A 212145-nucleotide genomic window follows, 5' to 3' on the forward strand; every position below is an offset into this window, starting at 1 on the left:
AAATGAACCTTAATTTTCAAAGCGAGAGGCCACGTATTACATCACTTCTGCCAAACATATCTTCTCTGTTTAAAACAATTTTGCACAACTATCTGAAAAAAGATTATGTGGATTCAATACCGCTGAACAAGATAGACACTCAAAATTCACATTTTCAACGAATAGAAACAATATATCTTGGTGCAATGTGCGAAGTTCAGATTGCAAAGAATAAATTCCCTGAAAAAGACATGAAGCTATTTCTCTCAAGCATTCAGTCTTTCTATATTGTTTTAAGTGCAGAAATTAAAAAGAAATTTCCTTTTGATGATTTGATCTTGCAGGAAATAACAAAGTTGGAGCCAAAAATTGCTTTGTCTGGAAATGTTAGGTCAGTTGTAAACCTGGTAACACATTTTCCTAATATTGTGTCTGAACATGAGTATGAAGAGCTGAACACAGAATGGCAACTGCTGCCTGAAATTCGTGATAAGTTAACCAGTTGTGCAGTTGAAAACCTAGAAACTTTCTGGTATGAAGTAAATAAAATTAAAGATGACAATGGCGACGTGATGTTTCCAATACTTGGAAAGCTTTCAACAAGTTTGTTGAGTCTTCCCCACTCTAGTGCTTGTGTGGAAAGAGTCTTCTCACAACTTAATTTAATTAAGACAAAGATTCGCAATAGACTTCAGGTTGACACTTGTAATGCTTTTCTGCTATCAAAAGAGTTATTAAAAACCCAAAACCGAAAATGTTACGATTGGATCCCAGAACTTAAAGAAACTCACCCAATAGCTATCCACGATACCGAAACAGAAGAGATTGAAGATGTAGACGACATAATACATCTGTTCAACTTGTAAGATAAGATTTGCAATTTTTTATGCTTGTAGAATTGATTTTGCTAATTTTATTAAAGAAAGTGTTGTCTTACTATTCTTTTATTTAATTTAATGAAGTGCCTATGTGGCAGATTGAAAGTATACATATATATATTTTTTCATGAATACTTTGTTTACGTGCCTATATATAACCTATATATATATATATTATATTATATATATATATATATATATTCGCTTAAAGTATTTATGAATATGAATTTGAAATAAGCACAAAAACTTAGTATGATGGTATATTAATATCAAAAGCAACCAACCATAGAAAATAGTGTGGTTTTGTTACAGGAAACTTGTTACATTTTGAATTACTATAAAATGACAAAAAGCTTAATTCTGAGAATAGGGGGCGAGTTTTATGAAAAAGTGTAAATTTTAATAACGAATAAAATCGTCATTAAGTCGATAGTATCCCCTCTATCTCCTGTGACCCTCTCGACCTGTCATTACCAAAGTTTAGTAGCATAAATGTCCTTCAAATACAAGTCAGAATGCCAAATTTCGTTTCTTAATCGTATATAGGCATAGCATGGAAGGGTTGTAGGGATGCCAGCTATAATATCTCTATCTCCAACACAGGTAGTATTAGTACGGAACCCGACAAAAATATAATGATATAAGCCTCAGGTCTCGTGACGACTATTCCGATACATAGATATTATTTTACAAAGGGCGATTACAAACGTATATAGACCTTAATTCTAAACTTATAATTAATTACAACTAATGAAGAATGATAGAAGAATTTATGACAATAAAAATAACTGATAGGAGAAGAAAAAAAAAAAGGAATGGGTACCCAACTATTTTGGTGCTAATGCAATGAGGTGCACATAACGGTACATATAACGGTGTAGATGACGAATCTCTTCTTAATCACGAGAAAAAAAAAACAGTCAACACTTTCACTACACATAAAGTTCTCTTTGTCTTCACCCACGTGGTCTCGAAGACGTATTCGGGAGCTTTCTCGTTCTCGTCTTTCCTCCTTCAGCTCTGACTCAAAAGTGACTCTTTGTCTTGGTTCTACCCCTGAGGACTGCGTACAGTCCTATTGTCCATAATGGGGTCACCTATTGTTAAGCCGTTAAGCACCGGTCAGGGAAGGGTTCAGGAAGTAAAATACTATAAAATGACAAAAAGCTTAATTTTGAGAATAGGGGGCGAGTTTTATGAAAAAGTGTAAATTTTAATAACGAATAAAATCGTCATTAAGTCGATAGTATCCCCTCTATCTCCTTACCCTCTCGACCTTTCATTACCAAAGTTTAGTAGCATAAATGTCCTTCAAATACAAGTCAGAATGCCAAATTTCGTTTCTTAATCTTTACCCCATCCTGCAGTGGCATGCCGTCATTGGAAGCGATGGAAGCGCCGATTCCACCTACCAATGACCTTCCCTTGTATTTTATAAAATATAAATTTTCATATTTTAACGTACTTTGCATTAATTAAAATTAATATTTTATTATAACTGCATTATGTATCTTTTACAAATTTCTATACTACATGTGAAAAAAACTATAAGATTGCTATTGTATATTCGAATAATTCAGTGGCGGAAGGAATGTCGAAATCGTGTCAGTTTCCAATCAGCCAGATTACATAGGCATTGGCACATGCGGTTTACAGAGCACCAACCTCACCCGGTTTAGCTGGTGGATGCTTCACACATAAAGCTTCTAATTTTATATCCCGGACTGGTTGTGGGCTGTTAGCCGCCTGCCTGCTAGATGTTCGGCCGCCCTCGCCCGATTATGTGAATCATGAGTAGACTAGATCAACGGCGGGCAACCCCCGGCCGCGGGCCAGCTACGGCTCGCGAAAAGTTTCTATCCGGCCCGCGAGATCTTTAATAGATTATTAAATTGGAAAAATAACTAATTAATAGTTATTTTTCCAATTCTTTGTAATTTTCAAAAACGATAAGAGAAATAAATGTAGTAATTAACTTTTTTTTTATTTATTTCATATTTGCAGACTAAAAAAATTACAAGTCACAAGAAGACGTCAATTAACTACTATGGCCCGCGGAATAAACGTAAAATTTATTCTGGCCCATGTTATAAAAAAGGTTGCCCACAGTAGACTAGATTTATGACTTAACCCAAACGATAGGAATTTACTGGCATGTTTTTATGATAGTTCTGTATAGTTGACAGGAGTTTTAAAAAATCCATTAAAATATTTGATATATTTATTTTGCGTTTATTCTCGCTCTCCCATCTTATATTACTTATGGATTTCAATGTTAAACCGGTGATATTACGATTTAGTATGTCCCATCTGTAAGGGGATGCAGAAAAAACGTGTACGATTCTAGTACAGTGTTAAAAAATTAACTGTTACTTTGGCAGCATCATTTTCAACCAAATTTAATGAATGAGACGTACAGTACAATGGTACAAAAAAAGCTCTAGAATTTATTTTCCTTAAATTTACGATTTATGTATCGGTTGTCATAAAAATTCCTCTCCACTTCTTTCCCAAGACTACAGATATTCAAGTACAAAGTAACCGGTTTCGACTTATTTCTACTTAAGTAATAGTTAAATAATTAAGCGATTAGGGAATTAGAAACATATATAAAACCCCGATGAAAGAGCCGAAATTTTACTTAAACAGAAGCTTAACCGAACCAATCTCTTGCCGAGTGCAGTGGGGTCTGTTCTCTTCATAATATTAGATGTAATAAAGACAGAAATTTTTCCAGTTCAATGAGAGTGACCGAAAAGTTGTAAATTTTGGAAATTTCCGTGAACACTTGATCCTAAAACGAATTAGTTAGAAAACGAACGACGGACAATCTGTTAAGTTTAACATATTTAGATTTTTACAGCTATGGTGAGAAACGTTTAAAATCTACAACAACCCCGTCGCGTCCTTTGATATATACTAGTGACGCGACAAAGAGGCATTTGACTTGACCGGTATCGGCACCCTCTCGGGATTTGGCACGGGATACACCTACCTGGACCGTCTTCCGATTCCATTCCGCGCCATTCTTTTATTCAGCAGTGCGCTGAGCAGTTGCTACCGGAAGTGACGTTTTTGCTGCTGACGGTCGAAAACACTTTTGCTGGAGAGAAAGCTATCTCAAAATGGCCGATGTAAACGATGATTCTCTTACTGCTATATTTACGCGCGTTTGTTCAGTATTATTTCGAAGAAAAGCCATTAAGTTCGATGTTTTTTATAAGAAAACGTAAAAATGAGGATTTATTTGTGTCATTGGCGTTGACTGATTCTATTAACACTTTATGTATTTTGAAATGATTTAATGATGATAAGTCTACTTCAGAAGGCAAAATTTTATTCTCTCTCAAATATTGCAGTAAATTGCTAGAATCTGTAAATAAAAATTAGAAACAGTATTTCATAAACCAACTTTTAACGGTAGGTTTGACTTCATAAACAAAGACAATAATAATAGATTCTTATATTTCGTTTTGTTATTATACATTTCACATTTATTAAAAAGATACTTGAAGCAAAGGAGTTAAAAATCTGCTCATTTAATGTAGCAAAAAAAACTGTTTATCGTTTGGTAATCGAAAAAGATACTTTTTCACGGAGGCGTCCATCTTGTAAGCAGTATTTTTAGCGTGGTCGAGAGGTGCTGCCAGTGCGCTGAAAGCGCAGCTTAAGCGCGCTGGCAGTAGGCTTAATAATTGAACACATGCGCTAAAAGCGCTGTAAGCGCGCTGAATAAAAGAATGCGCGGATTTCATTAGCCACTCGTAGGGAGCTTACAGTATTTCACTAAGTGGATTGTTTTAAGATTTAAAAAGTAAAGAATATTTTGTTATTTTTATGTACGTTTCTTCACAAAGTTATATTTAATTATAAGTTTCATTAAAAGTATATTCATACAATTGAAGAATTTTTTGTACTAGGTATGTATATTCATCATACATTTTGTTTTACCAAGTGAGTTTTCTTTTATAATTTTAATTTTAGCCCTTATATCGTGGCTAGTGATTAAATAATTTATTTTAAAAAAGTTTTGGCTCGAGACCATATAATGAAAAAGAAGACATTATTAAAAAGAAAGACCAATGCCTAAATTAAATATAAATACGTCGACAAAAAAATTTCGACATTTTGACGATAAAATTTATGACGAATGACGATTCTTTCGTAAAATTGAAGCAATTTGGAAATCAAAATAGAATAGAATTTAACATTGGTAGACAATACAAAATAAATATTGAAAATTATAACAAGATAATTACGATTAATAGATATATCTAAATTAATAGATGTTATATGTTTTTTCTCAAAGCAAGAATTGGCATTTAGAGGGCGTAGGGAATTTATTGAATCTAATAACGGAGGTAATTATATTGAACTTTCTTATTTATTAAGTACGTCGGATAATCTATTAAAAATACATTTAAAGAAGTATACGGTTTTTACTGGCTTATCGAACAAACAAATACGAACGGGCCCTGACGCGCAATTACTTGATTGCCCCTGTAAGTCGGCTTCTTACAGAAACACAGCTTCCCTATCATCAAATGTCATGGCACGCCACTGGTACACAGTTAGGGTATGTCACGAGAACGCACACTAAGAAGGGATTTTTCGAAATTCCTCTCCACGAGGAGGAGGGACAGGATTAAAGCTTCTATATACATTATCGAGACATGTCCAAACGGTTAGGAGTTGAAAGTTGAAATTTGGTAAACAGGGTACCAAATTTAAGCAATTGTGTTACACCAAAGTGTTAAGTAACAATGGAGAACAAGAGAATGCGACGTGCAAGATTTACGGGCGCTGGAGGAAAAAAAAAAAAAAAGAAAGAAAGAAAAAGAGTAATATGTTAGAACATATTCGATTTTCAAATTTAAACAGATTAGTTCGGTTTTTCTCGACTTTTCTTCTTTAGAACATTCGATGAAAATCGAACGATATAATCAGAACACGCCGTGAAAATCGAACAATATTAGAACATTCGATTTTCAAATTCGAGCTTTCTTTAGAAATACTTAGTTTGTTGATGAAATTACTCTTTTTCTTTTGTGACTATAACGTAATAATCTTAATCTTCGCTATCGTTACTTTTGCCCGAGCAACGCCGGGCCTACCTGCTAGTCTATATATATACAGTGGTGCCTCATATAACGTACTTAATTCGTTCCAGGTGCACGTCCGTTAAGTGAAACGTCCGTTATACGAAACGCATTTTCCCATAGAAATACATGTTAAAACATCTAATTCGTTCCGCAGCATAAAATAACCGTACTGTATCATAAAAAAATGAACATGGGGTGCGTTATTTTATTCCTCCGCGTAACTCTGCGCGAGCGACATCCGTTTAAAAATTCCTGCGGAACTCGTTCCTAAATTCTGGTGGGGAGTGGGCGCCGTCGAACGGCAAAAACGGCCGCTTGTAGCAGTAGTTTACGGTAAAAAGCAACATGGCGTCTTCCGTGGCTCAGATAGTTTCGTTTCCGGGTCCATTATGTAGTTTTATGCATGAAAATTTAAAAATTGTGAAAGCGCAAGTTAGTGCACTCGGTGATGTAAGTGTCTTTACGAATTTTTTTCGAATGGTAGCCGGCATTCTAATTTTTTTCGTGGCTATTTTGAATGCTCTTTCAACAAATAATCCATTTTATGGTTAAATTTTACAATTGGGACTCTTCTTTTGCCTTTAAAAGCTCATATTTTAGAATTATAGATTCCTCCATCACGATACTATCGATAGTGCGAGTGCTGCCATCTTTCTTTCACCGTCGTTCCTAAATGCCTACAAACAGCAGCGCACTCCTGTAGTAGCGGAGACGCAGAGCTCCGCTACTACGTCTCCGGTTACGTTTGTTTAGTATGTTAGGAAAACACTAACGCACCCATGGAGCAGTCGCCAATTATGCCGGAAAGTCCGTTGTTCGCAGCCAGTCCGTTGCTCGAGTTACGTAACGGCCAAACAGAAAGTCCGTTGTTCGCAGCGTCCGTTATTCGAGGCGTACGTTATACGAGGCACCACTGTAATCGGAGCCAGGGCCGGATTTACATAGGGATATTTTGGGCCGGTGCCCAGGGCCCCCACAAAATAAGGGCCCCCACAAAATAGGGGCCCCCACAAAACTATGTTTAAACATAATTTTTTTCCTATTACTGCGACAGCCTAGTGTAGCCTGATCATGAGGGTCACAGGCAAAGAAAACCAAACCCGGGGAAAAAACCTATGAAACACCGGAAAATTTCGGGAAAAATTTTACATAGGTATTTTTCAATTAAATTAAAATAATTAGTTTTACACAATAAAATATATGTATGTTTACAATAACCTTATTTTTAAATGAAATTTACAACTTTCTAGTTGAAATCTAGTTGAAAGTACAGTATTTTGTGCAAATTTTCTAAATCATCAAATTTGCCTACTCTTTAAGGGGGGCCCCGCCGAATTTGTGCCCAGGGCCCCTGGATTGGTAAATCCGGCCCTGCGCAGAGCCCAAATGGTTAGGAGTTGAAAGTTGAAATTTGGTACGCAGTTAGGGTACGTTATGAGAATGCACACTAAGAAGGGATTTTTGGAAATTCTTCCCCCGCGGGGAGAGAGAGAGGATTAAAACTTACCCTGAAGAACTCTGCTTCTACTGTACTATTTTAGATGCGGTTTTGCATTTTTGCGGGAAATCGAACGTAGTTTTTGACTCATCTAAAAATTCTCTAATTAGCCTCGGAAGAAGGGGGGATTTAATTCTTGCACCCGGTGAAACTGGGTGCAAGAACGGGGTGAACGCGTGTCTAGAATTTCTTCTTAGAGTACCAATGCATTTTGGCAAGTGTTTGGTGTAGTTAAACTTTCTCAATCTGTCTTCGATATCTGTATAATGGGAATATGCTCGTTTTAAAAGAGTGCTTAATGAGGAGTGTTTCTTATGATCCTATGGGATATAAATCGATGTGTGTTAATATACTTAGCGTTTTTCCCTTCTTCTACGTAAGTTTAGAGTATTTTTCTTTTGTTTTCTTTTTTCTTATCTCCTTTTCGGCTTGAGCCTCTAACTCTATGAAAATTTTAGTTGGCAACTTGTCTCTATATATTGTTTTGTGACGTATTTTCTTTCAATATGGCCGAAAGTTCGCTCCACGTGTGTAACCTGTCGTATTGTTGATTTGGAAAAGTTTGTAATTATTTGCAAAATAAAACGTAAATATCTTTCCGAAATATTCTTATTTTAACGTTTATATTATTATAAATTGAGTAAATATAAAGTTTAATTAATGAAATATGACAATATTCACGAATTTCTGTCGCATACATTTTGAATTGGTTTATTCCTATTAGTAAATAGTACTAAAGTTGCTGTAAAATATGTATTCTATTTTCAAATTTTTTCTATGTTTACATAAATAGTTTAGCATCACTGTTTTTAAGATATAAATGTCAATAGTTTTATTTGTGATTTTTATCAAAATATTTTGTTTAACATAAAATAATAAAAATAAATAATAAATAATAGTTGATAAAATTGTACCATCACGACAATCTAATTTATGTAGTAAATGATAGTTACTACGTAAGTATTTTATGTTTATACACTTACACATTTTTTTTTTTTTTAGATTACAATGGAAGGTGATAACAAAGAAAAGACAGTACAACGCAAAAGGAAAAATGATGAACAAATGGATGTTGATGATTCTCAAAAAAGTTTTCCACCGTTAAAAGTTGAAAAGATGGTTTGTATACATTACAAAATCATAAGATAGAATTAGGTATTTGGGTACAAATTATATTCACCAAAATTCAGAATTTCTTTTTAAATATAAATAATTTCAATATAATAAATATGAAATTATTCAAGATCACTGTCAATCAATAGTTTATTTTTTTATTTACAATTGCCTATCAATTTACAATTTTTTGATTTAACAAAGTTATGAAAATTTAATTGCTTTTATTCTATAGAATTCAAAACTCACTAGAAACCACTTTTATAATTGTGAAATTGAATTGACTGCTGAATGAGCCATTTAGTGCAGTAGTAAATTCTGTGGATAACAAACGAACAAATGCTAAACTTTAAAGATACAGACTTTAAAGACATAATCTTATTTGATTATTTCTCACAATGAAGTGTAATATAAAGAAAGCCTTGTCATTTATATTACACCTTGTGAGAAATAATCAAATAAGACATAATGCTAATCACTTATGTAGTGTGGTGTTCTATGAGATATCAAGGATCAAGCTTTTACACCTCATAGGGCCTAAAATGCTTTATTTTTTGAAATTTGGATATTTCTAGTAGCATACTTGATATCTTTGTTTATACAATTTGTTTTTGCAAAAATATCTTTGAAATTTGAATAGAAGCAGATTTTCTGTAGAATTGTATGTAGAATAGAATAGACTTTCTGTAGAAGTCTGCTTCTACTCAAATATTTTGTCAGTGAAATCAATGTAATTTTAAATATATATAATATAAGTTTGTCTTATATAATATTGTTTATACATATTAATACATATTATTTACATGTATTTTTTTTTTATAGGATATGCAAGAGATGAGAAAAATTCCCATCCCTTCAAATCGATATACTCCGTTAAAGGAAAATTGGTTGAAAATATTTAATCCAGTGGTTGAACAGCTTCATCTACAAATTAGATTTAATCTTAAGACAAGAAATGTTGAAATCAGAGTAAGTAATTGTTACTGCAGAGTTTGTAAACAAGTCAAAATATTAATTTCTGCATTTTGAGTAAAATATCTATGTTTTTATATTTGTTATGTTATAGCGTAAAATAATGTTTATTAATTAATTCAAGAAATACTACAATGCATAATATAGATATAATTTTTTCAGACTTGTAAAGAAACAAAAGACAAAAGTGCAATTCAGAAAGCAGCTGATTTTGTTCAAGCATTTGCATTAGGTTTTGATATAGAGGTAAGAACAAAGATGTAAATCTTTTTATTTATAAGTTTATTTACTTACTTTATGAATTAAATATATTGTGGTATTTTGTATTAAGTTATAAAAGTTTATTATTACGTCAATACTTTCAATTGGATTTCAGTCAATCATATAAAATTATCAGAAGTAACAGTTTCAGCTATTCTCTAAACTGGATGAATAAACACAAACACAAACATCACAATAAACTTTCATTTGTCACAAACACAGATCTTTAATATAATCTAAATTCAGACAAACATTTTTGATCTAATGTTAGATCTGCTTTAGGTTTGTATGGCTCAACTTTCTATTTTGGAATGTACAAAAGAACAACGATGAATTTCAATTCTAAGAAATTTGAAAATTCAAAGAAAGTATGTGGCATTTACATTTAAAATAACATGCTAAATTATACAACAAATATATGTGTGTATAAATTACTGAGAACTTCCTAGTATATTAAAATTCTACCACACAAAACAAATAAAAATTAAATTTTTATTTATACATCAATATGTGTTATTGGGATTATCAAAAAATGATTGCTCCACATAAGATTTGTGTATCTTTTTTTGAAATTGATGCATTTCCCCTCCAGTTTGGCCTTGAAAATTTCCAGTGTTTCTAGCGTTCTAATTTGATCAATGTGAAAGGTATGTCTGATAAGACTGGCTTGCTTCTTACCATTTATTTCAGAGGTGTGTATTGTTAGAGTAATGGCTTTTTTTTTTTTTTTTTTTTTTTCTATCTTGTATTTATGTTCCATGAACCTTTTGTTAAGGATCTTTTGGTTCAACCAATGTAAGTTAAATCTCTCTAAAATCTTTCATTATGCACTGAGTTATTATATACTCCCTGTTGACGTTAAGTGCATCTTTGTTATTTGCAGTAACTTGAATTGAGGAATTACACCTCTGTGTTAGCATAATCCCCTGTTTACTGCCGTCTCCTTGCATAATGCATGCATTTTTTAGATCATAATCTATCACTGCAAGATTGGGGGTTACCTGTGCATATAATGTCTTTACTATTATATTTTTTTCCTTTAGGATTGATGTGGTATATTTGTTCATTTGGTTTGTACTGCTGCAAGTTAATCTTTGGATCAATTCCTTAGGGTAACTGTGTACTGCCAAGGTGTTTTCAATACATTTACATTCTTCCAGTGTGTTAATGTTTGTGCAATGAGTGAATGCCCTTTTAGTGAGGGTTCTGAATGCTGCTATTGCATGAACATCATTAACCCAATTGGGACTTTTGTGTGTATAAAACTTTCCATTGAATTTAACCCTTTTGCGACCGGGGTCTTGATTCATCATAAGCCAAATTGTTAAGCAAAAAGGCCAGGGTACCGATTTATCGTTACCCTGTTAAAAATCGATTTTTATAAAATTTATTGACAACAGATGTCAGCACTTGATGGCAGAGTATTGTTTATTGTCTGTTTCACATATTTTTGTCCAGGTGGTGTTTTGTTGACTTAAAAAGTTTTAATTATCACTTTTTTTTTCTTAATTTTTCATTTTCTGATAATTTTTTTATTTAATTTTTAGCATATGTATGCAATAATATTACTATAATAAGTTCATTCATGCTATAATAAGTTTATTCGGCTATAATACGTCAACTAGTTATAAATATTCAAGTTATGACCTTCAGTTCTGATATTTTATATATTTTTATTCTTATTTTAATTGAAAATATCAGCAAAAGTTACATGTATTGCTACTGGTAATCATATGTTTATTACAAAAATATATAATCTCGTTCAATATGAAGTGAATAAAGTATATTAGTTCATTATATTAGTTGATAGCAGAATAAAGTTTTGATTTCAAACGAATGTTTGATATAATGTGCAATAATTTCACAATGAATAAACGTACATGCATAAATGTTATATCAAATTGTACAGAACAATATTCTGCATTGTTCTGGCTCAGTGCTAATAAGAATGAAGTAACCGGACAATGTTAATTTTGACAAGAAGTAACAAATTTTCAAGTTTGAATGTCAGTTATGATATATTATTATTTTTTTCTCATAAATTTCTCTAATAAAATTTATTAAAAAATATCGTATTTAAAACTAAAGATATTAATAAATGTACATGATTTTTTTCATATGAATATAATGATAATTTGATTTTTGGTGAAATTTTAAATTTATATTGCCTGACTGACCTTGACTGACCTATATTGCCCTCGTTCGGTTTACAAAATAAACATAAACGGGGTGGGGCAAATGGCGGCAAAAGGGTTAAAGTACAATTCAAAAGTCACAATCTGTAAAATATCTGATATGTTAAATTTCACTTTAAACTCCAGATCTCAGATTAGGATATCTCTCATGTAGAGGAAAGCAGGCTCTTGACTTTGATGTAATGACTTAAAGCATAGGTGCCCTACCTTTTTTGGCCTACTGCCTCCTTTTTCAGAAAAAACACATTGACTCCCATTCTTGAAATTAATAATGTAATCCATAGTTTTCCAACTTTTTGGGTCATAGCCCACTTTTTCAAACAGTGATTTGATGGCACCCCCTCATAGGTGAAGTATAATATATTATATATTGAAAAATGAGGACAGATTTTTAAAATTACTTTATTAAAAGATATTAAGAATATTGGTGTATTGCTCAAAGTTTGATTAACAAATATATATTATTAAAAAAATTAATATAATATTAGTGAGAGGGCTGAGCTTGGTGTAATGACACTAATTTTTCAATATTTGGCGCCATATTTGTCATCAGCAATCAAATCACCGCATTCCACGATTGACAATCTGTTTCTTTTCTTTGTTAGTAAATTGCTGACTTTGCTAAATTCTCTTTTGGCTAAATATGGTGATGGAAATGCAATGAAAACCTTTGATGCAGCTCATAAAACTGGATATAATACTGGAATTTACCTTTGAAGACAAAATTCTTGATATCCATTTTTTAATTTTAATTTTAACTTTTCATTTGACAATTCTATCAACTCCTCCTGCAGTGATAATTCTGCTGTTTGTAGGTTTGAGAAAGGTTCCAGTACCCAATCTGGAATGATCATGTTAAGGACAGCCTGAAATCTATCTATAAAATCTTTAAGTGCTTCCAAATGCTTGCAAAGTACCAGAATTTGTCGTTGTTTGTTTCCACAGAGGAAAGATTTGGAAACTGATAGAATTGTCTTTGACCCAAATTTTGTTTGTACAAGGCAAGTTTTGACACAAATGCAGAAATAGTTGCCTTTTGCTTTTATCAAATTCATATCATCTCCTTGCAGCTGTAGATCTGTTTCATTAAATTTATTATATAAATCAGTTAAATAAGCTATATCATTCTTAAATTTCAATAAATTCTTAACAAATCATCTTTTGTTCTCAAAAAATATTATAATTGAGTCAAAGAGGTCATAAAATCTTTTTAGACAGATACCCTTTGATAGCCAACAAACTTCTGAGTGCAATAGTAAATGATTGAAATCTTCGTTGTTTTCATCACAAAGTTTTTGAAACAATCTATCATTGAGAGCATTGCTTCTGATCTTGTTAACTGCTGTAATTACATACTATAGTGAGCAATGAAGGCCATCACTAAGGTTTTTGCAAGCAAATGCTGTCTGTGAATTACATAATGCATGGCGACTACGTTTGGTACTGCCTTTTTTCAAATATGAAATCAACCTGCGGTATTGTCCAACCATTGCCAGAGCACCATTGGTAGCAACAGACACAATATTATCCAGAGGAATAATTTTCTTTAAAATAGTGTTCCAATACATCAAATATAGATTTTCCTTTAATATCCTTTTCTAATTTTTTGTGAATAATAGTTCTTGACAAATTTTTTCATATTTTATGAAGCGAACATACACAAGAAGTAAAGACTCATTGTTAAGTAAAGTAGATTAATCGTGCTGTAAAGAAAACTCTGTAGTCTTCAAAAAGTCAGTTAGCGAACTCTCCACATCCTCAGATGTTTCATAGATTCTTCTCTGTACCATATTATTGCTTAATGGGATTTTCTTAAGCTGTGGTCACATCATGCGACTTCCAGCTGCGCAGGCAACTGCAACTGGGACGACTATTCCTGTTAATTAGTAAACTCCCTTTGAAAACTGGCGCGTCTGCAACTGCAACTAGAAACAAAAAGTTTGTTCTACTCGCACCAATTGCAAATGCATATCCAATCAGCAAACGCCTTTGTGCCACGTCATATGGTGACAACGTTGAAAATAGTTCATCCTCATGGCAGATAGTTAGAGAATTTATACTATATCGGATTGGAGATTGATTGAGCTTATTCAAGCTCATGAATACCTATGGAATTTTAATTCTTCATTTTATCGAACATTTTATCTTTTTGTGTATTCTCACCAGCTCTATCAAAATAATTGCCTTTTTTCTTTTATTCATTCCAGAAAAGGAACTGCTTGACCTTTTAATAAGAAAAGTGGCTAAAATTCCATAAATACTCTGAAGTAGAACATAAACTGTTTGTAAACTCACAAAAGTAGTCAAAAACAAGCTACTGTAATTTTATTGGTTTATTATTGGGTTACGTGTTTCTGAGTTGCAACACCAGTGACCACGAGAAGACATGCACGACTTGCACTTGTTGCAGTTGTGGTTGCCTGCGTGACTATAAATCGCATGGTGTGACCGCAGCTTTAATAATATCAGACGGTGGCTTGTGCAGTACAGTACACAGAACCTCACTCACACCTGGCAGTATCAATTCTTTTCCAATAGTGTGTGATTTTCTTGATTTAGCAATAAGCAAGAAAATGTAAAAGGCACGTAACCCATTATTGTCTTGTTTTGATGCTGCTTAAAACATACCAGCTAAAGTTGCTCAAAGAACAACATTTGAGACATCTAACTTTAGCTGGTATGTTTTAAGCAGCATCAAAACAAGACAATAATGGGTTATGTGCCTCTTACATTTCATTACTCTTGCTTTTCATTTGAAAGTAAGATAAATTTTTATCTTTTCTGTCAGGATGTATTTTGGCCAAATGTTCTTCTAATTGTGAAGGTTTCATGGCCTCATTTGAGAAAACTCTATCAAATCAGGCACATTGGTAATGTTTTGTTTAAGGGTGCCTGAATAAAACCATATTTCAAATATTCGACATTGTATTGTCTACATTTTTTCTTTAAATTCAACATGCATGTCTATCCATAAAAATAAAAACAAAAAAATATCTGCTATGGCTACCACAAGACCAACCATCACATATTAAATAAATTTATTATTATAATTTAATCATATAAATTTTAAATAAATTTTAAATTTAAATTTTAAAAGATAGTTTTAAATTACATTACTAACATTGGTCAATAAAAAAAGAATAATAAACAAATAATAATAGTAAATATGTACAGTACGTACTTACCTCTGTAGTAAATAGTTATTACAACAAAAATATATTTTTAATAAGTGGTCCACATAAGTTATCCTTTGTGAATGTGATATTGAATGTGATATAGATATTGCACAGAAATTCTTAGGTTTACACTTGCACTTTTTTATCCACATGTTGTTTCAAAGTAATCTTGTGCGGATAAAAAACTTCACATAAGGTTAATGAACCTGTCAAAACATGCATAGATTTAATATTCTGCATATGTGTTAATCTTGTCATGACCTGTGCAAACTTGTAAATATAAGCTTTGTTGATCAAGCCGGAACATACACACACACACACACACACACACTAGTGCTTTGTGTGGTGCACTGTGCATGCTGCAACTTGTTCATATACTAGTCAAAAAGGTATCTATTTATAATACACACTGATCTTGCTTAAAAGACATTTAGAGCTATTTGTTGAAACATGCGTTTGATGATTTTTAGTATTAATCAAACTTTTCAGCACATTCTTGCAAGTATTGCCCAGGGGGGCAGTGATTGATCCTCAATGCCCCTAAATTTGCCTTGGACCAAAAAAGTCCCCTTAGATCTCTTCAACACCTACCGGTAGGCAGTACCAACCTTGTTGGGAACCACTGATTTTAAGTCTATCATGGTGAGATACTCTGTTTTTCCCATTACCAATTCCATTAACTCTTTCTTTGGAACATAACTATTTTTAACTTTCCATGAATAAGCATCATACCTAGATTAGAACAAATATTACATTAAGGAAATACATGGTGTTTAAAAGAAGTTCATGAAGATGAGACTGACCAGCTGAAAAGTACTTGGGCATTAGAGAAAAAAAAATGGTTTCTCAGGTTGGTCTCCAAAATAGTTGATTAATTTAACTTTTAAAGTTCATAAGATGTATTGTTATTCAGTTTTTGATATATCTATGTGAATATTTGTCCATCTGTTAATGTGATATTGAGGTCTAGGAAGTGGACTTGCCTGTTACTTTCTTGAATTTAATGGTTAAATCGTATTGGTTGTTCGATGCACATGTGCGATAGACAACTAACATATATTGGTTCCATGAAACGTGTGTTAAAAGTGAGGTTAAAAGAGCACGAATCAGACATACAGCACGGTAGATACACTACGGCCCTAGCGACGTACGTGTTGGAAGAGGAGATAATGGCGGACCTGCATGCGGCAAAAATCATTATACCCAGCTATAACCCACAGCAATTGAAATGGCTAGAAGCCATGGAGATATTTAAGGTGGGATTACGCACCACGTATTGGTTGTTGTTAAATGTATCTGTCCTTTTGGATATTCGGCTTAGCTTTCCATATTATGACAATATCATTAATGTTTGTAAAGGATAATATTATGCAAAAACTTTTGTAGGGTTTTAGATTCCAATGCTCTAATTACCAGCTTGCAGATTTCTCTTGAAAGTGGGCTGCCCATTGAAATTCCTCATTGCTGGCAATGTGTTTCATCAATGAACTCGAAGAAAGAAGTATAGCATAATAAGTGCGTAAGTCCTAATATCTGTTGGTGATATGATTGTGCAGGTGGTACTGTATTGAGAAAGAAATCTCTGAGGGTACAAAAACATAGTTCTAGTCTCACTCACATTGAAACAAAATGAAAGATTGTTGTGTACTCATTATCTTTTAATGCAATACCCTCTAACTCATTTATCAGTTCTTTAATACTGGTTATAGTGTATTTATAACCTTTTAGGTGTTCTGCAAGTAGTTGGTGTATACATTTCTCAAAGGCAGCTGTTGGTGATCTAGCCTTATCCACTATAGGATTTAATTGTTGGCCTTTGCAAATGCAAATAACCTGTGGGTGTCCAGAGAGTGGATTATATGGTATGCTTTACCCTAATAACCCTAATAACCTGGTTAGTATGTTGACACTGTCATCCTTATGTATTGTTCCATTAACCTATCTTGTGTTATTCCCGACATATTGGGGTTGTGATCTTTGACCTGCAGGGTTAAACCCGATATGTCTCGTTACAGTATTGGTATGCTTTTGATACTAGATACTAGATGTCATTATGCGTCATAATTTTTATATTAAAACAAACTTTCAAAATATAATTTTTTTTGTTTTTATATTTTTCAATATATTTATTTTGTTTGTACAAAATAAAAAAATAATTTTTAACAATACAGTAGCCATGATTATTATTTTAAAAAAAATTTTGTTAGGGTTAACATTGATAAAAATTCAACATTGCTGCAACATGCAATGGAGAAAACTTTCAACATGGGATAAGTTAAGGATGTGTAAGATGATCTTCTCAATAATACCACTGCCTGACTTTTATCAGCCTTGATTAAGATTATGTTGTTTTCCTTTTACTTTTGGTGATCTTTTTCCATATTGCTGTATTTCTAGTCTCTCTTTTTTTATTCTCAATGTGTAACCACATCTACCCATCTAAAGAAATCTTGATGAGTTTTGTTGATGTTTGATATTAACTTTTCAACTTTTGGAATAATGATGTCCAGATGTAGATCTCGGGCTGAACATTGATCCACATTGGAAAGCATATACAAGGCATTTTGCAGGTTTTATATTGTCGTAACAGACTATTGGAAAGTGTATCTTACATTTAGGTTCTCTCCTTCAACTGTGTATAATCCAATGCAGTTTCTTTCTGTATTTTCTTTGTAGGGCAAGGGTTACTTGCTCTTGAAGTTTAATAATTCTCATGTTAACTTATTTCAGTAGATTTTGATCTTTTTCATACAAGCTGTCTTCTAAAATTATAAAGCTGTTGAGTTTACTATACATGCTTGTTTTAGAGCTTCAAGTTGCCTTCCTTAGGCAAGCAAACTGTAGTTTAGGCAGGAGTGAGCTGCATCCACCTGGTAATTTACACTTTGGGTACACTTTATTTTCCTTACATTCCAATAAGAACATCACTTTTTCTTTAGCCTTTGTTAGGGCTAGGACCTTCTTATAAAGCTTGGTTGGTATGGGTCAAGCTTTATAGAAAAAAGATTCTAGGCTTACTTTCACTTATAAATGCAGTCTTAGTGTCTTCAGGCTTCTAACTAATGGAAAAGATAATATCAATGAGCAATTATATATTGTGACATTGTCACAATGCTGGGCTACAATTTTTAATTTATTCAATTTAAAATATATGCTCTCCACCTCAAATTAGTGGCTTGGCCCTGTACATGATATTTTTCCTTTAACAAATAGAATCGTACTGGTTATCTATCTAACACCTTTCAGGGGCAAATGTTTGAATTGAAATAACATGACTTCTGGTTTGCATTGGAAGTTTGTATATAGTTAATTGGGGCCTCCTGTCCCTCGTGTTTCCATATCTGGTCTTATCTTTCATCTAACTAACTCCATTCTTGAGATTAAAAAAAGACAGATGGATGACAGTGGGAATTTATAAGTCTACAATGTTTTCAAATTGCAGCCCAACAACAGTGTAGCTCCAGGAGTATATGCAATCCCAGTGCAGGATGATAGATTTAATCCAAAACTGACTATGTAGATGAAACAAATAAATTATTAATGCAAAGAATAAAAAACATAAATACAACATTAGTAAAAATAGACTCATTACAGCACTGGTTCAGCTCTGGAATTATCATTTTATCAATTAGGGTAGATACTGTAAGCACCATATTATTATTCACAATAAAACTAACAATGTTGAATAATGCCCAAAATAATAATGAACATTATTTAAAATTAATATAAAAATTTTTCTTGTATATAATTTATGATCATTTTTCTTTTAAGATTAACTTGGAGTGTTTAATTCCAATAATATTTGACACATTTTTAATGCATAAATCTAATTTACAAATGTTTTATTTTTTTAGGATGCATTAGCATTGGTACGATTAGATGAATTATTTGTAGAATCATTTCAAGTTCAAGATGGTATGAAAATGTCTTTTTTTTTCCTTGCATTCCATTTACAATTATTTTAAAATTTAAATGTCAAGTCCTCAATTTAAAATAATTAATATTTTCAATTCATTTAATTAATTGTTTCTAATTGAATTGTTTTTTAGCAAGGTGAATTAGGTAAATGAAATGAATTGTTTTAGTAATTATTCAAATAATTTAATATAGTAGTTTTAAATGGTGTGGGCAATTAAAGAATAAAATTGAAGATAAATGAATTGTTTCTCATCATTCTGATCTGATGGATTGCATACAAATGTGGAAGTACAGTACAGTATTATGGAACAAAACCTAAGCCCTAGAACCACCAAGATTAGATAACAGTCATCAAATTGCCAAGTTTATTTGGATTTTTGGACAAATGTCAACTGTAATGTTACTAACTGCAGAAATTTGGACTAAATTCTATTATCTGGAAATTGTTATTTTCAAGAAAACTTAAACACTTTTAGCTTTTAATGTATGAAAAAACATATTTTCATAGTTTTATATAATTTTAAGAGAAATTCATAAAAATTAACTGTTATGTTACTACATATCTGTAGTAGCTGTTTTCTTTGCATTAAATTTCTAAACACATTTACATTCTTATAATCAGTGTTTTTAGAAAAGAGCATTTATTGCTTAAAAACACTCAAATGTTAGTTTTGTAGGAAATTTTAATCTTCCATTTATGCAATTTTTGATATTTTCAGGTAAAAATTAAAGCCAAATTATACTGGTCGTTATATTAAATTTATCAATAGATGTCACCTAACACCTATCTCTAGGCCAAATTATTTAACATTTAATTATTAATAGTAACATTAATACAGCCTGATATAATATAGCAGTTGTTTGCGTCAGGTTCTTAACTGTTCTTAGATGGTTATTTAATTAAAATTAATTCAATTGAAATACAACATTTTGGAAGGTGTGGATAAAGCACTTTTTGTCAGTCTTGATTGATTTGGTTATATTTCATGTAGGGCAGTCACAGTTGAGTCTCTATTTATAGCACTTCTTTGTAAAGTATTAGCTTCTGTTTCTGTTTGGGTTGGCAGTGACCAAACATTTTGCTTTTAATATATATAAAATAATAATGTATTGCATTTATAGGCATGAAATACAGCTAAAAAGGTAAGGGGAAAAAAAAAGTTTTGTTTTTGAGTTGGGAACAGATTAATCCATTTTACATTGTTTCCTATGGGAAAATTTGTTTTGGTTCTTAGAACAAATCGGTTTTCAAACAACTTTTAGGAACAAATTAAGTTTGAAACTGAAGGTTTGATTGTGTGCTTTTAAGACTACATATCAAAGTGCAAATAACATTTGTTAGCAAAGGGTACATGTGCATATTTTTAATATTAATTAAATATAGAAAAATAATTTTAACATTATAAATAAGTGGACAGTTTATAATGCAAAGCAATTTAGTTGACACAGCATAGTTTTGCAAATGCTATTAGAAAAATCTTCATGTAATGTAAATTAGTAATAGGCATGGCCTCCTTTTGCTGCAGTAACTGCCTTAAATCACTCTGAAACACTTTTAACTAGTTTTTGCAGTGTTGCAAAAGGTATTTTTCTCCATTGCAACTTTAATGTTTGGAAATCATTTTTGTTTTTCGATGATACTCAAATTAGGAGAATTTCCAAGCCATTCAAGTACCATGATATTTTTTGCTAAAAAGTATAGCAACCTTGGATGTGTGTTTCAGATCATTGTCTCTCTGAAAAATATGCCTTTGAAGACCCATTTTTTGATGTAAATTGAATTAAATTGGCATCTAGTATATCTCCATAAGCAACAGCATTCATTGTAGAAGTGATGAATCTTAAATTTCCAATGACACTGTAAGAGAAACAGTCTCATACTATTACAGAGCCTCCACCATGTTTCACTGTGGGCTACAAATAACATTTTCAAGATTGATCCTTTTGGTCGCTACACAGGTTTTTTTTTTTTTTTTTTTTTTTTTGTTCAAATAGTTAAGATTCATTGAACCAAATAATTTCTAAAATTCCAGTGGTTTGTTGACATATTTCTAAGCAAATTGCAACCTCTTTTTTTTATTTGAGTAGGAGTTAAGCATGACTTTTTTTCTTGTTATTATGCCTTTAAGGTATTCATGTACTCAATTTCTGATTATTTAGCCATGAAAAGAGTCCTTCAATTTAAACACATCAGATTTAATTTCTCTTGCATTTTCTTAGGGTCTTTAGTTGCTGCTCTTACAATCAACCTTTCTTAATGAGTAGATGTTATCTGCTTTCTTACTCTCACTCTTGATTTCCAACATATCCACTTTTTATATATTTCTTTACAATTTTTCAAACTCATTCAGTAGATAAATTATGCTGTTTAGAAACTGCATAGAATGATTGCAATTGTTCATAACTTTTCAGAACTGGTATATACTGCAATATACTAACTTTAGTTAATTGCAACTGGTAATTCATTCTATGGTGCCATTGTTTACACAACCTCTAATGATATTTTACAAACCATACAATAATTTGCATATGCCAATTTATGCACAGTATTTTAATTTTTGTTTAGTTGTTTAGGGTGTAAACAAAATTTTTTTGTTTGCAATGTTTTTCAATTTTAAACAAGACTGGTCAAGCCTATCTGATAGCACACTCGACAAAAGCAAATCAAATATTAATTATTATTATAATATAATTATAATTATATTAAATTTATTATAAAATTGAATATAATATAATATAACTAGCTGACCCGGCCACGCGTTGTTGTGGCTCAAAATGTATCTATTATAAATGTATCACACTTCCCCCGTGGGGAGAATTTCAAAAAATCCCTTCTTAGTGTACATTCTCTTGACGTACCCTATTAAAACGCAATCAAAAACGCATCTAAAATAGTATAATAAAAGCCGAGTTCTTCACAGTAAGTCTTAATCCCGTCACTTTTCCCGCTGGGGAATATCGAAAAATCTCTTTTTAGTGTATATTCTGTTGACGTAACCTATTAAAACGCAATTAAAAACGCAAAAAACCGCATGTAAAATAGTATAATAGAAGCCGAGTTCTTCACGGTAAGCCTTAATCCCGTCCATCTCCCCCCACTGGGGGGATTTCGACATGTATATTATATAAAAACACGTGCGTATTCGAATGCAACGTTGTGTCAAAATTTCAAAGGAATCGGTAGGAACAAACGAACGTTATATTTTATTATATATAGATAGATAGAAAATGATCTGCTTCAGTCCATTCTCACAGAAAAGCAGAATGCCTCACAGAAAAGCAAACTTAGGTCGTCGGAAGTTAGCGCCATCTGTTGGACATAAAAGCCTTAATCCATATATAAATATATTTTTGAAAGGGGGAAATGGTGTAGGGGTATGAAAAATAGATAGTAGCCGATTCTCAGACCTACTGAATATGCATATAAAATTTGGTAAAAATCGGTAAAGCTGTTTCGGAGGAGTACGGTAACTAACATTGTGACACGAGAATTTTATATATAAGATATACTAACTTTAGTTAACTAACTGGGTAGTTTTTACTATAGCTAAATACCAGTAAAAACCAGCGACCATAAATGAAAATGTTCAGTTTCTTTTTGTGCATGCACATGGGCACGTGCAATGAATGGATTGAACAGAACATAACATTTAGGTAACGAAAGTGAAGTCATTGTGCATGCGCATGGAAATCTGACAGACAGACAAAAGTCCTAATTGTGCATGTGCTGACAGATGGACAAAAGTCCTAACATAAGCACTTCGCCACTACCGTGAAGCGTGCTAAAAATTTAAAAAGTTTATATAAAGTGGCAAATAAACATATAAATATGTACATGTACTGGTAGCATAAAATGTAAATTACATGATAAAAATTTGTTAGCATTGTAGTCTTAACAGCATATTTTTTAATTCATCACACAATCAATAAACACCTATTGTCAATTTTTTAGGTCCAGTGGAAGTGTCCAAATGATGATACTTCAGTGTATACACGAGATCTAGACATTAAAAATATTGCTGTGTAGACTTATCTATAGATGGATTTAAATAGATTAATTTCTTTCATTATATTCCAAGTTAAGAAAATTGTAATCTGAAATTTCATAAAATTTTTATATATCTTTTAAAAATATGGAGATTTATAATTTTTATGCAGATAATTAAATTTTTTATTGAAATAATCCAAGTCTGTTTAAAATTTTTAACATTTTTTATTATTATTATACAGTAAAGCGATTGAGTGGTGATCATTTATCCAGAGCAATTGGCAGAATTGCCGGAAAAGGTGGAAAAACTAAGTATACAATTGAAAATGTCACAAAAACACGAATAGTTCTTGCTGACAGGTAATTATTTGTTATATTATTATTTAAAGATAAGTTCAGTTTATATAATTAAACAATTGTTTTTAAAAAATATTTTAGTCACATACACATTTTGGGATCCTATCAAAATATTCGTGTTGCAAGGACTGCACTCTGTAACTTAATATTAGGTAAGTTTGACAATTTTAATGTTATTTTGTGTCTGTATTAACAACATCTCTAAACCCAATTTATAGTTAATTCAAACTATAAATGATACCCTTATAATAACTGATAATTTTGCTTAAGTTAATGATTAGAAACTAATTCATTTGTCCAGAGATAGGCAGTTACGCCATATTTTGTGTTAATTTTAATAATTATAGTAAATTAATTTTTTAAATTTGAATTTCTGGAAGAAAAGAATTGGCCTAGAGTGGAACTCAAACCTGCAACTCCTGCACCAGGTAGTGTAACTAGAAAGGTATGTGACAGTATGCAAGAGTTGCAGGTTTGAGTTCCACTCTAGGCCAGTTCTTTTCTTCCAGAAATTCAAATTTAAAAAATTAATTTACTATAATTATTAAAATTAACATGAGATGGTGGCATAATTGCCTTCTTCTAGACAGATGAATTGGTTTCTAATCATTAACTTAGCCATATGACAGCCCAAAAATTTGGCAGACCATTTGGTTTGAATTATTTTGTGTCTTTTACAATATTACTGTAATTGTAGAAATTCAATTGCAGTAATATTTCATGTATTATAATTTAACTTTGTTAAAAATACAACACTAAAGAATTTTTTGATTAAAAAAAAACCTCTTTTTTAAAACATATTACATTAAAATAATTTAAATGTAATTAACTATTCTCTGAGAACTAATTATTGCTGATAAATATCACTGAATTTATTACCATTTTATTTAACAGGTAGTCCACCATCTAAAGTTTATGGAACCATGAGGCAGTTAGCAAGTAGTATGAGTGAAAAATTTTAAATGAATAATAAAGTTATTTAAATATATATCTGTTTTTGTTTCTTTTTTTGTTTATTATTTTAAGTAAAATAAACACATACATTGTATTTACATTAAAACATAAAACATCACAAAACTACAAAATTGTCTTCATTTTTCTTTTTCATTATTATAAATACCAGTGACAACCCAAAACAATTTTCACTTACAGATATGATCTTTTATTTGTGGCTGTGCCTCTGCAAAATGGAAAAATGTCCTCTGGCAATTATGCCAATATCGTAATTCACAATACATTTGAAGTAAACATAAATAGTATATATACATAGTAAATAAAAAAATAAACTTGCTTCCTATATTACCAAATTAATATTTCATTCATTATAACTCCTAAGATTAAAGCTGCAATTCACAAGCATGAAAAGAGCACTGAGACCAGCAAAATTTTTAGGTTTATATTGACCAAAGGCATGGCTAAAAAGAGTTTAGAAAAATTTAACTTTTCAGTGGTGTAGTGTTTGTTTTACAGCAACCAATGAATAGATGACAAAATTTTTCATTCAGTCACATGCAGTTTTGTCAGTTCTAACTTGCAGTGGGAAATTTAAAATAGCAAAAGTTAGAAAGTGTGACACTAATTTACAGTCATTTGTAGAAAAAGTAAGGAAATATTTTATTTAGCTATACAAATTTCAGGTATAATTTTTGTTATAGGAATATGTCTGACTCAAATGTTGGAAATTATATTCAATTTTCTTATGACTTGGTAGTAAGAGGAACAGGATAATACAACCAAATCCTTAAGACTTGTTGGCATGTATAAAAACAGCATTATCATCTTTAAGCCACTTTTTACTGGCAACCTGAGTCCCAAAAAGATGTACTTTAAATTATTTCAGATGGTAAGAGCAGTCCTCCATCTAAAATACTCCTTTTGGATTTCATTGATGCCTTCAATCGAGTGTTCAACTTCAAGAATGATGATTTTGGGTTTCACTCTAAGATGCAGTGCATACATAAAGCTATATCGGACAGACTCCAGGAAGAAGTGTGCCGGAGTGAGATCATTTCAACAAATCAAGGAGTTAAGAAAGGGTCTTTGGTGAATTAGTCTTGGTGTCAGAGGATTCAATAGAGCTTGTCATTGTATCTGTTCTTGTAACGGGAAGATATGTGATGGATCAAACTATCATGCATTGACTTCAATTAACAATTCCAGAGAGTTGAGTCCTCCAAGGAAATAAATTAGTGTAGAAGAAAGTATCTATGGTGTCTAACCAATCTAATGGCCTTTTTCAGACACAGGAACCATAACTTTGGGAAGAGAGAAGCACAATCATCAGGGAGGCATATTCTCCAAAAAGAAATTGGTTAGTCCTTCATTCATTGAGGAAGGTTAGTATTTTAATTTATGTGTTTTGAGATATACTAATTTTGATTACATTAAATGATTGCAATAAATAAATCTTCTGTATAAGTTTTATATTAGATTTACATAAATTAAAAAATTACTTTTATAAAAATAAAGACAGTAAGTAGTTATAAATTTACTTTATATATTCTAGGGGCACAACTACGGCAGACATGTACCATGGATGCCAGGTAAGAGGACATCAGGAGGAGAGGATGTGTAATTATTTGAAAAATAAATTATAAGGGATAATTTATCAGCACAAGGTAAGAGGATATTAGAGGAAAGTGTGGGGGAAATGGACTAGTGATGGCACAAAGAAACTTATCTGTTGTCAATGTCCTAAATTGCCAGAACAAGAATGGGTGCAATGATCTTAGTTTGCCCTGGGTGACAGAGAGCTTAGTTGCACTCCTGTTATATTCTATCATTTTTTTAATAAAAACTATTTTGACATGTCTTTCAAATATCCAACCCCTCTCCGAAAACATAAAAATAAGTAAAAAGTATGAGGGCAGTTTTTTCAACTTCTGAACCAGGAAAGAGGTGGAAGTCTTCACACATTAAAGTGTGAAGACTCATCTTTCAGACTTCCACCTAGCTTGGAACTTTTTAAACACCCAGCGCACAGCCTCGATTTAGTGCCGAGCAACTTTCACCTCTTTTCTGAACTAAATACATGGCTAGGAAGGCAGAGGTTCGAGACTAATGACGATTTTCAAAACAACGTTAAGGCCCATCTCAAGTCACTGGTGACAACATTCTATAAAGAGGGGATTTCAAAGCTCATCCACAGACAAATGCCTCAATCTTTACAGTAATTATGTTGAAAAGTAACCATGTTTGTACCTAACTTTTGGTAATAAATTCATTTGTTATTTACATTTGTCTTTGTTTTATGGACCATCTGAGGTTGAAAAAAAAACAGCCTACATATAATTTTATTTTCATGGAATGTTCCATGGAATAACAGAAAAATGTAATTAGCGAGATCATCTTTTTATCAAGATTTTTTTAAAAAACAATAAATATTTCATACTTAATTCAAATTCATATTAAATTACAAAAGTTAAAACAACACATATGCTTGCCTTTAATATGCAAAATATATACCGTATTTTACGGACTATAAGATGCACCTGAATTTTGGAGGCAATTTTTCGAAGAAAAAAGTGCGTCTTATAGTCCATAAAATACAGTATGTTTACACACAATTATTATGAACATGTTTCTCACCTTCAACGTCTATGAAAAAATAATAATTAGATGAGATTACTTTGTCCTTTTTATGAAATTTTGTTAAAATAATATACAGACTAAATTCTTTAACTCTTTAAATATTTCAACACTTATTAATTTTACATAATAATATAGGGTGGGAAAAAGTCACTTAACACCCCTGTTACAGAATATAGAATGTACAGTACATTGAGCACATCATGTAATGTGCATAACTAATCATTTGACGTAAGTCGATAGAATCTTTTAGCAGTCCATTCCTTGTGAAGTTCTGACCCTAAATGATGTGTCTCATGACTCCCTTCCCATTTATAGTTTTGGAATTTCATTCAAGATGGCAGTTGTGCAAGTAACACACATCAATCTGTTTTCTCCTGACATGAGCAAGTTAACTTTGAGTACATTCTATATTCTGTTGCAGGTGTGTTAAGTGACTTTCTTTCCCACCCTATATATAGTTTTTATTATATATGAATTATAATTCATTAAGTTATGAACTATTATAAAAACTAACAACACAAAGTTAGCCAAAAATTTTGATTTTTAATTGTATTTTGTAATTAAGTTATTACAAAGTCACAACAGTAGAAATTTTTTAAAATAGGAATACCACATAAAAGCACTTTTCATTTAATTTTGATGTAATAAATAAACAATATTTAAATACATTATCTGCTTAGTCCATTTATACAGTTATCTAGAGGTTTATGTTTCTAAAGTAACAAGTCAAACAAACCAGATTATTTTCAAGCTGATATAATTTGTTTTGGTTGCTTTATATATGAAATGATAACTCTTTAATTCATCAATAAAATTACACACTTCTTATTCCACAATTACATTTATCTAAACAAAGATAAGTTATTCTTTTTCATTTTTTCTTCTAATTTTAATATTAACATCTATGTAAAATTATTTCATTTAATACTAAAACTACAGACAAGTTTTCATCAGTTTGAATGAATTTTAGTTTCTATTCAATTAGTTTAAATGATATTTCTAAACATTCAGAGAATAAACTCCATTTTTGTTCTCTGTTACAGTTAGATATGTAGATACAAAAGTTCAAGATTGGCTGTTAACAGGAATGTCTCTACTGACCTTTTCTGTGTAAAGGAAATGTAGAAAAGCTTTCATTTCATATAAATATGAAGAGCTTGACTAAAACAAGTATTTATTTTAGTAAATGCTTGCTTTAGTCATTCTCTAGTTATTGAGATTTTGTGTATTTAGTACAAAGTTATGCATTTTGATATTAGATATTGTTAACCCTGATTTCAAAATGTCAGTATAAATCTTAGTAATGTGTAATTTTTTTAATATAAAATTTAATGTAAAATATAAATCAAAACTAAGGCAAGTTAAAAACAAATTTTGAGATACTGATATATTTTTTATAAATAACAAGAAATATAATTTGACAAATTTTAAAAACATGAATTTATAATATACATGATTTTTTAAAAAGTTTTTGGAATTATTGATTTTTTTTAAATCAAAATAAATTATTGTCTCAAATTTGCAGTCACTAACTGCTTATTTTCTTGTAAATATTTGCATTTAGATAACAAGACATTATACATTTGCTTTTAAGAAATATAATATAACTACAACCACTAACAACTTATTCTCCTTTACATATTTACATTTAGATGAACATTTCAACAATCTTTCATTTCCTAAAGTGTACATAAAAAGCAACATGTTTCACATCTTATAATACAAATTAACCTAATAAAATTAAAAATCAATTTTAGTATTTATAAAGTGCAAGAAACTGAATATAAAAAATTACGTGTTTGATTAAAACAGATAAATGAAGTTATAGGTGATAATCAGCTTGATTACAATTAGTAAATTCACTGTTAGCTCATTCATATCACCTAGATTAGTGTTCTTCAAACTTTTAACATCTTTGCAATAGATGAATAACTCTCACGCCTGAATATTATTTTTGAAGTACTCTAAGCAATAAAGTTTAGAGAAATAAAAGACCTTAACATCAACACAATATCCCTTGACTTATCAGCCCCAATAGCCACGATATTGTTTGTTTTAAACAATTCTGGAAAGCATTACATGCACTTAAGAAATAGTTATCAGCCAGGATAGTTTGTCTGTAAGTATAAATATAAAGAAAATGTGAAAAAGTTTACAGTGCTGTTTTGATTTTCTAAGTAATAAAGCATCTTACAGTTAGATAAATTAGTTTAGAAATTTTCATTTTTCAATTATCTTAGTTAAATATACAAGAATAAATATTTTTTATATCTTTATAAAATCCTTAAACATTGCTTACAGAATCTCACAAACTCCATGGAACAAAGTTAGAATATCACCAATTTAGGTTATATGATGGACCACATTATTGATAACATTAAAGATTACCCTAATCAGTTGCCTAATTAAAAATATGGCATTGCTGATTTATCAAATTTTAATTACTTTTCATGACATCAGTAATTCAAGAGCTATATAACTATATTTTTAATTTTTATTAATTTTGATCTTTAAAATTTTAATGAAGAGCATAGAGAATATTATATTACACATGATGCCTAATTTTAAGATGTATTGTTTTAAATATATGAGATAAAATGAATAGAAAAACAGAACATCAAGTAGCAATTCACTGCCCTAGACATTTTAACATAGTTAATAGAAAAATGCCCAATTGCTTAGTGATATCATCTCAATAAAGTAATTATATTCTTTGCTTAGAAGTGCTCAAGAATATTTTACATTATTAAATAGGAATATTAGCTTGATACAAGTTTATAATTATAAAAAAATTTGGGTAAACAATGTTATCAAATTTATTTGCTCTCAAAGCACGTATAAATGTATTGTGGTAGCTACTGGCCATTATCTTAGGTTGGAATTACCATCATTTCTACCATTTGATTTCTTTTTCATTAAATGAAGTAAAACTGCAATATATAGTTATTAACATTATAAAAGGAAAATCTAAATTGTTTATATATTTTTAACATAAAAACTTCAAAAAATTTCAATTGATTTTGAAAGAACTTAGCTCTTTTAACCAATTTTTTACTATTATAAATATAAATAATATAATAACTTAAGTAAAATTACTTAAGTTATTATATTTACCTTTTAAAAAACACAAGATTACTACTTTCCTATATTGTAATAATAATACAATTAATAAATTTAAAATTAAATTTTTTGCGAGATTATAATTAGAATTCATTAGTGACATTCTGTAACTTTACAAATCATTGAGTCCCGTTAGATGTACAGTACAGCACAGCACATTCTAATTATTCTCTCCTTATAAAATACAAGTGTATCACCGTTAGTTGACGTTGAAGCCAATCAAGATTAGTTATAATTGCATTGACGTTGATATAGGTAATATTTTAAATAACTATTTGAATTTTAATAGCATATATAATTCGTTTTGAAAAGTGTGAATTCCATTTGTAAAGTAGCACGTTTTCAATTTCAAATTTTAATATACTGTTATTGTAAGGTTGTTATTTAATTAATAACAAATTTGTATTCGATGAAATTGTACTATTTTTAATTATCAGATTCGGTCATATAATTACTATAAAAATTATTATTTTTAAAAATTTTTTTTCTAGTTTTGCTGCTCAAAAACTATACAAAATTAGTAATTATATTAAATTTTTCTACAGGTTAACATAAATAAATCCGTTTCGAATATACCATGTGTTTGTGTGTAAGTAATTATATTAAAATATTCAAATTTTGATATTTATTTTGGTCGGAGTATAGCATTTGTTAATATTTCTTGAAAAATTTAATATTTTCAAATTAAAAATCTCATCTACTTTATCACTTGAAAATTAATTATAAGAGTCAAGATTGCTATAATTAAGCATTTCTTGGTAATCATAGACTTTACTTTTAGTAATATATTCAAATATAGCTGGATATTCCATTCTCTCGTCATTATTTCACTATTTTATAGTTATAATTGATGAAAATAAATTAGCAGAACAAGTTTGTAGAAGAAATAATGCAAAAATCCGAAAATTTTGCACTGGACTTAATTCTGTGATATTCTGTGAATATTTTGGACTACTTTATGAATTAAACGATGATATTATCTATCAGGAAATACTTATAACAGTGGAACAAAAGACGCAAACCTCTGAACCTTACAAATGAAAATTCCAGCATAGTTTAATGTAAATAAAAAAACAAACACTTTCGACCTACATAGAAGATCATCATCAGGTTAATATGGTCCAAAATGGAATGCAAGAGGAAAGGAACGTTTTAAAATTATTCGAAAACTGTTAAATACATAAAAATTGCACAAGTGTATATAATGTGATACAAAATAAGGTATATTACAGAATTTGTTATTTTGTATCACATTTTTATGACCTACTTTATTCCAGTCTTGCAGTGCTTGAACTATAACAGTGGAATATTAGTAAAATTACAGAAACCAATTTAGCCAATTATTTTCTAAATCAGAATAATAAAAAGATAGATTCAGGTTTTCTTAATTTTACTTTAAATTTTTATCAGTTTTAAAAGATATTTCCCCACCATACATGTAGCACGCTTTTTTCTTTACGTTAGAAAAATTTAAACTTATGTAAAAACGATTGAAGATACTCTCTTTGTAAGGGTTTTTTAAATAAATATTTTAAATTGTAATTACTAACAAAGTGGTTGTTATGAACGAATTCTATTAGTAATTTCAAAATCAATTATATTCTCAATTCTATAGTTTTGCAGTTCCGTAGTTCTTGCAGTATCTTAATGGCGGCGCTACGCTACGGAGAAAATACATTAACCTTCTCTGAAAACTTGTGGATAGTTTGAAGTTCCTTCTTGCTCGTTATATGTACCCAGGAAACTTAAAACTATCCCACAGTTGCTTTATGGTTATACTATTCAAATTTTGGATCGTCATAATTATGATCATATTGGTGAAGCACTAATAGTAAAAGTTCCTAAAAATTTCAAACGATGGCTAAAAATGCCATTCTCCAACATTACCGACTTCGTCAACAGCAATGGACTCTGGCTGCAATTCGAAAAAAATATGTTGACATAAATTTCCACTGTCGACCGTCTGTCTTTCCTTAATCTCGAGAACAGAATTAGATAGATGAAATCCATGACCAGAAACCGGAAACCTTAGGGACATGGAGGCCCCGATTGATCACATATGAACTTCTGGTTTGCACGTTATTTCAATTGAAAAGTTTTTCCCTGAAAGCAGTTTAACGATAGAGTCGTGCCAATCATCTGTCAAGGAAAAGTATAATGTACAGGGGCAAGACACTACTAATTTGAGGTGGAGAGCATATATTTTTAAATGAAGTAAATAAAAATATGATTAAAAATTGCGGCATTGTGAGAACCTCACAATAAACAATCGCTTGTATTTATTATTACGATTTTTATATTTAGAAAGTTTTGAAAATGGTAAAAAATTTTAAAAATACTTCCACTAAATAACTGTATTTACTAAATATATATTGTAAATTTTAATATTCTTTAATTATGTAATTTGCTCATGGATCCCTATGGTCGGTCGAAACCAATCCCGTTGGAAGCATTGATTTAAATTAAAACACAAACTACGGTTTTTCTTCTTATTTCCAATCCCTTGCTTTCTGAAAGCTCAGAGGGGTTTGTGGGCTGTTCAAATTCTTGTTTTCTTTTGTATCATTTAATAACATTTTTATATCAGAAACTAAAATCAAATCATAATTAAAAGAAAAACTAAAGAATTTAATATGTGGTAATAACTGATCATTTTTTAATTTGTATTTAAGATAATACTTTATTTTATTTTTCATAATAAACAATATTTGAATTTTTAAAAACAGTTTTATTTACGTCTAATAGTATTTAAATTTTATATTTCTTTATTGTATTTTAAAAATCCCTACATTATGATCTTCTCAGCAATCTTGGTGTGATTTTAATAAAGAATTTTTAGATTTTCTTATACCGATTTAAAACATTCAATCGGCGAAAATATCAACCGATCAATAACAGAGAAGATAAGCTTTCGCCAAGTACGCAGATAAAACAATAGCGAGAAACAGTTCAGAGGAAGTGCCATTTTCTGGTTATTCTCAAACAGTAATATGATAACATTTTTTCATATATTTTTCGAGCAGAGAGAATATTTTCTTTGTGTGTCTTTAACGTTAAAAAATATCATCAATAATAAATTAATACGCTACAACAACACTGCAATAGCTTTCACCAACATGGAAATAAATCTTATAGACTAAACGTCAAGAAGTAAAAATTTATAAGTTTTGTGAATAATTTTTTCTAAAATCAATAGCAGCATTAATTTACTGTAAATATTCGTCCAAGTGTTGATTCACGTTCCATAATTGAGTTTATGCATTGCCATTTCTTACCTTTACTCGAATAAATATATTTAGATATACTTGTAAAACTATTTAAATAATATATAATAATATTTGATATAATTCTTATATAGTATAAACACATTATTTTTTCAACTTATAGTGATAAACACATACCATAAATTTATCGGCCTCTATCTAAATTTGAATCAATTCTGGTAATATGGTTTAAGTTTATTTCATCTGTTTAAAGGCTACAAATAAATTTTAATAACTCTTCCAGGAATAAATAAATAGTAAAGCTAAATGTTTCTAGAAATCATTTTTCCGGATAGATAACGAGTTTTAATATATATTATTTCATAAAATGCCCTATTTTATTGGTTTCTACCGTATTGAAATAGAATTTCTCCTTTGATCGAACACTTTGTTAATAGTGAAAAGTTATTCTTTTTTTATTATTTTAATTAGTTTCCGTGTTATTTTGGTTGCAATTCTGTTTGTGAGAAGTGTTTACATTAAAATTAACACTTTTATATATTGTAACAGTTCAAGACGAAAAGTTCATATATTTAGTTACCGGGGCCGGCTCTAGATTTTTGCTGCTCCTATATTTTTCAAAATTTGCTACGAAAAATACAATGTATTTATTTATTTTAAGTTAGTTTTAAAATTTTTAATTGTAAATTATTATTATTTTTTTAATATAGAATTAGCCTATTTCGCGAAATGCCAGAGATCTTTGCTGGTGCATAGAGTCTTCACTGAGATACTAAGGAAAAATAATTACAGTGATTTTTGTTTTATTCTTTAATGCTTTTGTAAATGAAATTATATTAAGCATAATATGACCCATTTTTATTCCAAGAGTGAAGTGTTGCCCATTGAATATTATAATTTTGTAAGTACTGTATTTTTACAATATTCAATGGGCAGAACGTCTTAGTTTAGATAAACGCAATAAAATTATTTATATTAATAGAAGAATTTTATCATCACTGGACTGTAAAATGAATCCTGTTGAGAAATAAATTCGAAACATTTCCTAACAACTTAAATTTTGTCCCAAAATCTGCTACATTATTTAATGCCGCCATATTAATGATACAGTTACTTGTTCTTATTTACAAGGGGGCAATGCTCCTAACAGATCTCGGAAGCATAAAATTGAGCAATTTACAATGTTAACGGCATTGCCTTATACTACACAGCGACAGTTTATAATCCGGAAAAATAAAAACAAAAATGTTTACCGACGACGATAAAATATTGTTTAAATCAAAAACTTAATTATTTTTAATCGTCCGGAAACGAATCTCTTAAGATTAGAATAGTTTCGATCAGTAAATAAGTCGATGGTCGCGATTGGTCGACGTACTCCTTGCTGGAGTTGTCACGATGTACAACGTCACCGTTTGCGTCATCCGTCCTGGTTGGCGTCTCCGGAGGCTATGGAAGAATCGTGGGTTTTTTTCGCCTGTAGTCGGAGGAAAAATAATATGTGAAGAACGTATTCTGTTCGATACACATTTTCAGCATGTGGTAAGAAGTACGTAGAGAAGACTGTATGATGATTTCTTAACTTTATAGAGTAGAGACTCGTAAATGGAATGGGAGTCGATTACAAGATCGCTGATGTCAAGGTTAGTCAAGACAGTTTTCATCAAACATGTGGATTTTTGATTTTTGTCAAATGTTACGATTTAATATACACCACTATAAACGTTAAAATAACCACATATTCAAAGTTAGTACAGTCAGGAACATTGAGTAACTCGTAGATTACTCATTTCCATAGTCATTTTTAAAGGAATTCATTTTCATGACTAAATATAGCTGTGTGAGTAGAAATGTTAATCGTGGATTTCCACCAATAATAATACAGTGTGTTGCAAATCCACGTGGAAAGTACATCTATGTTATATATTATAATGAAATGGAGCTACATCTGTATCTTAAAATTTCATATGATGGTGAAATTTTCAATGGATGTTTTAGTTTATAGTAGTAGTTCACAATAATAATTATCTGTTAAGTTTCACAAACTATACGAAAAACTTGCTCCAGACTCAAAAAACTTTGTCATCTAGTAGCCAAACTAACTGTTGTTTTATCATCAATATATATAAGTAATTATTTAGTTTGATTTTAACAATTTCCATTGAGCAGATAAATCATTGTATTATCTAAATCATATCAGTGTTCTGTATATATATACAGTACGTTGATATGATTCGGAGGCTTAAGCTAGTCGAAGACGGCTTTCGGCGTATCAGTTTTGTGTTTAATTTCAATCTCTCTTAATTTCGATTTAACACATTGACATGAAACAAATAGTTGTGACATGAACATTCTTTAAAATTAATTTTTGGACATTAATTTATTATTTTGTTTACGATGAATAATCTTGTTTGCAGTGTGACTATAATTAATAATTTTTTATTAGTAGTGTAATATTAGTGTCGATATTTTGGTTTAATACGATTATGATTTTGACGGGAATCGAATAGATTTTCTCGGCAAAGTTACGTAATATATTTTTCCGATACTTTTTTAATTTTCTAAGTTGGCACTTTAAGAATGTCAAAGATTTAATTGACTGACATTTAACAGTTGTATGGAGATTGACAAAATTTTCAATGTGCTTTTTCATTTGGTAATTAAGGAAAGAAATTAGATTTGTCTACTTAGAATTGTGTGTCTACTTTAAAATTAATCATTTCAAGAAATGTCATTTGTTGAAGAGAGTAACTTTATATAAAAAAATAATTTAACTAAAAAGCTAAAAAAATTTTTTGCTTGGTTTTATGTTTTTGTTACAAACTTTATTTATTTTTTAATAAATAAATAAAGTTTGTATCATAAAAATATCAAAATGCTTTTTTTTATTATGGCTTGATAGCTTTCATTTGAAACTATATCATGTATGTGTAAATGGTATAATTTCAAATATATATGTAAACACATGATTTGAGAAACTTAATCATTTCTCAAATATCCAAATGGAGAACTAATTTTCCATAAAATAACATATACCATATTTACTTGCATATAAGACGAGGTTTTTATTTATTTTTCACTGCTTCAAACACTTAGGTCATCCTATATGTGCAAGCGAAAGATTCTTTGCATTTTTGCAAATAATTTTTGTGAACTGTGTATTTGCATTTTTTACCGGATGCTCACCCTCTTGTGTTTAAAAACATAAGTATTTTATCTGGGTTGTTTGAATCGTTCTTGTATATTGTCAGGAGTAAAGATGAATAGCAATAGGAAAAGCAAAGCTTTTGATTTGAATTCCAGATTGAAATTCTGGTTAATGTTACCCATGGTAGCGAATATGGCAGCTCGTCTCTGAAACAGTGGGGACACACGTACTAAACTAACGTAACCTATTCTAATAAATTACCATAATTATTGCCAACCAAATTATTAGAATAGGTTAGGTTAAGTTAGTACATGTGTCCCCACTGTTTCAGAGATGAGCCGCCATGTTCGCTACCATAGGTAACATTAACCGAAATTCCAGAATCACACAGGAGCCTGATATAAGATGTAATCCATTCCCACGTGAAAACAGATGATTATTCGGAAATCAAAATTTGGAGAAACTTGTAAGTGTAATCAACAGAGAGTGGATTCAATGTTAAGAATTGGCAAAAAAGGTTCCCGATTTGTTATTATGTTGTCAATTTTACAAGATTTTTCCTTAAAGTTTAAATTGCCAGTAATTTTTGCAAGACAATGTGTACATTTATGTGCATTTGATATTTTACTTGTGATTAAACAAAATAAAATTAGAACTGTATTAATAAATCTAATTTTGGATGATGAGGTGTGGCTTTTGATCTTTAAAGCCACACCTCATCCTATATGCGAAGTCGTCTTATATGCGAGTAAATACGGTATATATTTCCTTTTTGAATGCTGGATTTGCTGTAACAAGTGCATATATTCCATAAATAATTAATAACATGTTTAAAAAATGATGATTTTTGTATTAACAATTATAACAGAAAAATAAACTCTATTTCATGCCTTAATTTGTCCAGCATACTGTTAAAATTTTCATAAAAACGTTTTTGATCACTTTTAGCGATCTTCATCAGTTACAGATTACAAAGAACGAACAAAATTCGAATTTAAAAAAGATCGAATGTTTTGGTGAAAAACGCAACTCCGTTCATAATGACGTCACCACTAACGTGAAAAATTAAATAATTCCAGTCCCGGTGTATAAATTACTCAACGTTAAAAACAAAATATGAAAGAATGAAGAGAAGCGGCTAGTACGTGGATGCAAAATTACGTCATATCCGTTTTATGGAAAGACTTCCAGGCGGTTAATCTATTTCACGCCTAAAAGTGATCGAAAACGTTTTTATGAAAATTTTAACAGTATGCTGGACAAATTAAGGCGTGAAATAGAGTTTATTCGGATATAGTTCCAGTAAGCATTTCTTATTATAACAGAAAAAATTATCAAAAACCAAATGTCAATGTTTTTATAACAAATTATATTTCATGACAGAAAGCTGCTTTCAATATATGCCATATATTGTTAGATTTTTTATTTATACTTTTTGTTATTTGATTGAATTAGTAAACAATTACTGATAGATATAGGTGATGCTGTCATTCCATCTATCCAATTTAATAATTAAATACAATCTAATTATTAATTTGGAATAGCTAGAAAAAATATTCAAAATAGGATTCAAACAATACAATTCATTCATATTAGTCACATTTTACTAATTATGATATCTGGATCAATGTTCTAATCTTTGCTTCCTACCATCTTTCACTATCCTTTGGATTTGCATTGTTTCAATAAACTGAAAACTGAATTAACTTTCTACAGTGTTGCTCAGTCCGGCTAATTATTCTACTTCAATAATCAACTTTATAAGGTTAAAAAGACTAACATGCTTCTTGTCTGGTTAAAATGTTAACTATAAGCTTAACATGTTAATCTATGCATCATCATTCTTTTGTGATAATTATACTCTGAGACCAATTCAACTTTTATGATATTTTTTTTTAGTTTCCTTGAAAAACATTAAACAGGGTTTGACTGTATATTCCATTTTCTTTTTGAGATTTTGACATTCCACCGGATTCTGTTCAATTTCTGAAACTTCATTTTCTGGTTTCTTCCTGTTCTATTACTCAATTATTGTTTCCTATCTTGACTTAATTTCATTTTTATATTGGTCACATACTAAAGTTCTACATTTTCCATTTTTATACTATTCTATACTTCCCTCATATAAATAGTTTTTTCCCCATATTTATATAGATAATTCAAGAACTCACTGAAGTGCATTTGAAAGAGATTATGCAAAAGTTAATGAAAGATAATTAATTAACAGCATAGGCAAAGCTCCCCTGTATAGTCTGTGGGTGATTGACTATTGCAGATTTCACATTTTCACTACAATACCTTTTAGCTTCTTAAAATAACTAAAGAATGTTTTTTGATGTAACATTAAAAACATAGTTAATAAATACAAAATTTTATTTACACATCAATTTTGTTTTCTGATAAAGTAAAATGACACTTATTATTGATGCAATTGAAATGACTAAAATTCCATCTAGAACAAGTAGTACAAGTAAAAATAATGGTGATAACTAGGTATAGTTATAAACATTGTGCATAAGTATATATTGTAATCAGTTACTGTGGGCACATTCCAGAATAAATACAGCAATGGTATTTAGGTTGTAATGAACTTAACAATTAAGTAAAATATTAAACATTGGTTTATTTTTATTAACAAAGATTCATGGAAATGCAGATAATAAATCACTTTCAAAGAAACCAAAAATCATACTGAGAAATTATTGTAATCTTTGTATAGAATTATTTTACTTATTATTAATTCTCTTTAAACTATTGTCAATATTTTTAATGGTGTAATAAGTCTAGCTATAAAATGCCGCTATTAAGCACAATAGAAATGCATAAAATATCACTCTTGGCCATTTTTTTCTTTATAACAAAATAGCACAAACATGATGTCCATTTAATATAATCTTGTTTGTATTGTTAAAATTTTTTTTTCTTAAGTTTTAGCCATGTTGTAATTTTGCAACATGTGGCCTGAATGTTTTTTTCTGATTATGTTATGCCATTTTGTCTGCTAATCATAAGGTTTTGAATTCAAAAGGAACTTCTACTATAATCAAGGTTGCATAAATGAATCAATACAAATCAAAGAGAAATAAAATTATTACTAAAATAATATACTTACTGTTATTTTTACTGTTTATGGCCACTAAGAGCAAATCAAAAATTGTTTCTTGAATATTTGTTTTTGTATGTATTTTCAAGATATTGTACTTATTTATGTTCAATGTGCAAGAAAAACAGAAAAGACAAATTTCACTTATATTTCATATTTTATAGAGAAAAAAATTAAATTTCTATTAGTATTTTATCATTAAAAAAAAGTTACTGGGCCAAGTGAAATTTTCAATCCCACAGTCTATGCTCTATTTCCATTGCATTTATATAGCCAGTATGTTGCTCCAAAGTTACATGGCACAGATTTCAATGTATAGTGTGTTGCAGAAATGCAACACATGTCACTTAATGTGTTTAATCCTTTAGTTGGCTCCATAGTGTTACCAGACTGCTGGTATATTCAACAATGCTATTCTGGAAAATGATTTCTTCAATAGTTCATTTGGGATATGTATTATATTATATTGGGATAGTATTTTTCTAGACTTTGATGTTTAAGTGGCACCTTGCACATACGAGATTAACTTTGTTACTGTACCATGTAAACTGCTGTTTAGTCTCCAGAAACCAGTCTTCCCCATATGAACATTGCAGCTTTAAACAGTTCATGTGCATGTGCAGTGGCTATATCAAATAATTTATTTCTCCATTAATATCCCAGAGGTTGGTATTGCCTATCTTAAGTTCACGTTGTTTCCACCTTGCTAATGAAATAATAAAAATTATCAGCAGCAAAGATTTTAGATAGAAAATTGCATTACAACATTGATTCCATACATTTTGGATAAATTCATGTACCATAAAATTTGATTTTATTGTTTACCTTTGGAGGTTCTGAAAAAACTGATTTGGTGCCCAGTGTTCAGAAAAAAAGAAAACCAGTTGCTTTCAGTATTAGCACTAAATACATTTTTACACTGTTTTCCATCAGTGCAACAATATAGCTGCACCATGTGTTACCAATTTCATTATGGAGTACAAATTTTCTTTACTTTTAGATGAAGAATTATCTCAAACAATTGAAAATGATACAAATGTTATATAAATAATATTGTGTAATATTTTTTTTCAGAATAGTAGCAAGACTATGTGAGATTTACTTTTCCAACATTTTGAAAGAACTGGTTCTGATACCCAAGTTTATTTACTGAAACTTAGACAAGTTTCAGTAAATAAGCATGGCATGTAGCGACTCAATGAAATGACATGTTACTGTACAGTACATGTACATCTGTATTCATCACATTATTCAGTGATACTAATGATTTGAGGTTGAGGATTTATTGTAGCAAACAGTTAGGTTGATGATGAAGCATTACAACTCCCGTGATTCATTAATCTTGGGATTTGCTGCTCTTCTGGCAAAGTTAAACTGGATGTTGTACTTGCCCCCAAACTTTTTCTATTACTATTAAATGGGACTCACCCTGACACTAAACATTTTTTAAAGCACAATAGGGCCTTTCAAATGACAAGTTTTGGTGCCACTGAAATACTTGAAAGAAATTTCATGCCAACATTCAAAATTGAAGGACAGATATATCATTTAATAGCATACCATTAATCCCGACAAACTACCCATTCAAATGTAATTGCCTACAATTTCCAGTCGGTCTATGCTTTGCAATGGCCAATAACAAGTCTCAAGGCCAAAGCCCAAGAGTTGTGGTATTTGACTTGGGATGCAGTTGCTTTTCACATGGCAAACTCTGTTGCGTGCTTATGTGTTAGTAGCTGCAAATCTGTTCATTTTTACTCCTGATGATAAAACACGAAATGTTGTATATCAAGAAGTTATTCAATAAGTTTATGTAGAAAATATTCCACACCTTTAACAGGAATATAATGAATCTGTAACACAATTCTCTGCAGATATACTCTAGTTAAATAAATATAATTTCACCAAATAAATATCTCCCTTCAACAATGGGTAACACAGCTAATATATTATAATTTGACTTAATATTTATTAGCAACTATGAACAAGAAGTTAGTATTAATAAATATATTTCAACTATTCAAACACCAAATCCAAACAATTTTAAAAAAAGATTTTTTTTAACTTTGGAATCAAAATTAACTTAATCTAGTCTCCACCAGGACCAACTAAATCTAATTTAATTAAAAACTATATACATCATCTCTTATAAATTAAGTGCCTAACCATCACCAATAAAAAAAAGCCTGCCAGAAAATTCTCTGTCCAAACAGTAGATTGTCTGTGGTACTGGTCAAATTCACTTTTGTGAACTACAACTTCCTGTTGAATTGATGTGTGTCTTTTATCTGGCTTATGATGACATTACAAAGTGTAATTCTGTACTATCCTATTTACATATTTCTGAGAGTTACAGGATCAGTCACTACTTAAGTGAATGGTCATTCTTAATTTAATTTTGAATTTAGTTTTTCGGGTTTTGGGAGCTTCAAACCTTAAAACAATAAAACATCCCCAAAAAAGAAAATAGTAGTAACTAAAAATAATGCTCGGAACATAAAATAACAATCGGACTTCAACTCCTTACATAATTAGCCTAAATGAAACAGAGAGAAACACTGATATCACACAGACATGATGTATTACAAATAATAATTCTAGACAAAAGTCTCAGTGTTTAGCATAAATTGAATAAATGAGTCAGTAATCCTTTCCTAGCCTGAGAGAGCTGCTGCAAGACTTCATACATCTTAAAAAAAATGGCACAGATTTAGTGTGCAATGAAGAATAATTTTACATATTTTTGTTTTCCCCAGACTGCCAATAGTGTAAACCTGAAACAATGTGTGGCAAGTCTGCATATGGCAGGATCTTATTGTACTAACAAACAAAATGGAATAAAATGAAACACATACCTAGGGATGTCTTTTTTCTTGTAAATGAAATTACGTAAAATACAATGTAGAAAATTTTATGCTTTTTCATATCATATCATCTGTGAAAATGTGTAAAGGCATATCTTAAAATTTGGCCAAATTGAGTTAGTTAAGCCTTTAAATATAAGCCTGGGTCTTTTGTGTTGTGATGTAGCTGCATATCTCTACGTAACAGTGTTTGCATTCTATGGAATGATGATGATAATGTGTCTCAAATATCTGATGAAAATATTATAACTTGTGGATGTTTCTCTAGAGATGCCATAAACAGTACATTTTTAAATGGTTTTAAAAGGTGTATCTGGCGATTTATGTAGAATTCTTTCAGCATACCCTGATTCGGTGAAATGAGATTGGACCAGAGGAAAATGTTTCAAGGTCAAACACTAAGCTGCCAAGTTTTTCCAGTCACATGACCACTGCATTTAATATACACTGGCAGAAAATAAAATCCCAACACCAAGAAAGAGTTGTGCTAGATAAACGAAACTTCGTAGCATGTTTTCATATCTGAAAGATGACGTCTATTCAAATTTCGTGCTAGACGAAGAAGTGATTTTCAAGTTCATAGTGGTGCAAGTAGTGCTACTATGAACATGCAAGTCACATTTGCTGTAAATATGCAATGTAAACTTGTTGAGCATTATTTATCATCCAGATTGAACGTTGTGAGTTAAGGTTTGAGTCAAAAATGCCTTTAAGGAGACGAAGAAGGCAGTATGAGCAGCTTACGGAGTTTGAACAAGGCCATGTAATAGGGCTACAAGAAGGTGGATTTTCTTTCTGCGCTATTGCAGAAAGACTTGGCAGGGATGTATCCATTGTGCATGATTGTTAGCAGCTATGGTCCGGGGAAGGTGCTGTCTCAAGAAGATCTGGATCCGGCGCACACAGGCCACTACTGAGAAGGAAGACTGCCATATTTGCCGCATGGTTGTGGTGCATCATACTGCATCTGCAGCAGAAATTAGAGCTTCTGTTGGTGCCAGAGTGACCCAGCAAAATGTAACAAATCAATTACTTGAGGGACAGCTCCGAGCCAGACACCCTGTGGTGTTCATTCCACTAACTCCAAATCACTGCCATCTGCAACTTCAGTGGTGTCAAGCAAGAGCCCATTGGAGGGCGGAGTGGAGATCTATTGTGTTTTCAGATGAGAGCTGTTTCTGTCATGGTGCCAGTAATGGCCATATGTTGGTTAGAAGGAAACCAGGTGAGCACTTGGAACCAAGCTGTCTGCAGTATAGACACACTGGACCTGCACCAGAAGTTATGGTCTTGGGAGTGATTTCCTATGAAAGCAGGAGCACTCTCATTATTATCCCAAGCACCTTGACAGCAAATTTGTATGTCAGACTGGTGATTGAACTGATTGTACTGCCATTCATGAGCAATATTCAAGGGGTGTTTTCCAATAGGATAATGCTTATCCTCATACCACTGCTGTCACTCAGCATGCTCTACAGAGTGTTGACATGTTGCCTTGGCCTGCGAGATCACCAGATCTTTCTCTCATTGAGCACATATGGGACATTATCGGAACACAAATTCAGCGTCACCCACAACCAGCATTAACTGTTGTTGATTTGACTGACCAAGTGCAACAGACATGGAACTCCATCCCACAAAATGACATAAGGCACCTGTACGACCAATGCATGCATGTTTTCATGCTTGCATTCAAAATTGTGGTGACTACAGAGGTTATTAATGTACCATCATTTCACATTTAAAATGGATCTTCTCACACATACTTCAGCCTGTGACCTTAAAAATTCATTCAAATAAATATGTTACCTAGACAAATGCTTTGCCTGAATTTCATTTCTTTAAACTAATTTTTTCTTGGTGTTGGGATTTTATTTTCTGCCACTGTATTTTGTCTTATTGAAAAATTAATATCCATATTAGCAGAATTTACAAGTATCATGAATCTTTATAACAACTGTATTGCCATGTCTCAATGCCACACCAGACAGGAGATACCACAGCTGGCAGCATTATCTTCTCCAGATGATTTACATGAACAATATCCATTTTCCAATATTGAACTGTTACCAAGAAGATCCTACATATGTCCAGATGTGCAAAGTTTGTCAAACTAAAAATCTCTTTTTTACAGCATGTTTTTGTGCTTGATTTTTTTTGCTGGAAACATTTTATGGAGGATTTGCCTATATATGGCACTCATCAGATCAGTAATGATTATAGTGATAATCTGACAACAAACTTGCGTGAAAATTGACAGAGTAAGAAGAAACTCGTAAACAAAAAGAAAAACCCAGAGGAATTTGAAGTAGAAGGTGCTCTAAGGGAATATGATTAAGAGAAAATTACAAGGGTAAACAAAAAAAAACTTGCTTGGGCCTTATGGTGCAGTGATGCAAAATACATTTCAGTAAATATGAAGAAAATTGCAAATGATCAAGTATTAGGTCTAATGTGCAATACTGAATGGTGTAAAAAAAGGCAGAAGGTGCAGTGTGCTAAGTTTAGTGAGGAATGTAGGCAGGCAATATTCAAAGTATTCTACCAATTAGGTGACTTGCAACTTTAAAGGGAATTTATTGCATGGCACATTAAGCAGATGCTGAAGAAAGCATATACAACAGGTAAAACAGAATCATGTCATTAAAATACAAACTTTTTTTTCCATTGGAAGGAAATGCAGTCAAATTGTGTCGTAAATTATTCATGAACATATTAAGTATCAGTGAGAAAGCAATCTGAACAGTACTTGAAAAACTTTAAATTACCAGTACGATCCAAAGAGATTTTTGTGGTGGTAGATGTCCTGCAGCTGTATTGAGGGATCATGCTAAACAAAAGTTGATTGAAGATCATATTAATTGCTTCCAAAGGGTGGAGTCACATTACTGCCAAAAAGATATTCCCGAGCACCAGTGGCATGCCATGACATTTGATGATAGGGAAGCTGTGTTTCTGTAAGAAGCTGACATCCAGGGGCAATCAGTTAATTGCGCGTCAGTGATGGCCTAGGGTCCATTCATACGTGCATGGTGGCGGAAGAGACGTACCTGCCAAAACCGACAAAAAAGAAACCTAAAATAAACATATACAATGTACAAAATAGTTTTCTTTAGGACAATCAGCCGTTCGGACATCCTGGGCATCAATGTCGTTCTTTTATGGTTGATCGAAGGTGACCCCAGGACAGTGGCATCGACAAGTCTGTAGGGCACGGGGAGACTTCCTCTGTTGGCATTGGGGACACGGTCTAAGTCCGAAGTGGCACAGGTTACAGGTTGGCACAATAGACAAGAAATTGTACTTTTTTTTATTTTTTTATTTTTATTATTATTATTTTTTTTTTTTTTTTTTGCCGCGTTGACACGCGGCATTTTGGTTATTTGGAACGTTAACCAAGTGCCAGGTGTCCTTGATTGTCAGAGATTATATCAATCTCCGTTCTTTCTTTCATCTATTTTGATTGGTCGTTCTCCCTCAATTGCACTTCCCGAGTGGTTGGTCCCTCATTACTGAGCGTAACGAGACTCTTACCTGGAGCAGGAGAAAAGTCAAAATTGAAGACGAATTCGATCGTCCACCAATCATAGGATGACTTCCTTCCGCGATTTATGGTTTCTGCCTCGCAGTTTGTTATAAACAACAGGTGTCCGACTACAAACGACTTTTACCTATGTTTTATAAATTTTTCTCTAAATTAATAGTTTTTTCATGTCTTTCGTGACGGGTCAGACCTGTCCGGTAGATGACATTTGCATAAAAGTTTTAAACAAATACTGGAAATGTCAAAATTAAACAATTTATGTATTTTAGTTCTAAAATACAAATAATACATACATAATACAAATTGATATGGTACAAACAATGATAGAAAAACTTGTTTGTTTAATTTTTTATAAACTAATTCTATTTGGCGATTTTTTTCCGTAAAGTCATTAATTACTTTATCATAAAAGTCACTGGTCGTTGACTCCATCAACGTATCTAAAAACTCTTTTTCTATCAGAAGCAATGCTAGCGACAACAATTTTTCTTCCGATCAAGTGTTCCTGGCCAATGTATGAATTTGCTTCGTGGTCGAAAAACTGCGCTCAGCAGACCCACTGGTAGATGTACCATAAATATTAATGATATTAAATCATATAATTCTTTTAGTACGTCTTTGTTCGGATCGACATTAATTATAATATGTTTTATGTTTAAGAGTTACCGTATTTTACGAGACTATAAGACACACTTTTTTCTTCGAAAAATTGTTTAAAAATTAAGGTGCGTTTTATAGTCCATAGCATCTTATAGTCCGTAAAATACGGTACTTGTCAATATAGTCCAGACACAAATATAAATATTGCGATTTGCTACGTAATTTAGATAAATCAAAAAATTTCCCATAAAATTTACTTAATTTATAGAATTAAAACACGCTTGGAAAAATTGTTTTTCATAATATTAAAATTATTAACATCTAAAAGTGATAAAAATTCTAAAGATTTTATGTCAATCTGTCAATATAACTCCAGTATAATTAAAAGAAAATTATAATTAAATATAACTTTGCAAAAAAACGTACATAAAAATAACATTGGATACTCTTTACTTTTTAAATCTTAAACAATTCACTTAGTCAGATAGCTCCCTACCCAGTAGCTAAGGGATAGAATCGTTGGAAGCGTTACACGTGTGTAGCTTCCGCCAGCTAAACTGGGTGAGGTTGGTGCTCTGTAAAGTGCATGCACCAATGGCCTCTGGCTGCTTTAGGGTACGACTATGCAGACGCAAGTGAGCGAGAATATGTGGCGAGAAGAGGCAAGATGCGATAAATATCAAAACCGGTCAGATATGTGCAAGAACCAGAAATTCGCTCTCGCCAGCATTATTTTTTGCTTCTCGCTTGTGCATGGTTTTCCTTTGCAAAAACTATATCTCTCGCAACCTCTCGCTCGCTCTAAATTCACGTCTGCATAGTTGCACCCTTACACCATTCAGTTATTCTCGCCATGGAAGCTGTCTCGTAAGTGCTTCCATTCCACCACTGATATTCGAGTATTCAATAGAAATCTTATCGTTTTTTTCACATGTAGTATAGAAATTTGTAATAAGATACATAATGCAGTTATAATAAATTATTAATTTTAATTAATTCAAAGTACAGTACGTTAAAATATGAAAATTTATATTTTAGAAACTACAAGGAAAGGTCATTGGAAGGTGGAAGCGGCACTTCCACTGCTTCCAATGATGGCACACCACTGCCGAGCACTATCTTCACAGCGACTTGACTTTGAATAAAATGTATACTGTGTTTTTTAGAAGAGATATATCCCAACATTGGAAAAAACTGTTTCACATCATACCACACAGTTTTTAAATCCACGAATCTTTCATTTCACAGGCCCAAAAAGAACCAGTGTGGTTTATGCAAAGCATATCTCCAGGGATCTAAAGAAGCAAAATTATAAATGCAAGATGTTTATGGCAAGCATATTGCTTCCAAAAATGCTGTGTGAGATCAAAAACACTTGCAAGCTTGCCACTGAAAATGATCCCCTATCCCATCTTGCATTTTTTCTGTTTTGATCTACAGGTCATCTATTTGCCTGTATCAAACAACAGTGATATGTTACAAAAGAAGGTTTGCTGTTTATAATTTAACTTTTTATGAGAGCCTTTCAGGACTGTTATTGCTTTACTTGGAATTAGTGCTAAAGTGATCAAGGTTTTGCTTCTGAAGTATCAACAGCACTGTATAGAATGTTGCTGAAATACAATGAAAGGAAGGTTCATATTGCCAATTTATTTGCTGATGGTTGTGGGGGATAAAATTGGAATTCCATCATGGCAAAAGCATATATTGTTTTGCAGTTGAAACACTTAGATGAAGCGAGTGTTCATTTCTTTACCACTAATCACAGACAATATAAAGGACACTTCACTCACAGTGCAATTCCATACTCAAAAAAGCTGGTGAATTGTTTGTGCCTTCTCAGCTTTGCCTTTCTTGCAAGACGAAAGACTGGTTCATGTCGTATATAGTGCACTCTTTAGGTTATGATTTTTTAGACTAAAAAATTTAGCGAGAACCTCAGAGTGCATTCTATCTGAATCAATTATGAGGGAAAAGCTTTTAAATGGACAGACATTGTTGAATTCAATGTAAGGAGGAATGAATTAGGTATATTTTTTTAAACAAGCCACTTGATCACAACTACCAATCATTGACTTTAAAACAGCAAAATGCACTACTATTGACAAAACAACTTAACTTAAATAAGAGATCTTGTCCATTGTCATTGGAAAAGTATGACCTAATCACTCTTTGCTCTGAACCAACACCAGTGATAAATTTGCTTGAACATGTTCAGTTTCATAAATCTTTGCCTCATTTGGTAGAGTAAAAGATGTAAAAGATAAAAGAGGGGAAAGTGTTGTCATATACACTTTAGTTTCTTCTCTTGTCAAAGTTTTGTTCATTTTTATTTTTATTCAAGAAATATTATATTATTGCACTTTAAGTGATACACCAGTAAATGGGTAGCCAATTCACATAATTTCGAATTCACAGAAACTTGTGAATGACGAGACGGTACTTAAAACTAATAAATAAACAATTTTTAATATCAAAAGGAAACAAATGACAATTAATATGTCTATTTGTTTTGCATATTTAGATCTTGACAAATTTATTGTTTCACCTTCAGTGGTAGTTTCAAGGACAATGGTAGAAATAAAATACCATATTTCGTTGCAAATACAAATTCAATGGCAATTGGTAATTTAAAATTTATTGACGTGCGTGTTTTTAAAATTTGGAGGACCAAAAATGTGCGATATATCCGAATCCGCGATATAACTAGTAGCTACTGAATTACAGTATATACAGAAATTTCTAAAATGTATTTAGCCATAACAGAATAAAAAGGAAAAAAAAACTTTTACTGCTATTTTGCTGAGTTTTCCATCCATGTTTTCACTTTGTTTTGTCACTATTGCACTCACTTTTTACTCACTGTTTCTGTATTTAAATTCACTTTTCTCACTTTTTTGGAGGGAAAATGGCACTCCTAGGCCTGTTTTCATTACATAAAAGTATAGTCAGTTTTCCACTCATATTATGAATCTGAATTCTGATGTTTAAGACATCACTCCATGTTTCACATTACAAAATAAAATTGGGTCTAAAATTGTTTTAAATGTAAATAAAATATTTACTTGCAGTTGTAGTCTCCTGTTTTCTGACTGAAGTTGTTTTTTATTTAATTTATCTAAAGTATTATCATCACTTTCTTCAATTGTTTCTTCTGTCACAGAAGACTACTAAAACTATATAAAAAGAAATACATTATAAGTCAAAACATGTTAAAAATAATTATTTTTTCATACTATATAACATTCCTCACAAAAACAGACAGCATTGAACATACAAGATTTTCAATAATAGCCAATTTATAAAAAACTGGACAAAGGGTTATTGATCAAAAAAGAACAATTATATACAACAATCTTATCCCACAAACAACACTTGAGCTTATCAAGCAACAGGTTGCTGATTAAATACATCAACAGACAAACATTTAACATTAATGAAGTTTGCTTAATCTCTTAATTTGCCAGGATAATCCAGCAACAAACACTGATAATAGCACATATACAACAACTACCACTAATGATACTATAGACACTTCCATGCATCTTTTTTTCTTTGATTGTATTGTAAATTCTAAGGTTGAGCATAGTACATTCAATACAATGTGTGTTAATTGTGGAATATACATTTGCTACTGCAAGTCAAAAGATATTCAATATAACATATTAATCTGAGGTTTTTCATTTCTTGTGTCATCAGACATATCTTTTGGGGTTACTTTAGCTCTGCAGTGATTTAATTCCTGCTTTGTTTTTGCCATATTACTAGCTTTTATTTGTACATCAAGGTGGTCACAAGTTGAGCCAAGTGTCCATGAACAGATAGATTGAGTTTGGTCAGGAAAATTTCATTGTACCATTGTTGAGTAACTGGGGCTTTGCTCCCAGATTACTGTTGACAATATTTCTTGAGGAAGACTCTATACATTCTGCTAACATTGAGATCAGGTGATAAGTATATTTTATCTGTACTTTTGGCTCGAGCATAATGACTTTCTTCACTTGGAAAACTCCTAATGTGCTCAATTATTTTTTCTGTCCACAGCTGCTTTTCAATATATTTGCACTGGCCTCCTCTTTGATTGGTAGCATCCTTTTTTCCCTCCAAAATCTTTTCTCCAATCAACTGAATCTTTTTCACAGTAATCCCAAATGTATTACACAAAGTGTTAAGGAAAACTGTTACTTTACTTCTGCCAGGAAGAAGCAAATAACTGAAAGAGGATGGTCATACTTCCCATATCATCTCCTTTTTATCATCTGGGGATGAACAAGTCTTTGAAGATAACTGTTGCTTATTGTAGTCAGCCAGTTCATAAAATTATTTGAAGAGTTCCTGACAGTAATCCAACCTTATGTTTCTGCAAGCAAAGGAACACTTGCATGTAACCTGTAACATAAACAAAAAGTTTGACAAACTTGTTAGAAACACATCCACAAGTTGTACACCCACACAAAAACACAATGAATCACACTGTCTATCCATAACTTGTAAATCTCAAGTCTACGCCTATATTTTTGAAATATTAAGTCTTTTACTTACCCATTGATGGATCTCTTCTCAGATTAACTTTGTTATATGGGGGAAATGTATTCTAAGCCACTTTTTTTTCCTTTCTAATGTTCTTCTTCCACTTTTCTGCAGAAAAGTGGAAGAAGAACATTAGAAAGAAGATTTCCTTTTTCTTTTAGATATTTCACACTTCAAGGAATTCATTTCAATTTTAGAATAAAATCATAAAAAACTCATTGTGTTACAAATTATTTGGAATAACAAAATGATGTAAATACAAGCCATAACATTTAACACACTAAAAGTCACGTAGCTTGCACTTTGGCACTTAAAATGTTATGGCTTGCTCATAAATTCAACTTCAAAATATAGCCACTTAGAGCACCACTATCCCCAAAATATTTTTTTGTAGAAGAAAACATTGTGTTTAAAATTCATTTCTTTAATAAAATGTATTTTGAGAAAAATGGCATTGCACACTTCACACACACATATATATATAAATGTGTGTGTGTGTAGCATTATGTCTATGTATATATAAAATATTAATAACAAAAAACAACAACAAGCATATGAAACAGTACAAATAAACAAAACAACAGTAAATAAATAATCAAATTTGTTTATATATCTTAGTGACTTTCAAAAAGTCCAGTAGCTTATCAAGATTTGGCCTCTGGCCAAAAACCTCTGTCAGACTTGCATTTCCAAAATGCTGTCTACAGCTCTCAAAAACAGAGTAATTGCACAGTATGTGTTTTATGCTTAGAGTACAGTTGCAATACTGGCATACTGGCTGGTCATCACCCTTATCACCCTTCAAAAGATATTGATGAGTCAGCCAAGTATGTCCAATCCTCAGACCGGTAAGGATTACTTCAGACCTCCTTTCATAAACCTCAATGTGCAATTTTCTATCAAAGGTTTGATCTTGTGTAGTTTATTGTGGACTTATGCATTCCACACATTCCTCTCTGATAGTCGCTTTTTAATTAGCTGACTAGCTGAAAGTCACCTCCTTCAATAGGTATTGAATGCTGTAAAGGGCTTGCTGACTTTGCAGCTGCATCAGCTTGTTCATTCCCTCTTATATTTACATGGCCTGGGACCCAAGAAAATTTTAGAGAGAAATTATTAGCAAAAAGATGGCAAATCAGTTTATGAATCTTAATCAATATAGAGTGAGAACTAGGTTCAGGTGAGATTAAAGCCTGAAGTGCACTAACTGAGTCAGTATAAATCATGCAGCAACGATGGCCTTTTCTACTTATAGACTTTAAGGCTAAGTGGATAGCCTGCAGCTCTGCAGTGAAGATGGAAGTATTTGGTGATATTTGTTCTGTTTTATCCTGGCAGACAAAGGCTGAGCCAACATAGTTATCTCATTTAGATCCATCAGTGTAAATAGGAATTAAATTCCTGTGGCTATGTTGGATTTGTGCAAAGTATCTATACACAGTCTGGAGTGAATTCCTTAGGAAAGTGCTTTAAGCTAAGGTCTACTTTTATCACTATAGTTGACTGAGGTGATATACTATGAACCTCGGGCTGTGAATTGTTGCTTATGTCCAGGTCAATCGTGCTGCTTACATTCTCCATTCTTATGTTGAATGTAGCGACACTAAATGGACAGGTTGCAAATAATTTTTTTAGCTGAGTATTTGATACTGTAGAATAAACAAAAGGTTTAGTCTGAGATTTCAGTTTAATATAATAGAAGAAAGAGAATTGTTTTCTTCTGAGTGATAGTGGCAGCTCATGAGCATCCACATACAGACTTTGGACAGGAGAAGTCCGAAAAGCATCGGTGCACAAATGCAATGCTTGATGGTGAATTGGATCCAGCATCTGAAGAGTAGATTCTCATATGGAGCCATACACAATGCATCCATAATCCAGCTTAGAGCAGACAAATAAATCCTGAGCATAGAACATTTGTCTGCTCCCCAGGATGAGCAGCATAGTACCTTTAAAAAATTTAAAGAATAGACATGTACTCTTCAAATTGCACAGGTGTGGTAAGAAGGTCAATTTTTTGTCAAACAGAACACCCAGAAACTTAGTTTCATTGAGGATTGGAATTTTAACCCTATTTAGGTGAATTTCAGGATCAGGATGTAAACCATGCCTTTAGCAAAAGTGGATGCACAAGGTCTTCTCTGTGTTAAAGGTAAAACTATTGGTCTAGGACCAGTTGTATATACGACTTAAGGTTTGCAGTTGTCTCTCAATGAAACTCATGTTACTAGATTGATAGGAGATCTTAGTCATCCACATACAGAAAATGTTTTACACTGGGAGGGAGACAGTAGCTATGCTGTTAATTTTAATTAGGAACAGAATCACACTCAATAGAACCTTGAGGAACACATTGTGTGAGAGGCCTAGATAAAGTTGTACCCATCCTAACTTGGAATCTTAGATTGTGTAGGAAGTTTTTTATAAAAATTGGCAAATTAACCTGCAGTCCAAATTGGTGCAGATTACAGAGTATTCCATTTTTCCAGCAACAGTTGTAGGCCTTCTCTATATTCAGGAACACAGACACTAAGTGTTGTCATTGAACAAATGCTTCACGTATAGATGTTTCAAGGTGTACTAAATTGTCCATGGTACTTCTCTTCCTACAAAATCCCCTCTGATGTGGTGAAAAATGTCTGATATTTCTCATAGAGAAAAACAATTGTCTATTTACATTCTCTCAAAGAGTTTACAGAGACAACTTGTCAGAGATTCGTCTGTAGTAAGAGGGATTCTTACAGTCTTTGTCTGGCTTGGGAATAATAATCTATAGCCTCTAAAGAGTCAGGAAAAATGTGCTCTGTCCATACTCTGTTAAACTGATTCAAAAGATTACTAAGGGAATTGTTTGACAGATTTTTAATCATGCTGTAATGGATTTTATCTGCATCTACAGCAGTATTCCCTGAGCAACAGAGCTGTATGTAGTTCAATCCTGATGAATGGCATATTGTATTTTTCTTCAGATGAGGAATAGAAATTTAAACATTGTTCTTTTGTTTGGGCTTTATAACAGCAGTTCCCAACCAGTGGTCTGCAAGAGCTAAAATATGGTCTGCGAAAGATTTAAAACTTTTATTCATTTTAAATTATTATTTCCACATTGATACAAACTGAATTTAATTTTTACTAAAAATGTTATGTTTTTTATTATAATAGTACTGTTAAAGCATGTTACTCTTGAGTTTAACAATTACTTATGTTAAAAGTTTTGGTTAAAGTTTATTTTTCTTAACCTTGTGGTCCCTGGTCAAAAAAAGGTTGGGAACTGCTGCTTTATAAGCTTGAAAATTTCTTTATTGTGCCATTATTTTCCAGCATGGACAAAGACTGAGAGGTGTATTTTCCATTAATTTTATGGATTTTATCCCAGACTACTTTAGAGCTGGTGGGAAATGTTATACTAGATACATACTTCCACCAAGAATCCCTTTGGCTTTGCCTCCTTATTCTTCTGGCATTCTGGCTTTTTGAAATGCAATTAAATTGCTAGCAGTGGTATCTTCTGAACATCCCCCATGCTTTCTTTTGTTGTTTGTATGCTGCCTCGCAATTCTGGTTTCAACATGGTTTTGGATGTTTTGGATATCTAACTGGTGTTTTTCCCATTGTACTGACAGCTCCCTGGATAATATTGGAAGTGACAGCTTCAATTGCATCATTGATATCAGGAATGTTAACCAAATTGTCTGAGATGTTGGCCAACAAAGAAAATTCGGCCCAATTAGCTTTATCAAGTTTCCAGCATGGTGGATGAGCTGTTTCACAGCCTGACATATCACTGACATATGTATTTTAAAAATATTGGGAAGTGGTCACTGGAAAGTGGTAGATACAACCTCCCAAGAGAATGCTGAGAATAAGTTAGGGGTTCTTAATGACAAATCAATTGTGGTGAATGTTTTTGTTGGGGTAATGAAAGTATGTCACTTCTCCAGTATTGAATAGGTACAGTTGCTGAATACCTATGAAACTTTCAATGGCTCTGCCTCGATGATTGACATCAGGACCTGCCTCACATAGGATTGTGGCCATCGAAATCTCCAAGAGGAAAGGAGTAAGCAGCTGATCAGCCAAAGCATCCAATTCATCCTGGCTGACTCTGACATCTGGTTGCAGGTATATAGAACAAACTGTGACAGTCACTTCAAATGAAATTAACTGCCACTGCTTGTAAGTCTGTTCTTATTTGTATCAGCAAGGATGGAATATGATTTGAAATCAGTATATACACACCTCCATTGGCACGGTTGTGGCTATCATCATCCTTGAGGTGGAGATCAAATCGTTTTAAAGATACTGTTTCTCCAGGTTTAAAATGTGTTTCCTGGAGTGCCACACAGAGGGATGGGATAGATGATGATAGGTGTTTAATGTCAGAGAAGTTGTTGTGGAAACCAGGACAGTTCCATCGAATTATTTTATAATCCATTATGTGTTTGAGGCAGCATCCCTCTTTAATTTCACAGGTGGTTTTTCTTTTGGAGTGAGGTTGGTTGTGTCACCTCCATATTAGTCTCTTCGTCAGATGTCAGAGAACTCTCTCATAGATTGAGCTTCTGATTTTTTTGAAGATTTAGAGAGAGCTGCTTTCAGTTTTTGTTTGTTAAGTGGGTTCTTATTTGCCTTTTTAGAATCCACATTTTTTGTTAGTTTCCCTGTTTTAAGTAGAGGTGTTTTTGTCTTCGTACTCTCCTTTACTGCTGTTTGTTTAGTTGGAATCAGTAAACATTATGGCGAGTGAGAGATTCATTTGGGGAAACAGAAATATCTGTTTGAACCCCACATCTTTGTGGATTTTAAAACAGCAACAAACGTCTTGTTTCATTAGTGCATTTGAAGTGACCATATGTCGAGCCTCTGGGTAACATAAATTGTTAACAGTTTTCACCCGTTGAATCTCTTTCTTGTTGCCATGCAGGGCATTTCTGGGAGTAGACAGGATGGGCATCTTTGCAATTCACACAGCATTGACATCAGGACTGCCCCTTTACACTCAGTACTCTCATGACCTTCAGTTCCACACTGTGCACATACTTTTTCCTTGACAGGAAGCTTGTGAATGTCCAAACCATTTAAATGCTTAAAGCAGCACAGTGGGTTTGGAACACAGATAAACTGGACAGTGCAGCTATCCTGCTGCAACAGAAGATGGCAGTGTCAAAATAAGGTGTTTGTAGGTTTCAACTTTCCATCTCAATGAATTGAAATGCATCAAACATCAGTGACACCTGGATCTGAAAGGCCAGTCTGAATATCTGATTCATCTTTGGACATCAGATCAATCTCAGATGAGTTTGAAATTAGTGTCACACCACACAGTAGCATAATGTATCCTAAGTCTTCATTGCCAAAAGTTTTGCTAATTGCTGAGGTGATGTAGTCTCCAGCGGTAGGTCCCGATCTCAAGTTTTGTACGTTTTTGGATGCCCAATAGTTGACTCAAATAGCTTCTGAATCAGATAAGGGGAGCATTTGGATGGTTGTTTTTCTGCAATAGCATGCACTTATCAAGTAGGTTGGCTGACTGGAAGTGCTGCTGTTGTTTGTAGGGATTGCTCTGACATGTCATGATTTTTGAGTCCTTGATTACTAGAAAGTTATTTAGCTCCCAGTGACTCCACCTACCTTGGGGTCCAATGAGAGGATGCTGTCACATGGATATTCCCATAGACTGTCACACCAGGGTTTCCCAGGAATTATACCCTAACAGTGCAGTCAAGAATAGCACATCTTGTCTGATGCGACAAAGCTGTTAAACAGACGTGTCCGCCTGGTCTGCATCAATCAGTTGACTCCAGGTCGAGGTCAAGAATGACTGATTTGAGTCTCCTCAAATGGAGTCTGATTTGAGTCTCCTGTTTATACAAAGCAAGGGCCAAAGAAGCGTGTTGGAAACAGTTTGTCATCTCTCAACTACCAGGATCTGTCTTTCCCATCATATGGGTCACCACACATGGCAAACATGTGGGTGGGCATTCAGATCCTAGAGATGGTATAGGAGAAATACTAAACCATCTCTGAAAGGTATCCTCACCACATACAAGAACCCATATTGAGAGGCAACTGAGTATATCCCACTACACCCAACATAATAATAGTGGTAGTAATACGTCATAAATTTTGAACATTTTCCAAAAGAGAGGTTATTAGTCTCAGCAGCGGTTATCCTTTGGAAAATTTTTGCATATGTTTAATAAGAAAGTCTGCAATTGCAATTTAGTTACCTAAATTGTTGTGGTGTGTATATATCATAATTTTATTTGCTTATAGTAATAATATTGAACCTTCTATTATTTTTAATATACTAAAAGACCATTAACATTTTTAACACACTGTCTAATGTTTAAGGAGGGTCCACTTACCGTCAAGCAAGCTAACACTCTGATCAGTCTGCTACCGATTTCTAATGAAATAATTCAAAGAAAATTTGAAAAACTTATTATAAAAACCTAAAAGAAAATTTGTGCAAGTAAATATAGAATTTAACATGGCATTGAGGTTCATATTAGTCTATAATACATAATTCTTGATGAAAACTAAAAGCTATATTTAAAAAAAATTCATATATAAAATTGATGATGCATTTTGAAATTTTTGATTTTATAGAATTAAATAAAATTTTATTTATTTAAAATTTATCTTGTATACTAGTACTAATAAATAAAAAATATTATTTCTGATCTGTAAGACTAAATATCTGCATTCATAATTCCAGCATAAGTCCTGTTAATTGATAAAAAAGTACTAGTATAGAAGATAAATTTTAAATTACGATAGAGGACACAAAGGCATGATAATTAAAATTTTATTTATGTTATAAAAATTTCAACACTAAAAGTTTTTCTTTAATTTCAGTGTATTTCCACGAAGAATATCCACATAAGTGCCATGCTTAGTAGTACTCATCAACGTGGTATTAAACGAAAATTGGATCATAATGAAGGATCTGAAATTACCAAAGATACTGATATACAACAGAGGCTGTGTTTTTTTCACATCAGTAAATGTAAACTTGATCAGTTTCGTAAAGGACCAGATCCCCGTTTACTCCCATCAGTTTTACTTTACAACACAGTGCGTATTTTAGGAAAAGAACTGGAGGAAGATGGATATAAAATCTCCTATGAATGCAATCAATTTCCATCCAGTAACCATGCAGTGTCAGAACTGAACATTAATCATCCTAACATGCCTCAGATTTCATTCAATTCCTCCATGTGCACTCATCCTGTTTCATTAAATGACACAGATAATTTGAAATGTGATGCTATTTCTCCCATTAATAATGATGAAAGTTGTGATATCAATAGTGAATATAGCAAGAATCTTCATGATTTACAAATATCTGGAAGAATAACACCTTTTGTGAGAACAAATGATAAAATGGATACTGGTGCCTTATGTTTGGATGAAAATGATAGGTTAACAAGTCTTAATTGGAGTTCAGTTCTCAATTTTTCTACATTAGAAAATAATGTGGCTAATGTAAATGGATTTGCAAACAATGTGGATAATGAAAATTCTAGTGCAAATGTAATTACTCAAAATCAAGTACCTGCAGAATATAGTCCATCCTTGCACACATTGATGCCTCCTGCTACAGTTTCTCAAACTGTAAGCAACAATGTTCTGCCTTCTATAATGCTCAATTTTTCAACATCAAGCACAATCATGAGTGCTAGTCCATCTGTTTCACTGAGTCCACTTACAGGATCTTCATATGCAAGTAGTTCTTCTAGCTGCGACGAAATGCTAGGAGATGTGGACGAAATATTCGGAGATGTAAATGTAACATTATATGATTATGATGTGTCACCACACAATATGAGAATGGCCCCTATGACTGCCGAAGAATTGATTAGGTCACTTAGCAATGAATACGAAAATGCCTCTTTTCCTTCTAGCAATATATATAATAGGCAAGATGATCATGATCATATCACATTTGTTCAATCTTAAAAATCTTATTTACAAGCTTAATTTCTTTTAAATATCTTATTCTTCAATTATTTATAAATATTTAAAAAGTACAAAGTTTTTAAAAACAAAAAAGTAAGTGATGATACCTTTTTTTTTTTTATTCAGTTTAGAAGCAACTAACTGTAAATAGATTGTTGCTTTTATTTATGAATAAACAAACATTTATATCTTGATAATTTTATATCCCAAATATTAATGAATTCTCCAGAATTGGTCCATATTTTGTTATCAATGAATATTGAGACTGAAAATGACAATCATGAAATTTCAGTTATTTGCATTGTTTTTCTCTTATATATATATAATTTCATTATTATTATTGTAAAGTCACACAAAAAAATTAATTCATATTTTTAAAAAATGCTCTGACAATCAATGTTAACAGCTCATGAGAATTTATAAAGCATTTACATTTAAAAATCTTATAAAATACATGACTTTTTTGGTTAACAAATTTAAATTTTTGAAATTTCTTCATTTGTGCATATGTAAGATGTAACAAAACTAAAAATATTTTAGGGATAGATTCTAGGGTGATGTTTAAAATCCTTTATAAACATTTTTCAAATTCCACATTGTTTTCAAAATTTGGTCTTCCAAAAAATCAGTTGTGCATCTGTGTCTGTAAAGGACATGTTGAAAGACTATTTACATTTATTATAGCAGAAGCATACTTGGGCAACATTTACTTGCCTCAATCTGTTGACAGAAGCATTAAAAATGTGTATAAAAATTACTTTAAAAAATTGACAACTGTGGGATTAACATTTTGGCAAGGAATTTGAAACTTATCCAAGCCAGATCTCAAAAAGAAATTGAAAAACATATATAGAAGATTTTAAACATATTTTTGAATTTAGAATCTATCCCTAAAATATTGGCATGGAGTTTCATTACACCTCATACACTAATATTTATAATTTTATACAGTTTTATTTTTTGAAATGTTGTTTTACAATGTCATAAATCAACATTGTCACTAATTATGAATTTCTAAATTAATATATTTGAAGTATGAAGTTTTTATCATTGAAATAAGCAAAGTAATGTTAATGCCTATGATAATTTATTTTAAAAATTTTTCATAGAGTCTTCCCATTGCTAATTTGATTTTTCTTAAAGAAATACTGATTTTAATTCTTTGTAATCATGGAAAAACCAAATCACATTTTTTTTGTAGTGTTAAAACTTCAATTACTATTTTATCCTAAAAAATAAATTGGACAAAGCATGCATATAAATATAAAATTTAAGATGAACAAATCAGCTTGTACTAAACATGTATCATGAATGACAAAAGCTCCAAAACACTCATAATAAACATTCAATGACAGTGTCAATAACTAGCAACATATAGTAAACGTAATACACACAATGAATTAAAAACAAAAACTGTAAAAAAATTTCAGTTATAAGTAACATGGAGGAAACAATCGATTTTAATTTATTAGAAAATTTTTAGAATTATGTTTGCTTTCTATAAAAAAAAAGTCAAAAACAGATAATATTAAAATATGAATACATATATAATCTAAAAGTATTTGTTTTAATTATATTATATAAGGATATAATTCTAAAATTTTGTTGCTAATTAAAACCTGAAATTATATGTCTGACTAATTATACAGTATAGTGTATGCATTAAATGAATCTGTGTTGAGTATTATGTTTAGAATATAGTTTGATAACACTGTTGTGTAATTATATGTGCATATCTTAATGCTTCATTTCAAGATGTCAAATTTGAATCTTCTTTATTGTGTTGCAGTCATAAATCAATCATCTTTAAGCTTTAAGTTAAAAATACAGTTACATTGATTTTTTTCCATTAACAGGGTTAATCAAATGGATTCAGTTGACAATATAACATTTAATGAAATATATATTGTCATTTGCCATTGTATATCATTAAATGAGGATTTTTGTGACCAGTACAACAATCATCATCATGATACTGTTATAAGATATACTTAATAGTCAGACACAATTTTCTAGAAAATATCTAGCATAACATGCTATCCATTATAGTTTTGATTATATCAATATCTGCTAGTTCATTTGTAAAGGCTTGATAGTAATGTTTCAATTTTAGTTTTTTCTGTTTAATTGTCTAGTTTCTGGAAAAATTATTAGTAGTAGTAATTTATTTCATCAATTGCAGTCCTTCCATATAATTTCCAGGGATGAAAGCATATTTCTTATAGCATAATATCATACAAAAATTTCATTTAAAGAACTGCTTTTATCAGCCATAATTAAAATACAATTGTCCTTCAGATATGAATAGTAATGCCATTTACCTCCAGATACTATACCAGTGGTTCCCAACCTTTTCTAGGATGCGGAACACTTTTGTGAGCAATTTTCTTTAGCGGAACACTTACTTAAGTTAATATGAAATACATAAGCTTGTCATCAGTTATTTTATTAGAATTGAGCAGTTATAATTCAAAATCTCTACTCATATTATTAACGCCAATTCTAAGACAGGAAAAAATATACCTAAATAACTTTAATGGGAAACTTGTGCCTGATGTTTTTTACACATTTCATTCAGTTTTTATCATTGCCTTTATCTTATTCGAAACAGTAGTACACTCCATAAGTACGAGTCGTACATATATATTTAAGTTTATGAAAATTTTATGATTTTAATTTTTTGATATTCGTCGGCTCGAATACGATTGCACACTTTCCGATTTGCGACTAAATCTGCGGAATTCTTGGGAGATGCTTAGGGAACACCAGTGTTCCGCGGAACACCGGTTGGGAACCACTGTACTATACTGATATTTCTGTGTAAGATTAAGTAACAATGGCTTTCAGACAAACTAATATTGCCATTTAAAATGCTGATCAAATAAAAATTTAAGTGTACAAAAGTATCAAAACTAACTGATAAACAGTTAGATTTTTACATTTAATTTATATTCTGTAAGACCCATGAACAGAATTACACCTAACACACTATTTTTGAATATGAAATTCAGAAAATAATATAATTAAAATTTATTGTTTTGTATTTCATTGACTGTATTAAAAAAATAATTCAGTTTATCAAAAGCAACTAAAGACAACTGTTTTTCATTATGGTTTAAAATATATTTTTTTTCATATTGTATTTTATCTAAAATATTTCAATATTAATTTTTTACTTTTTTAAAATATTGATAACTTTTTTTATTATTATTCTCAGTTCCAGGAAGACAACATGAATGTTAGAACACATTTTTTTTATTGTTGAAATCATTTTTATTTAAAATATCAAAAAGATTATTAATGTTAAATTATAAACTTTTAGAATAATAATACTGATACAGGCTCAAATAATTTTTGTTCAAAACAGATTTAACTGTCTTGGAAATAACATAACATCCTCATCATGAATTTTAAAATACATGTAAAAACAACTCTATATTTTCACACACATTTTTTTATAAAGTAATCTTACATTACCTGTTCCATTTCCATAGTTGCAAAACACACAGAATAGTTTTAAAAACTATAGACAAAGATTTTTATTACAACGAACTGTCATTTAATTCATTGAATAGGACATGTAGCAATTACAAATAATGTTAATTTTGCATATATTAATGTGTTAGCATATATTAGTGTCTGATGTCATCGGTTAATTTTTCTCATTATTATTACACTTTTTCGTAATTTTTTTTATACAAAATAAATTTAAAATTTCATTTGTGTAAATAAAGAGAATGAAGCAGTACACTTACTACTTTTCTCGATTTGTTACTGATAGACATAACATTGATTTTCAGAGCATTCTATACAGTTAATCCTCAATTCACATGCTGGGCTGGTTCACAAAAGTTTTGTGAAAGTTAAAATTATGTAAACTGAGACTAACATAAATCCTTTGAACCTTTCTCCTTATTTCCATATAATTGTTAATCTTAGTTCACATGATTTCAATGTACGTGAAACTTTCACAGAATCAATCTGTGATGTAAATCAAGAATTAGATGTATAATTAATTATGGAAAAATACAAGATATTTTGTATGCATTTCTGAGATTGTATGTATTTTGTATTCATACGTGCATAGTTACTATTAAGTATTTTGAGAATCTAGGGACCAAAGGACAAGTGTTAAATACAAAAAACTATGTTAAGACATGAAATAATTTATGTATTATTACCAGAAAAGAATTTTTTAAACTTGATGTATTTCTTGAAAGTTAAGAAAAATTCGAATTTTTATTTATCAGTAAACGAATATTCTCATGTTTGAAGACCATATACATAACTTATTAGAAAGTGTATTTGTAATTTGAAAATTTTCTGTGCAGTTCATTAATATAATAGTTAACTTACTGAAAAATATTTTGTTAAGTAAAATTCATAACTTTTATACTTAAAAATAACCAATTAAGGTACTTTTATGAAATATATTATTTTCTCCCATGGCATGAATTTGCTCTTTATAATTCTTCTGAAGCTGCTTTATATTATATTTATTATTTAGCTTTATTTTTATACATGAGCTTCGATCGTGTATAAAAACAGATCATCGTCATGAGCTTTTATAATATGTATTTTTAACTTATTTTTTCTTATAGTAGTTTTTAATTATCTGGTTTTTATATGCTTCCGTTTTACATACATATATATTTTTTAATATTTTGTGTTAGAAATAAGTACTGTATTTCTAAGTTTTACATTACTAAAAATATATACTTAATTGTTCCTAAATCTGTAGAAATAAGCAATAATTGAAAATTTTAATAGATCTTAATGCTTGCTATTATTATAACTCAATGGCCAGTATGTGATATTAAAAAACAAATGCTCAAATATTTAAAGAAAAATGTTCCTGCCATAAAATTAGAAATAGTTACATCACACATGTATTTCTCTATATTCATATTCCAATTTATAAATTTGGATATCCTGCCAAAGAAGGGACCAACTCCAAATGATAATAGTAATTTTTGTTAATATCATCATCCAAGTTCCATACTGTTTGACAACATTCTGAATTGTTGACTAAAGCCAAAACTACAGATTTTAATTGTTGTCTGGCAGGAAAATTATTCAGAATGTAACAAGAGATTAAAAGGTATAAAGTAAATCTGTCATTAATTTTGATGGCCAAAGATGGACTGTTTTTGTATATAAGACTTGATCGAATACATTGATTAAAATGTACATTGTACATAGTTTTGTAAAAAATTAGCTATGTATACTAATATATTTGCAAAAATTATAATTGCTTTGAGTACTTGTTTTTAAAATGGTAGTGCTCTTCATTATGATAATGTAAAATTTTGTATCATAAATGTTAATTTTTTGATACAATTATTATTATATAAGTTAGATTTAAATTCCATCTAGTTTTATAAATTATCACTTATATTTTACAGGTGTGATACTCTGTTAGTATATAATATAATATATATATATATATATACACACACACACATACACACTTATTAAAAAGTAATAACTTATAATTTATACTAAATTTTATATAAAACTATTAGTTTTCATTTATCTTTATATATTTCTTTGTAATATTTTTTATCGTAAAATTATTTAAAAGGTTGTGAATTTAAATTTTATGCAAACGGTTGTGCATTTCAAAATCTTGATTCTCAATATGCAATATATATATTGCATATCATCAATTGCCATAAAATAATAGCTCAATATTGCTGTTCAGAACCTATTTCTGTAGAATTGAATAATTTATTAAATAGATTATAAGAAGAAAGTTTTTCTTTAATCAGTTCTTAAAAAGTCAACAATATTACTGTATGAGATACTGAAAATAGTGCAATTTGTTTGTAATTACTCTGATGACAGTATTTATTCAGAAGTTAAAAAGTGTACATAAATAGATAGAAAATTACATATTATTTATATATGTAATTTTATTTATATATATATATATAGACTATTCTATAAATATATACACACAAATACACTGAGACAAATGAACACAGTAAGCACATAAAATCCTGTGAAATTTGTTTAAATTTATCTGCATTGTTTAAATAAAGATTTTATATAAACGAGTTGTTTGTTTCTTTCATTTAATAATCACCATAATTGCAAAGATAGTAGAAGTTATAAAATGTCCACATAATTTATTCTGAAACTATAACATGCATTAAAATTCCTAATTACATATGTTCAGATAGTCTGAAGCTTCAGCAGTAAGATCCATTTCAAAATTTATATCACCACCCTCATTCTAGGAAGAAAAGGTACAGCTTGAGTATATTTGGTGTTGATATATTTGGTGTTGTTATATTTGGTGTTGTCAAATAAGATTTGGTGTTGATTTCAAATAAGTTTGAAATCAACACCAAATCTTATTTGAAATCCTTCCAAGAATTTCAAATAAGATGAAATTCTTGGAAGGATTTCTTAAAATTTACTTTGGCAATTAATTAACATTGCTTTAAGAACTGCGACTTGCAACCCTGTTTTTTCGCTCGTCCATAACTTATAAGAGAGAAGATCCTTTCTACGGGTGCGGTAGTGCTGAGCAGACACAAAATATATTCAATAATTATAGGAAAGTTTGTATGATTCAAATTATAGATGTGAAAGTGTTTGAACAATTCCACCCAACGACTTTCAGTTGAAACATTCCCAGTGTTCCATTCTGTCACTTTGAGGTGTAATGTAGTTAGAAATAAGTGAATACTCATCAAATACTTCTGTATCTTGATTACGATTAATAAATCCGTTTTCAATCAATACATCCATTACACTTTGAATTTCATCCCAATCAAATATTTTTAATTCTTCAAAAAACACAAGTCCACTGCTCCAAATATTTGCTTATTTTATAAAACTCAGCAGCTGTAGTTTTCATATATTCTTTGTCAACACCACTGCAGCCATTTTCTTGCAATTTTGCCATTAAATTACTAATGGAGTGTGGAAGAAACAACTTAAAGATAATTTAGCCTTGAAAGAGAGTAGATTTATTTCCTTCGTGACTTCAATTACAGAAATACTTTGACCCGCGATCTTTACCACAGCTGGATGGTACATTGCTGATTGTGCATGAATAAAAAAAAGCCATAATTCAGAGTTGGGGTTTTCAAAAAAGGTTTCAGTATGTTTGGATATTTATCGGTACTCAAAAGGTAGTTTTTTAATAGTTTGTACAGTTTCAAAACTCAATAACAGGCATAAGCACAAATCACCTAGTTTTACTATAGCCTAGCAATTTGTGATATTCTGTGTCAACTTCATTACAAAGTTATTTCAGAGCTTCCACGGAAACACTATATATATATGTTACAGTAAAAACCAGTTTTTAGTTAAATCGTTTTAACTAGTTGAAACTAGTTTACACTGGATGTCTTTGTTAATACCCTTTTTGTCTAGTTAAAACTAGTTTTAACTCAAATTCATTTTTGACTAGCAGTAAATACTAGTTATAACAAAGACATCCAGTTTAGACTACTTTCAGCTAGTTAAAATGCATCCTAACTAAAAACTGGTTGGCAGGGTTGGCTGTCCCTTTGTGGCATATATAACGTGACCATTTATTTTTTGACTCAAAACGGGACATTGGTTTATTTAGGTTAATTAACAGGTAGTCAATAAAAAAACACTTTTTTAAAGTTATTTATTCAGAAAAAGTCAGTTAGCTTAAAAGTTACGAATTAAAAAATATATATACCCGAAACGTTTAGTTATATTTATATTTATCAGAGGAACAAATTTGCTTTAATATAGCTGGTGATGATTTTAAGTAAGAATGAAACTCTTGGCACGTTTTTTTTATATTCACCTTAATTATCAACATCGCCTTTAGAACTGAAATTTGTAACTGGGTCTTCTCAGATGGCCACAATTTGTTCATCATAGAAAATACTCTTTCTACTGGAGCATTTGTAGCAGGCAAACATAAAATATATTCAATTAAAATAGAAAAGTTTTCATGCTGAAGATTGTTGGCTTGAAAGTGTTTGAATACTTCCACGCAACGAGTTTCCGTGGAAACATTTAGATTATTTCATTCGGTTACTTTATCCGATGTAATGTAGTTACAAATTAACGAAAATTCGTCAAAAACTTCTGCAACTTTATTACAGTCAATATATTCCTTTTCAATTAATACATCCAGAGATTTTTGAACGTCTTCCCATGTGGGGACCTTTTTTAAATCTGCCCAATAAAATATCTCCATTTCTTTGGTAAACAAGCAAGTCCACTGCTCCAGATATTCACGGCTTGTTTGATAAAATTCTGTAGCCGCCCTTTTCACAAACTCTTCATCTATGTCAGTAACATTATCTTTCGATTTCACTATTAATTAACGGACCATAAATGGAAGAAACTGATTGGTCTGTTTCTGAGTCAAATTGTCTTTTAGTTGATTGATTTCTTTTGCAGCTTTAATTGCCGATACAGTCTGACCTTCCAGATTCAATACAGCTTGATGAAAACTTGCTGACAGAGCGTGTAAAAAATAAAGCCACAATTCGGATGTGGGATCTTCAAAAAAGTTCTTTAGTAACAGGGGACATTTTTCAATACTCAAAAAGTAGTTTTTTAATGGCTGATACATTTTTAAAACCCTTTCCAAGGCAGGCATAAGAGCAAGCCATCTAGTTTTGCTATAGCCGAGCATTTGTTGATATTTCGTTTCAGTTTCGACGCAAAACTCCTTTAGAGCTTCAACTCGAATCGTGTAAATATAAAAAAATGAATATATCTTCACAATAATACTTTCGTAATCTAAGGGTAGCCTGTCTGCAGCAGATTTTATTGCATTGTGAATTACATGGGCTCCACATCCAATACCTATCAATGGCTTTTTCAGTGATGATTGCAATTTCGTTAACACATTGTTAGTTCCTCGCCTAGCCGCACCTCCGAAATTGACGTTGGCATTGTCTCTGCAAAATGCCACGACTTTTGCTGTCAAATTATTATCTGTCAACACTTGGTTTAAATAAATCAACAATGATGTCAGAAGTCTCACCTGGTTGGTCTTGGAGATCTAAAATTTTTACTTGCACACCTACGTAAGGTTGAAAAAAGCGCACTAGAATAGGGTATATTTTCTTGTTACCGTGGTTTGAAGTGTCGTTTAGTATTGTAATACAATTGGACTTATCAAGATTATCTTTTAATTCTTTCATTGCTGTAGGCGTCAAAACATTTACTACAATAGCTTCTGATTTCGTACGCGCGCATGTAAATTTGGGATCAAAACATGATTGAATTAATTTCGACGCACAATCATTAGAGCGAAAACTGTGGTTTTCTTGTATCGTGTGATAAGCCCAGACGCCTTCTGCCGCGGCGATATCCAAATCCTTTAAAGTTGGTGCGTCCGATTTCTTGAAAAAGGTTAACATCGAAGAACTCGAAGCGGCGGTACCATCGGCATTTTTATGTTTTTCAGACTTTAAATGCTGTTCAATATCACTGGCACCACCATGGGAAACGCTAAATTCTGTACGACACTTTTCACATCTGACATCTGGGGGAGTATTTATTTGCTTGATAAACGGATATTTTGCTTGTAAGTTAACATTGAACGTACACTTGCGTTTCGGCATTTTAACTTATGATTCCAAAACAAAAGAAGTTTAAGTTATTTACTATGTACACGAGCATCAAACAAAAACAAAACAAATATCGAGAAGTTGGTGAACGAAAAATCTGCCAAACAATTTGTCAACAAAGCGCGAGCGATGACGTCTTCGCCACTCTTGACTATCGTCGCATCAACCGACGACGCGGTTTGCTCTCGCACACCAATCGCGTCCGGCCGGCTCGACTACTCAAATTTTCACGCGGTTTCAGAAAACGGGACAATTTTGCGTCCCAGAGTTCATTTCGGGGACACCGGGACTCGTAACTCTAAAAAGGGACAGTCTCGTTCAAAACGGGACGTCTGGTCACGTTAGGCATATACCAACAACCTAAAGACTACCTTTCGGCAAAGGCATCTTTAGCATAGCTGCACTGTTTTTCAGGCTGAATGCTGTCGAATGGTGCAATAATTACTGTCATCGACAATGCATTAACATCTACACTGACTTAGCTACCTCTGTTTTTGCACTAAACGATGACAGGAATACCCATTGCATTGTTAACAAGATAAATTGGAGCACCATTAATTCTAACAATCGGTATTCTTTGACATGTATTACAGGTCACCAAGGGAATAATGGCAATGACGGAGCAGATGAACTTGCTAACGAGGCAGCAGGCATGTTTCTGTGTGATTGCATCTAAATGCTCAGCCACTCAGCTCAATAATATCCCAGATAAATACTCACAATTACTATCTGTAGCAAAGAATGTGGAAAGGTGAGGGCACTGGAGAAATCACTCATCTCTTTTTCCCAACAGTGGACTCGATAAGGCACCTGCAAAAAAGCAGCCTCTCTCACAAGGAAATTCAATTTATCACTGGGCATTGTTATTTTTTCAGCTGTCTGCCGGTCTGATATTCAGGGCGATAAGGATTCTGTACTATGTGGGGAGGAAGATGGCTCTATTCGCTACCTTTATGAGTGCCCTGTTATGAAAGAATTTCACTTGGAAATCAGGATGGTGGCAAATTCCGAAGGAGTCAACTGGCCCTGCTCAGCACAGGCACTTATCAGTAATCAGGCTTTGCTTAAGAAATAATTAATTTAGTTTTAATTCCATATGGGCTCTGTAACAAAAATATATTAAAATTGTTTTGAAATATTGCTGATATTTCTAAAGATAATCTTTTTCAGTAAAATGGTTGGAACACACGACATAATTTCTATTTAAATATTCTGGCCCTTTCGTCTTCAAAACCTGCTCTTAATAACCCACTGAGTGCATCTGAAAATCAATATAAATCAATATAAACAAATGGGAATCTGTAAAAGGATTTGCGATCACTTTGTATCTTATAATTAAAGCAAATAACCCCTCTTCTGCCATTCTAATTATTGTGAGATATAAAAATGTTCAAAACTTTATATTAATACCCATGACGTCTCCTTATATACGCGGTACAAATGGAGTGAAGCAGTGGCGTAGCTAGGGGGTGCGATAGGTGCGGTCCGCACCGGACCCCTGGAAAGCGATAGGCCCATGGGGGCCCCAAAATCACAAGAAAAAAGACCCGAAAATTTTCTCGGGGCCCACAAATCTGGTTCTGCGCCGGGCCCGGAGAACTGTAGCTACGCCACTGGAGTGAAGTGTAGTCATTTCCTCGAACCACTAGATAACGGGCAGAAGCTTGTCGCCAGTTTTCACAAGTTTCCACTATTGTCGTAATAAACTATTTGCTATCCATCCACGTTTCCTACTAAATAAAATTATAGTTGTGTTTTAAGATAATAAAATATAGACAAAAAGATGATAAAATATTTATTTCGTTGCATTTTTGCAAGTTTTGTTAGATCTTACATAGTCTGCAATGCTAGATGTCGCTAGTTCGCGCTTTCGCCACTACAGTACAGTACATGCTAATTCACGAGAGTTTCCACTATTGTCGTATAAGTTATTTGTGGATAGTGATTTAATAGAAAAAATAACACCAATAAAACAAATCAAATGCAATAAGAGCAGATTTTTTAAATTAAAATCTGAGGTGTTAATTTAATTTTATTAAATTGAAACAATTTTTTTTAAATAAAACATTTTTACTTTAAATTAAGATCCTAAAACGCGTCGTGATCAAAATGGTGTCAATTTCTCACCGAAATAATATATTGTGTAAGAGACATGGTACAGTACATTGCAGACCTACTAAAAACAATTTATGTGCAAGTGTCCTGCGTACAATAAGAAACTGTTTATATGGAAGTGTTACTTGTCTATACTTTCAACACCTGGTATAACAAGGTGACGGCCGGATGTTTGAGCTGTTAAGACTTCAGTCTACCGCTCTGAGATCGATTTCGGGCTGTTGAAGAACCCGGGGCGGGGCGGGGCGATCTGCACCTGGTGTGTCAAGACAGTCCAGCAGCCCAAATTGTGGATATTCAGAAACCGACGATGGGTAAGATTATAACGGCCCTCCATAAACAAAACAAAAAAATCACCAGCTGCCATATTGCGTGTGATGAAATATACGATGAGCACGATGATCTTAGGTAAGAGTTAGCAATACTGAAATAAGAGCGAGATTTGTGCGCAAATAATTTGTTACCATAATAAATGTAGATTTAATAACAGAAAAATTCATCACAAAGCGATTATTGATGCGAATGTGTAAAATTCCATTTAATCCATTCAAGATGTGTGCAATTACCAGAGCCCCTTCGGCCGCCAATTTAAAGTGTTTTAAAATGATTTTTTTTTAAATTTTAAAGCACACCTTTAGTATGAGAAACTCTGCCATACGAAAATGAGAGAGTTTGAACAACAAATTCAATGCTCCAAATCTATCTTTACTAATATTCACCTGCAGTCAGAATTCCGGAAAGGCGTCGTCCATTAATTACGTGTAGTTTTTGAGCCACTTTCAATCCCCTCCTTCCCTTTTGCCTGAGCAACGCCTGGCTCATCTGCTAGTATATATATAAACAATAATCCTTTGCGTGTTTTACGAGGTTATATGAATGGGTATTTTTCAATTTCTGAATTTCCTTCCCAGACTCCCCCTGAAAGAAACCCTGCGGAAGTTCAACCTCTGGGTCTTGCTCCAGGCCGTCACTGACAGAGCAGAGGTGGTTCTCCCTGGGTCGTAGAACTTTCGGAGATAGATGTTAAACCTTCCGTGCTCCGTTAAGAATTGTGTTGTGTGTGGTTCAGTCGAATCATCGTCTGCCGAGACGAAATTCTATAGAGGGGAAGAAGCGTCTTGTGATCTGCTTCTCAATCTCGCTGCCAGTTGTTAACATTCTCGTTCCACAGATGTTTGAGTCTGGAGGCTAAAAGAGTTGCGTATGCAGATGTAGTAGTAGTATTGATTTAAAAAAAGACACGTGATCAATCGAAATAGTATGATTTGTTACATGCCTGATGATTTCTTCTTACGTGTCGCAGATTCGCCATCCCTGGCCTAGCAGCTCTGCAGTATCTCTATCGTGTTCCAAAAAACACAGTGTGTTTTTATCTGGCGTTCTTTCAGCCATTTATGAGGCTTTGAAGCAATTTATTAAGATAAGGGTGCAATCTATTAAAAATTCATGGAAAACAAGTCTGTATTTGTAACATTTATTCAATAACACAGCATACATATTCATTCACATTGAATAGCTTTTTCCAAGGCAATCTGAATCATATCAGTCTATTGGATATTGGTATTAGAGCAAAAGTATGACGAATTGGAACGAACAATTATTTATTGTGACATAGTCACAATGCCGGGCAGAAATTATTTAATCCTATTTTTAATTTAAAATATATGCGACCTCAAATTAGTAGCGTCTTGGCCCTGTACATCATACTTTTCCTGTTAGCAATAGAGTTGTGCCGGTCATCTAGTAACTCCTTTCAGGTGAAACTTTTTGAATTAAAATAACGTGACTTCCGGTTTGAATCGGAAGTTCGCATGTAATCGGGGCTTTCTGCCTCTAAGATTTTCATATCCGGTCTCGTCTTTCGTCTATTTAACTCCTTTCTTGAGATTAGAGGAGGACAGACAGTGTTTAACAGGACTTTACTTTTTCAAATTGCAATCCAATAAATAATTAAGAATAACACAAAAATTAAAACCTAGTATGTATATCTGTATATAGGCCTAACCAAAGGTTATTATTCAAAAAATCAAGCAAAGAATAGTTATTATGGGAGCAAACGAATAGCCATCTCTTCAACTCCAATTCTGAATCAAAAGTGGAGTTATTTTGCATTTCCTATCCCTACACAAAGACATTCCTTTTCCCTTTTTAATCTTTTCCACGAATTCATGCCAATTCCACAGAAGTTAACTGGTGGTCCTTTCGAGGAACAAATTGTAGACCCTCACTTGATGTAACATACTTACATGCTGCTTCTTTGTAACACACACATCCCACAAACTGAAACCGACACTGGTTTCAGTTTGTGGAGACAGAACATTTTGCTTTTAATATAGATATTTAAAAGTCAAAATATGTATATATGTTAGGTAAAGGATTCTATATCATTCAATGTATTTGCACCAAATTTTGCATGAATAATCTTCAACACTGTAGGAAAAATAACTTGGAGGTCCTCACCCTAATCACTCCTAAATCCCATATTAAACTCTAGCAATTTTTTTTCTTTGGGGTTTCATTACTGTAAATACTTAGGTCAATAAAATAAATGTACATTTTAACTTAGTTACTTCGACCATTGTTTTTATCACCATTTTGAAAACCAACCAATGCATGGTACTATACACGTAGCTGATATTCTTAAATATTATAGTACTATGTAGGTATCGATCTTTACTTCAAAGTATGAATTAAGCTTTTCTTCAAGTTAAATGCATCTCATCATTAATAAATCATTCTTGTATTACTCTACTTTTATAGTTTGTCTTTGTTATATTGTTAAAGGGTAAAAAAAGTTAAAAATCTACCCAAAGATTTTGTTTCAGGTCAATATTTGACTGTATTAAAGTTCATTTCTTTTTTCTTTGTATTAAAAAAATACTGAGCCAATTTCATATTTTGATACCTGCATGAAAATCAATCATGCACTACAAATGTATAAAAAAAAAAAAAAAATTAGTTTTGATAAATCCAACATTAAATTTATATAGTGTGTATACAGCCTACATAACCTTAATACAGTAGGTAAAACCATCAAAAGTTTTACCTGCATTAAACTATCACTTTGAATTATTTTTACTATTATTAATCCAATGAAACTAAGATTTGGTTTGATTAGCTTCTATTATAATTATAATCATAAATACATTTAACACTTCAGTTTTATCAAATAAAATATATCATTTCTTAAGAATAAAGTGTTTATGTAGAAATTTTAATATAATTTTGAATAAACTAGTGATGTCAAGTTTATTTTAACTTGCATTATTAAGTGCAATTTGCTCTCATTATGAATCTTATCAAACAAATACATGTTTTATTGTAATAATATGCATAAGCTTAATTATAAAAATGGTTAATTTGGATCTAACAAGTTTTACATTAGAGTTTATTGGATTAAATGAAGTAATATATTACATTACACTAAAATCAATAAATCTAAATATTTCCTCAGATACCAGATTAATGATGTAGAACATGCTTCTGTTACAAACAAAAATAGTGAAATATCAGAGATTTCCTGATGAAAAAGAACTCTTCTTATTGGTGATGGTGATACTTTTCAAGCATTAGTCCTTTAACGGCATCCATTTTAGAATATCAAACTTGTTTGGGCTGAAGATAACTACCTGGATATTTATATATATCGAATGTTCGATCAACAGTTCTACATCTTGCTTCTGGCGCGGGTATCTTAGTCCTTTCTGTAATCTTTTAGATGAGTAAGTATATAAGCGGGAATGGCCACTATGCAACTCACCATAACAGCCATATGAGCGACTTTTTCTCTTGCAGAAACACGTCGTCTCGGTGGGCCAACTACTAAATTACGTTTAGGAACTAAAGCATTCATTACCGGCGATTTCAAAGCAATATTTCTTACCACGAAAGACATGGCGACTATATCCGCAACACACTTTCGTACGATCACCTTGATTACGATATCGAAGCGAGTACGGCGCCACCTACAAGAAGTTATGTTTGCGTAATTATTAATTTATTTATTGAATAAAAATTATTCATTTACCTAATATTTGTTTTCAAATACTTACAGTATTTTTTTATTTTGCTACTGATAATTTTTTATTAAAATTTTATGGCGTTGTTTAGAATTATTTTTACTTGATGTAATATTTAATATATCGTCATATTTCTTGAACATCTTAATATACACGCTGTAACAAATTTCTGTATCCATTTTCCATAAATCTAAATATTTTAAAATTGCATCAGCAATTCACTGTGACTGTTAATCGACGGCCGGATGGCCGAGCGGTCAAGGTGGCTTACCGCTCTGAGGCACCCGGGATTTAGGGTCCATTTACACACAACAGTGTCGTGCCGGCACAGTGACCGTTTGGTGACAACGACGTCGAGCATGGCACAGTGATGAGTATTTACACACAACAGTGACGTGACCGTGCTGTCGGTGAGTGATCATGGACTTTTCTGAGGATGAATTGGCTATGATAGCTATCTCTTTGGATGAAGAAGAAAAAGAAATGCAATCGGAAAAGCGTACACCAAGCATGAACAAAAAATATCAAGAGAATGGGAGTTTCATACTCTATAAAAAATCGAGATGACGAATCTATATTTTTTGAATATTTTCTAATGTTCATATTTTATTAAACAAAACAGAGAAATATTCATTTTGTGCCCAATGTCCATGTATGTCGAATGAAATAAATCAAAACAGGGTGTTGATGCACGATTTCAATTAAATGTTCGTCATCCATTTACCGTCAGTGAAAACATCGTTCCCGTCAAATGTACTTTCACGGTATGGTCACGCCACTGCCACTGCACAGACTGTGACGGACGAGTCTGGACAGGGTGGTTTAATTTATTGTTTGGTTCTTATATACAGTGGAACCTCGCTTAACGAGTATAATTTGTTCCAGAGTCTTACTCGTAATGTAAAGTGACCAGATATGTTAGATTGAAATGCGGGACGCTTCTGTGTTGTGGGAGCTAGAAATGGGGTGGACCTCCAATATACATATATAGAATAATAATAACTAATTCATTAATAAATAATTTAGTAGAAAAATATATAAATACATAAATAAACTTAAAAATAACTCTTTATAGAAAAAATAAATTGTTTTTTTTCCACAACTTGATGGCGCTATTTGTATATCTGTCATGGTATGCCTAGAACGGCCACTAGGAGCGCCCATAGATATTTATTTAAATTAATAATAAATTCAGTATATTATTATTGCAATAGGAATTTATTATTGAATTATTGAAATGAATATATTATTTATACCACGGAATGACACCGTTGCTGCTAGAACGTCCACTACGGGGCGTCCCGGGCTACTAGTAGTAAAAGAAAACGACAACTTTGTGCATTTGACAACTTGCGAACATGTTGAAAATGTTACATGACCAAATGCGGGACACTTTCCGGGACGGTGTTCAATGCGGGACTAACAACCCAAATCTGGGACAGTCCCGCACAATCCGGAACGTCTGGTCGCCTTATCGTAATGCGAAACAATTTTTCCCATAGAAATTAATGTAAAATACGATAATGCGTTCCACGCCGAAAAAATGCTGAAATGTTTTATTTATAATGTTTATTAAAAAAAAAAATTGTACAATATACACTGTTAAGGAGCGTGAATCATCATCATCTTTTCTTCTAGCGCAGAATGAACCATCCTGGAATGAGAATTCGATTTACAAAAACAAAAACAAAAAAAAAATCACAGCTAATATGTTTGATAAACACTCCAAACGATATCTTGGGTTATGTAAATGCTATAATTAAATATTAGAAATTAACTGTCTACTGCTAGTCAAAGTAATTATGTTTCCATCTCGTATTAAATTTAATAATTATAAATAGTTAATATTAATTCAGGCATTTCTAAAATTTAATTTGGAATCGGTCATTAAATTTAATGACCCAAGAATTTGGCATATCGTTTGGCTTGTTTATTATATAACGGGCAATGGTTGTTGATGTTTATAAGTAATATGTGTGAACACAAGTTTGGAAAAATATGTGATCACAAGCGACACTAAGACGCTAGAGGAACGAGTGCTAAACACAGATTAATAGAGCATCCCGCATGCGCACAATTCAGGACTTGCCCTCTCCTCATCTCTCGTTATGCGAAATATCGCTCGTTAAGCGAGGCAAATTTTTATAATTTGTTTTGCTCGTTATGCAAAATATTATTGTGCGAGGTGCTCGTTAAGCGAGGTTACACTGTACCGTATACTGTACTTGTTTCGTAAATATTTCAGAGAAAGCTAAACGATTCTGTTTAGGGAAAAAATAGCTTTTATCCTGAAAATAGATACACTGAATTTAATAAGAATCATCTCGTATTTAATCGAGAAATATTCTTGGATCCTATTGAACCCACAGAAGTTTTATTATGCCTTTTTTAAAACGATCTTGTATCTGAAGTGAAATTTTCTTGTTGGAAAACTAACCCTCTAGATTTGATAGAACAATGGTTCTCAAAGTATTTATCTGTTGACCAATTGCAGTTAATATGGACTATGACAAGCCAAACGTCTTGTTGGCAAGAAAATTCTTGATTGCCATGGCAGTAATGAAGAAATTGATGTGGGCCATGTATTTGACATCCTTGATTTAGGGAATGATAATCTTATACGACTTTACATATACCACTTTAATTTATGACAGATTACGTTTCCCTCTAGATAGGATAAATTAAATGGCAAAATAAATTACAACTATCTAGAACGGGGATTCTTAACTTTTCTTTATGTCTGAACTGTTGCAATATGGTTGCAAAGGGGTCGTATGTGAGCAATCGGCATGGCTGCCAAGACAGACTCTATGGTTACAAGAAACCGTTTATTTGATACAAAAGAAGCTTACAAGAAACCGTTTATTTGATACAAAAGAAGCTTACAAGATTTCCGTCATCTTGGAAGTCAAAGTCGGTGGCGGCCTCTGGGTCTTCCTCCATTCCAAGATAATCCCAAAAGGAGTGTCCCTGATTCGCAGATGAAAGTTCCTTCAACGTCACCATGCTCCGAGGGAATGCGGTCAACTTCTGGTGATGGGAAGATGTTGATCTGAGGTAGGGAGACGTAGACAAAGATAGGCATGAGACACACAACAATTGGTCCAACACTTGAAATTTTGGGACATTCGGAGGAAGAAGTCGTCACATCCTCAAATTCCCAGGTTTTTATTCATATCGCCCTTTCCGATGGGTCGCTTTTCCTCGTTCTCGCTTTCCAAGAGGTTGACCACTCGTTACTAAGTGTAACAAGATATCAGCTTAGATCGCGGGAGAGGTTGAAATTGATGTTTAATTTGATCCCTCAACCAGAGATGGTCGATTTTAGGCCTTTCTATTGTTCATAAGTTCGCGTCAGTGTTTTCACACAAAAATATTATTTCTAGCTTCTATTTCTTTAAAAAATAATTTTAACGTGAATTTTAGTAAAGGTTCAGACCTGTCCAGAGCCTCACATCTCCATCTTTCATTTTCTGTTGTAGTATCTCATTCTCATCTACTGAAGTGCCACAATTCTTTAATTTTTTTCGCAGTGTTGATCTTTGTCATTTCTTAAAATACTCTATATGTTTGGAGCTCTTTTGAAAACTATTTTGGAGCCTTTTAAGTCTGCTACTTGTTTGATAACATTCTTAATATGCTTATTATAAGTAAACTTGGCCGTACTACTTTTGCTTTTTTTCCCCTGCTTTCTTCATTCCTTATAATTAACCCTTCTATTGTTCTTGCAGTATATCTCAATATTGTAGCTGTTGTAAATAAACAACAACTAACCCGTTATATATAAAGACCAACAACTGCCGAATTATCGGGCTAGCAAATGGCTATAGTAATATTAATAATTTAAGTTAATTTGGTACTAGAGTTAAATTTAGCAAGAGATGGCGCCTAACTCTAGTACCAAATTAACTTAAATTATTAATATTACTATAGCCATTTGCTAGCCCGATAATTCGGCAGTTGTTGGTCTTTATTGTAGCTGTTGTTTGATTCTGTTTAGTTTTTTGTCTGTCAATAGCAATACAAGTTAATAAGTGCTCAAAAAGTAGACAGTTTATATTTGTATGGATCATTTGAGCCAGCCAGATTGTACAATGGGCTGTATGTGGGTTTTACCTACAGCCCTGTAATAATGTTACCTCTCTTGAACTCAATATCTATGTTCAAAAACTGGATCCTTGTGGAACTTTTGTTCTAGTCTTAAAACAAAGAAGTTCCACAATCCATCTTTGTTGTTTCTGTTAACTATATGCACAAACTAATGAATTTTCTTGCCGATTTTCCAAATTATGCAAACATTGTCTACATATGTTTTGTAAAATATGATATCCGTTATGAACCCATTAAGAACATCTCTCTCTGATTTGTGCAAAACTAGCTCACACAACAATTCAGACATTGGATTTCCCATGAGGACACCTTTCTTTTGTATACTTGTTTCAACAACAGAAGTACAATTCATATCACATTAGATTGGTTAATTCTATCACATCATTGGCATAATTAGCTAACTCTGGTCTTTTGAGGAATAAAAATTAAAAGGTATGAAGAAAGCAGAAAAAAGCAAAAGTAGCATCACCAAGTTTACTTATAATAAACATATCAAAAATGTTATCAAACAAGTAGTAAACTTAAAAGGCTCCAAAAATGGTTTTAAAAACAGCTCTAAACATATACAGTATTTTAAGAAATGACAAAGATAAACTAAGAAAAGAAGAAAAGGTAAGCATATAAAAAATACTGTTTGAGAAATGGTAATTGGGAATAAAAAAGACTATACAGTCAAACCTGTTTTTATGCGGGGGATAGGGACCGCATTAAAAAAGACGCATTAAAAAAAAATCGCACGAAACTTCACGAATGGCTGTAAAAAATAGTTTTCGCAACACAATTAAAAAATATTTTTTTTTATGCGGTCAACAGGGACTGCATAAAAAAAGTCTCACATAGAAAATAACTCAAAACCGTACGAAATAGAATTTATTGACAACAGATGTCAGCACTTGACTGCATCGTCTGGTCTATCGTCTGTTTTACATATTTTTGTCCAGGTGGTGTTTTGTTGACTTAAAAAGTAAATTATTTCATTTTTCGCATATTCATGCAATAATATTACTATAATAAGTGCATTTATGCTATAATAAGTTTATTTAGCTATAATAAGTCAACGTGAGACATGACGAATCGCACGAAACTAGTCGCCAACTATACCGCACAAATAAAAAATTGCACAAAAAAACCGCATAAATTAAAAATTCGCATTAAAAAAATTGCACATAAAAAGAGCGCATAAAAACAGGTTTGACTGTATTGGCATCACAAAAAGGAACCTAGCCGTTCACCTCAAATAGCATAAATATAGCATTGAAAAAGGACATTATAACATCATATTGTCCGAGACTGCAGAACTAGAAGACTCTACAGTCAAATGGAATGAGGCTAATATCATTAGAGCACTATGTTACCCCACACTGACCACCAGTGAGAAAAAAATTGAAATTTATAAAAGCATATTAATTGATGGTTGCATTAATGCCAGAAATGCAGAAGGGTTACCTTCGACATGAAAATTCAACATAAAAAAAATTGCAATACTCGTGTATTGTATATAGAAAGGTGGATACAAACAATATCTTTTATTTGTTTACTTTAATTTGTTTCTTATTTATATTTTATTTATTTTGTTTTATTTTTTGAATTTTTAATTTATATGCTTAAATTATGTGTTCAAACATTCCACGATGGAATGTTCCATTTAAAAAACGTTCAGACGCAATGCGTTTGGACGTTGATGACAACTTATAGAATTTAGGTTGAAAATGTATGTGATGATATAGATAAATATTTCTCAGCAAGCTTAAGATGGTTACAAAAATTTGTTAATTATTTCCCACTGCTGAGTCTGATTTTGATTATATACAACATATCAATATATTTTAAATAAAAGAATTTTATTAAATTTTTTGAAGATTATATACATATTGTTTTAAAAATTTTTATTACAAAATTTCAAAAAATACAATTAATATAATAAAATAAAAAATTTAATTATTTGCATAAAATATGTACAGATGTAAATCTACTACTACAATATTTATTTTGTGACTTTGCCTGTGCAGAAATGTGCGTAATTTCATATGAGTTGTGTGTACCTTCTCTAGACTCTTAATTGGTGATGGGTTCATTCAAATAAAATAAAAAATAATTGATTATTCAAAACATCTGAAATGATTTTAGAATTATTTGAATGAATCATTTGTCCCTTTTGGATATGTTTTAAACTTAAAATAAAGAGAAAATTGAGAAAACAGTTACAAAATGTTACAAAATATAATTATTTTTTTTGCCAAAAATATTTTTGATTCTAAAGGAAATAATTTTGTTAATTTTAATTAAAGGAGATTAATTTAATTCCCATTGGGAAACAATGCACTACACGGTTGGGCGGTTTCCTATCACATGCTGTAAAGACTAATGATCAAATCAATGAGTAATTTAAATTGTGTCTTGATTTGTTCCTGTGGTAAACAATTGAAAAGTTTCAGTTTTAGGCACATTTATTTAATTTTATAAATTAAAGTGATTATTTAAATACAATTAAAAATAATGTAGTCAAAAATTGTCAAAAATGTTCATATCTTTCTATTTTAATGTGGAAAATGCAAAAATGATTACATCATCATTTTAGCATTAAATATCTGAGAAATTGCAAGAATTTAGTTGAAAGATGGAATTAAAAAATTCATTCAAATGAATCCATCACTAATGATAATTCTCAATGCTTATTTAAAAGAAACAATTATTATTTTTCTAAAAGTTACTAATTATATATAGGCCTATTATTAAAAAATTACCATTATTGGAACTTATATAAAAATAAATCTATTAATCTAAGTTATGTGATGCAATATATACATACAATTTCAATAAACTCACTTTGCCAATTAATACATTATAAAATCTAATTTTCAGTTATCAAAGTTTACAGTTTTATGACTTCTGATATATTAAATATAATAAACATCTTTAAATGAAAATATATATCTCAACATTTGTTTTTTTTATTTTCCTGATATTATCACTTATTAATCAAAGAGATTTAATTTTATCGTTTAATGTGTGTTTTTTTTAATAATACCAACAATTTTCAGAAAAATAAAATTAATATCATCACACATAAATGTGTGAAACATACAATGAAATCTTGATTCATTGTTTTTGTCAGGAGATCCAAAAGAACTATGGACATATAAAAACAATAGATGTAGGGACCTATATAAAATACTGAATAGAACTTCCTCAAAAAACTGGAACAATATATATAGATTCGAACATACACCTAAGCACTAATTTTCCAGCAAATAAACGTAAACAAACTTACACTTTGAACGTTTTCGGCCACAAATTTATTGGCCTTCTTCAGGAAAACAACGGATAAAAGTGTTCTATAAATAGAACAACGCCGTGTTGTACATTTCAAAAGATCATAAACGGCTGTGACGTATTTTATGAGTCTAGATAGTGTTTCCAAGCCATTGAAACAGGAATGACATCGGTGTTGATGCAGGTTCCATTCCTGCTAGCCTTGTAGATCTCCACCGCATCTAAAATTTTAATAACTTGCCGGTCAAAGACCTTGTGAATTAGCTTGGCTTTTTTCCATTGTTTTCCTGAAGAAGGCCAATAAATTTGTGGCCAAAAAAGTTTGAAGTGTAAGTTTGTTTACGTTTATTTGCTGGAAAATTAGTGCTTAGGTGTATGTTCGAATCTATATAAAATAAATAAACAAATAAAATAATTGCATTTGCAAATTTTGATTGACTAAATGCATACAACTAAACATACACAAATGATATTTTTTCCATTAACAACTCCAATCTACATTACTTTTTAAAAAAGCCAATCTTCATTTGTTTAGTAGCACTTTTCCTTTTCAAACAGAACTGAACAATAAGCTTTCAATATTCATAATGTTTGCTTGATCTCTTTCAACGACAATGTGAAAATACAAAAATGTTCTTATGAGTTTGAATGCACTTCAGTAAAACTCAGCACTGGCTCAGGCTTGGCTTCATCTTTATCATCACCAACTTTCATTCCTTTCCGCTGTTTGATGGGTAAGACATGTGCACAGTCACACAGTTAACTGTACACACTCTAGACTACTACTTGCTTTACCACATTCCAAAAACATGTCTGCTGTTACTTTTATCAATATGTACTAAGCAACACCAAAAACAAACATTTTTATGAAAAAGTAACACCAAATACATAAATATTGTTGTATTTATGTATTTGGTGTTGCTGTTTCTTAAAAATGGTTCGTCCAGAATTAATGTTATTCAGGACTAAAAATACTGACCAATAGGGCATTAATCGAGGAACAAGTAATATGGATTTAATTTCCATAGTTTAAATAGAATTTGCTCAGGACTAGAAGTTGAACAATGTTTTTGGGAAAGGGGTACATCTAGGAATGATAGATCAAGGTTTATTGTGTATCAAAATTGTCTAATATTTTATGTTAAAAGATCTGTATGATATTTTAATGGTTGTTCTGAGCTTTTATAAAAAAAATAAGTTTAATTATTTATACATAAGGTTGAGAATTACACTATAATAATTTAACAATATAAAATTGAAAAATAAATAAAAATACAATTATGTGTAATGCAAGAAAGGCACAATGGCATCTGAATAAGACAAGTATGTACAGTACAGATAAATGAGAATGAATGAATATTGACAATATAAGCTTGCTTATATATATTTTTGAAAATGCTTTGATTCCTTTCTTATGTACATCATTTAGCAATAAATAAATCATTCCATAGAGAATTTTGTCATTAAATAATTCTTTGTAGTTTTTTAAAATTCATAACAGAGTTGAAAATGGTATTGGCATGGAAGAAAACACAGGATATCCAAGTGGTGGATTGGCTGCCTGAACTGTGAGGTTGCGCAATGTTACTGGTTCTGCTTGAATGCTATATCTTTCATCATCGTCATTAGTTAAATATAATAATTCAATGCATAAACTACTCCAAATGCTTTGAACAAGAGCAGAATTTAAACTACCAATAAAAATGGGTTGATCTTCCAAAGAAAGCAGATGACTAGTATAAAGATCCTATATTGTGTTATAAATTTTTATATAAATATTTTAATTTTTAAATAATAATTATGGAAATAAATAATAATAATTACCTGAACAAGATCATAACTAATAGAAAATAAATATGGACAATTTCTAAGAACTGCATCTTTCCAGGCCTGATCTCCATCAATTCCAATGTGCCAATAATCATCATACTCTTGCAAATATTCATAAAATTCTTCATCACTAGTTATGGGCCCTATCAATGTTTGGTCTAAAGACAATTTTACTGAATACCTAACAGAAAAATAAACATTTTAAAATTTTATTCTGATAAACCAAATAACTTATAATTAAAATATAATATACCTATAAGAAGTTAATACAATTATATATAAATCTTGACAGTTCTCTAACCATTCTTGTAAAGGTGACGATGGTAATGTTCCAAGAAACAGTTTACAGACTTCATCAGGTCCATGTACAGAGAAAATATCATAATGAAATGCATGATAACAGTAAGTGATTATTTTTTCATATATTTTTGGAATATTAACATCATCTAATAATTCATTCACATTGAGCTCTTTTATACTTTCTGCTAATATCTTTACTGTTTTATGAAACCAATCAATAGAAAAATTTACTTCTTTTTCATGATAAAGATATATATTTGAAGGATATTTCATCCAATCTTTTGGAGGAATCAAGGGAGAAGATGAGTAATATATTACATCATTCCATTTCTTTTTTTCATCAACATTAACATCTTTTGTTGAACTAAGATTAATTTCCTGAAGACATCCAGGAATTGTTATTTGCTGGTTTTTTGGTGTGTCTTGATTTGAATTTTTCATTTGAACTTTTTCTATTTTTGCATATGTGACAGGATTACTTTCTATAGGATCATCATCATCAGGCCATGATGAAATTGGGGAAGGGGAACGCACAACTTCTGCCCATTTTTCATTGTTTCTATGTATATTTTCAATAGGTTGAATTTGAAATTCTGAAAAACTTTTAAAACTTTCCCTTGATAAAGGTCTATTAACTCCATTTGGATTTATATTACATTCAGATGAATATGGCTGTTGGATTTTTCTCTTGATACTTGAAACTGGTTTATCAATTTTAGACTGAGATTTATATTTGTTTGAAATGATGTGTTTTACTAACATCCAAGTAAGTATCTTTGGAAATTCTTCTTTTATTAAATTTAAAGTGTCTTTACTATGTATAATTCCAGTTAATACATTCCTGGCATCAGAATATGTCTTTGCTATTGCTACATCACATGGTACCAAAGTATTGAATATATGTGGGTTTTGAAGTTTTCCATCATCATCGTCTCTTTTAAAAGACTGTTCAAATATTTCATCAACCTGTGATGCTTCCAGGGTATGGCAAGAAGTTTCTTGTAATTCCAATCCTTTTATACTAGTTTTACAGTAATTAAATCCTCTTTCTAGTATATGAATCCATAGAAGCCTATCTTGAAATCGTGCCAGGAAAAAATCTCCATTATTAATGAAACCTGTAATAACATTTTTAAACTTTCAATTAATTCATGTTTTAATTTAAATTCTTATTGAAAATAATAATAAATTATTACTTTTATTAAATAAAATAAAATATAATTTAAAAATTATAAATTACTGTAATATTCATAGTAAAAAATAGTTATAGCATTCTGAACTGCTTGATATTACAAACACAGCTTAAAAGGAGGACACAAAGGCAATGTGGAGACCTTATCCAATGCATGGTGACTGTTATATTATTAAACTCTCATACCCAGTGGCGGATCCTGATAAGCATTGTGAAACTGTCTTATCCCCAAAGAAAAATAATGTCTCTATTTTTATTTCATAGTAATTAAATAAATTATTATGCACACTTAAAATAAATATTTATTAACTGAAACCAGCACCAATCAAAACAGTATACAAGATAAAAGTGATTTTATTAGGCTTCACACCATCCTGTGATAGTATTGTTAAACAGTGCAGTGACATCTCCCACTCAGAGAACAGTACATCTCATTTACATCTAATGATTCAATGAAATGCTTGAGATAGAACAGCATTGTTAGTAGTGCTGTTGCAATGTGGCTGCATGGCAGGAATTATTGATTGGTTCAGACAGAGTACTCCTTGACCTGTAAATGTTAATATGAAAAAGACAAAACTTTCTAATCTTAAATTAATTTAGTTTAATTAAATTTTAAAATATATACAGTAGAGTCTCTGTAATCTGACATATATTGGACCAGTGAGTGTCAGATTACAGCAGATTGTTGGATTACTGGATTTTGTATGTATGTTCCAATACATACTGTACAGTAAAAAAAAAAAAAAAACACATTTGGTTTACAGGTTACTTTATCATATTAATCACAATTATGACTATTTTGCTGACTGTACTTGCAACAACTAGCAACTGACAGTATATACGTCGACAAATGGTTATATGAAAATTTCATGTGTGTGAGCATCAGATTACTGGGAGCATCTGATTACTGGATGTATCACACTGGCAAGTGGACTACAGAGACTCTGGTGTATTTTGTGTGCACAATGTATACTTTGTTATGTAAAATAGTAGTTGTTACTCAATGTCCAACATTAGACAGCAACAAGCTGCCACTGCTCATATTTCATAATTGTTTAATACAGTGGCGTGCCGTGACATTTGATGACAGGGAAGCTGTGTTTCTGAAGAAGCCGACTTCCAGGGGCAATCAGTTAATTGCGCATCAGTGATGGTTTAGGGCAGGGATGGGGAACCTGCGACCTGCATTCATATATTTTGCAGCTCGCAACGCGTAAAATGTGAATAAATATATCAATTTCCCAGCTTAATGAAGTATGCAGCAAAAATTCAAATGTTATTTTTACAACTTATGTTTAGGAATAGTTTTTCCCACAATGAATTTAGTAAAAATTAAAACAAGAAACCGGCTAACAGACACATCAAAACTAATTTAAAACTAGCAGTGACGAATATTTAACCAAATATTTCCAATATATTACGTTTACATCAGTTCCAGAAGCTAAATTAAGTATACCTATTCTAATTTATAATTATATATGAATAAATAATTCTGATTTACCAACATTTTTTTTTCTCTTTCTCTTATATGCAGCCCACATCAGTTCAAAAGTCTTAAAATGCAGCCCTTACATAGAAAAAGGTTGCCCATACATGGTCTAAGGTCTATTCGTATTCATTTGTTCAATAAGCCAGTAAAAACTGTAGACTTCTCTAAATGTATTTTTAATATCACAATTACATTCTGAATCACTAGCCACGATATAAGGGCTAAAATTAAAAATAAAGTATAAAAACTTACTCAGTGAAATAAAATGTGCGACGGATATACATACCTGGTACAATATATTGTTCAATTGTATTAATATACTTGTAAAGAAAATTATAATTAAATGTAGCTTTGTAAAGAAACGTACATAAAATTAACATAAAATATTCTTTACTTTTTAAATTTTAAAACAATCCACTTAGTCAAATAGCTTGATACGAGTGGCTAATGATGAAATCAAAGACGATCCAGGTAGGTGTGCAATGAGTGCATGCCAAATCCTGAGGGTGCCGGTACCAGTCAATGTCAAATGCCTCTTGTCACATCACTAGTGTACCTCAAAGGACGCGACAGGGTTGTTGTAAATTATAAACGTTTCTCACCATAGCTGTAAAAAACTAAATATGTTAAACTTAATACTAAGTAGATTGTCCGTCATTTGTTTTTTAACTAATTTGTTTTAGAACCAGTGTCCACGAAAATTTACAACTTTTTAGTCACTCTCATTGAACTGGAAAAATTTCTGTCTTTACTATCTAATGTTACGAAGAAATCAGTCCCCACTGTACTTGGCTAGAGATTGGTTCGGTTAAGCTTCTGTTTAAGTAAAATTCCGGCTCTTTCGGCAGGGTTTTATTTATGTCCCCAATGCCTTAATCTCTTAATTACTTAATTACTTCTTAAGTAGAAATAAGTTGAAACCAGTTACTTTGTACCTGAATATTTATAGTCTTGGGAAAAAAGTGTCTTTTTATGACAATGGATATATAAATCGTAAATTTAAGGAAAATAAATTCTGGAGCTTTTTTGTACCTTGTGCGTCTCGTCCTTTAAATTTGGTTGTAAATGATGCTGCCAAAGTAACAGTTAATTTTTTAACATTGTACAAGAATTGTACACGTTTTTTTCTACATCCCCTTATAGACGGGACAAACGAAATCGTAATATCACTGGTTTACACATTGAAATCCGTAAGTAATATAAGATGGGAGAGCGAAATAAAAATATCAAATATTTTAATGGAAGTTTTTTAAAACTTTTGTCAACTATACAGAACTATCATAAAAACATAACCCAACCGATAGGAATTTACTAGTAAGTTATAAATGTACAATACTTATGATTCACATAATCGGGCGAGGGCGGGTAACAGCCCAGAACCGGTCCGGGATAGAATCATTGGAAGCAGTATATGTGTGTGGCTTCCACCACCTAATCCGCGTGAGGTTGGTGCTCTGTAAAGCACATGCGCCAATGCCTATAATCTGGCTGCTTGGAAGCTGACCCAGTTTCGACAATACAGCGCTCCCATTTTGCCACTGATATTTGAATATACAATAGCAATCTTATTGTTTATTTCACATGTAGTATAGAAATTTGTAATAAGATACATAATGCAATTATAATAAAATATTAATTTTAATTAATTCAAACTACATTAAAATATGAAAATTTATATTTCAGAAAATACAAGGGAAGCGGCGCTTCCACCGCTTCCAACGATGGCACACCACTGGTTTAATAACTGTTTTTATAATGCAACAGAAAATTTAGAACAATGGTTCCCAAAGTTGGTGCTACCACCCCTAGGGCGGCAAGTAAATCTAGGGGGTGAAAAGAAGGAAGGGGACAGCGGGGTGCTGAAAGCAGGGTCTTGACTAGTAAGTGACCATAGGCAAGGATCTGAATCACCGATAACCTTTCCCTTTCCTCCATTAAAATGGATAGGAATAAACATTGCATTTAATGGTTTCCAGATGTAGCAGATGTAGAGAACAATGTATGGTAAAGACACAAAGTGTGAGGTTCATAGAAAAGCTTTTCTAAGACTTTTCCAAGCCTTTCTCATGGAAAGGAAAACAGGTTGGGGTATGTTTGGGGGGCATTGGGAATTTAAGGAATCAATGGGGTGGTGGCTTGAAAAGTTTGGAAATCACTGATCTAGAATCCTAACATTTGTTTTTGCATTGTATTGGGACATGGGAATTTTACATTTATTCTGATGTAAATTACCAGATAATAAAGTTTATTTCTTTAGTTTTAAATTATAATTAAGTTGAAATATAACAACAAATAGCTGTCAATGTAAAAGGAAACAAATGATAAAACAGTTTACACGTTAGAATAAATTATTATTGGCATATTTGTTCTGATATAAAAAATATATTGATGGTCAAAACTTTCTTTTAAGCATGCGGTGCATGCTAAGCAAGCCCAGAGAATTCACCCCTGCAAAATATAATTAATAGAATTGCTTCATCTTATTATTTACTGGTTTAAGTTGTCAGAGCCGATTGCACCCATCAGTTCAAGATGATATGAAGTTTGGAAAAACAAAAAATCAATTTTAAAATTTTACTGTATACTTCAGTTTTGTCAACCATCGGTAGGAAATTAACTATTCCTGTTGTAGCCAGAGTGAGAAAAACTATTTTACAGACCAATTTATTACATCATTCATCAAATCATTATTTTTTGCTTTTTATTGTATTTAAGTTTATTTCTTGAAAATAAATAAATTTAAATCAATTTTTCATAATTAACTAATAAAAGTGAAATTCTTTTGGCTATTAAGATGTAGTGTGTTTCTTTATGTACTCAAAAAGTTTTTCCATGGTAAATTCATTATATCCATTTTTTGATTCTCACCACCAACTTTAGTACAACTTTTTATAGGGAAATTTTACATAAAAATATTCGGATACTTAGTGGTATCTTTCTTATAAAAGGAATCATAGTGTGACATTTTAAAAAAGGGTAAGGTCGGAGTGTGAGTTGGAGTTGCACTTTGCAAATTTGCCAGAGTTGGAGTTGGACTTTTTTTACTGACTCCATCACACTACATAAAGCATCTCATACATTTACTGTACACTACATACATTACACAGTAGAAAGCAGCAATATTAAATACTTGCCACTTAGTCTGCAACTTTTAAATATAAATACATTATGTTTTGTACTCTTAGTATAATGCATACATAACAGTTGTTTCAGTACATGACGACTTTAATCTGGCTTAGTGCATGAAATCAGTGTCAAATAAGTATTGTATTTACACCATAATAATAAACTATAAGAGAAATCAGTACATTGATATTATTTGTATATGCTATGCTGTCTGGAAATTTATGAATATTTTCAATAAACATTAATTATTAATTATATTTTTTTACCTAAGCTTCCTCTAGAAAATGATACTTGTAACTCGTCTTTTAGAGATGATACCATTTGTTGATAATATACATTATCCATTGAATGACTTGGAGTTATTCCTACCTAAATGTGACATAGAAATAGATATATGACATTGCAATAAATAAGAAATTTATTTTAGAATTTATTAAATAAATATTAATGATAATTAACATTTAATTTAGTGATTTTCATATAAGAATTTCAAGAAGAAAAAATGTAAAAATCTTTATATAAATTTATTGATGTTATATCATTTTTAAAAATGTTTATAGATTAAATATTTTAGTTTAATTTATAAAGATATACATGTATCCCTTGCTTAACATGGTTTAGCTTAATGCAGGATTTGATTAATAAGCAAAATTAACTGCAGAAATCCCTTTTTATGCATGGCAGAAGTTTTAATTAATACTACTTTAACAACTGTCTTTACTTAACATAGATACGTTTTTTCTGAGCAAATACAGTATTAATGATATTTGATGATGACTCAGGATATCTTCTATTTGAAGTTAAGACCATTTACAAAAATACAATATTTTTCGAGTCTTTTCTTTATCCTTAGTACAATCATTTAATGTGAAAAATGTCAGATCTTCTAATAAAAGGCTGACATTTGATATCAATTTTAACTCTGTGTGGATTTTTATCTATTATTATTTGTCATTTTGATGAAGTTTTTTCTTCAAGTCGTTTTAACTGTTACTTCTATGGTTGTGTAAATAAGGATAAAGAAAAGACTTGAAAATATTGTATTTATGTAAATGGTCTTAACTTCAAAAAAAAAAAAAGAAAAAAATATTACTGAATTAGTTATTTTCATCTATTAAAATAAAAATATTTGTTATTAACCAAAAATTTGTTCTAGTGGGTGGTGATTGTTCGGTCAAATACCGAGGTACCTCTGTATTTGATTAATGTGATTTTGATATATGCTGTAGCATTGAGGGATTAATTAATAGCATTAATCAAGGGATACTTGTATTACATAAAAATACAATAATTGGAGGGTTTTGACTTAATTGAAATTCCACAAAAACTCAAAGAAAACTGAATTGTAGTTTTATTTGAAAATTCTTTTTAATCCTATGAAACAATGTTTGTCATTTTAAATAAGCAAACAAATTTTTAATATTTTTCATTATAGTGTCTAAGAATTATTCATTCCATTAAGAAAATTTATAAAAATAAACCAGTAGAGATTAAAAAAAAAACTGATTGCTATAGCTTATGAGCAACTCCAAAAAGTTTATTTTCACATTAGGTTCAGTACATCTGAACATGGGCACTGTTGGTAGTGTAATCATCAGTATGTACAGTACTTGAATTCTCTCCATCTGTTTTGAATTGTGATGGCTGATAGGATCTGTGTAATCTGTGCCTTCAGTATACCTGGTTATATCTAAATTAATTAACAGTTATGGAAGTGGAGACTGAATGAAAGTCTAGGAAGTGTAATTGGCAACACATATGCATGGTAAGCAGATGTTGTGGGTTCGAATCCTTCTCCAGGCAAATTTTTTTCTTCCAAAATATTCAAAATTAAAGTATTAATTTAATTTGATTCTAATTATTAAATTTATCATGAGGTGGCAGCTTAATCTCCTATCTCTAGCTGAATTGATTTGCATCTAATTAGTTATTAGTCTTTACATAGTCCAATAGATGATCTGGCAGATCATTTGGCAATATTTTTCCCATCACTTTTAGATATTATATATATTGTATATTCAGTAAGATGTATATTGTAGACATTTTGCAAATATAACTGTTTGAAATTTTACATTAAACATATATTTTCAGCATTTTGCTTTTCAATATTTCACTGACTATAAGATAATATAATTTATCTTAAAAAACAAGCATTATGTTTTTATTTTTAAATAAAATTTTTCCTTCAAAATTATAACTTAGTTCAGAGGTATAAAAAGAACATGTTTAGGTAAGGATTAAGTTTTAGGAAACATATTTTAAACATAAATGTTTAAAATATATTTTCAATTAATTATATTTAAAAATTATATAAATAAATGTATTTTTAAACTTCAATATTTACTTTTAAATAGATCAGATAAAGGAGATGTTACTGTATTGTAATTAAAAGAATCCTTGACCAGATGTACTGTGTGTGTAATTTGTTATTTTAATTAATTAATTAATCAAAAGAATTGAAATAAAATAAAAAATGAATTAATACCCCATGTCCATAACAGCTGTAAGAGTGAAAATTCTCCACTCCAAAATAAAATTCTGTAAGGAAAATATATCAATTTCCAGTAATGTAGTTTCCATCTATTGAAGATAAATGTTTTAACAGTAAAATATTTATCCAAAAAATATATTCTGTTAACAATGTTACTAAGGCAGAAGGATTGAAAATTAATAATGTATATGAAAGGATTATGATTATTTATTAAAATGTAGTATAATATAGTAGTAAAAATTATTAATGTGGTATATAAAATGGGGAAGTGTTAAAAACTTCAAGTTTTCAATTGCCTTTTAATATTAAAGATAACTAAATTTTCATATGCTTAAAGGGATCTAAATAATTTATGTAATTATTAAAGTAACATATTAGGTATTCAAATTTATTGCATAAAATTAAGTAATGGCACAAACTAATATTATTACACTTAAAATGTTATTTAGTTAACTTATAATTTTGCAATAATAGTGATGAATAAAGCATAGTAATTATTATGATTATTATTCAATTAAATCAGTATATAAAAAAGTTGTAAATTATTAAAAATTATCAGAAAACTTAAATAAAGATAATATTTATGGCTGGTTTGATTGTTAATAGTAAAAGTAATATACTTTATACTTCAAAAATATTTATTATATATTCTTAAAAATTTATAAAACATTTTATATTGTAAAATTATTATTAATAAACAAAAATATAAAACTGTCCGTTGGTGTTACTAGTAAATACGTTTAATTAACGAGTATGAGCACTTTCAACACTATAACTGTCTTCTTCAGGTAATATGGTGGATAGAATGTTCTATTTACCATACTACCTGAAGAACACTATTATACCGTCAAAAGTGTTCATACTTATTAATTTAATTAAATGTATTTACCAGTAACACCAATGGACAGTTTTTATGAAAGATATTTAATACAGATATACTTTATTACACATACGTGGAATATTATTACAATGAAAGGGTTATAACACATGGGTTAATTGACAGTTTTTATATTTTTGTTTTATTTTCAATGTTATCCTTGTTTAATGGCAAAAATAAATGTTATGCAAAAACATTTCTTTTCATCATTAAATACGGATAATGTTGAAAAGACAGTGTTTTCAGTGCTAATTTTTTTCATGAACATTTCAGCGTGGTGAAAAAATTCTTCACTTTATATTTTTGTTTATTTTAATGAGTAATGTTGCTTGTTGTTTTTATATCATTAAAATTATTATTATTCTAAACATAAATATGTCGTGCAATAAAACTAAATTTATACAGGATGATAATTGAAAAGCCACAAACATCAAAATATCAGTTTGTGTAAATTATGTCAATTTATTTTTATTATGTCTCCAGCCACATAATGATACTATAGTGACTGCTGACTGTTAATAGAAACTGTAAATTTTGTGTGAAAGTCATAAAATGGTGCTGTGTAGAATTTTTTTATTGAGAAAGTGAAATGGTTTTATCATTGTGACAGGAATTTAATTCCTATATACACCGATGGATCTAAATTGGATGACTATGTTGGCTTAGCCTTTGTTTGTCAGGATGAAATCGTGGCAGAACAAATAGCACCGAATTCTTCCATTTTTACTTCAGAGTTGCAGGCTATTTATTTAGCCTTAAAGTATATAAATAGGAAAGGTCATCATTGTTGCGTGATTTACACTGACTCAGTTAGTGCACTTCAGGCTTTGATTTCATATGAACCTAGTTCTCACTCCATAGTGATTAAAATTCGTAAACTGATTTGCCATCTTCTTACGAGGAATTTCTTTATAAAATTTTGTTGGGTCCCAGGCCATGTAGGTATAAGAGGAAATGAAGAAGCTGATGCAGCTGCAAAGTCAGCAAGTCCTTCTCAACATACAATGTTTATCGAAGGAGGTGACTTGAAGCTAGTTGTTAAAAAACGACTTGAGGAGAGATGGCAAAATGTGTGGAATGCACAATTCCACAATAAACTACATGAGATCAAACCTATGATAGAAAATTGGACACAGAAGAAACCCTATGACAGGAGATCTGAGGTCATTCTTACTCATTTGAGAATTGGACATACTCGACTGACTCATCAATACCTTCTGAAGGGTGATGACCAGCCTGTATGTCAGTATTGCAACTGTACTGTAAGTGTTATGCACATACTGAGCAATTGCACTGCCTCTGAGAGGATTCGTAAACAGCATTTTGGAAATGCAAGTTTTAAAGAGATTTATCAAGGTTTTGGCCAGAGGCCAAACCTTGATAAATTATTGAACTTTCTAAAAGTCACAAATATTTATAAACAGATTTAATTGTTTATTTATTTATTTATTTTCATTTACACTTTGTTGTTATACACATTTTAGCTGTTATATATTTTCGTTATCGGTTCTTTGTTTTTTGTTCCTTCCTGTTTTTATTTTATTTTATTTTATTTATTATTGTTATTTACTTATGTATTTATTTATACCATATGTTGTGGCGCAGCTTGGCCTGTGTGGCCCTTGTGCCAAAAAACCTTTACCAACCAACCAACCTTTATCCAGGAACAACAGATTTTTAATGTTGTGCATTATTTTCCCAGTCACTCTTATGCATGTGTTGCAGACAAGTTTCATTGGAAATATTCAGATTCTGCAGTTCATGCAAGAATTCTTTGGTGACTCTTATTTCTAAAGGATTGAGGCTTCAAGATTACCATATTTGTCCCCCTCAGATTATTTCCTCTGGAGATATCTCATTTATAAAAATACTCCACAAACAATAGATGAAATAAATAGGAATACTATAACAGCAATTGCCAGTATCAGTTTTACAGTATTTCATAAGATGGCATTAACCATAGTAAAAAGAGCTCATGCCTGCACTTGTGAATGAGGAGGCCATTTTGAATATATGCTGTAATAATATGATTTAATTTTGCTTTTCTTAAAGATCAGATTATAAACTTTGTTTTTATTACTACCTTCTGTATTTTCATGCATTGATTTCACAAAATAACACTGATTCCTAACACACATGTATGTGACTTTTCAATCACCCTTATAATGACTTATAAAACAAAGATTATCATATACAAATTAAGATTATCAATACAAATTTAAAAATACATTATAAAACATTAATTAAAATGTAGTGAGAGAAGAGAATGAAGCCAAACAATGTTTACATATTTTAATAATTTATAACACTATAAATCAATGGTTTTCGAGCTATGAGCTAGGGACAAACCGACAAGCCAGTGTTATGTAAAGATGTCATTAAAGTCAAATGATCTGCCATATTATTGAGTATGAGAACCATTGATTTATAGTGTTACGAATAAGGTTAATTTGCTATAATAAGGTTAATTTAATAATTAGATATAAAGTAATTTGACTAGTGGTAGGAAGTTAGGCTGCAACTGATAATTTTAATAATTATAATAAATTAATTTTTAATTTAAAAGTTCTGTATTATTAAATTAGCTTTATTATAGCCCAATAATAAGGCAGATTGTTTGGCTTTACTTAAATATCAGGTTTATGGATTTATTGTTTATATAAGATGCTACTATATGTATAAACAAAATGTAACAGTGAAGAGCTGCACTTTTTAAATAAAAAATATACAAATAATATTAAAAAGTAAACAACATATTAACACTTTTAAATCGTTGTGCATTATTTTCCCAGTTGCTCTTACGTGACTGAGAACAACTTAGAGTTCATAGATGACACACTGGTAGAGCCATTTCACTAGATAAATACATAGTAGAGAATAAGTAAATACAAACTATTAGGAATTTATAAAATTCCTATTATTTCTAATAAATATTGTATGTTAAAAGTAAATCCTAACTATCAAAAATAAATTTAAAAATTTTTCTTTTATTTACTCAAGTATGTCATGTCATTATCATAAGATAATTTTTAAAAAAAATTTTTTTAATATGTAACTGCATATCAAAAGAGCTATTGTGAATTTGCAACACTTCAGAGCAATACATATATAACTGTGTGTTTAAAAAACAGCAATTTTGAACATTTTCAATATTAATATTAGTATTACATTTAACTGTCAAATTTTTAAAATTATTTACTATCTATTAGAAAAGTTCATAATGCCCTTTCTTGCATTTAACATCCAGAGACATAATTGGAGCAGCAGAGAGGGACTATCATATTCAAAATCTTTTCTAAAAGTGATTATTTTATATTGTTATGTGATATTTTGAAACACTCAAAATTTCAGAAATAAAAGTTTATTTTAATGTCTGATTTTGTTTTGGAAAATAATTTGATTAGTTTATTTAACTGAAAAAAATATAAAATACTAAATCATACATTATTTACGTTCAAATAACATTAAAAAATATGTAGGTTTTTACATACAGTTAATAATAACAATTAATGGTTAAATTAATAAATTTAATTATACTTAAGAATAATAATAATTTAGAGCAATATTATAATAAAACTAATATAAACTTACTTTTCCTGGCCAAAATTTATTTGGTCTTGGGAATCCAGTCAAAAATATGGGCAGTGTAAATAATGATACTATTGGAGATGATAAAACTATTGATAATATAATAAAAATCACAATGACTGGTAGAAACACAATATTCAATACTGAAATAAAAATAATAAAAACAAAATTAGATGTACAGTACATCATACAGCTTAATGAATATATAAATTATAATCTTTAGAAATCACTATATTGAATAATACAGTATAAACAAGCTACGGAAATTGCTTCCTGAAGGATTATGAATAGCTTTGTTCTATCCCTATACAGATATAGATGGATATGAATAATGCCTGAAGTTAAAAGTTCTAATACATAATGGATATTGTCATGGAGCTATTGTTGTATTTTTAGTGTAATTTAGTTCTTTTTGTATCTCTTGTATTGTAAACGTCTAATGTAGGAATCAGTTAATATAAAACTAAATTACAATGATTGTTCTGCTTGAAGTTTTACATTTTGAAATAACTGTTGATAATTTGCTATATTTGAGCTAGAAGCAAATCTTTCTCCTAAGCAATCTGTAACTGATGACGTATGTTATAATATTCACATTTATTATGAGTATTGATGTCTGTTGATTGATTTGATTAACTTTTATGACACAGATACCTTTCTAAAAATTTCTTGAGAGTTTTGGTATTTAATTATGGAGATAATAAAACAAACCCAGGAAGCCTATTTGTATTATTTGAGCATATAGTTTAGCATGTTTGAATAGGATGTAATGTTCATCTGAGTGGCATTAAATGTGTTCCATATTCAATCTCAATTGCAGTAAGCTATGGTGAAGTTCAAGCTCCACAAAGATACAGTTTTAAAGTTAGTTTGTTCTACAATATGAAATTAAAAAATAATAATTCTGTATAATAATTTGGAAACAGCTAAGGGATGTATTTCTTGTGTTTTTGCCAGTGATGAAAATCCATAGCCCAATTTTACATTTTTTAGTGAAAGCTTAAAAATTTAAGTGTTTAAAATTGATATTTTAACATTGTAACTGTTATATGTATTTTTTATTTTTAGGATTTTTTTTTTCGTTTCAATTGTGGCTAATAGTAATCATCTTACATGTTTTATAATTTAATTCAATATTAAAAAAATCCCTATTTTATAAAATTAATAGAATTATTTTTCAGTATTAACATTATCAATGACCAAAACAAAGATATAATCAGAATTACAAATAAGATTTCTTTTATTTGATTTAATTTAAAGATTTGAAGAATGATCATATGCATTTCAAATCAATTTTATATGAAATATCCAAAATATTATAATTAAATTTGTTAATGTAACAAAACAATAATAAAATATAGATTATCATACAGTTACAAATGCTTACCTAAAAGTAACCAACTGTATTCCATTCTTTGCTTTTTGTTAGATATAGAAGTAAACGATATAATTAAAATAACATATAATTTCTTCCACAGGTCTACTAATCTATCTCGAGCAATCCCAATAATAAGCAAATCAACAACAAATGGAATTGAAAGATCTGACATTATATTTGTACATTCTTTAACTATATACATCAACGAGATATCCAGACAAAAATTTTCTGTATGCTGCCAAACCTGAAATTAATTTCAGTTAACGATTTAATAAAGCAATAACATATATATATATATATATTAACTCTACAGGTGTAAAATATGTAACACAAACAATTGAAATAAAGTTTTATCAACAATGTTTAAAATATTAGGATGATACATTTATTCTTACTAAACGAAATGCTCGAACAGTAGATAATGATGTCAGCAAGCATTTTCCTTCAGATCTATCAAGCTGACCAAAAACTGACAGAATAAATATCATCAGAAAAGGTGTTACTATAAGAAAAAATTACTATAAATATTTAAATTTAAATTTTTAAATATAAATTATAAAAATAAAACTTACAAATCTTAAGTGAAATTCTTAAATAACGAAGAGAGAGAAATTTTTTTTTCTTTTCTTGAAATAAGTCAACGTTCTGAATGTTTGGTGGATAAAATTTATTTTTGATCATTCCTCCAAATATATATATCCTTTGTAACTGACCCAATAACCAAACAATAATGAGTATTGCTATAGTTACAATACTACAGATTCTCCAAACTTCAGACTGATGCTGATTTATGTCAAGTTGATTACAACCCCATACTTCTAATCCAGTGACTAGAATCATAATTATATGAAAAACAAATGGTTTAAATTTGTATGATGATGAAGCTTTTTGATTATTTACATTTTTCTTGGAAAAATTTGAATAAAGTCTTTTCAAGGGCTGACCACAAATTGATTCTAAAAAAAAAATTTAATAACAAATTTAATTTATATCAAATAAAATAATAAAGTATCTTGTTTTCATTAGTAATCTTAATTGCTAATAAAATTTTTACCTAAATCAAGACTAAGAAGATAGCATGAACAAGAGGCAACAATAGATATAGTAGTCCAATTTTGCAGAAAATAAATAATCAGCATCAAACTTATTGATATTCCAAGGCTAAATATTAACCTAGAATAAAAAAATAGTATAAATTATATTAAAAAATATTAAAGATTTAAAAAAATTGTTTTATTAAATTACACACCACCAATCTGAAGGAACTGTTGATCCACCTAATCCAAAACAAAGTAATTGCTCTTCAGCCCATAACAATAAAGCATCTTGAGGAGGTAATGTTCCTAACAACCAAAGCAATGGCAATAATACAAAAATAATGTGCAGATATCCATCTATTTCTTTCCATGTTTCATATTTCCTTTAAAAATAAATTAATATTTAGAATTTTTATGCTTCATTTTAATTCTTTTTCATTATATTCTTGTAGTTTTTATTTATAATTTGAAAGACTAACTTTTTTCATGCATAGAAATGAAAACTTACAGCCATATCCAAGTAAAAAGTTATACATTTGTACATAAGTATAATAAGTTGTGAATTAGACAAATAAATTATTTGTCTAATCCACAACTTACCCTAGTAGAAATGTCAACTGATATTGTTTGAAATATTATCAACTGCTTTGAATTGAATACTCATTCAAAACAGTTCATATTACTCATTTTAAATATTGCCAACTAGTATCATTTAATGTGAGTGGTTTCAATATTTTGGATTATGAAACTGAAATAAAATTTTCTGTTTAGCTTTTCTCTTCTGGAGATAAAAATGCAATCAAAAATATAAAGTTAAGTTGAATTGGAACATTGTTTATCTATACTTCTATATAAAGAGACAATGAATTTTTCATTTGTGACCACTAACCATGAAAATTACTGAACCAATTATTACCAAATTTTAACTGTGGCATCTTTATGATCCCTGGAATGTTTACCACCAATCAAACCTACAGATATTTTATTAATTAACTAAAACTGCAATGGATTTTTGTCTGTCTCATTGTCTCTCAATTCACTAGATGGTGACACATGAATTAGTACTTTCTGTCTATAAGAAAAGTCTGTTATTGAAGTTTACTATTATATTTGAAGAACTGACATTAAATTATAATTAGTTAATACCAATGGATGACAAAACTCAAAACATAACTTATTCGGAAGTTTCATGATTTTGTTTTTGTTATATTTTGCAATACTCTACTGAAATACTAGACATTAATCACCCAAAAATAATTAATGAAGAACTACTTCAAATTTTTGAAGTTCTATATGTATATAAGAGTGAGTGAGGCTGCGATGGAGAATGCTAGTATATATATATAAAAATGGACGTGTTTGTGTCTATATTTCACTCTGCAATCAAAACTACACATCGCACATGAATGGTGTTTGTGTGTGGTAGTAGCCCCAAGTCTCCCATCGTGCACTATGGTGGTCACGTCTCGATAGCTATAAGGGTGTGGGAGATATGGGGGTTGAAAGTGGTTGACTTCGAAAATGTGTGACGCTTCAATGAGAATGTTCCAGTTTTTTCTAGAAAGTTCTAGAACCTAGAGGTGAAATTTAGTACACAGTTAGGGTACGTCATGAAAACACACACACTAAAAAGGGATTTTTCGAAATTTTCCCTGCGGGGGAAGGGAGAGCATTAACCTGAAGAATGGCTTCTACTGTATTATTTTAGATGCGAATTTTTGTATTTAATTATGTTTTAGTAGGGTATGCAATGAGAATGAATACTAAGAAGGGATTTTTTGAAATTCCTCCATGGGGGAGAGGGAGAGCATTAAGTCTTAACCTGAAGAACTATTTTAGATGCAATTTTTTCTTTTTAATTACGTTTAGTCTTCACTGAGTACTTAGGGATATTAAATTGATAACATTTCAGACATTGTTATAAATATATTTTATTTATTTCGATTTTTTAACCAAATGTTCGAACTGTTTTAAATTCAAATTTCTTTTTGCATATTGGTTCGATTATAGAATGAAGTGGGTACTTGCAGCTAGAAGTCAAATTAAAAACAGTTCGTTTGATGCTCAGCAATTCTCATCATTCTCAGTGATAGGTGTTAAATAACAATTACTATGGTTGTTGAAATATTGAATGTAAATAGGGTTCGCTTGCAAAATCCCTGAACGTTTCCCTTTTCACATTTCATTTTTTTAATGTAATCTTATATTGCCTTTTTGTAAGTTTCTCTTTTCATGATCACCAAATGTTTACTTTTGTCTGCTCTTGTTACCACTAAATCGTTTACGTTCAGCCAAAGCTTAGTAGTCTGAATGTCTTTATTCTTAACTCCTCCTACTTTCCAATGCTCTTGGTTTTTAATGACTGTTTTCCATCTAAAATAATCTTTTTCTAAAGATTTCGTGGTAACAAGAACGGACAAAAGTAAACATTTGGTGATCATGGAAAGAGAAACTTACAAAAAGGCGAGATTTGTTAGAAAAAGATTATATTAGATGGAAAACGGTCATTAAAAACCAAGAGTGTTGGAAGGTAAAAGGAGTTAAGAATAAAGACATTGAACATTTTCTTCCAAAATGTTCTAAATTATTTATTAAATTATTAAAAATTATAATTACCGTATATCTTGGCAGATAAGACAACCTTCAGATAAGACGATGTATAAATTTTCGTCGAAGTTTTATAGTTTTAGCATATATCTGTCCTATAAGAGACCCCAAACTATCAATGGCCTATGAATTTAGTTTAGATCAGCAATCATTATCTGAATAATAATACTGTATAGCATATATGGAATTATGTCCTATTTGTAGTTTTTCAAATGAACAAATTTTATTTTCTTGCATCTGGCGATTTTTGCAAACATTCGCACTAATTTGGGCATTCGGGTAATGACCATGACTATTCACAAAAACATTGTATGGGCTATTCTATTTTGTGCACATACCTTACTCTCTTCTAGTAAATAATTACAGTTTGTCTGTCTTTTTTATAATGGTTTTAATTTATATAAATTTCAATCTAATTTTTTTTGTATCTGTCCTCTAAGACGACCCCGGATTTTCGGAGTCATTTTTTATGGTTCAACTATCGTCTTATCCGCTGAGATATCCGGTATTAATTGAAATAAGAGATGGCACCTAACGCTTACTTCTAGACCAAATTCATTTGTATTTATTATTTAATTATAGCCATATATTAGCCTGATTATTTAGGCATTTGTTGGTTTATTATTATATATTCAGGCTTTGAGATGTATATTATATATTATATTTAAATGTATATATATTATGTATATATGTATAAATGTATATATACATTTATACATGTGTACGTTATACATGTATACATGTATACATTTATGTATATATGTATAAATGTATATATATATTTAAATGTATGTATATATTATATTTAAATAATTAATAAACATAAAACTGAGAAATAACATAAAACTTGAATGTGTTGGGACTTTAAAGTTTTAAAACATTAATATATAAAATTTATGAAATTAATTATTTTACTTACCAAGAAACATAATGAACTGCAAACATGCAACAAACATAGAATGGTCGAAAGGTTGTTTTCATGAAATGATGTTTTTCATTATTATATATGGCAGGTTCTGGCGGATTAACAACTGTCAATGAATATTGACTAATACAAATTGTTAGCCATCCAAATACATGTAATACAATAGCTGTTAATTTATTGTTCCACCATTCTTTTAATTTGGGAATATACAAATATTCCAAACCTGTAGCGCATACCACTGCAGAAATTAAGCTGTAGCATATTATATAGAACCAAGTATTTTTTCTTGCAAAAATAAACTGGTATGTTTCAATTCCACAACAAGCTGAAAATTCTACTTCATCGTCTTCAAGTAAATGATTAGTTTTGTTAATCTTAGAAACAACAGAGGTTTCTCTTTGAGCAAAGTAATTAAGGAATTGTATCAACAGAACCAATGCCCCTATTACTGAACCATATATATACATAGCAATTGTAATATTTACTTCTTCATTGTCAACAAATGGTGTAATTGATTCAGCTAATATCCATGGTATTAAAAACAATACAATATGAATTATATATATATACACAGGAGCCTTGAACCCTAATTTAATTTTTGGCCCACCTAAAAATGTTTGCAACAGACGTCGAACAATGAATGGTCTTTTATATTCACTGATTAGAGGAGTACTCATTCTAATTGTAAAACAATCATTTTTTTTCTTTTTAAAAAAGATAATTCAAGTAAAGTAAAAATAATAAAAATCCGTTATTTCTTTTTTCAGCATCATAAAATACATCCTAAAAAAAAAGAAAAAAAATACGTTATTAAAATTTTTTAAAAATTAAATTATAAAAGACAGATTATTATAAAATTATATTCAATATATAATTTTTATATACATATATTAGGAATGTATTTATTTTCAAATGAATTTTTAACCACAATAAATACTTCAAATTTTTGAACATTTGTAAAAATACTAAATTTTATTTATATAAAATCATCTCAATTTACTCAATTAAATATTTCTGATAAAATGATTTGGTCAATTGATAAGCAAAATAGATAATAATTTGTTTACTATTTCATCTTTTTGAAAAAAATTTAAGTTAAACCACTTTGTGAATCTTTTCTTCCACAATTCACAAATTCATTTATAAAATGTTAAAAAATTTCTATCAATCATGAACAATTTGCATTTGAACAAGATAACTATTAATATATACACTCACTGACAAAAAAGTTATGTACAAAGAAGGAATCATTGGAATTAAATGAATCTTTATTAATGCAAACATAATAATGGCAATAAGTATTTACAATATCTTGAAAAGGAACAATTTCCTGTAAAACAATAGTACAATTTAAAGGAATCTTTAATACCTTGTAGGACCTCCTCTTACCTGGGTAGTGAAATGGTCAGGCATGGAGGCATACAGATACTGCATACTATCCTGCAACATATTTGTCCACTCAATGTTGCAATTGCTACTTCAGATTCCTCACATTCATAGTCAAAGCTGGAGATTCATTTGGTCCCACAATTGCTTGATAGGCAACAAATCTGGCGCAGGCCAAAGATGTAGTAATATGATGGAAACAATTCTGGTAAACCCCACCTGTGTGTGGCTGAACATTATCTTGCTTGAAAATAACTGTTTGCAACTTTGCCATAAAAGGCAACAAATATATGAGGATTTTCTGAATGTATCACTGTGCCATCATTGTCCCATATACCATTACTAAGAGTGACTGACTGTCATACAATATGTGATGATCAACAGTGAAAATGGGATTAAAGTGCTCATCAGTGGTCCTCCACACTAAAACATGGTGGTTATCCATTCTCAACCAAGATTTGTCACTAAAGATGGCATGCTACTAGTCTGTAGCAGTCCATACTTCTCTGACTTCTTAGCACCACTTTAAAGAATCCAATGATGTTGGGATGCTGTCAGGATGCACAACAGTCACTGCAGATTCAAATTTGCCTCTACTATTTGCTTGTTGATGGTACAAGAAGAGATAGGGTTCAATAGCAAAGCTTCCACATATCTGTTTAAGGTAGACAATGATGCAATTGCAATTGTCTGTGCTTGCCTCATGATCAAATGATCATCTCTCTTAATAGTCTGTGTGGAGTGTCCAGAGCCTACCCTCTGTGTGTGCGTGCCCTGACATATTTACTGCTCCCAACATTTCATCAGTCAGCTCAAAACAGCTCAGATGGAAGGAAATTGAACAAAAACAGCCATTCTGTTTCCTTCGGCCCAACGAGCAGCCTTTTTCAATTCCATCAACTACGTATAATATTCTTGACTGCATCATATAGGCAAGTCTGGTGTGCAATTGGATCACAACTGTAATCATTTACACAGGCATTTGAGACAGCTGTATGCTGAGTTTTGCAGTAATTTTACAATTCTAATTAAAACTTTAACAAAACAATGAAAGAAATTTTTCTTTAAAAACACAAAATTATCTAAATCCTACTTCTTTATCACAATGAATAGATTTTAACACTATTTTTCAATGTGTTACAACTGCCATATGTATTGTTGAACAACAGTATTAATGTTTTAATTATAGAATTATGATAGTATTTACCTCTTAAGGCTGGTTTCATCACTCTGTTAAAACAGCATTTAATACATCATTTTACAATAACTCATTAAAAGAATTAATGTTTCATTAGCAAGTTCCATTTCACCAACATTCTTTAACTCAATTTCTTCATTTCTTAATTGCTTTCTGATGATGTATCAGAAGATATGATTGGTTCCTTAAAAATTTTGTCATAGATCTTTGACATCAAACATCTTGTGTTAGTAGCTGAATGTATGCAATGTGACTGAATCAAAGTAAAATGAATAAAAACTTCAAATTATACAAATGTAGAGCATTTTTAATGATTTGATTCAAAAATATAAAATTATAATTGTAAATATATGAACTGATTGTATCAAAATTAAATGAAAAAAGGGAAACTTGTTAATAACTCAAATGTATATGTTATAAAAGATGGATGATTATATTGCCTTACTGGTTCTAGAAGTTCAAAATTGCTCTGTATGAATGATAAATAGTTTTATAAGGTCCTAAATTTTCAACATACTCAATATACAACAGTTCTACATTAAACTCATAGTAATCTATCTTGATTTTAACTTGAGCAGTTAGAATTGTTAACACTAAAATCAGATATTTAACAACAAGTCAAACATTTTATAAGCATTAACAAAACTTGTTAAACAAACTTAACAACTATTTAACTAAGGTTTAATATCTATTAAATTTTAAAGAAGGTTGGTAAAACTAGCTAACAGTGGTACCTAGTACTTTGAACAAATGTAACTTCAAATGTATCAGAGTTTGAACACTAACTTTGGCAGAAATTTGCTCTGGAGTTCAAATGATGCTTCCAAGTTCAAACTTTGTGCACAGTGAAAAAATGCACTCCTATGTAACTGCCATCTGTTGTGCAATAAAGTTCTCTCTCCCTTTCATGTTATGCTTGTATGTTTTCAGTGTTTTTTCACTTTATTTTTGGTGTGTTTGGCTAAATATATTGTGTATTATCTGTTGATTTTTAACAATTTCTTCCTGCAATTTCTTCATCAACAGCTTTTGGGTGCCCCATATGTTTTGTATCCTTTAGTTCAAAATTTCCAGAACAGAACTTTTTAATCCACATTCGACCTGTTTGAAGTTTAGGAGTATCTTCCTCATATACATTAAAATTTTTTCCTGTTTATATGGCATTGTATTTTTTCCAAAACTCAAAGTATAATATTTCTGATATGTTTTTTTTATCTGAAGCCATTTCAACTTGATTCTATTCAAACAAAATGTGAAGTAAAAATTTTAAAATAAACTTCTAAACAAAGAATATAATCTCACATTAGCAATAATATATTATAAGGGGCAGTCAAATGAAAACAAGACAGATGGGAAAAAAGTAAGTAAACTGTTTATTATTTCAAAAGTAATTGCCATAACTGTTAATACATTTATCCCACTGTGAGACAAGACAGTCAATGCCTTCATGGAAAAATGTTTGCGGTTGCCTATGGAATGGTGATTGTACCCAGGCGTGCACCTAGGGTTTGGGAAGTCTCGACATTCTCAAAGTCCCGGGACACGAGACAGCCCATGATCAAAATCCCGGGAGGTCCCAGGACTTCGAGACTTCTCAGAATAAAATTAGAATCGCGTTCATTTTTGGCGAGATGTATCAATAAAAAAGCAATTTTAGTAAAAAATCAACATTTATTGAACATAAAATCAAATCCTAACATCTATAACGTTACTTAAAGTCTAAACGATTCATATGTTTAATTCTTATAATCATAATTCATTTTTTGGCAGTAAAATCTTATAATTATAAAACCAACTTAGTAATCATACTAATCATTAATAATCATCACCTATTCTCTATTCATTAGTCATATAAATAATATAATGAACTAGGAATTAGATTTCTTTTCTGATTTAATAAAATAGGCATTTAAAAAAATCAGAGCATTTACAGCTTTGTCCGATAATCTGTTTCTGATTTTTGTAATAATGCCTCCAAACAAGGAGAACACTCTCTCGTTTTCAACAGATGTCGGTTTTATTGTGTTTAAAGCTTTATAAAGTAGTTCCAAACTTTCAGTACGTTTTCTGGTTGCTTCAAATAATTGGAACTCTTTTTTTAATGTTGTTCTTGATCTTTTTGCAAGAATTTCGGGTACATTTTCTTCGATTTTTTTGATTGCCTGTTCCATTTGACTTTGAAACGACTCATCTGGTTCGTTGTGTACTGTAGAGCTACTGGTACTGGGTTCGGCGTCCATTATTTTCAAATCTGGCATTTGGATACAAGGGATATTTTCAAAAAGTCTGTAATATAGATCTTCCGCAAAAGCAATAAGTGCAGTTTTATTCAAATTCAAAGCAAAAAAATCCATATTTTGTGACTGTGAGCTGTGGTGGTCAGTGTGCAAATATTTTAACAAACATATAACCCGTTGTGACCTCCTTTCTTCTAGACGGGCTTTCAATGTTTCAAAGAACCATACCGCCAGATTATTATTTGTCATTGTCGATTGAATTTTTTTCAGTAAAACGTCAATTATTGCTTTGGCTGTGAGTAACGAAGAGTTTTGTCTGCTTAAGGCTTCTACAGCTATCTTGACTGGCTGCAATAAAGTAATGATTGACTGCAAAAGAAGAAGATTGTCTTCATTCCATTTGTCTAACATGTTTAAATCAATCAACGCTTTCTTTACGCAATTTTTGAGCTTCAAAAACCTTTCTGCCATTACAATTATAGAATTCCACCTCATTTTGACATCCAGTAGTAAACTGAGTTCTTTTCCAAATTCTGATTTAACATATTTCTGTAATTGGCTGTTTTTTAGTGGACTCTTTCTAAACAATTTCACTAGGAATTGAGTTTCATCAAGCAATCTTTTAATTTCATCAATTGGTTGTAATGGGCAGTTTGTTTCGTAGCTGGCATTGCAGTCCTCTTCTTCATCAGAAGAGTTTTTGTTCTCCGTGATTTCATCATCACTATCATCAGTATCTTTGGAGGTAGAAGCTGCGGATGTGGCAGTAGCCTGATTTTTTTTATAAAATGTGCCTACAACTCCTAGATGCATTGCGTGATTCAAGCATAGTATCATCTCGCTGGGGCTATCCCTTCCAAACTTCTTCATTACGTTTGGACAATCACTGGTGGTGGCCACAATATGTTTTTCAAAATCCAATTGAAATCTTTTCAATGTATCTTCGACTATTTGTCTGGTCTCTTCAGCACCGCACTTTCCGGGTATATACACTAATCCCAAATTGAAAACTTCTCCGTTCACACCATACAGACACAAATTAAAGTACCTCCGGTTTCGGACGCTGGTCCATTCGTCAACTGAAAGACTGAAACGTGTACCAGAAGCGACAAAATCTTTTAAAGTCTGAATCATTTCTTCTTTTCTCTCTTCATAATAACTCAATATGATTTTCATGACATCAGTTTCGTTCTTAGGCATTTTATAACCTCTCTGAATAATACTCTCATGAATGAATTTACTCATTGTGATTGCCCTTATTGTAAGTTTAATAATTTCCCTTATTGTAAGTGTAATAATTTCCCGCTTGGCGACAGAGGATGCTCTGCTGCCAAGTGGGAAATTATTTCAGGCAAAGACTTTTTTGCAGCATATCCTATTATTGTAGACTGCTTTTCAGTTTTAATTTTTTTAGATTCCAGTTTGCAAGATGTCCCAGGCTGTGTAACTGATTTTGATTTTTCCGGCTGATTTACAAAAATATTGTGAACTCTTTGCAGGTGCCTGTCAAGGCCTGTAGTATTCGATCCTTTACATGAAATTTGTTTTGGACATAATGAGCACTGTGCGGTTGATTCGTTTATTTTTTTTATAATGTTTCCACACTTTTGCTTTACGTTCCATATTAAATGAATAGGTTGGTATCTATTTAAATTTGTTGACGATCTATAACTAATAATAATAATCCAAAATTAATGTTATATCTTTGTTTACTGAGTATCACTATCATATCAATTATTTTTTTAATAAAATAACAAATCTCATCCAAGGTAAACGTCTAACTGAAGTAAACAAAATGTAGTGTTTGTTTAAACTTACATAAGATGGGCGTCGTTTCCACAAGAGCGTCACAACACAACCGCGCACAGCACTTCACCTCATAAAGTGAAATTGACGACTGACTGACTGAGCTGACAGTGCTGACAAAGACAGCCGCAAATATCACGATCTCATGAACAAATATCACAAAATAACAATATGGCAGCAAATGTATTTGTAAAGATTGTCTCTTAACAGAGTAAGGTTAAAAGTCACATGGCCTTGTAAATTACCCCCACCTGTGTTGTTTATTTGTAAACAGGAGGGAGAACAAAAGAAGCATCGCTAGGCTAATCTTTTGAAAATAAAATTATTACTATACAATTTCGACAAGCGTGTCACAAGTCTTGACCCGAAAGTCCCGGGACTCGAGACAATTAAATTTAGAAAAAGTCCCGGGACTCGAGACAATTAAATTTAGAAAAAGTCCCGGGACTTCGAGACACGAGATGTCCCGGAACCCAAACCCTACGTGCACCTCTTCATCCAAAGCAAATTGACAGCCACGAAAATGTCTTTCTTCAGGGCTCCAAAAATATGGAAATTGCATGGAGAGAGATCAGGACTGTATGGAAGATGTGTAAGTGCTTCTCAGTGAAACTTTTGCAGCATAGTTGAAATAACCTTGGCAACATGTGGGCAGGCATTATCCTGCAACAGAATGATGCCGTCTGTCAACATTTCTGGGCGTTTGGACTTGATGGTAAGTTTCAATCTTTGCAAAGTTTCCACATACCGCTGTGCATTAACTGTGGCACCGTGTTCCAGAACGTCAATGAGCAGCGGGCCCTTGCAGTCAAGGAAATAGGTCATCATGACTTTCCTGGAACTGGGGTGCACAGCTTTTGATTTTTTCCATGTGCTTCCATTGTTTACTCTGACACTTGCTCTCCAGCTCAAAATGATGACATCATGTTTCATCTCCCGCGATAATACGAGACAGGAAATAATATTCTTCATTGTGATACCATTCCAAGTGCTGCAGTGATGTCGACATTCTGTTCAACTTCTGCTCCTCTGTCAGGCTTTGTAAAATCCACTGTGCACAGATTTTCTGGACCTTCAGATGCTCTGTCAAGATGGAGTGAGCGGTACTATGACTAATGCCCAACATGAGCCAAATGTCTTCCACTGACTACCACCGGTCAGTTCTGACAGCAGCATCCACTGCAGCAATGACAGAAGGGGTAATGACACAATGAGCCTGTCCTGGCCGACTGCTGTCTTTCAATGACACCTGACCTTCTCGAAATCATTTATTCCACTCAAACACACACACACGACACACTGTGTTTACCATACACAGCAGACATTCGGGCATGAATTTCACTTCCTGACACTCCTTTCGTAGTCAAAAAACGCACTACACCTCGCTGTTCCTCTTTCCCGGCCTCCATAGTGATGTCGGATGCACATGACTCACCGACCTCACTTCAAGCACATCTAACAGACAAATGGCACAGTGGTGAACGTTTGCACTGTTCCTTCCTGATTCCCAAAAGTAGGCACTTCTATACACACACCTACCTGCGTTACCAACTTCCGCACCACGCTCATTATATAGTCTGTCTTGTTTTTATTTGACTGCCCCTTATAAATTTCATGGCTGTTTTAATTAAATCACATATCTGTGTTAAGTAATGACAGCTGTTAAAAATATGCAAAAACTTTCTGTTCAACCCAATATAACCTTTGCTTATTAACCATGGCATCCAAGAAGTATGTGGAAGCAATAATATAATGAAGCCTAAGAAGAAGGTTGTAATATCAATGATTGACATGAAAAAGGAACTTATTGTAAAGTTTAAAAGCAGTGCATGAATGGCAGATTTGGCAGTCACTGTGTATGCCAGATCAATGTTAAAAATCTCCCCTTTGGTGACTTTTAATGTTTTATATATTGAGGAGGACGAGAAACAGGTGTACTATAGATTACCACCTATGGAATTTCAGGACTTTGATTATATATTTAAACTCAGGGGACCGAGACGAGTTCAACGGTACCCTATTTTTGGACCAGAGACGAAAAATACAAAAGTTATCATACTTTTTTAATGTTCTCATGAAGACGGCACCATAGTTGCTAGTACTGCCATCTTGCGGTAAAGTCTGCAAACCATGACGTCGGACTACGGTCATCTCCAGTAGGGTTAAACACGCGATACGAGAGCGGAGAGAGCGACGCGACTTCCTATCATCGCGCGATCGCCATTTCGGTTAATGTTACTTATGGCAGCGAACATGGTGGCTGTTCCCACTGTTCGTGCTCCTGACTGACCTCCCGGAGGGGAGCCGCCGGCAGGCCGCCATGTGCTAAACGTCACTAGTTATTGATTCACGGTAGTTCTTGAACAAAGTAAAAAAAAGGGGGAAACGTCTACTAAAGGCAATTTTAACAGCAAGCGACGCGACTCCCAATCGCAATAGCGAGGCCGACTTAGCGGAGAGAGCGACGCGACTCCCTATCATCGCGTGATCGCTGGAAAAAAGTATGATAACTTTATTATTTTTCGTCTCCGGTCCAAAAGTAGGGTATCATTGAACTCGTCTCGGTCCCAAGTTCAAATATATACTCAAAGACCCGAAATTCCATAGGTGGTAATCTATAGTATCCCCGAGAAACCCCTAAAGAAAAGTCAACTCTACCATGAGACTGTTATTTTCTTAGGTGTATAGAAAGGACAAGAAGAAACTTTTAATGTATTGTCTTTTTTGAGAATTTTTTAATTAAAGTTCCTTTAATTCTTTTCTCAAAGCTGTCATTTATAACAGCATAAGACAGTATTTGTTAAATAGTAGAATATATTATTATTAGTTTGTTATTATTTCTAAAAATATTTATCAATTTATTAACTTTTTAAAATTTAATAATACAATTTCCACTATGTCACTAAACCAATAAATATAATTATCTAATTTCCTATTATACATATTTTTAAAATTTATACACATAGAATCATATAAAAAATTTAAATTGAATTTATTTAACCAAAATTAAATAAACATCTACGTTATCTGGATGCTTTTATTATTTACTGTTTTAGCTTGTGTACTTACAGAAGAAAATCTACTAAAGTAATAAATTTTAAGTTTCAAAACACTTTTCTCTCTTTTTCTAGCAAATTCTTTAATTAAATTGAATGGCATTTTACTCAACAAATATCAAAAAACAAAATATATAATTGTAATGATATCATATAATTAATTTAATTAAAAAACAAATCACAATAAAAATGTTTTATTTCTTGAACACTATACCAAAAACTAAGTATTTAAATATTGAATCAATACTTAAATACCGATTAGAGATCAAAAATAATGTATTTAAATTTATCTGATATTTAATTGACCATTATACCATGATATATGTTAACACTGATAAAACAAAATATAATTAATAGAATGTTTTTAGCAGATTTAAAATTAATCTTAGTTTGTATTTTTTCATTTTATTTTCATCTCTCAAAAAAAAAAAAAAACAAAAAAAATGTTAGAGATTTAGATATTTGTACCTAGATCAAGAATTAAAATAGCATCTCTTTATTACAAAATATTAATATTTATCCTTTTTTTAACAACAGTTATCTTTACATTTTTTAAATAACAATTATTGATTTGCCATGCCTTACTTCAGAACAAAAGATTCAATTTATTGATCTATTGCTTTGGAGGTTACTGACAATATATTGAATAAAATAGTTTATCTCTTGTCAAATGCTGAATGATTAGATTAACAATAGAATATTTTTATATAAACAAATTCTATGACATTGTTATTTATAGGATAATTGTTAGTCTCTTTCAATTCATTAATTTTTATATTGCTATTATTACTTAATTTTTCCCAAATTCAGAAAAAAAATGTTTTATAGTATTGCAATAATATTCAATAAATCAATCATTTATGATTATTTTCAAAATGTTTACAATCATGTAATGGCTCATACTTGACCAATCATTGTTTTTGTTTCAACAGTTTTTCTATCAGAGAGTATTATAATTTAAATGAGAACAAGATTCAAAAGTGAAAAATACCTATGTGTTTACATTGTTTTATCAATATAAATTGATAAAACAATGTAAACACATAGGCATTTTTCACTTTTAATTGCGAAGTAAATACTATGGAAATGAACATAATACAAAGTTATAGACAAGATTACAGTTACAAAAGTAAAAGCTGTTTTAAGAAAGGTTACATCTGCTTTTGCAGACAGTCAGCTAGTACAATGTTCTCTTCTACAGAAGTGATGTGAAAAGTGCAGTTGTGTCTAATAGCCATGAAGGTGAAAATACAATACAATTAAGATAGTACATAATTAAAACAATAATTGATTTAATATCTTTGATATTTAATACACTTTTCATATCTTATACATGTATAAGATATGAAAAGATTGAGTTTCTGAAAAATATCAGATAAAAACAAAATGGTTTAATGTAACCTAAGTGAGCATGATTATTTATTTTAATAAAAGTTTATAAAAATGTTTAGATATTTGATATGTTTTTTTAGTTTGGTGATTTGCTTTTTGTCCTTATGTTATAATATTCAAGAATAGATAAAAGAATAAACATAAGAATGAATGAAAACACAGGGAAACAACTAGATCCCATCTGGCATCCTTACTTAAACATCTAAATACGTGTATCACCAATACTGGATAACACCCTAAAGTAGCATCACTTTGGCTGTACGCCATAATTTTATGTTAGAATGGTAAATATGTAGTTAAGTAAACCTGATAGCGGCATTTCCAGTTACCATCTTGTTTGTGAACATACAAGATGGTGACCAGTGCAACTACTAATTACACCAGCTTTTAAAGAAAAAAATTTCCACTCACAATTAACATATTTTTATTTCCTTTTCTTCGACTTATTTGGTATAGAACATGGTTCTGCTAATTCTTTCGTATCTTCATCCTTTTCCAACATAGAAATTTTTTCCACATTCTTAACACATGTTTACATTCTTCTTCTTATGATTTTCAGATTTATTGGTACTAACTTTCATGCGTGAAGGTACAATTTTTGGCACTTTCCAAACTGAAACACATCCCACTCCTGGATAAACCTTACTCATATGCTAAACAAACAGGTTGAAACATTCTCATGGTTTTTTCCTTTTGCTCACAAAAATCTTGTCGATTTCAACAACTTTTCCAGGTCCACCTATTTTCATTTGGGTTAAATTATACAAGGAAATCTTCATAATGTGTTGTATGAAGTTTGCCCCGTCAACAGCTGTTCAACTACTCATGCCCACAGCCAAACAGGTCATGCTCAATGCACATTCTATGCAAATTAGATGCCAAATAAAAGAAAAATAGTTCTCCAAGAAAATTTCCCAAATTCATGTTTAAAAGTTACTTCAAATGGCAAACTGCTCATCTTGCATTTCTAACATCTAAAAGAAACAGAATCACGAACCTTTCAATAAATTAATTTATGATGACCATAACAATTCGAACAATCTGCATCTACAGGTTGTAAACCATACTTTATGGCAAACTTAACATTTGATGAAATTCTCTTGTCAACATTAATTTCAGGAAAATCCGATTTTAAAAAAATGAAAAAACCCCTTGAAGTACACTTTTGCCACGCAAACCATTGACCTTTAACTAATTCTGCCATTAAAACAATAAAAAGAAAATATCAAATATTAACTCCAAAAAATTGTTATTCAAACATCAAGAAACAAATCTTTGAAACATATTAATAAAATTACACTAAACAAACTCATAAAATGTTAAGAAATTAATCCAAAAACCAAATGATGATAGAAATCTTACAAACTAATGACAGTGACATCTAGATTAAATTACAAAGTACACTTGTCAAGATTCTGTAAGTGCCACCATCAGGTTTTACCTAACTACACATTTACCAAATATTCTAGTTTGTAGCTTCTGTCCTCAATTCTTGTCTTTTCTTGTTTGTGGAATCTTCTCTTGTCCTCATTTCTACTTCATTCGGTTGATAATTGATGTTCTGAACTGTCCCGTGAGGAGAGAAAATGCCTAAGGGCCTAAAGGAAAGAGGTAACAGTTTTTGGACCAGAAAGGAGAGTTCAGACTGAAGGAGACAGTGAAGAGGAGAGGTCGATCCTGACCATAGCAAGGAACCTAAGAATTTCTTGAAGGCTTCATGCAACAAGAATCCTGAGGGTTCAATTAATCGTTGATGAAGACAGTCTCCTTTGATCCCTGATAAAAGGATATGTTAAACTTCCCTAAAGGAAGAACAAAGAAATTTCACTGAGAATCATTGAAAGTAAGCATCTCCACAGAAGAAATCAGCCAATGTGTGGGTATTCCTTTCTTTTACCTTTCCTTTGTCTATTTAAATTTTCCATTTCATCTCTATAGGTATAAGTTAGTTTTAATTTAGTTGTAAGAAATTTTTGTATGCCCCGTTTAATGAAATTGTAAGATGTAGGAATGGAACCTTTTTGTTTTGTCATGCGAGTCCACGTGTCAGCTCTTTTTTTTTTTTCTTGGGCACAGCTAGGCAAACATCCTAGGGTTAACATCCGAATTCCTTTTTTTTCTTTTGTGCATTGTGTTATCATTTCTTATTAAATCAATTGTTGTTTTAATTATGTACTATCTTAATCTTATATATAAAATTCCCTTCCATGTGCTATTCACACAACTGCACTCACTTTTCACATCACTTCTGTAGTAGAGAACATTGTACAAGCTGACTCTCTGCAAAAACAGATGTAACCTTTCTTAAAACAGCTTTTACTTTTGTAATTGTAATCTTGCTATAATTTTGTATTATGTTCATTTCCATAGTATTTACTTCACAATTAATTTCATTAAGCAACAATTTTAATCACTGGTTGCTATTTGTATGGGAAAACATAATATAACGTTGGTGAAAAAAAGAATTTACTACTATTAGAAAGAACAAAAAATTCTGTCATCAAACCCTCAAAATGAAAAAAGATTGCAACATCTACTAGGCTGAACTCATGGTCATTAAATTCAAATTCTCACAGACAGTAAGAGTGCATCACATGCACTTTTACTGTCTGTGAGGAAAGTAAATTGCCATCAGAGACAAAATAGTGCATAAAATTAAGTCTACACTCACAAAAAGTGTCAATAAGATCTATTTTCAGTGGATCAGAGCCCACATGGGCAATGTGGAAAATGAAATGACATATGCCTTCACAAAACAGGCAGCCATATATCCAGTAGAAACATAAGAAATAATATCAATATGCCATATCAGAAACCTGAAAACCCAAACACTGGAGGATTGGCAAGAATGCATTGAAAATTAATAATAAATAATGAAATTTCTGTCATATTGTACTTTGTAAATGGACTTTTATGATATAGTATCTACATATCAGGAATGCTAAGTATAACAGTGTCTCTGCCATGCTTAAAAAAGGTTAAGGCTTTCCTTATTATTGATGCAGCTACCCTTGAGTATTGCTCTAAAGATCTTCAATAGTTCTTAGCTTTTGATTATCAAATATTTTCTGTTTAAACTTAGCTTCTTCCTAACTTGAGTACATCCCAGACTTGCAAGTGAAATGGGCCAAGATGGCTGTATACTTGCCTTTATGAATGTGTGAAGTTTAGGGCGACAGGTACAAATAAATGACTAGTTTTCTTAAGGTGACAAAGTAATTTATTATCGCTCTAAACAAGTTCGTTGGATCCCAACAACTACAAGTAATTGACTATACACACATACGCTACGATATATTCTAACGAACAAAAGATCAACGCGCGCGACAACTATACACGGGCCGAAACTTACAAACTAATACTTATACTAACTACAACTAAGGAAAGACGAGAAAATGGAAGATAGAAGAATGAGGAAAAAAAAAGGAACACCCGGAATTTTTCTGGTCTTAAAGACTTGAGTGAGACAAATCTGATTCTTTTCTTGGGGTTAATATTACACCTCGATGTTATGCGTCGGAACTCTTCAATTCCTTTACTAGTTCCTTGGGGGTGAACGTAACTTTCGATCTTCTAAAAATTCGATCGGGTGGCTACCCAAATTCTGCCCTTACTCTTCATGACTCGAGTACAAGTTTCCCTTTCGCAACTCAGTGGTCTCCGATTAGCGTGCTAGCTATATCGAGCCTTTTTTCTGTCCATCTGTACTCGTTGAGTGTCCCGACCAAAGTGTCTCTACTCTTTGTTAATCGGCTCCAGGGCCTTGCCTCACTCTTTGTTTATGTACTCCTTTTCTCAGAATTGGCAATCCCACCCAAGGGGTAATGAACCAGAAAGACAAAGCAAGAAAGTTCTAGAAGGGGATGAGACAAAGGATAGGGAAAAGAAAGATATTAAACTAAACTTAAATCTATATTTACAATAAAAAGGTATAGTGTACAGCTACATACGTTCCCCACAGAAGAATTAATTACCATAGTGCATTCGGCGGTAATTTACTTTTTTCCCGCGTAGATAGTAATCATGACGTGGGGTTGGTATGTCCTGATTTGCACCATCACTATGCGGTACGTCATTATGATCTCTATCCTCCCGTTCTTCATGTGATTGCTGGTTCCGATCCGAATTCATGGGAATGCGTTGAATATACACAGGTGCTTCATCATCATCGCTATCGCTCTCGAGATTAATGGTTCTGGGGGTTCCTCCCCTCCTTTTCCTCGTCTGTCTCTTAAAGTTCAACGGAGTGTAACAGGGTTTTAAACGATCTGTATGAACGACCGCGCGGCTGTTAGGGGAATTTCCTTCGATCTCTGCGGTGATGGGTCCTAAGAGTCAGACAATGCGAAAAGGGCCAAGATACTTGGCAGAAAACTTCCTGAACTTCCTTCCTGTTCCTTTACGGAGCAGCCACACACGCTCTCCGATTACCCAATCGCTGACCTTACGGTTATTGTTAATGCGGTTATGATTACACCTATTTTTATGTCTCCCTAGCTCATAAGCTATCTCCCAGATGCATTTTAACTTGTCTCTCCACTCGTTATGGAAATCGTTACTCGTTACGTTATCCTCCATATCACTCGGGAAAGCCCATGGGAAACGGGGGTCGAAGCCATATAAAAGGAAAGCTGGTGATTCACCAGTAGATGCGTGAGACGCATTGTTATAAGAAAACAGGGCTGGGGTACGAATATATCCCAATTTCTATTGTTCCCCCCAGATATACGAGATATTACACCACAAATGGATTTATTGAATCTCTCGCATACGGAATTGGCACAAGGACGATAGGCGGTGGTGAGGTTATGTTTTATTTTTAAAGAATCACAAGCTTCCTGGAAAACCCGCGAGGTAAAGTTACTACCGCGATCAGACACGATCACCTCCGGGCAGCCATAACGGCAAACAACCCGTTCGAATAATGCTTCCGCAACAGCGGTTGCAGATTGATTGCTCATGGGGCAGACCTCGGCATACCTAGTAAAAACATCGATGATTGAAAGAAGATACCTATTACCTCTCGGAGTGACATTAAGGGGGCCAATGATATCCATAGCGATTTTCTGAAACGGAAAATCGGCAGTTTCCGTCTCTTGGAATGGTGCACGATTACGATGCAAATTATGTTTTTGACATGTTACGCAGGTTTTTATATAGCGCTTCACATGAGATGGGAGGTTCCTAATATGGTAATGACGATCTATCAGATCGTGAGTCTTTTCGGCCCCAAAGTGCCCGGCAAGGGGGGAAGTATGGAACACCTTTATTACCTCATCGATCATGTCCTTCCCGACGCATGTTCGCTTCCACTGGCGCAACCCATAACGCCCGGGCTTAACATGAACAAGGACCCCACCCTCCAGTAGGTACTCAGGTTGGATACCTGTATCATAAATGGGGGTACTACTGTCTCTATTTACACGATTAGATTTTAACTTACTCAGGAACTCATCTTTTTCTTGGGAATCAACTATTCGCCTCCAGAAATCGTCGCTTACAGTATTAAGATCGTAACCTTTAGGTTTAGGGAGATTTTCCCGTTTCACCGGGCGTGATAGTAAATCAGCAATGGGGTTTTGTTTTCCTTTGACGTGAGAAATGCTGAGGTCATAATCAGACAGTTCCATAGACCATCGCATCAAACGTTTATTACGATTCTGCATATCCCTTAGATAAATTAGGGGTTTGTGGTCAGAATAAATTCTCAAATCATGACCTAGTATAATGGGTTTGAAGTGACGTAACGCGAGGACAATGGATAAGCATTCCTTTTCAATCGTTGCATAATTTAATTCTGTGCCACGGAATTTTCTACTAAAGTACCCGATCGGAACAAAATTATTGTCTTTTAATTGGCCCAGTACAGCGCCAGCGCATTTATCTGAAGCGTCCGTATATAAGTGAAAAGAGTCTGAAAAGTTAGGATGGGTGAGTAATGGTGGATTCGTAAGAACCGCCTTGAATTTTTCGAAACTTCTTTGGCAATTATGATCCCAATTAAATTTCCGATTTTTTTTTTGTAAGCTCAGTCAATGGTAAAGCCATTTCTGCAAAGTTTGGAATAAAATTTCTAAAAAAGCCCACCATGCCTAGGAATCCTCGCACTTCCTTAATGTTCTTCGGGTGACTCATATTACGGATAGCTTGTACATTTTCTGGATCAGGGAGGACGCCATCCCTATTGATAAGATGACCTAAATAGCGTACCTCACTCATAATCAGTTTACACTTGCAGGGATGCAACTTTAGGTTAGCGTCATGCAGAATGCCCAGGACTTTATCAAGGAGTTCCAGGTGCTCGTCAATTGTCCGAGAAAACAGGACTATGTCATCCTGGAACACAAAACAGTTTATGCCAATAAACTGTCCTAGAAGGTTAGACATCACATATTGAAAAAATCTCCCGCTATTCTTGGTTCCTTGGGGTAGCCGGCACATTTGATATTTACCCCAGGGCGTGGAGAAAGTGTAAATGTGCCTTATCGATGGGTCTAACGGGATCTGGAAATATCCAGATTTCAAATCTAAGACGGAGAAATATTGACTCCCGTGAAACCTACTTAATATTTCGTCGACCCGTGCCAAAGGGAATTCCTGGGGCTGGGTGATGTCGTTTATGCGCCTAAGATAAAGTGTCATACGTAATTCGCCTGACGCCTTCTCGACTATATGAATGGGTAAGTTCCAAGCGGAGGAACTTTCCTCTATGATTCCGGCATCTAGATACGAGGATATGAGTTTTTTTAGCTCCTTCAAATAACATTCTGGTATGCGGTACTGGCGCGTATTGATTGGTTGCCGGGTCTCTATGATCGGTTTGTGAGAAAAACTCAGGGTGCCCTTTAGATCAGTAATCAATGTAGCAAAACATTTCGGGTACTTGGCAAATACGCTATAAACTCTATCCCTGATAGGTTTTTCTAAGCTATCTAAACCCTGTAATTCCATCTGTGCCGAAATGGAATAATTAGAGGTCAATGTAGATATTTTTTTTGGGAGGGATGAGGTTCTTAATAGGGAGTTTTTTTATTTCATCGAAAATATAAGGAAATCTGCTAAGGACATCGACGCCCAAAATACCATCATACTTAAGGTGGTCTGGGAAACGCATACAAGCTATGGTATTCGGGATTGACTTACCATTGTAATCTATAGTAGCATATAACAAGTAGTTGCATTTTCTTACCACCCCGCTAATCCCTCTGATCCCAAAACTCACTTCCTCTAGATTCGTCCTCTCTAAAACATTGTTTGGAAAATTTTTTAAAGCGGTTAAGTTGCACAAAGATTTCTCAGCCCCAGTATCAAGTAAAAACACGGTCGTAACACCCGAGAAGTGGCCCTTAATAAGAGGGAGACCCCTTTCAGATAAAGTTACCCCTGGAGTCAGTTTTATTACAACATCAGGGACACGACACTGACTCTCATCATGCTCCTCTGTCAGTTTAACGCAATCTGTTCGTCGTTTAGGGCAATTCCTCGCCAAGTGACTGAGTTCACCACATATAAAGCACGCCCTCCTTTGTATCTTTATGGGTTTTTCGTGAAGGTTTATTAATCGATTAACCGAACCAACTAATGCTCTAACATCGGATTCTAAGCTTTTTATCCGATCGTCTTCATGTTTGCTAGCGGCAATCGAGACATTATTGGATTGGTCGGAAGCATCGGAAATTTGCTGGGTCGTGATATTTATACCCCTCCTATCTCCCATGTTATCGCACTCTAACTCAATCGTCTCTTCAGTTTCAGCAAATTCGAAAGCTTCGTCTAGAGTTTTAGGGCTGCATTTCAATACATTTCCCTTAACTCTACTATTTAGTCCCTTAACAAACCTTTCTAATACGACATCGTCCCGTAAACCGGCTATATTCCTGTTACCCTTTACAGCATGTGCTAATAGAGTCCTAGTACGAATTATGAAGTCTATAACAGATTCGTTATTGCTTTGCTTAATGTTCATAAGTAAGTCTATAGCATCTTTCTCTCTTGGGGACTTCCTTGTGAAGCATTTAATGAGGTCGCGTTTAATGTCCTCATATGACGATGGATATTGCTCCAGTAGGGAGAAGAAAGTAGTTAGAGGCTCCCCTTTCAATTTAGCCTGGAGGACAGCTATTTTTACTTCGCCTTGCCATCCGGCGAGCCTAGAAACGTTTTCCACAGTGTTGAAAAATTGTTGAACGTTGACGGAATCGTTAGGCATATTCGAAAATTGAGGGATCATCCCCAAAAAGCCTGTAACAATAAAAGGGGGATTCGTCACACTCGTTTGGTCCGACATTGTCGTACTTTCGGTGGTGTTACCCCCGGATGCCATAGTGAAAAACGCACAAATAACAATATAATGACGGTAACGAAAAAAATTTTACAAGTTCACTTTGCAGCCGTAATAGTGACTATTGTTGGGATCCTGTCGCGGACGCCATTGTGAAGTTTAGGGCGACAGGTACAAATAAATGACTAGTTTTCTTAAGGTGACAAAGTAATTTATTATCGCTCTAAACAAGTTTGTTGGATCCCAACAACTACAAGTAATTGACTATACACACATACGCTATGATATATTCTAACGAACAAAAGATCAACGCGCGCGACAACTATATGCGGGCCGAAACTTACAAACTAATACTTATACTAACTACAACTAAGGAAAGACGAGAAAATGGAAGATAGAAGAATGAGGAAAAAAAAAGAAATACCCGGGATTTTTCTGGTCTTAAAGACTTGGGTGAGACAAATCTGATTCTTTTCTTGGGGTTAATATTACACCTCGATGTTATGCGTCGGAACTCTTCAATTCCTTTACTAGTTCCTTGGGGGTGAACGTAACTTTCGATCTTCTAAAAATTCGATCGGGTGGCTACCCAAATTCTGTCCTTACTCTTCATGACTCGAGTACAAGTTTCCCTTTCGCAACTCAGTGGTCTCCGATTAGCGTGCTAGCTATATCGAGCCTTTTTTCTGTCCATCTGTACTCGTTGAGTGTCCCGACCAAAGTGTCTCTACTCTTTGTTAATCGGCTCCAGGGCCTTGCCTCACTCTTTGTTTATGTACTCCTTTTCTCAGAATTGGCAATCCCACCCAAGGGGTAATGAACCAGAAAGACAAAGCAAGAAAGTTCTAGAAGGGGATGAGACAAAGGATAGGGAAAAGAAAGATATTAAACTAAACTTAAATCTATATTTACAATAAAAAGGTATAGCGTACAGCTACAAATGCCATATTCGTGTTCTTCTATTCTAGTTGCCAGCAATCTATTAGTAGAGCCAATATACATTAGATATCTGTTGAATCTGAAATTGAATAAAAGTATATTCAAGGGTCATGCTGTATAGCACGAAAATTGCCACTTGGCAATATTTTTATTAAAATGGTGAAAAAAATATAATACTGGTGATTGCAAGTGGCAATAAAAATCCTAGTTCATTTGTTTTGACATTCAGTGTGAAATTGAATCACAAATCACACTTCAGAAAAAATAGCAAAATGTCGAGCTTCAACAATATACAGTGAGAGCAGTGTTTAACGTGGTCTCATTGTTCGTGATTTCATGATGTCATGTGGCAAGTTCAGGCAAGTAGGGAACCAAAGGCATTTTTTTGCAATGCCATCCAATGTTTCCAGATTGGAAATTTTTTTATCAACTGACAGAAAATTTGGGAAATTTTTTTGGGATGACATTTTTCCACTTTGATCCTTTTTCTAGTACACTAAAACAAAAATTTTGACATAACAGAACCTGTGAAATACTGTTTAAACATTGTAATTAAATGCATTATTTGGAATTATTCATTAAAAAATTATTCAAAAATGATTCCTATTTCTAACAAAGGGAGGGCCAGACATTCGGGTCTCCTATTTGAACAAAACTTGATGAACATGTAGCCTTAAACACAAGCAGCTCCTTGTCCAGATAATAAGATCTACTTATCATATGTTTCCAAAAATTGGGCTTTTGAAAATTTAGTGTTTAGCTTATAAGTCATTGGAAGTTTCATGTCCCAGAGTGGCAATAGCTGAGTGAATAAGATGCTATGTACTGTCATTTGTATGTTTAAAATAAAAAATAAATAACATTTGAATACACTAAAAACATTGTTAAATAAATGTCTTGGTAATTATATAATATGTGATTTAAACCTTATAATATTTTAATGTTATCTGGTGGATTAATTCTATATAAGACTGTCCATTAATAGTTAATAGACATGTAATTGTACAGTTTTTGAGCCACTTCTAACCACTCCCTCCTTGTTGTGTACAATGATGTACTTCTGGCAAATTCCTCCCCCTTTAATTATGCATAAAATAGTTCATGGACCCCAGACATTGAAGAAACAAAAATGTTCTGAAGATATTTTCTAACTGATAGTTAATTCACATAACTACTAAGTACTGTAGGCTTATGAGAACAAATTCATATACCACTAATACTACTACAAAAAATAAGTCCATATAAAACAATCTCTTGACCCCCTCTCTTCATCATGCACAATAATGTACTTTTTGTGAATCCTCATCCCCTTAAACTATATACACAATTAATAAATGACCCCTAATAGAAACCACTAGTTTCTCAACTGCTAACCCGTATACTAGCACTAATTTAAATATAATTTTTAAGTCTGAAAATATTGTAATCCAAAGAAATTATTTGAAAAAAATCATAAGAAAAATAAAAGTTTTTATTATGTCATTGTCTATGTTGGACTTAGTATATTAACAGGACTTATTGTACTGGTGTTGTTTCAGTTTTTGGAAATGGAGGAGATCTTATTCAGAAAAAAATTTTTATTTTTCTGAATAAGACCTCTATTTGCAAAAACTGCTAGTCTCATTCTTTATCTTACCATCAATCTTCAGCCTAGGAATTGTAAAATTAATCAGTGAGAATTAACAAAAATCACATTGATTACCCTCTTTATTTATATTTATTATTTTAACTGGGATAAGTTACTGTTTTGGAAAGAGGCAACATGTTTATTTGTTTTTAAAATAAAGCATTTCCTTTACTTATTTAAACAAATAAATTAAATATTATGCATACTGAATTATTTTAAAAATTCTATTTCTTATTTTATTAGAAAATTATATTATATTATTTATATATATATATATTTTTTTTAATATTGAATAACTGAAGAATTACATATATTGAAAGAATATATTTATGCTATTGATACTTGGTAAAAAAATTTGGAAAAATCCATCACTGACTGTGATATGATTTTGGTTGGAAACTATTGATGTAAACAGTATATTACTTTATTTATAATGACACTTCAATTTCTAAAATAATCGATTTTGTATTATATTTCATCTTAAAATGGAATTTAAATAGGATATTGTCATAATAAATTTTTTTCTTATTATATAAATTTTGTAGGTACTTGCTGATTTTTCAAAAGAAATAAATTGCTTCACTCAACACAAATAGAATTAATATATAGTCCAGTGATGGTGAACCTGTGACCTGCATGACTGTTTCAAGGTACACACATTCAATGTTTAGGAAGTATTAGATCTTTATAAATTATAAAAAAAATATTTGATTGATTTCAAAAATGTGCATATTTAGTGTGAAAGCAAGGTCCTAAAGCTGTATAAAAGTCTTAAAGGCCACTAATTATAAACCTCAGATGAAAAAAAAATTATCATCAAATAAACATCAGAAGATTTGTCATGAAACAAAATATTTGTTTTCATTGTAATCCCATTATTATTATTTTTTCCACTTACATAGATTTTATTATTTTTGTGATAGAGATTAAGAAGTTAAATAAAGTAGAATCTGTAAGCATATTTTGGTTAATTTTTAATTATTCAAATTAAACATTTCATCTGTAATTTAGATTTAATAAATTTCAAATTCAATTTTGACTCATCTTTTGAAAAAGGTTTGCCATCACTGATATAGCCTATCAGAAAAAGATGTTTATCAATATCATTCCATTAAAAATCTATTTTTTTCGTTTCCCCCTCATATTATTTTGAAAATTCAACAAGACAAATCATTTAAACAATTATTATAAATCAATAAAAATGACTGAATAATATAAGTCATCACTTATATCATTCAATCATTTTTATTGATTTATATGATAACAATTGCTAATAATTCATTATTTATTAAAGGAATTAATAAATGACTTTGCTGACTGTAATATAAAAACAACAACAGCAAAAAAAATAAAAAACAATATGAATACTGTTTTACAGTTGCTGACTAATATAAGAAATTCTCCCAAATGTTTTCAGATCTACCAACCTATTCACAAAAGAACAAAGTCTATCTTTAATAAAAAAATGTCATATTTAGCATACAATATATCATGTAATAAATAATACAGTAGAGAGTCATTAATCCGAACCCCAGTAATCCAAATCGCCGGTTATCCGAACAATTTTCAGTCGGACTGTGTCGTGCTAAATCAAACGTTTTTGATACTAGATTTACTTCTAAAGTATAATTTTTTTGTTTTTATATTCTTCAATATATTTATTTTGTTTGTACAAAATAAAGAAATAATTTTTAACGATACAATAGCCTCGATTATTATTATAAAAATTTTCGTTAGGCTTAAAATCAACGAAAATTCAACACGAAGCGACACGCAACGGAAAAAAATTTGAACATCGGACAGGTTAATATATTTTTTCGTACATAATCGGTTATCCGAACAAATCACTAATCCGAACAATTGATTCGGATTAACAACTCTCTACTGTAATAAACTTTTATTCAAGGCAGATAATGGATGTACTATAGATTGTTCCCTATGGAATTTCAGGACTTTGAGTATATGTTTGAACTCAGGGGACTGAGATGAGTTCAACTATACCATACTTTTTGGACCAGAGACCAAAAATAAGAAAGTTATCATATTTACAATTTCTTGCCTTTCACAATGCATTCTATGCCATTTTCGAGTTTTCCACTCAGTGGCGTACGACTCTTTGTGCTCCTGATGGACTCCTCCTGGATGGGAGCCATCGGCAGGCCACCGTCACTAGTTATTGATTCACTTTTTTTTCTTGAACAAAAGAAAAAAAAAGGAAATGTATACTGAACTACATATATATATATATGTAGTTCACCACCAAGCAACACCACCTAATGGAAAACTCTAAAATGTCATAGAATGCATTGTGAAAGGCAATAAATTGTAAATATGATAACTTTCTTATTTTTGGTCTCCGGTCCAAAAAGTATGTTATCATTGAACTCATAATCCCGAGTTCAAATATATACTGAAAGTCCTGAAATTCCATAGGGAGCAATCTATAGTATCCCCCAGATAACATTCTCCCAAAGGTACGCCCGAAAACATTTGGGAGATTTCTTATATTAGTCAACTTCACTTAAGCTATATCTACAGTACATTGATGATTGCAAACATATTTCATATTGTAGAATTCTTTTTATTATAAAACCTACAGGCTACACAATAGTAAATTCAGTTCATCCGACATAAATTCAAAAACATTTGAAAAATGAGACTACATTTCTTATAGAAATAAGATTAATTACATAATAATAAATTGCAGCATATTTGAACAGTAATATATGTAAACAGTAAAAATTGTTTTACACTATTTTGCAAGCATGATTATAACTCTTCCAGTAGCAATTAAAATTATTTAAGGATTGTAAATCATGTCTATAGTCTTTTAGAAAACTATTTATACTTATTAATACTGACTTACAGATGCAATTACTATTAACTATGTACATACAAAAATATAAATTGTTAATTTTTAAATTATGAAAAATTTAAAAATTAACAATTTATATTTTTGTATGTACATAGTTAATAGTAATTGCATCTGTAAGTCAGTATTAATGAAAATATAAATACTATAAAAGGTAAATTACATTTTACAGAAGTCCTGTTTCAAATATCTTCACAATTAGATAAATGTGCTTCAAATCCCAGAATACACATTTAATATTAAATATAAATGAAACTAGAAACATTTGCAAGAATGTAATTCAGAAATCTAAAACGTGACTTCCGTAAGATGAAATATGTAAGAGGCATTGCAATAATATTTATTTAATTTGTTCGACAGTAACATCATTTACTGTATATTGATTAAATATATTTAAACATTGAGAATAACTCACTTCGTAAATCGAAAAATAATTATTCTTCGATATTCATTCCGATCAATAGCTTCTCACACAAAGATTAATCATTTAATATACAAATCTCATAAGGTGCCATAATAAATGTTAGAATTTTACAATTAAACCTTTACATAAGTAATGTTTACACATGTTCATGTAAACATTAAAGACAGCTCAGCGCCACCTGTAATTGCTTACATAATAATTTTCAATTAACATAATTAAATAAATTTATCGTCTACATTATCAAATTTTATATTATTTAAAAGGAAACTGTATAAAAAAATTTCTTTTATAATTATTACAAGTTTAATATTAATATTTTTATCCACGAAATCGCAGTCGATTACATCATTTTAATACTTTTTTTTAAAAAAATCACAGTTAATTATTCTTTATAATACAAAATTTTAATATGTATTAATTATAGAGTTTTATAACAATTTACGAAATTATTTAAATGTCAAAATAAATTTATGAAAAGACTTCTACCACCACGAGTTTCGATCATAACACCCTCAAGCGATCTTTAGAGGAACTGAAGAAAATGGCGTGGAAGTGGAAGGAAGTCGATTATTTGTCAAAACAACAATATTCCGGAGATTCTAGTTTATGTATTCAAATGATGAGACATCGTCTATTGAATGCTAAAAGTTTATATCGAAAAGATCTATTCGCTCATTACGGCTGCGTTAACGCTATAGAATTTTCGGCTAATGGAGAATGGCTGGTGTCTGGTAAGTTATTTACAAAAGGAAATTATTCACTATTGAATTTCATTAATTAGCATATGCAAAGGAAAATGATTTGCAGCGTAAAAACTTCCACTGATTGGATGAAGCACACGGATTACAGATTTCTAATTAATTATTTATAAGTCTGACAATAGCAATCATAATATGAAGTTTTTCAATTGATAAATAATAATTACCAGTTAAATGTAGTTAAATTCTAAAATTGCACGTCGTCATCTGCGAAGTGAATAAATGAATTGGAAGTTTAAGCTTATTTTTAGTTCAGTACAATTCTACAATAGTAAAATCTACAGAGTTCACCTTGTCTGTATATTCAAATGAGTTTAGTTTTTTGTATTTCTCTACAATGTATTAATTTTACATGCAAAATTAGAAATACTTTGGTTTTGAATCATAAGATTTAACATGTAAAATAACTAATCGTAAACCCGTGCTATGATTGTAATAAAGAATAATAAAGAAAACAAAATAACATATATATTCGTTACAGTAATCGAAGTGTTATATTTTAGAATTTTATTTTTAAGTATAACATGGTGTATAATGATTATTCGATGACAGAAGTTAATGTTTGGTACTGCACGGTATATGTGGATTGCCTAAAAGTAACTCTACTCTTGATGATGTTTGATTAATAAATATTATAATTAAATAACTGTAAAAATGTAGAATTATGTTTATCGGATGGATCTGTAAATTTCTTGTTGAAGATTGAAAATTAATTTGTGTAAGATGTATTTTTATATTTATTTTAATAAAAAATGTTACAAAGTAATAATGCTACTAAACAAAAAAGATTTAATGTAGAAGTTTTCTATTTACAGAATTATTATTAGTTAACAGAATTTTGTCATAAAATATTGTATTGTTTTCAGATATTTTATATTTGAATTGATAATGAACTAAGTATGATTCTTGTTGATTTTACAATAACATTATTAGATAGTATAGAAGAAAATTATCAAAATACTTAATGTTATTTCCTTTTATTTATTAAGATACTATAGAAATAAATACAGAATTTCATACAAGATGAAATAAAAATAAGAACAGTTTTAAAATCTTTTTTTTTTTCTTCTAAGAAAGAAAGAAAAAAAATTATTGAATGAAAAGAAAGTGTGAAACATCAGTGGCATGGCAATGAATATTATCAGAATGATATGAATGTAACTAATGATAAAGATTTGCAGATTAACATAATTTTTTTAATATTGTTAATCTGTCAAAAACAAGTTATAAAATGAAATTAGAACTATTATTTTTATTAAATATATTGTACTTTTGTTATATCTGTTATGTATGAACTATTTTCTGCAAATTTATTAAAACAAATTGGTTTATTAATTAATATTTTAACTTCGAATGAAAAAGAAGAAAAATTTTTTAAAAATTTATATAAAATATTACTTTCTTCATTTAAGAAATTGTTTTTTTGTAAATAAATAAATTTATATGATGACTTTGAAAAAAAATTTAAAGTTACTGACATGAAAATTATCAAAAGCACAATGTAATATATATTTTTTCAAAACAAATAGTTTTGAGTTTATTACATTTGTAATAAACTCAATTACTCAATGTTTATTACATTACAGCTCTATACAAATTACACAAAAATATTTAAGTATACAAATTTTTTACATACACAAAAATATTTAATCTTTTATTTATATACATTTTAACAAATGAAATATGAAAAATATGTAAATTTTATTTAATATTGTACTTATTTTAATTGTAGAAAAGTTGGGTTAAAAGTAGTTGAAGAAATTTTATTTTAGAGGATATTAGTTTTATTTTATGTGACCTATATTAATTTATATCCAATTAATCAGTTCCATTTAAAATATTTTCTTGAATTGCTGTTTTGTGATATTCCGTACAAAATATTTTATTGGATAAATTAATTATAATAAGAAAGTTATACAATTTGTGAAGTAAGTGTTTGACAAGTGTTAATTTGGACTAATATTGGTCCTTACAAAAAAATTTACTAAATTAAGTGCTACAACAGTTCCAGGATTGACTATTCATAGTGTGTGCATGTGCATGCATATAAAAATTTCTTTAGATTTTATTTGTATTAATAAATTTTTCATTTGTAAGTTATACAAATACTATAATGTTTTAATTAGCATTTGTCTTCTAAATTTTATAAGTAGTTTTTATTAGAAAATAACTAGTCAGTTTTTAATATGATACAAAAATGCATTTGCATTAAATATACATAAAGTAAAAATGAAAAATTATTATTATTTGGAAGTATAAATCTTGTACATGTTTCACTAAATTAAATGTGCATAATTAATAGAATAATTTAACTTAATATATAAAACAAAAATTCATACAAACAAATACAGTTATCAAGTTATTTTTTTAATATAAATTACTAAAATCAGTCACATATTTAATAATTATGATAAAAATATTTTGCATCGTCATAAATGAAACTGTTAATTTCAGGTTAGTAAAACTGTGTTTTAAAACTGAAATGTTTTCAGCAAAAACATAAGCTATTCTCAACATAAAATATTAAAATGTATCTAATATTTGATTCTGTAATATTTAAAATGTAAAAATGTTTTATTTTATTTAAAATATTTATTTGATACTGAAGATAGCCCAAGTTCAAGCAAAATCATTTCAGTTAAATATACTTTAATAAAAATGGTTTTAGTTATTGGTTAACAATAAATAAACGAAAAACAGTTAAGTGCTTTTTATTATTATTTTAAATGACTGATTTTTGGCCTTTTACTTTCAGAACTAAATTTTAAAAATTTTATGAAAGTTTGTTTTATTGAAATTTGATAGAAAGTGGATCTGTTAATACATACTGAAATTTTTCAATGTTACTGTAAGGATCTTTGTATTTAATCTGAAATAGGGTTTATGTAAAAAACGACTTTTTAAAAAATTGGTTTTCGAATTTTCACCCCCCCCCCCAAGATGGAAATAAGGAATGTTTACAACTTATTTTAAAACTTTTTAATTTATTTAATATTTAGAAAATTTCAAGAATGTAACAAAAAGAAAAAAAAAGGAAATGCTAGATTATCACATTAAACTATAAAATTTACTCCATAGAAAATCATAAAGAAAAACGAATAACAATGAATGCCTACAAAATATTATTTTATTTTGTATTTTTCCTAAGAAAATATGATTTTAGAATGCAAAGAACGTCTATAGATCTATTGCTCAACCGTGTCCTTATTTTGCACACAAAATTGCCAGAAATAGAAAAAACTCTCTCACTTGCTACTGAGCTGGGTTTAATTGTCTTTAAAGCATTAAATAATAAATCAAAATTTTTCGTTCTTCTCTTTGTACCTTCTAATACTAAAAACGAAGTTTTTAGTGTCTTAGGGCTGGACGAAGTCACTTCAGGTTTTTGGAGATATTTATGTGTAGATTTTTCTATAGCATTTTTTAAAGCTATGGGTTAATTTTCTTCTTTGCCACTTTTTCATCATTGCAGTCATCTTCTATAGAATAATTTGGATATAATCTTGATAATATTTGTCCAGATAACTTAATGATATCAAATTTTGTAGCCAGTGGAAGAAATATGCTATATGACTTTGTCCAAATGTTCTGTGGATTTTGTAAATAAAGAAGTGTTACTAATCCTGTTTGTCTTCTCTCTTGAATTCGTACCTCTACAGCATGTAACAACTTGGAACTAATTTCAGTTTTCAGATTTTTCAATTCACACAACAGAAATTCAAATATGCCTTCACTTGTTAATAAATAGGACGACAAGATGCAGACTTTGTCGTCCTAAGGCATCAGCTACTAAACGTATTGGTCCTTAAACTTTAAAGAGCTCTACAATTTTACAATACTCTGCTTCGTTCCACATGTGAGAAGCACCGATGTCATTCAAATCTAAAACAAGGCATTCTTTTAAGTGTACAAATTTTTCTATTGTTTTTCCGTAGTTGAAAGATTTCTTCCTATTGTAGGGAGAATTGGATGCTTTTTAGGCATAGGGGGATTTTTTTGTGTTTGTAGTTAGTTTTATGAAACTTAGTATTTAACAATATTCCTGTTTTATGTCAGAGACGATTTTGTGTCAAAATGTTGATGTTTTTAATCAAATAATTAATTTATTTATATGTTTAAGTCTAAGCTCAAAAACCGGTTTTTTAGTTGGGAAACCCCAGTTTTCAAATTATATAAATTTCTTCAAAAAACCAGTTTTCACCAAATTTAACCAAAAACCAAATTTCTTCAAAACCTTCATCCCTAATCTGAAATATTTAAATCTTTTCTTAAAAGTTGACACATACATCAACTAAATAGTTTCATAATTAAAAACTGAAAATATATTTTATATTCACCTTTTAATAAATATTGATAAATGTTTTGAAAGCGTCTTTTTTTCCATCTTCAGAATATTGCTTTAAAATTGTCGGTATGAGTGGAGAATTCCATAAATTTGAAATTTTACCCCTGTTTAGCTCATCTCTCCTATTTTCAATGTCAAAGGTAGAAACATTGTTGCAAGGGTTCTGGCTCCCTGTTCTCTAGTTTTGGAGGAATATCTATAACATAATACTGTACTTTTTGGCACTCTTCTACTTTGTGATCTGGTAGCAATGTGATGCAATCATGTTCTTGCAAGATGACATGCAGTTTGTGGTCTGACCTGACCTGACCTGACCTGACCTATCCTGTATACAGTATGCTATATATATATATATATTGTATATAGGCTAGATCACAGTTTATCATCTTGTGAGTGACAATTGTACCAAATTGCAATACATATAATGTTGCAGATATTCCCCAAAACTTGAGAGTGGGTGTTTTAACCCCCTTGCAACATTGTTTTCTATGTGTAGCATGATCAACTGAAGAGGTGAGTGGAAAGGGAGGTCAAATTTCAATTTACAGAACATGGGGTATGTTCATTAATAGCAGTTGCTCTGCGTCCCTGCCACCATGGGAGTGCGCTGCTGTTTGTATACATTTAGGATTGATGGTGAAAAAAACAAAGATGACATCTCCTGTACTATCGATGATATCATGCTGGAAGGATCCAAGATTTTAAAATAGATGTTTAAGTGGAAAACAGAGCCGGGCTAGTATCTCAAAGTTGTAGCCAAATAATAAATATGGCCAAGTTCCTTTCATCTGAGAGACAATGGAACAGTGGAAAAAGGTTCTTTTTATCAGGGTTTTGAAGGCATAGACTTGTATGCAGGAGAATCATGAGAAGCAAGTGGAACAAAGAGAGGGACATATGAACCTTTTTCAATATGCATCAGAGGTAAGAATGCCTCTATTCAAAGTAATGAGAAGATCCAGAAGATGGACTCGTCACTCTGCAGCTCCAAGTTTAATGTTAATCCTTAGGAGTTGTTATTAATGGTATCAAGGATGATGATGATATATCTGGAGTAAGGGAAGAATCAATCCTCAAAGACTGGAAGTACCTGCTGCTCCAAATGTAGAAAGACCAATTCGCAAAGTATATCAGAAATAAAATTATACATTGGTACACCCCTATATTGTAGATATGCAGTGCCTTCAAATGAGGAGGAGGAGGAGGAGGAGTGACAGATGTGTGCCAGCTCCAAAATAGAAGAATGGTATTTGTGCAAATGTTCAATTTTGAAAAACAGAAAATCAAGTAATTCATGGAAACAAGACTCAGTTCTAACAGAAGAAAAAAGTGATTGTTAGTCAAACTCTAAAGTACACTTTTGATGACATATGAAGGTCTTGTAATCTTTTAATTGAGGAATCTCTGGTCCTGTAAAAACAGACTGCTGGAAGTGTTCAGTAATGAAGTGATTAATAATCCTTTCAATGTATATCATTGAAAGGATTCTTAATCAGTTCATTGCAGATTTATCAACCACAGGACAAAGTTGGAAACCTTCCTTACAGATCTATTCAAAGGCAAATATGCAAGGAGCAGCAGGAACTGTAACTACAACATTTTTGGTGGAGAAGGCCAGCAAATGTAGTATTTGTAAAATGTCAGACCCTAGAATGAAGCTTTTTTTAAGTAATCCTGTAGCACGGTTACACATTCAGTTTGATGTATGTAGTTAAGGATTGCTGTCCTGTAGTCGATCATAACAACAAGACACTATCCTTTGATTTATCAGCCCTGATAGTTACAATATCATTCTCATATAACCACTTTCTAGTGGTATTCAAGGCATTTCAAAATATCTTCATTTGCAAAGAAACAAAAGAATAATGAATCTGTAGAGTGGCTTTCCAACAATAAAACTGTGTGTGTCTGATCCATGCCTTTTGATGATGATCTCTAAATCTGGAATAATAGTTATCTGTATCTGTAGTTTTTATACAGAGAGAGGGGCAAATGAAGGGTCCAAACTTGCCACTTCTAGCACCTGGGGAGGAGGGTTGATGTTATCCCAACAGACAAGACCTGTAATAAGAGCCTTTCCTCTATGCAGATGATGTAAATGACATAACCATCTCAACCTCTTGTTGTCAAGATATGTGGAAATGAAGTCCACTAGGGAGACAACTCTAGTGTTGACATTCACCAAAAGGACTGGATCTAACTCATATAAGAAATTTTCCAAACTAATCACTTAATTTGATTAATAATGGAATTCTTTTTCTTTTTGCAAGTCATATAGATTTTATAAGGCAATTATTTTGACATTGTGGAACAAAGCCAAACATTCCAAAGAAAGGTTAATCCTCTGTATAGAAGTAGGAAACACCCGAAGGGATCATCCAGTTATTGCAGTAATTTATTTATCCCTAAACAGTCTAAAAATGCTTATCAACCAATTACTCTCTTCTGCTATGTTAGAATTATTTGAGTAATGTCTATATAAATATATTTATTTTTCAGCAGCTAATAATTAAAATTAAGTAGGTCTGGTAGTGTAATCAGCAACACATCTGCTTGGTAAGCAGAAGTTGCAGGTTTGAGTCCCATTCCATGCCGATTATTTTCTTCCAGAAATTTCTAAATTAAAAATTAATTTTTTATAATTATTAAAATTAATACAAGTAGTGGCATATCCACTTACCTTTAGTAACTAATTATTAATGCAGCTTAAAATAGCCTAATAATTTGACATATTCTTTGGCTTTAATTAATTAAATCAGGTTTTGAGTTGTTGATATTATATATGCTTTAGTTGTTTTGAATTAGTGTTGTTATAGGGTCAAAGTATTTTGATGCCTTATTCATTTGTTTTTATGTTTGTTGATGTTTTTATATATTTTGATATATCTGTAGCAGCCTAGGAATTGGTCAATGTTGTTGGTTTTCATTTATTTCAAATTTTTAAATTCTTTGGTCAAATGTTTTAAAATTTGTAAATGGTAAACAGTTGAATGTTCTAAAAATTCATTATGAAAGAACTTTTCTGACAATGGTATATAAACTATGCCAAAAATATTAGTTTGAAAATATATTGTTATTTAAGGCAGTGGTTTTTTCTCTCTAAAGCACTTGAATCTGACAAATTAAAACTCCTATTTATTACATTTTATATATTATATAATTTATTACATTTTAACGTACTGCCTCCCATTGTTTTCTGGATAAATGATTATCTTTTGATCAAGACATCTTCATATTAATTTTAATATGAGGATGTCTTGATCAAAAATTAATCATTTATCTTGACTGCATTTTTTTTTTCATCAGCAGTTGGTATTCCACAAGGTTTTGTTCAGAGTACCCTACTTTTCTCAATATATATATTGATCCTTTATTTTACAATATTTCAACTACTATGATAGTTGTATGGTGGTAGTATGGTACATTTGCAGCTGATGATAAACTTATTAATAGGACTACTCTATTTTACAATCTGACATTAACTTTTTTCTTTCTAAATGTGCTTTTAAGTATAGTTTTAATACAGTAGAGCATCAATTATCTGAATACCGATTAACCAAAACATCGGTTAACCAAAAGCATTCCAGTTGACAAATTCAAATTTCCGCTAGTGCTGTAGCACTGCAGAACTCTTTCCCTCCCTGCCAACCTAAACTGTAGGCCTACTTTAATGTACTACTTTATATAAGATATGTATTTGTAAGACATATGATACAAAATATATACAGTACAGTTTTGTGTTTAATATATTTTTTCGTAAATGATCAGTTAACCAAACAATCCCAGTCCTGAATTGTTTCGGATAATCGATGCTCTACTGCAGCGGTTCCCAACCAGTGGTCCACAAGAGCTAAAATATGGTCCACAAAAGATTTAAAACTTTTATTCAATTTAAATTATTATTCCCACATTGATACAAACTGAATTTAATTTTTAGTAAAAATGTTGTTTTCTATTATAATAGTACTGTTAAAGCACGTTACTCTTGAGTTTAATGATTACTTATGTTAAAAGTTTTGATTAAAGTTTATTTTTAGATTTACACAGTTTACTTTTCTTAAACCTTGTGGTCCCTGCTAACAACAATGAAATCAAAGTGGTCCCTGGTCAAAAAAAGGTTGGGAACCGTTGCTCTACGGTATAAACACCAAAAAAGCAGTGAAAATGCTTTTTTTCCCCATCTCCATCATCCACAAATTCCTTGTAATTAATGGTCATCAGATCTCTCTTGTTAAGGATATCACTGACCTTGGAATAATTTTTGATCCAAAACTTACTTTTAAGTCATATCAAAGATTTCTAGCATATTGGTGTGGCTATATGTCAAGATATTTTATGAAGACATTGTTCCCACATATCTTTACAATCATTTTAAAGCTCTGTTTTATACAAATTTTTAAAGTTTGGTGGATTAGTATTGGGGTACCAATACCAATAGATGTAATGTATTGTATCTCAGTTTTATCTATTGCTCAAACTGAGATACCATAATCCACTAAACTATATAAAGGAACAACACCGGAGTGAAAATAAATGAAAACCAACAACTTTAGTGCCTTTGACCGGTGTGCTTCTCTCTTCTTTCTCTGTAAAACGCAAACGTTTTCGAACCTCGTTGGTTCTTCGTCAGGCGTAACGGAATTCTGTTCGACAAAATTTTAGAAAAAAATTTGCATTCTGGAACGCTGTCACGTGTAGCCGATGTCGTAACTTGATTTTGAATATCGACATCGGAAGCAAATTATTTCTTTTACATTGGGATAGGAATTCCAATCTGGCTCTGGCCCTAGTTAGGGTGATGAGCGTACGTTGGTAGTTGCTAGCCGGCATCGCTAATTAGACAAAATATATAAAGGAACAACACCGGAGTGAAAATAAATGAAAACCAACAACATCAAGTTACGACATCGGCTACACGCGACAGCGTTCCAGAATGCAAATTTTTTTCTAAAATTTTGTCGAACAGAATTCCGTTACGCCTGACGAAGAACCAACGAGGTTCGAAAACGTTTGCGTTTTACAGAGAAAGAAGAGAGAAGCACACCGGTCAAAGGCACTAAAGTTGTTTGTTTTCATTTATCCACTAAACTTTTCATCCTTCTGCTGGGGTTGTGTATGAATGGTTTAGCTTACTGAATTGCATGAACAAATAAAATATTACTTTAAGAGTTCTTTTCTGTAAGTTTTTTTTAATGGTTTACTTGATCTGTACCTTATTAATACCAGAGTTCCACAATGAAATACAACACTTAAAACTTGCATTTAAATGCTAGCCAACTGTAAATTACTGTTTCTTTCATTCCAGAATCTTTCAAACTAACTCTAGTAAAGGAACTTTTGTCATGTAATATAAGATTTTAAATTATGTAGTAAGAGATTACTCTATGGTTTATTTGACATTTTACTTTTGAGATTTTTTTTATCATCATGATCAACAGTTATTTGAACCACTATATCACACCTTGCTGTTCTGTTGACTTTATTATTCAACCTATTGTAATTGGGTGTAATATGCAATTATGTTTCTATTTTTTAATATTTTGATTGTATTTTATGGGGTGTTGTTAAGTTTCTTTTTACTTTCCTGGCTCTGTTATATATAACAGAGGAAAAGTATGATCATCAGTCAAAAAATGACCCTCCCAGATTTTTACATTTTTGGACTCTGTGGACCCTGAAGTGTTGAGAAATGCAAAATATTCAGAGGTGTTTTCTATATATAGAATGTTTGTGCCCCCCACATACGTATGCACATACACAATTTTGTTCACCATCTGAAGCTTAATAATTCCTGTGCTTTTTTCAAAAATTATAAATTAATAAGAGATGATGCCTAATGCTTACCTATAGTATCAAAGTATTTAATAGTTAATAGTCATTAATAATAGCACTTAATTAGCCCAATTAATTACAACAATTGTTTTGATTTATTATTAATACATTGGGCTTAGAAATGTTTATAGGCCTATATGTTTACTGATAGTTAAATATGAAGAATTACAAAGTAAATCCATAAAAATGAGAAGATTCAAAATAAACAATTACATTTATATTTTGCTAAACAATCTGCTGGATTTTATTGGGCTATATTAATGCTACTTAATAATCAAAATCAAGACAATTTGGCTAGAGGTTAGACTGCCATCATTTGTATTTTGGTAAGTGTATTTGCAAATTGAAGGCAATAAAAGAAAAAGAGATGGTTGAAACAATAGTTAATATAATTTTCATTTTCAATAAAATACATTAGTTAGCTTTAACTATACATAAGATAGATAGGCTAGTAATTATACTTGTAGTTAATGAAAGAGACATAAATTTGTATGGAATGAAGCAAAATGAAGATTAGACAAAAAGAACTACCACATTTTTAATAACAAATATGCACCAAAATAAACGACAACTTGGTTGGGAGATTATATTGATAAAAATGGAATATTATGTAAATTAAAAAATTTATGTACAGTAGAGCATCGATTATCCAACTCAATTGGGGACTCGGGTTGGTCAGATAACGAAAAAACAGATAACCGAAAAGTATGAAAAAATACATTATTAGTATATCCCATGTAATTAGTATATTAGTATATTGGTATTTACCTACTTCGCATTGAATTTTCATCGATGTTAAACCTAACAAAATTTTTTTTAAATAATAATTGTTGCTATTGTATCGTAAAAAATTATTTCTTTATTTTGCACAAAATAAAGAAAAAAATTGAAAATTAAGCCTGGTTTAAATACTGGCCTCTCTTTCATGGTCGAGCCAATGTTGCCAGCTAAAACATGCAAACGTTTAACAAAAATAATATTAAAGCAGCCAAGACATAGCCAAATATTGAAGTGCCACATCACTATTGGACACTTGAATTTGCCGACTAGAACGCGGTCGGTTAACCGATGTGACGGTTGATCGGGGGTTGGATAATCGATGCTCTACTGTATAGGTAAACCTCAAACAACATGGTACTTCTAAATGGTTTGAAAATTTGGGATATCCTTTGTACAAGACAACTTCAGTTTTGCTCTAAGGATTTTGGAAAACCTCTGTACAAAATTTTACAATTTTTAAGTGTAAACTTTGTTATTCATTTTTTTTTTTTTTTTTTAAGTAAGTACATGTGTTGTCTCAAATTTGCCTACAGATTTTAGAATATTGAAGTTTTTGATTTGTTTTGTGCCTTCTGTCCAGTTTATTTTAATGAAAACTGATAATAGGATTTTTTTCTTCCTTGTCCTAGCTTTCCTATCAACCAGGTGTCATTGTCATTGCTTTCAGACTTTAGTCCTTAACACTGTCAGTGTTTTGTTTTTATAGATTAATCTTTGTATTTAATAAAGTTTCTTTAAACATTTTTAGGTAAGCGTCATTAAACATTTTTTTAACTGTAAGTAAGTAATCATTCATAAATGACAAATGAAATACAGCAGTATCTTGAACTGTTCTCAACTGGAACAATTTGGTATTTGAACACAAATTTTGGAAAAAAATTTGCTTGGTACTTGACTGAACAAATGTGACCTGCTAGAACAAATTATCAATTGATGATGTATTTTTATTTTATGATCCATAGAAAATTATGATAAAAACAAAAAAAAAATGAAGACATTGCTGATATTTCTGATCAAGATCAACAAAATAGTTCAGATGATCATGATACTTTGAAAAAAGTAAACACCCTTGTTCAACTAAAATTAGTATTAACAGTACTTTTAATCGTACTTGTTAGTTAATTATTCATTGGAAATAAAGTATTGATTGCTTTAATAAACATATTTCTCTTAGTAACAAAAAATAATAGTATACTTTTTTTTAACTTTGAAAAGTAACCCTATGTTTTGTATTTGTCCTTTGTTTTTTATAGTACAGATTTACATAGCATGTCACTTTTTCGGAATGTATAATACTGTTATATGAGGGATACCTGTAATTGGCTAAAATTGCACAATAGTAATTTCCATAATCAGCTGTTGCAAAATCAACTGATTGTTATCTGGGAAATTTATGACTTAGAATACCAATATGCTTTAGTATAATGAAATGAGATGCAGCAAATAATGCATTAAGTGAAGATCAAATATTGAATATTTGACTAACAATTATATTAAATTGTGACTATTTGGTAATAGAGTAATCAAAATATTAAAGAAATTTAAAAATTTAATTAAAATTTAATATTTACCTAAAGTAATTTTTCATTTTGATTTTTTTAAAATGTCATATTTTTAATAGTGTGTACAAAGTAGTAGTAATAGTATGTTTAGAAAATTAAATTAAGAAAGTAACGTCTGTTTATTTTGTCATATTGATAGTTATTCAGTTTTTGGTATTGATGAAGTATTGATTTTTCAGTGTGAGAGAAAAACACATTAAGCTAGCATGTCTAAAAGACAAATTACCCTCTCAATTTACACTATCCATGATAAATTGAGGATCAGTATCAATTTGGATTACCTTCACTAGCAGGTACTTACAGTAAAGTTAATTTATAAAACTATTACTTGCTTATAGAAAAAGTACAGGTTATTGAATAAAATATTTTTCAAAAACCAAGAAAACATTATGATTATCAAATTTAATTGTTTAAAAATAATCATAAAAAATTATTAATAAATATTAATTGGAATTGAAAATTTTTATGAAGAATAAGATATAAGTGATGCCAGACATTAAACATACTGTCAAAATTGATGTTGACGGTTAAGGTTTAGTAACCATTGCATTATACTATTTGATTATTTTGAAAAATGTGTGTGAGAAACTCAATTTAGTTTTTAATACTGAACTTTAAGATCATTAAATTTATCAAATAATCAGGTGATCTGAAATATCAAAAATAACCTATTCTTTCCAGCAACAAAATTTAATAAATTGACAAATGTTTCCAGCCTTGATTTATAGGACAATAACAAGTGTAAAGTCAAACTCAACATATACTATGTTATGATTTGGAACAATTTTATTCAATGTTCCAAACTAGAATGAAATATGTGTCGAGTTTGACTTTAGATCTGATGTTAGCTTATAAATCAGGCTGAAAACATTTGTTGATTTATTAAATTTTGTTACCGGAAAGAAGAAAAGGTTACTTTTGATATTTCAAATTTAATTTGTTTTGTTCTGCTTTTTACTTTTAATCAGATGATTTTACAGTATTGATGCTGGTATTATTTAGTACTGTTTGTAATAATATGAAATATGTTGTAAGATATCAAATGAAATTTCTTAGAGAATTCCATAATCCTGTGTCTGCAGGTGAATAGGAATGCTATATTGGTAATTCAAATGATCCAAAACATAGGGTTTAATTCTATTTATTTTGGTTGATTACATACATTAATCCAACGACAAAGGACACAAGAAATTTTCTTTTATAAAATAAAAAAATAGATATTAATGAATTCTGAAATAAAAGCGATCTTACTAAATGATCTTAGTATTTAACATTTTAAAAAGGTATGCTCATTAATTAAATATCTAAAATTTTCAAATTCTTAAAAGTTTAGTGAATTCAAGCTTATTCAATAGGAGCAACTTTGTTTCATTAAATCAAAATGATTTTAGATTGTTAATGTACCTTTTTAAAGAAAAGCTTTTAACACAAAATAGAATTCTATGAAAATTCAAATTTCATAATATTCTAAGCTTATAATATTGATATATATTGAGAAATTTACATAAATTTTGAAAAAAAATTTAGATAAAATTTTTTTAGATACAAGGAATTAGGATTTGAAATTTTTGTAAAGTTTTTCAATATCATTGTTGTTGACGTAAGCACATTAGATAAATAGCTTTCAATTTAATATTTTTTTTATTTGATGTCAAAATCAAGATATGAGTTACTAAAATGAATATTTAGTAAATATTCAAGTATTTTTGATATTTTGTAATGATTTAAAAAATAATGCTGCAGTTTTTAATGATTCTTATCTTGATTTAATATTTAAACTATAGTTAAACTATGCACCATGCTTGGCAATAGTATAATTATAAAAATATTTTTGTATAATGTGCATTGTGGTTATAATTAAAGTTGCCCTACTCAGACCTGTCTAGAGCCAGTTCTTGTGGACGTATTTTGATGAAACTTGGTATATGTGTTATACGGACCAAGTTTCATGAAAATACGTCCACGAGAACGAACTCTAGACAGGTCTGAGTAGGGCAACTTTAATTATAACCACCCTGTATTAATGTAAAATCATAATATTTTTTCCTTCTTATTTATAACTTCTGTATGTAAGTCTCTTATATAGAGCAGTGTGGTTTTTCCACTTCATTTTATCCAGATTGTAAAATTTTGAATATTATGCATCATCATCACATTGCATAATTATACTTTTATCATAAAACTTTTTTGTCAGTACTACTATATTTCTAATCTTTATTTATACTGTGTGCTTCTTTGTTGCTACACAAAACTTGAGTCATTCTAATGTAATTAGCAAAATAATTCTAAATTAATTAATAAATTATTATTATTATTATTAATTTACATAAGAGATGGCACCTAACGTCTACCCCTAGTACCAAATTACTTATGCTATAAATATAAATAATAATTAGAAACTATTAATAGCCTGATTAATTATGGCAACTGTTTGGATTTCTAAAAATACTGATCAGACAAAATCAGTTCATTTCCAGGAGTTCTTGAATTTAAATGTGTTGTACCATATTATCCACTGGGTTCTGCAACAACAGGGTTTTAGCTACTGCAAAATATAAGCAGGAATACTTGAGTTTGCCAGCACCATACCTCTAAGAATAATAACTTTAATATGTTAGTGTTTTTAGATGAAAAGTGATTTTTTCCCCCCTCCTGAATGACCCAGATGACTTATTCATGCATGCTTAGATATGATTACACTGCACCTAACTATCAATGTGTGAAAGCATTAGCAACATGGAGGAAATGTTAGGATTTTAAGGACTGTCATTCAGTGGGAAATCTTTTATCATAAAACTTGTTTTATGATAAAAGTTAAGGTTGTCAAAAGTATAACAATAGTTCTTGTCTGGAGGAATTTATGCACATTTTCTCCTATAGATCAAATGCCAGTGTGACCATAAAAAAATGGATATATAGTAGGATAATATATCAATGCAAAAAGCCTGACAAATAATCTAGTATTTTAAGGCAAACAATGCAAATGTAATTCACTGGCCTGAAAGAGGTTTAGATTAACCTCTACTCTTTAATTAAAATCACCATAAATGTATAGTGATTTTAATCAGAATAGGGATTCAGAGCTCTGTAGAAAGAACTATTGGACAAAGTATTATTGTGAATATGAAGTTTAATTTTTGGGGAAAAATAACTTCAAAATTCAGCTGCTAGGATAAAATTTCACATTTTTCAAACAAATTTTGAGAGTTAAGAAACAAGGTGTGATAATTTTATTTCAGTTACAGATGTGGAATGTGGAATTGATAATTACACAAAAGATGTGGCTTTATATGTCCTCCATCTCCATGCTCTAAAAACTGCATTCCCTGAACAACACACTTGACAGTAGAGCATAACTGTCCTCATGGAGTTGTCACATGCGAAATTCTGTTTTCTAAGATAGCTAAGTGGGAACAATTTCCTTGATAAATGAGGTTTTTATGTAGTCTCGTAGCAAAAATCATGGGTTAAGATCTAGTGATTATGGCAGTCAAGATGTTGGGAATGATTGACTAGTCACTCTCTCATGTGAAAAGTGTTGTTGTAGTAAGGCTTGCACGTTTAAACTGATATACTAGGGTATATCATCTTCCATAAAAGTGAAGTGAGTACTGTGATTATTTATCTGTCAAAGAATTGTGAAGAATATAGTCAGTTCCTTCTATAGCCAAAATTCATTAGAAAATGTACTATACATCCCAGTAATATGTACATTAAGAGGACAGCAGTACCAAATTTCATCCTAGTAGCTGAATTTTGAAGAAGAAATTTTTTCCTGAAAATTAAAACTGTTTACTCAGAATAGCATATACCGTATTTTACGGACTATAAGACGCACCTTAATTTTTAAGCAATTTTTTAAAAAAATACCTATAAGATGCTACGAACTATAAGACGCACCTGAATTTTGGAGGCAATTTTTCGAAGAAAAAAGTGCGTCTTATAGTCTGTAAAATATGGTATACCAAATTTAGTTTTGAGATTTGCCTAACAGTTTTTTTACAGAGAGCTCTGAATACCCACTCTCTTAATTATGATTCCCCCTTATATTATAGACAGGAATAAATGGGAGCAGCACTTGTATTTTCAGGAACCCGTTTTTTGTAACGGTAGCTGATATTTTTTCACTCTGATCCCGATGTTTTACTCGTATTGTTATTTTTTATTTTTATTTTTCCTTTCTTTTCTGTATTTCTCTTTTCTCTATTTTACGTGCATATCGTAATATTAGCTATTTGTTAAGATGACGCAAGTGATTTTGCAACAGAATATCATTCAAAAACATTCTAAAGCTTTTTCGGTTTTGTATTCATACTGTCTTCAAATTTTACAATGTTTTTTTTTTTTCTTTCTTGAGAAAGGTCTTTTAACAAGACCGAAAACGTTTGAAGTTAATAAATTTGGCGGCACGTTTAAAAGGTTTTTGAGTAAGTTTTTACATAAAGTAATCATTTTAAAGTTTTTAACACCTGTTTATGGTTATTTTAACATTTACCTCAGATGAAAAGTCAGGAAAGTGAAAAGAATAACTACAAATTTTTATCAGTTTCATCAAAATTTATATATTTTAATATAATTTTAAGTATTTTGTTAACTGTTGCTGAAGTGATAAGATAATCATAGCCAAATGTGGAGATCCCATATTGAAAAAAATCATTTATGGTACCATTTAGCATTTATTTTCTTTGATAAAAATTCTATCTTTACATAATAATATCAAATAACTGTTATGTAGTTTTATATTTTTATACAAGCCTATAATAAGTAGCATTGCAAGTCTTATCATTATAGTCAAATTGTAAGGAAGTTTTCAGTTTGTTTTGTAATTATAAAGTATATTTTATTTCCTTGAAGTCTTTGACAAGCTACTTTTTACATATATTTTTTAATCTATGGTGACAATGAAGTTTATTCTTATGCTTAGATTAGATAGGTAGGCAGATCTTAATTGTGTAATTTACCATGTTTTCATGGAATGATTGCCATGCTGATCTATTTGGAGAGACCATGAAATCGGATATTTCTGTATGGCATGCCGGTTTATCTCAGGAAATGCCAGCATGCCTATTTAGGGGAGGCTATACATCCCTCTTTAAAGAGTGCATTAAAAAATAAGAACAGATTTTTATTCTAAAATGTGAAACTGTCAGCATTACATCAAAAACTACAATTATATGTTTAATTTCTTCATTTTGTCTTCTTTCTAATGACGTAAAATACTTGTGAAATTCCGAAAGTGCTTTTTTTAATGTATATTTTATTATTGTTTGATTCAAAAACACAAAAATAAACATATTAAATTTAAGAAATTCACTGTAAATTATCGTAGCTTACACCCATTAACATTGGTTTTGTATGAAATTTGAGATGGTGTTATTTTTAAGGTTGTGATAGATGCTCAGTGTAGCCCACACTTACTACTACTACTACTACTACTACTACTACTACTACTACTGCTACTACTAATGTCAATAAGTTATTAATTGTTTTATTGTGTTGTAAATGAAAACTCTCTTCCTGATTTTAAGTCAGTCAAATTACAATGTTATTATTTTATTGTACTCAGAAGAATGTTTTTTTAACATTTAATCAACTAGTTTTGTTAGATCTGATTAATTTTATATTTTATTCACAGTTCAACCAGCATGCCAGTAAGTTGAAGGTGTAAATTATGAATCCATGCTTACTTTCTATATGGATTTGTAATACTTTATTAACTTTATGGATAAATTTCAGATGCCAAAGCATAAGGCTTTAAAATACAGTTTGAAGGTGCATAGATGCTGGAATAGTGCAGCAAATTGATTCATGTCATTACTTTTGATTTGTAAATTTCTTTCAATGAAGATGACAAGGATATTAAATAGAATAATTAACATTATTCAATCCTCAGATAGCATTATATTTTGAGTTCTTGTTATAATATAGTCATATTTGTATAATTTTTTACTTATTTTTCATCAAAATGAAACTATATACTAGCAGATGTTTGTTATCAATGTTATGTAACTTGATATACTCTTTAGTGTATTAAGTTTGTCAAATTATTGGAAATTCTATAAATATATCAAATAAAGCTAAGTGAAAATGTATTTAAAAAAACCAAATGTTTGAAAATCTTTTTATAAAATATATAATTTGTATATCTAAAATGCATTTTTTATTAAAAAAAATAATTAAAAAACAAAATTATTTTAAAATTTGTTTTTTTATGATAAATATTGAAAAGATCAATTAGTAATGTGCCAGCTTTTAAAGAATTTTAAATTATTTTTTTTCTTATTATTTAGAATTCATCATGTTATGTATAAAAAAAAAAAGGTAGAACTAGATCATTCTATTGTTAGGAATTTTAAATATATTTCAACTTACCTGTAAAACTTTTAACTAAAAATTCAGACACATGAAAAATGTAATGAAAGACCAAAATTAATAATTCTGCCATTTGTAATGATAAAAGTATTTATGTTGTGCTTTTCATGTCAGATTACATGGCTATACCTGACTAAAACTTTATTGTGTTTTATTTAAATTTTCATTTCACTACTTTTTAAACATTGTAAATCATATAGAAGATATAATTAAGTGCCAAGATATTTGTTTTCTAACTTTCTTAAAACTGTTTGTTTTATCAGAAAGTAATGTTTGGAAATGATTTGAATTAGTTATTTGTAGATAGAGTTCATTTGAATAGGAATGTTTTTTACTTAAAAAGTAATTAGAATTGACTTAATAAATGGAAAATAAATGAACTAAAAGAGAATGAAGTGAAAAGATGCTATTAAACCTGTTTTTTATTATTTTATTTTGCAAGTAAATTTTAAAATATTTTTGGATCTTTTGGTTTTTTTAATATTGTTACATGAATATTCACCTCCCTTCTCTGCATGAAGCTTTTGAATTGTTTAAAAATGAAAAATTGAAACAAAGATAATATAGTATATTGTATAACTTAAATATCTGTATTGTTTGATTTGTAACTTAATGAAAGACAAGTTTTATGCTTTAAATAGAAATTAGCAATTTCATTATAGAAAATTGCAAGGAAAAATCAGTAAATGGGTCACAAACTGATTTGTAATAGCTAAAAATGGCAGTTAGTAATTTCTAAAAGTGTCATTAGGTGGTAGCACAATCCTCCTTGATGATTAATTCACATAGCAGACTCTAGATGTGTGTACATGTTCAGCTTAGTTTCAAAATGGTAATTGCGCTTGAGAAGTGTACTGTTGAAGATCACCATGTTGTTCTGTGCTTTCTGTGGGCAAAACGACTTCAAGTAAACAGGAAGCATTTCCTTCGCAGGGAGAAGTGTTTATTGCAAAAAGCAGTACACAACCAGGTTGAAAAAGATTTTTAAAGATGCTCAAAAGTTGCTGATGAAGACTGTTGAAAGTTACCCTGTTGAAATTGCAACAGAAGCAATTGCGTGGCAGCTGGAGGAGATAATTTGAGCTGCTAAGCAAGTAACTGTAGACAGTGTAGCAACTGCACAATGGTGTTCTGGTTTAGTCTACACCATAATGCATGATTGTTTTGAATTTCTGGAAAGTGTGCTTGTGGTGGTTGTCCAGAGAACTTATGAAAGAAACACATGTCATTGCAGCATCTTACTCAGTATGGAGATGAAAGACAAAAGAATGCTTAATACAATTGTTACTGGGAATGAATCATGGGTACATCACTATTAACACAAATCAAAGCATACCTCAGTGCAGTGGAAACATCCTCACCATCAATCAAGAAATCAAGATAAGGCCGTCATCAGGGAAGATCATGCTTAGTGTTTCGAGATTTTCAATGAGTACTTAGTAGCCCATTTCTCGGAGGTCAGAATGCGAATGTTTAATCTTAGTCAAGTTTAGTCAAAGCTTCATCTGTAATTTGAAAATAACATCCAGGCTTACTGAGTAGAAGAATACTATTTTGTCATAATAATTATCTTCTTATCAAATCTTATTTGGTTTGATTTAAGTTAGTAGAAAATCAAATAGCTAAGATAGCTTAACAGCCTCAACTTAGCCTCAAGCACTATCTGAGTTGCTAAAAAAAATAACCTTAGAGGCATAAACATTTTGCAAGTAATGAAGAGGATAACCTATTTACTGACTTTTCCTTACATATTCAAAAATAATTTCCTCATTTTCAGTTATCCAAACATTAAATGAAAAGCTGTTCAAACAATGAGATAAAATGTAGGACAGAAATTGAAATTTAAAATTTAAATTACTAAACTCCAGTTTGTCTATATTTTATATTAATTTTGTTCTGTTTATATAACAATTAAGTTTTTTTTTTTTTGTTTTATATTCAGGTAACTTAAGATGAAAAGTATATCCTGAAAGTTGTCCTGACCTGTTCTTATTCTGTCTGAGATTTTATTACAGAAATTCTGTTAATATAAAACTCTGTTTTATATTTGTCTAATTTAAATTGTTTAAAAAATAATTAAATACTAAATAAAAATCAGTTATATGAAAGTTCAAAAGTGATTCTAAAATATGAATTGGAGAAATTTAAATTCTGTTATTACAATCATTTGAATTTCTCAATTTGTTTAAACTATTGATATATAGCATGGTTAGTTATAATTTTAGCATCGTAACAAATTTATTATACATGTATATGAATATGCATTTTAATAATTAAATAAAATACAAATGAAATAATGAATATATATAAATTAAAAATGTTATTTTGTACTTCTTAATTTATAAATTTATATTTAATAGGTGGTGATGATCGAAGAGTTTTGCTTTGGAATGTTGAGAAGGCTATTTCAGGAGTCAGTCATCCAATAGCAATGTTAGGAGAACATAATAGCAATATATTTTGTTTGGGATTTGATACAGGCCATACAAGATTATTTTCTGCAGGTAGGTAAAATTACAATAATGTGTGTAATCATTTTTAAAATGAGTTTTAAATAACTTCAGATGTAATTAAATCTGTTTTACTTTTAGGAAATGACGAACAAGTTGTAGTTCATGACATTGAAACGTAAGCTTTATTTCAAGATGTATTAATATTTCATTTTTAGTATTACTACATAAATTTTTAAAATATTTATTTCATCAGAAAAAGTTTCTTACACTATTTCAGAACATTTAACCTAGTTTTTAAGAACATCTTTGAATATAAATATTATTGAATATATTTTATATATTATTATCACTTATATTAGGATTCTTGTTAATAGATCAAAAAATTTTTGTTAATTTATACAAACTGACCTTATTGTTTAGTTTCTAATGCAAAATATAAATTTTGATGTAATTGTGGATTTTTTTTTAAAATTTTGTAGATCCTGTAAACTTCATTTACAACAGAAGTCTAAAGTTCTTTCTTTTAAAGTCCTCTTTTTAATCTAATGTCACTCTAATTTTTCCACTTATCAGACATTAATGTGAATAAATAATGTGAAAATGGGATTTGTGACCCCACTACCAGAATCTTCTCATCAATCCTGACACCAGTTAGGATAAACTAGTTGCATCCTAACTTGCAAATTAAGAAATAAAATATATATATATATATATATATATACAGTCAAACCTGTTTTTATGCGCTCTTTTTATGTGCGATTTTTATTTGTGTGATTTTTTTAATGCGAATTTTTAATTTATGCGGTTTTTTTTGTGCGATTTTTTATTTGTGCGGTATAGTTGGCGACTAGTTTCGTGCGATTCGTCATGTCTCACGTTGACTTATTATAGCTAAATAAACTTATTATAGCATAAATGCACTTATTATAGTAATATTATTGCATGAATATGCGAAAAATGAAATAATTTACTTTTTAAGTCAACAAAACACCACCTGGACAAAAATATGTAAAACAGACGATAGACCAGACGATGCAGTCAAGTGCTGACATCTGTTGTCAATAAATTCTATTTCGTACGGTTTTGAGTTATTTTCTATGTGAGACTTTTTTTATGCGGTCCCTGTTGACCGCATAAAAAAAATATTTTTTAATTGTGTTGCGAAAACTATTTTTTACAGCCATTCGTGAAGTTTCGTGCGAATTTTTTTTTTAATGCGTCTTTTTTAATGCGGTCCCTATCCCCCGCATAAAAACAGGTTTGATTGTATAAGAAATATCTAGCCTCTAAACATAACTTTATTTTCTAAATTAAAACTAGGTTGTAACTAAAATGTTTATTGAATAATGATCAATTGTAGATTTATTTTTCACATCCAATTCAAAACTAATCTTCGAAATGAATGGAAGACAAACAATGATCGTCAAAGTAATGCACAAAATTAGTTTAAAAAATGTGTGAAATCCAATTTCAGATCTTTCCATTTCCTGTTTTATTCTGTGGAAAAGGAAAAGTGAATAGTCACTATTGCATTATCATTCCTATCATCTTGTATGTTCTATTGGTTTTTTTCTAAAGTGTGTTTTAGTTTTTCTTTTTCTTCATCTCTACAACTAGGTAAAGTGGGTATAATAGGTCTAGGTATTTTGCTAGCCTTGATCTGTGTACATGGAAGGATGTCCACAGTTGCATTTTTTTGGTGCAAAAGTTCCATTTTTTTTCTGTTTGACTCCTTTGACCTCTGTGCGTCTAAGTGAAAATTAGACAATTTTTGTTTGTCCTTTTTCTATTGTCTTTTTTGTTTCACAAATTCTAACTTTCTTTACAGATTTGTCTACCACATCTGATTTCATTTTCTTAGGAATTGTTGTGCTATCAGATTTCCTTATTTTCTTTTTCTCATAATTCTGAATCTGCAAAGGAGTACAATGATCTGACCATGCAGTGGCATCTATCCTTCTACTCTGTTTGTATTTGTGTCTTTCTTTATGACTCTACTCCTTTGAACTAGGGTGACCTGTCTTGTGCCCTAAAGCATTTTTTGGTCTTTCCAACATCACTCCAATTCTTCTTATCACTATTGGTGATCGATCTCTATTCCAAGTTGTTTCTTTTCAATAAACCTTCTTACGTTTTGATTGTTGCTTTGGAGTATAATTGATATTTCCTGTTATGTCTAACATTGGGTGACATGCGAGTTGTTTTGTTGTCCTTATACCTTTGTATCTCTTCGAAATCTAGTTATGAACATTTGTTGTTTGTTTTAGTGAAATGTTTTGTTTCAATAAAAAAGACAGTTTGGACCTGCATAATTTGCATTCCTATCATTTGGATAATGTGGATGTAAATAATGGTGTGTCATTCTTTGTCTCAAATCATTGAACTGATCCTGGAGTTTTGAAATTGTTTCTTTTAATTCCTTTATATCTATCGCTTGATGGTCTATTTTTCTAACAATTCTTGGTGGATTTGTTAACTGTTCTATAGCTTCTTCACTAACAGTGGTTTTGATTGCTTCATCAAAGGTTTTTGGTTCTCGTGACAACTATTCATTTTATTTTGCTATACAACCCATTTAAGAACTGCACCCTAAGTCTTTCATCTAATTCCTTTTGTTTTACTCACTGGATTATAGCTATTTCTGCTGTATCTGTGCCTTCTTGATCAATTTCAATCTCTGAAGCCAATAATTGCATACAAACTGCAAATATTTGAACATCTTTGGTCCTTTCTTGGATACATGCATAAAATCTTTGTAATTGTATAATGTATAAGGTTCTTGTTTGAACTGCTCTAACATTAATCTTTTGAACTCTTCATATTCATCTATTTCTTTCATTTGCCTATCTCTATCCTTTCTGGCGAAATCTCTTGCAAATCCTGTTAGTCTAAAGTGAGCTATTTTCAATTTCTTTACTCTTGACCATCCTACAGTATCAGCTAAATTCTCCAAATTTTCAAAGAAAGTTGTTATTCTAGGTCCCTCAGACTTTCCAGAAAATGGTTCTAAAAGTAATATTATACTGCTTAAACCTCCAACAGCAAGTGGGTTTCCTGGCCTGGAGGGACTGTGTTCTCTCTGCTCTTCCATTGTTGTTTTCCTTTCCTTATTGTTGTTTTCCTTTTTTTTTTTTTTAGCATCTTTTTCTAAGCTTATCTTTAATCTTATTTCCTAAAATATTTTCTTATTCTTCAAAAATCAAGGGACCATCTATTTTTAAAGAAACCTGTCCTTCAAGGAGATAACCTTATTTTTTTTTTTTTTTTTTTTTTTGAAAAATAACTCCACTTTTGAAAAATTAGAATGTGAAAACAGGATTTGCAACTCCACTTTGATGACACTAAATGTGAAATTGGGGTTATGTTCCGGTTTTCCCACTACCCACTCACTACCAGATGGTAAAATGTTAAGAAGATTCATCAAAATCATCTTGTCAGTCCTGACACCAGTTAGGATAAACTAGTCATGTCCTAACTTGCAAATTAAGAAATAAAATATTTTCTGAGTGGTTTGAAATAACTTTGAAGAATGGCCAGAACTTTAGGAGGGTTTGTTTCACGGTTTACATGAGGTCAATGATGGAGTTAGGCAATAAGATAATTATACAATAGTTTAAAATATAACCGAAATATTTATTTAAACATCTAATTATAAAATCTATACATAATACATCTTAAAATATAAATGAAACTAATCGAGTCAATCTCTATACGATGTAAATGGAGAGGATCTAAATATCTAGCCTCCAAACATAACTTGATTTGAGAGAGTTTACAATAAATGATCATTATTACCTATTCACATACATCTGAGATACAATGTTGTTAAAACTGGGAGATATGTTGGTTGATGACTTGGGCACTCGGTAAGGGTGCCAACAAGAGTGAGAAGTAAAACATGGCTGGAGCATGGCTAAAACATAACTAGAGCACTGTTTGAAGGTGATCCTTCATCTTTTATACTCAATGGACCACCAATAGTATTACTGGAACATCACATTATGCTTCTGATGTTAGGAGGAAGCTGGATGGTTTTTGGCCAATAGTCAAGTGAGACATTTTACTCAACTATCGTTTTGGGAGGAACTAAATTGTTTCTTCCGACTCAGAAGAAGTGCTTCCTTTCACAAAGAGAAATATCATTTCAAATCAACTTGATATGAAATATTGTAAAATATTAAATTAATAAATTCACAAAAATCTATCTCCTTAACTCCAGGTTTGCACATTAATATCAATGTCTTTCTGCATTCTAACTTGACATCAATAGTACAAGTAGATTATATATAGAACTGATATTGAACCCACAATATTAGAACATCTAATCATATTGCTCTAAGGAATGCGAGGAAGATAAATTCAGACTTCATGATAAATAAGTAGTTAAAATACTTCTTTTCTAAACTTTACAACAGTTTTCTATATTTTTTATTCAAAAGTCCTATAAGAAATATTGTGTATGATTTTATTTTTGTGTCATGTTCTTAACACAGGTGAATATTAACTTTCAGATGTTTAGAGAAAACATAACTTATACTCTAGAATACTCACATAAATGAGGGGTAAGATGTTTTCATTATTTCCATCATTTATTTCCAATTTGAGAATTATAGAATTGATTGATTTATTACACCACAGACATGATCATTGGTCAATTACCAATAGATCATATCTGGAAAAAATAAGCTGTTTCAATGGATAATGTTAGCAGAATAATGATTTTTTAAATTTTTTGCAAGTTTATTTCACTTTTCTTTAAAATCCAATCATATTTACTAGTGTCTTAGTGATGATTTGTTGATGTTAAACTTTGAGATTCTAACATGTTAAGGCTGGTAAATTTATAAGACTCAACTTTTGCAGACAAACTAAATGCATTGTATTTTTTTTTTTTTTGTGTTATTGATCTCTGATCTCTCAAGTGGTGTAGTTGCCAACTGTAATACTTTTTTTTTTTGTATTTAATTTATTTTTAATTTCAAACAAACGGAAGAAATTGTGTGCACCATGTTAGAAAAAGAAACTAACTTTTAGTGAATTTTAAACATGTAAAAATCTCAGATTATGTATTAACATGGAGTAAAATGAATTTTATTGAGTTGAGCAAACAAAGCTTCTTTTTTTACACTCAAATATCATTGGATATAAATAAATTCTTCCAAAACTGCCTGATCAATCTCAACCAAATTTGCTATGGACATCAAGTTCAGGTTAGTAAATGTAAGTTATTTGGAATGCTGATCAGATCATTTTCTTGATTATCACAGGAAAACTCAGCCATATGCTTAAGCTGGTATTTTGGGTGCTTATAAAGCATAAGCAGAGCAGTTCGGCTCTGTTTATACACATCATTCAATTTTTGCTCAACATTCTTCAATCGTTAAACAATTTAATGTGACAATTGAGTCTAAACCAGTGTAGTGGAGTCAGTAAACAAATAGTTTGACTCCAGCAAATTTGAAACGTGTAACTCTGGCCTTTTTCCTTTTTTAAAATGTCACAATATGATTCCTTTTATAAGGATGATACCACCGGGTATCTAAATATTTTTATCTAAAATTTCTCTATAAAAGTTGTACTAAACTTTTGAATACATAAAGAAACATACTACATTTTAATTGGTCAAAAGAATTCCACTTTTATTAGTTATTATCAAAAATTGACTGAAATTTAATAATTTTAAAGAAAAAATTAAATACAGTAAAATACAAAAAACAACAATTTGAGGAATGACAATAAATTGGTTTGTAAAATAGATTCTCCTGCTCTGGCTACTAAGGCCTAGTTAATTTCCTACCAATGGTTGATTAAACTATTGGTAGGATATAGTAGAATTTTAAAATATGAATTCTGGAAAAAAAAATCTGTTATCTTGAATCCAATGTGTACAATTGCACTCTGAGAACTTAAGTCAGTGATTAATAAGCTAGAATCCTATTAATTACATTTTACAGTTTTCTCTTTCTCCTCTAGTTCGTTGCAGTTAGATTCTGATCTCTGTTTTATTTGTTTACTGTTTTAAGACCAAATTATGTTAGAGTCAATAGTAAATTATCATAAATAACTTGCAACAGAAGGGCAGTGAAAAAATTAAAGTAGTCAAAAAATCATTGATATACAAAGAAAAATATCTGAGATATAAATAAATATTGCACCAAGTAAAAATTATGGCATCCGAATGAAAGTCAAATTTTTTCTTGTCTTCTATCAAAATTTTATCTTTGGTAAAGATAAGCTTGCCATTTTGAAGCAGTACCATAAACTTTTAATTATTATCTCTGAACTTTGTGTTCTTGCTTTAGTAACATGATGAAGCTTTTGAAAATCAATTTCAAAGACATTCTTTGTTTTTCTCACACATTGAAAGCTGGCCAGGTGACTGAGAAGTAATGTTCCTGATTGCTGCCAGGAAGAGTCCAGGTTGAGACTTCCACAAAAAATTTCATGTAGAATATACCAATGCATCGTTTTCCATCCTACACCCATGCTGCACCAATGGCTAAGTGGATTTGAACCCCAAATGCTGATAGTCAGCATGGGTTTGCATTTGGCTGATGGGGTGGCTCATGAAGTTTTTTGAGTTTTCTTTACATCAGCAATGCTCAAATGAGGGTTAGTTTCTCTTAAAAGACTTCCTGTAAAACACATTTCCCAATTGGCAGATTGCCCTTGTGTTGTGTGCCAGTATCTAAAACCAGTCAATCAATACAGTAATGAAGTTACTTTATATCAATTATTTAATTAGTGAGTTTTTAGCTCGATATTTAAGGCGATCATTGGTTATTTCATTATATGCATTGAGCTTTGAGTTGTTATTTATAAAATCATTTGCTTTTTGAGTGGCTCATATATTACTATGTTTTTTTACATAGCATAGCTACACAAAAGAAAGTAATAAAATATAAAGGTTAAGATATCTTTTTACAAATGCAAAACCGATTGAATATTGCGCAATGTTTTGTAATTTTTGGCTGGGTAATAACAAAAGCATACCATAGGTTTGCACTTATATACAGGTTATGGTTTCATATACAGCATTCATATACAGGTTATGGTTCTCTAGGCATTGTGAATATATTCATTTAAATTAATAAAAGCTACTTTCTGAAAGTATAGTGCATGTTGCTGCAATAAGCATAAAATGCCTGTATAGATGAATATTATTTTGATATATAAATTTATGGAAGTGTCCATTTTCTGAGAAGTTTCTTTAGATATTAATTAAAAGGTATTTTCTGTACTTCTTATTTTACCAATAGTGAAATTTGAGTTCAGAGTATCTAGAGTCAAAAGAATTTTACCAACTCCAGTGACTGTGACTCCACAACACTGGGTCTAAACTCAAAGTTTAACAGTTTTTTCATTCATTTAACAGTTCATTCATTTGTATATTTGTAAACTTCACTGGTAGGCAGCAGTAAACAAGCTAAAAAAACTATTATGTACAAATTGAATTAAATTATTCTGAAACAAAGATTGACAAGGATGATGTTTCCAAAATTGGCCACTAAATAAGATATCATTTCTTTTATTTTGAAACACACTAAATAAACTCTAAATCTCACTCAGCTCAATTTACAGATATTGAAAACAATGCATCCTAGTATTTTAATTATGTAAGTATTTATTTAACTGTTTCAGAAAAAGAGAAACTTTGAAAGAAAAATTATTATAAAATATTTTATTCTTTTAGAGTATTTTACATCTTACTCTAAAAATTAGTAGCTTTTTAAATTTTTAATATATGTTATTCATATTGTAAGTTATTGATTAAAATTTGTCATACAGAATATAAAGGTATTTTGTAATATAACATGGGAGATTTTTAATTGTCAAAGAAATTAAAGTGAAGAACTATTGCTTATTTCAATTAATAGAAGTATAATTGTTCTGTAAACCAACAAAGCATAAGACCAATATGAAAGCCTGTTTCTTTATTTTACTGTTAGAATAATTAAAATAACCCTTCTAACCTCTTACCGGTGTCATTCATTTAGAACGCATTTATTTCAGAATCGCAAACGTTTTCACAGCCCCTCCTGGGCTCTTCTTCAGGCTTCGTCGAATAGGCCGTTAACATTCGAATAAATATTCAAATATTCAGAAATTGAATATTTATTTAAATGTTAACGGCCTATTCGACGAAGCCTGAAGAAGAGCCCAGGAGGGGCTGTGAAAACGTTTGCGATTCTGAAAATAGAACGACGCGATTCTAAAAATAGAATGACACCGGTAAAAGGTTAGAAGGGTTATTTTAATTATTACAAATTCCGGTGTATAGAGAGATTATATTTACTGTTAGAACATATGCATTTCAAACATGTTATTTATTCCCATACTTCTCTTCAGCTACAATTAAAAAGATTTCAGATTATGAATTTTCAAGTAAATGTACAATACATATTAAAGACACTTACTGTAGTAAAGATGTCATTTTGTTGTTTTCATCTTTTCTCATGATAATTATTTTTTTCTTTGATTACAATACTTTTTTTCATGTAGGAATCACTTATTTTGTAAATTTATATATAATTTAATAAATAATATTAAATATAGGATATTTTTTCAATTAGTTTTTATTGCACAATTTTGCAGTTAAGCAATAATTAATATATCTTTAGACTGCAAAATCTCTCATCTCCTTAATTTTATTTTTATAATTAACCTGTGATCACATGCTGTAGTCAGGGCTTGTCTTAATAGCATTATAAACCCCCTGGGTAAAGCGTATACTGGGTCGTCTACACAATTGGTGAGTGATCGGAAAATTAGTGTTAAATTCTAGTTTGTGTTTAAATTAGTTGGGGCCCCTGGGTGCCTGTGCATTAAGATAGCACTGACTGTAGTAGCAATTTTCTGTGTCTACTAGTTTTTTCATGGGCATTTTTCACCAAATTGAGTTACTTAGCTGTGCTTCTTTGATATCCCAATCTACATGCTATCTGAGTGTGTAAAAATTTTAATTGAAAAAATTTTTTCTGCTTATCATAGGCTTGTAAAAAATAGTTGCAGAAAATTGCAACCTTTGGCATGAGACCACATAGTTTTTCCTTAATCACATGATCACATGCATAACACTAATTTCCACACTGACATGTCATTTTTGGTGTCTTAATATCATCAGAAATGATATTTTGGAGGTCTCTCATGATTGCTGCAAGACACTAGCATGACATTATGGATGTTTGTCAGTTTTGTGTGATGTAATTACTTGTGCAGTCTGCAAATCACTCTAACCTTGAATACTTACTTATCTCTGTAAGACAGCCTGGAATGATATGATCTTCAACAATTTAAATGTTTTTGCAGGTTTATTTCATGCCCAAAAAATACAGAAAAATTGTTTTCTGGTCTTGCTGAGAAATATTTCTGCCCTTTCATCATTTATTTCCAACTGAATTTTTTCACACAAGCCTGTGCTGTTGCAAAGTTTAAGGGCTTCCTACAGGAGCTTGGTCAAGGGCATTGTTCTATAAACAAAACAGTCTCTTGTATACTAAACAAACTATTGATGTTGAAATTTAGCATGTGCAGAGAAGACACGATACAGAATTTTTCAGAATTGTCAAACTTGAATGTATTTACATGCAGTGTAATTAAATATGAAAAATTGGCAGAAAAGCATTCTTATGCATGCAATCCCAAAAAAATAAACAAAGTGCATGTGATCACTCGTTAATATGTCATATCTGACAATCATAAAATAAATTAATTAGCATAAAAATTTTAACTCTACATGTTATGAAAAGCTAAACCACAAGTTAAAATAAATTTTTAATATCATTTTATTAATAATTATTAATATATTATTTGACGATATTTGGTTATATTAATGAAATGTTTTTAAAAACAGTAAAGTCATATAGACTATACTATTTTTAAAAATGAAATTCTGCTCAAACAATTTTTTACTCTCCATCCTAAGGACACTAAAAGAAAGGCTTAGTGTTCATGGGTTAGGCCAGTCCCGTACTGAGGCAGCCATTTAGTGAAGGACAGGTTCAACATATACTCTTGAAAAATTCCCAGGGGTTCACTGCTCAGATTTGATTCTAAGTCCCCTAGAGTGGCAGGCTGGCACTTTTACTGCCTTGGACATCTCACTATCTGTTTAAAGAATTTGTTATTGATTCAGAAGCAAAGAATATTGTTATATTTGAGAAATTATTAATGTTGTATACAGTTTGCTGACATAGCATCTGTTTTTAAACTTTAAATTCATATTTAAAGTTATTTGTATATATATCAATAATATCAAACATCAGAATATGAAACATTAAATATTTTGATTGTTATGATATCTTAATCAAACAAAAATATTGTTAATTTTATTATTTCTTATTATAAAAATATTTAAATTTATTTTTACAAGTGAAAATAGTGATGATAATCTGTAAACCAAAATTTTACCCTAATGCATTTTCAATTTAAAGACCATTATTGAGCTATTCATATTGAGAAATTTCGAGTTTTAATTTAATATTAAATTTTAATACTAATTTGAAAAATTAATATTACAAGTTTAAAATTTTGTGCTTTGTAATTATAATGTTAAATATTTGTGAATGTTACAATAATATGTGGTTAACAGACAAAAATTAGATTGACTGCAACAAAATCAAATTTAGTGTGTAGTCTAATTCAAAATACACTAGACTCTGCTTATTGTAATCCCTTTGGGACTTACCTAAACTGGTGATAACTGACTGATAACATAAACTGGAGTAAATAAGAATAATTAGAGAAAATTGTGATTTTGTTAATTGTAACATTAAAATGACATGTTAAAACAATTAATTAATAAATATTCAAGTTATACATTATTATTTTAATAATTAATATATAATTTTTGTTCAGTAAATGTTTGTCTGATACTAACTTCAATAACAGCTAGTGTAATGCCGGCAATTTAAACTATTGTATTGCAAAGCAAATAAACAGAACAATTACCATTTAAAGCACTGGTTAACATTGATAACAATTGCATGGTATCAGCATATGTTAAGGATGATAAGTGTGTATGTAAAAAAGCCTAATCACTTACTAAGGTGATGACATTGTAATCAGAATTTGATTATAGTTAAGTAATGTATTTTAAATTTATGATTTTGGGATCTGCTAACTTTGATAACACTAATCAACTTATAACCTTATTCATGATTACGATATATATAGTCTACTGTATAAGAACAATTTTGTTATATTTGATTTTAGAATTTTATAACAATTACTTTTATTTACATATATCAATGAAAAAGTAATTTGTAACTGAAAATTGAAAATTATGTTAAATTTATTCTAATAGGTAATCAAATTTTTCATATTTTTGGCAATAAAATGTTATCACTCAAGTAAGCTGTACTAGTATGAATAAACAATTTGATGAAAAATCTTGAATACAATTTTAGAAAAAATTATGAAATTTATATAAAAATGTATATATTTAAAGTAAAATTTACAAAAAAATATCATAATATCATATCATCATAACATATCATAATCATGAAGAAACTGACTGTTTTGTTGTTTTATTTTGATGATTAAGTTTCCTGTGTGTGTGTGTGTGTGTGTGTGTGTATGTCTGTCTGTAACAAAATACAGCAGATATATGAAAACATTGATTAATAACAAATTTTATATTAATCATTAAAGCATTTGTAATGAATGAATGAAAATATTTTTTTAAATTTAGAAGAAAAACTTTAGATGTCTTCTTACATGAAGAAGCTGTTTATGGATTATCTGTTGATCCAATGAATGATAATGTTTTTGCAAGTGCTTGTGATGATGGACGAATTTTGATATGTGACATTCGAGAACATGGTACTTCAGGTACATTATATAAATATATATTTAAATATTTTCATAAATTTACACTTTTTGATGAAATCAATTTCTTTTCAGATCCTTTTGTGCTTGCAAATTACAATTCAGCTTTTCATGCTGTCATGTATAATCCTGTAGAACCAAGATTAATTGCAACTGCAAATTCAAAAGAAGGAGTTGGTTTATGGGATGTTAGAAAACCAAATAGGTATCAGTTAAAATAAATGCCTTTCTTTCTACATAGATATATTTATATTAAAAGTCTAATGAATAGTTAAAATTTAATAAGGAATTTATATCTAAAATAATAATTTTATACATTTTAAAGCATTTAGTTGTTTTTTAATTATAATAATTAAAAGTTGCTATTCAAAAATTTAAATTTCTAAAAAGTAGCAATTGTATATAGATAAAAATATAGCTAAGAGGCATATTCAGAAAGTAAGTTCTGTTTGTAAATAGTGCTGCTGCAGCACTGTAGTCATGATTGTTGCACATGTGCTGAGTTCTTTTATCCATTGGTATTCAACAGATGGTATTTTCTTACAATTGGATCATGTTGACTCTTTATTCTGTGTACTTAAATTCTTCAAGAAAATTGAGTGGTCCACTTGTGAATAGGGATTGCAATCCAGCAGTGTTTTGAATCTAGCTGGATTTTTGCTGGATTGAAATCATTCCAGCTGGATCCAGCGCGGATCCAGCGTGGATGTATTTTTGGTGCAATAAAGTGTTATCTGTCTATCTATCTATCCTGCAATTTATGTTTTTTTTAATGAAATAAAACATTTTTAAAAAATACTTTAAAAGCTTTGATTATTTAGACTGGTCACTATAAATCAGTAAAACTTCTTACACATTTAAGTAGTAAACTTAACATTGGTTCGGTTTAACATTCGAGATAGAAATAATTAACTTTAAATGTTTAGTTAGATTATAATTATAATGTAATCTTTAAGTTAAATAATAGCAAAGGTAATTCTACTGATTAATTTATATTACCGTATTTTACGGACTATAAGATGCTACGGATTATAAGACGCACCTTAATTTTTAAGCAATTTAAAAAAAAAAAAAAAAAACACCTATAAGACGCTACGGACTATAAGACACACCTGAATTTTGGAGGCAATTTTTCGAAGAAAAAAATGCGTCTTATAGTCCGTAAAATACGGTAATATATTATAATAATGTAAGGACGAATAATCAGTGGCTAAGTGGCTATCAGTCTTACCAGTTTTCATATATAGGTTTTACATATTAGTCTGTAGTTATTTATAGGTATATAAAACTATGTACTGGAAGTAAAATAAGTTAAATAAACTATACCTTTATCAATCCAGCAAAATTTAATAAAATAATAACGTTTTCAATCGTTTTTAACGATCTTCCTCGGTTACAAAAAAAAATAAAACATTAAATATAGAACATAAAATGTGTTCGGAATAAATATGAAAATTAACGGAAAACACCCAAGCGGACAAAATGTAGATAAATAAACAAAATAAATAGCGGAAAAAATATATACAGGGTGTTTTTTTTAAACTGACAGTACTCAGAAACATCTGTAGAGCAATCTAGCAGCCAGACTGTCGCCAAATTTGGGAGAGTGACTAAGGATGACATGGAAAAGAGATTCTGCGAAGAAAAAAAGTAGTACCTAAATTTGCCGGTAGAGGAGGATTTGGCACTGTTGTAGTGAAAAAGCTACCAGCACTTCACTGAAGAAAGAATCATCAGTCGCTTTTTTCCACTTGCATGGCCGCCTCGCTCCTCGGATCTAACCCCATGTTACTTTTTCCTGTGGGGTTACTTAAAGTCCAAGGTCTATCTTGGTAGTGTCCCAAACTTGATGACTTTGAAGGACAACATTTCTCGAACTGTGATGAACATTCCTGCGGACATGTTACGTTCGGCCATAGAGAACACGGTGTTCGGGATGCAATGAGTTGTCCAGCAGGACAGTGATCACATTGAAGAAGGGAGAAGGTTATTTGCTGATTAATTAAACTTTCGTTATTACACTGAAACCTCTGTCTGATTATTCATTCGTGTGTTTGTTAATTGCAGCTGGATTTTATGCAGATTCTTAGCTGTTTTGCTACAACAGCGCCAAATCCACCCCTACCGGAAAATTTGGGTACTACTATTTTCTTCGCGGAATCTCTTTCCCATGTCGTCCTTAGTCACTCTTCCAAATTTGGCGACAGTCCGGCTGTTAGATTGCTCTACAGATGTCTCTGAGTACCGTCAGTTTTAAAAAAAAAGCACCCTGTATATAAGATCCAATGAAACCAGCATTGTCCGTTAATAACATTAATTAATGTAAAAGGATCTCCACATGATAGACAATGAGTCCGCATCTCTATGGTTTATACAACCAGTTGTCATGTGCGCCTTGCAGATTTCCAATCTCTCAAGATGTTTGACCGTTTACCTATTCGTCGTCGTTTTTATAATTGCCACTTGATCCCATCGGACGTTAACATCCTTCTCTCTTGCGTATGATGGCAGCGCAGTGTTGTCAAGGTTCTTACTGATTGTATATTTGTGCTCTCGAGCCTTTGTTTTAAACAGCGCATCGTTGCACCCACATAAACAAGCTTGGAATTGAAACGTTGGTTGTGTAAAGGCACCGAATATATACCCGTTGTTGAATTCCGATCCTCTTTCTTTTTATCGTTTCTTAAAAGTTTGAAAATAGTGGGATTACGTTGGTATACAATACGAAAATTATTAGACTTGGCAGTACATCTATGTATCTTGTTTAAAAATGGAATGTAATTAAGCACTATTCTTTTTACATTTATTCCAAACACATTTTATGTTTTATAGTTAATGTTGTATTTTTTTGTAACTGAGGAAGATCTTTAAAAGCGATTGAATACGTTATTATTTTATTAAATTTTGTTGGATTGATTAAGGTATAGTTTATTTATAAGTAATTTAATTATTAGTGTTAGTAAAGTAGTGAGTAAGTAATTAGTAGCAGTCTAGTAGTTAGCAAAGCGGCAACGCGACGACGTAGACTTTTGCGCAATTATTTAGAAAGTTAATTGAGTATTTGCGGATCCGCAGCGCTGGATCCAGCACGAAGTGCTGGATCCAGCAGGCCGAAGAATGCGCTGGATCCAGCTGGATTGCTGGATGAGGGATCCAGCAAATTGCAATCTCCTACTTGTGAAATGTGGTCTGTTATCTGTTTCTTGCATGCAAGATGTGAAACCATCATGCATGTATAGTCAACTGTGTGAGATGTATGGAGAACAGGCATGAGTGATTTAATGGTACATAAATGAGTGAGAGACTTTAATGAAGGATGTGAAAATATGCATGACTATGAAGCAGTCAGCCATCTGTGGCTAATGAAAATTTGGTGCATATGGTGGAAGCAAAGGTTTGTAAGGACAGATGATTCACCATTTTGTCACTCCTTGCATTTCTCACAAATTTTGTGCTCACTTCTTTGTGAAATTGTGCCTGGATTTTTGAAAGTTGTGTTCATGGTGGATGTCAAAGGTGCTTATTGAAAAATCACAAAATGAAATGGGCTGGCAGTACATTGACTTTTCTGACTCAAAACAGTGAGCAAAGTGATGAATTGCTGAGTTGTATTGTTACAAGTGATAAGAGAGGGGTGTTGCACATGATCTCTTAATGGTTTATTCCCTCTGCAGCCCTAACCTACTGCCAAGCATTCCCATTTGTTCTTGCTTATGAAAAAGTTTCTTAGTGACATGATAATGATATCAAAGAAGCTGTGAACACAAGATGTGCATTGCAGGCAGCATCATCCTAGGATGCTGGTATACAAAAATTGGTGCTCCATTACAAGTCACAGAACAATGGTGGAAACTGTTGAAAAGTAGTGTAAGGAACCTGTATATACATCCTATGGCAATAAATCATTAGTTTTGAAACATCATTAAGTTCTGATAAGCTATTAAAAACTACTTTCTGGATACGCCTCATATATCAGGTTATTTGTTAATTTGATTACAAGAATTGAAATTAAAAATTAAATTTTTATTAGCAAGTATGTTATTTAATTTATTAGTTATTTTGGATTAATAGAATAGGTTTTAATTGGATGATAATCTATAATTTAAATCTGTTTTATTCTATGGAATTATATTGTGTTGCTTACAATTAACTTTTATAATTTTAATTTATGCAACAATCAAAAATAAACTTTTTGAATTATTGAAAAATATCATTGAAAATGATGGTAAAATTCTGATTTTTTTTTTTTTACTTTATTTTTTAAGTAAACTGTCAATACAAAGATATAATTTTGTTTCAGTGATTTATGGTATAATTAAATTAGATATGTTCATAAATGTTTAAACTAATATTTATACATATATACAATATGAAAATTAATATAGTAGAATAGTTGATATGTATTTAATAATATAAGTTTCTACCCTAAGAAAACTTGTATTTAAATGAATTTTAACTTACAGTTGTGTATTGCGATATGGTGGCTGTTTATCGACCCAAAGTTCAATGAGTGTTCGTTTCAATTTAAGTGGCACCAGTCTTCTAGCTTTAAGAAGGAGGCTTCCTCCAGTTTTATACAACATTTCTTCACCATATCCTGTTGCAGAATTTGATCATCCTGGTTATTATAATTCATGTACAATGAAAAGTTGCTGCTTTGCTGGTGATTCAGATCAGGTTAACATATTCAATAAATTTAGTAGTAATTATTTATTTTCGGAACAAATTCTGTAAATATTCAGAAATCATTATGTAAAATTTATAAATTTGTATTTTTATCATTTATATTATTATTATTTTTGTTTATGCAGTATGTAATGTCTGGTTCAGATGATTTTAAATTGTACATGTGGAAAATTCCAGTAGAAAATAAAGGTAATACTATTTAGTAAAAACTAAAAATGAAATGAAATAAAAAATAAATAAATAAAATGAATTTTTAAAATTCTTTTTATATTAAATTAAATTACTGAAAATTTAAGTAATTACGAAGGCTATTTTTTAAATAAGGTCTGTTTTTTAATAAGAAGAAAAATACTGTAAATATCATTAAAATATATTTTTTTCCATATTCTACATACTTTTATCTACTTTTCTACATAATTTCCATTTTGTTTAAACATTTGTCATACCGCTCAACAATTTTTTGAATTCCGACTTCAAAGAAATCTGCCACCTGTCAAGAAGTCCAATTCTTCTTCGTCGTTGAAATGTTGACCACCAAGGAACTCTTTTAAGTATCGAAACAAGTGAAAATCTGTGTGGATGATCGTATCGAGTCAAAACGATAAAGCACTGTTTAATCTTTTTGTTTTGTGCTCGTCAGAAAGCAGTCTTGGAACGCACCGAGAAAACAATTTTCGATAATTCAGTTTCTCCGAAACAATGGTATACAAAACTGATCTTGAAATCTGTGGAAATTCAATTGATAACTTTGAAATCGTGAATCGTCTGTCCTCTCGAATTTTGTTATCCTCATCACGAATCAAATCTTCAGAAATCAGAGAAGGTCAGCCAGGGCGTGGCTCATCATGCACATTAACTCGCCCATCCTTGAACATTCTTACCCATTTTCGAACTTTACTGTCACTCATAGCATTATCACCGTAAACTTCACAAATCTGATGGAGAATTTCCGCTGCTGCCAAGTTTCTTGCATTCAAGAATCGAATAATAGATTGCATCTTACAGTCGGCAGAAGACTCAATTTTCTTAAACATTTTAAACTTCTACAGCTCAGCATACAGACAGACGATATGGCTGCAAATGGCGTCAAAACACGCGCCAAGCTTGCTCGGAGCAGAAGCGCATGCATACTGCCGTGATTGCGCATTATTCTCACTTTCATTCACAAACGGACCTTATTTAAAAAATAGCCCTCGTATTAATATGTGAATTTCTTGATTTAAAATAGAAACTCTAAATTTAATTTTCAGGTATATGGGTAAATGAAGCGCACTTAGTATTGAAAGGTCATAGATCAATTGTGAATCAAGTAAGATACAATCAAGCAAATACAATTTTTGCTTCATCCGGTGTAGAAAAAGTAGTCAAGGTATGATATATTATTAGTATTTTGTAAAAAGTAAAAAAACTATATTAATTTATTATTAAAAAAACAAATACAGTAGAGAGTCGTTAATCGGAACGTCGGTAATCGGAATGGCCGGTAATGGAACGATTTTCAGTCGGACTGTGTCGTGCTGAATCGAACGTTTTTGATACTAGATTTACTTCTAAAGTATAATTTTCATGTTTTTTATATTCTTCAATATATTTATTTTGTTTGTACAAAATGCAGAAATAATTTAACGATACGATAGCCTTGATTTATTATTATAAAAATTTTCGTTAGCTTAAAATCGATGAAAATTCAACACGAAGTGACACGCAACGGAGAAAAATTTGAACATCGGACAGATTAATATATTTTTTCGTACAAAGTCGGTAATGGGAACAAATGACTAATCTGAACACCCCCAGTCCCCAATTGATTCCGATTTTCGACGTTTCTACTGTAGAAGGAAAAAAGCTCTTTTTAACAATTAATATAGTTTTTGCCTTTGCAAAATATTGTTCAGTTTTTTTTAAGAACATGAAGAAAAATCTCTCACTGTTATGGAATTATGAATTTAAATTATTTAATCTTTCCATTCATTTTTATTTATTTACTTTATTCATGTTGAATAATTTTGGCAACAAGTATAAATTATTATAATATATAATTATGAATTTATAAACAGAATATGATAAATTTATTGCAAGAATTGCAATATTGATTGATGGTTTTAATTATAGGAAATAAATTAACGCAGTATTGTTTGTCAATGTAAGGAGCTATCCATAAATTATGTAAGGGCAAGTTTGGCCATTCTAGACCCCCACCCACCCCTGTTTAAGAAACTGTAATATTTTCTTTGATCCCCTCCCCTTCCCTATCTCATGTAATATTTAGGCATGATTTTATAGAAAGATTTTAACAAAAAAAAAAATTTATTTAATGAAACCCTAAAAACCTTAGGTCCAAAATATATGATTATTAATTAGTTAATTAATATGTACTATTATTTATTAAAGACTTTATGTGAACAAATTTAAAAATATAAAAATTTAATGAATTCGAATGAACAATTTATTTTAAGAACTTTATTTTTTAATTATTAACAATCTTTTTATTATTATTATCATTAATCAACGTCATAATATTCATTTTTATATTAATTTTAATTTTCGCAAAAGGACGCAAAAACTTTGACAGATTGACCAGCTAGTGCACGTGTAAACAGAAACGTCATATAAAATAAAACAAGAGAGAATAGAGAAAAACCACATTCCATTGCCATATTGATTACATCTTGGCTAAGGCCAAGAAAATAAACTACATGCTGCTAAAATGTCTAGGTGCATCCAGGGACTAAATCATAAAGCTTGTAAAACTCTATATAATGAGGCAATACAACCAATGCTACTTTACATGGCCTCTAGCTGGGGTAGTGTAACTAGTAAAAATTCAGTAGCAAGTAAATTACTCTCTCTTTAAAAACAGTTTACCATCAGAATTTCAAAGTGCTGCAGAACTGTTTCTACTAATGTTTCTCTGATACTAGCAAGAACTCCGTCCTTTGCACTTTGTATTGTAGAAAAGGTTCTAAACTACTACATCAGAACTACAAACATTAAGACTCAACAATGGTCTCTAATCCTATTTATGGCTGTTCATATGCTACCACATTGCAATTACCCTACTATTTCTGATCATCACCCTGTAAACAAGGTTATCCACAGGGTACATTTGGTGTCATCTGCTTCCTCCATGGATAACCATGCAGACATTACTATCTACATAGATGGGTCCAAAAGCTCCCTTTATGTCTGCTCAAGTATCTGTGTATCTTCTTCCAAACTGACATATTTTGCCCAAAATATGTTAGATAGAAGATATGAATACTCCACACATACCTCCATCTATCAAGCTGAAGATGCTGCCTACCAAGCTGTTCAGTGGGCCACTTCACTACCAAACAAAACTTTGTCTATCAACATTTACAGTGATTCTCAGTCTGTCCTAAAAGCTCTATTAAATCCCAATTGCAATAGCAATAAAATTACATGTATCCAGCACCATATTAAAAATCTTGTAAATAAGGTAACTTATATTTGTTCCTGGCCATACTGGCATACTAGGAAATGAAAAAGCCGACTTTGAGGCTAAGTCAGCTGCAAAGGAAACTGACTTGGACTACACTCTCATCCCTCTCTCACGTAACAGCATTAAAAATTATATTCATGACAACGCTATGCAAAAGTGGAATCAACAATGATTGAGCAGTAAAACTGGTAGAATAACAAGACTTATTTTCCTAGTGTTGAATGCAGGTTCTCATCACCACTTAGACATATTTAACGTTTGCTATTGCTCAACTACTTACTGAGCATTGTAATTTTAGAAGCTACTGGCGATGTATAACCGGGCAGAAACTGCCTCTTGCTTTTGCTCTACAGAAAACCTAGACACCGTCGATCATATGATCTATCATTGTGCAATTTACAATCAAGATAGACTTACTCTGAAATTAGAAATCTTTATGCTTGGTTTCAGGTGGTCATGTCTGCTCAATAAGCTTGTTCAGAAGCCACTGTTTGATGCTTTTTACAACTATGTTAAAAAAATATGGAAGAAAAGACTGTTCATAATTTCTAGTTTTACATTCTAGTTTTCACTAAAAGCCGAATACTAATTTTGTTTACTTTGTATCATGTATTTTGGTTTATTCATTCTTAGTGTTGTTATCCCATGGGAGTGATGCACTTATTCTAATAAAAAAAAAAGAGAGAGAGAGAGAGAAACCACCACATGGCCTTTCTCCCATGGTAGAGCGTAAGTCTGCTAGCGTTATTATTCTAACACGTCACATGAGATGGCATTAGTACAACGAGCATTCATAATAGAAACCGCCAAATTGAAGCCAATTTCAAAACTCCACCACTCAAAGAGATCAAAAAATAAGAATATTACGTAAGACGAGATCTTTTACCCTCCTACCCCTGAGTAAGAAATCATAAGAAATCCTTGATCCCCTCCCCCCACTCCAAAATACCTTACGTAATTTATGGACGGCTCCCAATTATAAAATTACAGTATTAATTTCATTTTTTATTAATGATTTTATTGTTGAAGAATTTAAAATAGAACTCTCATTTGAATGATAATGATATAGCTTAATCTACTTTGTTGTAATTTGTATCATAATTATCAAATATATGTAATTTTAATCTTTGTATACAATGATGAATCAGTAGGTAGATCATGTGTATACTTGAAGTATTATTAATTAGTTCTATAATGCATTACATCCTTTGACTATGAAAAAGATTTCAGATTATCTTTGATTATTGTACAAGGTAGGTAATTTATTTTATATTGGTATATTGAATGGAAGAAAAAATAGACTTTCAAATATTAATGTGATATATTAATATAAAGCAGCAATCTTGTGTATTTTAAAAAGTATCTAGTTAAATGACCCTGAACATCACATTCATTTGTGTATCATTAAATAGGAAAAATTGAATCCTCTGTAAAATAATTGTTTTTAAATTTAAGTTTGTAAAATCTGGTTGTTTTTGTGTAAAATAAATTTTATATGAAAACAGATTTTATGAACTTAAATTTAATAATAATTATAAGTCCATATACATAAATTTAACCATGTTAAAGAAGTAGCATATTAAATATTAATACTTACAAGCTGATCATTTTTTACTCAGAAATATTCTCAAGAATGCTTAAGAATGTCAATAGAGGCATCTTATTTGTAATCTTTTTAAGCACAATATAAATAAATCAATTCTGAAATTTGAATAACTTTTGCATATAGAGGTATACTTCAGGTTATGACCATCTCATGATAAAACAAACTGCAGATACAACTGTCATATATTTCTATCCCTATCATGATCCAACTTAGCTGTCTCCACTGATATGATTCCAAGTGTTGCCACCTGTCCTGTTTTTCTGTCATGTCAGGGTGAAGACCAAAACTGTCTGGATTTTAAGAAAATTTGACAAATTGTCAATAATTATTTTTTGAATGATATATCTGACTTATAACAAACAAACAGAAACAGTTTGATAATTTATTAATAATTAGCAAGTCATTTATAGTAACAATCTAGAGTAGGAGTCCAGATACTGAGCCTTGAGGATAGCCTTTGTTTAGGGAGCAGCTTTCATTTAACAAAACCCAATTCAAGCTTAGGTGTTCTGTCTTTTAAGAAATGCTTGAGCAAGTAGAAAATATTCTGTAGTGCTTTGGTATCTCTGATAAATTATAAAATTGAGGTACATCATGCATTGTCAAATGCATTTAGACTTTGATATCTAGAAATATTAACAGAGACATCAATCTCTTCTTTCCTTGCTGTAGAGTATCAAGCAATTTAACAAGGGCATCCTCTGCAGATTGCTGGGGTGTGAAATCTTATTGGTCATTCTCAAAAACTTTTCATGAGGTAAAACTTTAAATGAAAAATATGTATGGGAAATAGCAGTTCATGATACAACTACTATTTGATACACATTATGTACATAATCTGGAGTGTGTCTGTATTTGGAAATATTGTACTAGATATCAAAAAAATACAGAACATAAATTATATTAAAAAATAGTTAAAATTAATACCTTACTTCTTATAGAAGTCTCATGTAAAATACTTTAATCTTTCTTGAAAACATTAATAATCTTCAGATCCATGCTGTTTAACAAGTGAACAGAACGTGCCACATCAGATCCATATGTGACTGGAGGGTCGGCACCTCTTTAGTGCCACGTCAGGACTGACACCACCATGTCGTATTGATACGGAAGCCAAGACGGTGTGTTGATTTGGTATTGGAACATAGGTCATGTGAGCAGTCATGTGCATGGGCGATCAGATTCCAGATGGAGGACAGAGAGACAGTACAACAGAAGTACTGCATTCGGACTCTAGGATTAACAACAAATAACTGTTTAATAATCACAAAAACTAGGTTACAGGATACATATATCGTAATATTAGATTAACTGACCTATTTAATGGAGTAGACACGAGAGAGAGAGAGTTTACATTGGATCGTGTGTAGAGATAAATACTTGATGGATTTTTCAGTTGTCACATTCCAACTGCGAAAGTTTGCAGTTGGAATGTGACAACCCTACTACTGACTTCTTCAGTAGTAGGGTTGTTGTGCAGACAGTTTGATGATCAGAACGATTTGGAAATAGGTAATATCTTGTGACAGAGATTTGACAATATTCATTAGTGGGATAGTTGATATCTGTTGCTGGAGGAGTCTTTGTACGGAGAATGGGCAAGGTAAGGAAGGTAAAGGTAATATAGGAGGTCCTAAATGGACTAACACATTAGAGGCACTGATGATGACTATCCTTAGGGATCAGCTTACGACTTCTTACATTGGGAAGAACTAGGCAGCGACTGCCTAAACTTGGAATGTGACAACCCTACTACTGACTTCTTTTCTACATTTAACTGATGAAATCCAGACAATAGGTTGGAAGGTTATGAGAAAGCATTGCTTTTACTGCTGAGAACTTAACAAATGATTTACTCCCAGGTGTGAAAGTTGACAGTTATATGACAAAATTTTTATTGTTATGACATTATGTTATGGTTTAGATATGTAAATAAATTACATAATGCTGAGTTTCACATAGATGTGGATGCTCCTTCAAAGTACTTTATTTATATTAATTTTTTTTTTACTTTTTTAAAGGCTTAAAAATATTGTAATGTTATATTTTGCATAAAGCCAAAAAGTATTAAAAAATTCTAAAATTATGAAACTCTGGTTATATTCAAATGATTTTGAATGGATTTGTAGGGATTCTGTTTGAATGGTTAGATCTGAAAATAAAAAAATTTGTTTTTGGAATGCTAGTCATGATTTTTAGAAGTGACTTCTATAAATAAAGAGTTAGTTTTTGCTATTTTTATTATTGAAGAAACTGAAGAGTGATTTCATGTTAAAAAAAATTTAATTAGAAGAAAATAATTATTTAAACTAAAAATAATATATGTCAATTCTGCTACTATGCAGATAAAATTTGAATATATTTTCAATTTTGATATATATTAATTTTTTGTTTTATAGCTTTGGAGTACCTTTCCATTACCTGGAGGTACTGGATGCATAAATGGAGTCAAAGATGGTATGAGAAGAGTTTATAGTCCAGAAGAATATATTAGTTTAGTTTTGGAAAGTGGACAGTTAATGACTCACGATTACAGCCATAAATCAATACAGGAAGATCCTCGAATGATGGCATTTTTTGATTCATTGGTAAATAATATAAATTTTTGTATTCTAATATTTAAGATATGTTATAGCTAATAAGCAGAATAAAGAATTTAAGTAAGTACAATACTTTATTCTGTAAATAATGTATTTCATAATCTGTCAGTGTTTGTTATAAAAGTTAATTTTATTCAGGAAAATAGTACTTGGATTTTATCTATAATACTGGTAGTAAATATTATTAGACTATGAATGATTGCAAATTAAAATTTTAGAAACTATATTGCAAATGAAGAACATTTAAAATATAAAATATGCAAAGTTATCAGAAGAAACTAAAGGAAATGTAAAACTAGATTAATCATATTGTGAGATTAGTCGGGGGTAGGATATTTAAAAGTGCTTTACTTCCCTACCTCTTAATCAATACAAGACCTTGGTGTCCGATCTCGCTTGTCTAAAGGATGGCTTCAAGTCAAGCAGTAAAGGATTGTTGAGATGAGGATCATTAGATCTTATCTCATGTCAGGATCTGACACCAATCTATTGATTTATCTGCAGATAGATACGCGTCTTCGGTGGGGTCGATGAGTAACCCCGTGACCAAAGGGTCGGAATCGTAGATGATACAGTGACCTCGTCTTGACAAAGGTATCTCTAGGATACAAACAAAAATAACAAAAAGGTGACCGATTAAGCGCAGGCGATCTCATTGAGGCTTCCGGGTTCGGAATGGAGGAGATAGGGTTCCGCAGGAAGAAAAGCACACTAGCAAGTTAATTAATATTAATATACCCATTTATTAGTATCTGTATTTACCCATACTTTACAGAGAACACCTTTTCTTGTCCTGGACTTGAGGGGTAAATTCCTCTATCAGTCTAATAGTTATTGAGATGCATATCTCTCGGAATCTAAGGATCCATTAGGTATTTGGAGGAATTATTAACAATATTCAACATTCACGGAAAGAACTCGAGAGAGAGCTTGCATATCTTTGTGAGTAGAATAAATACCTCGGAATAAAGGTTGATTTCAGTAGTCTTCCAATGTTAGCAGAAAGTTCTCGGCAGTCTTGACGGAGAACGTAAGTTTGTTGACTTCTGGATAAGTCGAAGTGAAGAGAGTTTGGTGAAGATATGTTGATCTGTCCGAAGTGGGAGAAGTTGACGTGGGATCACTTTGGGAGAAGTTGGAGGCGGGAGGCGATAATCCAAAAATGTGCACACACTAAACTAATGTTAGTACTCCTCTCTCCGAGATGTGTCATCGCTCTGCCTTTTATTTGGGGGCTCCCTTCTTGAGATTTCCCCACATACGTCAGGGGTGATGGTCTCTCTGGACTAATGATAGATTAAATGACACAATCATTTGACACAACAGTTAACAGTATCTTCTACAAGGAAATATTTTCATGGGAACGGAGTTTTTATGATCAATTTGTTTTTTCATGAGTGAATTTGTCGGTTGTTTTCTTCTTTTTGAACTAACCCTAAATTTTCTAAAATTTGTTTTTTTTTTTAGGAGTGGTAGATGAAAACGAATAAAGTGTTCAAATCAAATCTCATCATCCTGGCCCTCACAATATTCTGAATAGATTAAACATTTGAAACAATAATATCCAATTATTATCAATTCAAAAGCATCATTTTATTTAGAGTAAGATTAAAGAATATCTAAAGCTATAGATCAATTTCCTCTGATAACTTTTGAGTATACATCTACTATTTGCCAATTATTTCCATCCAATAATGATAGTCTTTATATTTATGGCCATTTAGTCACCTGTTTGTAATAATTGTAACAGTAAACTTATATAATACTTTATAATTGTTTAACAATTAACATGAATATATGCAGTTTTTCCAAATGGAGATTTTAAGTTTAGGAATATATTTGTATTGATTCGAAAGAATTTATTATATATTTCTTAATTCAAAAACTTATTTTTTCTTTTAAAGGTTCAAAGAGATATAGAAGGCTGGACCACTGATTCTGATAATTCTAGTACTAATTCAGATTTGCCAAATTTAAGTTTTGAAATACAATCAGATGGCTCTGTTTCTTCCTTGCCAACATTTCCATCATCATCTTCGTCATCAGGAGATGAATCCATTCAAGAATCTCCGAAAAGCAGTGGAAGCTTAAGTCCTCAGACACGTTCCTATATTTATGCTCTTACTAGTAGAGTAGAAGCTAATTTGCAGAGTTTGCAAAATGCAAATAAAAATGAAGAAAAGAAAGATGAAAATAAAGATTCAGAAGAGACAAATTCAGATAGAATATCTGAACTTATTGCTCAGAAAAGACACGAACAGCTTCTTAGAGTAGTGAAAACAACTCTAAAACTTACAAAAAAGCGTTTAAAAAGAAAAAAATTGTCGGAACATTCGTCAAGTAATAATTTATCTCTAGATTCAGATCACGAGCTTCGTAGTCTAAATAGTGCAAGGAAAATATTAAATTCAGTTCTTCAGTGTCAGAACAATATGCAAAATAAAGAAAGAAGGAAAGCTTTACAGCTGAAACGAACCAAAATATTACGAAGATCACTTTATAGTGAACCTAGTTCGGATTCTGACGACAATACAGAAAATCAGAAAAGATATGTAGCTAAATCAAAACCAGCTAAACAAGCTAAACATACAAACAATACAGAGGTAGCAAGTTCTTCAACTGTTGTTCTGCAGCATATATCGGAGGAAAATGAAGACGTGAATGGTATTGTAAATGGTGCAGAAACTGTTGTTACAAATACATGTTTATCTTCAACTTCCTTTAATACTTCACAAACTGTTTCTCCTTCTTGTAATATGGGTGAAGAAAAATTAGACAATGGTGATAATGTTAATAATTTGAACGAAACAACAGAACCAACAACTTGGACCTTCCGAAAATTTAAAAGTGCAAAAAATTCAAAACGGAATTATCGTTCTAGAGACAATTCTGACTTACAGGATGAGTAAAAGACTTCTTCTTTGATCAAAACTTGAATGTTTGCTTGTGATACGTTAGTGTACATAGATTTATACCATATTGTATATATTTTGCGTGAAATAGTTTTCATTTGTTACAATGTATTTCAATGAATTACATTCAGGCCATAATACATTCTTTGTTTGTTTTATAAGTTATTTCAATTGTTCAAAGTTAGTATAATATGATATGCATTACTTCATTTATATAAAATAACAACTTTTTACAGTAATAACAGTATAAAATATGCATCTATATCAACTTTTTGATTGAAATGTTTGTCTGCTTATTATTTGCATGGTATAGTTTCAATTTATTTTCTAATGTTAATGAACTATTATATCCTTTAAGTCACTTGTTCGTGCATGAACGAAAATGGTTGATTAAATACATATTCGTTGTGTTTTGTATGTTCATTACATTCCAGTAATTTATACAACTCAATACTGTTTTGCTTTTGTTTTATTGTTGTTAATTTAATTAAAGAATCTTATTTTTTCAAATTTGTTTTTAGAAATAAAAAAAATGTCATAAATATTTAACTGTTAGGATGCAATTTTCATACAAAGTGAATATGTGAGAATATATTTTAATTGTAGAAACAAAGGTATTTAGTGGTGTGTAAACAGTGTTATAAATTACAAAGAAAGCAATATTAATTTTGTAAAGATTGAATTTAAAAAATTCATAAAACAGTTATTACAAATCAAATTGTGTACAACGAGTATTGGTAAAAAGATAACTAACTAAAAAGGTAATTTCAATAATCAAAAACTGTATTTTGATAAATTTCTTAGTACTATGATCAGAGTAAATGACAAATCCATGACATTATCAAAAAGTTTACTGCAAATGTAAAGAATATCCATGCAAATTGAGTTGTTATACATCTTGTGACAAATGGATTTTCTTATATTGCTTATAAATTATAATTAAGGCAGACATTTCTATCAAAGATCTTGATTCATTTTATACTGGATATCTGAAAAAGTAAATTTAGTAAGTTAGATTTTTGGTTCAATTTAAGATTTATGTTTTAAAGTAAAAAAATTGTTTTATTATTATTTTGTTTAGTTTGTATTATATTTTGAAATTATTTTTATTATTTACATAATAAACTCCTCCAGTTATTTAATTATAAAAATAGTTTGGCCACTTTCTTAAATTTCATTGAAATACAATAGTTCCTTCACAGAGAATGAAGTATAACAACTTTCTGTTAATTTTGACTTTAAAAAGTTTTTTGCTTTGAATAGTTTTATTCATGCAGTAATCAGTTTTCCAATAGCTACAGTTTTTTTTTTTTTTAATGATAGATTAATTTATTATATACTGTATATTTTAAAATTTTCCAAAAGACAAATGCATTCTTCAAAGAAGAATTTATTTATAAAACCTTGTTAATAGTCTAATCTTAAAGTAAATGTAATGAAATTTATTGACTGTCATGTACTAATTCTAATCTAGTTTTATACTTTGATGTGGTGTACAATCTTCATTGATGTAAAGATTTTTCCAACTATTTTAAACAAGTTTTACCAAATCCTATATTTGAATCCATTATTAAACGAAATTCAGTGTGAGTGAAAAATCTCTTTAAGCTATAGAAATAATTGACAACCTGACCAAATTTTATATTAATAAAAACTAACAATTGTATTTTTCTTCTCTTTTGTAATTATAAGGCAATTATCTATTCTTATAAAAATATATTTTTGAAATTTAAAATGTCTTTTATAACAAAAAAAAATTAAATTTTTAGTGTTTAAAATTAGTTAAAAGGAACTAGCTTTTTATAACGATTTACATTAATCAGAGATGTAAGAACACACTGATTAATGTATAGATTAATTCTGTTAAGAATTACACAATTATAATTATTGACATTTTAAATTTGTTTTTTTTTTTTTAAATTAGATCAATATTATAAAAATTATATATTTATATTAAGTAAACTGAACGAATAACAAAAATATGACTTAAATTCTTCTCTATATACAGTAATTGGAGATTTTATAACTGAAAGCAGGGCCGTGGAGAGGGGAAAGCTTGGGGTTCTTACCCATAATTTATTAGGGTTAAAACCTTAAAAGTATTTAAGACGTTTTGTTAATAAAAAGAATTCGCTCTACCCCCGTGCCCCATACAATCTCTCGACTGTGAAAACGCGCAAAATTTTAATCAGAAGATTCAATGCCTCAACCGATTCTGTAATTTATAGTGAAACACCAAGTTTTACTTTAACAGTTAATTTTTGTTCGATGTGAGCATCACTTGGGGATACGACAGGCATCCCGTCTGAATTCAATTTCTTCCCAAACTCCAAGCAGCATATCGTTGCCATAATCGAATAAGACCAAACAAAACAGTATGTCTGTTGCTAATTCTGTAACTACGACGGTGATTCGAGTCTCGACTCTGTGAGATTTTCGGGCAAGAGTAGAACAAACACTTGATCTTATTTGACAGCTTTTTATGATTTCATCTACAGACTTGAAAATCAGTTTTTGGGACTTGAAAATTTATAAATCTGAAATTATTAAATTACTGTAAACGCTGTAATCTGCGATATAATAGATAACGCTAGAAAAATGAGCATCTCCATACAGATATGGATTTTTTTCTTGATACTTCCTTATCGTAACGTTCATTGGAGCTTTGAGCTTTTATAAACTTTTTGCACCAGTACGTACAGTACATCCAGCTAGATAAATAACTTTGCCATCGTAAGACAAGTCCATACAGAACTTTTGCAGTGTTTGTAATGGCTCTGCATTTGTCTTAAGGGGACAATGTTTTGTGACAATTTATTAATTAAAATTTCACCTACTTTACCACTTGAGAAATAATTATAAGAGTTAAGACTCCTATAATTAAGCATTTCTTGGTAATCACAGTAGGTTGGTTGGATTTGGGGTTTTTTGACACAAGGGCCTAGGTAGGCGAAAAAGTGCCAAGTCTAGCCAGCTATGTTTCTGTATGCCATTTTAAATTTATTTCATTTAAAATATAATATGCTCTCCATCTCAAATTTGTAGTGGCTTGCCCCTGTACATCAAACTTTTCCTTTAACAATAGAGTCGTGCCGGTCATTAAACACCTTTCAGGGAAAATTTTTGAATTGAAATAACGTGACTTCCGGTTTGCATCGGAAGTTCGTATATAGTTAGTCGGGGCCCAAGATTTTTACATTTTTGGACTTAGGGCACCTTGTAATGTCGCGAAATTAAAAAAATCGGGTGTTATTTTGCATGTACATACAAAATCCGGTCCCACATTGTGGGGGCACGATTTTATTCTCTCGTAACTCCTGTGCCTTTTGTCGAAAATTTATGAATTTCTGCAGGAAGGTTTGTATATTAGGGAATTGATGATGATAAAGGTCGATGGAGTATCCCCGCTCCATCGACTTTTAGGCTGTGTACGCGTTGGGCGTTGCGCTAAACGCGCGTTAGCAGCGTACATACCGCGCGTTTAGCTCTGCGTTCGACGACCATTTAGTGGGGCGTGTGCACTGGCTCAGTTTCGAAATGAACGTGGAAGTGATTGTTTGTGCGTGGCTCCTCTATCGTCGCTATAAAAGACGACGGCAGAGGCAAAGAGAATTTTGGGCGCATCCAATATTACGAGATAGACTGATGCATGGAATGTTTGTGACGTTGTATCCAAAACTAAGACATCATCAACCCAAGTTTTTTAATTATTTTAGAATGTCTATAAAATCTCCCAAGTGGTCTCCATGTCCCAAATGGCTGGTCTCTCTTGGATTTCATCAATAAATAGATCAGTATCGAAATGATCGTTCTCCATTTCGGCCAACGTCCCGAAAGCGCGCTATCGAATGTACAGTACAACGAAATGGTGGCTCATGTATCTCAAAGCGCGCGGCTGATGCCCGCGAAACGCGCGCTTTGGCCAGAAGCGGGCGTTTGAATGTGTATACCTATGTGGAACCCTTGGTTCTTTAAAACGCGCGTTACCAAAGCGCGCGCTTCAAAACGCCTAATGTGTACGTTAACATCATCAATTCCCTAATATACAGATAATGAGGGGTCGTGTGTCATATCTCGAGTAGGGTCTAACTTAATGACGATTTTACTCGTTATTAGCATTTACAGTTTTATATATATATAAAACCCATCCCTACCCTCGAAAGTAAGCTTTTTGACACTATAATAATTGTATTATGATATTTTATTTTAAAAACTTTTAACACATAACACCACGCAGTTTTAAATGTTGCCGGGAGAGTCAAGCGACTCGTTACTGGATTTTTTAAATATTAATTTTATATTTTTACTACATACATTGAAATAAAAAATAGTAAACATATTTAAATAAATCATAATTGATGATTTGAGGACACATTTTGTAGATGAATTATTTATATACTTAATGTGAGGTGTTAAATTTATGTTTTTATGGTGGAACTTGGAAGTGTCTGCAACAAATTATTGTGAATCTTGTAAATAAATTTTATGAAATTTGTAGTTGAAAATGCCACAATTAATTTTTGCAAATATTTCACTGTATAATAAATTACTTATTAAAACATGATTTGGAAAAATAACTACAAAAGTAGAGATTGATCCAACATTTATTTATAATTACGTTTAAAATGGAATTTTTAATGTAATAATAATAATAATTTATTTGTCTAATTCATATTTAGAAAATTTTGAAGTGTTTTCGACTTCGTCATTGGAATCGTTTTCTTTTTCTTGTCGAAGATGTGATAACTCGATGGATTGAAAAGAAGTTAAACAAACAAGAAAATCACTCACGCTCTTCTCCTCATACGAATTTTCTATTGCCGAAGCTCACTATTGATTATCTCGTCATTTTCTTCTATTTGAGCATTGTTACAACTCTCAACTTCCTCTTCCATAATCCTGTCAGTGGCATAACCGTCCTCGACACTTGAGTAACTGTCTACGTCCTTAAAAAATTCATCGCTTTCGCTCGAACTCTCAACTATGTTGCCAAAGCTCTTGTGGTGAGGGATAGGAACCGATATACCACCCCTGAAAAATTCCTGGGGATTTTAGGACCCATCCGTATTCGATACTGAGTCCCCACCGTGACAGCTCGGCAAACCGGCCGTCAAGTCAATACGGTTTTAAACAAAATACTTCAATTCGTGGAGCAATTATTATTTTTAAAATTAAAGTACTTCTACAGTCAGAATTTATACAGTCGGAATACATAATAAATTTTCTACTCTTTATTAAGTAACATAAAGTAAAAGAGTAATAGAGGAGTGCCCCAGGATCCACTTTGGGCCCTGTTCCATATAATATTGATACAGCATATTCGCAGAAATATATAGTGATAATTTATGCCGCGATAACATTCAATATTGTTTTAGATCGCTTACTTTAAATTTTCGTAAGTAACCGTTAACTTAAATAAGACTCGAAGTATTGTTTTTTCAAATTGGAACGTTTGTTTTAATTAACGGATAAGAGATAAAATTATATTTTGGGAATCATTAACTGAAAGTAAATCATTTCTTTCTCTTGGTTACAAATAAAGGCCACCGATCTTTTCAAGTTAGTGAGTTATTTAGGTTTTAAATTAGCACAGTTTATAACTAGCGTTAAGGCTGTAAACATTATCTAACTTTTGAAACTATTAAAAGAAATTTTGCGCGACTACTATTCAGACAAGACTGAAATTCGAATTTTTTACTTTTAAATTTTGCCCTTTCTCACGTCATTAACTTAAATCATTTTATAAACGAAATGAAATAATACGAATTATTCGACGAATCATTTGATCTTGAAGAAACAGTTCTCTTTTCGTGATTCTTTCCGCAGATAAGTAAGAATCCAATAAAATCGACTGTTGCAAACAAAAACAGAAAGGAAAGGTGTTAGAAGAAAGAAAGAATTTTATTGGGCTGTAATTTTAAAAAATTGTAGACTCATAAATTTCGTTCTTCTATCTGTCCGTCCGTCTGTCTTTCTTCAATCTCGAGAATAGAGTTAGATAGATGAAATCCGAGACCAGATATAAAAACCTTATGGCCCGCCCGGAGGACAGGACCCGATTAACTATATAAGAACTTCAGACGCAAAACGGATGTTATTTCAATTCAAAACGTTTTCCATGAAAGCAGTTAATAGATGACCGCCACGATTCTATTGTTAAATGAAAAGTATGATGTACAGGGGCAAAACACTACAGTATTAATTTGATGTGGAGAGCATAAATTTTAAATCAAATAAATTAAAAATATTATTAAAAATTGTAGCCCGGCACTGTGACGACGTCACAATATCATCCACGGCGTTCTCAGCAAAGAGACTAACACACATCCAATCACTATATGGTACCATCTAATGCTGGCTGGGCAAAAAAAGTTTTTTTTTACTACACTAACGTTTTCAACCTCTTTTAGCATATGTCATCTTCAGGATTTTAGAATAAATGTCACAATAAATAATTGCTCGTTTAAGCTTATAGAAATTTTGCTAATGTACTGTACAGTATATCGAAGTAATTTGATTATCCTTTGATACGATGTCGTTTCGTTGTGAGAGTCGATGCCGTCGTCGAGAAATAACAAGGATAATTTATTTTCAATTTCTTCCATAACTGTATTTGTTGCAACTTCTCTCTCTTCGTTGTTCTCTTCTTCTGCTTTTACTCTTTTCTCGTTTACAGAATCTCATAACTCTCTTTTTTACGTTTTAGTCCTTCCATTTTTTGATGGAAAATATCTACCGTAAATCGATTGCGAATTGTTGAATTTATCGACAAGACAATGGTAATTATTGTCGTGAAAATTGAAGATCCTTTGTTGGCATAACACCTGGTTTCTGATTTGTAAAATAAATTTATGGTTTGATTGATAAAATATTCTAAGATTACAAATAAACTGTGGTATGACGATAGCTTTACTCTCGGAAATCCGTCAAACTGATTTAGTTAATAATTATAGGATTTTGTTTGCATGAAAAAAATCTGTTGGCAACTGTATAGAATAAAAATTCGTAACCCGTTTTTCCTAAAAAATGAAAAACTAGACAATTGTGCAGTATCCGGTATTCTCCTGTAGTGCATGTTAATATTAGACAGTACAGGGGAGCAACGTCGGACAACTAGAAAGTAGCCGAAATTTGCAAAGGAAATAAAGAAATGAATCAATTTATTTACGCATATTCATTAGAAATTGAAATACAAACAATTCGTCAATTTATAGTAAGAGGAAACGAAGATCTCAAATATTAAATTACTACTATTTTAGGTTTCCTTGACCGGAATATATCTACAAACCTGAAATTGTACAATATTATGAGAAAAACCGAATAAATATATCGTAAAGTGAATGCAGAGACAATTGCGGACAATATAAAGCTGTCCGCAGTTGCTCCAAATTGCTATGTTTGATTCTAATCAGGTTTGGAAATAGATACGTTCGTTACCCAATCTACATTTTATAGTAAATAACTAATACAAAACACGTTATTACCCACATTTATAAAGATATAACAAATGACATACGAAGCTTTTAGATGACAATTAAATGAAAGAGTAAAATCGTTCGAAAAAATTCCAGCAACGAGTTGCTTAGCTTTCCCGGTAACGTTTAAAATCTCGATCTTTAACCACCAAAATTTCAAAAACTTTCGACAAAAAGCACAGGAGTTATTTAAATTAAGTTCAAAGTGGATGAACAAAATCATGCCCCACACACAAGCGCATTAACATGCATACATAGAGGGAAAAAACGTATTAAATTTATTTATTTATTTTGCATTTTTCGATGTTTCAAGGTCCCCTGAGTCCAAAAATGTAAAAATCTTGTGGAATCATTTTTTGACCGGTTGTCATACTTTCCTTCCGTTATATATAAGAACCGGGAAAGTAAAAACTGTAAATGTTAATAACGAGTAAAATCTTCATTAAGTTCGACTCCTCACGAGATTTGACACATGACACCCTCTATCTCTCCATCCTCTCGACCTTTAACCACTAAAATTTAATAACATCAGAGTTGATAGATATACTAGTCCTTGACCTATGCTCTAAAGTTGAATTAATGTGTCAGGTAGCCGATAGCTGGCGCTAGAGTCGCATTACGGCGAGGAGTTGTTGGTTTATTTATTTGGTTAGTAGGTAGTTTTACCGTTTTCAAGCATTTTTGTAACTTTTTTTCTATTGTTCTATAGAAAAACCTTATTCGTAATTACATTTTTTAAAATTTTATATTATGTATAAAGAAAGAAAAGGTATATTTTGTTTATAAAAAAATTTAATAAGATGATAATTTGAAATTACAGATGAAGATGTGGATAAATAAATCGAAAATAATTATATTTTCCATTTAATTTATTTTCCATTTAATTTATTTCATTTAATGGAAAATATAATCATTTTCGATTTATTTATCCAGGTTTTAAATAGAGATCGGTTTAAAACTGTTATATTGCTACATATTGTGAATGAAAGTTTAGTACATAATGTTCTGAGTATAAAATATCTGTTCAATAAATAGGTAATGGTAAAATAAGTAAATAAATTTGCATTTTTCTGTTTTATTTTATTACATATGTATGACAATATAATTAGGAAAACCATAGCTTATCCTGTAATACATTTAAATAGCCATAGAAATTTAATTCAGATAAAGACAAACTATTTTTTAAAATAATTTATTAACTTTAACACTACAATTTTACTTGATTTAGTATAGCGAGAAATAATTTTGTATTTTTGACATGAGAAATTACATTTCTTATGACATTCACATTGGCTTTACATAGTTTCGTAATTTATATAATATTCTGCATTATCAAAAGTAGAATATGAATGAAGATTTATTGATGGTTTACTACACCTGTCCTTTGTTTATATAGGCCTAAAACATCACTAACATGTCTTTCTTTTAGACTCCATGTCATCACTAATCACTATCACTGTCTAATAATACCGTCTGAACTCTTGCCATCCTATATTTACCTATTTTATTTGTCAACTTCTAACTCATCATTCTCTAATTATCTCTGTTATTATGTGCTTGTAAATATTGATATGTTGAATATGTTGTCTAAATAGTTGGAATTTCCTCTTTTTTTTTTTTCTAACAGTCTGTATTTGAAATCTAAGAACTAAATCTATTGACTTTTTTGTAACACTTTGTCCACCCTCTGTAACCTGTTCCTAACTTTTTTTGGCTCAACATTAATCTCTCTCTATCTCATTAATCAACACAATGTAAATTGTGAATAACACATATCATAGCTCCTTTCTCAGTGCAAACTACAATAATTCATCTAATATTAATAAATAAAAAAATATATGGGCTTAACCTTGATAAATTCTAAAGCCATCCTAAATCTCCTTTTTTGTAACACTTTAATCTATCCTATCTTAACACTTGGTTTAACATTTCTATGTATTTCCATAATCTAATGCAATGGTCCCCAACCCTATGCCCGCGGGCACCATGGCGCCCGCCAATCGTTTTACGTGTGCCCGCCATTGTGCGACCACGATAAAAATAAAAATATTTCGGTTTTCGATAAAATGCTATGTAAAAGTTTTTTCACTTTGAATGATTAACCATTCAAAAGTAGAAATGGCGTCCAACACAGATGAAAGCACAAAGCGAAATGCGACCGATCTCTTTTTCCCCTCCGCCAAATCTGCACTAATTCAATTTCCCATACCTGAAATGAAGTAAATCGGTCCGTTCTGAATACCATAAAATCAAAGTAGGGAAACGTGTAGGGCCCGTAACTTGGAGTGACCTAGAAATTTCAGCAGTCGTTAACTAAAGAAAAAAAAAAAGGTCAACAGCCATCCGTGTGTGAGAAGTAATCTCCGCCACGATATCTCTCGCACCATCTAGAAATATTCCTGGGTGACACCACGATATCCGCACCGGGTGTCATCCATGCTAATGTCACATTATATAAGATTTGTTTAGAAGCAACTTATTTAAATTGTGTTGCAAACGATCCTGGATTCCAAATTTTGAATGATGAGGAAATAATTAAAGAAATATCTGCCTCAGATGAACGAGATCGAGAAGACGAAGAGATTTGCGAAGTAAGAGATATTGGTCCTACACATTCTGAAGCTTTTCGGTGCTTAGATGTCGCCATGAAGTAGTTTGAGAGCTAAGAAGAGTGTAACTCAGGACGACTTATATGTGTTAAAAGTATTCGCGATTTAGCAGCTTCAAAAAGAACAGCTAACTTTACTGGTAAACAAAAATCGTTAATTGAATTTCTTAATAAAAAATAATTTAATATTAAAGCTATATGTAAATCTAGACAAATAAAAATTATTCATAATATATGCACTGTCAATTATTATTATTTTCGAATATCCGGATTTTTTCTTATCCGGACTACTTCATCCCCAATTAGTCCGGATAATAGAGGTTCTACAGTATATCTATCGACTCTAACAGCATCAATGTCTCTTGTTTTGTTTCTTAATCATTATCCCATCCTGAGATATTAAACGAAACAGACGGTAACATACACACACCCAACAATTTTCAGGTCTCAAAACGTGGAGATTTGCAAAAAACTCGGAGGGTCAACTTGACACGATTCCAATACTTTCCTTTGTTACGTATACATAATAGCCAGGAAAGTAAAAGGAAATATATTATTTTATCTCAGACTTATTAATTCTTTAATTTATTTATTCGTGTAGAAATCTTGGAAGAATTTATAGTAGAAAGTAAAATTTCTTTCCTAGCGTTAATAATTAAACGTGCAGATGACATTTTACTTTTCTATTATTTATAGATATTTGTCTCTCAATCCTATGAAACATTGTTTAAGTATTTCATAAGATTGGTAATAATAATAATCGTTTCATGAGTTTTTATTAAACTTTTAAACACATTTTATTCTCACAAAATTATACAATTATTATACAATTAATATTGCTTTAATATTACTCTTAATATTGCTTTATACATTATTTCATTTTATATGTTTTAAATTTATAATTAATTTTATCAATAAAGTGAAAAAATCGAAAAATATGTCGGATTTATTCTCTTCGTAAAAGAATTCATAAATACCATATTAATATATAAAATATCGCTTACAAGACAAGAATTTATAATATTTTTTTACAAAAAACTCGAGTATTCAAAAAATTTCCTATAGCATCTTCAAGTATTTGAGTTATATATATATTTTAAATCAAAGTATGCGAAGGAACTCATTAGTTTTGGTAATTTCTATCCATTTTGTATACACCCTTATAGATTAGATATTTCTCAGATACACGTATTAAATCCATTTACCAAAATGGATGTAAGCGTGGAATCCTCTTCTTCTGCAATCCTAAATGTATCAAATAAATAATTAAAGCAAAATTATTTGCTTAAATGATACAATTTTTTAATATAAATCTAAAAATTTGATTAAAATGCATACCTTCTTTTCTTTTACTTCGGTTTTAGAAACACAGTCCTGAAAAAGAAATGAAAAATGATAATTAAAATCTAATTGTAATATATTTTAATATAGATATATTTGTTTCTTTGGCAGAATAAATTGAAATTTTCTGTGATGTCCTATAACCTGGAACCATAAGAGCCACATGGTTATTCTGTTGAATGACACAGAATAAGGAAAATGAATTAAAGTTATTTTGATGGTGGGACTCGCACTCGGTGAGGAATCGCTGAAGAGTTTAACAGGCTGCGTGATGTCTAAATGCAGTCTTAAACTCTTTGGAAACTTCTCGCTGACTTCCATCATCAAAATAACTTGAAATAATTCCTCTTTACTCAGCGCCATGCTTTATCTATAAAAGAATAAACGTAAATTACCATAACTCCAATGGTCCCAGACTTATGGTACACTCTGTATTATAACTTCAAATTATACTTTGATCGAATACTTATATAAAATGTAGACTTTAAGAAAATAAAGTTTAAAAATATATTTTTCGAGTAATTATAATTATAACGTTCATAGACAGGAGTACAGTATATGTTCTATGGAATATACGAAAATCAAGTCTGCCGAAAGAATTAGTTCCAAATTTTTACAGTAGTTGAAAAATGGCACTTTGCAACGGAAAATATCTCTCATGCATATCTTTGCATACAGTAATAAATTGGAGCAAGAGAGAATATAATAAATTCTGTACAAGAAGTATTTAAATCGTTGTATTTCAATTTTTTTTTCGGCGATGGTTTTGATATCGGTTGTTGATTTCTTGTCGCTGGTGCTTAATTATACAACCTAATACTAACTAATATAAAGATAGTTATCTTTTGATTTAAAATACGTCGTTCTAATAATATAAGACGTCAATTTGAACGTTTGTGATGATAATGATATATTCCTCTCTGATCAGTTCTGGGCTACATGCATGAAACTTTACCAACGGATAAAGTTGCCATATCGTTATCTGACGTCAATTATCGGTGATTTTAGATGTATAAAAATCTTTATCAATTACAAGATGAAAACAAGGACATTCATACTAGTAATAAGATTGTAGATATTACAAGACGGTCTGAGAACAATATATTGAAAACAATATGGTGGAATGCGTAAATAATGAAAATTCTCGGTACGTTCATCCGCATACATTAAAACTAGAAACGTCTTTCGCTAATTCTAGTGAATGTTTTCGGAAGCAGAGTTTTTAGAGATGGAAATAATCCTTTCAATATGTGATCAGAAGACTTTCTTTGAAAATGTAGATTGACTTAAACAAATGTTTTGTATCTTTACAATAAATTACGTGAAATCTTTCGGTACGAAATTAGGTCTAAAAGAAATTGCGGTTTATCCATAGAAATAAAAATATGTTTTCACATTTTTAAAATCTATTTATTATTTACTTTAAGCATGAATTGCAACCATTTAGTTTCGGTCTTAATATTAGCAATGAAGCATAAGGAAACTTAATATATTATTCAATTTATTATAGCTTTTACTACAGATTCATACGTTTTTTTCGCCTAACTTTCTTTTCTACCTTGAATTTACCGGAATAAGACCTCTCTTCTAATTGAACGAAAGCCTTCTTATTGGTTTAACTATCAGAATATTGGGTTATTATCGACGTACGAAATAGCATTTGCTAATGAATCAAAATTGCCACGTTAAACTTACCGGTTTAACTTGGCAATTTTATTCATATCAAATGACTTCCTCGTTACTAATATCTGCATTGTGACGTCAACGAGGTTTGACAACTGTACATTTCGTTAAGTTTTATACGTGCGATAACTTAGATAAAATTCCGAGTAATTTGTTTTATAATTGGGAAAATTTATTTACCTCAACTACGGTGTGTACTTTACTACCTCGTCTACGTTCTAAGTATAATCCGTTCTGAAAGCATTTTCGAAGTAATTCGTATTCCTGAAAATAACAAAGAAATTAGTACGGTACATTCCTTTACAAATTTTTTACATAATAATATGTATATTCTATCTACCTAGAATATTATACACAAAACAAAGTAACTTACGTGAACTTCCAAGTTACAAATTTGTTTGAACTTATCGTCCATGCTCAGAGTTCCAATTTCGTGAACGGAGTTGAAACAACCTTCAAGAATCTCCAAGCTCTATAAATGCGTTAAAAATTATTTAAAGAAACATTAATAGAATTTTTTTCATTCTTAAAAGAATAAATTACATCACTTACTCTCACATTTTCCTTGTCTTTGATGCACTCTAACACTTCGTCTCTCTCACTTAATGCTGTATAATAATCATTAAACAAATTATATATTTAATAATTGCAGATAAACGTATCTAAATCATTTCGTCATTTCAAAAATATTAAAAGAATAAAATATATGTAAATTGTTAAACAATAGTTAATTAAGATTAGTATTGCTTTGTTAACATGTTTTATTTTCAAATAAATTCATGCATTAAGTTATTAATTACATTCCTGAATTATTATAATTCAACTTAATGCAATTCATTTTAATTTTTATCATTAAATAATTTTATATTGTCTTATGTTTATTTCTTTTATTAAAAATTAAAAAGACCATTTATTGTATATTAAGTAATCAAATTATTCTCATTTTTAATTTCATTCCACCTTTTCCTATTATTTTAACTAATTTTAATTATTTTCAATTGAAACGTAAACTAACAATGGAAATATTAATGAATAGAAAACTGTTATTCGTGTATAAATGATTTAGGTACTCTGTTACCATGTTACTAAAGGAACGCGTGAAATAATACGTAAATAAAGCAGGCAAGAATTGAAAATACATTAAAGAATTTTCTAAAAATTTAAAAGTCGAACTGACTAAAAAACATTTATGCAAAATTTCGGAAAGTTTGCCTTAAATAAAAGAAAACACTCAAAAGTATACTCATATTAATTAATTTTTTAGAATTTAATCTAAATATACTTTTGAATGTTATAATATTTAAATAACTTTTTAAACTCTCAGTCCTGTATGCATCCCATTTGGTCTACCGGTTAGGATATCTGACTTTCGCCCGGAAGGTCCGGGTTCGATTCACGTCACGGGAACATTACAGTGCTCTCTGAGCGGGAAAAGACCTGAAACCACACAAAAAAAGCCTTAAAAGCCCTGTATGTAGTTAGCGACTTCATCAGAAGTTCAACTAGATCCTCAATACAGAGTGGCATGACAAGCACAGAACCCGATCAAACCCATCCATTAATATTTCTGAGCAGATCCGGACTAGGATTCGAGTTCGCCAGAGCAGCGAGCTGATACCTTCTCAAGTCTCGGTCATCCTGATTCGAGAAAATCTACAGTGTCTATTAATTATTTTATAACAAAACAGAATTAACATTGAAACTTTAGATAAGAATTCTTTGATTTTTAGAAAAGGCAGCGTTAATGATCTAATCAACAATAAAAAAATATATATTAATAAAGTAATAAAAAGCACTCCAAAATAACGTTTTAGCTGGTAATAAATATCGATTTTCAAATATTGGTTATCTTTTTCCAATAATTATGCAGTTAATGAAACTTAAATACAACAGTTGTTAGAGGACCAAAAACATTCAAAATGGAATATATACAAAAATATACAATAGATATATAATTATTATTCAAGATACTTTCGTTATTACAACTTCAAGTGATATTTAAAAACAGTCGATAAATATTGGATATTTATAAATATCTATGTCGCAATATAGATGACGTTTCTTAACGTATTGCTAAATCTATGAATATAGATAAGTTTACGACATTCAGTTTAGGTAAAATTACCCACATCAATTGACGTAATTTTCTTTTGAAACAGATCAACGACTTCTAAATTTTCTTGTAGAATATGTACAGAATAATTCTAACAAAACGAAAGTCATTGTGCAAACTTTTGCTTTCATTTTCGAATCGCCTGGATGCATTCACCGACTCGCATCTTCTCGGCATTTTAATTGCACTTCTCACCGCAACTAATACTTTCTCTTCTGCGAAATATTAATTGTGATGGGTCTACGAAGCGTACGTCTGTGAAGCATAGAAGGTTCAAGACTCGTTTGAACGCGAAATTTTTCATTTCCTTAGATGATGTATAATTATAGCTAACGTAGCGTAAAATATGGACGGTATACGTAGCGCAAAATAACGGTATACGTGAATATCCTTACGGGTATAACGAAAGAGAAATGTTTAATGTGATACATCGCTCAATAGATGAATAAGAGTTGCATCGGATTTCAATCTCTTCGAAGTTTTCGTTTCACAATGGAGATGACCCACCAGTGGCCAAGCGGTTTCGTTTCCAGGACAGGCTGGCCACGTGGAGTTCCGGGTTTTCTCCGCGTCTGTATCGCTTGAACAGGATCCAGTTACCCTCCAGGAAGGCATTCCCTTAGGCAGATAGCCCAAGTGTTGCGTTCCCATAACTTAACAAAACAAACAAACACAATGGAGATCTCAACTTCATAAATTTCATTGTAAAAATTTCCGAATATGAGAGAGATTATGATTCTCTCCAAACTGTTGGCCGAAGCAACCAAGGAATCAGATTGCCGCTCTGGAGGACCCGGAATCGAACCCGGACAATTCGTAAAACTCCAGAAAACTTTCGGGAATTTTTTTCTAGATATGACGGGCCCCGTCCATTATCACCCGGTCACCGTATTGTGGGCCTGGTCGAACCCGCAATGGAGCAAAAAAGAGGTTCTCTTAGTGCCCACAGGTAAAAAATAATAATAATTACTTGAACACGGGAATAGTAAAAAAAAAAAATTAGATCAAATTCTTCATAAGAAGCAGCGTTATCGAAATTAATGATAATTAAGAAAAGTTAAATGTAATCTCACCGCAGTATCTCTCCAAAAAATCGGACGGGCAGTAACTGTAGTAAATGCCGCAAGAGACGGCAGATAGAGAGCAAAAGAGCAGCCACAGGTGACTCAAATACTTCATTTTCACTCGAGATTTGGTCTCGAATATCGACTGTTCTTCCGTCCTTATATTGTTTCGAGGTCCTCAGTTGGTCGCTTTGGACGCCCCCTCGCTCCTCGTCCAATGATCGTTTCGCTTTTCCTTCTCTCGCTCGACGTCTTTACGCGGCCGGATTGACGTCGCACTTTCGAAGGACATTTAAAAAAAGCGTCGAAGGTGGACTGCGTCCGGAAAACCCGATCGACCCCGACAAATAGAAGCAATCATTTTCCTGGAATCGATGAAGTTTCGCCCCTGTTTGTGGTAATGACGATCTTGTTTTCTCACTGCATCTCTCGAGAAATCATTTTCTACTATTGCGATATACACTAATTTCCCGTTTTCTCTGTTTTAATCGACTGCATTATTAAATAAAATTATTCCTTTTCGAATATAACAGTGATTTAAATATATAAATATCAATTAAGATTAAGTTTATGTAATTTATAATTATTAACAAGCGTAAAAAATGCGCGCTTACCTAACACTTTTCTACGTTATTTACGCCTGTTGCCTATTATTGCAATTTGCAATATTATTATTATTAAATTTTATTTCATTTAATCACATTCATGAACACATTTTTAAATTCCTTTTTAATGTGAAATTCATTTCTCGCATTTATTTTTTAAAGTCTGCAACCTCAAAACGCAAAGATCTCGAAAACTCGAACTTCCCAGCGTTGTTAGATTCGGAAATAAAATCGTTATCTGAATAAAATTAAAGAGTAATGCGGTATTTTCCTGCGAAAATTACTTACGTCTATTTATAGCCACATCAAAGCCTACCAATTATTAATAAAGTCGAAGGTAATTGCATTAATGGCGACCTACATTCGGTTTTGTCGAAAGGAAGTTTCCAAACAACAAACCAAACAAATGTCGTTTATCCTCTCGTGCAATTCAATTAAGAGGATAAATCTCTCGAGTCGTAAGTTATCCGCCGTTTACGAAAGCCACTCGTCTAACTCGTTTACCATTTCGCCATCGATTAATCCCTCCGTTCGTGAAAGCGATCCTTTAATCCGAGAAATATTCACTTCAAACGTTTTCTAACTCATAAAAGGGAGAAAATATACAGATTAACGGGATGGAAGAATGATTATAAGCAAGGTTATACATCATTATTCTTCCATACAGACCTATATTTCTATACCGGACATATCAAAGGATGTTTAGAGTTACGTTCCTTAGCTACGTTCCTTGTCTAAGATTAAGGAACGTAGCGGCTTTGAAGGAAGGGAAGATTTACCTGAACCTGTGAAATAAATCTATAAAATCTAATAAATTCTTAATTTAAATAAAATTGAAAATGTATAAAATGTATGGCACAAAATCTCATTAGGGTTTCCGCCCAATTGATAATATCGACGCCTTAGTTCACGATTATTCCCCATTCCGAGAAGATAAAAATAATTAAAATAAGAAGGAAAATTGGCTTTTATTGTTTGCCATATAAAATATTTGACTTTCATTTATAATCTGGTAATTTAATTTTTCGAAATTTGCGCGAATTCGTTTCTTCTTTCACGCGATTTAGGTTAAGTCGAGAGCCTACTTTCCATTTCGGATTCCCTCATCGAGAACGAGGACGAAGTTCGTTATTTTATGCGCGTGACTTACGAGATGCGCGCTGTAAATTTACCGAAATTATGAATAATTTTCTATAAACATATCAAGAATTTATTTCAAGAAATGAAAATGGGTGAAAGCCAAAAACGTCCGGTTACTATTCGAGCGTTAATAATGGCTCCGGGCATAGACTTCAAGGTTATCCGACAATGAGGCAAACAACGCGTCGAAAATAAAAGAACACGTGTTTCCGTCACTTTTAAATTATCCTTATTCCAAGTTTTTATTGTTATTATTATTTCTATTATTTCGTTAAAAATTTGCACTTAATAAAAATACGTAAATTGTTTTTCCTTTTGGCAAAGGATATCATTCTTCAGTGATTTAGAAATAAAAATACCATTCTTCTGTCAGTTAACAATATAAAAAGTACCTTCGGGAGGTACTCGTCGAGTTAAATCTTTTATAGATTGTTTACTCGATTAATGAATATCTCCTAATAATTATTTTATTGTAAATATTTTAGTAGTAATCGAATGATAGATGTTATTCAATGGTAGCCTATTTGTAATGACGGAAAATTTGAATTTCGTTCTATATCATTAAAAACCGTAGGCTATACTCTACGTATAATACTGTAAATTTTGAGTGTAAATTTTTTCGAAAAAAATCTTAATATAGTGTAAGAAATGTGTATCTTGGAGACAATTGGATTGACTTGTAATTGTGTATCTTAATACATTAATCCATCCTGTAAATGTGTCTTTTTCCCGTCGCTCCTGATCTAGTTTAATAATCGTCATATAATTTTATCCTTTTCGTTGCCTCGATTGGTTTTTTTTAGACTTCGAGGCGCTGTTTCGGACCTTTCCGGCTGTCAGCTGTCCAAAAACGAAGGAAACGGCATTTTTGCCAAAACAATAGCAGCCGTCGACGAAGAAAAATAAAGCGGCGAAGGTCGACAGAACCTGAAAATAAAATTTGTATTCTCTGTTCACCACGGCTGGGTTTCTCCTCGCATTTTCGATGATCTTAAATTAATTACGTCAAACTTATTCTTTGGAAGTTAATAAGTTCTGCATTATGATTTTCTAATTAAGATTCTCGTTAAAATCCTTCTCCTGCTCCTTTTTTTCTCATGTAAATTCTTCTTTCTTCTTCCTATTCTTCTGAAGTCCACTCCTTTCGTAATTAAATAGATATATAAAAAAATATTATTATTATAAAGACGGTAATTTTAATAATATTTTAAAATCGTTCGTACCAAAAAAAAAAAAAAAAAAAAAAAAAAAAGATCTGCAGATAGACAGAATCTCGAGGATAACAGAAAAAAGTTTGCAAAGACCTCGGAGGTCTATAAAATATAACATTTCACTGTTATTAAAAAATGTAATTGGCGACCGGTTGGTAGTAATAAGTCTATTCCGGTTCCAATAAAAATGTAACTTATCGTAATCAACCAGCTTCGATAATAAAAATTGAATAAGTTAAGAAATATTAAATCTGAGAAAGGATAAAAATTAATTATGACATGTTGAGCTATGGACAACCGATTTTATCAGCTGATTACAGGAAGAAATCATTCTGGAGCAATGATTTTAGATTTCGGGAATTAGGTTTATGATTTTATTATTTCTAACAATATCTCCTCCTATAAAGACATTATGGAAACAAAGACAAAACGAGAATTTAGTGTCATTTATTACGATCTCGTATCGCGAAATAGCTCGGAGTTCTGAGAGATTAGTAATAAAATATAATACCAGGAAAGAAAAACGGTAGAATTAGAAAATCCTTTACCTACATATCGAATATGCAAACTAATTTTCAGTAACCGGTATTATGATTAATCGCGTGATAAATTAGACATTTTCATTATCATAAGCTTGAAAACAAAATATAATTCTCGTGTTGTTTTTAAATAAACTATCAAACGATGGCTCTGTAAGATTTTCCTACCACGCTGAAGTAACTTATACTGTATTAATTAAGAAATAAAATTATTACGATAATAAGATCTCGGGTGTTAATAAGATGAATTAAAACGTAAGTCATATAACTAATGGCTTAATTGAAATTAAATTCACAAACGAATCCATGAGAATTTCTTCAGATCCCACCAACGAATGTAGGTAACGAAGTTAGGAACGAATTAAAATCGTTTTGTCTATTTCCTGTGACCTCGAACTCACAGAAAGAGTGTCGAGTTTGAAGGATATCGTAAAAGACTATGATATTTTGATAAAGTTTATCCTGTACACAATATTAGAATTAGACCTTCTGCTGTTAAAATTTATACGAAAGAATTTCCCATATCACAATTTTTCTCGATTTTTCGGTGTCCTTGATTGGACTTATGGCTTATACAAAAGATATAAACAAGAAATCGTGACCTATAGTTTGTTCGACCTATATTAAGAAAGATAGGAAAATTGCTTTAAAAGCATATTGATGAAAGAGCAACATTTTACGGTCTTTAACGGATAGCTCATTAACAAAAGAACGAAGCGAGCGATTGTGGATATTACAGAATTTAATTCGAAATAAAACCGTATAAAAATTTTGTAAGTAGATTTATTAAAAGCTTTTGACATAATTAGTCATGGCCTATTATTCACTAGACTTAAAAAATAGTAATAATAAGCTAGAAGTAACAAGAAAGCAGTCGAACTGGTTTAAAATCGATTTTGCTATCAGTTATCAATCAAGGAATAATGCATGAATAAATAATGGTGCGATATCTGCTTTAAATTCACATAAGTGATAAGTTATAAGAATTTTATCTAGATATATATTATAACATTATTTGTTGATATGTTTTTTTATGAAATTAGAGGTATAATATATATCAACTTGACATGTTATTACAAAAAAATAATTCATTCATCAATATAAACAATTGCAAAAACAATTGAACATTAATATGCAAATCTGTTTGACATTGCAAAGTTCCTTTTTGTGTTAATACGAAATAACCAGTTTTAAAATAACAAAATCAAAAGCTTCATTATTTTATTCGAAGAATTAATAAAGTGGTGTTTCTAGCAAATTTTTATGTTACGAAAGTTATATTTTCGGTATTAAAAGAAAACTACAAGTAATACTAAATATTATATATTTTATAGAAATCACAAATCGGTACAGGCAGATTTTTCGATATTACAGTATTTACAATTCATTTATATCGATGGTGCGTAAACTACCGGGCCAAATCCGACCTGCACAGATATTTAACACATCACTTATAAATTATATAAATAGGCCTAATTTTACTTCATATAGAATATATAAAACGTTTGTGGCTGCCTACCTACGACTTACGCGCAATTTGGCTTTAATCCAAAGTTTGGATACCACACAGATTCTTAATGTGGTCGCTAGCTGTTCCAATGGTAATCAATTGATTAACTTAATTAGTCCATCATTGGCCGAGTGGATAAACCGTTGAACACTGGAAGTTAAAAGTGGCCTGTTAGCCAGGCTTGCGCCTGGCTAACAGTCTAGTCGGGTGCAAACAGTTAGTGTTTCTGGTTTTCTTCACCTTTCTAACACCTAACTAGAGACCAGTTTTCTATAGAAAAGTCTTCCCGAGAGGCACACCCTTCAGATAGCCCTCTTGTCAGCGCCGGTGTAAACTTTTGCAAGCCCGGGTTCCAAAATTGGGTAGGCCAGAAATACTGCTTCTACAAATCGTTTCACATATCTTGGCCTAGCGATGCACGATACTCTGTTAGAGCTCTGAAAGTTTTAAAAAGTTCTGGAGCCCCTTTTTGATAATGCTCAGTGACCATGTTAAAGATTCGTCAACAATCCGTTCCCTTCACTAATTAAATAGACTGTCCCTCTACTGCGCATTTTAAAAGTCCGACCAAGATTCGTGTATCAAGCACTATATGTACAGTGCTTCTAAATTTTATAATGTATTATTTATTATTCTATTGTGATCAAAGTATCGGAAATGATTCATTTAAACTGAGCGCCAGCAAGAATGCGCTGTCATTGATATTTATCAAAAATCCGTATGTTATCGTCTGTTTCTGTTTACAAATAAACGCTCGTTTTGTGCGTAAAGAAATTTTGCGCGGACAATTTTTCAAAATGTTAAGTGTAATTGAGCAAAGAACGTGCAATAAATTTTGTTTTCGTAATTAAATTACTGCTACAAAAACGTTTAAAATTTAGCAAAAAGCCTTTGGTGACGATAGTCTATCAACAAGAAGAGTTTTCTAGTGGTACAAGATGTTCGAGGAAGGTAGACCATCCACTTCAATTGATGAACAATACCTCGCCTTGAGTCAGAGATTTGGTGCTGGGTGATCTTCGTTTAACAATTAGGGGTATTATTGAACATTTTTTCCAGTATCATTTGGATCTTGTCAAGCAATTGTAAAAGATCATTTGGACTTGCGGCGCCTTCATTTCTAGAGCCGTCCCGAAAACGTTGAATTTTTTCAAAAAACAACGTGTTCGAGTGGCCGAGGAAATGCTTTCTCCAGGCGAATCGTTCTTAAAACGCATCATTATGGGTGACGAAACATGAATTTACGCTTTTGACATCGAAACAGCTCGACAATCGAGTGAATGTGCTAGAAAGGCGAAGCAAGACTGAAAAGACTAGGTCAAAGTCAGTTTAAAATCAAGGTCGTGTCGACTATTTTCTTCAATTGTCGTGGTGCTGTACATCACGAATTCCTTCCGACTGGCCAAACTGTCAGCAAAGAATATTATTTGAACGTTTTGCGTCGTTTGCGTGAAGCAATTCGTAGAAAACGACCCGATTTGTAACGAGAAAACTCATGGATTTTGCACCACGATAATACACCTGCTCATGATGTTCTTGTTGTTCGTGAATTTTTGGTCAAAAATTCAACAAATAAGGTATCGCAAGCTGGGTATTCGCCTGACATGACTCCGTGTGACTTTTTCTTGTTTTCTCTATTAAAATTTCTGCATTGTGATCACCGTTTTGAGTTAACTTATGCCATAAAACAAAATTCGCTGCGAGTCCTGACGGGGTTTCACGAAAACGACTTTAAAGCATGTTTCGAGGATTGGAAAAAACATTGGCATATGTGCATTGCTGTAGAAGGGTATTACTTTGAAAGGGACAAAATAAATTTTGATGAATAAATTAAAATCTTGCGTTTTATTCAATCATTGTCGGTATTTTTTGATTACAGGGTAAGTACAAAGTGCCAGTACATATCTATGTACAATTACTTTACAACTAATATTTAAGTTAAACTGTGTTTTTTACTCTTTCTTGGCTGTCATATGTAACAAAAAGAGAGAATGCGATTGGTCAAAAAATGAACCCCCCCTAAGACGTTTATATTTTTGAATTCAGGGGATCTTGAAACATTGAGAAATGAAAAAAGTTGGGGTTTTTTTCTGTATGTATGGATGCTCGTGTCTATGGGGGCACGATTCTGTTCACCCATTTTGAAGCTCAATAACTCTTGTGCTTCTTGTCGAAAATTACTGAAATTTTGCAGGGAGGTTTGTGTATTAGGAAGATTGATGCTAATAAATTTTGGTGATTAAAGGTCGAGGGGATGGGGAGATAAAGAACGTCGTGTGTATCTCGAGTAGGGTCGGACTTAATGACGATTTTACTCGTTATTAACATTTACAATTTTTAAAAATAAAGCTCATCTCTACCATGAAACATTAAGCCTTCTGACATTTTGTAATAATTAAAAATATAAAAAATTTTTAAAATAAAATATCATAACAGATGGCGCCACACACAATGTTGAACGTTTTTGCCGGAAACGTTATGCAACTCGTTGCTGGATTTATTAGTTTCGTTTTTTAATTACAATATGATACTAAGCTTAGGATCCCGCTAAATTTAGAATACGCTTTTTTGTGAACAGCAGAACTTTTTAAAGCATGAGATTGAATTTCAGGGAACATGCTGAACCCACTTCGAGCCGGTCCTTCCTTGTATTGGGTAGGTCATAATGCTGACTTATTACTGACTTATCTGGAAGGTTCGATAAATTACTAGGGCTCAGTACATAAACTTATTTTCTTTACATTTAAAAATTTAATCGATTTAAAATTATAATTATAATCAATTATTTTTATTATGTTTTTCAATAGGAAAATAATGTAAATGTAACATTTATCAGTCTAATGATAATATCATTACATTGTATAACTACAATGGAAAATATAATTATCAATATAATTATAAAACCAAAATAATTAGGCCTACATAATTAAAATAATTAACAATACAATAATACAATTGATATATAATTAATGAAACGGGTATTCATCTCAGTGGCCGAATAGATAAAACCATTGAACATTGGTAGATAGTCGTGGATTTGCGCCTGACCAACGAGCTGGTCACATGGGATTTACTGGGTTTTCTTCCTATGTCTGGCATCTATATGGGAAATTGGTCCCATATAGAGGAAGTATATCCACTTGGCAGATCGCCTATGTGTTATGTCGTCATATCCCAACAAACCAAACCAAATGCAATTATTCATCTAATAGTTTTCTAATAAAAATTAAACTTGCAATCTCATCAAAGTGTTTCTGCCAAAATTTACACTATAACAATACTATAGTATTTGCTCTATAATTCATTATTTTAATGAATTATGGAACAAATATTATAGAAGCCATTTATACAAATTTAAATAGCAGATCGCATCAAATATCGATAGTGATTATAGATTTGAGAACATTTTGTAATTCTATTAAAGCGTATATATTTATACTAGAAATTCTCCTGGTAGCATGGCTGAATACATTTTATGAGAAAGTAGAGATTGAAAAATTGAGAAGAGTTGTAACATAAAAAGCAACAAAAAGTTTCATCTGGAATGGACAAAAATAGTAGGAATTACAGAGAATTCACGTACACACAAACAGATTGAGGCCTTTATATTAAAATCTTTATAAAATTACTTTATACACTACATTCTGAGTAAACACTCTATTGTCTTTTAAAAGATTTCCTTGCTCTCTTCCTTTAGTAATAGACACCTTAAAAGTGTTTTGATGATTGACGTTTTGACTCTGTTTCTGCAGTCCTTGGTAAAGCCATTTCTTAATTCCACGTTGATAAAACTACAATTAAATATAATCAAAATTAATTAATTGAAATTGAAATCAAATCAATTGTAAATTAAAACAATGTTTTTAAAAACCATTTAAAAGTTATTTTGAAATTTTGAAATTGTAAACGAGCAATTATTTATTGCGAGATCGTCACAATGCCGGGCTACAAATAGAGTTTTCAGCTTTCAGAGGAAAGTTTTGAATTGAAATAACGTGACTTCGGTACACACCAGAAGTTCATATGTAGTCAATCGGGGTCTCCTACCACTACGGTTTCCATATTTGGTCACAGATTTTATCTATCTAATTCCATTCACAAGATTAAAGAAAGAAAGACGGGCGGACGGACGGACAGACGACAGTGGGAATTTATAAGTCTACAATTTTTTTTTCAAATTACAATCAAACGTTTTTAATGATTATATTTTCATTTATATGTTGAATCCTTTCTAAGCTTGTGATTTTTTAAGTGATTTTCTAGCTTTAGTTCATGTTTTACTGTTTTTATGGTTTCCATTATCTTTTCAAACAGCGTATCATAACAGTAAACAGGGAAATAAATCAGAAACTGTTGTTACACAATCAAAATTATTAAAAGGAAAAATGACAAATAACAACATTCAAATTAAAATTATTTATCAATTTTTGCACTTTGCAAAATTTTGGGGAAATTTTGTGTATGCTTGGGAGACATTTTGGGTCCTGAAAATATTCTGCACCCCTTTTCATAAGTTGTATTGCACCACATTACTTCTTGCTGCCTGCAGACGACTGCACTTAGTCAAAAATATTGCCAGCAAAAAAATCGACAAGGTAGCCAAGGAGGCTGATTCCCTGATATTTTTGACAAATTCCTTGACTTTCCATGACTTTTTCCGAACAGTAATGAAAATCCCTGATTTTTCCTGACTTTCCAGGTGAGTAGGAACTTTGTATATTAGTAATATGTGTGAGTGATTATCTAACGTATGTAAGTTCGCTGACCTGATGGAGATTGGAGATTTAAATCCCACTTCTCACTAGTGTAAGTTCTCCGACTTCTAGGGGGGGGGTCGTTAATCCCGTGACAGGATGGTCTAGGGTCTTTCGCGTGTGGGTGTGGCGGAGGAGACACGGATGACAAGTATCTCACAAAAAGCCGTTTATTTAAACACAAAACAATTTACACTATGCACAGTTCTTTACACAATTGAATGCTCGAACGTTTAGATGTCGCGGGTGCTTTCTATCGTCGCTCGAAGGTAGGCCCCGGGGCAGCGGCAGGTGAAGAGACTCGTAGGCTGATGGCGGCGGACTTCTCGCTGGACATCTTAGCGTACATAACTCGTGAAGCCTCCCGGAAAGTCCTCCGTCGTGTCCTTCAAAATCGGCCTTCTCAATCTCCGTTTTCTCCCCTTTTTCTATCTGATTGGTTCTACGTCCCTCTTTTCCGCTCCCCGATTGGTCCCACGTCTGTTCCTAAGCGAAAAACGACTCCTGTTCGAGACACGAGAAAGATCCGCTTCTAAGAATCTACTTGACACCATCCGTTAACTCTGGAAGGAAAGTGTTGATGGAACTTTGGAACTCGCGCTCATATTTTCCCTAGTGTTGTCTAGTCTGTAACATTTTATAAATTTTAACGACCCGACGCGATGTTCCTTTTTGTCATCAACCTTTCCCCTTTTCAAAATTTCTATGTTCTAATTATTTGTATACGAGCACCTTGTCAAAGGTCCATCTCTACTGTTTTTTTTTTTTTTTTTGTAATTTCGCCCTGTGGGCACTAAGAGGGCCTCTTATAGCAAGCCCATTATGGGTTCGGCCAGACCCACAATGGGGCGGCTGGGTGGTGAGGGACGGGGATGGTGCATATCCGGATGCACCATCCCCAAAAAATTCCTGGGGATTTTTAGACCCCGTCCAGATTCGATCCCGGGTTCCCCAGGGCGGCAGACTGCTAACCTTGATCGCTCGGCCATTCGGCCTGGTCCATCTCTACTGGAGGACACTTGTCTCGTTTACAATTATTAATCATTTTCAGTTATTGCGTTCTGTTTTACATCAATAGCATTTTTCTTTTCTCGTCGCGGTTTTATATGACTAGAACAACTAATCCGATCTTTGTTCGGTTTTTAACAATGGAGAGTTTTTTTTCCTAGTTTCGTTTCGTTTTAACAATTTTCTAATATAAATGTTTAATGTCAACCCATTTTTGTGACCTTACACGTACTACGTATCGTTATTCCAATTCCTGTACTTCATTCAATACAGTACTACAATTATAAGTTTATAACCAAATGTTTTTACTCAAAGCTTCAGATGAGTCAAACAATTACTACAAATAGGCATTTTTCAGAAACAATTATTATTAAAACTATCGAATTTTAAATATCGAAAAAATAAAAACATCGCAATGATTTAAATACAAATTATAAAGCAATAAATTTATGAACAGATATACAAATTTGTGATAAATTTTAAGTTTGATAGAGATATAAGTGATATTATCAGATAAAATAATAATACCTAAAGTTAAATTTATATTTGTTTGATTAGAATCTATCAAGGTAACTTACATTATACAGGGACAACCTATAGTTGGTGTTCTATTGTTAAGATATCGGTTATTCACCGTCATTTTATATAAACTATTGGCAGTTTTCACATTTATTTCTAAGTGAAAATAGTTACTTATACGTGTAATTATAATAGTAGTTATAATTGTAGTCATTAAACATATTTATTCATCGAAAAATACAAAAGTAAAACTTTAAAAATATATAAGTGTTTATATAATTTCTTTTCTTGTGTCTTATTTGTCATTAAAAGATACACAATGCAGTCGTGTTTAAGCGATTTTTCTTTGCGTGATTTTGAAATAACATTTGATTGATAATATAAATAATAATGACCAATATATAAATCTTATTGCAGATGAAAAAGTAAAATAATGTTCATACAAGGTTAAAATTTTTTTGAATACACATTGAAAAATTGATTTCTTTAATCCGTTCACGATCCACCTCAAAAAAAAAGCTTTAAAAATAAGGCATACTATTTAAGTTGTATTTCGTGCATAAAAATGCCTATACAGGTATACCTCGCCTTACGTCGGTAATTGGTTCCAGGAGAGGCGACGTAAGTCGAATTTACTTGTGTAGTTCGACGTAAGTCGAAACTACGGTGGAAAACGCCAATAATGAGCACTTAAAGACCGCTAAATAAGACGACAACACAGAAACACAGATGTTTTCGTGTTTCGTTCTCTAGGATTTATGATGATTATATTAACATTTACTGTAAATGTACATATTTTAATATGATTTTATGTGATTTAACGCTTTTCTAGTGATATTACGACTTCAATACTTGTGGCGGAGGATGTAAAGTCGAATAAAATGACTTAAACTAGACTTTTATTTTTCCATATACTTTTTTGACAAACGACGTATAATCGAGAACGACGTAACTCGAAACGACGTAACTCAAGGTATACCTGTACTGTACTGTACATACAATATAATATTATCTATATGTACATTTATTTTATGTATATATTAAAAGTAAACTGTTTCATCACAGTTAACAAAAAATGTAGCAACGAGAGTTGCGTAACTTTCTTGACTGCTGTGAGTTTTTATTTTAAAAAACTTTACATTATTAAGCAATAATAATAAATAATAAAATTGGATTTGGCGCCATCTGTTATTAGATTTTGTTACAAAAACTTTCTATATTTTTAATTACTATAAAATGACAAAAAGCTTAACTTTGGGGTAGGGGAGAGTTTTATAATAAAAAAAAAAAGTGTAAATGTTAATAACGAATAAAATGTACATTAATAACGAATAAAATGTACTGTACATCCCTCTCGAGATATGACACACGACCACCTCTATCTCCATATCCTTTCGACCTTTCACTATAAAACTTTAATAACGTAAATGCCCTCATATATCAATACAAGCCACCATGCTAAATGTCATTTCTTAATCTTTATCCTATCCTGAGATATTAAGCGAAATAGAAGCCAACACACACACCTATACGGGTGTATAAACTGGGGTCAAGGCTCGTTCATGGGGTTCTAGGATCGATTTTACGGGGACATAAATAAGAAAAGCCTGTTCAAGAGGTCCGAATAGGGTTTCTCAAACGGGATCCCGGGATCCCGGTCGTTTTTTTAACCCGGGAAATCCCGCAAATTTTTTAAAAATTCACTTTTTTCTTATTTTATGTTAAGGTTGAGGAAATTTTGCAAATAGAAAGTATCATTAACTCATAAACTGTCAGAATACATTTGTATTTATTAATTTTAAACCTACTTATTAGTTTTTTTTTAACTTTTGTTCGTTATGGCAGGTCACAAATGGTCAATAATCAATAGGTAGCTTATTTGTGGCAGAACTTTCAAAATTCTTTACCAGTAATATTTGGAATAAGTGTGCTTATGCTGTCTTAATTTTTAACCATGCTTAGTAGCTTCAATAACTGCGTAACGCCAAGTTGTGCAAATTGGGCAAGGATACAAACGAGTATGAAGTCTGCAAGTATGAAGATTTTTCTTCATAACCTGATTATTAAAGACAAACGAACTGCCGAATTATTGGACTATGATCTTTCTATTAATGCAGCCGAGGTAAACAAATCAAGAATACTAAAGAACAAAAGAAATACAGTAGAGAGTCGTTAATCGGAAACCCGGTAATCGGAATCGCCGGTAATCGGAACGATTTTCAGTCGGACTGTGTCGTGCTGAATCGAACGTTTTTGATACTAGATTTACTTCTAAAGTAAAATTTTCATGTTTTTATATTCTTCAATATATTTATTTTGTTTGTACAAAATGAAGAAATAATTTTTAACCATACGATAGCCTCGATTATTATTATAAAAATTTTCGTTAGGCTTAAAATCGACGAAAATTCAACACGAAGCGACACGCAACGGAGAAAAATTTGAACATCGGACAAGTTAATGTATTTTTTCGTACATAATCGGTAATCGGAACAAATCACTAATCTGAACAACCCCAGTCCCCAATTGATTCCGATTAACGACTCTCTACTGTACTACAATCTCGAAAACGAACTAGAAATCTTTCAGGATACGGGTGAAAACACATAATATTTGTCTTCTCTTAAATGCATTAAACACGATTCCAATCACATCAATTGAATCGGAAAAGGCGTTCTCGGTAGCAAGACTTTTCATTACTAAAATAAGAATCAGATTGAGTGATCGGAGTATTGACCATCTTTGCTTTTTAAAATCTTATAAAAAATTTACAATATTTTGTATTATATTTTATTTAAAAAATCAAAAATTACCTTCTAAGTTAGAAGTTTGATCTAAGTTCGTTTTTTTTTAAATTTTCAACTCAATTCAAAGGCATTTTTGTCGTTGCTGTATGCAGTTTCCAGCAAAATTTAATAAATTTTTTCTATTTGTGAAAATTTCTACGTAATTCAAAGGTAATTATTGATACATATCTTATACAGCATTATTAATATGATTTTGGAGGATGCAGAACGTATTAAATTACTTTAAAAAACGAAAAATAATTAAATCATTTGATTTCATGACATTTTGTATATCTTAAAAATAATTAATTTTGTCCCGGATTCCGGGACAAGCAAAAGACCAGGAAATGAGAAACCCTAGGTCCGAATATGAAGATTACTTGTATTTCACACAACTTAGGTTCACGTTAAGAAATTCAATAAAGCAATAATTGTAAATTATAATATTTTAGGGTCCCATTTTAATTTAATTCAACCAAACTACTTTTTAGAAAAAACACGTAAATTCTAAAAAGAAACCAAACAGGAAGCGTATCATTACTATCGCTGTGTAATTAGGAATTATTCTCGTCTCAAATAACTACAAACAGAGATGGAATTAGGAAAGGATATAACACATACATAATTACTATCGAAATATATGCAAATTATATGAAGTTTTAAATAAAAATGTGTTATAATTACTTAAATCCTCCCATCAAGAGAGAGATAATAACGAGATTTCGGTGCTTATGATGCTGAACGTGTTCCGTTACCACGATGAAACCAACCGTGTTTCAAACGGGAAAACAACAGTGAATATGACACAGAGTTTCTTTCATGGCACCGTATATTAATTATATACATTTGCTTACTTACTAACAACTAAATCTTGCTGACAGAGCAATTTTATGGTCATTCTCGAATTCAGTGTTGAAGATAATTTCGCTCCGGAGGCAAGAAAAAGTTTTAATGAATCTAAGAATGTGCAATTTTAATATTTATTTTGATAACTATCGAATCTTTAAAAATTAAATTTCACATTAAACTTTAATACATATAAAAATTTATATACACTTAAGACAATTCGATTTACAAATTTAATTATTGAAATAATTATAATTCTGGTTTGGACGTATACTGACTACAATGTTTTTTATTTAAGTTCGACGTTGAAATGGTTTTCCTCTTGTGGTGCATACTAGTGGCCAATATCTGCTATTTATGGTGAAATTTGTTAACAGTTGAACACCGGTTTAAAAACAGTGTGAATATTCGTATAATATAAGTTTCCTTGTCCATTTAAACAATACCGCGACACAGTCTTTAAACTCGAGAAACACTACCTTATGTTTTCGTTGTCATTTTGCCGACCATCAAAATATCGTTATTCTACGGATTTTAATTGAATCGAAGTGGAACATCGAGTCCTCTGATACTGCCGAAATTGAAAAGAAAAAAACCCAATCCGGGATGGAAAGTCAAGTCCGGTGAATTAAATCGTAGCCGGGTGAAACGTCATTTCCAGGATGGAAGAGACAGAGAAAAGGTTTATTTTATGCAGAAGAAGAAAAGCCTTTTCCACTAAGGCTTTCCTCCTGCTTATCATCTGCCGAGATGTGCCACTTCTTTAATTCTTTGAAATTATCCATTCTGCACAAGAAAGAAACGACTATTGTGAAAATACAACTTGCATTCGTTTTGTCTTAATTTAATGTAAATTGTAAGATTTGTAATGAAAAAAGAATTTTTAAAATATGATAGATGATCGTCTTAATTATAATAAAAAGTTCAGTCACAATTCAATATTATAATAAAATCTCTATTAAATATAGTAATTTTAACTTCACAACGATTTTTAATGTTCGATATATAATTAGAGAAATCAGTTTCTACAAATTACACAATTCTGTTCATTGCCATAACACAAAACATTTGTGAAAATGGAGAAAACGTGCTGACGAATAATCTCGAATTATTCTATTTAACTTGACAATTTTGTCAACATAACGATACAGTGATAGGCTCTTCTCAATGAGAATTCTTGGATACCTCCAGCCATAACTTCTTCCACACCCCGTTCATGCATTTATCAGTTAATTCTTGCCAAGCGAAGTCGATATTTCTTATGACATCCATGATGTTATATTTTTTTCCAAAATTGAAAAAAACCATAGATTTAAGGGAAGTACAGCGTTACGACGGATTACCACCTTTTGTTGATTGGTTCCTGTTTGGGAATAATCGTATTATATATGAATCAATGAAATACCGCGTTAATTTGAATTAGCGTAAATTTTGAGCATTTTTTAGGCGTCAAGCAGACCGCGTTATATTGAATTAGCGTTAAGCGAGGCAGCGTTAAGCGGGGTCTTACTGTAATTGAAAAAATGTATATATATTACTGCCACAATGACATAGCGCTAAATAGACGCGCTATATAATTACAGCGACAGCTAGCATATTAAAGCATTTGCCAGCGTGCAATCAAAAGTGTTACCCTGTGAAAAATCTTTTCCACATCTAACGACTCCAGTTGTTTTTATTTCTAAAGAGTACTTTCTTAATTCTAATAAGCGCCCTTCAGTAGCCGAGTGCATAAAACCACCGAACTCTGGTAGTTAGTCGTGGGCAAACGGGCTGGTCACGTGGAGTTTTCCAGGTTTTCTTCACCTAAATAGGGACCAGCTTCCCATAATAGTTTTCCTGGGATGCATCCTCCCCGGCAGATCGCTTACGTCAGGGGTCCCCAACCTTTTTGTACCTAAGAGCACATTCTAGAATACCGGCTGGACGACGGGCACCATTTATTTTTTTCAAGGTGAATTTATATTTGGACATAGTTAACAGCGCCGGATTAAGCCTCTAGCGGGCCCTAGACAAAATTTAAATTGGGGCCCCATTTAAATAAGTTGCTTCTAAACAAATCTTATATAATGTGACATTAGCATGGGTGACACCCGGTGCGGATATTGTGGTGTCACCCAGGAATATTTCTAGATGGTGCGAGAGATATCGTGGCGGAGATTACTTCTCACACACGGATGTCTGTTGACCTTTTTCTTCTTTTTTTTTTTAGTTAACGACTGCTGAAATTTCTAGGTCACTCCAAGTTACGGGCCCTACACGTTTCCCTACTTTGATTTTATGGTATTCAGAACGGACCGATTTACTTCATTTCAGGTATGGGAAATTGAATTAGTGCAGATTTGGCGGAGGGGAAAAAGAGATCGGTCGCATTTCGCTTTGTGCTTTCAATGTGTTGGACGCCATTTCTACTTTTGAATGGTTAATCATTCAAAGTGAAAAAACTTTTACATAGCATTTTATCGAAAACCGAAATATTTTTATTTTTATCGTGGTCGCACAATGGCGGGCACACGTAAAACGATTGGCGGGCGCCATGGTGCCCGCGGCCATAGGGTTGGGGACCACTGGCTTACGTGTCGCGTTGCCGTAACCAAACTAATCATCGTTATTTATTGTGACATCGTCACAATGCCGGCCTGCAACTTTTCATCACAACGTTCTCAATCTTTCAGTGGTGGTTTTGCCCCTGTACGCCATACTTTTCCTGTTAGCAATAGATTCGTGCCGGTTATCTATTTAACTTCGTTCATGGGAAAATTTTGAATCGAAGTAACATGACATCCTTTCTAAACCTGAAAATCCTGTATACTTAATATGGGCCTCCTGCCTGTAAGCTTTCATATTTGGTCTCGACTTTCATGTAGCTAACTCCTTTCTCGAGCCAAACGAAAGACAGACAAACAGACATACAAACTGACAACAGTCGAAATGTATAGGTCTACAACTTTTTCAAATTGCAGTTCAATAATTTTTCTAGAAACGAGATATTTTCGTTTTAATGTTCGCTATATTGTAGTATTTGATTTATATAACTACAAAGGTTAGGGTTTATCACACCGAGTGATCAATTTAAAACATTTTAAAAATTCTTCATTCCTCTACTGCAGTGGTTCTTAATCTTTTTGAAGTCGGGAAACACTAAACTTTCACGTTTTTTCCGCGGAACACTTAAGCCTGGACTCCACATTACCGGAATCCGCGACGTAATCGTAAAACTGAAAGCCAAACTGACGAAACTTTCAGTTTTGGAAGGTTCAGTTGGGCAGAAACAAGACTGAAAGCCAGTGGCGTAGCGTAGTGGGGGCGGCAGGGGCGGCCCGCCCCGGGCGGCACTTATAGGGGGCGGCAAAATTTTACAATAAATAATAATATCTTGTAAAAATACCTAAATAAGGGGACGGTGAAATTTTCCTCCGCCCCGGGCGGCTGACACCCATGCTACGCCACTGCTGAA

At 31.2% G+C, this 212145-nt stretch overlaps 5 protein-coding genes across 6 annotated transcripts; 3 read left to right on the forward strand and 2 right to left on the reverse strand.

Annotated features, from left to right (window-relative positions):
- The first annotated feature begins 7956 nt into the window (after positions 1–7956).
- Positions 7957–24425, forward strand: l(1)G0004 (lethal (1) G0004). The gene is made up of 8 exons (XM_067263780.1): positions 7957–8043; positions 8460–8576; positions 9393–9539; positions 9705–9788; positions 19029–19089; positions 23323–23440; positions 23519–23589; positions 24332–24425. Exons 2-8 carry the CDS (start codon positions 8466–8468, stop codon positions 24397–24399), a joined length of 660 nt encoding a protein of 219 aa, XP_067119881.1. The 5' UTR covers positions 7957–8043; positions 8460–8465; the 3' UTR covers positions 24400–24425.
- A 5773-nt stretch (positions 24426–30198) lies between these two features.
- On the forward strand, positions 30199–59424 carry LOC136969565 (ELMO domain-containing protein A-like). 2 transcript variants are annotated; one of them, XM_067263782.1, is made up of 2 exons: positions 30199–30291; positions 58023–59424. In XM_067263782.1, the coding sequence occupies exon 2, from the start codon at positions 58056–58058 to the stop codon at positions 59124–59126; it is 1071 nt and encodes a 356-aa protein (XP_067119883.1). In that variant the 5' UTR covers positions 30199–30291; positions 58023–58055; the 3' UTR covers positions 59127–59424. The 2 variants fall into 2 exon arrangements, with proteins under 2 accessions (XP_067119883.1, XP_067119882.1); XM_067263781.1 differs by lacking the exon at positions 30199–30291 and adding an exon at positions 34792–35015 and having other exon boundaries at positions 58023–59423.
- A 23194-nt stretch (positions 59425–82618) lies between these two features.
- Positions 82619–128439, reverse strand: LOC136969566 (pecanex-like protein 4). The gene is made up of 12 exons (XM_067263783.1): positions 128280–128439; positions 103065–103853; positions 99751–99921; positions 99556–99674; positions 99074–99457; positions 98897–99003; positions 98511–98745; positions 97127–97266; positions 90434–90536; positions 84311–85475; positions 84052–84238; positions 82619–83974 (listed from the first exon to the last, which is right to left on the reverse strand). Exons 2-12 carry the CDS (start codon positions 103745–103747, stop codon positions 83720–83722), a joined length of 3549 nt encoding a protein of 1182 aa, XP_067119884.1. The 5' UTR covers positions 103748–103853; positions 128280–128439; the 3' UTR covers positions 82619–83719.
- A 324-nt stretch (positions 128440–128763) lies between these two features.
- On the forward strand, positions 128764–179152 carry LOC136969567 (DDB1- and CUL4-associated factor 5-like). Its single transcript, XM_067263785.1, has 10 exons — positions 128764–129019; positions 150298–150441; positions 150529–150565; positions 162083–162222; positions 162295–162424; positions 166683–166896; positions 167031–167094; positions 168156–168274; positions 174374–174562; positions 176479–179152. The coding sequence occupies exons 1-10, from the start codon at positions 128830–128832 to the stop codon at positions 177481–177483; spliced, it is 2232 nt and encodes a 743-aa protein (XP_067119886.1). The 5' UTR covers positions 128764–128829; the 3' UTR covers positions 177484–179152.
- Positions 179153–188663: 9511 nt separating this feature from the next.
- LOC136969707 (uncharacterized) lies at positions 188664–194038 on the reverse strand. Its single transcript, XM_067263985.1, has 6 exons — positions 193780–194038; positions 191146–191201; positions 190967–191065; positions 190774–190857; positions 188908–188943; positions 188664–188814 (listed from the first exon to the last, which is right to left on the reverse strand). The coding sequence occupies exons 1-6, from the start codon at positions 193883–193885 to the stop codon at positions 188761–188763; spliced, it is 435 nt and encodes a 144-aa protein (XP_067120086.1). The 5' UTR covers positions 193886–194038; the 3' UTR covers positions 188664–188760.
- Between the last annotated feature and the right edge of the window lie 18107 nt (positions 194039–212145).

Source organism: Centruroides vittatus, unplaced genomic scaffold, assembly GCF_030686945.1.
Source record: "Centruroides vittatus isolate TY-2023 unplaced genomic scaffold, ASM3068694v2 contig_18, whole genome shotgun sequence".
NCBI classification, from domain to species: Eukaryota; Metazoa; Arthropoda; class Arachnida; order Scorpiones; family Buthidae; genus Centruroides; species Centruroides vittatus.

What these genes read in the sequence shown, in the direction of transcription:
- LOC136969565 (XM_067263781.1), top strand. Translation starts at nt 34,983, where the DNA reads ATGGGAGTCGATTACAAGATCGCTGATGTCAAG. An exon ending in ACAAGATCGCTGATGTCAAG is followed by an intron (nt 35,016 to 58,022) that starts GTTAGTCAAGAC and finishes CTTTAATTTCAG; the next exon opens with TGTATTTCCACGAAGAATAT.
- LOC136969566 (XM_067263783.1), bottom strand. Translation starts at nt 103,747, where the DNA reads ATGAGTACTCCTCTAATCAGTGAATATAAAAGACCATTCATTGTTCGA. An exon ending in CTGTTCGAGCATTTCGTTTA is followed by an intron (nt 98,746 to 98,896) that starts GTAAGAATAAAT and finishes AATTAATTTCAG; the next exon opens with GTTTGGCAGCATACAGAAAA. An exon ending in ATACAGTTGGTTACTTTTAG is followed by an intron (nt 97,267 to 98,510) that starts GTAAGCATTTGT and finishes TTTTTATTTCAG; the next exon opens with TATTGAATATTGTGTTTCTA.
- LOC136969567 (XM_067263785.1), top strand. Translation starts at nt 128,830, where the DNA reads ATGGCGTGGAAGTGGAAGGAAGTCGATTATTTGTCAAAACAACAATAT. An exon ending in TGGAGAATGGCTGGTGTCTG is followed by an intron (nt 129,020 to 150,297) that starts GTAAGTTATTTA and finishes TATATTTAATAG; the next exon opens with GTGGTGATGATCGAAGAGTT. An exon ending in TACAAGATTATTTTCTGCAG is followed by an intron (nt 150,442 to 150,528) that starts GTAGGTAAAATT and finishes TTTTACTTTTAG; the next exon opens with GAAATGACGAACAAGTTGTA.
- LOC136969707 (XM_067263985.1), bottom strand. Translation starts at nt 193,885, where the DNA reads ATGAAGTATTTGAGTCACCTGTGGCTGCTCTTTTGCTCTCTATCTGCC. An exon ending in TTTTTTGGAGAGATACTGCG is followed by an intron (nt 191,202 to 193,779) that starts GTGAGATTACAT and finishes ATTATTATACAG; the next exon opens with CATTAAGTGAGAGAGACGAA. An exon ending in TTTGTAACTTGGAAGTTCAC is followed by an intron (nt 190,858 to 190,966) that starts GTAAGTTACTTT and finishes TGTTATTTTCAG; the next exon opens with GAATACGAATTACTTCGAAA.